General features: G+C 32.0%; 6 protein-coding genes and 2 long non-coding RNA genes across 21 annotated transcripts; 6 read left to right on the forward strand and 2 right to left on the reverse strand.

Moving 5' to 3' along the window:
* Window positions 1–45,911: 45,911 nt before the first annotated feature.
* On the forward strand, window positions 45,912–85,927 carry LOC127719728 (heat shock 70 kDa protein 12A-like). Of its 10 annotated transcripts, none has more exons than XR_007990480.1 (12): window positions 45,912–45,990; window positions 46,832–46,989; window positions 47,861–47,978; window positions 49,095–49,175; window positions 49,615–49,680; window positions 50,524–50,589; window positions 51,358–51,423; window positions 52,313–52,378; window positions 55,790–56,106; window positions 57,302–57,509; window positions 61,093–61,240; window positions 84,802–84,815. XR_007990480.1 is itself a non-coding variant. In XM_052225971.1 (12 exons), exons 3-12 carry the CDS (start codon window positions 47,882–47,884, stop codon window positions 85,857–85,859), a joined length of 2,184 nt encoding a protein of 727 aa, XP_052081931.1. In that variant the 5' UTR covers window positions 45,912–45,990; window positions 46,832–46,989; window positions 47,861–47,881; the 3' UTR covers window positions 85,860–85,927. The 10 variants fall into 10 exon arrangements, 8 of the variants coding, with proteins under 8 accessions (XP_052081931.1, XP_052081935.1, XP_052081960.1 ...); XR_007990479.1 differs by lacking the exon at window positions 84,802–84,815 and adding an exon at window positions 62,263–62,492; XM_052225971.1 differs by having other exon boundaries at window positions 57,302–57,520; window positions 84,802–85,927.
* On the forward strand, window positions 47,138–199,754 carry LOC127719900 (uncharacterized). Of its 5 annotated transcripts, none has more exons than XR_007990534.1 (2): window positions 47,138–47,250; window positions 199,695–199,754. It is a non-coding gene; the product is annotated as an uncharacterized LOC127719900 (long non-coding RNA). The 5 variants fall into 5 exon arrangements; XR_007990535.1 differs by lacking the exon at window positions 47,138–47,250 and adding an exon at window positions 92,289–92,307; XR_007990538.1 differs by lacking the exon at window positions 47,138–47,250 and adding an exon at window positions 104,760–104,778.
* LOC127719917 (uncharacterized) lies at window positions 98,834–101,173 on the forward strand. Its single transcript, XR_007990540.1, has 3 exons — window positions 98,834–98,995; window positions 99,859–99,961; window positions 100,986–101,173. It is a non-coding gene; the product is annotated as an uncharacterized LOC127719917 (long non-coding RNA).
* On the forward strand, window positions 170,968–183,419 carry LOC127719778 (protein mono-ADP-ribosyltransferase PARP14-like). The gene is made up of 12 exons (XM_052226040.1): window positions 170,968–171,012; window positions 172,713–172,750; window positions 173,604–173,737; window positions 175,290–175,517; window positions 175,787–176,002; window positions 176,502–176,541; window positions 177,388–177,485; window positions 178,295–178,540; window positions 179,019–179,249; window positions 180,351–180,396; window positions 181,008–181,595; window positions 183,073–183,419. The coding sequence occupies exons 2-12, from the start codon at window positions 172,717–172,719 to the stop codon at window positions 183,315–183,317; spliced, it is 2,106 nt and encodes a 701-aa protein (XP_052082000.1). The 5' UTR covers window positions 170,968–171,012; window positions 172,713–172,716; the 3' UTR covers window positions 183,318–183,419.
* Window positions 195,827–198,564, reverse strand: LOC127719784 (uncharacterized). The gene is made up of 2 exons (XM_052226056.1): window positions 198,432–198,564; window positions 195,827–197,105 (listed from the first exon to the last, which is right to left on the reverse strand). Exon 2 carries the CDS (start codon window positions 197,048–197,050, stop codon window positions 195,836–195,838), a length of 1,215 nt encoding a protein of 404 aa, XP_052082016.1. The 5' UTR covers window positions 197,051–197,105; window positions 198,432–198,564; the 3' UTR covers window positions 195,827–195,835.
* A 7,690-nt stretch (window positions 199,755–207,444) lies between the features above and the next one.
* LOC127719762 (sialate O-acetylesterase-like) lies at window positions 207,445–217,871 on the forward strand. The gene is made up of 6 exons (XM_052226055.1): window positions 207,445–207,464; window positions 210,172–210,266; window positions 211,282–211,412; window positions 212,899–213,053; window positions 215,634–215,832; window positions 217,617–217,871. The coding sequence occupies exons 1-6, from the start codon at window positions 207,445–207,447 to the stop codon at window positions 217,869–217,871; spliced, it is 855 nt and encodes a 284-aa protein (XP_052082015.1).
* A 12,498-nt stretch (window positions 217,872–230,369) lies between these two features.
* Window positions 230,370–245,787, reverse strand: LOC127719875 (perlucin-like protein). Its single transcript, XM_052226226.1, has 6 exons — window positions 245,711–245,787; window positions 242,079–242,192; window positions 239,073–239,158; window positions 237,403–237,496; window positions 234,569–234,776; window positions 230,370–231,096 (listed from the first exon to the last, which is right to left on the reverse strand). The coding sequence occupies exons 1-6, from the start codon at window positions 245,769–245,771 to the stop codon at window positions 231,081–231,083; spliced, it is 579 nt and encodes a 192-aa protein (XP_052082186.1). The 5' UTR covers window positions 245,772–245,787; the 3' UTR covers window positions 230,370–231,080.
* A 12,582-nt stretch (window positions 245,788–258,369) lies between these two features.
* On the forward strand, window positions 258,370–274,595 carry LOC127719833 (uncharacterized). Its single transcript, XM_052226143.1, has 5 exons — window positions 258,370–258,467; window positions 261,364–261,608; window positions 262,346–262,493; window positions 266,765–266,947; window positions 274,274–274,595. Exons 1-5 carry the CDS (start codon window positions 258,398–258,400, stop codon window positions 274,396–274,398), a joined length of 771 nt encoding a protein of 256 aa, XP_052082103.1. The 5' UTR covers window positions 258,370–258,397; the 3' UTR covers window positions 274,399–274,595.
* Window positions 274,596–288,358: the final 13,763 nt, after the last annotated feature.

Here is a 288,358-nt window from a genome sequence, read left to right on the forward strand (position 1 = left end):
TGTGTAAATATTTGTGTTTATACATCGAAAACTATTCGTTAACTACAAAATGTCATGCCTATTCTAATTTTTATAGTCTGCCATTCGAGTGAACATTTCAATGTTCAATGGGGGTCATTTCTGTACATATTCACTGAATTTGGTAATTTCGATAACAGCACTTGGATCGAGATTGTCATGTTTAAAAATCGATTTGTATATCCAAACTCTAGAGGTGTACGTGCTTTCTTCAAACAAATCAGCAGAAGTTCAGAAAATGACATATTCTCTCCACAGTAAGTCAAAAGTCGAACCCACCCTTGTTTCTAAGGTAAAACGCAATACAAATATGAAACAGACTATAGCTTAAAAACTAGTTAATCAATAATTCATTTGTCACCAAAAAATACGGTTTCACATCAAATATCAAGTAAAATTACTGTTTTTGACACTTTTTGAGCACTATGATAAAGAAATGTCGACGCTGTATACGGTATTTAATACTTTCTAGAATCATGCAATTCATAGTTCGTTAGATGCACAAATATATATGCCACACAAAAATCATCTTCAAAACGTTCTGGCATTACTCTCTGAATTTTCACAATTTTTTTTTATCAGAGGTGACCCCAGTCAAAAAATGTGAAAAAAAAATTCTGATTTTTTGAGTAAATGCGGTACTGCTAAAAAGGGCCTGAAGATAATGTCAACTTTCTCCAATGATTCTTTATATGTCATCAAGTACTGATTATATTGATACCAAAACCGATCCAATATGTAACTACTACGGTGAATTTTGAACAACAGTTTTAAATGAAAACATTTTCGTATAAAAGTACATTTTTGAAAAAGACTATAGCATTTCAAAATATGAAAAATGTGTAAATATTTGTGTTTATACATCGAAAACTATTCGTTAACTACAAAATGTCATGCCTATTCTAATTTTTATAGTCTGCCATTCGAGTGAACATTTCAATGTTCAATGGGGGTCATTTCTGTACATATTCACTGAATTTGGTAATTTCGATAACAGCACTTGGATCGAGATTGTCATGTTTAAAAATCGATTTGTATATCCAAACTCTAGAGGTGTACGTGCTTTTTTCAAACAAATCAGCAGAAGTTCAGAAAATGACATATTCTCTCCACAGTAAGTCAAAAGTCGAACCCACCCTTGTTTCTAAGGTAAAACGCAATACAAATATGAAACAGACTATAGCTTAATAACTAGTTAATCAATAATTCATTTGTCACCAAAAAATACGGTTTCACATCAAATATCAAGTAAAATTACTGTTTTTGACACTTTTTGAGCACTATGATAAAGAAATGTCGACGCTGTATAGATTGAAATAAACAATTAATTTCCCCATAGGCGACAATGATAGTCTTTTTCGAGATACAGACTTTAGAAAGTTGATTTTTTTAAACGAAACCTTGCTAGAATTAAAGAAAAGTTATTAGGACAGTATTTTTTGGTCCAAAAAATATAGGTTCGCGTTGCTTTTCTTAGCGTAATTTGTACTTATCTCCCATGCCTATCAATTTTGCACTTAAAAATACGTGTCTCATCCTAGCGTTTAAAAGACATCTCAGTTCCGTTAGGGCTAAGGAAAATAATTTATTTGGCCTTTGGTATAATGCAGAATGCACGAAGTCTCTAATAACAAAAAATAACGGGCGCACATATCAACCAATCAGGATTAGCTATACTCTTAATTCTGAATACCATGTTATGCTCATAAAATGGCTGCGCCCATAAAATCTAATGGTGTATTGTAACCTATACGGTATTTAATACTTTCTAGAATCATGCAATTCATAGTTCGTTAGATGCACAAATATATATGCCACACAAAAATCATCTTCAAAACGTTCTGGCATTACTCTCTGAATTTTCACAATTTTTTATCAGAGGTGACCCCCAGTCAAAAAATGTGAAAAAAAAATTTCTGATTTTTTGAGTAAATGCGGTACTGCTAAAAAGGGCCTGAAGATAATGTCAACTTTCTCCAATGATTCTTTATATGTCATCAAGTACTGATTATATTGATACCAAAACCGATCCAATATGTAACTACTACGGTGAATTTTGAACAACAGTTTTAAATGAAACCATTTTCGTATAAAAGTACATTTTTGAAAAAGACTATAGCATTTCAAAATATGGAAAATGTGTAAATATTTGTGTTTATACATCGAAAACTATTCGTTAACTACAAAATGTCATGCCTATTCTAATTTTTATAGTCTGCCATTCGAGTGAACATTTCAATGTTCAATGGGGGTCATTTCTGTACATATTCACTGAATTTGGTAATTTCGATAACAGCACTTGGATCAAGATTGTCATGTTTAAAAATCGATTTGTATATCCAAACTCTAGAGGTGTACGTGCTTTTTTCAAACAAATCAGCAGAAGTTCAGAAAATGACATATTCTCTCCACAGTAAGTCAAAAGTCGAACCCACCCTTGTTTCTAAGGTAAAACGCAATACAAATATGAAACAGACTATAGCTTAAAAACTAGTTAATCAATAATTCATTTGTCACCAAAAAATACGGTTTCACATCAAATATCAAGTAAAATTACTGTTTTTGACACTTTTTGAGCACTATGATAAAGAAATGTCGACGCTGTATAGATTGAAATAAACAATTAATTTCCCCATAGGCGACAATGATAGCCTTTTTCGAGATACAGACTTTAGAAAGTTGATTTTTTAAACGAAACCTTGCTAGAATTAAAGAAAAGTTATTAGGACAGTATTTTTTGGTCCAAAAAATATAGGTTCGCGTTGCTTTTCTTAGCGTAATTTGTACTTATCTCCCATGCCTATCAATTTTGCACTTAAAAATACGTGTCTCATCCTAGCGTTTAAAAGACATCTCAGTTCCGTTAGGGCTAAGGAAAATAATTTATTTGGCCTTTGGTATAATGCAGAATGCACGAAGTCTCTAATAACAAAAAATAACGGGCGCACATATCAACCAATCAGGATTAGCTATACTCTTAATTCTGAATACCATGTTATGCTCATAAAATGGCTGCGCCCATAAAATCTAATGGTGTATTGTAACCTATACGGTATTTAATACTTTCTAGAATCATGCAATTCATAGTTCGTTAGATGCACAAATATATATGCCACACAAAAATCATCTTCAAAACGTTCTGGCATTACTCTCTGAATTTTCACAATTTTTTATCAGAGGTGACCCCCAGTCAAAAAATGTGAAAAAAAAATTTCAGATTTTTTGAGTAAATGCGGTACTGCTAAAAAGGGCCTGAAGATAATGTCAACTTTCTCCAATGATTCTTTATATGTCATCAAGTACTGATTATATTGATACCAAAACCGTTCCAATATGTAACTACTACGGTGAATTTTGAACAACAGTTTTAAATGAAACCATTTTCGTATAAAAGTACATTTTTGAAAAAGACTATAGCATTTCAAAATATGAAAAATGTGTAAATATTTGTGTTTATACATCGAAAACTATTCGTTAACTACAAAATGTCATGCCTATTCTAATTTTTATAGTCTGCCATTCGAGTGAACATTTCAATGTTCAATGGGGGTCATTTCTGTACATATTCACTGAATTTGGTAATTTCGATAACAGCACTTGGATCGAGATTGTCATGTTTAAAAATCGATTTGTATATCCAAACTCTAGAGGTGTACGTGCTTTTTTCAAACAAATCAGCAGAAGTTCAGAAAATGACATATTCTCTCCACAGTAAGTCAAAAGTCGAACCCACCCTTGTTTCTAAGGTAAAACGCAATACAAATATGAAACAGACTATAGCTTAAAAACTAGTTAATCAATAATTCATTTGTCACCAAAAAATACGGTTTCACATCAAATATCAAGTAAAATTACTGTTTTTGACACTTTTTGAGCACTATGATAAAGAAATGTCGACGCTGTATAGATTGAAATAAACAATTAATTTCCCCATAGGCGACAATGATAGCCTTTTTCGAGATACAGACTTTAGAAAGTTGATTTTTTAAACGAAACCTTGCTAGAATTAAAGAAAAGTTATTAGGACAGTATTTTTTGGTCCAAAAAATATAGGTTCGCGTTGCTTTTCTTAGCGTAATTTGTACTTATCTCCCATGCCTATCAATTTTGCACTTAAAAATACGTGTCTCATCCTAGCGTTTAAAAGACATCTCAGTTCCGTTAGGGCTAAGGAAAATAATTTATTTGGCCTTTGGTATAATGCAGAATGCACGAAGTCTCTAATAACAAAAAATAACGGGCGCACATATCAACCAATCAGGATTAGCTATACTCTTAATTCTGAATACCATGTTATGCTCATAAAATGGCTGCGCCCATAAAATCTAATGGTGTATTGTAACCTATACGGTATTTAATACTTTCTAGAATCATGCAATTCATAGTTCGTTAGATGCACAAATATATATGCCACACAAAAATCATCTTCAAAACGTTCTGGCATTACTCTCTGAATTTTCACAATTTTTTATCAGAGGTGACCCCCAGTCAAAAAATGTGAAAAAAAAATTTCAGATTTTTTGAGTAAATGCGGTACTGCTAAAAAGGGCCTGAAGATAATGTCAACTTTCTCCAATGATTCTTTATATGTCATCAAGTACTGATTATATTGATACCAAAACCGATCCAATATGTAACTACTACGGTGAATTTTGAACAACAGTTTTAAATGAAACCATTTTCGTATAAAAGTACATTTTTGAAAAAGACTATAGCATTTCAAAATATGAAAAATGTGTAAATATTTGTGTTTATACATCGAAAACTATTCGTTAACTACAAAATGTCATGCCTATTCTAATTTTTATAGTCTGCCATTCGAGTGAACATTTCAATGTTCAATGGGGGTCATTTCTGTACATATTCACTGAATTTGGTAATTTCGATAACAGCACTTGGATCGAGATTGTCATGTTTAAAAATCGATTTGTATATCCAAACTCTAGAGGTGTACGTGCTTTTTTCAAACAAATCAGCAGAAGTTCAGAAAATGACATATTCTCTCCACAGTAAGTCAAAAGTCGAACCCACCCTTGTTTCTAAGGTAAAACGCAATACAAATATGAAACAGACTATAGCTTAAAAACTAGTTAACCAATAATTCATTTGTCACCAAAAAATACGGTTTCACATCAAATATCAAGTAAAATTACTGTTTTTGACACTTTTTGAGCACTATGATAAAGAAATGTCGACGCTGTATAGATTGAAATAAACAATTAATTTCCCCATAGGCGACAATGATAGTCTTTTTCGAGATACAGACTTTAGAAAGTTGATTTTTTTAAACGAAACCTTGCTAGAATTAAAGAAAAGTTATTAGGACAGTATTTTTTGGTCCAAAAAATATAGGTTCGCGTTGCTTTTCTTAGCGTAATTTGTACTTATCTCCCATGCCTATCAATTTTGCACTTAAAAATACGTGTCTCATCCTAGCGTTTAAAAGACATCTCAGTTCCGTTAGGGCTAAGGAAAATAATTTATTTGGCCTTTGGTATAATGCAGAATGCACGAAGTCTCTAATAACAAAAAATAACGGGCGCACATATCAACCAATCAGGATTAGCTATACTCTTAATTCTGAATACCATGTTATGCTCATAAAATGGCTGCGCCCATAAAATCTAATGGTGTATTGTAACCTATACGGTATTTAATACTTTCTAGAATCATGCAATTCATAGTTCGTTAGATGCACAAATATATATGCCACACAAAAATCATCTTCAAAACGTTCTGGCATTACTCTCTGAATTTTCACAATTTTTTATCAGAGGTGACCCCCAGTCAAAAAATGTGAAAAAAAAATTTCAGATTTTTTGAGTAAATGCGGTACTGCTAAAAAGGGCCTGAAGATAATGTCAACTTTCTCCAATGATTCTTTATATGTCATCAAGTACTGATTATATTGATACCAAAACCGATCCAATATGTAACTACTACGGTGAATTTTGAACAACAGTTTTAAATGAAACCATTTTCGTATAAAAGTACATTTTTGAAAAAGACTATAGCATTTCAAAATATGAAAAATGTGTAAATATTTGTGTTTATACATCGAAAACTATTCGTTAACTACAAAATGTCATGCCTATTCTAATTTTTATAGTCTGCCATTCGAGTGAACATTTCAATGTTCAATGGGGGTCATTTCTGTACATATTCACTGAATTTGGTAATTTCGATAACAGCACTTGGATCGAGATTGTCATGTTTAAAAATCGATTTGTATATCCAAACTCTAGAGGTGTACGTGCTTTTTTCAAACAAATCAGCAGAAGTTCAGAAAATGACATATTCTCTCCACAGTAAGTCAAAAGTCGAACCCACCCTTGTTTCTAAGGTAAAACGCAATACAAATATGAAACAGACTATAGCTTAAAAACTAGTTAATCAATAATTCATTTGTCACCAAAAAATACGGTTTCACATCAAATATCAAGTAAAATTACTGTTTTTGACACTTTTTGAGCACTATGATAAAGAAATGTCGACGCTGTATAGATTGAAATAAACAATTAATTTCCCCATAGGCGACAATGATAGCCTTTTTCGAGATACAGACTTTAGAAAGTTGATTTTTTAAACGAAACCTTGCTAGAATTAAAGAAAAGTTATTAGGACAGTATTTTTTGGTCCAAAAAATATAGGTTCGCGTTGCTTTTCTTAGCGTAATTTGTACTTATCTCCCATGCCTATCAATTTTGCACTTAAAAATACGTGTCTCATCCTAGCGTTTAAAAGACATCTCAGTTCCGTTAGGGCTAAGGAAAATAATTTATTTGGCCTTTGGTATAATGCAGAATGCACGAAGTCTCTAATAACAAAAAATAACGGGCGCACATATCAACCAATCAGGATTAGCTATACTCTTAATTCTGAATACCATGTTATGCTCATAAAATGGCTGCGCCCATAAAATCTAATGGTGTATTGTAACCTATACGGTATTTAATACTTTCTAGAATCATGCAATTCATAGTTCGTTAGATGCACAAATATATATGCCACACAAAAATCATCTTCAAAACGTTCTGGCATTACTCTCTGAATTTTCACAATTTTTTATCAGAGGTGACCCCCAGTCAAAAAATGTGAAAAAAAAATTTCAGATTTTTTGAGTAAATGCGGTACTGCTAAAAAGGGCCTGAAGATAATGTCAACTTTCTCCAATGATTCTTTATATGTCATCAAGTACTGATTATATTGATACCAAAACCGATCCAATATGTAACTACTACGGTGAATTTTGAACAACAGTTTTAAATGAAACCATTTTCGTATAAAAGTACATTTTTGAAAAAGACTATAGCATTTCAAAATATGTAAAATGTGTAAATATTCGTGTTTATACATCGAAAACTATTCGTTAACTACAAAATGTCATGCCTATTCTAATTTTTATAGTCTGCCATTCGAGTGAACATTTCAATGTTCAATGGGGGTCATTTCTGTACATATTCACTGAATTTGGTAATTTCGATAACAGCACTTGGATCGAGATTGTCATGTTTAAAAATCGATTTGTATATCCAAACTCTAGAGGTGTACGTGCTTTTTTCAAACAAATCAGCAGAAGTTCAGAAAATGACATATTCTCTCCACAGTAAGTCAAAAGTCGAACCAACCCTTGTTTCTAAGGTAAAACGCAATACAAATATGAAACAGACTATAGCTTAAAAACTAGTTAATCAATAATTCATTTGTCACCAAAAAATACGGTTTCACATCAAATATCAAGTAAAATTACTGTTTTTGACACTTTTTGAGCACTATGATAAAGAAATGTCGACGCTGTATAGATTGAAATAAACAATTAATTTCCCCATAGGCGACAATGATAGTCTTTTTCGAGATACAGACTTTAGAAAGTTGATTTTTTTAAACGAAACCTTGCTAGAATTAAAGAAAAGTTATTAGGACAGTATTTTTTGGTCCAAAAAATATAGGTTCGCGTTGCTTTTCTTAGCGTAATTTGTACTTATCTCCCATGCCTATCAATTTTGCACTTAAAAATATGTGTCTCATCCTAGCGTTTAAAAGACATCTCAGTTCCGTTAGGGCTAAGGAAAATAATTTATTTGGCCTTTGGTATAATGCAGAATGCACGAAGTCTCTAATAACAAAAAATAACGGGCGCACATATCAACCAATCAGGATTAGCTATACTCTTAATTCTGAATACCATGTTATGCTCATAAAATGGCTGCGCCCATAAAATCTAATGGTGTATTGTAACCTATACGGTATTTAATACTTTCTAGAATCATGCAATTCATAGTTCGTTAGATGCACAAATATATATGCCACACAAAAATCATCTTCAAAACGTTCTGGCATTACTCTCTGAATTTTCACAATTTTTTATCAGAGGTGACCCCCAGTCAAAAAATGTGAAAAAAAAATTCTGATTTTTTGAGTAAATGCGGTACTGCTAAAAAGGGCCTGAAGATAATGTCAACTTTCTCCAATGATTCTTTATATGTCATCAAGTACTGATTATATTGATACCAAAACCGATCCAATATGTAACTACTACGGTGAATTTTGAACAACAGTTTTAAATGAAAACATTTTCGTATAAAAGTACATTTTTGAAAAAGACTATAGCATTTCAAAATATGAAAAATGTGTAAATATTTGTGTTTATACATCGAAAACTATTCGTTAACTACAAAATGTCATGCCTATTCTAATTTTTATAGTCTGCCATTCGAGTGAACATTTCAATGTTCAATGGGGGTCATTTCTGTACATATTCACTGAATTTGGTAATTTCGATAACAGCACTTGGATCGAGATTGTCATGTTTAAAAATCGATTTGTATATCCAAACTCTAGAGGTGTACGTGCTTTTTTCAAACAAATCAGCAGAAGTTCAGAAAATGACATATTCTCTCCACAGTAAGTCAAAAGTCGAACCCACCCTTGTTTCTAAGGTAAAACGCAATACAAATATGAAACAGACTATAGCTTAAAAACTAGTTAATCAATAATTCATTTGTCACCAAAAAATACGGTTTCACATCAAATATCAAGTAAAATTACTGTTTTTGACACTTTTTGAGCACTATGATAAAGAAATGTCGACGCTGTATAGATTGAAATAAACAATTAATTTCCCCATAGGCGACAATGATAGTCTTTTTCGAGATACAGACTTTAGAAAGTTGATTTTTTTAAACGAAACCTTGCTAGAATTAAAGAAAAGTTATTAGGACAGTATTTTTTGGTCCAAAAAATATAGGTTCGCGTTGCTTTTCTTAGCGTAATTTGTACTTATCTCCCATGCCTATCAATTTTGCACTTAAAAATACGTGTCTCATCCTAGCGTTTAAAAGACATCTCAGTTCCGTTAGGGCTAAGGAAAATAATTTATTTGGCCTTTGGTATAATGCAGAATGCACGAAGTCTCTAATAACAAAAAATAACGGGCGCACATATCAACCAATCAGGATTAGCTATACTCTTAATTCTGAATACCATGTTATGCTCATAAAATGGCTGCGCCCATAAAATCTAATGGTGTATTGTAACCTATACGGTATTTAATACTTTCTAGAATCATGCAATTCATAGTTCGTTAGATGCACAAATATATATGCCACACAAAAATCATCTTCAAAACGTTCTGGCATTACTCTCTGAATTTTCACAATTTTTTTATCAGAGGTGACCCCAGTCAAAAAATGTGAAAAAAAAATTTCTGATTTTTTGAGTAAATGCGGTACTGCTAAAAAGGGCCTGAAGATAATGTCAACTTTCTCCAATGATTCTTTATATGTCATCAAGTACTGATTATATTGATACCAAAACCGATCCAATATGTAACTACAACGGTGAATTTTGAACAACAGTTTTAAATGAAAACATTTTCGTATAAAAGTACATTTTTGAAAAAGACTATAGCATTTCAAAATATGAAAAATGTGTAAATATTTGTGTTTATACATCGAAAACTATTCGTTAACTACAAAATGTCATGCCTATTCTAATTTTTATAGTCTGCCATTCGAGTGAACATTTCAATGTTCAATGGGGGTCATTTCTGTACATATTCACTGAATTTGGTAATTTCGATAACAGCACTTGGATCGAGATTGTCATGTTTAAAAATCGATTTGTATATCCAAACTCTAGAGGTGTACGTGCTTTTTTCAAACAAATCAGCAGAAATTCAGAAAATGACATATTCTCTCCACAGTAAGTCAAAAGTCGAACCCACCCTTGTTTCTAAGGTAAAACGCAATACAAATATGAAACAGACTATAGCTTAAAAACTAGTTAATCAATAATTCATTTGTCACCAAAAAATACGGTTTCACATCAAATATCAAGTAAAATTACTGTTTTTGACACTTTTTGAGCACTATGATAAAGAAATGTCGACGCTGTATAGATTGAAATAAACAATTAATTTCCCCATAGGCGACAATGATAGTCTTTTTCGAGATACAGACTTTAGAAAGTTGATTTTTTTAAACGAAACCTTGCTAGAATTAAAGAAAAGTTATTAGGACAGTATTTTTTGGTCCAAAAAATATAGGTTCGCGTTGCTTTTCTTAGCGTAATTTGTACTTATCTCCCATGCCTATCAATTTTGCACTTAAAAATACGTGTCTCATCCTAGCGTTTAAAAGACATCTCAGTTCCGTTAGGGCTAAGGAAAATAATTTATTTGGCCTTTGGTATAATGCAGAATGCACGAAGTCTCTAATAACAAAAAATAACGGGCGCACATATCAACCAATCAGGATTAGCTATACTCTTAATTCTGAATACCATGTTATGCTCATAAAATGGCTGCGCCCATAAAATCTAATGGTGTATTGTAACCTATACGGTATTTAATACTTTCTAGAATCATGCAATTCATAGTTCGTTAGATGCACAAATATATATGCCACACAAAAATCATCTTCAAAACGTTCTGGCATTACTCTCTAAATTTTCACAATTTTTTATCAGAGGTGACCCCAGTCAAAAAATGTGAAAAAAAAATTTCTGATTTTTTGAGTAAATGCGGTACTGCTAAAAAGGGCCTGAAGATAATGTCAACTTTCTCCAATGATTCTTTATATGTCATCAAGTACTGATTATATTGATACCAAAACCGATCCAATATGTAACTACTACGGTGAATTTTGAACAACAGTTTTAAATGAAACCATTTTCGTATAAAAGTACATTTTTGAAAAAGACTATAGCATTTCAAAATATGAAAAATGTGTAAATATTTGTGTTTATACATCGAAAACTATTCGTTAACTACAAAATGTCATGCCTATTCTAATTTTTATAGTCTGCCATTCGAGTGAACATTTCAATGTTCAATGGGGGTCATTTCTGTACATATTCACTGAATTTGGTAATTTCGATAACAGCACTTGGATCGAGATTGTCATGTTTAAAAATCGATTTGTATATCCAAACTCTAGAGGTGTACGTGCTTTTTTCAAACAAATCAGCAGAAGTTCAGAAAATGACATATTCTCTCCACAGTAAGTCAAAAGTCGAACCCACCCTTGTTTCTAAGGTAAAACGCAATACAAATATGAACCAGACTATAGCTTAAAAACTAGTTAATCAATAATTCATTTGTCACCAAAAAATACGGTTTCACATCAAATATCAAGTAAAATTACTGTTTTTGACACTTTTTGAGCACTATGATAAAGAAATGTCGACGCTGTATACGGTATTTAATACTTTCTAGAATCATGCAATTCATAGTTCGTTAGATGCACAAATATATATGCCACACAAAAATCATCTTCAAAACGTTCTGGCATTACTCTCTGAATTTTCACAATTTTTTTATCAGAGGTGACCCCAGTCAAAAAATGTGAAAAAAAAAATTCTGATTTTTTGAGTAAATGCGGTACTGCTAAAAAGGGCCTGAAGATAATGTCAACTTTCTCCAATGATTCTTTATATGTCATCAAGTACTGATTATATTGATACCAAAACCGATCCAATATGTAACTACTACGGTGAATTTTGAACAACAGTTTTAAATGAAAACATTTTCGTATAAAAGTACATTTTTGAAAAAGACTATAGCATTTCAAAATATGAAAAATGTGTAAATATTTGTGTTTATACATCGAAAACTATTCGTTAACTACAAAATGTCATGCCTATTCTAATTTTTATAGTCTGCCATTCGAGTGAACATTTCAATGTTCAATGGGGGTCATTTCTGTACATATTCACTGAATTTGGTAATTTCGATAACAGCACTTGGATCGAGATTGTCATGTTTAAAAATCGATTTGTATATCCAAACTCTTGAGGTGTACGTGCTTTTTTCAAACAAATCAGCAGAAGTTCAGAAAAAGACATATTCTCTCCACAGTAAGTCAAAAGTCGAACCCACCCTTGTTTCTAAGGTAAAACGCAATACAAATATGAAACAGACTATAGCTTAAAAACTAGTTAATCAATAATTCATTTGTCACCAAAAAATACGGTTTCACATCAAATATCAAGTAAAATTACTGTTTTTGACACTTTTTGAGCACTATGATAAAGAAATGTCGACGCTGTATAGATTGAAATAAACAATTAATTTCCCCATAGGCGACAATGATAGTCTTTTTCGAGATACAGACTTTAGAAAGTTGATTTTTTTAAACGAAACCTTGCTAGAATTAAAGAAAAGTTATTAGGACAGTATTTTTTGGTCCAAAAAATATAGGTTCGCGTTGCTTTTCTTAGCGTAATTTGTACTTATCTCCCATGCCTATCAATTTTGCACTTAAAAATACGTGTCTCATCCTAGCGTTTAAAAGACATCTCAGTTCCGTTAGGGCTAAGGAAAATAATTTATTTGGCCTTTGGTATAATGCAGAATGCACGAAGTCTCTAATAACAAAAAATAACGGGCGCACATATCAACCAATCAGGATTAGCTATACTCTTAATTCTGAATACCATGTTATGCTCATAAAATGGCTGCGCCCATAAAATCTAATGGTGTATTGTAACCTATACGGTATTTAATAATTTCTAGAATCATGCAATTCATAGTTCGTTAGATGCACAAATATATATGCCACACAAAAATCATCTTCAAAACGTTCTGGCATTACTCTCTGAATTTTCACAATTTTTTATCAGAGGTGACCCCAGTCAAAAAATGTGAAAAAAAAATTTCTGATTTTTTGAGTAAATGCGGTACTGCTAAAAAGGGCCTGAAGATAATGTCAACTTTCTCCAATGATTCTTTATATGTCATCAAGTACTGATTATATTGATACCAAAACCGATCCAATATGTAACTACTACGGTGAATTTTGAACAACAGTTTTAAATGAAACCATTTTCGTATAAAAGTACATTTTTGAAAAAGACTATAGCATTTCAAAATATGAAAAATGTGTAAATATTTGTGTTTATACATCGAAAACTATTCGTTAACTACAAAATGTCATGCCTATTCTAATTTTTATAGTCTGCCATTCGAGTGAACATTTCAATGTTCAATGGGGGTCATTTCTGTACATATTCACTGAATTTGGTAATTTCGATAACAGCACTTGGATCGAGATTGTCATGTTTAAAAATCGATTTGTATATCCAAACTCTAGAGGTGTACGTGCTTTTTTCAAACAAATCAGCAGAAGTTCAGAAAATGATATATTCTCTCCACAGTAAGTCAGAAGTCGAACCCACCCTTGTTTCTAAGGTAAAACGCAATACAAATATGAAACAGACTATAGCTTAAAAACTAGTTAATCAATAATTCATTTGTCACCAAAAAATACGGTTTCACATCAAATATCAAGTAAAATTACTGTTTTTGACACTTTTTGAGCACTATGATAAAGAAATGTCGACGCTGTATAGATTGAAATAAACAATTAATTTCCCCATAGGCGACAATGATAGCCTTTTTCGAGATACAGACTTTAGAAAGTTGATTTTTTAAACGAAACCTTGCTAGAATTAAAGAAAAGTTATTAGGACAGTATTTTTTGGTCCAAAAAATATAGGTTCGCGTTGCTTTTCTTAGCGTAATTTGTACTTATCTCCCATGCCTATCAATTTTGCACTTAAAAATACGTGTCTCATCCTAGCGTTTAAAAGACATCTCAGTTCCGTTAGGGCTAAGGAAAATAATTTATTTGGCCTTTGGTATAATGCAGAATGCACGAAGTCTCTAATAACAAAAAATAACGGGCGCACATATCAACCAATCAGGATTAGCTATACTCTTAATTCTGAATACCATGTTATGCTCATAAAATGGCTGCGCCCATAAAATCTAATAGTGTATTGTAACCTATACGGTATTTAATACTTTCTAGAATCATGCAATCCATAGTTCGTTAGATGCACAAATATATATGCCACACAAAAATCATCTTCAAAACGTTCTGGCATTACTCTCTGAATTTTCACAATTTTTTATCAGAGGTGACCCCAGTCAAAAAATGTGAAAAAAAAATTTCTGATTTTTTGAGTAAATGCGGTACTGCTAAAAAGGGCCTGAAGATAATGTCAACTTTCTCCAATGATTCTTTATATGTCATCAAGTACTGATTATATTGATACCAAAACCGATCCAATATGTAACTACTACGGTGAATTTTGAACAACAGTTTTAAATGAAACCATTTTCGTATAAAAGTACATTTTTGAAAAAGACTATAGCATTTCAAAATATGAAAAATGTGTAAATATTTGTGTTTATACATCGAAAACTATTCGTTAACTACAAAATGTCATGCCTATTCTAATTTTTATAGTCTGCCATTCGAGTGAACATTTCAATGTTCAATGGGGGTCATTTCTGTACATATTCACTGAATTTGGTAATTTCGATAACAGCACTTGGATCGAGATTGTCATGTTTAAAAATCGATTTGTATATCCAAACTCTAGAGGTGTACGTTCTTTTTTCAAACAAATCAGCAGAAGTTCAGAAAATGATATATTCTTTCCACAGTAAGTCAGAAGTCGAACCCACCCTTGTTTCTAAGGTAAAACGCAATACAAATATGAAACAGACTATAGCTTAAAAACTAGTTAATCAATAATTCATTTGTCACCAAAAAATACGGTTTCACATCAAATATCAAGTAAAATTACTGTTTTTGACATTTTTTGAGCACTATGATAAAGAAATGTCGACGCTGTATACGGTATTTAATACTTTCTAGAATCATGCAATTCATAGTTCGTTAGATGCACAAATATATATGCCACACAAAAATCATCTTCAAAACGTTCTGGCATTACTCTCTGAATTTTCACAATTTTTTATCAGAGGTGACCCCAGTCAAAAAATGTGAAAAAAAAATTTCTGATTTTTTGAGTAAATGCGGTACTGCTAAAAAGGGCCTGAAGATAATGTCAACTTTCTCCAATGATTCTTTATATGTCATCAAGTACTGATTATATTGATACCAAAACCGATCCAATATGTAACTACTACGGTGAATTTTGAACAACAGTTTTAAATGAAACCATTTTCGTATAAAAGTACATTTTTGAAAAAGACTATAGCATTTCAAAATATGAAAAATGTGTAAATATTTGTGTTTATACATCGAAAACTATTCGTTAACTACAAAATGTCATGCCTATTCAAATTTTTATAGTCTGCCATTCGAGTGAACATTTCAATGTTCAATGGGGGTCATTTCTGTACATATTCACTGAATTTGGTAATTTCGATAACAGCACTTGGATCGAGATTGTCATGTTTAAAAATCGATTTGTATATCCAAACTCTAGACGTGTACGTGCTTTTTTCAAACAAATCAGCAGAAGTTCAGAAAATGACATATTCTCTCCACAGTAAGTCAAAAGTCGAACCCACCCTTGTTTCTAAGGTAAAACGCAATACAAATATGAAACAGACTATAGCTTAAAAACTAGTTAATCAATAATTCATTTGTCACCAAAAAATACGGTTTCACATCAAATATCAAGTAAAATTACTGTTTTTGACACTTTTTGAGCACTATGATAAAGAAATGTCGACGCTGTATAGATTGAAATAAACAATTAATTTCCCCATAGGCGACAATGATAGCCTTTTTCGAGATACAGACTTTAGAAAGTTGATTTTTTAAACGAAACCTTGCTAGAATTAAAGAAAAGTTATTAGGACAGTATTTTTTGGTCCAAAAAATATAGGTTCGCGTTGCTTTTCTTAGCGTAATTTGTACTTATCTCCCATGCCTATCAATTTTGCACTTAAAAATACGTGTCTCATCCTAGCGTTTAAAAGACATCTCAGTTCCGTTAGGGCTAAGGAAAATAATTTATTTGGCCTTTGGTATAATGCAGAATGCACGAAGTCTCTAATAACAAAAAATAACGGGCGCACATATCAACCAATCAGGATTAGCTATACTCTTAATTCTGAATACCATGTTATGCTCATAAAATGGCTGCGCCCATAAAATCTAATGGTGTATTGTAACCTATACGGTATTTAATACTTTCTAGAATCATGCAATTCATAGTTCGTTAGATGCACAAATATATATGCCACACAAAAATCATCTTCAAAACGTTCTGGCATTACTCTCTGAATTTTCACAATTTTTTATCAGAGGTGACCCCAGTCAAAAAATGTGAAAAAAAAATTTCTGATTTTTTGAGTAAATGCGGTACTGCTAAAAAGGGCCTGAAGATAATGTCAACTTTCTCCAATGATTCTTTATATGTCATCAAGTACTGATTATATTGATACCAAAACCGATCCAATATGTAACTACTACGGTGAATTTTGAACAACAGTTTTAAATGAAACCATTTTCGTATAAAAGTACATATTTGAAACAGACTATAGCATTTCAAAATATGAAAAATGTGTAAATATTTGTGTTTATACATCGAAAACTATTCGTTAACTACAAAATGTCATGCCTATTCTAATTTTTATAGTCTGCCATTCGAGTGAACATTTCAATGTTCAATGGGGGTCATTTCTGTACATATTCACTGAATTTGGTAATTTCGATAACAGCACTTGGATCGAGATTGTCATGTTTAAAAATCGATTTGTATATCCAAACTCTAGACGTGTACGTGCTTTTTTCAAACAAATCAGCAGAAGTTCAAAAAATGACATATTCTCTCCACAGTAAGTCAAAAGTCGAACCCACCCTTGTTTCTAAGGTAAAACGCAATACAAATATGAAACAGACTATAGCTTAAAAACTAGTTACATGTAATCAATAATTCATTTGTCACCAAAAAATACGGTTTCACATCAAATATCAAGTAAAATTACTGTTTTTGACACTTTTTGAGCACTATGATAAAGAAATGTCGACGCTGTATACGGTATTTAATACTTTCAAGAATCATGCAATTCATAGTTCGTTAGATGCACAAATATATATGCCACACAAATATCATCTTCAAAACGTTCTGGCATTACTCTCTGAATTTTCTCAATTTTTTATCAGAGGTGACCCCAGTTAAAAAATGTGAAAAAAAAATTTCTGATTTTTTGAGTAAATGCGGTACTGCTAAAAAGGGCCTGAAGATAATGTCAACTTTCTCCAATGATTCTTTATATGTCATCAAGTACTGATTATATTGATACCAAAACCGATCCAATATGTAACTACTACGGTGAATTTTGAACAACAGTTTTAAATGAAACCATTTTCGTATAAAAGTACATTTTTGAAACAGACTATAGCATTTCAAAATATGAAAAATGTGTAAATATTTGTGTTTATACATCGAAAACTATTCGTTAACTACAAAATGTCATGCCTATTCTAATTTTTATAGTCTGCCATTCGAGTGAACATTTCAATGTTCAATGGGGGTCATTTCTGTACATATTCACTGAATTTGGTAATTTCGATAACAGCACTTGGATCGAGATTGTCATGTTTAAAAATCGATTTGTATATCCAAACTCTAGACGTGTACGTGCTTTTTTCAAACAAATCAGCAGAAGTTCAAAAAATGACATATTCTCTCCACAGTAAGTCAAAAGTCGAACCCACCCTTGTTTCTAAGGTAAAACGCAATACAAATATGAAACAGACTATAGCTTAAAAACTAGTTAATCAATAATTCATTTGTCACCGAAAAATACGGTTTCACATCAAATATCAAGTAAAATTACTGTTTTTGACACTTTTTGAGCACTATGATAAAGAAATGTCGACGCTGTATACGGTATTTAATACTTTCTAGAATTATGCAATTCATAGTTCGTTAGATGCACAAATATATATGCCACACAAAAATCATCTTCAAAACGTTCTGGAATTACTCTCTGAATTTTCACAATTTTTTATCAGAGGTGACCCCAGTCAAAAAATGTGAAAAAAAAATTTCTGATTTTTTGAGTAAATGCGGTACTGCTAAAAAGGGCCTGAAGATAATGTCAACTTTCTCCAATGATTCTTTATATGTCATCAAGTACTGATTATATTGATACCAAAACCGATCCAATATGTAACTACTACGGTGAATTTTGAACAACAGTTTTAAATGAAACCATTGTCGTATAAAAGTACATTTTTGAAAAAGACTATAGCATTTCAAAATATAAAAATGTGTAAATATTTGTGTTTATACATCGAAAACTATTCGTTAACTACAAAATGTCATGCCTATTCTAATTTTTATAGTCTGCCATTCGAGTGAACATTTCAATGTTCAATGGGGGTCATTTCTGTACATATTCACTGAATTTGGTAATTTCGATAACAGCACTTGGATCGAGATTGTCATGTTTAAAAATCGATTTGTATATCCAAACTCTAGAGGTGTACGTTCTTTTTTCAAACAAATCAGCAGAAGTTCAGAAAATGATATATTCTTTCCACAGTAAGTCAGAAGTCGAACCCACCCTTGTTTCTAAGGTAAAACGCAATACAAATATGAAACAGACTATAGCTTAAAAACTAGTTAATCAATAATTCATTTGTCACCAAAAAATACGGTTTCACATCAAATATCAAGTAAAATTACTGTTTTTGACATTTTTTTAGCACTATGATAAAGAAATGTCGACGCTGTATACGGTATTTAATACTTTCTAGAATCATGCAATTCATAGTTCGTTAGATGCACAAATATATATGCCACACAAAAATCATCTTCAAAACGTTCTGGCATTACTCTCTGAATTTTCACAATTTTTTATCAGAGGTGACCCCAGTCAAAAAATGTGAAAAAAAAATTTCTGATTTTTTGAGTAAATGCGGTACTGCTAAAAAGGGCCTGAAGATAATGTCAACTTTCTCCAATGATTCTTTATATGTCATCAAGTACTGATTATATTGATACCAAAACCGATCCAATATGTAACTACTACGGTGAATTTTGAACAACAGTTTTAAATGAAACCATTTTCGTATAAAAGTACATTTTTGAAAAAGACTATAGCATTTCAAAATATGAAAAATGTGTAAATATTTGTGTTTATACATCGAAAACTATTCGTTAACTACAAAATGTCATGCCTATTCAAATTTTTATAGTCTGCCATTCGAGTGAACATTTCAATGTTCAATGGGGGTCATTTCTGTACATATTCACTGAATTTGGTAATTTCGATAACAGCACTTGGATCGAGATTGTCATGTTTAAAAATCGATTTGTATATCCAAACTCTAGACGTGTACGTGCTTTTTTCAAACAAATCAGCAGAAGTTCAGAAAATGACATATTCTCTCCACAGTAAGTCAAAAGTCGAACCCACCCTTGTTTCTAAGGTAAAACGCAATACAAATATGAAACAGACTATAGCTTAAAAACTAGTTAATCAATAATTCATTTGTCACCAAAAAATACAGTTTCACATCAAATATCAAGTAAAATTACTGTTTTTGACACTTTTTGAGCACTATGATAAAGAAATGTCGACGCTGTATAGATTGAAATAAACAATTAATTTCCCCATAGGCGACAATGATAGCCTTTTTCGAGATACAGACTTTAGAAAGTTGATTTTTTAAACGAAACCTTGCTAGAATTAAAGAAAAGTTATTAGGACAGTATTTTTTGGTCCAAAAAATATAGGTTCGCGTTGCTTTTCTTAGCGTAATTTGTACTTATCTCCCATGCCTATCAATTTTGCACTTAAAAATACGTGTCTCATCCTAGCGTTTAAAAGACATCTCAGTTCCGTTAGGGCTAAGGAGAATGATTTATTTGGCCTTTGGTATAATGCAGAATGCACGAAGTCTCTAATAACAAAAAATAACGGGCGCACATATCAACCAATCAGGATTAGCTATACTCTTAATTCTGAATACCATGTTATGCTCATAAAATGGCTGCGCCCATAAAATCTAATGGTGTATTGTAACCTATACGGTATTTAATACTTTCTAGAATCATGCAATTCATAGTTCGTTAGATGCACAAATATATATGCCACACAAAAATCATCTTCAAAACGTTCTGGCATTACTCTCTGAATTTTCACAATTTTTTATCAGAGGTGACCCCAGTCAAAAAATGTGAAAAAAAAATTTCTGATTTTTTGAGTAAATGCGGTACTGCTAAAAAGGGCCTGAAGATAATGTCAACTTTCTCCAATGATTCTTTATATGTCATCAAGTACTGATTATATTGATACCAAAACCGATCCAATATGTAACTACTACGGTGAATTTTGAACAACAGTTTTAAATGAAACCATTTTCGTATAAAAGTACATTTTTGAAAAAGACTATAGCATTTCAAAATATGAAAAATGTGTAAATATTTGTGTTTATACATCGAAAACTATTCGTTAACTACAAAATGTCATGCCTATTCTAATTTTTATAGTCTGCCATTCGAGTGAACATTTCAATGTTCAATGGGGGTCATTTCTGTACATATTCACTGAATTTGGTAATTTCGATAACAGCACTTGGATCGAGATTGTCATGTTTAAAAATCGATTTGTATATCCAAACTCTAGACGTGTACGTGCTTTTTTCAAACAAATCAGCAGAAGTTCAAAAAATGACATATTCTCTCCACAGTAAGTCAAAAGTCGAACCCACCCTTGTTTCTAAGGTAAAACGCAATACAAATATGAAACAGACTATAGCTTAAAAACTAGTTACATGTAATCAATAATTCATTTGTCACCAAAAAATACGGTTTCACATCAAATATCAAGTAAAATTACTGTTTTTGACACTTTTTGAGCACTATGATAAAGAAATGTCGACGCTGTATAGATTGAAATAAACAATTAATTTCCCCATAGGCGACAATGATAGCCTTTTTCGAGATACAGACTTTAGAAAGTTGATTTTTTAAACGAAACCTTGCTAGAATTAAAGAAAAGTTATTAGGACAGTATTTTTTGGTCCAAAAAATATAGGTTCGCGTTGCTTTTCTTAGCGTAATTTGTACTTATCTCCCATGCCTATCAATTTTGCACTTAAAAATACGTGTCTCATCCTAGCGTTTAAAAGACATCTCAGTTCCGTTAGGGCTAAGGAAAATAATTTATTTGGCCTTTGGTATAATGCAGAATGCACGAAGTCTCTAATAACAAAAAATAACGGGCGCACATATCAACCAATCAGGATTAGCTATACTCTTAATTCTGAATACCATGTTATGCTCATAAAATGGCTGCGCCCATAAAATCTAATGGTGTATTGTAACCTATACGGTATTTAATACTTTCTAGAATCATGCAATTCATAGTTCGTTAGATGCACAAATATATATGCCACACAAAAATCATCTTCAAAACGTTCTGGCATTACTCTCTGAATTTTCACAATTTTTTATCAGAGGTGACCCCAGTCAAAAAATGTGAAAAAAAATTTCTGATTTTTTGAGTAAATGCGGTACTGCTAAAAAGGGCCTGAAGATAATGTCAACTTTCTCCAATGATTCTTTATATGTCATCAAGTACTGATTATATTGATACCAAAACCGATCCAATATGTAACTACTACGGTGAATTTTGAACAACAGTTTTAAATGAAACCATTTTCGTATAAAAATACATATTTGAAACAGACTATAGCATTTCAAAATATGAAAAATGTGTAAATATTTGTGTTTATACATCGAAAACTATTCGTTAACTACAAAATGTCATGCCTATTCTAATTTTTATAGTCTGCCATTCGAGTGAACATTTCAATGTTCAATGGGGGTCATTTCTGTACATATTCACTGAATTTGGTAATTTCGATAACAGCACTTGGATCGAGATTGTCATGTTTAAAAATCGATTTGTATATCCAAACTCTAGAGGTGTACGTGCTTTTTTCAAACAAATCAGCAGAAGTTCAGAAAATGACATATTCTCTCCACAGTAAGTCAAAAGTCGAACCCACCCTTGTTTCTAAGGTAAAACGCAATACAAATATGAAACAGACTACAGCTTAAAAACTAGTTAATCAATAATTCATTTGTCACCAAAAAATACGGTTTCACATCAAATATCAAGTAAAATTACTGTTTTTGACACTTTTTGAGCACTATGATAAAGAAATGTCGACGCTGTATACGGTATTTAATACTTTCTAGAATTATGCAATTCATAGTTCGTTAGATGCACAAATATATATGCCACACAAAAATCATCTTCAAAACGTTCTGGAATTACTCTCTGAATTTTCACAATTTTTTATCAGAGGTGACCCCAGTCAAAAAATGTGAAAAAAAAATTTCTGATTTTTTGAGTAAATGCGGTACTGCTAAAAAGGGCCTGAAGATAATGTCAACTTTCTCCAATGATTCTTTATATGTCATCAAGTACTGATTATATTGATACCAAAACCGATCCAATATGTAACTACTACGGTGAATTTTGAACAACAGTTTTAAATGAAACCATTGTCGTATAAAAGTACATTTTTGAAAAAGACTATAGCATTTCAAAATATGAAAAATGTGTAAATATTTGTGTTTATACATCGAAAACTATTCGTTAACTACAAAATGTCATGCCTATTCTAATTTTTATAGTCTGCCATTCGAGTGAACATTTCAATGTTCAATGGGGGTCATTTCTGTACATATTCACTGAATTTGGTAATTTCAATAACACCACTTGGATCGAGATTGTCATGTTTAAAAATCGATTTGTATATCCAAACTCTAGACGTGTACGTGCTTTTTTCAAATAAGTCAGCAGAAGTTCAGAAAATGACATTTTCTCTCCACAGTAAGTCAAAAGTCGAACCCACCCTTGTTTCTAAGGTAAAACGCAATACAAATATGAAACAGACTATAGCTTAAAAACTAGTTAATCAATAATTCATTTGTCACCAAAAAATACGGTTTCACATCAAATATCAAGTAAAATTACTGTTTTTGACACTTTTTGAGCACTATAATAAAGAAATGTCGACGCTGTATACGGTATTTAATACTTTCTAGAATCATGCAATTCATAGTTCGTTAGATGCACAAATATATATGCCACACAAAAATCATCTTCAAAACGTTCTGGCATTACTCTCTGAATTTTCACAATTTTTTATCAGAGGTGACCCCAGTCAAAAAATGTGAAAAAAAATTTCTGATTTTTTGAGTAAATGCGGTACTGCTTAAAAGGGCCTGAAGATAATGTCAACTTTCTCCAATGATTCTTTATATGTCATCAAGTACTGATTATATTGATACCAAAACCGATCCAATATGTAACTACTACGGTGAATTTTGAACAACAGTTTTAAATGAAACCATTTTCGTATAAAAGTACATTTTTGAAACAGACTATAGCATTTCAAAATATGAAAAATGTGTAAATATTTGTGTTTATACATCGAAAACTATTCGTTAACTACAAAATGTCATGCCTATTCTAATTTTTATAGTCTGCCATTCGAGTGAACATTTCAATGTTCAATGGGGGTCATTTCTGTACATATTCACTGAATTTGGTAATTTCGATAACAGCACTTGGATCGAGATTGTCATGTTTAAAAATCGATTTGTATATCCAAACTCTAGACGTGTACGTGCTTTTTTCAAACAAATCAGCAGAAGTTCAGAAAATGACATATTCTCTCCACAGTAAGTCAAAAGTCGAACCCACCCTTGTTTCTAAGGTAAAACGCAATACAAATATGAAACAGACTATAGCTTAAAAACTAGTTAATCAATAATTCATTTGTCACCAAAAAATACGGTTTCACATCAAATATCAAGTAAAATTACTGTTTTTGACACTTTTTGAGCACTATGATAAAGAAATGTCGACGCTGTATAGATTGAAATAAACAATTAATTTCCCCATAGGCGACAATGATAGCCTTTTTCGAGATACAGACTTTAGAAAGTTGATTTTTTAAACGAAACCTTGCTAGAATTAAAGAAAAGTTATTAGGACAGTATTTTTTGGTCCAAAAAATATAGGTTCGCGTTGCTTTTCTTAGCGTAATTTGTACTTATCTCCCATGCCTATCAATTTTGCACTTAAAAATACGTGTCTCATCCTAGCGTTTAAAAGACATCTCAGTTCCGTTAGGGCTAAGGAAAATAATTTATTTGGCCTTTGGTATAATGCAGAATGCACGAAGTCTCTAATAACAAAAAATAACGGGCGCACATATCAACCAATCAGGATTAGCTATACTCTTAATTCTGAATACCATGTTATGCTCATAAAATGGCTGCGCCCATAAAATCTAATGGTGTATTGTAACCTATACGGTATTTAATACTTTCTAGAATCATGCAATTCATAGTTCGTTAGATGCACAAATATATATGCCACACAAAAATCATCTTCAAAACGTGCTGGCATTACTCTCTGAATTTTCACAATTTTTTATCAGAGGTGACCCCAGTCAAAAAATGTGAAAAAAAAATTTCTGATTTTTTGAGTAAATGCGGTACTGCTAAAAAGGGCCTGAAGATAATGTCAACTTTCTCCAATGATTCTTTATATGTCATCAAGTACTGATTATATTGATACCAAAACCGATCCAATATGTAACTACTACGGTGAATTTTGAACAACAGTTTTAAATGAAACCATTTTCGTATAAAAGTACATTTTTGAAACAGACTATAGCATTTCAAAATATGAAAAATGTGTAAATATTTGTGTTTATACATCGAAAACTATTCGTTAACTACAAAATGTCATGCCTATTCTAATTTTTATAGTCTGCCATTCGAGTGAACATTTCAATGTTCAATGGGGGTCATTTCTGTACATATTCACTGAATTTGGTAATTTCGATAACAGCACTTGGATCGAGATTGTCATGTTTAAAAATCGATTTGTATATCCAAACTCTAGACGTGTACGTGCTTTTTTCAAACAAATCAGCAGAAGTTCAGAAAATGACATATTCTCTCCACAGTAAGTCAAAAGTCGAACCCACCCTTGTTTCTAAGGTAAAACGCAATACAAATATGAAACAGACTATAGCTTAAAAACTAGTTAATCAATAATTCATTTGTCACCAAAAAATACGGTTTCACATCAAATATCAAGTAAAATTACTGTTTTTGACACTTTTTGAGCACTATGATAAAGAAATGTCGACGCTGTATAGATTGAAATAAACAATTAATTTCCCCATAGGCGACAATGATAGCCTTTTTCGAGATACAGACTTTAGAAAGTTGATTTTTTAAACGAAACCTTGCTAGAATTAAAGAAAAGTTATTAGGACAGTATTTTTTGGTCCAAAAAATATAGGTTCGCGTTGCTTTTCTTAGCGTAATTTGTACTTATCTCCCATGCCTATCAATTTTGCACTAAAAAATACGTGTCTCATCCTAGCGTTTAAAAGACATCTCAGTTCCGTTAGGGCTAAGGAAAATAATTTATTTGGCCTTTGGTATAATGCAGAATGCACGAAGTCTCTAATAACAAAAAATAATGGGCGCACATATCAACCAATCAGGATTAGCTATACTCTTAATTCTGAATACCATGTTATGCTCATAAAATGGCTGCGCCCATAAAATCTAATGGTGTATTGTAACCTATACGGTATTTAATACTTTCTAGAATCATGCAATTCATAGTTCGTTAGATGCACAAATATATATGCCACACAAAAATCATCTTCAAAACGTTCTGGCATTACTCTCTGAATTTTCACAATTTTTTATCAGAGGTGACCCCAGTCAAAAAATGTGAAAAAAAAATTTCTGATTTTTTGAGTAAATGCGGTACTGCTAAAAAGGGCCTGAAGATAATGTCAACTTTCTCCAATGATTCTTTATATGTCATCAAGTACTGATTATATTGATACCAAAACCGATCCAATATGTAACTACTACGGTGAATTTTGAACAACAGTTTTAAATGAAACCATTTTCGTATAAAAGTACATTTTTGAAACAGACTATAGCATTTCAAAATATGAAAAATGTGTAAATATTTGTGTTTATACATCGAAAACTATTCGTTAACTACAAAATGTCATGCCTATTCTAATTTTTATAGTCTGCCATTCGAGTGAACATTTCAATGTTCAATGGGGGTCATTTCTGTACATATTCACTGAATTTGGTAATTTCGATAACAGCACTTGGATCGAGATTGTCATGTTTAAAAATCGATTTGTATATCCAAACTCTAGACGTGTACGTGCTTTTTTCAAACAAATCAGCAGAAGTTCAGAAAATGACATATTCTCTCCACAGTAAGTCAAAAGTCGAACCCACCCTTGTTTCTAAGGTAAAACGCAATACAAATATGAAACAGACTATAGCTTAAAAACTAGTTAATCAATAATTCATTTGTCACCAAAAAATACGGTTTCACATCAAATATCAAGTAAAATTACTGTTTTTGACACTTTTTGAGCACTATGATAAAGAAATGTCGACGCTGTATAGATTGAAATAAACAATTAATTTCCCCATAGGCGACAATGATAGCCTTTTTCGAGATACAGACTTTAGAAAGTTGATTTTTTAAACGAAACCTTGCTAGAATTAAAGAAAAGTTATTAGGACAGTATTTTTTGGTCCAAAAAATATAGGTTCGCGTTGCTTTTCTTAGCGTAATTTGTACTTATCTCCCATGCCTATCAATTTTGCACTTAAAAATACGTGTCTCATCCTAGCGTTTAAAAGACATCTCAGTTCCGTTAGGGCTAAGGAAAATAATTTATTTGGCCTTTGGTATAATGCAGAATGCACGAAGTCTCTAATAACAAAAAATAACGGGCGCACATATCAACCAATCAGGATTAGCTATACTCTTAATTCTGAATACCATGTTATGCTCATAAAATGGCTGCGCCCATAAAATCTAATGGTGTATTGTAACCTATACGGTATTTAATACTTTCTAGAATCATGCAATTCATAGTTCGTTAGATGCACTAGTATATATGCCACACAAAAATCATCTTCAAAACGTTCTGGCATTACTCTCTGAATTTTCACAATTTTTTATCAGAGGTGACCCCAGTCAAAAAATGTGAAAAAAAAATTCTGATTTTTTGAGTAAATGCGGTACTGCTAAAAAGGGCCTGAAGATAATGTCAACTTTCTCCAATGATTCTTTATATGTCATCAAGTACTGATTATATTGATACCAAAACCGATCCAATATGTAACTACTACGGTGAATTTTGAACAACAGTTTTAAATGAAACCATTTTCGTATAAAAGTACATTTTTGAAACAGACTATAGCATTTCAAAATATGACAATGTGTAAATATTTGTGTTTATACATCGAAAACTATTCGTTAACAACAAAATGTCATGCCAATTCTAATTTTTATAGTCTGCCATTCGAGTGAACATTTCAATGTTCAATGGGGGTCATTTCTGTACATATTCACTGAATTTGGTAATTTCGATAACAGCACTTGGATCGAGATTGTCATGTTTAAAAATCGATTTGTATATCCAAACTCTAGACGTGTACGTGCTTTTTTCAAACAAATCAGCAGAAGTTCAGAAAATGACATATTCTCTCCACACTAAGTCAAAAGTCGAACCCACCCTTGTTTCTAAGGTAAAACGCAATACAAATATGAAACAGACTTTAGCTTAAAAACTAGTTAATCAATAATTCATTTGTCACAAAAAAATACGGTTTCACATCAAATATCAAGTAAAATTACTGTTTTTGACACTTTTTGAGCACTATGATAAAGAAATGTCGACGCTGTATACGGTATTTAATACTTTCTAGAATCATGCAATTCATAGTTCGTTAGATGCACAAATATATATGCCACACAAAAATCATCTTCAAAACGTTCTGGCATTACTCTCTGAATTTTCACAATTTTTTATCAGAGGTGACCCCAGTCAAAAAATGTGAAAAAAAAATTTCTGATTTTTTGAGTAAATGCGGTACTGCTAAAAAGGGCCTGAAGATAATGTCAACTTTCTCCAATGATTCTTTATATGTCATCAAGTACTGATTATATTGATACCAAAACCGATCCAATATGTAACTACTACGGTGAATTTTGAACAACAGTTTTAAATGAAACCATTTTCGTATAAAAGTACATTTTTGAAACAGACTATAGCATTTCAAAATATGAAAAATGTGTAAATATTTGTGTTTATACATCGAAAACTATTCGTTAACTACAAAATGTCATGCCTATTCTAATTTTTATAGTCTGCCATTCGAGTGAACATTTCAATGTTCAATGGGGGTCATTTCTGTACATATTCACTGAATTTGGTAATTTCGATAACAGCACTTGGATCGAGATTGTCATGTTTAAAAATCGATTTGTATATCCAAAATCTAGACGTGTACGTGCTTTTTTCAAACAAATCAGCAGAAGTTCAGAAAATGACATATTCTCTCCACAGTAAGTCAAAAGTCGAACCCACCCTTGTTTCTAAGGTAAAACGCAATACAAATATGAAACAGACTATAGCTTAAAAACTAGTTAATCAATAATTCATTTGTCACCAAAAAATACGGTTTCACATCAAATATCAAGTAAAATTACTGTTTTTGACACTTTTTGAGCACTATGATAAAGAAATGTCGACGCTGTATACGGTATTTAATACTTTCTAGAATCATGCAATTCATAGTTCGTTAGATGCACAAATATATATGCCACACAAAAATCATCTTCAAAACGTTCTGGCATTACTCTCTGAATTTTCACAATTATTTATCAGAGGTGACCCCAGTCAAAAAATGTGAAAAAAAAATTTCTGATTTTTTGAGTAAATGCGGTACTGCTAAAAAGGGCCTGAAGATAATGTCAACTTTCTCCAATGATTCTTTATATGTCATCAAGTACCGATTATATTGATACCAAAACCGATCCAATATGTAACTACTACGGTGAATTTTGAACAACAGTTTTAAATGAAACCATTTTCGTATAAAAGTACATTTTTGAAACAGACTATAGCATTTCAAAATATGAAAAATGTGTAAATATTTGTGTTTATACATCGAAAACTATTCGTTAACTACAAAATGTCATGCCTATTCTAATTTTTATAGTCTGCCATTCGAGTGAACATTTCAATGTTCAATGGGGGTCATTTCTGTACATATTCACTGAATTTGGTAATTTCGATAACAGCACTTGGATCGAGATTGTCATGTTTAAAAATCGATTTGTATATCCAAACTCTAGACGTGTACGTGCTTTTTTCAAACAAATCAGCAGAAGTTCAGAAAATGATATATTCTCTCCACAGTAAGTCAAAAGTCGAACCCACCCTTGTTTCTAAGGTAAAACGCAATACAAATATGAAACAGACTATAGCTTAAAAACTAGTTAATCAATAATTCATTTGTCACCAAAAAATACGGTTTCACATCAAATATCAAGTAAAATTACTGTTTTTGACACTTTTTGAGCACTATGATAAAGAAATGTCGACGCTGTATACGGTATTTAATACTTTCTAGAATCATGCAATTCATAGTTCGTTAGATGCACAAATATATATGCCACACAAAAATCATCTTCAAAACGTTCTGGCATTACTCTCTGAATTTTCACAATTATTTATCAGAGGTGACCCCAGTCAAAAAATGTGAAAAAAAAATTTCTGATTTTTTGAGTAAATGCGGTACTGCTAAAAAGGGCCTGAAGATAATGTCAACTTTCTCCAATGATTCTTTATATGTCATCAAGTACTGATTATATTGATACCAAAACCGATCCAATATGTAACTACTACGGTGAATTTTGAACAACAGTTTTAAATGAAACCATTTTCGTATAAAAGTACATTTTTGAAAAAGACTATAGCATTTCAAAATATGACAATGTGTAAATATTTGTGTTTATACATCGAAAACTATTCGTTAACTACAAAATGTCATGCCTATTCTAATTTTTATAGTCTGCCATTCGAGTGAACATTTCAATGTTCAATGGGGGTCATTTCTGTACATATTCACTGAATTTGGTAATTTCGATAACAGCACTTGGATCGAGATTGTCATGTTTAAAAATCGATTTGTATATCCAAACTCTAGACGTGTACGTGCTTTTTTCAAACAAATCAGCAGAAGTTCAGAAAATGACATATTCTCTCCACAGTAAGTCAAAAGTCGAACCCACCCTTGTTTCTAAGGTAAAACGCAATACAAATATGAAACAGACTATAGCTTAAAAACTAGTTAATCAATAATTCATTTGTCACCAAAAAATACGGTTTCACATCAAATATCAAGTAAAATTACTGTTTTTGACACTTTTTGAGCACTTTGATAAAGAAATGTCGACGCTGTATAGATTGAAATAAACAATTAATTTCCCCATAGGCGACAATGATAGCCTTTTTCGAGATACAGACTTTAGAAAGTTGATTTTTTAAACGAAACCTTGCTAGAATTAAAGAAAAGTTATTAGGACAGTATTTTTTGGTCCAAAAAATATAGGTTCGCGTTGCTTTTCTTAGCGTAATTTGTACTTATCTCCCATGCCTATCAATTTTGCACTTAAAAATACGTGTCTCATCCTAGCGTTTAAAAGAAATCTCAGTTCCGTTAGGGCTAAGGAAAATAATTTATTTGGCCTTTGGTATAATGCAGAATGCACGAAGTCTCTAATAACAAAAAATAACGGGCGCACATATCAACCAATCAGGATTAGCTATACTCTTAATTCTGAATACCATGTTATGCTCATAAAATGGCTGCGCCCATAAAATCTAATGGTGTATTGTAACCTATACGGTATTTAATACTTTCTAGAATCATGCAATTCATAGTTCGTTAGATGCACAAATATATATGCCACACAAAAATCATCTTCAAAACGTTCTGGCATTACTCTCTGAATTTTCACAATTTTTTATCAGAGGTGACCCCAGTCAAAAAATGTGAAAAAAAAATTTCTGATTTTTTGAGTAAATGCGGTACTGCAAAAAAGGGCCTGAAGATAATGTCAACTTTCTCCAATGATTCTTTATATGTCATCAAGTACTGATTATATTGATACCAAAACCGATCCAATATGTAACTACTACGGTGAATTTTGAACAACAGTTTTAAATGAAACCATTTTCGTATAAAAGTACATTTTTGAAACAGACTATAGCATTTCAAAATATGACAATGTGTAAATATTTGTGTTTATACATCGAAAACTATTCGTTAACTACAAAATTTCATGCCTATTCTAATTTTTATAGTCTGCCATTCGAGTGAACATTTCAATGTTCAATGGGGGTCATTTCTGTACATATTCACTGAATTTGGTAATTTCGATAACAGCACTTGGATCGAGATTGTCATGTTTAAAAATCGATTTGTATATCCAAACTCTAGACGTGTACGTGCTTTTTTCAAACAAATCAGCAGAAGTTCAGAAAATGACATATTCTCTCCACAGTAAGTCAAAAGTCGAACCCACCCTTGTTTCTAAGGTAAAACGCAATACAAATATGAAACAGACTATAGCTTAAAAACTAGTTAATCAATAATTCATTTGTCACCAAAAAATACGGTTTCACATCAAATATCAAGTAAAATTTTACTGTTTTTGACACTTTTTGAGCACTATGATAAAGAAATGTCGACGCTGTATACGGTATTTAATACTTTCTAGAATCATGCAATTCATAGTTCGTTAGATGCACAAATATATATGCCACACAAAAATCATCTTCAAAACGTTCTGGCATTACTCTCTGAATTTTCACAATTTTTTATCAGAGGTGACCCCCAGTCAAAAAATGTGAAAAAAAAATTTCTGATTTTTTGAGTAAATGCGGTACTGCTAAAAAGGGCCTGAAGATAATGTCAACTTTCTCCAATGATTCTTTATATGTCATCAAGTACCGATTATATTGATACCAAAACCGATCCAATATGTAACTACTACGGTGAATTTTGAACAACAGTTTTAAATGAAACCATTTTCGTATAAAAGTACATTTTTGAAACAGACTATAGCATTTCAAAATATGACAATGTGTGAATATTTGTGTTTATACATCGAAAACTATTCGTTAACTACAAAATGTCATGCCTATTCTAATTTTTATAGTCTGCCATTCGAGTGAACATTTCAATGTTCAATGGGGGTCATTTCTGTACATATTCACTGAATTTGGTAATTTCGATAACAGCACTTGGATCGAGATTGTCATGTTTAAAAATCGATTTGTATATCCAAACTCTAGACGTGTACGTGCTTTTTTCAAATAAATCAGTAGAAGTTCAGAAAATGACATATTCTCTCCACAGTAAGTCAAAAGTCGAACCCACCCTTGTTTCTAAGGTAAAACGCAATACAAATATGAAACAGACTATAGCTTAAAAACTAGTTAATCAATAATTCATTTGTCACCAAAAAATACGGTTTCACATCAAATATCAAGTAAAATTACTGTTTTTGACACTTTTTGAGCACTTTGATAAAGAAATGTCGACGCTGTATAGATTGAAATAAACAATTAATTTCCCCATAGGCGACAATGATAGCCTTTTTCGAGATACAGACTTTAGAAAGTTGATTTTTTAAACGAAACCTTGCTAGAATTAAAGAAAAGTTATTAGGACAGTATTTTTTGGTCCAAAAAATATAGGTTCGCTTTGCTTTTCTTAGCGTAATTTGTACTTATCTCCCATGCCTATCAATTTTGCACTTAAAAATACGTGTCTCATCCTAGCGTTTAAAAGACATCTCAGTTCCGTTAGGGCTAAGGAAAATAATTTATTTGGCCTTTGGTATAATGCAGAATGCACGAAGTCTCTAATAACAAAAAATAACGGGCGCACATATCAACCAATCAGGATTAGCTATACTCTTAATTCTGAATACCATGTTATGCTCATAAAATGGCTGCGCCCATAAAATCTAATGGTGTATTGTAACCTATACGGTATTTAATACTTTCTAGAATCATGCAATTCATAGTTCGTTAGATGCACAAATATATATGCCACACAAAAATCATCTTCAAAACGTTCTGGCATTACTCTCTGAATTTTCACAATTTTTTATCAGAGGTGACCCCAGTCAAAAAATGTGAAAAAAAAATTTCTGATTTTTTGAGTAAATGCGGTACTGCTAAAAAGGGCCTGAAGATAATGTCAACTTTCTCCAATGATTCTTTATATGTCATCAAGTACTGATTATATTGATACCAAAACCGATCCAATATGTAACTACTACGGTGAATTTTGAACAACAGTTTTAAATGAAACCATTTTCGTATAAAAGTACATTTTTGAAACAGACTATAGCATTTCAAAATATGACAATGTGTAAATATTTGTGTTTATACATCGAAAACTATTCGTTAACTACAAAATTTCATGCCTATTCTAATTTTTATAGTCTGCCATTCGAGTGAACATTTCAATGTTCAATGGGGGTCATTTCTGTACATATTCACTGAATTTGGTAATTTCGATAACAGCACTTGGATCGAGATTGTCATGTTTAAAAATCGATTTGTATATCCAAACTCTAGACGTGTACGTGCTTTTTTCAAACAAATCAGCAGAAGTTCAGAAAATGACATATTCTCTCCACAGTAAGTCAAAAGTCGAACCCACCCTTGTTTCTAAGGTAAAACGCAATACAAATATGAAACAGACTATAGCTTAAAAACTAGTTAATCAATAATTCATTTGTCACCAAAAAATACGGTTTCACATCAAATATCAAGTAAAATTACTGTTTTTGACACTTTTTGAGCACTATGATAAAGAAATGTCGACGCTGTATACGGTATTTAATACTTTCTAGAATCATGCAATTCATAGTTCGTTAGATGCACAAATATATATGCCACACAAAAATCATCTTCAAAACGTTCTGGCATTACTCTCTGAATTTTCACAATTTTTTATCAGAGGTGACCCCCAGTCAAAAAATGTGAAAAAAAAATTTCTGATTTTTTGAGTAAATGCGGTACTGCTAAAAAGGGCCTGAAGATAATGTCAACTTTCTCCAATGATTCTTTATATGTCATCAAGTACCGATTATATTGATACCAAAACCGATCCAATATGTAACTACTACGGTGAATTTTGAACAACAGTTTTAAATGAAACCATTTTCGTATAAAAGTACATTTTTGAAACAGACTATAGCATTTCAAAATATGACAATGTGTGAATATTTGTGTTTATACATCGAAAACTATTCGTTAACTACAAAATGTCATGCCTATTCTAATTTTTATAGTCTGCCATTCGAGTGAACATTTCAATGTTCAATGGGGGTCATTTCTGTACATATTCACTGAATTTGGTAATTTCGATAACAGCACTTGGATCGAGATTGTCATGTTTAAAAATCGATTTGTATATCCAAACTCTAGACGTGTACGTGCTTTTTTCAAATAAATCAGCAGAAGTTCAGAAAATGACATATTCTCTCCACAGTAAGTCAAAAGTCGAACCCACCCTTGTTTCTAAGGTAAAACGCAATACAAATATGAAACAGACTATAGCTTAAAAACTTGTTAATCAATAATTCATTTGTCACCAAAAAATACGGTTTCACATCAAATATCAAGTAAAATTACTGTTTTTGACACTTTTTGAGCACTATGATAAAGAAATGTCGACGCTGTATACGGTATTTAATACTTTCTAGAATCATGCAATTCATAGTTCGTTAGATGCACAAATATATATGCCACACAAAAATCATCTTCAAAACGTTCTGGCATTACTCTCTGAATTTTCACAATTTTTTATCAGAGGTGACCCCAGTCAAAAAATGTGAAAAAAAAAATTCTGATTTTTTGAGTAAATGCGGTACTGCTAAAAAGGGCCTGAAGATAATGTCAACTTTCTCCAATGATTCTTTATATGTCATCAAGTACTGATTATATTGATACCAAAACCGATCCAATATGTAACTACTACGGTGAATTTTGAACAACAGTTTTAAATGAAACCATTTTCGTATAAAAGTACATTTTTGAAACAGACTATAGCATTTCAAAATATGACAATGTGTGAATATTTGTGTTTATACATCGAAAACTATTCGTTAACTACAAAATGTCATGCCTATTCTAATTTTTATAGTCTGCCATTCGAGTGAACATTTCAATGTTCAATGGGGGTCATTTCTGTACATATTCACTGAATTTGGTAATTTCGATAACAGCACTTGGATCGAGATTGTCATGTTTAAAAATCGATTTGTATATCCAAACTCTAGACGTGTACGTGCTTTTTTCAAACAAATCAGCAGAAGTTCAGAAAATGACATATTCTCTCCACAGTAAGTCAAAAGTCGAACCCACCCTTGTTTCTAAGGTAAAACGCAATACAAATATGAAACAGACTATAGCTTAAAAACTAGTTAATCAATAATTCATTTGTCACCAAAAAATACAGTTTCACATCAAATATCAAGTAAAATTACTGTTTTTGACACTTTTTGAGCACTATGATAAAGAAATGTCGACGCTGTATAGATTGAAATAAACAATTAATTTCCCCATAGGCGACAATGATAGCCTTTTTCGAGATACAGACTTTAGAAAGTTGATTTTTTAAACGAAACCTTGCTAGAATTAAAGAAAAGTTATTAGGACAGTATTTTTTGGTCCAAAAAATATAGGTTCGCGTTGCTTTTCTTAGCGTAATTTGTACTTATCTCCCATGCCTATCAATTTTGCACTTAAAAATACGTGTCTCATCCTAGCGTTTAAAAGACATCTCAGTTCCGTTAGGGCTAAGGAAAATAATTTATTTGGCCTTTGGTATAATGCAGAATGCACGAAGTCTCTAATAACAAAAAATAACGGGCGCACATATCAACCAATCAGAATTAGCTATACTCTTAATTCTGAATACCATGTTATGCTCATAAAATGGCTGCGCCCATAAAATCTAATGGTGTATTGTAACCTATACGGTATTTAATACTTTCTAGAATCATGCAATTCATAGTTCGTTAGATGCACAAATATATATGCCACACAAAAATCATCTTCAAAACGTTCTGGCATTACTCTCTGAATTTTCACAATTTTTTATCAGAGGTGACCCCAGTCAAAAAATGTGAAAAAAAAAATTCTGATTTTTTGAGTAAATGCGGTACTGCTAAAAAGGGCCTGAAGATAATGTCAACTTTCTCCAATGATTCTTTATATGTCATCAAGTACTGATTATATTGATACCAAAACCGATCCAATATGTAACTACTACGGTGAATTTTGAACAACAGTTTTAAATGAAACCATTTTCGTATAAAAGTACATTTTTGAAACAGACTATAGCATTTCAAAATATGACAATGTGTAAATATTAGTGTTTATACATCGAAAACTATTCGTTAACTACAAAATGTCATGCCTATTCTAATTTTTATAGTCTGCCATTCGAGTGAACATTTCAATGTTCAATGGGGGTCATTTCTGTACATATTCACTGAATTTGGTAATTTCGATAACAGCACTTGGATCGAGATTGTCATGTTTAAAAATCGATTTGTATATCCAAACTCTAGACGTGTACGTGCTTTTTTCAAACAAATCAGCAGAAGTTCAGAAAATGACATATTCTCTCCACAGTAAGTCAAAAGTCGAACCCACCCTTGTTTCTAAGGTAAAACGCAATACAAATATGAAACAGACTATAGCTTAAAAACTAGTTAATCAATAATTCATTTGTCACCAAAAAATACGGTTTCACATCAAATATCAAGTAAAATTACTGTTTTTGACACTTTTTGAGCACTATGATAAAGAAATGTCGACGCTGTATACGGTATTTAATACTTTCTAGAATCATGCAATTCATAGTTCGTTAGATGCACAAATATATATGCCACACAAAAATCATCTTCAAAACGTTCTGGCATTACTCTCTGAATTTTCACAATTTGTTATCAGAGGTGACCCCCAGTCAAAAAATGTGAAAAAAAAATTTCTGATTTTTTGAGTAAATGCGGTACTGCTAAAAAGGGCCTGAAGATAATGTCAACTTTCTCCAATGATTCTTTATATGTCATCAAGTACCGATTATATTGATACCAAAACCGATCCAATATGTAACTACTACGGTGAATTTTGAACAACAGTTTTAAATGAAACCATTTTCGTATAAAAGTACATTTTTGAAACAGACTATAGCATTTCAAAATATGACAATGTGTGAATATTTGTGTTTATACATCGAAAACTATTCGTTAACTACAAAATGTCATGCCTTTTCTAATTTTTATAGTCTGCCATTCGAGTGAACATTTCAATGTTCAATGGGGGTCATTTCTGTACATATTCACTGAATTTGGTAATTTCGATAACAGCACTTGGATCGAGATTGTCATGTTTAAAAATCGATTTGTATATCCAAACTCTAGACGTGTACGTGCTTTTTTCAAATAAATCAGCAGAAGTTCAGAAAATGACATATTCTCTCCACAGTAAGTCAAAAGTCGAACCCACCCTTGTTTCTAAGGTAAAACGCAATACAAATATGAAACAGACTATAGCTTAAAAACTTGTTAATCAATAATTCATTTGTCACCGAAAAATACGGTTTCACATCAAATATCAAGTAAAATTACTGTTTTTGACACTTTTTGAGCACTATGATAAAGAAATGTCGACGCTGTATACGGTATTTAATACTTTCTAGAATCATGCAATTCATAGTTCGTTAGATGCACAAATATATATGCCACACAAAAATCATCTTCAAAACGTTCTGGCATTACTCTCTGAATTTTCACAATTTTTTATCAGAGGTGACCCCAGTCAAAAATGTGAAAAAAAAAATTCTGATTTTTTGAGTAAATGCGGTACTGCTAAAAAGGGCCTGAAGATAATGTCAACTTTCTCCAATGATTCTTTATATGTCATCAAGTACTGATTATATTGATACCAAAACCGATCCAATATGTAACTACTACGGTGAATTTTGAACAACAGTTTTAAATGAAACCATTTTCGTATAAAAGTACATTTTTGAAACAGACTATAGCATTTCAAAATATGACAATGTGTGAATATTTGTGTTTATACATCGAAAACTATTCGTTAACTACAAAATGTCATGCCTATTCTAATTTTTATAGTCTGCCATTCGAGTGAACATTTCAATGTTCAATGGGGGTCATTTCTGTACATATTCACTGAATTTGGTAATTTCGATAACAGCACTTGGATCGAGATTGTCATGTTTAAAAATCGATTTGTATATCCAAACTCTAGACGTGTACGTGCTTTTTTCAAACAAATCAGCAGAAGTTCAGAAAATGACATATTCTCTCCACAGTAAGTCAAAAGTCGAACCCACCCTTGTTTCTAAGGTAAAACGCAATACAAATATGAAACAGACTATAGCTTAAAAACTAGTTAATCAATAATTCATTTGTCACCAAAAAATACGGTTTCACATCAAATATCAAGTAAAATTTTACTGTTTTTGACACTTTTTGAGCACTATGATAAAGAAATGTCGACGCTGTATACGGTATTTAATACTTTCTAGAATCATGCAATTCATAGTTCGTTAGATGCACAAATATATATGCCACACAAAAATCATCTTCAAAACGTTCTGGCATTACTCTCTGAATTTTCACAATTTTTTATCAGAGGTGACCCCCAGTCAAAAAATGTGAAAAAAAAATTTCTGATTTTTTGAGTAAATGCGGTACTGCTAAAAAGGGCCTGAAGATAATGTCAACTTTCTCCAATGATTCTTTATATGTCATCAAGTACCGATTATATTGATACCAAAACCGATCCAATATGTAACTACTACGGTGAATTTTGAACAACAGTTTTAATTGAAACCATTTTCGTATAAAAGTACATTTTTGAAACAGACTATAGCATTTCAAAATATGACAATGTGTGAATATTTGTGTTTATACATCGAAAACTATTCGTTAACTACAAAATGTCATGCCTATTCTAATTTTTATAGTCTGCCATTCGAGTGAACATTTCAATGTTCAATGGGGGTCATTTCTGTACATATTCACTGAATTTGGTAATTTCGATAACAGCACTTGGATCGAGATTGTCATGTTTAAAAATCGATTTGTATATCCAAACTCTAGACGTGTACGTGCTTTTTTCAAATAAATCAGCAGAAGTTCAGAAAATGACATATTCTCTCCACAGTAAGTCAAAAGTCGAACCCACCCTTGTTTCTAAGGTAAAACGCAATACAAATATGAAACAGACTATAGCTTAAAAACTTGTTAATCAATAATTCATTTGTCACCGAAAAATACGGTTTCACATCAAATATCAAGTAAAATTACTGTTTTTGACACTTTTTGAGCACTATGATAAAGAAATGTCGACGCTGTATACGGTATTTAATACTTTCTAGAATCATGCAATTCATAGTTCGTTAGATGCACAAATATATATGCCACACAAAAATCATCTTCAAAACGTTCTGGCATTACTCTCTGAATTTTCACAATTTTTTATCAGAGGTGACCCCAGTCAAAAATGTGAAAAAAAAAATTCTGATTTTTTGAGTAAATGCGGTACTGCTAAAAAGGGCCTGAAGATAATGTCAACTTTCTCCAATGATTCTTTATATGTCATCAAGTACTGATTATATTGATACCAAAACCGATCCAATATGTAACTACTACGGTGAATTTTGAACAACAGTTTTAAATGAAACCATTTTCGTATAAAAGTACATTTTTGAAACAGACTATAGCATTTCAAAATATGACAATGTGTGAATATTTGTGTTTATACATCGAAAACTATTCGTTAACTACAAAATGTCATGCCTATTCTAATTTTTATAGTCTGCCATTCGAGTGAACATTTCAATGTTCAATGGGGGTCATTTCTGTACATATTCACTGAATTTGGTAATTTCGATAACAGCACTTGGATCGAGATTGTCATGTTTAAAAATCGATTTGTATATCCAAACTCTAGACGTGTACGTGCTTTTTTCAAACAAATCAGCAGAAGTTCAGAAAATGACATATTCTCTCCACAGTAAGTCAAAAGTCGAACCCACCCTTGTTTCTAAGGTAAAACGCAATACAAATATGAAACAGACTATAGCTTAAAAACTAGTTAATCAATAATTCATTTGTCACCAAAAAATACAGTTTCACATCAAATATCAAGTAAAATTACTGTTTTTGACACTTTTTGAGCACTATGATAAAGAAATGTCGACGCTGTATAGATTGAAATAAACAATTAATTTCCCCATAGGCGACAATGATAGCCTTTTTCGAGATACAGACTTTAGAAAGTTGATTTTTTAAACGAAACCTTGCTAGAATTAAAGAAAAGTTATTAGGACAGTATTTTTTGGTCCAAAAAATATAGGTTCGCGTTGCTTTTCTTAGCGTAATTTGTACTTATCTCCCATGCCTATCAATTTTGCACTTAAAAATACGTGTCTCATCCTAGCGTTTAAAAGACATCTCAGTTCCGTTAGGGCTAAGGAAAATAATTTATTTGGCCTTTGGTATAATGCAGAATGCACGAAGTCTCTAATAACAAAAAATAACGGGCGCACATATCAACCAATCAGGATTAGCTATACTCTTAATTCTGAATACCATGTTATGCTCATAAAATGGCTGCGCCCATAAAATCTAATGGTGTATTGTAACCTTAAGCCAGCAAAAAGATACCTAAAATAAATGTTCATTTCTGGCTAGGCTCACTATTCACGATGTTTATTTCAAGCTTGACTCTGATTATGTAGTAATACACAGCATATAAAATATAAAATTTTAAAAAGCTTTAACAAAATTAGGTCTCATATATACATATGATCCGGTAAACAAATGAAATGAACAGAGACAAAAACTTTAAATACTTTTAAGCGTAGAAATTTTTCTATGTCTTTATGTAGCACATTTTGTTAACTTACTATATACGTATGCAGCTACTAATAACTTCCAATTAAAAGAAACACTGCTTTAGCATGTGTGCACTTTCCAGCAAAAACAAAAAACGAAGCCATAGTAAAAGGTTAAAAAATATTTTCAGTACTTCAATAACACTAAATTAAATCTCGAATGAATTATAGGGACTTCAACTTAAACCGAAATGAGTCTTATATGTTAGTTTATCAAGAATACTAACAGTTTAAAAACAAAATTTGCAAACGAGTACTTCTTGTCATGTATAATATGAGCAATGGGTTAAACCTCGTTGCTAGTTCAATATAACCCCTACCAGTGGTTTGATCTAAATGCCAATCACGTTGTTTTCTCGTGACACTTGGTTCTCCACACTTGAGAAAACGTATTGTAGGGAAACAACCATCGACATGGTTCATATATTAAATATATAAAATTTTGAGAATCTTAATAATGACACTTAAAGTCAATAGAATCTCCCGAAATACACGTTTCAAACAGAGTTCCAAGTGTAAGGGAATAGGCATACATTTCGTTAACCATTAAAACATAATACGTATACCTTATCTGGTTACTTTAAAATTTCACAAATGTACCCCAAAAAAAACCCAATATAAATGATTATTTAAACATTTCACAAATTTACCGAAAGTAGATTAACTTACCGAATGCTGCACAGATAAAGGAACAGGCAATTGTCAAATTGTAGATAGTAAATAAGCTTCCCGATGTAGCAATAGAATTCTTACCCGAAACTGTTATAACTGAGGAACTTGAAGAATTACAATGAAATATCTCTTACCGCATTGTTTTCCAAAATACAAGTAATTCTTGGACCTGTCATTAAACGAATACAAAATAAACTAGATCTTTAAAATATATGTTTGTTTATTCATTTAAAGCTCGCTTGAATGTTTGAGGATGTAAAGATATAACTATAATGTATTATTTTATTTTCATATCTCATCTCACCTCACAGGATAATGAGAAAAAGAATGGGAACTTATATTAAGAACTTTAGAAACAACTGTAGCCTACAAATACTACTGAAAGAAAATCAAAGTGACAAAACATAATATTAACTCAAAAAGACACCATTAGCACCTGAAATAACAGATCAGGAAGAATCTTATCGTGAGCAAATAGGACATATCGATAGGTTGCTTTGTTGAATCGTCAAATATCTAATTGATTTTAGTATGTCAAATTAATTTACAGTTCGCCATGCAAAGGGAGGAATTGAGATAGAAGAACTTTACTGTTGTAACGCATCATCCCGCTCGAAGCAATGTATGAACTTTTCTCGCACAAGAAGAATAAATGAAGATTCTGAAAGTAGCCAATGTAAAATGAAATATGTTTTAAAGGGCTGTCGAAAATCATGTCCGATAAAAACAGACAACACAAGAACAAAACATTCAAACTACGAAAAGACGAACACTAATAACAAAACACCAGAGTTTAAACTAAAACTGATCAACACGAACCCTAATAAAAACGATTGTGTTGCTCAAGCCAAATAAATAATCCTGTAACAAGTCGCTTTTTGCATGTTTCGAGGGAAAGAAGTCGGGATTGTGGTCATGACAAGTGGCATCTGTAACACAGATATTCAATAACGATCAACTTAACCATAATGGTGTCCGTAAACGGAAGTATTGATTGATCGAATTGTGTATTCAACTTTTCAATTATTTAAGGTTAACATTTGTCGGACACATAACATTTTAAAAGTGTTATTTGCATTTTTTTGTAGCACTGGGTCGATGCCGCTGCTGGTGGACTATCAGTCCCCGAGGGTATTATCAGCTCAGATGTCAGTACTTTTCTTAAATTGATAAATTATAAAGAAAATAAGGTTCCAACTTCCTCAGGCAATGTTGACCTTAGATGGATTTAGCTATCACATTTCGGTACTTTTTGGTCATAAAGCTCTTCAACTGTTTCGGTTCGTAAACATCCTTTTCTTCAAATAGTCGGCTTTGAGCGTTCCAGGTGAAGTTCAATCCAGAAAAGGGCTTTATAAAGTGTTATTTTCATAATTTGTTTTGAAATGGTTTCAGATGTTGAATGCACGGGTTTTTTTTCTATACAAAGTAGATATAGGAAGATGTGATATGAGTGCCAATGAGACAACTCTCCATCCAAGTTACAATTTATAAAAGTAAACTATTATAGGTCAAGGTACGGCCTTCAACACGGAGCATTGGCTCACACCGAACAGCAAGCTATAAAGGGCCCCAAAAAATTACTAGTGTAAAACCATTCAAACGGAAAACCCAACGGTCTAATCTATATAAAAACGAGAAACGAGAAACACGTATGAACTACATAAACAGACGACAACTACTGTAATCAGATTCCTGACTTAGGACAGGTGCAAACATTTGCAGCGGGATTAAACGTTTTAATGGTACCTAACCTTCTCCCTTTTCTGAAACAATAGTATAACATCACAACATAGAAAAACACACTATAAAATATCAATTGGAAGGCTTAACTCAATCAAAAAACGTATATTAACACACAATGAACGACTAAATTTGACCTGTGACACCTGAATGCAAATACAAAGGCATACACAGACGTACTGCTTGTATGTGTAACTACCTGAAATGTCAAATATATCAATTAGACGCAATTTTGTGGGGTAATAAAACAACATGTAGACATATATATGTTCATCTTCTGTTAAGATGTCTGTAAAATACTGTGTGCTATCTTTTTTTTCTAATAATATGAATGATCCACTATGGTAAATATATAAATTGGTTCTAATATTTTCTATGAAATATATTTATCGTAAGGGATTTTTAAAGTAATAGTTGTGAGAATATTTTTTCCCGCGATCAAGTGATGAATTTCTTGTTGAATGTCTAAATAGTTATTATTGTTAAGCGATCAATAAATAATGATTGTAAATTGAGGCGAGATTCACTATATCTAACCTGTTTTTAAAGGAATCTTGGATGAAAATGAACTATCATTTTGCAACTTCTTTTTTCATATATTTTTCTTTCTACATGAACTGTTGTCATGGAAGTAAAATTAAATTAAAATTGTCCATTGAGTGTTTATTTTAGGACAGGAATACAATTGTCTTGAAATAATTAATTATGTGTAATTGCATATTAAGGTAAGAAAAGAAAATTGTCTTCTTTACAGATAAGTATCGTTTTTTTCCAAGTTGACATAATTACTTCTTCATGACTTTACTTGAAACACAAACACGCATATACCCCTCTCCTCAAAAAAGAAAATTTCGAGAGCACAACGCATGGCTTCAACAAATGATAGGTGTATATCCTGTGTTGAAACTATTTGTCAAAAAGTCCCACATCTAGAAAATACCAAGTGAATACTTTAACAATGGACATGAAAGGTCGTCAAATCAAGTTCCCCAAATTTCAACAATGATAACAAAATAAAGGTAAATAATAGACGACCACTGACGAGTTGCCTCGCTTGGGCACAGATGTTTTTAATCGAAATATATTAGACTTATGTTTTAGCTCGTAAATATTATCTGCATTTATCCCCGTAGAGAATATTGTTTTAAAAGTAGTTCTCACAAAAATTGACTTGTTTGAATATTCTGTATTAACTAAAATGTAAATCGCCTGGTTTGTGCATTTTCCAGTCAGATATTATTTTTAGATATACCCTTTAAATCCTACACACTTTTGTAAACTGTTACGTGTTTTAAAATACTAGATGAATACACGGAGATTTAGGGTCTTCAACAATAAACAGGTGTCTATCTCTAAATCGTCCCATGTCTAATAAGTTTTAAATAAATTTAACAGAGACTGTAAAAGATTACACTTACTAATTAAAAATAAATATCAGATATGATAAAAAAAAAAGGTAATAGAATATTGTCTTTTTAATGACTATCATAATTATACTGAAAGTAATGACGAGTTTTCATATTAGAATTATTATGTATTTCCCTTGATAATAAAATTTCAGATAATAAATTATTCATTTGTAATTTACAATTCACATATCAAAAATCGGCATTTTAACCGAACAGGTCACGTTAAAATGATCACCGAGGAGACAACTATAAAAGAAGTTAGACTTATTTACTAAGGCTTTTAATGAACTACTTCACTAGAATACATGTATAACGAAAATTTTAAAATACCTTGTTCTTGGAAATGTTTATATAGAACAGATATTGATCCAGATTAATCGTTTTTGTGTTTTGTTTTAATTATTGCTAAACACAATAATATAGAGATATAAACACGTCTTGATATTATATTTATGTTGATATTTTATAATATAAAAAAGGTCAGTTCAAAATTCATTGTTATTGTTTTGAATTCAAGGTTAAAAATGGACATTTAATGAAAGTTTCAGTAAAATATGAATTTAAATACATGTAAAATTTAAAATTAAGAACAGGGACAGTTTCTTCTCTTGAACACCATTTGTTAAATAATGTAAACATGAACAAGAATGAAGATTTTGATAAAGATTATTATAAGCATTTATTTATACTTGGTTGGCAAAAAAAAAAAATCAATATTTCGGGTGTAGAAAGAGGGGATTGTATTCTTAGATATATACAAGAACGAAAATGAAACCTAAGTCCACGGACATTTTATACATTACGAAGTGAACGATTGAAGAGATACATGTTACCAATATTAACAATACAATGGGTAGGGTCAGATTTTAAAGGTATGTGTAACAAGTCTACCGGTAAACCTTTTTAGTTTATGTGGCTGTATTGAGACCGAAGTACGCAATTGTAAATTTGTCGTCAGGTAAGGAGTCTACTTTCTGTATTTCATAAACGTCTTTGATCTTTTTTTTTATCAATTTGTAGCTAAAAGAAATTAAAATATTGATATAATACTTCTGCTTGGTAGGTTTAGTATGTTTTAACAAAAAATCATTCGCTGAGGTTCCTAGATGTTACGTACTTTGTAAGTACACGTAAACACTGGTTTTGTTTGCAGATTTTGACAATGTCAAGTTCATATGTATTTTGACATTCTATATTAATCCAATCTGTATCCATTTGTCCACCATCTTTTATCATGATCTTTCATAATGAAGAGTTTGTAACACCCAATGTAAATCAAAGAATTTCCTACCAACAGATGAGCTTTGTAACGAAAGATTACCCGCCATGTCCTGATAAGAGCAGGTACTCTCAATTCTGTACTTTGTGTATGTAGTGCTTTTGTTAGTTGCTTTTCTGCTTTGTATCGATCTGATGAGTTTAGCCCTTTTTAACTGATTTCTATAATTTGTTGTTATGTTGTGCTGTTACACCACTGTCCCATGTTAGGGGGGATATGACTCTTCCAAATCATGAGTCTGGAACTTTGTGGTTGTTTTTGTTGCTGTATATCATATTTGTTTTTCGTTTCTTGTTTGGTACATAATTCAGGCCGTTAGTTTTCCCGTTTGTGCTGTTTTACTTTTGTCATCTGGGGGGCTTTATACCTTACTATGCGGTATTGGTTTTGTTCTTTAATGAATGCCGTACGGTGACCTATAGTTTATAACTTTTACCTTATTTGGTCTCTGGTGGAACAGAGTTGTCTCATTTACAATCATATCACAATTTCACATTTTCTTATTTTTATCTTTATGTAGATCAGTGATCACCTGTCATTTAAAATAGAAGATGGACTATATTACAAATCAAGACAACATGCTTTGACCACTAGCTTACCAGATAAATACACATGTCAGACAAACTTGCAAATCGCCTTTACCGAAATCGTCATTATTTTTCTACCACCGAGGAATTGGTAAGACGTAAAAATAAATGTTTATACATTTGTAGTTGATAAAGCTAATCTTGGTCGCAATTGTCCCTGCAAAATCTAACCTAAGACGAGGGTCTGGATTGGGTGGGGGATGTCTTCATTTCTATATACTTTAATTTGTTAAGCCAGTTTTGTATATTCTTTATTTTTTAGTACCCTGTTATTCTCGAGTATTTACATTTTAGCACCCTATTTTTCTCTGTTCTTTATATTTTATCGGCCAACTATTTCTTTTTTTTTTTTGTGCCTATTTTAATCTATTCTTTTGTTTTTGTTATTCTCTATAATTTCCCATTATTCTCTATTCTATAAACTCCACTCATACCCTCTTAGACTATCCTGTCTAGGCCATTTTAGTTTTGTTTTCAAACGTTCAGCATTTATGCTTCCTAAATGTATATCCTCGAGTGTATCGGATGGAAATGAATAAAGGAAGATGTAAGGTATGTGCATATTTCATATCATGATAGTGTCTGTAATATTTTCAAATTAAACCACTTAAAACCCTTGATGTTAAGCTTCTTAGTAAGAAGTAGTTTAAGAAATTATGACAGGAAACTCAAGCTTTGAAATATTGTATCAATTAGGAGATATACGCTCCATGTTCATGCGCTGCTGGAATGTTGCTATACGCATAAATGGACATTTTAAAAATTAGTAAATCGAAATTATCTGTTTTGTCATAAAATTATAAAAAAATCTAAGTATTTTCATAAATTTAAGTGTTTGACGTGTAACACGATGTATGACTTGTATGAGGTGTACAAAATGCATCAGTTACCAACATTTATATTGACAATATATAGAGTAGTGCAGAGATATTATATAATTTCCCTCGTTTTGTTCTTTGCAGATCACAATTGTTTAAATAAAAATGTGGGTGTGTCTCAACTGTCATGAATACAATGACCCTAATAACGAAAAGTGTGGAAAATGTGAAATTCCGAGGCAACAAAAAGAAAAACCAAAAGGTAACGTGAGAACAAATACATCTATTGTGGAAGTCAAGCTCCATGACTAACGAAAACAACTTAAAGCCAAATCTAATCGTTGAAAGCTCATGTATGAGTATTATGCACACACATTGAATGTATGCAACTATATAATTTATTAACCTTAAGTTCACATTTTGTAATATTTTTTTACCATCTTTAGAAAACTGTTGAAAATAATTTGTATAAACAGTGAATATCTAGTGCTGAATTTACTAGTAGGTAGCAATGTTAAAAACTTATATGGCCATTGCTTACAGGTATTAACACAAATTGATTGACCGGACACTATTCGTTTCAGGTGATCAGATGGAGAAAGCAGCGGCTATATGTCTCCGCCAATCTTGGTTTGAGCATAAAACGAAAGTTTTATATGAAACGATTTATTCAATGGTTTGCATTTTGTTTTTCTGTCATGTCATATCTTTTAACTTAATTGGAAACAATACTACATTGTAATTTGATTTCTCAACAATTATCCTGTTAAAATTCCTACAGCTGTTCCAATGCGGTACCTAAATTCTCCAGATAGTTCTGATAATTTCTGTTTCGTTTTCATGGTTAGATATTCGGCTTGGATCTGTTGGCCAAACAGCGCACGCTTCCTGGCACGTATGATTGGTGCTTCAACGTCAGTGTCATCCTAATTGTCACTGGGGCCAATTTCTATTATACTATCAGAATTGTCACTGAGGCTAATTTTTGTTATTCTATCAGAATTGTCACTGGGGTCAATTTCTATCGACTATCAGAATTAACTGGCATGCATGTATCAATTACATTTCCTGTCTCCATCTGGGTGTTTTTGTATTTTGTAAATAAGGTTTATTGTGTGGTCATTGAATAAAATTCTAAAGTGTGTAGCAATCTTTTTTTATAAAAAAATCCATACTATAAATTATTGTACAAGTTATAAGTGAATTTTAGTCGAATTTTGTACAAATTGTTTGTACAGGCACTTTTTGTACAAATTACAATTTGTACAAAGTCAAAATACAAATTATAATTTGTACAATTTTTTTGTACAAATTATAATTTGTACAAAATGATAACTTGTACACAACATATATATATATTGTATTCTTATCTTTGCAGGCAAACATGAACACAAGAATGCCAATTTGTTTAATCGGAAAACAATGTACACAAGAGGAAACTCAAAAGGATGGCAGAAGGGTAGGACTAATTAGTATAAAACCCACCTCTTGAAACGATAATGCGTAGATACAGGGACCCTACGCATTATTATCAAATCCCAAATATTGTAAAGCTCAGTATTTCATTTTATCAAATACAATTAATATTAAATATATTGATTCTTCATATAATTTTGCATGTACAAATCTCTCTCTCGTTACTCCAGCCATTAATCACATAAATCCGACGACAACTGGAAATATATTAATAAAATTGCTTAAAATTTCTAGAATACAACCATTTTAACAAAAAAACTTTATGATACTAGTTGTTCAATTTTTAAATGATTTACATTTTTAATGAACATGAACCCATTATTTTGTCACATAGACATAGACATGACTTCCAAGAAAAATTTAATTAAAAAAAAAGATAAATTTTATACCCTTCTCACATTTTGTTGGATTTTTTGTAACAGCCATTCAGCCAGGATACGAACGACAAAGTGTTGTTGGAAGACTGGAGGCAACATCCTTAGCTCCAAGTAAGAATCGTAAAAAAGTAACTTCAGTGAGAATAAATGTTTTAATGTGTCTGCATGCATACCATCCGGTACGAAAATAAAAAACAAGGTCCATTTAGAAATAAGAAAAAATATAATGAGTCTTATGTAGACGAAACAAACGTCTTGGGTAACAAATCATAATCTTGTATCTTGTTTGATTTTTTACCCAAGTTGTAGGTGAATTCAGCAGATACGACTGTAAAAAGATCTGAAACCGGTATACCGTTCTACAAACGGTCGAAGACATATAAACAGTTTGGATAAACTCAAATAGTCAAAGAAAATGTAGGCTTAATAGTACTTATTGGTTTCAAAGGGTGATCATTCGTCAACTCGTCACCTGTAAATAACTGTGCTACGGGTATGAGCAGCGAAAACAACAACTAGATTTTTATTAGATGTTAGGTTATTCCTACATACATATATAAATGACTCGGGAAGAAAAATTAAAGGAAACACAAAATCTATTAAACAGTCCAATTTTTGTTGTTCGATGACATATATTGTCCAATTTGAACTTTTATTCTATTCATTGTCCAATGAATATAAAATATCGAGGCGAAAACAATACTGCAGCCATAAATCACATGAATACGACGTCAACTGCAAAAGTACTACTACTTGCTCAAAATATCTAGAATACAATTCGTTTAATTTAGACCATTATGATAGTCTCAATTTTTAATTGATTTTCGTTTTGTCTACATGTGAAATTTTGAATTAACAAATTATTTTGACATATAGAGATGACTTTCAAGAAAAATTAAATGAAAACGATAAATTTTATGTCCTTCTCACATGTAATTGATTTTTTTGTATCAGCAATTCAGCCAGGATATCAACGAAAAAGTGCTGTTGGACGACTGGAGTCAACATCCTTAGCTCCAAGTAAGAATAGTAAAAAAGTAACTACAGTGAGATTTAATGTTTTAACGTGTCTGCATCCATAACATCTGAAATGAATATTAAAAAAACAAAGAGCATTTAAAAATTAGAAATATTTAAAAAAAAAAAGTGGTACAAAAGATTATAAGTATGTCGACGAAACAGACGTCTGACGTATTAAATCATAATCTTGTATCTTGTTTGATTTTTTATCCAAGTTGTGGGTGAATTCAGCAGATACGACTGTAAAAGATCTGAAACCGGCATACCGTCCTTTAAACGATCGAAGACATGTAAACAGAACAGGCAGGTAGCCAGAACTTTAAATGAAAGGGTTTGGATGAACTCAAATATTCAAAGAAAATGTAGGCTTAATGGTTTACTTTTACAAATTGTGACTTGGATGGAGAGTTGTCTCATTGGCACTCATACCACATCTTCTTATATCAATTAAATAGTGCAGATTTGTTTTAAGGGTGTTAATCTGTCAACTTCTCATCTGTAAATCACTTTGGTTATGAGCAGCAAAAATATGACACGATGCATGATATAAGGTTATTCTGAAAATATCTAGAATACAATTCTTTTGATTAAGAACATTTAATTTATGATATTTCAATTTTTAATTGCATTTTCATTTTGCCTACATGTATAATAATAATTTCAATAAACATGAACCCATTATTTTGTCACATAGAGATGACTTTTAAGAAAAATAAACGAAAAAAAAAATATATGCCCTTCTCATATTTTATTTGATTTTTGTATTAGCCATTCAGCCAGGTTACCAACGAAAAAGTGCTGTTGGAAGACTGGAGGCAACATCCTTAGCACCAAGTAAGAATCGTAAAAAAGTAACTACAGTAAGATTTAATGCTTAACGTGTCTGCATCCATACCCTCCGAAATAAAAAAAAAACAAGTACATTTACAAATAAAAAATATATAGAAAAGTGATACAAAAGATTATAAATCTTATGTAGACGAAACAGGCGTCTGCCGTAATAAATCACAATATTGGTATCTTTGATGATATTTTACCCAAGTCGTGGGTGAATTCAGCAGATACGACTGGTTAAAGATCTGAAACCGGTATACCGTTCTTAAACCGGTTGAAGACATGTAAACAAAACAGGCAGGTAGCCAGAAAACTTTTAAAGGAGGGTTTGGATAAAGTAAAACGTTCAAATAAAATCCAAGCTTAAATAGTATTTATTAGTTTCAAAGAGTGTGCATCAATCAACTCCTCCCCTGTACATCACATTGCTACGGGTATGAGCAGCGAAAACAACGACACGATTCATATTAGGTAATCCCATAATATACATATATAAACGACTTTGGATAAACAATTAAGGGAAACACAAAATCTATTAAATAGTCCATTTTTGTTTGTTTGTTGGTTTTGGTCGAAGAAATATATTGTCCAATTTAACCTTTTGTCCACTGAAAATAAAACACCGAGACGATAGCGTTACTGCAGCCATTAATTACATAAATACGACGTCAACTTCAAAAGTACTACTACTTGCTCAAAATTTCTAGAATACGATTCTTTTAATTTAGATCATAATGATATCTTAATTTTTTAATATATATTTTCGTTTTGACTACGTGTGTAATTTTGAATACACATGAGCTCATTATTTTGACTTTAAAGAATAATTAAACGAAAAGGATAAATGTTATGCCAAGTTACATTATGTTGGATTTTTGTTTTGTTTAAGCCATTCAACCAGGAAATGAACAAAAGACTTTTGCTGAAAGACTGGATGCATTATCTTTAGCTGGAAGTAAGAATCGTAAAAAGTGACTATAGTGAAATGTAATGTTTTAAGGCATCTGCATGCATACCATCCGAAATGAAAATAAAAACAAAGTATATGAAAAAAAAGTAATACAAGTATACAGAAAAGTGGTGCAAAAAATTTTGGAATTTAACAAAGTTAAATTACTGAGGATGAAACTTGTACAAATAATGGAAAAAAATCAAGTATGCGCGACACAAAAAGATTAGTTTTCTCTCTCTAAGATTAATAGCACTATGGGACACCAATTATATATTATATAATAATTATTTCGATTCAAACTGTTGCTCCGAGATGTTCCGAAATTGTTCATGTGTTCCAGCTTCTTAGTCCTTAACGTTCCAACGTCAAACACATCAATCACAAGCATCAATAAGTTTGTCGCGAGTTCGTTAATTGAAAATTCTATTTAAAGCAGAAGTAGATCACAACAACATTCGCGCCAATTTAGTTAGCTGCATTCCCCGAAGTTGTGAGTATACAAATAGAAAAAAATAAACATAGTAGAGAGGCTTAAGAAATTGTCATAAGTTAGCAAAATATATAAAAGAAACAATGAAAAGTTATCAGTTCAAAAAAAACAGACAACACCAGGAGAAAAAAATTACAAAAAGGCAATCAACAGTAAAATCACTACACAGAACTAAACAAATCATCATAAGAGTGAAACATATGTAAAGCAACGGATATCACAAACACATGTAAACTTATTGTATATAGTTTGTACAGTAGAGAGTACGCTTTTATCCCGCTTTTCAAATTGTGTGACGTGTTTTATTTCTTTGGTCAAATAAGCAATCATTATTTTGGTAGATGCATATTGCAGGTTTTTATCGCATGGTTAAACGATATGTATTCTAGATAATCAAAGGGGGGATTTGTTCCGACGTAGACCTGGTTTAACCGCAATTTATTTTGTACCTGTACCAAGTATGCTATCTGGACAATGTGTGGCTAGTTATTGTTCGTCTTTGTTTGTGTGTCTGTTTTTTTTTTTTGGAGGAGTCGGGATTTGATGTTTGACATAATCTATGGTGCAATGGTCCTGTTATTCCTTTTTGTGTAATAACAAAGAGGCAAGTTTATAATCAATTTACCAAATCACTAACACGAAAAGGTTTTTGAAACAGGAAATAAAATAAAAAGACAATACAAATTCATATGTGTTTCCAACAGAGTAAAAAACAAAAATCTTTTAGTTTCAAATTATTGCTGATTTCGCCGATTAAAAAAAAACACTTACACTAGGCTTAGCAAGACTAAAAAGAAGAAAAACATATTAAAAACAGGTATACAAAATTAAGTCAAAGTAAAAAGATATCAGGTATGAGGCGTGGAAACTGGAGAAGAGCAAAGTTTACCTCGCCCTTTAACATTTTCGTGCCATATACAAACATATTTTTCTGACATTTATCCAATATTTTTTTTTATACTGCAGCTAAAAAAGGCTACACACATAGTTTTGTGAATGATAACACAAAAATAATACTTATTTTCCATCCCTCGCCATCACATGAAATATAACTTTGTAAATACATTTGGTAAACAAAACCAACAGGAAGTTTTCTTGCTGCAATACAAAGCAGTATAGATGTCGATAGATAAAGTCAAAGTTGTAGTGCACAACACCATGATGATGGTTTATAGCATTAATCAAATCGTATGTTCAGATGTTTAATGATACGGTGGGAGTTTTCCTTTTCTTAAGGAAAATGCCGTATTTTATTTGATTGTTAAAGTAGGCATTCCTTTAATAGATGCTTTCTGTAGGTTTTTTATTGTGTGTTTTGATTTCGCGACGTGTATTCTAGATAAGAAAAGTGGGAGTTTTTTTTGCGCACGTAAAACTGGCTACAACAGCACTACATATTGTACCTGTATCAACTAAGGCTATCTATCTGAACCATGCGTTGTTCGTTTTTGTTTGTCTTTGTTTGTGTGGCTGTATTTTTTCGGAGGAGTCGTGTTTTAACGGTTGAATGAGTCTGTTGTGATGTTATTTCTTTTTTTTTGTGTGTAATATCAATAAGAGAAGTAGTTTATGACCTATTTACCAAATCACTTACACGAACGGGTTATCTTTCTTAGAAACAGGAAAGGAAATCAGAAGACAATACAAAATCTGATGTGTTTTCTATCAGAGTAAAACAATCTTTTTGAATCGAATTGATTCTGATTTTGCAGAATTTATCAAAAATACACTAGCACGAGAAGTTTCGGTTTGCATGTTGTGTCGACTATTAAATTTTTTGTTTGTGCGTTTCGCTGTGATATGTGTTTGTGCTGTATTTCTGTCACATAGTGCTGTCATTTTGGCGATATATTTTTAACATTGCCATGTAAGCGGGAGGTTTGGCTAGCCATAAAACAAGGTTCAAACAAAACAAATTTAGCAACAAACTGGAATCAGTATCGCTAGCTTCAAGTAAGAATTTTTAAAACACGGATAACATATTAAAAATAAATATGTAATATTAAGTTAATCTTAGAAAATATTATTTTTTTTTATGAAGCTTAGAAACTGGAGAAGAGCGATTTTTACCGATCCCTTCAACATTTCCCTACTGAATACAATAAACTTGACATTTTTCAGACATTGATATTATATTATTTGTTTTCTGCATGTAAAATGTACACAAAGTTATCAAAATATAAACACAAAAATAAAATTTATTTTGTATCGCTAAATGAGCCCCTGACTATGAAAAAAATAACTTCACTTGAAATCAACATTGCACGAAATATAACTTTTTTACTATAGTTGGTATATAAAACCATTATGAAGTGTTCTGGCTGCAGTGTAAAGCAGTATAGACGTCAATGAATAAGTTAAAAATAGTAGTGCACAACACCATGATAATAATTTTTAGCATTTAACTAACGTTATACAATGGGCGGTTGCCATTCTAAAGGAGTATTCTTGATATCTGGAATATTATCTGTAAGTGATCGTTCATATATGCATTCTACAATTATATTACTGTAGTGCTGTTTTGCTATAGAACCAGGTTTAATCCACCATTTTCTACATAAGGAAATGCATTTACCAAGTCAGGAATATGACAGTTGTTTTCAATTCGTTTGATGTGTTTGACATATTGATTTTGCCATTTGAATAAGGACTTTCCGTTTTGAATTTTCCTTGTAGTTCGGTATTTTTGTTATTTTACTTTTTTTTTTAACATATTATCAGTTTGAAGAATGAAAACTCTGATTTATTTTGAATATGGTTATAGTCTGATATCTCTTCTTTAGTAAAACCGATGCTATAGTATTGACACTTTTTAATGCAACTTGATAGAGTGTTTGTTTTATGCATTACACATTTTCATTACTTGTTACTGTTAAACAACCAATCGTTTTGAACAGTAAATGAATCATCTTTTTTTTTCAAAGGCAAAAAAGAGCACGACTCTGATTATTTAGTAGTAGCAGCATTGGACTTTGGAACAGCATATTCAGGTTATGCCTTTTCAATGAGAAGCGATTTCAAAACTGACCCATTAAAGATCCACGTAAATCAAGCTTGGAATGCAGGGAGTAGACAGTTGCTTTCACTGAAAACACCCACAGCCTTGTTATTAAATCCTGATAAGGAATTTGAAGCGTTTGGATACGAAGCAGAAACTACATACGCAAACCTTGCCATGGACGATACCAACTCGGGTTATTTTCTTTTTCGTAGATTTAAAATGAATTTACACAATAAGAAGGTATTATTCTTCATAGATATTTAAGATACTTTGATATCCAATTAACATACTTCATGTTTAACGAAGATCATACCTTTTCAACTTGCTGTATGATTACAAAATCGATGTTGATTCTATGTCGTTTGCAAAGCGTCCTTTAATTTAAAAATAATACAAGAAATGACGTAACTTACGGTCTTCAACAGTAGACTAGTAATGTAAGGTTCTAAATCACACAAATTATCAACCCTGTGAACAAAGTAGTCTACCAGTCTGCAATCACTACAAAATCTATAAAGGACAAAACTAATGTATGAGGTTTCTGTTTGGAGCAGGCATAATCAATTGTAACGAGGCTAACCTAGTTCTGTAGGTACTTTTAAGCCTCACTTTTTTGTCACAAACGACGGAATAATATTAAAGTTGTACATTAAAAGTATGGCAGAACAAGCAGGACAACAACTTGAATAAAATAATACTAGTATTTAATTAAAAAAAAACAGTGATACTAAAATCCTTGCCAATATGGAGTATACTCAACAAACAATTTAAGAACCACCGAGTAATATTTTTCTTTACAATAGTATCTAAGTTCGTGAATAAAAATCCACTGTTGTATCCACATCCATTAAGTAGCACGGAAAAGTATAATTTTGCATGTAAGCGCTTATCATGACTGTCGAATACCTACTTTCTGTTTTTCGATACTTTGCATTAAAAGTTAGGTATGCTTAGCATGACAACACGTGCACTCGTGTTTAAAATACACATTATAACAAAAACGAAAAATATCGTTTTCTGAAAAAAATAGATGAATTATAGAGAATTATTATAGTGAATAAAAACACACATTAAGGATGGTTTCTACACACTTCGGTATTTTCTTACGCAATTGAATAAAATATTTTGCACAGTGATCTCCATGTTTTCAATATATTTCAAGCACACATATAAATAAATCTATGACCAAAAAGTTTCAGATGATTGAAAATCATATTACTTTTCGCACAGTTTAACATTGATTTCATAGGAAAAATTACGATATTTTAGTTTTTCAAATTCTTATGCCTCAAACACGATCATACATACATTAATATATTCCCATAAACCTATTATTATATTCAATTTATCTTTGTAACACATGTGAATACCGTCTGTCTTGAATAAATGCCGACTGTCTTAACATTTCTTTACTATTCTTAAAATATTTCTCTAGAAAATAGGTAACGATCTGATCATAGAAGACATAGCAGGAAAACCAATGGCAGCTTTAGATGTGTTCACGCTGTCAATTAAAACACTTGTCAAGCATGTGATGGCACATCTAGAAAAACGAGGTACTGGTGTAAAATTGGCAGAAATACGCTGGGTTCTGACTGTACCTGCTATCTGGACTGATAGTGCTAAACAGTTTATGAGAAAAGGTGCAGTTCAGGTATCTAAATTAAAGTTAAGTTTTTATTAAATAGATGATAAGGTATCAATGTGTAGAGATACTTTTTTTTTTCATTTTAATGTTTTGTATCTGGTTTGGTATTTTCGTTTATTTGTTGTTTCTGTTTATTTTCAAAGCAAACATTAAATAATATGTAAGTTTCAGCTGAATTTCTTTACGAAATGCAGTATGTTGCAGTTATATCATTACACATTATAAAAAATTGATTAAGAGCACTTGCAAGACAAATCGAATTGTAAAAAAGATGCATGTGCAGAAGGAAAAACAATAAGATAAAATGTGAACGAATCGGATAAGGAAATATGCATGAGTAGAAATAGTCGGACAACAACGTCGTCATATTGATAAAATATGGAGAGACAGCTACTCCCATAATACTACACACAAAAGTAGAGACTCATTAAGTACAGCTCTTTATAAGAATAAGGCAGAGTACGATGTATGAGTGTTTCAAATGTTTTCTATAAATTGCCTGGTACTTCATTTGAACTTTGGTGGATAGTTGTCTCATTGGCAATCATACCATATCTCCTTATTTTTATATAGAAGCAGTAATTGAATACTGCTAAAAAAATTAATTTGAGTGGGAAAATATGAGTGGTAACGGACTCTCTAATTTTTGGTAGTTATCAGTGGTAAAATCTTTCAAAAATCAGCTAAATCACTACAATTCAGAGCCTGATTATGAATGGAATCAAACTTTTTCAAAAATTTTCATATGCAACATTGAAATAAGTACTTAAGTTAAGATTGAATGTACTTCAACCAAATTTGTAGATATTTTTTTTAAATATACTAAAAAAGGCATATTTTCAATTTTTCTGAATCATGGAATTTTGTGAAATTAACAAATTTTCTAGAGTGGTTTTTTGAAAAGAGCAAATGTGTACAGCATAGTGAGCATTGTAGTAATTAAGTTTGAATACTAATTTATCATGACTTTACCAAATTAAATAGAAAAATGCGTGAGACTCTCTTTAGAGCAAACGTGTACAGCATAGTGAGCATTGTAGTAATAAAGTTTGGATACTACTTTATCATGACTTTACCAAATTAAATAGAAAAATACGTGGGACTCTCTTTAATTTCATCACCATAGCAACCTATTGTATCACCATAACAACCCATTTTTTGCTTGGAAACGGAGTAGGTGTTGTTTTTTTTTAATCTTTCAGAGATCCTTGTAAGGAAAATTGCTGCAACGTTTGGTCAGGTTTTGTTCAGAGTTTTCAATCTGATAATCAATTCATGAAAAGTTGACAGATGATGGACTTTAGGGGATTGCAATAGACTATCCTGGATTTTAGCAAGGTCCATATAATTATTGAAAGTTTCAGAGCAATACTATGTCCTAAACTAGTTGTAAGAAAATATGAAAATTTGGCAAAATTCTCAATTTCCTAGGTCAATAACTCTCACAAATTTAATCCCATCAACAAGAAACTCAAACTTGATCTGTAACTTAAAACTATAAGCATATATACCAAAAACTAGAATCATTTGGTACATTTGTACATGCTTGTCAGTTGGTATCTGATAGAACGCTTTGTCCTCAGTAGTCATACTACATGTCCGTATTCTATATTAGTATTTTTTTCTGCTGATATCAAACATTTGAATTTGAATTTAGATACAGCTTTCTTGAGAATTAGTGTACTAGTATACCGATTCAACATTTTTTTCCTTTCTGTTTTATCAAAGAAACTGTTTAATTCAGCCATTGAAATCCTATGCTTGCGAATAATATTCATTTCGTCGATTTTTGTGGTTTGTATGTGTGTGTTTAATGTGAGTTGACAGTATTTTAGATTAACTACTTAACCAATGTGACACCGAGGCTCATGATTTTGTCATGAAAAGGTTGTAACATAGGGATAATACATTGATTTCATATTATTGATTCCCATTCGATTCTTTAATTATTTGTCTCATTGGTGGTCCCATGGTATCGTGTTTTCTCAAGTGTGCGATTGTCTTTGGTTTAATCCGCAACAAGGTCGATCCAAATACGTCGTACGAATGTCAGAGGATATACTGCTTGACTCGGAGTAAAATGTACGTGCAGGTAAAATGATAAGCCTTTCTATGAATTATTACCTCGTAATAATTCTTGTAGTTGATTTGGTATATTTTTAGAACCCCGAAAGTATCATTAGTTCTAGTCAATGTTTCAGTATTGACATGATATTAACACATCTTTCTTAAATTCTCTGTTGATAAGTTTAACGTTATTAAGAGTCTCCATCGGGCAAAGTTGGCCTTGGTTGGATTTAGATTTTCTTTTTTTGGTATTACAGCTCCTAGTGCATTTAAGTTGGTATACACCAATGACTTTCACTTTTTTTGGTTTGAGCGATCCTTGCTGATGGTCAATCCAGAAAAGTGCTTCGGACGTACCACATTCATAAATTGTTATTTTAGTTTCCTGCATATACGGCTGTTGGTGGATTGCTAGTTCCCAAGGTTAACATCATCAGCATAGTAACAGTGCGTCGGTATTTTTAATAACATACCTTTCTTAAATTGTACATTGATGAATTTAGAAATGTTTTAGAAACTTACTTTACCCTCGGGCAAAATTGATCTCTGGTGGATTGACCATTCTGTTTAGGTCCCTTTGGTCATATAGAACCTCGTGTATTGAAGCAGTTATACAACGTTTGATTTCAATTTTTGGGTGTGAATGGAGACAATTTATTTCAGAGAAAATGTTTTAATGTGCTAGTAAATAATTTGTTTTTCACAACCGGGTCTTTCCAGCTGCTGGTTGACTATCTCTATGGGCATCATTTAGCAAGAAGTCAGCGTACCTGTCTTGGAATGATGTAAAGATGTTTTGAGTTATTTTCGGTTCATAAAAGTATTACAAAGGTTGCAACTCTTATAGGCAAAGTTGAAGTTTTACCATTTCGGCTTCATTTTTTTGTATTCTATGAAGGCTCGTTTTGCTTTTATGTATTCAATCGTTTTATTGGCTCTGATGTTAAGCACGCTATTGGTGTCTCTTTGAATAAATGCGGTGGATAGCGAGTTATTCCAATTCAAGCTCGTTTCCTACATAATAACATATATACATTTTGGGTACGAAGGTTATTCCAGAAACACGTGTTGATCCACAGATTTGTATTTTTTTTCAATCATACGGAATATATATGTAATGTTTTACCAGTCCTACTAAAACATTCATCCATTATTCACATACTTTGGTATAATTGTGGTGATGCTCACGATAAAGAAATATTTCAGTCCTACTATTGCAGTTGTATAAAAAGCAGTGTCATAAAACAAATGTAGTATAGTACAGTGTATAACAATCACACATTCATAAGACTTGCGCTATTTCGAAAATTTCACATTTGAAATAAGACGAAGTGTTATATATAACACAAACAATAAAATAAATGACCAAGCATAATTTATGAAAGAAACAATTTTGTCATGTAAGTAATGTGTCGCTAGATTATATGCCCTGATGATATTTTAGTAGAATAATTTGATAATAAACATGATATAGGGTAGATTATTTTATCTTTTCTTATGCTTTATTAAAGGCTGGAATACCAGAAAATAAACTATATATAGCTTTAGAACCGGAAGCAGCATCTATATTTTGTCAATACTTACCAACAGAGAAACTTAACGGAGCTGATTTTAAAATGGCCAAACCTGGAACAAAATATATGGTCGTTGATCTTGGAGGTATGTTAATAAAAGAGAGACGAAAGATACCAAAGGGATTTTCAAATTCATACATCGAAAACAAACTGACAATGTAATGACAAAAAACGAAAAACGACGAAAAGACAAACAACAGTACACAAAACACAACATAGAAAGCTAAGGACTGAGCAACACGAACCCCACCAAAACACAAACAGGGATGATCGCATGTGCTCCGGAAGGTTCAGCAGATCCTGCTTCACACGTTGCACCCGTCGTGTTGCTCGTGTAAGTACACCCCTGGTGATAAGTCTAACTTAGTAGATCACATTCGAGGAAAAGAGGACGGGATTGTGGTTACGATAATTGGACCACAAACGCTGCATCTGTGAAACAGATATTCCATTTACGGTCAACCAATTCGTGACGGCGTTTGTAAAATCTTCGAAGGGATGATTTCAACTTCAACACTGGGAACCCTCGGTTCAATAGTAAGCAGCAACCCTCTATCAAGCAAATTATGATAGGAAATGCATGTTGCATTAAAAATAAAGTACATTTCATACTTTAAATGCTTTCTTGATTAATATTTACACACATCCAAGTAGACCCATTGGTGGCCTTCGGCTGTTATCTGCTCTTTGGCCGGGTTGTTGTCTCTTTGACATATTCCCAATTTCCATTCTCAATGTTATGTTAACTTCTGTTGATGTCCTCCCTGAAATATGCATATACCATGACGTATATTACAATTTACAAGAAAAAAACATTTACTACTGTTCATTGTAGCATGATTTTAAATATATAACGGAAAAATGACACCGTTTGTATTGTGTACGGTTGCATATACAAAGCAATTCAGAACAAAATCAAAAATAGAAGTTAATACAAAATATGTAACGCAAAAATATATTCCATAAAATTGTTTCGATATGAACAGATAAAATTATTTTGATAAAATTATTTTGATATTAACACATCAGAAGTCGTGAAAAGTTAAACAGTGATATTTCAATAAATAAATATCTACAGATGTTCATAGCACATCTTTAAATATTCAGGTGGCACAGCTGATATAACTGTTCATGAAAAGGTTTCAAATGAGCATCTGAAAGAGTTGTCTAGTGCTACAGGCAATAATTGCGGAGGTACCTCCGTTGATGAAAGATTTTTGCAGATATTTGTGGATATATTTGGACGTCCATTGATGAACGCATTAAAGGAAGAAGATTCATCTTCGTATTTGGATCTGTTTCTCGAATTTGAAACAGTCAAACGAATAATTGAACCAGACAAAAATTCAAAAATAACCATTTGCATACCTTATCCATCGATAAATAGTTGTTGTTTGAAACTTCTTAACAAGGACATTGAGTCTGCTGTACGTGCGTCAAAATATGGCAACAAAGTCACTCTAAAATGTGGCAAACTCCGAATAGACTCTGAAATCGTTAAAGATATTTTCAAGCCAACAATTGAAAGTATTGTATCTCTCATGAAAGACATTTTTGAGAAAACGCCATCAGCTGATGTATCACAGATTTTGTTGGTTGGTGGTTTTTCTGAATGTGCTCTTGTTCAAGATGCAATTAAGCGGGCGTTTCCGGATAAGAGAGTTATAAACCCAGATGAAGCGGGTTTAGCTGTTCTGAAAGGAGCTTGTCTTTTCGGTCACAAACCGGATTATATAACATCTCGCGTGATGCAGTATACCTATGGCACAGGAACTAGTTTACCTTTTGATGCGAACATTCACGACAAGGAGCACCTTGTCATAGAGGAAGATGGAGAATTTTGTGATGGCCTGTTTGAAGTAATAGTCCGCAAAAATGACACAGTTGATATTAATACCGCAATTGAACACAATTTCACCGTGGATTGCAATGACCAAGAGCCGTGGGAACTGTCCCTTTATGCATCGACAAAAGAGAAACCGATGTACGTGGACGAAAAAGGTTGTACTCTTCTCGGTTCAATGAAGATTTCGTTCTCAAAAGCAAGTGAAACAGAACGAGAATTGAGAGTGGCGTTCCTGTTCGGTAATACTGAGTTGGGTGTTACAGCGACAGATATACTTACTGGAGAAACCATTTCGTCTACATTTAACCTGAACTAAATTAGTAAATACATTTCAGAATTATATATTTTTGCCCATTGTGAATTTACATGATTTAATAATAAATAAAAATTCATATATATTTCATAAGATTGATTGATGTTTATAAAAAAAAAAGCTAGTGTTGTAGATTTACATGTATGAAGTATGTTGTCTATTGGTTTCCACTTGCATAAGCGAACTCTTTTTAATAAGAGACATATACAATAAATGTATAATAAAACAAAACCGCTGGTGGTCATATTGATTTGGATGACTAATAAGCACTAAGTATATCACAATTTGGGTTTAACTAGAAACATCAGATTCGGTGGGCACGTGGGTTCGATACCCGGCAGGATTAAACCAAACTGCTTATTGGTATTTGCTGCTTCTCCGCTACGTACGCAGCATTAAAGAGTAAGAGCAAACGCTGAACAGCCATCCGTCAATCTATCATCAATTAGATATTGAATTTAATTCGACTGTCTTTTGGGGATTTTTTTTTTAAGTTTGAGCTTATTGTATTAATCTGATAAATTAATCATGTTTGTTTCTCAAGAATACGCTATCTTATTTATAATTTATATTCTTTAAAAATTTTGGAAAAATTTAGATTTAAAAATCGCCTCTGGCATTTATTAGGTCGGATACGGGTATGCATAATTTAGCTTGAATACTCAATTAGTTTTTACCTGGAAATTAATTAGTTGCAATGCGTGATGGACTGCTTATAATTAACCGAGAACACATGTTTTTACTGACATGCAACGCATTTTTCCCAGATTGCCGGAAAAAGATATCATGATATTTTTTTCTTCTTATGTGATTACATTTACAGACCATGATATAAAGCACTATTAACATGCTCAGATTAACGAATAAATGTTTCTGTCCGAAGAAAATAGTGATTGAAATACACGCACAATAGCCACTAATATAAATCGATAAACAAAGCAACCAAACGATACTAAATAATAATAATAAAAACTCAAAAGATAACTAGTTGTACTTTCATTCAGATTTTGAAAACGGGAGGCGCCTGAACTTTTCAGATATTTCATAAGATTGGGAAAGCGAGTGCCAAATATCCGTTTGACGCACTCACAAATCTTTTCTTTTTTTGTACAGAGTTTATATATATTTATTGATATTTAACCTACATTTTGTTTTTCTGCTGTCATTGCAAAGATAAAAAAAAAAGTGGCATTGTCCAAAAACGAATGATGCAAGCCCTTAGAGATGATCAGATAGTGTTTTTTTTTAGTGCATCCACATGCACTGAAAATTGCACTATCATTGTTTTATTGTAAATACTAATCGTCTGTGTAACTGTGTAATTAGTTTATGAGATTTTAGTAGTGAAACTTTAATAATCCAAACAAAAATGCGGTTACTATTATTTCATTTTATTTCTTTTGCACGTAGTTATTCTGTGTCATGAAATAATAAACCATCCCCTTTATTTTCCCTTACTTTTGCTAAATACACGTGTACGAGTATATGATGTCACTTAACAGGTTTTAAACTACGGCTAGGGATTGAATGAGGTGTGGCATGATTTCATTGAGACAGCAACCAAACGACATAAATAACCAAAAAACAGCTAAGGGTCAACATAAGGTCTTCAACAATAGACAGATGTCCCAGTCTATATAATATATAGACTGGGACATCTGTGCATATAAATTATGTGCATGTCTTTAAAGCCATGGTGCTTTGCAGCATTTAAGTGCTTGATAACAAGTAGGATTTCTGTGCCGTATTCTATATTCTTTATGAAATAGAATTGATTATGTAAAGAATTAAGAATATGCGATACGAAAATATCAAGAGCACACAGACTATGTAACCCATTCCTTTAAAATATTTTAACTAGTTTTAAAAAGCTAAGAAGATTTTAACTGGACAATGGACAGTTCGATATCAATTTAACATGAAATGAATGCACCTGTTCTTTGCTACTTGATACGATGAAAAAACTAGAATGCTGATGCCGGTAAACGATATTTTTAAAATCTGAACATGCAAATTGAAGATTATGTTAAATTTATTACATAATTATATAACATTAGATGAGCAAAAATGATAAACCAGAGATTCCGAGATACATTACAAAAAGACACTTTTCTACCAAATTCCACTTAGGTGATAGTAAACTCGTAGTATCCCGCACCGCATTATGGTTTATTGTGTCGATTGGTCAATTTCTCACTGACATGTTCACATTTGTATTTGAGAAAGTACTATGCAAATGTATTCTGACGTAAGAATTCAAAAGGTCCCGACCTGTTTAAGTTTATCGTCAAATCAAAACCGAATGAGGTCAATTTGTAGAAAATCTTCGATACATCATGTTTGCCATCGGTTTTTTTCTTATTGGCTATGTAGTTTAAAAAAATGAGAAAATGTGATTTTCAATAGTGTTTCATTGTGAATCATCTGGAGTTGCAAAAATTATTCCACCCTGTATTTAAACAGAAGACATTATTTGAAAATTAGCCAATCAGAACCATAGAGTACCTTTTGGTTCCCATGTTTATAGTCCGACCGAGACGAGGATGGTTTGTAGAGAACTTCTAAGCATCATTCCTGTCATATTTTTATTATTTCCCAGTGGACATGAAGTTTAAGGGAAGATTGTGCAAGTACTATTTTCTAAAGGGGTTCATTGGGAAATATGTCCTGCCACTTGCCACCTGATCAACATTATGTCAGAACTGTTTTAAGGGAGTCTTGTTATCATCAATCCTGTGAAGTTTTAAAACATTTCGCCTTGTAGTTTAAGAGAAGAAGATTTTGAAAAGTTGCCAAACAGAAAAGAAGTTGACTCTTGATCAGATGAAAATTAGGATGGCTTTTAGAAGACATTGTACACATAAATCTCACGAAGTTTGGTTAAAATTATGCTAAAGGTTTCAGAGACAAAATAAAAACTTCAAAATTTAACGGACGACGGACCACAGACGATGGACCACAGACGACGGCAGCCAAATGATTGAAATATTTCAAAATGACCTTTCTCAACTGAGTTCAACCTAAACAACGAACCTTAAAAGTAAGACTTAAAATTTACAAAAGTTTAAATGACCTAGTTCACTCTTCTACCTATATAAAGATTTTTTGAAAATACCTAATTCTTGGAACTGTTTATTTAAATCAGATACATTTATTAGGCTATCGTATTTGTGATAGCGGGTAGTTAAACAGAAGTAAAAAGATATACACACACACCTTAAGTTATTTAGGTCAATTTTGTTGTGATGAAAAAAGCGCGACCAATATTCATTGAAATTGTTTAATTAAGGGGGCAAAATCGAAATGTTGAATTTGAATCAAAACAGTTTAAAAATAATTAAAACAGTTTACCATAATTCATAAAATCCGTAAATGCTACTTATAGAGCAACTGCTTACTGTTCAAGCACAAGCACTTGTCTATTACAAAACATTTTTAGTATGCATGTATTAAAAGAAGAGAATTGTTGGATCTGAATGGTAATGCACAGCGTTACTTTAACTTATGAAATTTGTTTTGTTTCGGGTTACCTTCTAATTCAATTATTTTCTATATGAGCCCAATATAGAGTTAACAAAGATCAACGCACTCTTCATGTGTCTGTCCCAAGTCAGGAGCTTGTAATTCAGTGGTTGTCGTTTGTTGCTGTATATCATATTTGTTTTTCGTTCATTATTTTTCACATAAATCAGGCCGTTAGTTTTCTCGTTTGAATTGTTTTAAACTTGTCTTTTCGGGGCCTTTTATAGCTGACTATGCGTATGGGTTTTGCTCATTGTTGAAGTTCGTACGGTGGCCTATAGCTGTTATTTGGTCTCTGGTGGAGAGTTGTCTCATTGGCAATTATACCAAATCTTCTTATTAGCTCACCATTCCTAAGGAACTGTGAGCTTTTGCCATCACTTGGCGTCCGTCGCTGTCCGTCTGGTGTAATCTATTTCAAACATCTTCTCCTCTGAAACTACTGAACCAATTCCAACCAAACTTTTGCTGAATGATGCTTAGGGTATCTAGAATAAAGTTTGTGTTTTATATAACATGGCCGCCATGGATAAAAATAGAACATAGGGGTAAAACGCAGTTTTTGGCTTATATCTCAAAACCCAAAGCATTTAGAGCAAATCTAATTTGGGGTTATAGTGTTCATTAGGTGAAGTTCTATCAGCCCTATAATTTTCAGTTGAATCTGATAACCCATTGTTGGGTTGCTGCCACTAAATTGGTAATTTTAAGGAAATTTTGCAGTTTTTGTTTATTATCTTGAATATTATTAATGATTCAGCAAGGTAAGATCTACAAATAAGTTCATTTGATCAAAATTGATAATTGACCCCTTAAGGAGTTATTGCCCTTTAAGGACAATTTTAAACAATTTGTTTATCATGTTTTCTAACTTTAAAAAATCTTCTTCTCTGAAACTACAGAACCAATTCCAACCAAACTTAAGCTGAATGATTGTAAGGGTATCTGGAATAAAGTTTGTGTTTTATTTTCTGTTTCTAAAAAAACATGGCCGCCATGGCTAAAAATAGAACGTAGGGGTAAAATGCAATTTTTGGCTTATATCTCAATAACCAAAGCATTTAGAGCTAATCTGATGAGAGGTAAAAATGTTTATTAGGCCAAGTTCTGTCAGCCCTGAAATTTTCAGATGAATTTAACAACCCATTGTTGGATTGCTGCCACTTAATCGGTAATTTTAAGGAAATTTTGCTGATTTTGGTTATTATCTTAAATATTATTAATGATAAAGATAAACTGTAAACAGCAAAAATGTTCAGCAAAGTAAGATCTACAAATAAGTTCGTATGACCAAAATTGTCAATTGTCCCCTTAAGGAGTTATTGCCCTTTAAAATCAATTTTTCACAATTTGTTCTTTTAGTTTCATTGCTTACTTTAAAAAATCTTCTCCTTTGAAACTGCTGAATCAATTTGAGCCAAACTTGGGCTGAATGAGTTTCAGAGTATCTAGTATATTTTTTTTATTTTATTTTCTTGTACGTCAAGAAACATAGCCACTATGGTTAAAATGAAACATAGGGGTAAAATGCATTTCTTTGATTTTGAAGAAAATATGACAGATACAAAGAACATTTCAATGGAAGTTTTAAGCCATTCATTAATATATATTGAAAAGCAAAAATAATCATTGATGAAAGATTTAAGCAAAATATTACAGGTGAGCGATTCAGGCTCTTGAGAGCCTCTTGTTTTTATATTCACAACAATCTCCATACATATCACACCAGTAGATTGGACTTTCTTTTAGGTCTGTTATAAAACTGCTGCTTTCATTTGTTGCAAACATACTTTCAGTAAATGCCTATAGTTATATATTGTTTCGTCACGTGTCGCCGCATTCACATTAGTGTAAAATGAATAATTAAGGTGACCTAAATACTATTTTATCTTTTAAGAACATAATATGCTTTTCAGCGTCCGAGGTGGAACAGGGACATGAAATTTGGATAATAAAATATAAGCAAATCAGGGGATTATTACATAAACCAGAAGTGGATTTTAATCGATATTTGAAAAAAAGAATTGTTGGTAGAACTGAATTCAACTTGTGCTTTTTTAATTTTAAGATCGATATACAATAAAAACTGAAACATTAATAACTTTATCGACACAATCATTAGGTAGGGTCACATATTAAAGGTAAAGGTTGTTAGTAACTCTACCGGTAAACCTTGTAGTTAGTGATCTTACGGTTGTGTGGTTATATTTAGAAGCTAATACATTACTGTACCTAGGTCTTAAGGTAAGAAGTCTACTTTCAGTATTTAAGATACGTCTTTGATATTTTTTCAGTAGTTTTGTTGTGCAAAAAAAAAAATCATCATGTAAACGATAAGTTTTGTGTACAATGCTTAATAAATTTTTACAAGAAATCATTAATCTCTTTATAACGAATTATTAACCGACGAACTTCTAAGTGTCAAGTAGCTAAATTCTTGTCCATATGTATTGTTTGCACAATGTGCTAAATTAAGGATTTTATAATTTCGTCGCATTTAAGCTTTATTTTCGAACCATTTGAATTGGATTCATTTACCATCAAGTTGTATGGGGTACTTTCGTTGTCAATGTTTGTATCAATCCCGCCCCTTTTTTACTGTAGACAGTATAGATGAGTTCAATGGCAATAGATACGCCGTCAAGTCATGGTTTACATGGTTGACAATTTACATGGTCGATAATTAAGTTACGTGGCGGATGACAAAGGCCAAATACCAAATACTGAAACCTGCAAGAATTAACCCAGAAAGGCAAACTTATCTCCTAAAAATTTGGTGACAATGCTTTTAATTTGTGTAAATTATGACAAAATGGATTTTTTTTAGTTGAGCGGCAACTGTGGCTGCTTTAGATAACTTATTTAAAAAAGCGGGCATATCTCGACCCTGTTTTAATTGTGTGCCGTTTTTTTTTTTATTTCTTGTGCAGATTGGTGGTTATCCTAGCCTGTGCTGGACTGTATAGATTTTTGATTGACTTGTATTCTTGAATAAAGCCATCACATTTTGTGTCTTTACAATGTCAGCTATCAGGACCATGTGTAATTCTTTGTTGTTTGTACGTCTTTTTAGCGGGGGATTCGGTGGTTTGTTGTGTTCAAAACTTATGGTAATGTCGTATAATCCTGTTATGTCGGAAAAAACCGTTTACCTTTTACAAAACTGCTATTGCTTGATTTTTTCTGATTTTCCGCTGGTTTCCAAATATCTTTAAACTTCGAAATATCAGGGTTTCATATTCCGAAATACATTTATTTTTACAATTTTAATAATGATTAAAAGAAAAAAAATACTTGAACTGTCTTTAACATATATTATTTTTGTTTGGAATGACCCAATATAAAATACATCTAGAGGTCAATATCTATATGAACTATATCCAACAATGGACAATATTTATCTTAATAGCGAACTCCAACATCTTACACCAAATCATAAAGCTCATATTCTCCCTTGAAAAAATTTGAGATGAAATTGCATTTTAAGCATAGATAACTTACATAGAAACGCAGTTTAGTCATTTCCTTATCGGAATGAATGTATAGTTTGCTAAAATGTTGAAATATCTATAATTATTCATTAATTCAAGTGTATCATGTATGACTGGTATCATAATACACACCATGAACACAATCCATCAGTTCCCACCATCCATGTTGACAATAAAAAAAGTAACAAATACCATTATATCATAGTACATTTATTTGTTCTTTGCAGTTTGAATTTGAATAAAAATGTGGGTGTGTTTCAACTGTCACGAATATAACGACGCAAATAAAGACAAGTGTGTAAAATGCGAGACGCCGAGGCAACAGAGAGAAAAACCAAAAGGTAATCCGAGTACCAACATATTCATAGTCAAAACTACATTTAAAACTACATGTACATTACTAACGTTAATAACTTCGTTAATGGTTCTTGTTTGAATATGATGCTCATGCATTTCAAATTGGATTGGTGACCTTGCAAACTTAAAACTTTAGTTATCATCCTTAAACTGTTGTTTTTTTTTATTTACAATTTTTTGACAAGAAAAGGAACTAAACTGTTGACTGAAAATTGCGTCTACAATGCAACTTTTGACCTACATTTAATGCCAATAATGGTAGCTAGCAAAGAGGTACAGTTATACGGCCTAAGTCTAAAGTTAAGAAAAAAACAGTCCATATTTTGTTTTTTTTATAACCAGACAGAGACAGCAACAGTTATAGGTCTTCAATCAAAGTTTTATCCATTTTTTGCTTATTCCCATCTGTTGTCTGCCATCTTTATCATTATTTTTTATGTGTTGATTTTTTAATTTTCACATGATATCGTGTTGCTAGCTTGTTATTCTATTTTGAGCAAATGAAAAAAAGTTGTTTTGTGTCTGCTTAACAGTTATTTTTTGCTTACCTGGCCCGAAGGGCCAAGTGAGCTTTTCTCATCACTTGGCGTCCGTCGTCCGTCGTCGTCGTCGTTAACTTTTTACATTTTGAACTTCTTCTAGAGAACCACTGAATGGATTGAAACCAAACATGGCATGAATGTTCCTTATGAGGTGCTGACCAAGTGTTGTTACTTTGAAGCCGATCCATCATCCAAGATGGCCGCCAGAGAGGGACTTAGTTTAACATAGGACCCTACGGGAAATACATTCAAATGTCTTCTTTTAGAGAACCACTTAATGAAATTAAATAAAACATGGCATGAATGTTCCTTTTGAGGTGCTGACCAAGTGTTGTAACTTTGTAGGCAATCAATCATCCAAGATGGCCGCCAGCGGGGACTTAGTTTAACATAGGACCCTATGCGAAATACATACAAATGTTTTCTTTTAGAGAACTACTAAATGGAATGAAACCAAACATGGCATGAATGTTCCTAATGAAGTGTTGACCAAGTGTTGTTACTTTGTAGCCAATCAATCATCCAAGATAGCTGCCAGCGGGGGACTAATTTTAACAAAGGACCCTATGGGAAATATTTACAGATGTCTTCTTCTAGAAAACCGTTTAATGGATTGAAACCAAACATAGTATGAATGTTTCTTTTGAGGTGCTGACCAAGTGTTGTTACTTTGTAGCTGATTTGTCATCCAAGATGGCTGCCAGCAGGTGGAGTAAGTTTAACATAGACCCTATGGGAAATACATACTAATGTTTTCTATTGAGAACCACTGAATAGAATGAAACCAAACATGGCATGCTTGTTCCTAATGAGGTGCTGACCAAGTGTTGTTACTTTGTAGCCGAACCATCATCCTAGATGGCCGCCAGCAGGGAACTTAGTTTAACATAAGACCCTATGTGAAATACATACATTAATGCTTCTTCTAGAGAAGCACTGAATGGAATGAAACCAAACATGTCATAAATGTTCCTTATGAGGTGCTGATGAAGACCTTAATACATGTATCTTTATAGATTGAGATATACTGTAAACCGCAAAAATATCAGGAAAAGAAGATCTACACATAAGTCAACATGAGCAAAATTGTCAAAATTCTATGAGGAATTGCTTTTCATGAATACAAGCGAAATATCAAATAAAACTAAGGAGTCATGGGCCTTAGTTTCTTGGAGAAAGTGAAAAAAAAGAAATTGTTCTATCAAATTCAATATAATTATCTGCCCTTGATTTTAAAAGGATTTTTTTCTGAAAATTTAATTACACTTAACGACACTCAACTTTTTGATAGTTCAATCTTTAAATTTCAAGTTTTAGATATTTTTGTTGTATATTGAATTATCTTGGTAAAATATTTTTAAACCAAAAAAGTATTTTTTCAACATGCACAGAAAGGATGCTCAGAAGATGACATCTGATTTACCTAAATATTGATTTGCCGTTTGAATTTTTATTTTGAAACTCATATCCTAATACAAATCGGCATTGGTTGGCCGCAAACTGATGAAATGGCACCTAAAGAACTGTACTCAAACATCAGATAAATAATGTAGTTTGTTTTTAAACAGGATATCAGGAAACAGTATTTGTGTGTAATGTGCATGTCACCTGTAATAAGTGGTTGTCTTATGTTGCTGTCTGCCATTTTTGTTTTCGTTTATTGTTTTGGCATAAAAGGTCACAGTTATTGTACGAATATAGTTCCTAGTGTAGAGAATATATTAATTGCAATTATTTTGCTTACACCTTCCAAATTTATTTCTTTATATTTAATGCATAAAATAGAAAGGAGGGTATATGACAAGCCGTTCTCGTCAAAACTATGTTCAAATGTTTAAACCATTTTTTCGTTCACACTGAGATTTAAAACAAAACACGCTGAGATTAAAAAACTTAAAAACACACACTGAGAATTGAAAAGTACACTGAGATTTCAAAAAGACACACTGAGATTTAAAACTAGAGGCTCTCAAGAGCCTGTGTCACTCAACTGTATCTACTGTGGTTTTTAAAATATTGTTTAATTGGTTAAAATCATAATAAATAGTATTAGATACCCTAATAATGATTGAGGCCAAGTTTGGTTTAATTTGGCTAAGTAGTTAAATTTAAAGCAGAAGATTTTTGAAAAAAGTTTACAAAAATTACCAAAAAATTGCAGAAATGACTTTAAAGGACAATATCTCCAATAAGATTTTGGTCATGCTGACTTATTTGTAGATCTTACTTTGCTGAACATTATTGCTGTTTACAGTTTATCTCTATCTAACATATTATTCAAAATAACCAATAACTGCAAAATTTCCTTAAAATTACCAATTAAGGGCAGCAACCCAACAACAGGTTGTCTGATTTGTCTGAAAATTTAATGGGCAAATAGATCTAAACCTGATGAACATTTTTACCCGAAGTCAGATTGCTCTTAATGCTTCAGTTTCAGAGATAAAAGCCAAAAACTGTATTTTACCCCTGTGTTCTATTTTTAGCCATGTCGGCCATGTTGGTTGGAAGGCGGGGTCATCAGACACATTTCTTAAACTAGATACCATAATGATGATTGTGGCCAAGTTTGGTAAAATTTGTCTCAGTAGTTTCAGGAGAAGATATTTGTAAAAGATTACAAAAATTTACGAAAAATTGTTAAAAATTGACTTTAAAGGGCAATAACTCCTTAAGGGGTTAATTGATCATTTTGGTCATGTTGACTTATTTGTAGATCTTACTTTGCTGAACATTATTGCTGTTTACAGTGTATCTCTATCTAAAATAATATTCAAAATAATAACCAAACACTGCAAAATTTCCTTAAAATTACCAATTCAGGGGCAGCAACCCAACAACGAGTTGTCTGATCGTCTGAAAATTTCATGGGCAGATAGATTTAAACCTAATGAACATTTCGACCCCATGTCAGATTTGCTCTAAATGCTTTAGTTTCAGAGATAAAAGCCAAAAACTGCATTTTACCCCTATGTTCTATTTTAGCCATGTCGGCCATATTGGTTGGCAGGCAGGGTCATCGGACACATTTGTTAGACTAGATACCCTAATGATGATTGTGGCCAAGTTTGGTAAAATTTGTCTCAGTAGTTTCAGAGGAGAAGATTTTTGTAAAAGTTAAGACGACGGACGACGACGACGGACGACGGACGCCAAGTTATGAGAAAAGCTCACTTGGCCCTTCGGGCCAGGTGAGTTGAAAATGAAAGACACACACTGAAATTTTTTTTCGAAAAATGGCTTAAACCTAATTCTGACGAGACCAGCTTGCCATAGGAGGGAACGAGATTACATGCACAAAAAAATTTGAGTCTGAATTTTAAAGTAGAGTTGTGTGATTTGGTCCAGTTGAAAAAGTCAAAAATCATCATGTCTGAAGCTGTCAAACTGAAAAATATACTCCTTAACATAAAATTGTCCATACTTTGAGATAGAGCTTGTAGACTTTTCTATAATTTTGATATAGTACAACACACTGTAAAAGTATTATTGAGAAAGAGCAGTTGCGATTTTAAAAATATTTTATTAAGTGTTCTAAAGAAATGCACTACAAAATAATTTTGTTCTCGTGAATTGTGTCATAATTTGTCAGGGCTTTTTATAGCTTACCGTGTCGTATAAGGTTAACTTTGCTCATCGTTGAAGACCGTACAGTGACATATAGCTACTTACATGACCTCCTTTTGATGTTGGTGGATTATTGTCTCATTGGCAATCATTCAACATCTCTTTAATATTATATGATACCACAACATGTGTTTTATATTGATATTTGTTAAATGAAGTGCGATAAAAAAAAAAAAGTCGATGAAAAAGTTTTCCTCATTAACACAAAATCGCTAATAGTAAGCATCAAGTTATTGTATGGTACAACGATTGACAAATGCGAAATCCATTTTGTCACCTCTAAATAGAACTGAATTTTCTCAAGTTGATTACTGAATTCAGCAGATAAGCTGTTCACAGATCTGAAATCGACACCAAATTCTTTGAACGACCAAATTATGTTAATAATGCAGAGTAGCCAGGAATGCCTAGAGTTGGGTTTGTGACACTTCATTAGTCAATGTCAAATGATTGATTGTTGGATTGATTGGTGTTTAACGCCACTTTCGGCATTATTTGCTATTTCGTGGCGGTCAGTTTTTATTGTTGAAGGAAGCCTGAGTGCCCGGAGAGAACCACCGACCTTTGGTTGGAAAACTGACAGTTCTAGTCAAATAAGATTGGAGTCGAACGCAACTACCACGTTGGACTACTTAGACCACTCGGCCACAGAGGCCTTAATGTTAAAAGAACATCTCGACTTAGATAAGATTAATTTGTTTTCCCATAGGGGATTCGTCCGACATCCACCCACTCACTTCTCCCACACATCAAATATTAATATAGACCTGTATGAACAGCCGCAACACTCACAATATTCATGATTTTGAATAATAAATAGGCATTATAATTCGACGCAGCCAGACTGCAAAAACAATACTTGTAAAACAGCAAAACAAAAAAATGTATTTTATACTGCGTGATCATGATTCGTATTCGTGTATTCCATTTATGATATAAACATGGACTTTTCAGGCAGAAGTGAACACAAGAATGCCATTTTGTTTGATCGAAAAACAATGTACACACGAGGGACACCTGAAGGATGGCAGAAGGGTTAGACTTAATAAATAAAAAAAAAATTCAAACACAGTTTACTTTTAAAGATAATGATTTTTAGAGTACTTTTTTTACATTTTTTTAATGATACAGAAAATTGTATTTTCATTAGAAATATTATTACTTCACTTTTTCACACGCTTCTCACTTTAACCTTTAAGAATTCACGAAAGCAAGCAATAAACGATAAAGAATAGGGTATGATTCAGATAATTTTGGTCTATAATTCTTTAAAATTTGTTGATTTCTTTGAATATGCATTTTATGTCGTTAAATTTGATGTAATTATGGTAACTATTTCTACATAATTTCAAAGAAATTACAAAATATTGAGCAACAACATGATCTTTCATGTTTAATGCATTAACGTTATGCCCACATGTATAAGTATTAGCACACAATGATACCAATATGTCAATCAGTGATTGCTTAAGAGAATAATAAAAGGCAAAGGGTAAATTTAACATCATACATTCTTTTTTGTTGCTTTTAAAATAGCCAAACAGACCGGATTTGAACTACAGAATATTACTGAAAGACCGGAATCTGTATCCTTATCGCCAAGTAAGAGTCTTAAAGAAATGTCTTTGTGTCAATAAAAACGATACAACACACACACACACACACTTATAATTAGCAGTATCTGAATTTCGATTCCCGTTCGTTTTAAGGACTAAGTTCCTGTGTAGGACGATTAACAACCATTATTGAATTTGGACAATTTTTTGTAAACAAATTCTCTGGGATGCTCAAAATTTTACCACGTGGTTACCAGATAATTACTGCGACATCAAAGCATTAAAAGAAAGGTTGTCGGGAGCAACACTTATTAAAAATATTCTTCTAGCTGCAGCGATATTCCGCAACTTTAGCACCAAACGGATAACAACCTCCACCATCACGACAAGAAAGGCAAAATAAGCATTTCCATGTCACCATGATATCATAAGAAATCAATTTATGCACTATTCAGCAACAGAGTAAAACATCCCAACATGATTCATAATTGGGCAGCTAAAACTAAACAGTTGAGTTTTTACTAATTCAGTTAAAACGAAAAAGGGTATCTTCCTTATAACAAGAACAGGAAATACGCAGAAGATATACAAACTTATGTGTTTTCTTAGAAAGTAAAATCCTATCTTTCAATTTCAGTGTTTAAAGGATGATGGTTAATTCGCCTAACTTTTAAGTCAACAAATACATTGCGAGTTGATGACAGCTTCAAATAATAAAAAAATGATACGAATATGTAATATGATTTGTTGCTTTTTTTAGTCTCGCAGCCAGCACATGGGCTAAAAAACGTTAGCAAAAGACTAGAATCAGTACAGTTAAATCCAAGTAAGAATCATAAAATATTGCTCCGAGTGAGTTTATATTTTTCAGATGTCTACATATTAAAGATAAAGCATTGTAGAGTTTGATAAATATAGTTACATCAATAATGCACAAACACCATGACAAGTTTTACACGCAGAAATAAACAAACTGTAGATGCTCAATGATACACTGGAAAGTTTTGATACATGTTGATTTTTGTTCGTAATTCTAAACTTCTATCGAGTGCCAAGGTCGTTTTTTTGTGTGTTTTGTTTCAAAGAAAGTCGTCTCTGATACTGTCTTAAATTTCAATAATGCATGTATTCTAATGTCACTTCTCCATTTTAAAGTTTCTGCTACTAGTAAAGTATCAATTTTTACGTCTCTTGTGGGTTTTTTTTCCTCTGTATTACACAATCTAATTACTTGTGCAGCCATTTGCAACTATGATTAAAAACAAGCATATGCGGTATGGGTTTTGGTCAGTGTTAAAGATCGTACGATAACTTGTAGTTGCTAACATCTACGTCCGGTCATTTCGTTTCTAGTGGTTTACACGTGTACCATATCTTATATATATATATATATAAAGCGTTAACATTTATTTGTTTAAGGAAAAATGGAGCAAGATCCTGATTATATACTAGTAGCAGCATTGGACTTTGGAACAGCATATTCAGGTTATGCCTTTTCAATGAGAGGCAATTTCAAAACTGAACCATTAAAGATCCACGCAAATCAAGCTTGGAATGCAGGCGGAAGACAGCTGCTATCACTGAAAACACCTACATGTTTGTTGTTAAATCCTGATAAGCAGTTTGATGCGTTTGGATACGAAGCAGAGAATAAGTACTCAGACCTTGTTATGGACGATGAGCACTCGGATTATTTCTTTTTCCGTAGATTTAAAATGAATTTACATAATAAAAAGGTATAGTTAATCATAACCTGTTTATCTTAGAAACATGAACTTCCATATTAATATATTTTTAATGATTTAAACATCCTGAATATGTGTCAAAGAAGAGAGGCGAAAGATACCAGAGGGACATTCAAACTCATAAATCGAAAATAAACTGACAAAGCAATGGCTAAAAAGGAAAAAGACAAACAGATAAGCAATAGTACACAAAACACAACACACAAAACTAAAGACTAAGCAACACGAACCCCACCGAAAACAACGGGATTGTAGTTACGACGCCGAATTCGGTAAAGTATGAAACTACTAATTTTTTTATGTATAAAAAACATTAAATTGTGACGGGATTAAAATTTGTTAGTTCTTATAGTTTTATACTATTTCCTTTTCTAGTTTCAAACAGCGGCACATAAAATTATATAGGAATATAGTAAAAATGATTCAGAAAAAGCACGAATAAACACAATTGAAATAATACTGTCTAGTATTATTGTTGCATATGTACAAAACTTACATATAAGAGATATGAAGTTCCCGATGGGTTGGTCGAACATTGTACCTACATATTTTAATATCAGCTTGCAATAAAAGTCAAGGATCGAAATTAAATGGATCATATTTTCAGTTAAGTTTCCTTTTCTACTCCTTCCATATGCTATTTAACATGCGAAAATATATTTGATTAGTAGTATCGAATACATGCTGCTCATTTGGATTTACAATTTATCTCATTATATACACATATATGTCCATAGTACACGGATGCCTCACTCGCACTATCATTTTCTATGTTCTTGCAGTGGACCGTGAAATTGGGGTCAAAACTCTAATTTGGCATTAAAATTAGAAAGATCATATCATAGGGAACATGACTTTGTGTACTAAGTTTCAAGTTGATTGGACTTCAACTTCTCAAAAACTACCATGACCAAAAACTTTAACCTGAAGCAGGACAGACGGACGGACGGACGGACGGACGAAGGAACGAACGAACGAACGGACGCACAGACCGAAAAACATAATGCCCCTCTACTATCGTAGGTGGGGCATAAAAATTAAAATATTTCAAATTATAAATGTAAACTTCTGTTTACATTTATATCTATATTTTCCATAAAAATTTGATGTATTATTCATTGTGTCTTTGAAGAGACTCCGTGTGAAATTTATGTTGTTGTGCGATAGTGCATCTTTTAAGAACAACCAACTATCTAAGGATGAAAAATATATTTTTTAGAAAATAGGTAACGATATAATCATAGAAGACATTGCTGGAAAACCAATGGCAGCTTTAGAGGTTTTTACTCTGTCAATTAAAGCACTTGTTAACCATTTGCTGACACTTCTGGAAAAACAAGGCACTGGTGTCAAAGCCGAAGAAATACGATGGGTTTTGACTGTTCCTGCTATATGGACTGATAGTGCCAAACAGTTTATGAGGAAAGGTGCAGTCCAGGTATATACATGTAATTCAATTTCCTAGGTGATAAGTGAAGAAGGTGTGAGGGACAGTCCCGAAATTCAGACACTACATTTGTCCTACAATTCCATTAGTCCGACACACCATTAAAGCTATACATTCATTCGTCCGATACTATATTAGTCGGAAGCCTAAACTTTTGAAATAGGGTTAATATCGTATGATATTATAATGCCTTCTTAACGTATGCTTCTTTTAAAATTAAAAGGAAAGGCGCTTGGAACAAAAGACCATGTCCTTCGTCTGAACAGGCAATGCAAGTTATCATGGTATTTTGATGTAAATTTTACATGGAGGATTTCATGTCCAGCTTTTTCCGGAATGTATATAAATGGTTTATAATTGTCATCAATGGAGAATGAATCATACATTCTATAAAAGCCTTGTGAATATAGATCGATATCTTCTGGCTTATAATAAATCTGCAAATGCCAGTTCTCAAGTGCTATCGATTTGTTTGCCATGTAACTGTTTATGTTTATCTCTTCCGTGTAAAAGAAATAAAGTTAAGGCTCTTCCAAAATGTTTACTACTTACTTATTTTATATAAATGTGTGATTATTAAACATAAATACATCGAACACCTAATGCAATGGAAAAACTGGTGACAATTTCCCATCCCAAATAAAGGTTCACCGTAAGGATGTTATAAATTATGAGTTCACAGTAACCTTTTTTGTAAATGATAATAATGAGAACACATAATAATGAAAGAAGGGTTTATCATACTTTATAACTTAGTTGAAATGTAACAAATGAAATTGTCAGCAGGTAAAAGGAGCTATGTGTGAAAAAGGTTATATTATTACTTATTTATAACGTTTCAACCTAATTTATTTTTTTCTTGGTTGTATATGTCACAGAAACATACCACATAAGTATCTAAAGCAGAATAATTTGGTTTTTTTTAAACTAAAAAATCGAGCGCAATGTAAGTCAACCTTTTCTGCTGAAAAAAACCCCATTTATTTTAATATGTATACAACTAACATCCAAAACATAATCTCCTGTAATCCGTAACATTGGCCTTTTTCTCTTTAATATTAAGAAACAGTCCAGTCAATGCTAACTAATGATGGCGATTTTTTCAATTTTTTTTTCAATTTTTTTTCAATTAACATTAATCATAATGATAGAGTGATGGTGATTAATATCAATTATATCGTGTTCCCTTGATTTAACAATATTTACAATTATAATACATTTCATCACATTACATCGACTTGCTTTCAACAGACATGCAGTTGTTATTCTATGATATATAAGAGTGCTCCTCATCTCGCCGACTATTCGTATGAGACAGACTTCATGCAGGAGCTATTCAAGAAGAATAAAAATGTTATTATTGTGTGTTTACTTAATGTTCCGCTTTATAGATAATATATTGATGTGTTGCGTGTGGTTCGTGCTTTAGTGTTTGTTCCTTTTTTCTATTAATTAATTAATTAATATTAATTAATTAATTAATTTATTTATTTATTTATTTATTTATTTATTTATTTATTTATTTATTTATTTATTTATTTATTTATTTATTTATTTATTTATTTATTTATTAATATATTTATTTATTTATAAAAAAAGATTCAAACAACTATCGAAATTAAACAAAAATTGCTGAAAGACGTGACTTCCCTAGAACTGAAATTTTAATTAATAGAAAGAGTCATATCATAAACAGACCAGGGGCCTGGTTTTCGAAAGTATCCTCAGATATGTCATAAAACAAATTTTTTGACCATCTTATGACTATCATATGATATGTCATAGAATGTAAATCGAAGCTGTCCTAGTAAGATAATCCTAGCTATAATGTTCTTATGACTCTCATAAGTGAACATATTTTCTTTTATTTTGAAATGATAAAAATAACTGTGAAAATAATAAGTATGTAAATAAGAATTATTACCATTCTTATTGTTTTTCTTTCTTCATTATTATGGACATAACATACGAAAAGAATTTCAAATCTGAGTTGATAATTTGTTTAAATTTAGTTTGTACATACATAACAAATTCTATAACTTCGCGTTCATGTATTATTATACATGAAGTGTGATATAATTGTGATTATCATATTCTTAGAGTAAATAACTTATAATGTTTACAGTATGATAATAGCATTAAATTTACGTGAATTCAATATTTTCCGAAATGGTGCTTAGCGGGCTGATATGAAACATTTATCAACTGCTTCTGGCTATTATCAAGCATAATTTTGCAAGTACAAATGTTGACTTTTCCAAACAGTGTTCATTATGTTTCGTTGATTTTTTTTTTATCATCAATATATATAGATTATAACATGGCATTTTCATAGCAGACCCCTTATAAGCCCTAGGTCATGATATCAGCCCGAGAGCCGACATGCTCGAGGGATGATTTTGACCATGGGCTGATAAGGGGTCTGATATGAAAAATGACATGTTATGTTCTTTTTATCATATACTTCAGCAGAAACCATACAGACAAGAAAACATTTTTAAAACTTTATAAAATTCATTTATTGTATTATTTGTTTTGCATTTTTTAATAGTATATTTTTCTGTTTCCTAATATTCGTTCTCTCATTCTTCCTAGTTATTTTTCACTAAAATGTACCACTGAGTTTTTTTAAGGAATTTGCAGAATGACGTCGAATATAGGATTAAACGCTTTTTTAAAGGAATTTATTGGTGTATAAACTCGACCAATTCACTCACAAACAAATAATTCGGACTTTTATGATATGTTTGTGAGTGACTTGGTTCAGTTTATACACCAATAATACTTTAAAAAGGCGTTTAATCCTGATAATTCTTTAAAACTGGAGATAAGGAATTTATTTTTTCCACACTCGTAACCTCTATCACACGTAAATTGTATATTTGTGTCATTGAATAGGCCTGACGTATGAATATATTTGTTGGTTAACGCAAAAATATGTACTCCATGAAATTTGCAATCTGATAAAAAAATAAACTACAAAAACTCTTATTATCATTCAAACGAATGTTTTGTGTTTATTATTTAATTTAACGATTACTGCGAAGTGAAAATAAATTTTGTTAACGTCGATCCGGATTGTGTCATTATCGCCGCCATCTTGTTTACATTGGTTACGAAAAGAAGTTCGGTCAACATCGTCTATCGAAAAATAAACAACGTCAAGAACAATTACCGGAAGTCCTCTCAACCAATCATATCAACGTATTCCCTAATATGCAAATCATATAAGAATTATTGACGTCGAAATGCTTTCCGATAACGTTAAAGAAAGGCATGCGATATTAACAGGAAGCAGTTGATATAAACCGGAAGCAGTGGATATATACCGGAAACAGTTGATAACGAAAGTTTTATCACACGGCTAAGACAATTCTTCAAATTTAATAAATAAATATATATCTATACAAATTAGTTTTATCAAGGGGTACAATTATACCATTATTTTCTATAAGTATATGATAAAACAATATATTATACTGTTGTTTTTCTCCTCTGTTGAGGCATATGATAGAAAGATTTCATATCGGATGTATTACATTTGGCGTCCGTCGACCATAAACTTTTCACTTTTCGAACTTCTACTTGAGAACCACTTAAAAGGATCAGTACATTAAACTGTTATTTTTCTCCATTGTTGAAGCATATGATAAAAAGATCATAACATGTCATTTTTCATATCAGAAAAATGCCTCGGCTCTTGGGCTGATATTAAACCTCGGGCTGATAATACATCTGATATGAAAAATACCATGTAATAATCTGATAATACTTTTAAGATTTGGTAAATCGAGTACCCGCTTAACGAAATATCCGTGAAAATGCGTTGATAAACTACTATATAAGAAAACAAATAAAAAAATGTATTTATTTTACATAATCATGAGTAAGAAAAGGAGTCAAAATTTTACGTCGTAGGATATTCAAATTTTAATTGGCGAAGTGGATACGAATAGATCTTTACTATTGAGCAGACTGAGCAACACAACAACAAACAGTTCCAAAATGAGAGCAATTGGTTTTACCAAAGAGTCATATAGTTTAGTCAATACATCAAAAATCATACCACCTGTTTTATAAAATTTTGCATTAATAATACCAAGCGCTGGAAGTTATTGAATAATCCGAAAATCCATTCAAAAGTACACCAAGATATTTATACCAAGATGCAAAATCAAGACATAATTCACCACATTTATACTAAAATTTACTTCTTCCCATAGATTTAGTTCTAAAATGTACGTTTTCAGCTCGTCGTCAAAGTGCATGTAAACAGCAGTCATATTCGTTTTTCACATGATGTCGTAACTTTTATGATAATCATAAGTCATGCCATGAGATGTCTTTATTTTACGATACAAGTTATGACATATCGCAACTTAGGACACTTCCGAAAACATATCTTACGACTATGACATGTTATAAGACCATCCTAAGACATGTCTCAGTCATAAGATACTTTCGAAAACCAGGCCCCAGGCTATTAGTTATAGATTTGTACCAAAGAAACTTTATATCATATACAAGTTATGTAAGAAGTCATTTATAACTAAATCTTAACAAATTATGTAATTTTTTTTTTGAATAAGATTAAAAAAACATTCATCTTAATTTTTTGGTTTATTTATAGGCTGGAATACCTGAAAATAAATTATATATAGCTTTAGAACCGGAAGCAGCATCTATATTCTGTCAATACTTGCCAACAGAGAAACTTAACGGTGCTGATTTTAAAATGGCCAAACCTGGAACAAAATACATGGTCGTTGATCTTGGAGGTATGTTGAAAGTGAATTATTATGAAAAAAATACAGCAGTTCTTGCTTAAAATGCTTTCATATTCAAGTGGCTTGTTGTTATGGTACTGTTATCTTCTCTAATCTAGCCATATACAAGGTTGTACATGTACCGTGTAGTGCAACACCAAGCGAAGGCACATTTTAAAGTATCAATATTGACCACTGTGCATTATTTCAAATATATGGGTAAAGGACATTGTTTGAAAAGTGTACAATGAATAAACAGATATAAGAGTTAATTTCAAATACGTAGACAAAAAATAAATTCGATAAAAATTGTTTTATTATAAGCAGATACAATTATTTTCATATGAAAACATCAACAGTATTGGAACGTTATACAATCTTTCAATATATCAATATCTAGAAAAGAAAATTAAGCATACATTTTTTACATGCAGGTGGCACAGCTGACTTAACCGTCCATGAAAAGGTTTCAAATGAAAATCTGAAAGAGTTATGCAGTGCTACAGGAAACGATTGTGGAGGTACATCTGTCGATGAAAGATTTTTGAAGATGTTTGTGGATATATTTGGACGCCCATTGATGAACGCATTAAAGGAAGATGACCCGTCTTCATATTTGGATCTGTTTCGCGATTTCGAAACAGTAAAACGAATAATTGCACCAGACAGAAATACAAAAGTAACCATCAGCATACCTTATCCATCAATAAATAAGTGTTGTTTGAAACTTCTCAACAAGGACATTGATTCAGCTGTTAGTGCGTCCATGTATGCCGATAAAGTTACACTAAAAGGTGGCAAACTCCGAATTGACCCTGAAATCGTTAAAGATATTTTCAAACCAACAATCGAAAGTATTACATCTCTCATGAGAGAAATTTTTGAGAGCGCGCCATCATTTGATGTATCTCAGATTTTACTGGTTGGGGGCTTTTCTGAATGTGCTCTTGTGCAAGATGCAATTAAGCGGGCGTTTCCAGATAAAAGAATTATAAACCCAGATGAAGCTGGTTTGGCTGTTCTGAAAGGAGCTTGTCTGTTCGGTCACAGGCCGGATTATATTACATCTCGTGTGATGCGGTTCACCTACGGCACAGGAATTAGTTTACCTTTTGATGCGAAAATTCATGACAAGGAGCATCTTGTCAAAGAGGAAGATGGAGAAGAATTTTGTGATGGTCTATTCGATGTTATAGTCCGTAAAAATGACACAGTTGATATTGGCACCGCAATTGAACATAATTTCACTGTCGATTGTAATGATGAAGAGCCGTGGGAATTGTCCCTTTATGCATCGACAAAAGAGAAACCGATGTACGTGGACGAAAAAAGTTGTACTCTTCTCGGTTCAATGCAGATTTCGTTCTCAAAAGCAAGTGATACAGAACGAGAATTGAGAGTGGCGTTTCTGTTTGGTAATACTGAGTTGGGTGTTACAGCGACTGACATACTAACTGGAGAAACCGTTTCTTCTACATTTAATCTGAACTGATAAATTAATTACATTTCAATTCTATATAATTGTAAATTAGATAATAAATAACAACTAATATATATCAAGCAGCGCTTGAGTTATCTATTACGATGCTAGTTTCGTTGCTTGACAAGTAAATATCTTGCAAATGGCAATAGTACCTTCTGCATACTACTAAGTAAATATCTTTCGACAATTTTTATAAAGATAAATTCATTTAACCTCCATTCCTTTCAAATTATATAGGGACTATTTACTCATGCGTATTCAACAATGAGTAAAACAAAACCCCATCATATTCCGTACAATTTTATTTACACTATCTTAGCACTAGTCACGTTTTACTCATCTTCGCTAGCCAAGGGTTACGATCCACTTCCCTCCTCTCCACCCTTGGCAGATTAAGCCAACATTTGTGATAACAATGTTGCGCCATCTATCGGTAGGTTAAAGTCACGCCCATTCTGAATACATTATTCTTGACCAATGGTAGCACTTTAACTCTTCAATTTGGAGGTAAAAACACGGTAGCGTCTAGATTCTACACACTTGGTAAAGCAGGAAACGAAAATATACGTTGACACTCATGCATTTGTGCAAGAAACATACACAGGAACTTAATTGTTTAAAAACATTCAAATTGTCACTAAATATAGTCGTATGTTTAGGGATGTAAAGCACGTGGCAATTGTTTACATACACTTTCTACATTTACACGTGATCATGTTATAGGCGCTTTTTGATTGGATGCAGCGAGTTTCGACTGCAACCAATGAAAACCATTACCTTGTGTCTCCGAAATTCTATCTCAATCCGCCAAGGGTGGAGAGGAGGGAAGTGGATCGTAACCATTGGCTAGCGAAGATGCGCTTTACAGGAACTCTTCAAAAACTTCAAAACGAAACCTAGTCAGCCCAGGGTACAAGACAACTCGGTTCGTCTATAAAAAAGACAAGTTGGACTGTCTTTAGAGACATGTTGGTCCGTAAACCCATTCAAACGACAAAACTAGAGAACTGATTTATGTTAAAACAATAATCCAAAAACAAATATACCATGCAACAAATCAACGAAAACTACTGAATTATAGTCTCCTGACTTTGTACAGTCATATAAAAGGATGTTGCAGGTATAAACATTTTTCTGAGCGCTTCCCCTCCCCTTTCCGTCACGACCTGTGGTAAACAGCTATACAAATTATAAGAATCGGTTGGAATGGGCTTGATTAATCTGATCAATCGACACAAAGCACAAACGGAACTAACAAAAAGACAAAAGACTAGCAGACTAGCAGTTATTAAACACTATGGTTCATAGCACTACAAGAAACAAATATCAATCAGTACACATGCAATGGAATTAGTGTAAATACGTCATAAACAGCTGAGAAAACCATGACCTTGTGCAATGCAGAAAATTAAGTATCGACATGTTATAGGCCGATAAGTGTTCATAACTGTATAGCCATACATGATGTGATGTTTTAATAATATTGCAAAAGAAATTCATGTTTGTAAGAATAACTCTTGCTTCTTATATACAGAATAGAATCGATCATTTTTATCTGAAACTCAATCTAATTAGAATTAGTTTGACTTTCCCTCTTTTCCTATACATTGATATCATGCATTGGTCATTTTTATCTTAATTTCTTGTCTAAATACCATGCAATGTCGAACTTGTAGATCAGCTAAATATACCTAGTTTGCCGACAAATTGTACTGCGTGTAATCAAACTTGCAAACAAAAACTTTCACATTTTTCAGGTCGAAGCCTTTTATAGTCATCTATACGGTGTGGTTTTTTTTCCTTCTCATTGTTGAACGGTTGCCTATAATTGCTTACTACCACATCAATTTTACTCTGGTGTATAGTTGTCGCATTGCCAATCAAACCACATCTCCTCATTACTATATATAAGCCTTAATAAATTTACTTAAATCTACACCTGGTTAAATGATTGATAATAGTACTACGAAGCATGCATGTAAAACAGTAATCCCGATCGATATATCCTTCTAGGCCCGTCATTTATTTCTACTTCTCATATTTATCAAAAGTCTCCTTTGACCATTTATTTGAAAGTTTATCTTATTTGGAAGTCTTAAAAAGATGTATCGGTTAGTCTATGAAAAGGTATATACTATAAAATTTAGAGCGAGGGGCTTGCCCCGGGCTCTTAATTTCATAACTGTATATACATTTTCATAGACTATCCAATTTAGCACATATTTACAACTCAAGTAATCTTTTAATTGGCCTATTCATAGTTTATTTTTACTGACTACTTGTATCACAGGTGTTTGTAAAACGGACTTCATTAAGTTTACTGTTTTGTAAATCTACTCACTAGTATCATAGGAAAATATGTGATTTCAAAAGTCCCTTGATTCCAGAATGAAAAGATGGTAGCTGATGGTGAAAGTGTGTATTTTGATATAAAGCGGTGTTACTACATGTATGAAAATAAGAAGATGCGGTATGATTGCCAATGAGACGCTGACAACTCTCCACAAGAGACCAAATGACAACTATAGGTCACCTTAAACTTCTTTACATGGTTACGATGACAAAAGAAATTGACCAAAAGTAGGCAATAATCAAATTGCAGTGGAAGCTTTATGTTTTGAAAAAAAAAAATCAATTTCAATTAAAACTAAAGCTATAATAAATTTGAAACATATAGATAGTATGTCCCCATAAACAGTCTAGCGGATATGCACTAAAAAGCAACTAACAATTGATTAAAGATTATAGGTGTTGTGTTTTTTTTTTATTTCAAAGTAAAAACTAAAAGATTTATCAGAATATGTATATATATAGACCCCTCTACCTAGAAATTTGTTTTGCATGCACACGTATAAAAATTGCAGTTTTTATCCAACGCAATCATAGGTTTGAACGTTGTTTTCAATTTTGACTTATTTATATTTTTTCGTTTGGGCTTGTATTTGCCTTCGGGTATATATGATCCGTTCATCCTATTTCGACTCTTCCAAATTCAAGAGTCTATCCTAAATTGGGGTAAATTATATGGCCTTCCAAATACCGTTTCGATTCCTAACATCACTGAAGAAACATTAGTTGTCAAAATCCGGATTTGTGTACAAATTTTTGCACCTCATGATTGCGATATACCATCTTTTCCGCAAGTTTATTGTTTTCTGTTTGGTATTAAATTAATAATAAAGATCCATTTTGTTACATCTTGTGATCCGTTTATTTGGCAATCGCCAATGGCAGTCAGCAGGGTTTAAAAACATCCGTTGTTCGACCTGTTAGTCAAATGCGTTTTGTTTTAATATACTTTTTCACTTTTTTGGTCTTTTGGAAATGTTGTTTGTGCTGTATTTAGACCCCTCTACCAAGAAATTTGTTTTGCATGCACACGTATAAAAATTGCGGTTTTTATCCAACGCAATCATAGGTTTGAACGTTGTTTTCAATTTATACTTAATATTTGCCACTGGACATTATGAAACCAACAATCAATCAATTGATCAAATCATGACGAAATAGAACATTTTTCTTAAAAAAGTTAAAAAAAAATATCATCATCAAGTTGCCATAATTTCCCTTCACACGGTTTCATAATACACTCTTTTTTGTGTACAAAGCAATTGCATGGATGATAAATTACAACAATTTTAAGATATCGTTGTACTCTAATCAAGGTATTAACGACCATATGTGTTACTCTTTGTGTAAATCAAAGAAACTTGCAATTGTAAAAACATTGTTAGATCCAAAGAGTTTAATAACAGGATATTTAAAAATCAATGTTATATTCAAATTTTACTAAAACAACTATATATTGTGCGAAAATTCGAATGATTATGTGTACTTAAACCAAATAGCCAATCATCGTGATGATTATATCCAAGAGTAATCACTATGCTGAACATTTATTTCTCAAAATCAATATTTATATAATTCAATTTGTATTTCTTACTTCTATAATTAACCATTATTTTCTACTTTAATCTCATACATTCAATACCATTTTATCTTTACGAGTGTTGGTTGCTTCTATTAACGTCCAGTTGCAAAAGAGAGGCGAAGGATACCAAAGGGACATTCAAACTCATTAGTAAGAAATAATAAGACAACGCCATGGTTAAAATGAAAATTACAAAAAGAACAAACAACAGTAGAAAAAACACACCATAGAAAACCAAAGACTGAGCAACACGAACCCCACCAAAAACTGGGGCAAATATTTTTTTTTTCAACAGAAGAAGTGGTTAATCATATATTATAAATATCAGAATAAATAATCTTAATAATCTTTATGCAAAATTACACCCATAAGGGTAAAGCAATACAAACAATCAATTATACATTTTAAATACAATGCAATACAATGTAATACAATACAATATAATAGAACATATTTTAAGAGTTCAATTATAAATTTATGTAAAAAACACAATCATAAGCTTGTTCTAAAGACTGCTTAATAAAGACTCCAATATGACAAACAAGTTCAGGGATGGGGTTTAGAATGTGTTTTAGTATATTAAATGCATCAAGATGTTAAAATAATGGTACATAGTCTTTTAGATAAGCAAAAAAATTAGAACGCAATGATATGTTAATGTCACAATACAAAAAGAAATGAAATTCGTCATCTAGGACTCCACATTTTTTACATAATCTTTCTGCTCTTGGAATGTTTCTGTACCTTCCCAATTCAATGCCTAGGGAATGATCACTGAGTCTAAATTTTGAGAGAAACTGCCTATGTATAAAATTATTGCAATTTAAATATTCCTCAGACTAACAATTAGTTTTTAATTTCCCATAGAGACAAAGTCTGGATGAGGAATCCAATTTTGAAAGTTTATTTAAAGTAGTTTTTTCATATTCCTCTAAAACACACTTTTTAATATTACATTTTAACACGTTTTTTTTTATTGTTTAAAGGGTACATTAATATTAGAGTAATTTTCTGGGTTTATTTTCATATCTTTAAAAATTTTATCTGCAAATGAGTACCAAGAATAAATTCCTGCGGAATTTAAATTTATGTTTGTTTGTAGAGATTCTTTAACCAGGGGATTAATATCATTACAGTTTATTCTATAAAAATACATGAGTGTTTGGGTTTTTGTATAAGAGTCCAAAGAAAATCAACTTATTCTGATCTAGCACCTATGTTAGTGGCTGTCTTTTTCAGTCCTAATACTGCTTTACAAAATTTAGAATGAACCTTCTCAAAAGGATATTTTTCTGCTAATGCAAGAGTATCACAAAAAGTATTGTTTCCAGCAGCTCTATTAGATGCCCTAAAAGCTGACTGAAAATTGTCCATAAACCAAATTTCAGAGTTGTATGTCAAAATAGGTCTTATAAGAGTATCAAATAATTTACATGACAAATATTTATGAATAAAAGGACACACGGGCAGCACAATCTGAGACAGCAACCCATCTACATAAATAACTAAAATTCATCTAGAAGGCAACAAAATGCGTTTCTTACATCGCCTGGTATCGATACAATATGTCAAGCTCAAAACTGTCCCGAGTCTAAACAGTTGATGAATAAATTAAACAAAAACAATTAAGATCATCCTTCAAAATTATTTGATAGAATTCACGATATTGCTTTTTGATTTTGAAATGGTTCTAAGAGGAAGAGCCTTGTATTATTAACAGTACTACAGTATTTCGCAATTTCGTAAGTCAGAGATTTTGAATTGCCGATATATATTATCTATTATATATATAGCATGGTGATTTATTATTGAATTGGCGTATTGGTAAGTACCTATGATCAGTTTGGCTGGACAGTGCGACGCAGAGATCTGGTCGGGATCCCATGCTACGTACATGTAGTTTTGACACTAATAAAAGTCATTAAAATATACCATTAACATTTGTACAGTCAGTTATATAAGAAATAATGATCCTAACACACAGTAAATAACACGTGTACTAATATTAAATTTTAATCAGGTTGGAAGTGTTGCCTTTTCCAGTTCCTTTCTCGTCGTTTTTTTTTTTTTTGACTTTTCAATCTTAATGCCCTTGTTGATAGAGCGTTGTGCTTTCAATTTTGTAACGTTAAATTTAGCCTCTCACCTGTGATTATTACTATAGACGTTTAACCGTAATCATTTTGATTTGGTTGATCGTGATTAGGTTGGTGTCATGACGTCTCGAAAAGTAATCTGGTTTCTTCTTACTGATTTGTCTCATCGTCGATATGATGAAGGCAAAACGATGGTTGTCAGCGAACAGGGATGATCTAAACATTTAGGATCCTATAATTATTAACATCGTTGTCCATTGGTTTTTTTTTTTATGAATGGTTTTCTCTTGCTTCTTGTAATTTCTTGTTCTGTTCAGTTTTTACTTTCAGTTGTATTTTACACAAAAAAATGTAGCTTCAAGTCAAAACATTGAAACCGAATTATATTTAACCTAATGTATTTATAATTTTGCCCCCCCCCCCCCCCTTGGTATTTTTCGCCGCCTCTTTTAAACAAAAACCATAAGCATAAAATGATTTTTAAATTAGTTCTCTTCATCTGTATCCAAACATGATCATGTTAGATTTATTTTGATATCTTTTTTGTAAGTAATTGACATTGGCCTTTCCCTAATTTGATCTAATTTGGATGAAAGAAATGTAAGTCATCTAATTCGTCTCTTGAAACACTGATGCATTAGTTTCACTGTACGTATTTGCCAAAAGTTGCTAAATAAAAATAAACTCACTTTTCCAATTTTTTTTTTAGAAGTGAGGTATAGGGGTGTGTATAAAAAGTCTACCTTTAATATAGAACATAAAAGTAGATGCAGGTAATATATCACTGAGACAGCAAGCAAACAACAAAATAACGAAAAGACATCTAAAAGACAACATTTAGGTATATACACAATATGTCAAGCCCGAAATAACTTTTTTACCAATCTTATTAAAATTTAGATTTATCGTGATTCGCTTACTTTTATGAGCATTACGAAATCAGACATCTGCATTGTATATAGATTGGTATTCCCTATAGAAAAATTTGTGGTCCCCATTATGCTTTTACAATAAAGGGGAGGATATTATATGAAGACAATTGCACTTATTGTTGCTTGTTTGAACGTCAATATTTAGAACCAGTTGGCAAATTAAAAGATATATATGTTAAGTCATAGTCACTATATATATGGTGTTACTTGAAAGATTTGATATTTCAGATTATTCAAAAGCATTTTGACAAATTTATTCATGTCATAAATATGTACGAAATATAATAATCAGTCTTTCTTTCTCTCCAGATTGTGTTCAACTTGGTAATTTATTACAAAGCTATTTTTTTTAATGTATTCTTAATTTAGTAAACATTTTGCATCCAAACGAAGACGACGGTCAGTGCCCGACAATAATATATGACGTAATATTTGACGTCACTTAGATGAATTTCGTTGACGTCACGAAACGCCAAAAATTTAGTACAAAACTTGTCAATATTCTTAATTTTTTAAACATTATACCCAAAAATGTTGAAAAGCAACCATTGAATATGTTGCTATTATTTAATAAAAATCCTATATTTTGCAAGCTTGAGAAGAAATTTCTTCATAGATTATAATAAGTAAACTTTGATAAAGAAAATGAAAGCTAAATTTATAGAGAAAAGTAACAGTTTCAAAACATTGACGGTCTGTCTGATGTATTGTTCGGATAAATTTGCATGAAAATACGTAGAAAAAGTTTGTGGAGTACAAGGTTTATAAATGAGTAGTTATTTATAAGTTCTTTCGGTTATTTACCGAGTTCTTCTCGATTATATTTCATAACTATATGAAATGGACATATATATATATATGAGGGTCGTAATGGGGGTACCTTCATGACGAATAACGGTAAAAATTCTTGCCAAATGACGTTAACGGTAATTTTTGGTTCATGCGATAAAATGTACACTTTCTTTTAGACGATAAAAAAATCATATATGTCCTCTTGGGACTCGGCCGGTGGTGGACATATATGTCTGCTTGGGACTCAGAGGGTTAATCTCTTTCTTTCCAAACATCGGAAATCTGGCATTATATTTATTGTCTCTTTTCTATTGATTCTGATCATTCTTTGCACACAAATACGTAAAATGAGAATATATTCATCAGTTTTATTTCTTATTTAAAGGTAAAGATATTCACTAACCTCTTCGGGACTTATTATTCCGTTTTTTTTTGTTGTCATAGCTATTTTGGGGGTTTTCTCATTACCAAACCAAAGACTTTGCCATTGATTTGTATTGGAGGTTCTAAATTTGTATCCGCAACTCCATTTTAACTCCGAAAAAAATGTAAAGAGCTTTCTCAAATTGTTATTGATATATAATGCCATTGTGCACCTTTTATTTTGCTTTGTGGTCTGATTTATTTTGTGTTCCCCTTAACAAGGGACGAGGGTATCATATTATAAGCCAAAAACTTGTAGACGAGAGATCCATGTTAGTTTTGCTCTCACAACTTTAGTTTTTGAGATATAAGCCAAACACTCAATCTGCATTTCCCCCATGTTCAATTTTTAGAAACGGTGACCATCAAATCCCTGGATACAATTTATAAACTAACCTGATGTTCAGTGGTTGTCGTTTGTTGATGTGGTTCATAAGTGTTTCTCGTTTCTCGTTTTTTATATAGATTAGACCGTTTGTTTTCCTGTTTGAATGGTTTTACACTAGTCATATTTGGGGGCCCTTTATAGCTTGGTGTTCGGTGTGAGCCAAGGCTCTGTGTTGAATGCCGTACTTTGACCTATAATAGTTTACTTTTACAAATTGTGACTTGGATGGAGAGTTGTCTCATGGGCACTTATACCACATCTTCTTATATCTATAGATACTCTAAGGAACATCCAGTTGAAGTTGGATGTATTTGGCGCAGTAATTTCATAGGAGAAGATTTTTTAAATAATTTACGACGACGGACGTCAAGTGATGACATAGGCTCATATGGGCTAAAAAAATACTTCAGACCGTATGTGAAATGTTATAGCTGCAAAAAAACAAGTACTATCTTTTCGATCTAGTCTATTTTAGATATATCCAATTTCAGAATAATTTGATTAGTACGGACTGATATTGAAGCCTGGGGAAAGGTTAATTAGTTATAATTTGTGTTAGACTAGTTTTCAGTTACTGTCGGTACTTTATCTTTTTGATCGTTGTTTTTTTATGCCTTGTGTCCCCGCAATGTGATGAGTTAAGCCATTTTCAATTTATCTTAATAATTTATTCTTATGTTTTAATGTTTTGTCACTTTCCCATGTCAGGGGGTTGTTAAGTACTTAAAACATATCTAACAACCCGACCTTAACTATGTGCACAATCTATGTAAGGAGCCTATAATAATTCATTGTTTATTGTTGGTTTCTGTCAATCATATATATTTGATATTCGTGTATTGCTTTCTACATAAAATAAGTCCATTGATTTTCTCGTATGAATGTATTCATTTTGTCAAGTCGGGGCATTTTTATAACTTACTATCATCGCAATATAGTATGTGCTCGTTGGAAATGGTCGTACGTTGACCCATACAAACACACAAAAGTCCATGATTGGAAAATAAAGGATTTCTCTTTTTATTTCTATCAATATATATAGTTGCTTACATGTATGTATATATGTCATTTGGTCTAAGGTGGATAGTCTTCGCATATGCAACCATACTACACCATTCTTCTTGTTTTATATATTAACAGTTTATGGTTGAAAACTGCAGTAGCTTGCATACAATTTTTCAAGACTAGTAAAACTAGTGAAACATTGTAAAGATATATACATAAGTTCGTGTTCAAAATGACTGCGTTTGCTTTGTTTGATAGGGAAAATACCATTTATATATATATGATAGCATTTTTTATCATAACTTTAATTTTGTGTTTAATTTATTACTTTTTTACAAGATGTTTCGCCAACCGTACATAGTCGATATTCTGTCGGACCATTTTTGTTTGCCTTTTTATTATTTTTCACTGAACTAGTACACATTTTTGTTCAGGGGCCAGCTGAAGCCCGCCTCCGGGTGCGGGTTTTTCTCGCTGTGTTGAAGGCCCATTGGTGACCTTGGGCTGTTTTCTGGTCTTTGGTCCGGTTGTTGTCTCATTGACACATTCCCCGTTTCCATTCTTAATTTTAATTAAAATTATGGATTCTTTATTTCTCTCGTTTCATTCCAGACCAGTCTTATCATATTACATTTATATTGTATTTCCCCCTTTTTTTGTATAACATGTATTCCTATAGGTTATCGTCAATATCAAATGTTTTTTTTCTGTGTTTATATTTATATAGAGAGATGACGTTACTAATGTTGTTATTACTTGTGTCCAATCCCTTTTGCTACTTTTGCAGATAAGATATGTTTAAACTAAATAAATTAAACTATGGCTTTCTTTAAAGTATTATATTGGTTTTTCTCATTGTTTAATGCACTATTAATAAGAGGTATATTCGGTTATTGTCCCATTGGCTATCGTACCACATTATTTTCATATCAATAATAACATTTGCAAAAGCTATTGTTTTTATTATTTATAATTATTGTTAGCATTTTAAGGGATGTTTGTTCAGTCATCTGCTGTTGCATATCCGAAATTTGATTGTTTAATAAACAATTTTATATATATTTTTCGTCTGTTGTGTAGGTAAGGAACAAAAGTATCCATGTACATCACAGGCACATGTTTCTATCATTAAGAAGGTCGACTATCAATATTTCTGACAATTTATTTTCTTCTTCATAAATATACCTGTGCGTATTGCTGTGTGTTTGTTTATTCTACATCAGCTAGAGGTATAGGGGAGGGTAGAGATCTCACAAAACATGTTTAACCCCGCCGCATGTTTGCGCCTGTCCCAAGTCAGGAGCCTCTGGCCTTTGTTAGTCTTGTATGTGTTTTTAATTTTAGTTCATTTATATGTTTTGGAGTTTAGTATAACGTCCATTTTCACTGAACTAGTACACATTTTTATTTAGGGGCCAGCTGAAGCCCGCCTCCGGGTGCGGGATTTTTTCGCTGTGTTGAAGACCCATTGATGGCCTTCGGCTGTTTTCTGCTCTTTGGTCGGGTTGTTGTCTCTTTGATATATTCCCCATTTCCATTCTCAATTTTACTTTATACCCTTTCCATATCTTTTTAACGGAGTGCTGCTACTATTTTTACTAACAGCTACAGATTTCGATAGTTTCAAATGCCCTCGTGGATAAAAACATGAAAAAAACTTTATAAAAATTTCAACCGGAGTTATTATAATTGGACAAGCAAACATTTCTTGTCAAAACACGGCCGTGACAGAGGACACCTTTAAGTAGCGTCAACAGTAAACATTTGGTACATAATTTAATTAGATCATTGTTTTGTTCATATATCATAAAAATGATTTGGGTCCAGATATTTCTGATTGTTACTTTAAAATAACTTGTTATACATATACATTGCAAGTACATAGCACGCTAAGTGTCTTTTTTTTTGTAGAGTTACAGAAGTCAGTATATTTAGGACTTTAGATCATAAATGACACGTGTGAAAACTACAAACATTTCAGTATGGTCTTCATTTAGGCGATATCTATGTATTGTTTGGTAGAATAATGAAAAGTTCATTCAAATAGCATACATTTAACTTATACCATCTTCATGTTTACATCACATATGCCTTGCGCATTTAAGGCATGAAAGTTTATCCTACAAACAAAAGTCTTTTAATCCTCTAGATATCAAGGTGCAGTCAACACAATCAATAACATTCAGCATTACGTACATACTGTAAAAATCTTCTATAATTACTCTCAATGCTGTTTGGTTATTGGAAAAATTTATTTTGGTCAGGAGAGTGATGCAAATTGACTCTTTTACGGAGGATATTGAACGACTGACCGATGACTAGCTTAATTATCCCATGAATATCTCCTATCTAGAACACGAAGCCCCCTTGGCATAATACATAAGGTTGTAAATCAATACTTGGCAGAAAGGAGGTTATGCGAAATTGCTCAAAGTTGCCATTTCAAGGTGTGGTAAAAGTTTATCTGCAAACATATATGCTCTGTCTATCAAGACGGTAGCGATATATAATATCTGTGTATTTAAATTGTCCATGATATAATTCTTTATTTGAAAACCCTTTCTTGTCTAAAGGCTCGGCGTCGGTTGTGCCTCGAAATATGCACTTTGATGTAACGATCGCTTTGCGACAGGTTTAACTATACGAAAATAGCGTTCACGATTCACACGCAATGTACGACCATCGCAAAGTACGATTGTTTTATGAAACGGAATTTTAGCGTTACGTTTGGTTAACGATCATACGTATTCTAACGATTGTTTTATAAAACGGCAGCATGTCCATCGTTTGGAAATCATTTTAGCCAGTCATTTCACGATATGAAATACAAATATATTTTATAACAACTGATGTCATCTTCGAATCCCATTGGGAGCCATTTTGGCTGAATATAATGACCTGCGATGCAAAAATGGTTGCGGATTAACGTTGTATATTGCTTTTTGTGGCCGTATTTTCGGGTTGTCTCTACCATTCTACAGTATGCCAGGAGTCCCCCTATCATATCAATGAGATGTAAAGTAACTGTTAAAGAGGCAGCAACCCAACTATACAATCAGACCATAAAAAATGTTTTTACGATGTAAATTTATTTTCACATATTAAACAGAAAAATAACCTGTTTGCTTGTTAGCAACATTTGATATTGTCAACAGGACAAGAGGTCGCATAAAGTTCACGTAAATAATTTATAATTATTGGCAGACAATGATATCTGACTATTATACATTTTATAGGAAAATTGGATCTTGAATAACTTAAATGGTCAGTAATGATATGATAACAGTGTGGGAATCTGGCCACAGGGCATGTGATTTTTAATGGACATTCAAAATTATGCCACTTAAATTTTAATGGTTTTATAATTAATGTAAGAATGTATTAATTTATTCATTTTAGTTGTCGTCGTACTAGAACTGTGCTGTTGTACTGATTTTCAGTTACTTCATTTTTTTTTACGTTCAAGTACATGTTTATCATCAAACCGATTACGATGAGGAAGACTGGGAACATATGTGTTGTTTTGGCTTGCATGTTAGCATACATTCACTGTAGTTGCCAATTGATAAAACCAAAAGGTAAAACCGGTTTATTTAGTTGTCATCGTTTTATCATTTTCGTATGGAAAAAAAATGATCCTTTTTTAATCTGTCTGCGCATTTATTTTTAATCAGACTGAACATCTTTTTCGAAAAAAAAAAACAGCTTTAGAAGTGATAGCTCTGCAGAATGGATTCAAACTTGAAATAAATATGTTAGGACATTTTATGTCCGTGCCAGAAGCTCACTTATTTTCAAAGTTCGATAAAAGTATTGTACAAAATGTACTAAAGTAGTCAAAAATAATATAATTTAATCTCCCTGCTGTTTTCACGGAGAGAATAAGATGGTAAACAAAAATGTTTCTACAAGGAATAGAATTCCCTAATTATACATCAATAAATATAATAAATATAAAATAAGAAGATGTGGTATGATTGCCGATCATAGAGTTCGTTGTAAACCATAGAGTAAATGTTTTAACATTTTAATCGGTTCTTTTGTAGACGAAATGCGCGTCTGGCTCAAATACAAAATTTCAATCCTGGTATCTATGATGAGTTTATTGACAAGTACTTTAGATGGATATCGTTGTTCAGAGAGAAATCGGAACTGGATTTCTGGAAACAGATATTTTCGGAATAATTTTTATTACTTTAAAAAGAGTTTGCATGTTTATATTGTATAATCAGATGTTTGGGCCATGTTAAATACATGAAACTCAAGACACGAATGTTAATTGGTTAAAAGTGGAAAATTCATGTTACTCTTGATGAACGAAAGTTTCGTTTGTTAGATAATAATTTATATTATTTGATTGCGTTTGTCTTGTTTGTCTTTGCGTTTTTGTTGTTATATCATGATATGTGTAATTAATGGACGCTACAATTGTATATTTCAGATTGCATTTTCAATGGGGAAATAGTCAAAGATGGCTCTTCGTTCCCAGGTGCAGATCAGTGTGAAACCTGCAGCTGTAGTGAGGGAGAGATTTCCTGTTGCGGGTAAGGGGTGATAGTGACTATTGATATGATAAAATCACCTGACTGGTTGTGACTTTATTTAATTAACCACCATTTTTTTGTTTTCTGTCACTCCTTGCATTCAAGAGTTTCATGACTTTTTTCAAAATACATTTGAAAAACCGTATTAATTTACAAAAATAATTATAATCCTGTTTATTGTTTTTTTTTTATAAACATATTAAAGTTCTTTGAATGACTTCAATTTTTGCCATATCAGGTGAATTTGATGAAGTAGTAAAATCTTACTATTCATATTTTTTTTTAACCAAATCAAAGTATCAAATATCATGTGGTCTTTGTATATTAAAAAGATTTTTGCAGATTTGTTTCCTTGGTTAAAAGTGTTAAATGCTATTATTCTCCTTATGATATATGAAAATGTCTTTAAATTATTCTGTTTAACTTCATAGGCTAGACATTTTTTTTTTAATTATCAACCCGTATAATTCTCAACATTTTTTGTAGATTCACTTCTGGTTAGATATTTTTAAACTCTTGACATTTCCAATACATTTTTCATACAGTTAAACATTCAATTATATATTTCACATGGAAAGATCACACATGACCTTCCAGCCAAACACATTAATTTCTTCAAAAAAAAGTACATGGATGAACCAATCTTTACTTTTCAAAAAATTGAAATATTTCATACAATTTTTATTGAAAAGACATTCAAGAAAGTGTTATTTCAAATCTCAAGCCAAGCAATTATCATGCTAGATCCTGCTGAATAGATTAAGAATGCAAACTCATTGTAAGCAAGCCAGACCCCTTTCATTCATAAGTAAGTAATATGCGTGACTGCACAGCATATGGAATAGACCAATATGCCGTACATCATCGGTAACAGAATGTGCTGCTCGCGGTCACTTATTTGCAAAATGACATTTTTAATATTGTACCAGCTCTATGTGAATACAAAACTTTATAATTCTGTCAACTATTGAGAGGAACAAAAAGAGATTTGTTGTTACTTTGTTAAATACAACTGTTATTTTAGGTTTGGGCAATCGATTAGATATCTTGGAGATGGTTGTAAAACTATTCAAGTGGAACCATGTTGGGAGGAAGCTGTACTAGAATCAGATGAAAGTAAACCTTGTCCTTCATTTTCTGCTGTACCAATGGGTCGAAAATAATCTTGACAACAACTTGATTATTCGTAATGAATTAAAATGTTCTAATAAATGTATGGGTTTTTTTATTTTTTGTTGTCCATAATCTTCAAAAATATATGCAATTTGCAATTTTGAGAGTTTCCAGTCGCAATTATCCGAAAAAACATAATGCATTGAAGTTTTCTACAACATTGTAAGGGTTGTGATATTTTTTTACAGTCAATATTCTATAAATAAATATGCAATTTAGATTTTTGAGGGATTCCAAAGAGTTTTACATAGATTTAGAAGTATGAAGATTAAGCTGATTCTAGTTAAAAGTATAGTGCATGAAAATGCATGCAATCAGTTAGTTAATAAATGTACTTTGTCAAACGCTTATAATACAACTATATATTTTTTTTATATAGATTAGACCGTTGGATTTCCTGTTGGAATGGTTTTACAATTATAGTCATTTTTGGGGCCTTTTATAGCTTGCTGTTCGGTGTGAGCCAAGGCTCCGTGTTGAAGGCCGTACTTTGACCTATAATGGTTTACTTTTACAAATTGTGACTTGGGTGGAGAGTTGTCTCATTGGCACTCATACCACATCTTCTTATATCTATATATACTTTATTCTGATAAACTGCTGTAGAATAATACAAAGGTACATATGTTGAGGAAATATACACAATAATACAAAGGTACATATGTTGAGGAAATATACACAATAATACAAAGGTACATATGTTGAGGAAATATACACAATAATACAAAGGCACATATGTTCAGGAAATAAACAATACAATAAAAATACATAAATATGTTTACATGTTAAAAAAGTGTATATTAAATGGAAGACCTTAAAATATTAGGGAGGAGGGAGTAGGTTAATTGAGAGAATCCACTTCATCGTTTATAACTCTAATAAACTTACACAAATTTCTAAGCATAGATTGTTTAGATGTATTCATAAGTTCCCTGAAATTAAGAATATTACAATGTTTTGTGAATTTGTTATCTAAGTATTCTTTTCTTTCTGTTGTAAAAAAAGTTGCATTTGAGGAGATAATGGTATTCATCACCTATATCGCCATCTTCACATAAAGGGCAGGTCCGATTTTCTCTTGGGGTATTAGACCACCTCCCACATTCTTTTGGCAGTTTATGATTTACCATTCTAAATTTACAGAATGTAAACACATCTTTGTTGCTTAGTGCATTGAAATACTTTTCAGATTTTAACGATTCTTTAAATAGCCTGTAATTCAGAGTTTTTGCAGAGGTTTCTATACTTGAGACCCAAGTTTGAGTGAATTGGTCTTTTAAAGTAGTTTTAACAATTCCCGTAAGCCAATTTACATCATAAAAGGTTTGATATGTCCATATAAAGGAAAGTCCACATTCGTTTAGTGTGTTTTCTATGCTTTGTAGCCAAGTTGATCGGTAATTTGTTTCGAGTGCCATTTGAGTCATTAATTTATAAACAATTGAGTACAATTTTGTCTCTTTCCCGTTTAACAATTTTGTCCAATATAAAATCATTCTTATTTTAATATCAATATGCAATGGATATCTGCCTAACTCGCCATAAATCATAGAGCTAAGCGTTGAAGACTTAACGTGGAGTATAAGTTTACAAAATTCCAGATGAATTTTTTCAAGCATATCATTGTTACCAAATCCCCATACTTCACAACCATACAGTAGAATCGGTTTTACAAGTTTGTCAAAAAGGTCCATTTGACATTTGACAGAAAGGTTGTGGTATCGCCCTTTTTTCAATAAGGAATACATGGCTTTTGTAGCCTTTTCAGCAAGATGTAATTTACAAGTCTTAAAATTTCCAGTTCTTGAAAAATATACACCTAGATAATTAAAATGCTTTACGATTTCTATATTTAATTTATTGTAAAGAAACTTTAAATTTCGTAGAAGCCAATCTTGTGAAAAGACCATAGCTTTGGTTTTTGTCCACACTGACTCTTAATTTCTGTTTTATACAATAATTTCTAAACGTTAATGAGCCTTGTAGATCAGTTGCTGACTCAGCCATAATGACAGTGTCATCTGCATACAGAATAACCAATAACTTCACCAATATATCTAATCTGTTCTCAATGTCACTACTTAATGTTTTAAGGCCAGGGACATTTTCAGCGCTCAGAAAATCTTCCAGGTCATTTAAAAATAAAGAAAATAAAAAGGGAGAAAGGTTTTCACCTTGTCGCGCTCCTATAGCGCATGGAAATAATTCTGATTTATTTCCGTTATATTCAAGGCAAGATTTTATATTTTGATACATGTTGTAGATACATTTAAATATTTTCCCATTTATGTTATTAAGAAGTATTTTATGCAAAAGAGCTTCTCTTTTCACAGTATCAAAGGCCTTCTCAAAATCAACAAAAGCACAATAAAATTTCTTTTTCTTGTACTTTAAGATTTCGAAAAATTAATATAGAGCAAACATACAATCAACGGTAGAATAACATTCACGAAATCCACATTGATTTTCTTTTATTAGAAGAAAGTGCTCTGAAAATTTATTGAGTCTGTTATTTAATATAAAAGTGAAAAGTTTTCCAAAGCAACTAACAATAGTGATTGGTCTATAGTTTTTAGGATTATATTTATCGCCTTTATTTTTATAGAATGGTTTGATGGTCCCCATCAACCATGACTCTAGAATTTTCCCCGTTTCAAATATCAAATTGAAATTTTTTCAAAAATATCAACGAATTTATCAATAGAGGCCTTTATATATTCATTTATAATATTATCATCTGCACACGCCTTGTTTTTTTTTCAAATTATGGACACATTTGATGATCTCTTCTCTACTTATTGGCATATTAAGTTCTTCATTTATGTTATCGAATATATTTTCGGTCACTGGGAACGTAGGGTCGTTAGGGGTATCGTCTTTGTTTGAGTTTAATTCTTTAAAGAAAGAAAACAGTTCATCAAGAACAAATATCTGGTTGTTTGGAAATTTCTTGCTCATTAAGAATTTTCCAAAACTCTTTTGGAGTGCCACTTCTCATTTGATCCATCTTTTTCCTAGAGTCATTTCTGTATCTCTTTTGTGCTTTATTCAGAACTTTTTTATAGTGCCTTTCTCCCGTTTTTGCAAGATTAGGTACATTTTCGGACTCTCTTTTACATCGTTTGAATTTTCGGTAAACATTCCTAGCCGTTGTACATTCTTTGTTGAACCAAGGTTTATTTTGCAAATTGTCGAGAGGCTTTACATTTTTAATTTTCGATTTCATGTTTTTGGTACCAAATGTTATTGTTGCGGAATCAGTTAAGACTACTGCTATTTTATTTGTAAACATGTCAATAACATTTTGGTCATTCTTATTGTTATTGTCTTACTCTAATGAAATACTATTAATTTGTTCAATATTGATATTATCTTGAAAAACCTCAAACTTCTCATTTTCCCATTTTTGTATTTTTCGTTTGTTCATAGTATCTGTTTTTTTTTTATCTAAATTATGGTTTGATTTGTTTTGTGCTACTTCACACTTAACCGTTATTTCGAAGGGACAATGAACATCCGAAAATAAATTCGAAAATTATAAGATTTCAGGATCACCGAAGTGATGTAAAAAGTGTGCATTACTTAAGCAATAATCAACGACACTTGCATTTCGGCATGTCAGATTACCCTCACTGTCTTTTTTTGTCATACCATTCATTATAAATAAATTATTGCCTTTGCATAGTTCTAGCAGTTGAGTTCCAAATCTATTTTTCTTTTTATCCATACTTTTTCTTTCCCTTGGAAATTTAAATCGATCAAATTCACAGACTTCATTTATATCTGAACCTTCATTTAAGTTTTTTGTTTCATTTTCGTCTATGAAAATGTAATCTCTATCGACTGCAGTTCTGGAGTTAAAATCACCAACAAGGACTATCTTTCTAGACTTTTTTGTGAAAGAAATATATTCATTCTCAATTTCACCAATAGCACTTTATGATGTATACTCGGGTGGTATATATACTATACCTAATATCACATCTTCATCCTTATTTTTGAAATTTGGCACCATAGTACATATTTGCAAGGAGTATCAATTACTTCTATATACTCATGTAAATTATCTTTGTAGCACAGCATCATTAGTTGTGAAAAACAGCTTTAGTAAAAAAAATCAAATTAAGATTTACAACGCTTATTGATTTGTTTTGTAGTGATCACAAATGATCGCTTTCAATTATATAGTACCTATATGGAGTTATTTCCTTTCAGAACGACAGGTCATTTTTTTTGAAGAAACAACCTGGACGATATCAAGTTTCAATGAAATGCGCTTCAAGGCATAAAATAATGACCTGCGTCAGGACATTATTTACCATGGTTAAAATGCAAACTACAGAGTACATTGAATTCGTGTGGCGTGGCAAATTTTGGTTTAACTGTACAATTTTCTATCTTGAACATTTATTAAAAGTTTAGGCAGAAACGATCCTTTCCTCCGTTTATTAGGCTTAAATAAATACCATTTACTCTATTAAATTGACAAAATATTCCGATTTTAGAGAGGGGAACAGCCACATTCTTTAAAAGAAGGGGATCGAATATTTGATCCTGATTCTCAATTTTTGAAGAAACAAAAATTGTATCGCCAGGCATAAGAGAGAAAACAATTATTCTGAAAAGTTCGTTAAAAATTGTTGAAAAACTAATCTGCTTTTCCGTGATAAAAATGTCGTGAAACAAGAAAAAAATTATAAATTACTTACAAAATGACTTGTATTTTCATCATCTTACAATTCATTTGCTTCTTACTTCATGCAATTACTGTAACATTTCTTTTGTAACTGAACAGTCTTTTCTAACGTCTATATCTAGATTAATAAGTGAGTTTTTTTTCACATAAAAAAAATGAGCTATAGGGCGTGCTTATACCTAAACGCTTAAGATGAGAGTATCCCATTTCAATGTGATCGATGAATTAGGATACAATTCCTAAAAATATTGGCAGGAAATTATTTTTTTGATGGTATACAAGTCAGATAATGCATATTTTAAGGTTTTTCTTGTCGTATAACACACCTTGTGGTGTCAGAATTGCCATATACTATAATGCCTCGTTCACACGTACATTTAATTCGAATTGAATTCGAATCGAATGCGAATCGAATTCGCTAATCACGTTCACACACACTTCTTTTTAGCATTATCCAATTCGCATTAAAATGCGTTTTCGTTGATGCGAATTAATTATTTCGGTTCAATTAGATTTAAACTGTGGTGTGGACACTTTCTTAAATGTAATTCAAATTAAATTACAATTAATTAACTGATAATGCGAATTAAAAGTTAACTACGTTCGGACAGTAAGGCGAATTTGACGCGCATTGCAATTCGTATTAAAATTTACGTTCGGACGTAAAACGTTTCGAATGCGAATAACTAATTCGAATTAACGAATCGAATTCGAATTACGTGTGAACGCAGTATTATTATGTAAACTAAGATGCTCAATTGTTAAATGTCCTGTGGAAACAGTTGAAATGGTTGGTACATCAATCGAACACAGAATTTGTCATTTGTGTTACTTGAATGAAATAAGTAATGAATATCACTACTTTTTTGTATGTGACAATGTAAGAGTGACATCTCTCAGAATACAGTACATTCAAACACTTTATCCGTCTGTATATGAAATGTATGGAATATTCTCATTATTTAATATTAAGGTCTTAAGAATATAGCTATATTTTTGAGGAATTTAGAAAAAAATATTGTAAATTAGCTATACTGTTTAGATAAAACATTTGTTCATAATTTATTTGATGACACACATTTGTATATTTAAGCTGACATTTCCATTTGAAAATATGTATAAAATTCCTCTTTCATTTGATCAATCCTTACACCGCATGGTGTGTTATACGACAAGAAAAATCTTAAAATATGCATTATCTATAACATATTTCTGTTATTTCGTTGTACACGTCTTTGCTTGTCTTTTCTTACACCCAGGTTTCTCATTTTGATACGCATCAACGTTTTTTCCGCGATCGGTTTAGAAATTTTTGAACCTTGAAGTTTGTATTTAAATAAGTTGTACTCTTGATGTCGAAAATGTGTTTAAGATCACATTGTATTTCATACCGGAAGTTGATTTTGAATAATATATGCTTCTTGTCTCTCTACACTTGAATGTCCTATGTTTTCACTCCCAATGAGATTGACCTTAATCGATACCTCTGATCTTATATGAATCGATCGATTAATGTGTGCATCTTCAATAGTCCTGATTCAAGCCTATCTTTATAAGACCGTCTCTTCCAATGGGACTTCAACGTTTTAATTCACACACTTTGGCCTCATTCATCAAAAAAGTGATATCATGTGTCGAAAGGCGCATCGGATTTATTAAAATTGGTATCGTTAATGGTATCAATAAACTTAACATCTTAAAGAGATTATATACTATATAACTGTACAACAAAATAGATCTCGTATTTCTGACGTAGGTCATAAAAGTATCAAACAAAACTATCTAAGAACATAGAGAAAACATAAACAAAAAAGTTTGCCCACGTATTTCTGACGTAGGTCGTTAGAAAGAAATGAAAAGGGATAAAGGAATGAATACTATATAGAAAATGTACAAACCATTAGACCTCGTTTTTCTAACGTAAGTCTTAAGTTAGACATTTGAAGGGATAAATAAATAAATACTACTAGTATTTAAAACTGAACAAAAAATGAGACCTTGTATTTCTTCCATAGGTCCGTAAATTCTATAAAGATACTATAAACTACAAAATGTATATACATATACAAAAATAGACCTTGTATTTCTGACGTAGGGGATACAATGCGCTCTCATTGGTGTCTGAAATGAGACGGCATATGAAATTAAGAAAAGCACTATGAATAAAACATATAGTGTACAACAAAACCAAATATGAAAAGAGCTTTAGTTGAATAGTCAGATGAATAATAGGCTATCTAGCACTAAATACTTAAACTTGAAGCACCTAAAAAATAATGAAAAGTTAACACAAAAGTTAAACATGAAACTGATAAATATAAATTTAATAAAAAAGATTAAACCTCGTATATCTGACGTAGGTTCATATGGAATTATGCTTATATATGGCATCGGCAGTGGACCGTTGTGTGTGCTTCAGGTGTCGATCAGGATAGAGGGTTGCCGTCTTCACCTGTTCGTGTTTCATAGTCGAATGTGATCTTTTCATTCGGGCGCAGATCTCGGGCGGCCACCAACAAAAGCACTACTTTCTTATTTACAATCACCCTTGTTTTCTTCAGATGTGACGACTTGGAAGAGTTGTTTATCAATCGGCCTTATGTAATATCGAAAAAAGAAGTTACCTGCTTCACCTGTGAACTCATTCTTCGTTCCCCTTCCGACTTTGACACAATGTTGCCATGGAAGTCGCACACAACGGAACAGCTATGGATCCACCTGTCACCTACAACTCCTCCCCGCCCTTTATCCGTAGTGACATGGTGTGTAACGTTGGGCCATTACTGGGTCTTGATTAGATTGGAGATGCTGACTATATCCATGAAGGAAATAATAGGTGATGCACAATCTCTCAAGAAAGAATAACGCAGCTCTAACTGTCTATGGATCTCTGAAAGCTGGAGGCTCTTCGTTGACAACGTCGGCAACTTCTTGTTCTCTGGCATAATGGCGTCCAAGTCATCGATCTGAATATCGAAAATGCTTACACAATGACACCTGGCTTCAGATGACAAGACCTGGTTTGCAGCCTTTTCGTGCATGTAACGTTGCTTCAAGTGGCGTAGGGACTCGCAAATATGCCTGGCCCTGGTTTCTTGATACCATACTTAGGGGAGAATTGGCGCCTTCATTCAAACTAGTTTAACATCGCCACTTTCTGTATGTGTCTGTCCCAAGACAGGAGCCTGTAATGCAGTGGTTGTCGTTTTTTGCTGTGTATCATATTTGTTTTTCGCTCATTATTTTGTACATAAATTAGGCCGTTAGTTTTATCGTTTGAATTGTTTTACATCTGTCATTTAAGGGCCTTTTATCTCTGACTATGCGGTATGGGCTTTGCTAATTGTTGAAGGTCGTGCGGTGACCTATAGTTGTTAATTTCTGTGTCATTTAGTCTCCTGTGGACAGTTGTGTCATTGGCAATCATACCACATCTTCTTATTTTTATATTTGCAGCAACTGCTGTTGGATTTGGGAATTCAGTTAGGTCACTCATGACGCTGGCCTTCTTCTCCGGTGTAGCTATCGACTTCCTCTTACCCTTACCAGCGGTTTGCAATGGTGGAGGAGCATCACCATGATAGCGTGATGAAGATATCATGGTGTGGAACAAGTTGGCTGTCTTGGCTATATTTTTAGGATCTGGGTTGATGTAACGTCTCTTGGCCATGTCTAGAGTATGGTCAAGATACTCAGAGATCTGTTCTTTGCCAGCCTCATGATAGTGCTGTGACCACGTCCCGTAGGTTTGTCTAGCTATCCTGCTAGTGTAATGCTTGGTCAAACCATTATTTTTGTGAAAGCGGTTCAGCATTGCAGACAGATTCTTCAAACGGCTGCTGATGGTTCACACCAATACATACCTGACCTTACCTGTTTTACCAGTGGCAGCCAGTACCTTTGTCCTGATCTGTAAATACTGTTGTAGCATTTCGTAGACATAGGGTTCCAGAGATATCTGTGCCATACACTTATCTGATGTATTGTGCTCCGCCGCCCGAATGACACGTCAGCTGTTACCATTCATGGTTTTAGGTTGTGATGCCTGACGTTCACTGACCTTCATGTTAGCCACACCAGTTCGATGCCCATGTGCCAAACACATGCAAAGAAAGAATTAACAAAGCAAAATCTAGTAGCGTTGGTAGCCTTCTCAGATAAAAGGTGTGACATGTAAGCGACAACTTGACGTTCACCCTTGCGGATAACTGTAGTTAGTTTGGAAAGGTTGGTAGTGCACTAACGGTCTGGATAAGATGCCTTCTGTTCCTGTAGATAAACCTCGTCTCGCCAGCTACATCCCGCATTAGCATCTTTCGTCACATCTATTTCAATGTTAGTAAGTTCCCGGCCGCCTGGATCTTCATCTGTGGAAGAGATGTACTAGATGTTAGAAAATAAATTAATGACAGCATGTATAACCTCACTGTGGCATGGATCATACCTTGTTTCTCCAGGTAATAGCTTAAGTCCTCTGCAGACTGCATAGTCAGTGTTCACAAATCTAAAGCAGGAACATCCTTACCTGCACATTCTTTCAACCACCAGAGGTATAACTTATTTTTGCCCATACAATCGGTCACTTGAGAGTGCGTTTTACCTTTAATACTATTCATATACCAGTAGTTGGAATACCGTTGGAATATAGGAAAGCGGCTGACATTCGTGAATTTACATCTCTTGGGAGAAAATTCAGAAACTGTTAAAGCAAGAGAATATTTAGTAATGAAGTCACCATATGTTTTCCCACCAGTTCACCCTTTTCGTTGTACTTTATATCTGCAAGCTTCTTGGATAAGACCGTCTAACTACTGTGTGCAAACTTGGAGGGTATTCTCTGATCAGTGCATGGCGTGTAATCAGCATCATGATCTGAATCATCCAACGTCCACCCTTCTCCATGATTGGAGCCTTAATCTTGCTACGCTTCGGTATCGGCTCCGCTCGTATCGGACAGCACCTCACCGACAGTCTTGAAGGAGGGAGTGGAGCAATAGTAGCAGTATAGATGACACTGTCATCAGCACGTCTCTGACCCTTAAAAAGGTCAAGAAACCTACCGTCTAGATCACTGGACATATCAAAAGTGTACTCCAAAAAGAATCTACCTAATCAGCCCGTATATTTGAAGAAAAAAAATTGCGATATTGTAACCGGGATAAAATTGCGACAGTTTCCCCAAGGTCTATGCAATTCAATCATAATAGCTAAATTCAAAAGGTTTGCACTGTAATTTATTGCCAAGGGGATCTCTATTGATAAATATGCATCGATAACCATTTAAAAAGTCTTCCTTGAGGTTGGAATTCATGTTTAACCAATAGTAAAGGAATTATAACATGAAATAAAACGACTTCAAGAGGTTGGCACCGTACATACATACATAACCAAACATAATAAGATATAAATTGCCTACCTTAATCTTCTTCTCTGCCATCTACATATGAGTATCACAACAAGCCATCCAAATATGAAAATCACAATAATTGACTAAACACTATTTATTTACTTACAAAGTATTTTTTAACCTTACGAGTTATTGTTTCGAGAGAGAGGGTAATCTATTCGCATTAATCACTCGTGCACCAATAGGTTTACTGATAATGTTATTATGATTAACCCAAAGGGACAGGATATTTTATTTTTCACTCTCAAAACATAATTTATGGTTTATTGTATTTTTTGGTGACAAACAGTGTCTAAAACGTTTTTTAATTTTTGTTTAATCAATATACCTATATTGTTATGTATCAAATAATATATATTTGTTTTTTTAGAATAAGATTATGATTTTTATTTTAAATATGAATAGATATATTGGTTTTTTTTTCTTTTGAGCACTCAGACTGTCGTTAACATTTCCATTAATATATATACATATATATGAAAAAAGGATCGTATTGGAAATCTTACTATTTTCTTATATTTTTACTAATAAAATTTTTACACATATTAATTTATTTTATTTTCTTAATTTATGATAAATAACAATGTAGTCAAATTACATAACGTTACGAGTAAATCAGTTAGTATTAAAAGTATAGAAAATAGAAAGGTTGTGCTTTTAAATATGTGTAGAAGGAAGAAAGTGAGAATCTAGACAAAGGTATTCATATTTTAAACTAATATGTTTTCAAAATAAAACTAGAAATAAAATATAAAAATGATATAATAAAAAGGGATAACAAAAATGTAATAAAATGCGGGTAAGAACATTATTTAATTGTATAATGACAAATGTGTAACAGATTATACAGGTGGTGTTACAATTATTTTGACAATCGTAATAAAATAACCATTGGTCAATTTATCGTACGGTGAATAAAACAATTACAGAATTACAGAAGTAACCATTGACAAATATAATTGAATATTACTACAGTATAACTGATACACGTTTCCTGCGGTTAAATAATAACTGTGTCCGAAACACTGAACCTAAAATATAAGCTAGTACATGTATCCTGTGGAGGTTTAATAACCTTGTACAATACCAGGAATACAGACACGCGATAAATACAGGATAGAGAGAGACAGAGAAGATTTCGTCAGGTCTCCCCCTCGTGGATAGGCAGGAATTGATACACCACTGTCGTTCTAGTCAGGACCGAAAGTATACCACTATACAATTTAAGTGTCCGTGTGACAAATTGTGAACTTTCGAACAACTGAACAATTGAACTCTTGAAACATTCTTAAAATTGTATTTACATACTAAATAATCATCGAATTCTTAAAACGACTTCGTTATAAAAAAAAGTATGATTTTTTTTTCTAGTTATTTTCATATATTTAATATTTATTTTCATTTTTGAACATTTTACCTTGAAACCCAAACCTGGTACAGGTGATATCATGCTGTTGTATTTATTGTTTTTTTGACTAATTAATAAAAAAAATTATTCACACCTTACCAACCCTAATTATCTTTAGGGGTAGGGAGATTTATACAATTTATGTTAACATTTTCATCATCGTGCTCTATAGTTGATTTTTTTGTATTTTCTCCAAAAAATTATTTTTTAAATTATTCTACTATAAATAGTATATTACATTATGTTAATTTATGTGTCATTTAGTTATTTGTAACAGTTCTCATCTTTGTGGTACCTTACCATTACCTTTACGTGGAGGTTTTCATATGTTTATTTCTTGTAGCTCCAAATACTGTACTTATAACCAAATACATATGATATATATGGAATCATCTCAACATTTAATCGTATGCAGTTGTCCATACACATTTCAAATATGTTTATTTTATTTTCATTTATTATTATGTTACAAATTAAATCCCGAAAGTCTGCAAGTACCTCACCTTTGATAAAAAGGTGTTCGATATATAGTTTCTTGGTGTAATTTACAATTCACACATTTGTATGATTGCTGTCGTAAATCTCGTTTTCTCAGTAATTCTCCCGTAAGTAGTATGTATGCACCAGTCGGTATACACAATTCCTTATATATGAATGATTGATTGATTATTTGTAAATTTGTAGATTACCTCAGATTTGATCTTAATCCTTATGTAGATGTTGTTTTTCAATATTCTTTTTAGTTTCCTCAACTTGTATAATTTGATTATATATATCTTTTAGATTTTCATTTTCAATCATAATTTTACTTTTATATTTTATGTAAACTTTTCACAAAAGTTCAGATACTCCTAATATATTGACTGTTTAAGTAAAAGTAATTTCTTGCCACCATCAATACATAGTTGACTTATAGTTTATTTATCAAAACTTAACTTAACAAATGATTATTTCGAATCGATCAAGAATGGCCTAATCGTTTCCCAATAATCACATGTGCATCTATATTTGATTCAACACGGAGAACCTACAAATGAAAAATCTTTGCCTTTATTAATTAAAAACTAACTTAACGAGTGATTATTTCGAATCGATCAAGAATGGCCTATTCTATTCTCAATAATCACTAGTGCATATATATTTTATTCAACACGGTGGACCTATCAATGACAAATCTTTGCCTTTATTAATCTAAACTTAACTAAACGAGTGTTTATTTCGAATCGATCAAGAAGGGCCAAATTTATTTCCAATAATCACTTGTACTAATATATATATTTTCAACACGGAGGACCTACCAATGAAAAATCTTTGCCTGTTCTGTGACCTTTGCCTTTTTTTACCTTAACAACTAATTTAGTTGTATCACACAATAACAACATGCAATATTTTATAGTAGATGAAAAGAAGTTGAAGATCGAATGAGCTTGTATATTGATGAACCATTTGTCACTGAACGTTAAGGGATATCAGCTGTAACGAGCTTACTGACCGCCCTTACTCTACCACAATTACTACCTAGTGCTGATCTTAGAAAAAATCTATATTGTAACCGGGATAAAAATGGAGACAGTTTCCCCAGGGTCTATGCAATTCAATCAAAATAGCCAAATTTAAAAGTTTTGCTCTTTAATTTATTGACAAGGGCTCTCCATTAATAAATATGCATCAATGACTATTCAAAATGTCCCCTATGAGGTGGAAGTTCATGATTAACTACCAGTTAAGGAATTTGAAATTGAAATAAAACAACGATATAATACTTCAAGGGGGTGACACTGTACAAAAATAACCGGCAATCATACCACATCTTCGTATTTCTATATACATAATAAAATAAATTGCCTACCTTAATCTTCTTCTCTGACATCCACATATGAATATCACAATAAGCCATCCAAATATGAATATCACGGTAATTGACTAAACACTATTTTTTTCTACAAACATAGTATTGTTTTAACCTAACGAATGATTTTTTCGAATTGTTGAAAAAGGGAGGATGGAGGCTAATCTATTCACATTATTGACTCGTGCACTAATAGGTTTACTAAAAATTTTATTAAATTTTATTATGTTAACTCCAAAGAAAAGTGACACGATATTTCATTTTTCACTCAACACATATTTTATAGTGTATAGTTTTTGGGACAAACAGATTATAGAATCTGTTTTTAATAATATAATTAATTGGTGTACTAAATAATATATATTTTTTTTTAAACATAAGATTATGACTCTTTCTAAAATATTGGCTTTTTTGTCTTAGCACCCATACTGTCGTTAACATTTATTTATTATTTATTAATCAAAACTTAACTTAACGAGTGATTATTTCGAATCGATCTAGAAGCCTAATCTATTTCCAATAATCACTTGTGGATAAATATTTTATTCAACACAGAGATCTACCAATGAAAAATATTTGCCTTTATTAATCAAAACTTAACTTAACGAGTGATTATTTCGAATCGATCAAGAAGGGCCTAATCTCTTCCCAATAATCACTTGTGTATATATTTTTTTTCCAACTCGGAGTACCTACCAATGAAAAGTCTTTTGCCTGTTCTGTGATCTTTGCCTTTTTTCACCTGAACAACCCATTTGGTTGTATCACACAATAACAACATGCAAATTTTATAGTACATGAAAAGAAGTGGAAAATCATATTAGCTTTTATATTATGAAATAATTGTCACTGAACGTTAAGGGATATCAGCTGTAACGAGCTTACTGACCGCCCTTATTCTACCACATTTACTACCTAGCGCTGATATTTGAAAACAATTATAGCGATAGTGTAACCGGGATAAAAATGGCGACAGTTTCCCCAGGGTCTATGCAATTCAATCAAAATAGCCAAATTTAAAAGGTTTGCTCTGTAATTTATTGATAAGGGCTCTCCAGTAATAAATATGCATCAATGACCATTCAAAATGTCCCCTATGAGGTGGAAGTTCATGATTAACTAACAGTTAAGGAATTTGAAATTGAAATAAAACAACGATATAAGACTTCAAGGGGGTGACACTGTACAAAAATAACCGGCAATCATACCACATCTTCGTATTTCTATAAACATAATAATATAAATTGCCTACCTTAATCTTCTTCTCTGACATCCACATATGAATATCACAATGAGCCATCCAAATATGAATATCACGGTAATTGACTAAACACTATTTTTTTCTACAAACATAGTATTGTTTTAACCTAACGAATGATTTTTTCGAATTGTCGAAAAAAGGAGGATGGAGGCTAATCTATTCACATTAATGACTCGTGCACTAATAGGTTTACTAAAAATTTTATTAAATTTTATTATGTTAACTCCAAAGGAAAGTGACACGATATTTCATTTTTCACTCAACACATATTTTATAGTGTATAGTTTTTGGGACAAACAGATTATAGAATCTGTTTTTAATAATATAATTAATTGGTGTACTAAATAATATATATTCTTTTTTTAAACATAAGATTATGACTCTTTCTAAAATATTGGCTTTTTTGTCTTAGCACCCATACTGTCGTTAACATTTATTAATTATTTATTAATCAAAACTTAACTTAACGAGTGATTATTTCGAATCGATCAAGAAGCCTAATCTATTTCCAATAATCACTTGTGGATAAATATTTTATTCAACACAGAGATCTACCAATGAAAAATATTTGCCTTTATTAATCAAAACTTAACTTAACAAGTGATTATTTCGAATCGATCAAGAAGGGCCTAATCTCTTCCCAATAATCACTTGTGTATATATTTTTTTTCCAACTCGGAGTACCTACCAATGAAAAGTCTTTTGCCTGTTCTGTGATCTTTGCCTTTCTTCACCTGAACAACCCATTTGGTTGTATCACACAATAACAACATGCAAATTTTATAGTAGATGAAAAGAAGTGGAAAATCAGATTTAATTTAGCTTTTATATTATGAAATAAGTGTCACTGAACGTTAAGGGATATCAGCTGTAACGAGCTTACTGACCGCCCTTATTCTACCACATTTACTACCTAGCTCTGATATTTGAAAACAATTATAGCGATAGTGTAACCGGGATAAAAATGGCGACAGTTTCCCCAGGGTCTATGCAATTCAATCAAAATAGCCAAATTTAAAAGGTTTGCTCTGTAATTTATTGATAAGGGCTCTCCATTAATAAATATGCATCAATGACCATTCAAAATGTCCCCTATGAGGTGGAAGTTCATGATTAACTAACAGTTAAGGAATTTGAAATTGAAATAAAACAACGATATAAGACTTCAAGGGGGTGACACTGTACAAAAATAACCGGCAATCATACCACATCTTCGTATTTCTATATACATAATAAAATAAATTGCCTACCTTAATCTTCTTCTCTGACATCCACATATGAATATCACAATAAGCCATCCAAATATGAATATCACGGTAATTGACTAAACACTATTTTTTTCTACAAACATAGTATTGTTTTAACCTAACGAATGATTTTTTCGAATTGTTGAAAAAGGGAGGATGGAGGCTAATCTATTCACATTAATGACTCGTGCACTAATAGGTTTACTAAAAATTTTATTAAATTTTATTATGTTAACTCCAAAGGAAAGTGACACGATATTTCATTTTTCACTCAACACATATTTTATAGTGTATAGTTTTTGGGACAAACAGATTATAGAATCTGTTTTTAATAATATAATTAATTGGTGTACTAAATAATATATTTTTTTTTTTTAAACATAAGATTATGACTCTTTCTAAAATATTGGCTTTTTTTGTCTTAGCACCCATACTGTCGTTAACATTTATTAATTATTTATTAATCAAAACTTAACTTAACGAGTGATTATTTCGAATCGATCAAGAAGGGCCTAATCTATTTCCAATAATCACTTGTGGATAAATATTTTATTCAACACAGAGATCTACCAATGAAAAATATTTGCCTTTATTAATCAAAACTTAACTTAACGAGTGATTATTTCGAATCGATCAAGAAGGGCCTAATCTCTTCCCAATAATCACTTGTGTATATATTTTTTTTCCAACTCGGAGTACCTACCAATGAAAAGTCTTTTGCCTGTTCTGTGATCTTTGCCTTTTTTCACCTGAACAACCCATTTGGTTGTATCACACAATAACAACATGCAAATTTTATAGTAGATGAAAAGAAGTGGAAAATCATATTAGCTTTTATATTATGAAATAATTGTCACTGAACGTTAAGGGATATCAGCTGTAACGAGCTTACTGACCGCCCTTATTCTACCACATTTACTACCTAGCGCTGATATTTGAAAACAATTATAGCGATAGTGTAACCGGGATAAAAATGGCGACAGTTTCCCCAGGGTCTATGCAATTCAATCAAAATAGCCAAATTTAAAAGGTTTGCTCTGTAATTTATTGATAAGGCCTCTCCATTAATAAATATGCATCAATGACCATTCAAAATGTCCCCTATGAGGTGGAAGTTCATGATTAACTAACAGTTAAGGAATTTGAAATTGAAATAAAACAACGATATAAGACTTCAAGGGGGTGACACTGTACAAAAATAACCGGCAATCATACCACAACTTCGTATTTCTATAAACATAATAATATAAATTGCCTACCTTAATTTTCTTCTCTGACATCCACATATGAATATCACAATAAGCCATCCAAATATGAATATCACGGTAATTGACTAAACACTATTTTTTTCTACAAACATAGTATTGTTTTAACCTAACGAATGATTTTTTCGAATTGTTGAAAAAGGGAGGATGGAGGCTAATCTATTCACATTAATGACTCGTGCACTAATAGGTTTACTAAAAATTTTATTAAATTTTATTATGTTAACTCCAAAGGAAAGTGACACGATATTTCATTTTTCACTCAACACATATTTTATAGTGTATAGTTTTTGGGACAAACAGATTATAGAATCTGTTTTTAATAATATAATTAATTGGTGTACTAAATAATATATATTCTTTTTTTAAACATAAGATTATGACTCTTTCTAAAATATTGGCTTTTTTGTCTTAGCACCCATACTGTCGTTAACATTTATTAATTATTTATTAATCAAAACTTAACTTAACGAGTGATTATTTCGAATCGATCAAGAAGGGCCTAATCTATTTGCAATAATCACTTGTGGATAAATATTTTATTCAACACAGAGATCTACCAATGAAAAATATTTGCCTTTATTAATCAAAACTTAACTTAACGAGTGATTATTTCGAATCGATCAAGAAGGGCCTAATCTCTTCCCAATAATCACTTGTGTATATATTTTTTTTCCAACTCGGAGTACCTACCAATGAAAAGTCTTTTGCCTGTTCTGTGATCTTTGCCTTTTTTCACCTGAACAACCCATTTGGTTGTATCACACAATAACAACATGCAAATTTTATAGTAGATGAAAAGAAGTGGAAAATCATATTAGCTTTTATATTATGAAATAATTGTCACTGAACGTTAAGGGATATCAGCTGTAACGAGCTTACTGACCGCCCTTATTCTACCACATTTACTACCTAGCGCTGATATTTGAAAACAATTATAGCGATAGTGTAACCGGGATAAAAATGGCGACAGTTTCCCCAGGGTCTATGCAATTCAATCAAAATAGCCAAATTTAAAAGGTTTGCTCTGTAATTTATTGATAAGGGCTCTCCATTAATAAATATGCATCAATGACCATTCAAAATGTCCCCTATGAGGTGGAAGTTCATGATTAACTAACAGTTAAGGAATTTGAAATTGAAATAAAACAACGATATAAGACTTCAAGGGGGTGACACTGTACAAAAATAACCGGCAATCATACCACATCTTCGTATTTCTATATACATAATAAAATAAATTGCCTACCTTAATCTTCTTCTCTGACATCCACATATGAATATCACAATAAGCCATCCAAATATGAATATCACGGTAATTGACTAAACACTATTTTTTTCTACAAACATAGTATTGTTTTAACCTAACGAATGATTTTTTCGAATTGTTGAAAAAGGGAGGATGGAGGCTAATCTATTCACATTAATGACTCGTGCACTAATAGGTTTACTAAAAATTTTATTAAATTTTATTATGTTAACTCCAAAGGAAAGTGACACGATATTTCATTTTTCACTCAACACATATTTTATAGTGTATAGTTTTTGGGACAAACAGATTATAGAATCTGTTTTTAAAAATATAATTAATTGGTGTACTAAATAATATATATTTTTTTTTTAAACATAAGATTATGACTCTTTCTAAAATATTGGCTTTTTTGTCTTAGCACCCATACTGTCGTTAACATTTATTAATTATTTATTAATCAAAACTTAACTTAACGAGTGATTATTTCGAATCGATCAAGAAGCCTAATCTATTTCCAATAATCACTTGTGGATAAATATTTTATTCAACACAGAGATCTACCAATGAAAAATATTTGCCTTTATTAATCAAAACTTAACTTAACGAGTGATTATTTCGAATCGATCAAGAAGGACCTAATCTCTTCCCAATAATCACTTGTGTATATATTTTTTTTCCAACTCGGAGTACCTACCAATGAAAAGTCTTTTGCCTGTTCTGTGATCTTTGCCTTTTTTCACCTGAACAACCCATTTGGTTGTATCACACAATAACAACATGCAAATTTTATAGTAGATGAAAAGAAGTGGAAAATCATATTAGCTTTTATATTATGAAATAATTGTCACTGAACGTTAAGGGATATCAGCTGTAACGAGCTTACTGACCGCCCTTATTCTACCACATTTACTACCTAGCGCTGATATTTGAAAACAATTATAGCGATAGTGTAACCGGGATAAAAATGGCGACAGTTTCCCCAGGGTCTATGCAATTCAATCAAAATAGCCAAATTTAAAAGGTTTGCTCTGTAATTTATTGATAAGGGCTCTCCATTAATAAATATGCATCAATGACCATTCAAAATGTCCCCTATGAGGTGGAAGTTCATGATTAACTAACAGTTAAGGAATTTGAAATTGAAATAAAACAACGATATAAGACTTCAAGGGGGTGACACTGTACAAAAATAACCGGCAATCATACCACATCTTCGTATTTCTATATACATAATAAAATAAATTGCCTACCTTAATCTTCTTCTCTGACATCCACATATGAATATCACAATAAGCCATCCAAATATGAATATCACGGTAATTGACTAAACACTATTTTTTTCTACAAACATAGTATTGTTTTAACCTAACGAATGATTTTTTCGAATTGTTGAAAAAGGGAGGATGGAGGCTAATCTATTCACATTAATGACTCGTGCACTAATAGGTTTACTAAAAATTTTATTAAATTTTATTATGTTAACTCCAAAGGAAAGTGACACGATATTTCATTTTTCACTCAACACATATTTTATAGTGTATAGTTTTTGGGACAAACAGATTATAGAATCTGTTTTTAATAATATAATTAATTGGTGTACTAAATAATATATATATTTTTTTTAAACATAAGATTATGACTCTTTCTAAAATATTGGCTTTTTTGTCTTAGCACCCATACTGTCGTTAACATTTATTAATTATTTATTAATCAAAACTTAACTTAACGAGTGATTATTTCGAATCGATCAAGAAGCCTAATCTATTTCCAATAATCACTTGTGGATAAATATTTTATTCAACACAGAGATCTACCAATGAAAAATATTTGCCTTTATTAATCAAAACTTAACTTAACGAGTGATTATTTCGAATCGATCAAGAAGGGCCTAATCTCTTCCCAATAATCACTTGTGTATATATTTTTTTTCCAACTCGGAGTACCTACCAATGAAAAGTCTTTTGCCTGTTCTGTGATCTTTGCCTTTTTTCACCTGAACAACCCATTTGGTTGTATCACACAATAACAACATGCAAATTTTATAGTAGATGAAAAGAAGTGGAAAATCATATTTAATTTAGCTTTTATATTATGAAATAATTGTCACTGAACGTTAAGGGATATCAGCTGTAACGAGCTTACTGACCGCCCTTATTCTACCACATTTACTACCTAGCGCTGATATTTGAAAACAATTATAACGATAGTGTAACCGGGATAAAAATGGCGACAGTTTCCCCAGGGTCTATGCAATTCAATCAATATAGCCAAATTTAAAAGGTTTGCTCTGTAATTTATTGACAAAGGCTCTCCATTAATAAATATGCATCAATGACCATTCAAAATGTCCCCTGTGAGGTGGAAGTTCATGATTAACTAATAGTTAAGGAATTTGAAATTGAGATAAAACAATGATATAAGACTTCAAGGGGTTGACACTGTACAAAAATAACCGGCAATCATACCACATCTTCGTATTTCTATATACATAATAAAATAAATTGCCTACCTTAATCTTCTTCTCTGACATCCACATATGAATATCACAATAAGCCATCCAAATATGAATATCACGGTAATTGACTAAACACTATTTTTTTCTACAAACATAGTATTGTTTTAACCTAACGAATGATTTTTTCGAATTGTTGAAAAAGGGAGGATGGAGGCTAATCTATTCACATTAATGACTCGTGCACTAATAGGTTTACTAAAAATTTTATTAAATTTTATTATGTTAACTCCAAAGGAAAGTGACACGATATTTCATTTTTCACTCAACACATATTTTATAGTGTATAGTTTTTGGGACAAACAGATTATAGAATCTGTTTTTAATAATATAATTAATTGGTGTACTAAATAATATATATATTTTTTTTAAACATAAGATTATGACTCTTTCTAAAATATTGGCTTTTTTGTCTTAGCACCCATACTGTCGTTAACATTTATTAATTATTTATTAATCAAAACTTAACTTAACGAGTGATTATTTCGAATCGATCAAGAAGCCTAATCTATTTCCAATAATCACTTGTGGATAAATATTTTATTCAACACAGAGATCTACCAATGAAAAATATTTGCCTTTATTAATCAAAACTTAACTTAACGAGTGATTATTTCGAATCGATCAAGAAGGGCCTAATCTCTTCCCAATAATCACTTGTGTATATATTTTTTTTCCAACTCGGAGTACCTACCAATGAAAAGTCTTTTCCCTGTTCTGTGATCTTTGCCTTTTTTCACCTGAACAACCCATTTGGTTGTATCACACAATAACAACATGCAAATTTTATAGTAGATGAAAAGAAGTGGAAAATCATATTTAATTTAGCTTTTGTATTATGAAATAATTGTCACTGAACGTTAAGGGATATCAGCTGTAACGAGCTTACTGACCGCCCTTATTCTACCACATTTACTACCTAGCGCTGATATTTGAAAACAATTATAACGATAGTGTAACCGGGATAAAAATGGCGACAGTTTCCCCAGGGTCTATGCAATTCAATCAAAATAGCCAAATTTAAAAGGTTTGCTCTGTAATTTATTAAAAAAGGCTCTCCATTAATAAATATGCATCAATGACCATTCAAAATGTCCCCTGTGAGGTGGAAGTTCATGATTAACTAATAGTTAAGGAATTTGAAATTGAGATAAAACAATGATATAAGACTTCAAGGGGTTGACACTGTACAAAAATAACCGGCAATCATACCACATCTTCGTATTTCTATATACATAATAAAATAAATTGCCTACCTTAATCTTCTTCTCTGACATCCACATATGAATATCACAATAAGCCATCCAAATATGAATATCACGGTAATTGACTAAACACTATTTTTTTCTACAAACATAGTATTGTTTTAACGAATGATTTTTTCGAATTGTTGAAAAAGGGAGGACGGAGGCTAATCTATTCACATTAATGACTCGTGCACTAATAGGTTTACTAAAATTTTTATTAAATTTTATTATGTTAACTCCAAAGAAAAGTGACACGATATTTCATTTTTCACTCAACACATATTTTATAGTTTATAGTTTTTGGGACAAACAGATTATAGAATCTGTTTTTAATAATATAATTAATTGGTGTACTAAATAATATATATTTTTTTTTAAACATAAGATTATGACTCTTTCTAAAATATTGGCTTTTTTGTCTTAGCACCCATACTGTCGTTAACATTTATTAATTATTTATTAATCAAAACTTAACTTAACGAGTGATTATTTCGAATCGATCAAGAAAGGCCTAATCTATTTCCAATAATCACTTGTGGATAAATATTTTATTCAACACAGAGATCTACCAATGAAAAATATTTGCCTTTATTAATCAAAACTTAACTTAACGAGTGATTATTTCGAATCGATCAAGAAGGGCCTAATCTCTTCCCAATAATCACTTGTGTATATATTTTTTTTCCAACTCGGAGTACCTACCAATGAAAAGTCTTTTGCCTGTTCTGTGATCTTTGCCTTTTTTCACCTGAACAACCTATTTGGTTGTATCACACAATAACAACATGCAAATTTTATAGCAGATGAAAAGAAGTGGAAAATCATATTAGCTTTTATATTATGAAATAATTGTCACTGAACGTTAAGGGATATCAGCTGTAACGAGCTTACTGACCGCCCTTATTCTACCACATTTACTACCTAGCGCTGATATTTGAAAACAATTATAGCGATAGTGTAACCGGGATAAAAATGGCGACAGTTTCCCCAGGGTCTATGCAATTCAATCAAAATAGCCAAATTTAAAAGGTTTGCTCTGTAATTTATTGATAAGGGCTCTCCATTAATAAATATGCATCAATGACCATTCAAAATGTCCCCTATGAGGTGGAAGTTCATGATTAACTAACAGTTAAGGAATTTGAAATTGAAATAAAACAACGATATAAGACTTCAAGGGGGTGACACTGTACAAAAATAACCGGCAATCATACCACATCTTCGTATTTCTATATACATAATAAAATAAATTGCCTACCTTAATCTTCTTCTCTGACATCCACATATGAATATCACAATAAGCCATCCAAATATGAATATCACGGTAATTGACTAAACACTATTTTTTTCTACAAACATAGTATTGTTTTAACCTAACGAATGATTTTTTCGAATTGTTGAAAAAGGGAGGATGGAAGCTAATCTATTCACATTAATGACTCGTGCACTAATAGGTCTACTAAAAATTTTATTAAATTTTATTATGTTAACTCCAAAGGAAAGTGACACGATATTTCATTTTTCACTCAACACATATTTTATAGTGTATAGTTTTTGGGACAAACAGATTATAGAATCTGTTTTTAATAATATAATTAATTGGTTTACTAAATAATATATATTTTTTTTTTAAACATAAGATTATGACTCTTTCTAAAATATTGGATTTTTTGTCTTAGCACCCATACTGTCGTTAACATTTATTAATTATTTATTAATCAAAACTTAACTTAACGAGTGATTATTTCGAATCGATCAAGAAGCCTAATCTATTTCCAATAATCACTTCTGGATAAATATTTTATTCAACACAGAGATCTACCAATGAAAAATATTTGCCTTTATTAATCAAAACTTAACTTAACGAGTGATTATTTCGAATCGATCAAGAAGGGCCTAATCTCTTCCCAATAATCACTTGTGTATATATTTTTTTTCCAACTCGGAGTACCTACCAATGAAAAGTCTTTTGCCTGTTCTGTGATCTTTGCCTTTTTTCACCTGAACAACCCATTTGGTTGTATCACACAATAACAACATGCAAATTTTATAGTAGATGAAAAGAAGTGGAAAATCATATTTAATTTAGCTTTTATATTATGAAATAATTGTCACTGAACGTTAAGGGATATCAGCTGTAACGAGCTTACTGACCGCCCTTATTCTACCACATTTACTACCTAGCGCTGATATTTGAAAACAATTATAACGATAGTGTAACCGGGATAAAAATGGCGACAGTTTCCCCAGGGTCTATGCAATTCAATCAAAATAGCCAAATTTAAAAGGTTTGCTCTGTAATTTATTGACAAAGGCTCTCCATTAATAAATATGCATCAATGACCATTCAAAATGTCCCCTGTGAGGTGGAAGTTCATGATTAACTAATAGTTAAGGAATTTGAAATTGAGATAAAACAATGATATAAGACTTCAAGGGGTTGACACTGTACAAAAATAACCGGCAATCATACCACATCTTCGTATTTCTATATACATAATAAAATAAATTGCCTACCTTAATCTTCTTCTCTGACATCCACATATGAATATCACAATAAGCCATCCAAATATGAATATCACGGTAATTGACTAAACACTATTTTTTTCTACAAACATAGTATTGTTTTAACCTAACGAATGATTTTTTCGAATTGTTGAAAAAGGGAGGATGGAGGCTAATCTATTCACATTAATGACTCGTGCACTAATAGGTTTACTAAAAATTTTATTAAATTTTATTATGTTAACTCCAAAGGAAAGTGACACGATATTTCATTTTTCACTCAACACATATTTTATAGTGTATAGTTTTTGGGACAAACAGATTATAGAATCTGTTTTTAATAATATAATTAATTGGTGTACTAAATAATATATATATTTTTTTTAAACATAAGATTATGACTCTTTCTAAAATATTGGCTTTTTTGTCTTAGCACCCATACTGTCGTTAACATTTATTAATTATTTATTAATCAAAACTTAACTTAACGAGTGATTATTTCGAATCGATCAAGAAGCCTAATCTATTTCCAATAATCACTTGTGGATAAATATTTTATTCAACACAGAGATCTACCAATGAAAAATATTTGCCTTTATTAATCAAAACTTAACTTAACGAGTGATTATTTCGAATCGATCAAGAAGGGCCTAATCTCTTCCCAATAATCACTTGTGTATATATTTTTTTTCCAACTCGGAGTACCTACCAATGAAAAGTCTTTTCCCTGTTCTGTGATCTTTGCCTTTTTTCACCTGAACAACCCATTTGGTTGTATCACACAATAACAACATGCAAATTTTATAGTAGATGAAAAGAAGTGGAAAATCATATTAGCTTTTATATTATGAAATAATTGTCACTGAACGTTAAGGGATATCAGCTGTAACGAGCTTACTGACCGCCCTTATTCTACCACATTTACTACCTAGCGCTGATATTTGAAAACAATTATAGCGATAGTGTAACCGGGATAAAAATGGCGACAGTTTACCCAGGGTCTATGCAATTCAATCAAAATAGCCAAATTTAAAAGGTTTGCTCTGTAATTTATTGATAAGGGCTCTCCATTAATAAATATGCATCAATGACCATTCAAAATGTCCCCTATGAGGTGGAAGTTCATGATTAACTAACAGTTAAGGAATTTGAAATTGAAATAAAACAACGATATAAGACTTCAAGGGGGTGACACTGTACAAAAATAACCGGCAATCATACCACATCTTCGTATTTCTATATACATAATAAAATAAATTGCCTACCTTAATCTTCTTCTCTGACATCCACATATGAATATCACAATAAGCCATCCAAATATGAATATCACGGTAATTGACTAAACACTATTTTTTTCTACAAACATAGTATTGTTTTAACCTAACGAATGATTTTTTCGAATTGTTGAAAAAGAGAGGATGGAGGCTAATCTATTCACATTAATGACTCGTGCACTAATAGGTTTACTAAAAATTTTATTAAATTTTATTATGTTAACTCCAAAGGAAAGTGACACGATATTTCATTTTTCACTCAACACATATTTTATAGTGTATAGTTTTTGGGACAAACAGATTATAGAATCTGTTTTTAATAATATAATTAATTGGTGTACTAAATAATATATATTTTTTTTTAAACATAAGATTATGACTTTTTCTAAAATATTGGCTTTTTTGTCTTAGCACCCATACTGTCGTTAACATTTATTAATTATTTATTAATCAAAACTTAACTTAACGAGTGATTATTTCGAATCGATCAAGAAGGGCCTAATCTATTTCCAATAATCACTTGTGGATAAATATTTTATTCAACACAGAGATCTACCAATGAAAAATATTTGCCTTTATTAATCAAAACTTAACTTAACGAGTGATTATTTCGAATCGATCAAGAAGGGCCTAATCTCTTCCCAATAATCACTTGTGTATATATTTTTTTTCCAACTCGGAGTACCTACCAATGAAAAGTCTTTTGCCTGTTCTGTGATCTTTGCCTTTTTTCACCTGAACAACCCATTTGGTTGTATCACACAATAACAACATGCAAATTTTATAGTAGATGAAAAGAAGTGGAAAATCATATTAGCTTCTATATTATGAAATAATTGTCACTGAACGTTAAGGGATATCAGCTGTAACGAGCTTACTGACCGCCCTTATTCTACCACATTTACTACCTAGCGCTGATATTTGAAAACAATTATAGCGATAGTGTAACCGGGATAAAAATGGCGACAGTTTCCCCAGGGTCTATGCAATTCAATCAAAATAGCCAAATTTAAAAGGTTTGCTCTGTAATTTATTGATAAGGGCTCTCCATTAATAAATATGCATCAATGACCATTCAAAATGTCCCCTATGAGGTGGAAGTTCATGATTAACTAACAGTTAAGGAATTTGAAATTGAAATAAAACAACGATATAAGACTTCAAGGGGGTGACACTGTACAAAAATAACCGGCAATCATACCACATCTTCGTATTTCTATATACATAATAAAATAAATTGCCTACCTTAATCTTCTTCTCTGACATCCACATATGAATATCACAATAAGCCATCCAAATATGAATATCACGGTAATTGACTAAACACTATTTTTTTCTACAAACATAGTATTGTTTTAACCTAACGAATGATTTTTTCGAATTGTTGAAAAAGGGAGGATGGAGGCTAATCTATTCACATTAATGACTCGTGCACTAATAGGTTTACTAAAAATTTTATTAAATTTTATTATGTTAACTCCAAAGGAAAGTGACACGATATTTCATTTTTCACTCAACACATATTTTATAGTGTATAGTTTTTGGGACAAACAGATTATAGAATCTGTTTTTAATAATATAATTAATTGGTGTACTAAATAATATATATTTTTTTTTAAACATAAGATTATGACTTTTTCTAAAATATTGGCTTTTTTGTCTTAGCACCCATACTGTCGTTTACATTTATTAATTATTTATTAATCAAAACTTAACTTAACGAGTGATTATTTCGAATCGATCAAGAAGCCTAATCTATTTCCAATAATCACTTGTGGATAAATATTTTATTCAACACAGAGATCTACCAATGAAAAATATTTGCCTTTATTAATCAAAACTTAACTTAACGAGTGATTATTTCGAATCGATCAAGAAGGGCCTAATCTCTTCCCAATAATCACTTGTGTATATATTTTTTTTCCAACTCGGAGTACCTACCAATGAAAAGTCTTTTCCCTGTTCTGTGATCTTTGCCTTTTTTCACCTGAACAACCCATTTGGTTGTATCACACAATAACAACATGCAAATTTTATAGTAGATGAAAAGAAGTGGAAAATCATATTTAATTTAGCTTTTATATTATGAAATAATTGTCACTGAACGTTAAGGGATATCAGCTGTAACGAGCTTACTGACCGCCCTTATTCTACCACATTTACTACCTAGCGCTGATATTTGAAAACAATTATAACGATAGTGTAACCGGGATAAAAATGGCGACAGTTTCCCCAGGGTCTATGCAATTCAATCAAAATAGCCAAATTTAAAAGGTTTGCTCTGTAATTTATTGACAAAGGCTCTCCATTAATAAATATGCATCAATGACCATTCAAAATGTCCCCTGTGAGGTGGAAGTTCATGATTAACTAATAGTTAAGGAATTTGAAATTGAGATAAAACAATGATATAAGACTTCAAGGGGTTGACACTGTACAAAAATAACCGGCAATCATACCACATCTTCGTATTTCTATATACATAATAAAATAAATTGCCTACCTTAATCTTCTTCTCTGACATCCACATATGAATATCACAATAAGCCATCCAAATATGAATATCACGGTAATTGACTAAACACTATTTTTTTCTACAAACATAGTATTGTTTTAACATAACGAATGATTTTTTCGAATTGTTGAAAAAGGGAGGACGGAGGATAATCTATTCACATTAATGACTCGTGCACTAATAGGTTTACTAAAATATTTATTAAATTTTATTATGTTAACTCCAAAGAAAAGTGACGCGATATTTCATTTTTCACTCAACACATATTTTATAGTTTATAGTTTTTGGGACAAACAGATTATAGAATCTGTTTTTAATAATATAATTAATTGGTGTACTAAATAATATATATTTTTTTTAAACATAAGATTATGACTCTTTCTAAAATATTGGCTTTTTTGTCTTAGCACCCATACTGTCGTTAACATTTATTAATTATTTATTAATCAAAACTTAACTTAACGAGTGATTATTTCGATTCGATCAAGAAGGGCCTAATCTATTTCCAATAATCACTTGTGGATAAATATTTTATTCAACACAGAGATCTACCAATGAAAAATATTTGCCTTTATTAATCAAAACTTAACTTAACGAGTGATTATTTCGAATCGATCAAGAAGGGCCTAATCTCTTCCCAATAATCACTTGTGTATATATTTTTTTTCCAACTCGGAGTACCTACCAATGAAAAGTCTTTTGCCTGTTCTGTGATCTTTGCCTTTTTTCACCTGAACAACCCATTTGGTTGTATCACACAATAACAACATGCAAATTTTATAGTAGATGAAAAGAAGTGGAAAATCATATTAGCTTTTATATTATGAAATAATTGTCACTGAACGTTAAGGGATATCAGCTGTAACGAGCTTACTGACCGCCCTTATTCTACCACATTTACTACCTAGCGCTGATATTTGAAAACAATTATAGCGATAGTGTAACCGGGATAAAAATGGAGACAGTTTCCCCAGGGTCTATGCAATTCAATCAAAATAGCCAAATTTAAAAAGTTTGCTCTGTAATTTATTGACAAGGGCTCTCCATTAATAAATATGCATCAATGACCATTCAAAATGTCCCCTATGAGGTGGAAGTTCATGATTAACTAACAGTTAAGGAATTTGAAATTGAAATAAAACAACGATATAAGACTTCAAGGGGGTGACACTGTACAAAAATAACCGGCAATCATACCACATCTTCGTATTTCTATATACATAATAAAATAAATTGCCTACCTTAATCTTCTTCTCTGACATCCACATATGAATATCACAATAAGCCATCCAAATATGAATATCACGGTAATTGACTAAACACTATTTTTTTCTACAAACATAGTATTGTTTTAACCTAACGAATGATTTTTTCGAATTGTTGAAAAAGGGAGGATGGAGGCTAATCTATTCACATTAATGACTCGTGCACTAATAGGTTTACTAAAAATGTTATTAAATTTTATTATGTTAACTCCAAAGGAAAGTGACACGATATTTCATTTTTCACTCAACACGTATTTTATAGTTTATAGTTTTTGGGACAAACAGATTATAGAATCTGTTTTTAATAATATAATTAATTGGTGTACTAAATAATATATATTTTTTTTTTAAACATAAGATTATGACTCTTTCTAAATTATTGGCTTTTTTGTCTTAGCACCCATACTGTCGTTAACATTTATTAATTATTTGTTAATCAAAACTTAACTTAACGAGTGATTATTTCGAATCGATCAAGAAGGGCCTAATCTATTTCCAATAATCACTTGTGGATAAATATTTTATTCAACACAGAGATCTACCAATGAAAAATATTTGCCTTTATTAATCAAAACTTAACTTAACGAGTGATTATTTCGAATCGATCAAGAAGGGCCTAATCTCTTCCCAATAATCACTTGTGTATATATTTTTTTTCCAACTCGGAGTACCTACCAATGAAAAGTCTTTTGCCTGTTCTGTGATCTTTGCCTTTTTTCACCTGAACAACCCATTTGGTTGTATCACACAATAACAACATGCAAATTTTATAGTAGATGAAAAGAAGTGGACAATCATATTAGCTTTTATATTATGAAATAATTGTCGCTGAACGTTAAGGGATATCAGCTGTAACGAGCTTACTGGCCGCCCTTATTCTACCACATTTACTACCTAGTGCTGATATTTGAAAACAATTATAGCGATAGTGTAACCGGGATAAAAATGGCGACAGTTTCCCCAGGGTCTAAGCAATTCAATCAAAATAGCCATATTTAAAAAGTTTGCTCTGTAATTTATTGACAAGGGCTCTCCATTAATAAATATGCATCAATGACCATTCAAAATGTCCCCTATGAGGTGGAAGTTCATGATTAACTAACAGTTAAGGAATTTGAAATTGAAATAAAACAACGATATAAGACTTCAAGGGGGTGACACTGTACAAAAATAACCGGCAATCATACCACATCTTCGTATTTCTATATACATAATAAAATAAATTGCCTACCTTAATCTTCTTCTCTGACATCCACATATGAATATCACAATAAGCCATCCAAATATGAATATCACGGTAATTGACTAAACACTATTTTTTTCTACAAAGTTAACATAGTATTGTTTTAACCTAACGAATGATTTTTTCGAATTGTTGAAAAAGGGAGGATGGAGGCTAATCTATTCACATTAATGACTCGTGCACTAATAGGTTTACTAAAAATTTTATTAAATTTTATTATGTTAACTCCAAAGGAAAGTGACACGATATTTCATTTTTCACTCAACACATATTTTATAGTTTATAGTTTTTGGGACAAACAGATTATAGAATCTGTTTTTAATAATATAATTAATTGGTGTACTAAATAATATATTTTTTTTTTAAACATAAGATTCTGACTCTTTCTTAAAGATTGGCTTTTTTGTCTTAGTACCCATACTGTCGTTAACATTTATTAATTATATATTAATCAAAACTTAACTTAACGAGTGATTATTTCGAATCGATCAAGAAGGGCCTAATCTATTTCCAATAATCACTTGTGGATAAATATTTTATTCAACACAGAGATCTACCAATGAAAAATATTTGCCTTTATTAATCAAAACTTAACTTAACGAGTGATTATTTCGAATCGATCAAGAAGGGCCTAATCTCTTCCCAATAATCACTTGTGTATATATTTTTTTTCCAACTCGGAGTACCTACCAATGAAAAGTCTGTTGCCTGTTCTGTGATCTTTGCCTTTTTTTCACCTGAACAACCCATTTGGTTGTATCACACAATAACAACATGCAAATTTTATAGTAGATGAAAAGAAGTGGAAAATCATATTAGCTTTTATATTATGAAATAATTGTCACTGAACGTTAAGGGATATCAGCTGTAACGAGCTTACTGACCGCCCTTATTCTACCAAATTTACTACCTAGTGCTGATATTTGAAAACAATTATAGCGATAGTGTAACCGGGATAAAAGTGGCGACAGTTTCCCCAGGGTCTATGCAATTCAATCAAAATAGCCAAATTTAAAAGGTTTGCTCTGTAATTTATTGACAAGGGCTCTCCATTAATAAATATGCATGAATGACCATTCAAAATGTCCCCTATGAGGTGGAAGTTCATGATTAACTAACAGTTAAGGAATTTGAAATTGAAATAAAACAACGATATAAGACTTCAAGGGGGTGACACTGTACAAAAATAACCGGCAATCATACCACATCTTCGTATTTCTATATACATAATAAAATAAATTGCCTACCTTAATCTTCTTCTCTGACATCCACATATGAATATCACAAAAAGCCATCCAAATATGAATATCACGGTAATTGACTAAACACTATTTTTTTCTACAAACATAGTATTGTTTTAACCTAACGAATGATTTTTTCGAATTGTTGAAAAAGGGAGGATGGAGGCTAATCTATTCACATTAATGACTCGTGCACTAATAGGTTTACTAAAAATTTTATTAAATTTTATTATGTTAACTCCAAAGGAAAGTGACATGATATTTCATTTTTCACTCAACACATATTTTATAGTTTATAGTTTTTGGGACAAACAGATTATAGAATCTGTTTTTAATAATATAATTAATTGGTGTACTAAAGAATATATTTTTTTTTTAAACATAAGATTATGACTCTTTCTAAAATATTGGCTTTTTTGTCTTAGCACCCATACTGTCGTTAACATTTATTAATTATTTATTAATCAAAACTTAACTTAACGAGTGATTATTTCGAATCGATCAAGAAGGGCCTAATCTATTTCCAATAATCACTTGTGGATAAATATTTTATTCAACACAGAGATCTACCAATGAAAAATATTTGCCTTTATTAATCAAAACTTAACTTAACGAGTGATTATTTCGAATCGATCAAGAAGGGCCTAATCTCTTCCCAATAATCACTTGTGTATATATTTTTTTTCCAACTCGGAGTACCTACCAATGAAAAGTCTGTTGCCTGTTCTGTGATCTTTGCCTTTTTTCACCTGAACAACCCATTTGGTTGTATCACACAATAACAACATGCAAATTTTATAGTAGATGAAAAGAAGTGGAAAATCATATTAGCTTTTATATTATGAAATAATTGTCACTGAACGTTAAGGGATATCAGCTGTAACTAGCTTACTGACCGCCCTTATTCTACCACATTTACTACCTAGCGCTGATATTTGAAAACAATTATAGCGATAGTGTAACCGGGATAAAAATGGAGACAGTTTCCCCAGGGTCTATGCAATTCAATCAAAATAGCCAAATTTAAAAGGTTTGCTGTGTAATTTATTGACAAGGGCTCTCCATTAATAAATATGCATCAATGACCATTCAAAATGTCCCCTATGAGGTGGAAGTTCATGATTAACTAACAGTTAAGGAATTTGAAGTTGAAATAAAACAACGATATAAGACTTCAAGGGGGTGACACTGTACAAAAATAACCGGCAATCATACCACATCTTCGTATTTCTATATACATAATAAAATAAATTGCCTACCTTAATCTTCTTCTCTGACATCCACATATGAATATCACAATAAGCCATCCAAATATGAATATCACGGTAATTGACTAAACACTATTTTTTTCTACAAACATAGTATTGTTTTAACATAACGAATGATTTTTTCGAATTGTTGAAAAAGGGAGGACGGAGGCTAATCTATTCACATTAATGACTCGTGCACTAATAGGTTTACTAAAAATTTTATTAAATTTTATTATGTTAACTCCAAAGAAAAGTGACACGATATTTCATTTTTCACTCAACACATATTTTATAGTTTATAGTTTTTGGGACAAACAGATTATAGAATCTGTTTTTAATAATATAATTAATTGGTGTACTAAATAATATTTTTTTTTTTTTTAAACATAAGATTATGACTCTTTCTAAAATATTGGCTTTTTTGTCTTAGCACCCATACTGTCGTTAACATTTATTAATTATTTATTAATCAAAACTTAACTTAACGAGTGAGTATTTCGAATCGATCAAGAAGGGCCTAATCTATTTCCAATAATCACTTGTGGATAAATATTTTATTCAACACAGAGATCTACCAATGAAAAATATTTGCCTTTATTAATCAAAACTTAACTTAACGAGTGATTATTTCGAATCGATCAAGATAGCCTAATCTCTTCCCAATAATCACTTGTGTATATATTTTTTTTCCAACTCGGAGTACCTACCAATGAAAAGTCTTTTCCCTGTTCTGTGATCTTTGCCTTTTTTCACCTGAACAACCCATTTGGTTGTATCACACAATAACAACATGCAAATTTTATAGTAGATGAAAAGAAGTGGAAAATCATATTAGCTTTTATATTATGAAATAATTGTCACTGAACGTTAAGGGATATCAGCTGTAACGAGCTTACTGACCGCCCTTATTCTACCACATTTACTACCTAGCCCTGATATTTGAAAACAATTATAGCGATAGTGTAACCGGGATAAAAATGGCGACAGTTTCCCCAGGGTCCAAGCAATTCAATCAAAATAGCCAAATTTAAAAGGTTTGCTCTGTAATTTATTGACAAGGGCTCTCCATTAATAAATATGCATCACTGACCATTCAAAATGTCCCCTATGAGGTGGAAGTTCATGATTGACTAACAGTAAAGGAATTTGAAATTGAAATAAAACAACGATATAAGACTTCAAGGGAGTGACACTGTACAAAAATAACCGGCAATCATACCACATCTTCGTATTTCTATATACATAATAAAATAAATTGCCTACCTTAATCTTCTTCTCTGACATCCACATATGAATATCACAATAAGCCATCCAAATATGAATATCACGGTAATTGACTAAACACTATTTTTTTCTACAAAGTTAACATAGTATTGTTTTAACCTAACGAATGATTTTTTCGAATTGCTGAAAAAGGGAGAATGGAGGCTAATCTATTCACATTAATGACTCGTGCACTAATAGGTTTACTAAAAATTTTATTAAATTTTATTATGTTAACTCCAAAGGAAAGTGACACGATATTTCATTTTTCACTCAACACATATTTTATAGTTTATAGTTTTTGGGACAAACAGATTATACAATCTGTTTTTAATAATATAATTAATTGGTGTACTAAATAATATATATTTTTTTTTAAACATAAGATTATGACTCTTTCTAAAATATTGGCTTTTTTGTCTTAGCACCCATACTGTCGTTAACATTTATTAATTATTTATTAATCAAAACTTAACTTAACGAGTGATTATTTCGAATCGATCAAGAAGGGCCTAATCTATTTCCAATAATCACTTGTGGATAAATATTTTATTCAACACAGAGATCTACCAATGAAAAATATTTGCCTTTATTAATCAAAACTTAACTTAACGAGTGATTATTTCGAATCGATCAAGAAGGGCCTAATCTCTTCCCAATAATCACTTGTGTACATATTTTTTTCCAACTCATGGTACCTACCAATGAAAAGTCTTTTGCCTGTTCTGTGATCTTTGCCTTTTTTCACCTGAACAACCCATTTGGTTGTATCACACAATAACAACATGCAAATTTTATAGTAGATGAAAAGAAGTGGAAAATCATATTAGCTTTTATATTATGAAATAATTGTCACTGAACGTTAAGGGATATCAGCTGTAACGAGCTTACTGACCGCCCTTATTCTACCACATTTACTAGCTAGCGCTGATATTTGAAAACAATTATAGCGATAGTGTAACCGGGATAAAAATGGCGACAGTTTACCCAGGGTCTATGCAATTCAATCAAAATAGCCAAATTTAAAAGGTTTGCTCTGTAATTTATTAACAAGGACTCTCCATTAATAAATGTGCATCAATGACCATTCAAAATGTCCCTTATGAGGTGGAAGTTCATGATTAACTAACAGTTAAGGAATTTGAAATTGAAATAAAACAACGATATAAGACTTCAAGGGGGTGACACTGTACAAAAATAACCGGCAATCATACCACATCTTCGTATTTCTATATACATAATAAAATAAATTGCCTACCTTAATCTTCTTCTCTGACATCCACATATGAATATCACAATAAGCCATCCAAATATGAATATCACGGTAATTGACTAAACACTATTTTTTTCTACAAACATAGTATTGTTTTAACCTAACGAATGATTTTTTCGAATTGTTGAAAAAGAGAGGATGGAGGCTAATCTATTCACATTAATGACTCGTGCACTAATAGGTTTACTAAAAATTTTATTAAATTTTATTATGTTAACTCCAAAGGAAAGTGACACGATATTTCATTTTTCACTCAACACATATTTTATAGTTTATAGTTTTTGGGACAAACAGATTATAGAATCTGTTTTTAATAATATAATTAATTGGTGTACTAAATAATATATATTTTTTTTTTAAACATAAGATTATGACTCTTTCTAAAATATTGGCTTTTTTGTCTTAGCATCCATACTGTCGTTAACATTTATTAATTATTTATTAATCAAAACTTAACTTAACGAGTGATTATTTCGAATCGATCAAGAAGGGCCTAATCTATTTCCAATAATCACTTGTGGATAAATATTTTATTCAACACAGAGATCTACCAATGAAAAAAATTTTGCCTTTATTAATCAAAACTTAACTAAACGAGTGATTATTTCGAATTGATCAAGAAGGGCCTAATCTCTTCCCAATAATCACTTGTGTATATATTTTTTTTCCAACTCGGAGTACCTACCAATGAAAAGTCTTTTGCCTGTTCTGTGATCTTTGCCTTTTTTCACCTGAACAACCCATTTGGTTGTATCACACAATAACAACATGCAAATTTTATAGTAGATGAAAAGAAGTGGAAAATCATATTAGCTTTTATATTATGAAATAATTGTCACTGAACGTTAAGGGATATCAGCTGTAACGAGCTTACTGACCGCCCTTATTCTACCACATTTACTAGCTAGCGCTGATATTTGAAAACAATTATAGCGATAGTGTAACCGGGATAAAAATGGCGACAGTTTCCCCAGGGTCTATGCAATTCAATCAAAATAGCCAAATTTAAAAGGTTTGCTCTGTAATTTATTGACAAGGGCTCTCCATTAATAAATATGCATCAATGACCATTCAAAATGTCCCCTATGAGGTGGAAGTTCATGATTAACTAACAGTTAAGGAATTTGAAATTGAAATAAAACAACGATATAAGACTTCAAAGGGGTGACACTGTACAAAAATAACCGGCAATCATACCACATCTTCGTATTTCTATATACATAATAAAATAAATTGCCTACCTTAATCTTCTTCTCTGACATCCACATATGAATATCACAATAAGCCATCCAAATATGAATATCACGGTAATTGACTAAACACTATTTTTTTCTACAAACATAGTATTGTTTTAACCTAACGAATGATTTTTTCGAATTGTTGAAAAAGGGAGGATGGAGGCTAATCTATTCACATAAATGACTCGTGCACTAATAGGTTTACTAAAAATTTTATTAAATTTTATTATGTTAACTCCAAAGGAAAGTGACACGATATTTCATTTTTCACTCAACACATATTTTATAGTTTATAGTTTTTGGGACAAACAGATTATAGAATCTGTTTTTAATAATATAATTAATTGGTGTACTAAAGAATATATTATTTTTTTAAACATAAGATTATGACTCTTTCTAAAATATTGGCTTTTTTGTCTTAGCACCCATACTGTCGTAAACATTTATTAATTATTTATTAATCAAAACTTAACTTAACGAGTGATTATTTCGAATCGATCAAGAAGGGCCTAATCTATTTCCAATAATCACTTGTGGATAAATATTTTATTCAACACAGAGATCTACCAATGAAAAATAATTGCCTTTATTAATCAAAACTAAACTTAACGAGTGATTATTTCGAATCGATCAAGAAGGGCCTAATCTCTTCCCAATAATCACTTGTGTATATATTTTTTTTCCAACTCGGAGTACCTACCAATGAAGAGTCTTTTGCCTGTTCTGTGATCTTTGCCTTTTTTCACCTGAACAACCCATTTGGTTGTATCACACATTAACAACATGCAAATTTTATAGTAGATGAAAAGAAGTGGAAAATCATATTAGCTTTTATATTATGAAATAATTGTCACTGAACGTTAAGGGATATCAGCTGTAACGAGCTTACTGACCGCCCTTATTCTACCACATTTACTAGCTAGCGCTGATATTTGAAAACAATTATAGCGAGAGTGTAACCGGGATAAAAATGGCGACAGTTTACCCAGGGTCTATGCAATTCAATCAAAATAGCCAAATTTAAAAGGTTTGCTCTGTAATTTATTGACAAGGACTCTCCATTAATAAATGTGCATCAATGACCATTCAAAATGTCCCCTATGAGGTGGAAGTTCATGATTAACTAACAGTTAAGGAATTTGAAATTGAAATAAAACAACGATATAAGACTTCAAGGGGGTGACACTGTACAAAAATAACCGGCAATCATACCACATCTTCGTATTTCTATATACATAATAAAATAAATTGCCTACCTTAATCTTCTTCTCTGACATCCACATATGAATATCACAATAATCCATCCAAATATGAATATCACGGTAATTGACTAAACACTAATTTTTTCTACAAACATAGTATTGTTTTAACCTAACGAATGATTTTTTCGAATTGTTGAAAAAGGGAGGATGGAGGCTAATCTATTCACATTAATGACTCGTGCACTAATAGGTTTACTAAAAATTTTATTAAATTTTATTATGTTAACTCCAAAGGAAAGTGACACGATATTTCATTTTTCACTCAACACATATTTTATAGTTTATAGTTTTTGGGACAAACAGATTATAGAATCTGTTTTTAATAATATAATTAATTGGTGTACTAAATAATATATATTTTTTTTTTAAACATTAGATTATGACTCTTTCTAAAATATTGGCTTTTTTGTCTTAGCATCCATACTGTCGTTAACATTTATTAATTATTTATTAATCAAAACTTAACTTAACGAGTGATTATTTCGAATCGATCAAGAAGAGCCTAATCTATTTCCAATAATCACTTGTGGATAAATATTTTATTCAACACAGAGATCTACCAATGAAAAATATTTGCCTTTATTAATCAAAACTTAACTTAACGAGTGATTATTTCGAATTGATCAAGAAGGGCCTAATCTCTTCCCAATAATCACTTGTGTATATATTTTTTTTCCAACTCGGAGTACCTACCAATGAAAAGTCTTTTGCCTGTTCTGTGATCTTTGCCTTTTTTCACCTGAACAACCCATTTGGTTGTATCACACAATAACAACATGCAAATTTTATAGTAGATGAAAAGAAGTGGAAAATCATATTAGCTTTTATATTATGAAATAATTGTCACTGAACGTTAAGGGATATCAGCTGTAACGAGCTTACTGACCGCCCTTATTCTACAACATTTACTAGCTAGCGCTGATATTTGAAAACAATTATAGCGATAGTGTAACCGGGATAAAAATGGCGACAGTTTCCCCAGGGTCTATGCAATTCAATCAAAATAGCCAAATTTAAAAGGTTTGCTCTGTAATTTATTGACAAGGGCTCTCCATTAATAAATATGCATCAATGACCATTCAAAATGTCCCCTATGAGGTGGAAGTTCATGATTAACTAACAGTTAAGGAATTTGAAATTGAAATAAAACAACGATATAAGACTTCAAGGGGGTGACACTGTACAAAAATAACCGGCAATCATACCACATCTTCGTATTTCTATATACATAATAAAATAAATTGCCTACCTTAATCTTCTTCTCTCACATCCACATATGAATATCACAATAAGCCATCCAAATATGAATATAACAGTAATTGTATAGTATTTTTCAACCTAACGAATGATTTTTTCGAATTCTTCAAAAAAAGGAGGGCTAATGTATTCGCATTTATCACTCATGCACTACTATGTTTAATAATTTTGTTTAATTTTATTATGTTTAATGCAAAGGGACATGATACTTCATTTTTCACTCTCAACACATGATTCATAGTTTATAGTCTTTTTTTTGGAACGAACAGTTTCTTAAAATGTTTTTTAATAATATAATGAATGTTTGTTTAAATAATATAATTATATTATTTTGTATCAAATAATATAGATATATTTCTTGTTTTAAAGAAGATAATGATTTTTTTTTAAATATTGTTTATATATTTTTTTTTTTTTTGAGCACGCAGACTGTCCTTAGCATTTATATTATTTTTGATATAAAAAAAAAAAAAGGATTTTTGTTCATATTGATTGATTTCCCTTGGTTATCTGTGATATTCTGTCCAATAATAATGCTTCTAATTTATGATGAATATCTGGATCCTCCTGTCCACCCTTTTGATATGATCTTATCACTATTTTTCTTTTAATATTTTTAATATTTTTATTTATTTTTATATTATCCCACAAGAAGCTAAATATATGCTTATTTATCTTTTTTATAACAATTTCAGTAGTTGGAATTATCCTTGCTGTATATAAAACCTTACTAATGACATAAGTGTTGATTATCAAGAAGTTTCTTTTAAAACTGAATTGTCGGCCTTTCCATTTGTTTATTTGGTTAATAATGGTATTTACTTCCTCCCTCCCCTTTTAGATCCACTTTGGGTTTTTTTCCAAAATAGATTCCGAATCGTTTAACACTTTCTTTCGACAAAAGTTTTATGCTTTGAAAGTCTGTTGTGTTTGAATTTCCTATTTTGAGTATTTCGGTATTAGTTTCATTTACTTCCCGATACTAATCCAAAATCATAAAACTCTTTAACCAATAAATCTTTTAAATTTGTCGATATCATTGAACAGTCGTCTGCATGTTGAAACACATGAAACACCTGGAGAACCTGCAATTAAAAAGGGATTGTATTATAAATAATAAAAAAATAATGGTGTGATATATTTGTCACTGGAAAAATAATACCTAATAATCTGTGTACTATACCTTGCATAACTGTTGAACCTTATAACACAAACAATAAAAGATAAAAGAAATACATTAAAAAGTCAAACTTCAGTGATTAATTGTTGATAGTAACAAACTATGGGTCTTCTAAGATATAGTTGTTTGTGAGAGTTTACCTCCCTTGATTCCAGCATAAATCCAGCTAAAACAGAACTTAGTCGAAAAGAAGGGATGAATGCCGGGTAGTTGTTTAGTATCGTAAATGAACTGCTGATGGTTGTATTGTTTAATTATTCCATTACAACAGTCATATGACCAGAAATTAACTCCAAAGGGTGAACCAAAAGATGGTCATATTGTTTCCGAAATTCTTTAAAATTTTCAAATATGACAGCAAATTCACGCCAAAAGGTGAAACAAAAGAGCATATCCCTTGTAAACAATAGTTCAGTCAGAGTTTTGAAATGCAAACCAAACAAGGAGGACCTAAGAATTCGCTACTTGAAACCAACACAGATTTTTTTTAATTAGTTTAGATATACGTCAAAGAGTCGGGGCCCATGTGCATAAAACATCTTAAATTAAGTGGTCTTTAAACTTAGATTTCACTAAGAATTAATTCCCTTAGCTAAGTAAAATTCTTAAGTCGTATGCATAAAATTACTTAAGTCTCCACCTTACTAAGGAATAGTTATATCGGAACCTTACTCTAATTACCGTATGATATATGTTAGCTCATCGCATATACGCATCTGTGTAAAAGTTTGTTTTGATTATTTACATTGATTGAACGATAAACATGATACATAATTTTATTTAACACTGGGTTTAAAATTGATGTTGGAATGTAAAACAATTAAAAAATACGTAACGGTACTAACCAACTAAATATCCAAACAAATGACAAATTGGCGTATATGAGAAAAGGTTGTTTTGATGGACGAGCATGGAAAGAAATAAATATTTGAAATGCAAAACTTCTCCCTACTGTTATACAGGCGAAATGAAAGGGTCTTGGAAGGAAATTGATTGATTTATTGATGTTTAGTTAACGTTCAGTGGCAAATATGTCATGCATGTTCAGGACGAGAACACAATTAATACAATAGATAGATCATGTAATAGAGGTTGTCCGGGATGAAGGACAGGAAAATTTGGACCGCCGTTGGAAAATGAAGGTATATTGGATAGGGACAGAAATTTTGCCTTTCAAAAGGTCACCTAAGAACACCAAAGAGTTGTTGCAAGTGTTCTTAATGTGCGTGGTACTCTCTCTACACAAGGCATCAGATTTAACATCATCATTCTGATCGCACATGGCTTAGTACTTATACAAACCGAACAGCCAAACTGACGCCACACTTCGGCAAGGACTTTGCTGTCGGTCGGAATTATACAAAAGTGACTGTATTTATATTAGCCAGTAACCCTTGAGGATGACAGGAAATAACAAATATATAACAATATAATAAGTACAGAAAATTCCATGAGGGGATATTCTTAAGAGATCCAAAAGAAGTAGGAAAACTTATGCATGGCGTGATAAATGTAAAATATCAAAATATTTTGAAATTATCCACTAGCAATTTTTTTTAATAGCAAACAAAACTTCAATCACATAAGAGGTCGTTAAATGGATACCCGACATTATATATCTTGTAGCAAATCATGCAGCTTAATATTGGTATATGTTAGTAAAACCCTAATTTTAAAAACGTTCCAAAGCATTTCAAACAAATTTATTCCATCACTCAAGAACGGACCATTCATATTTCATTGGTTTTGCTCTAATTGTTTTTTTAACTTTAACAATACATGATTAAGATTTTTATTTTTAATCTGTTCGAAATAAACTTTTATATCACTTCCATTTTACAACAATAAACTAGAGGCTCCAAAGAGCCTGTGTCGCTCACCTAGGTATATGTTAGTCTTCAACAATGGATACTCTCCATCTTTGTGAACTAGAATAGAATTCATGACAAAATCTCTTCTTTATTGGTCAAGTCTTGCTGATCATTTTTGCGTACTTAAGTTTCTATCTATCTAATTCAGTATTTCAGGTACACCGTGTAGAACGCCACATGCGGGATGTCGGCTATGTTTGACACAGTGTGGAGGTTTTAAAGCGGAGAAAAACTATCAAGGTAAGTTCAAGTATCAAAATTTCTTTTTTGAGAATTGTTAGTATCAAATAATGTATTGCACGGAAGGAACCGAACCATAATCTATTTCCAGCAAGCAGAAGCAGACATTTTCAGTGCTCTGTTTTCTCAAACATCTCTCCCTAGTTTTCCGTGTTGCAGATTTTGAGGCTTCATATGCAAGTTTCAGGATAAAAAACTACTTTTGACCATTTTTCCCTGTATGATTTATATAGAAATGAATTCCTTTCATGGAATTTAACCAAATGCCAGCTTCTTAGTTAAAATTTATTGGTTTTAAATCTAATTTTTCATAAAATATAATGTGTCGCTCGGGGTGTCAGATTTTGCGTCTCAAGGGGTAGAGGCATTTATTAAAAAAAAATAGATTTGCATACTGTTCGGCCTTTATCTGATACTTTATAATTCAAACGATGACAAATTACAAAATTAATGGGCCATATTTTAGTCTTTTAAGTAATGTGCATTTTTAATGTTAGAAATAGAAAAAAAGCCTCAAAGTAAAAAAATAATGGAATATGAAGAGAGGTGATATGTTATTTGTTTTTGTTTTATACGTTTAAAACACAACACTGTTGAATAACACACGTATGCCGATTCATTATAAGATTATTATTTTTTTTAAATAAAGTTGCACAGGAAAGAAATTCAAGTTAATGCTATGAACAGATCAATCTTTTATTTTTCCGTGACTTTTTTCAATGTCGTAAAAGAAAATGTATATTTGAGATCGTAAATGATTTGCACATATCTCTTTTAGCTCATTACTATAATTTATGTATGAATAATTATGATAGTTAATTCAAGTATTAGAATATGCAGCTGCATTTCACTTGAAATTACCATAGAAACAGATTTATGTCAGCACAATCTATCTTTATACTTTCTTTAGTATATAATTCCATTTCCATCGCGCAATTGCTACTCTTGAACTTTAATCAGTACTGTATTTTATTCGATCGTTTTTATTAGCTAAAAAGAATAAAAAAATAATTTAGAAAGTGTTTCTATATGATTACTGATTACGGGTGTATAGAAACACTTTTTAGATCATTTTTGTATTCTTTTACGCGATGGAAATGGAATTCTATATTAAAGAAAGTATAAAGATAGATTGTGCTGGCATAAATCTTTTTCTATGATCACTTAAAGTTTGATATGTTCATAGCATTAACTTGAATTTCTTTCATGTGCAACTTTATTAAAAAAAGATAATAATCTTATAATGAATCGGGTACATCCTTTTGCATTCATACGCGTGTTATTCAACAGTTTTGTGCTTTAAACGTATAAAACAAAAACAAATAACATATCACCTCTCTTCATATTCCATTATTTGTTTACTTTGAGGCTTTTTCTCTATTTCTAACATTAAAAAAGGAAATTACTTAAAAGACTAAAATATGGGCCAAATGAAATACCTTAAGTTTGTAATTTGTCAGCATTACAGAATTAGGAAGTATCAGAAAAAGGCCGAATTATATGCAAATCTATTCTTTTTTTAATAAATGCCCCTTCCCCTTGGGACGCAAAATCTGACAACCCGCGCGACACATTATATTTTGATGAAAAATTAGTTTCAAAACCAATGAATTTTTACTAAGAAGCTGGCATTTGGTTAAATTCCATAATAGGAATTCATTTCTATATAAATCATACAGGAAAAAACTGTCAAAAGTAGTTTTTTTATCCTGAAACTTGCATATGAAGCCTCAAAATCTGCAACATGGAAAACTAGGGAAAGGTGTTTGAGAAAACAGAGCACTAAAAATGTCTGCTTCTGCTTGCTGGAAATCGATTATCGTTCGGTTCCTTCCGTGCAATACATTATTTGGTACTAACAATTCTCAAAAAAAGAAATTTTGATACTTGAACTTACCTTGATCGTTTAACTCCGCTTCAAAACCGCCCCCCGTGTCAAACATAGCCGACACCCCGCATGTGGCGTTCTACACGGTAAGGTAGTAGACAACAACGTAAAAAAAAAATGATAAACATCTTTATCAAAGAGAACAACTCCAATAACAGGTCATCAGACGATTTAAACCATGTTGACTTATTTGTAGATCTTGTCTTGCTGACCATTTTTTCTTATTTAAGTTTCTATCTTCAAGTATTAGAATATGCAGCTGCATTTCACTTGAAATTACCATAGAAACAGATTTATGTCAGCACAATCTATCTTTATACTTTCTTTAGTATATAATTCCATTTCCATCGCGCAATTGCTACTCTTGAACTTTAATCAGTACTGTATTTTATTCGATCGTTTTTATTAGCTAAAAAGAATAAAAAAATAATTTAGAAAGTGTTTCTATATGATTACTGATTACGGGTGTATAGAAACACTTTTTAGATCATTTTTGTATTATTTTACGCGATGGAAATGGAATTCTATATTAAAGAAAGTATAAAGATAGATTGTGCTGGCATAAATCTTTTTCTATGATCACTTAAAGTTTGATATGTTCATAGCATTAACTTGAATTTCTTTCATGTGCAACTTTATTAAAAAAAGATAATAATCTTATAATGAATCGGGTACATCCTTTTGCATTCATACGCGTGTTATTCAACAGTTTTGTGCTTTAAACGTATAAAACAAAAACAAATAACATATCACCTCTCTTCATATTCCATTATTTGTTTACTTTGAGGCTTTTTCTCTATTTCTAACATTAAAAAAGGAAATTACTTAAAAGACTAAAATATGGGCCAAATGAAATACCTTAAGTTTGTAATTTGTCAGCATTACAGAATTAGGAAGTATCAGAAAAAGGCCGAATTATATGCAAATCTATTCTTTTTTTAATAAATGCCCCTTCCCCTTGGGACGCAAAATCTGACAACCCGCGCGACACATTATATTTTGATGAAAAATTAGTTTCAAAACCAATGAATTTTTACTAAGAAGCTGGCAGTTGGTTAAATTCCATAATAGGAATTCATTTCTATATAAATCATACAGGAAAAAACTGTCAAAAGTAGTTTTTTTATCCTGAAACTTGCATATGAAGCCTCAAAATCTGCAACATGGAAAACTAGGGAAAGGTGTTTGAGAAAACAGAGCACTAAAAATGTCTGCTTCTGCTTGCTGGAAATCGATTATCGTTCGGTTCCTTCCGTGCAATACATTATTTGGTACTAACAATTCTCAAAAAAAGAAATTTTGATACTTGAACTTACCTTGATCGTTTAGCTCCGCTTCAAAACCGCCCCCCGTGTCAAACATAGCCGACACCCCGCATGTGGCGTTCTACACGGTAAGGTAGTAGACAACAACGTAAAAAAAAAATGATAAACATCTTTATCAAAGAGAACAACTCCAATAACAGGTCATCAGACGATTTAAACCATGTTGACTTATTTGTAGATCTTGTCTTGCTGACCATTTTTCTTATTTAAGTTTCTATCTATCTATTATAGTTTTCAGATAAAAGGCAAAAACGCAAAAAATACGTCAGAACCATCATTAATGGGCAATAACTCCAAAAAAGGGATGATCAGATGATTTTAACTATTTAACTTATTTGTAGATCTTGTCTTGCTGATCATTTTTGGCCTATCTAAGTTACTATCTACCTATTATACTTTTTAAGATATTCGGCAAAAACGCAATGTAATAGTAAAAATTGTCATTAAAGGGCAATAACTCAAATAAGGATAAGGGGTTATCAGACAATTTCAACTCTGTTGACTTATTTTTAGAACTTATCTTGCTGACCATTTTTGTAATATAAAGTTTCTCTCTATCTATTATAATTTTCAAGATAATAGGCAAAAATTTAAAAAGTTGGGAACATTTGTCATTTAAGGGCAATGCATCATAAAAAAAGTCGTCTGACAGTTTGGAAGCAAACAGACAATAGGTAGATCTCATTATTCAAAACATTTCTGCCCTTGTCAGATTTTCAGTATTCATAATGGTTTTCAAGATAATAGACAAATCTTGCATTTTACCCTTATGTTCTATTTTTAGCCATGTCGGCCATCTTGGTTGGCAGGCGGGGTCATCAGACACAGTTTTTCAACAAAATACCCTAATGATGATTGTGGCCAAGTTTGGTTAAATTCGGATCAGTAATTTCAGAGAAGAAGATTTTTGTAAAAGTTAATTACGACGGACGACGACGGACGACAACGACGATGGACGACGGACGACCGACGACAAGTGATGAGAAAAGATCACTTGGCCCTTCGGTCATTCAGGGGCAATAACTGATAAATGGAGTCAACAAATGATTTATGCAATGCTATATTATTATAAGATATTGTCTTCCTGATCATTATTGCGGTTTACAGTTTCTATTTATCTATTATAGTTTTCAAGATAATAGGCAAAAATGAAAAAAAATGGTAAAATTTTTCATTAAAGGGCAACAACTCCAGTAAGGAGTCGTCCGATAGTTATGATGTGAATGAACAGTAGGTATATCTCATCATTCTAAACATTTCTGCTCCAGCCAGATTTTCTCTATTTATAGCGATTTTCAAGATAATAGACAAAGCTTGCATTCTTCCCCTATGTTCTATTTTAAGCCATGTCGGCCTTATTGGTTGGGTAGTTGGGTCATCAGACACATTTTTTTTTAAATTGGATACCTTAATGATAATTGTGGCCAAGTTTGGTTATATTTGACCCAGTAGTTTCGGGGGAGAAAATTATTGTAAAAGTCAACGACGACTGACGACGTCGAAAGACGACAGACGACGACAGACGACAACGGACGACGACGATGGACGCAAAGTGACGAGAAAGGTCACTTTGCCCTTTGGGTTAGGTGAGCTAAAAAGGGACAGGATCTATTTGCCATGAATTCATGTCAAAACGGGTATTTTTCAAAAGTCCTACTAAAACACACATTATTAGATTTACATGTTCATATGTTTACTATAAGGTATTATCAACATCTTCAGAGTATTTCCGACTTTTTCACTTGAAAGTTATCAAAACCTAAAGATGACTTAAAATTGCATACGTTCTTGCTAGATTTTAGAAAAATTTTAGCAATTATCCAAAAATAGCGAGAAGGACTTTCTTAACCATAAATCAAATTCTATTGGAAGTAATTTTCTTTCAGATACACAATAATTTATTTAGGTTAAAGTCTTTTAAGTCTTACTTCTATGAAAAATATGAAATTTGCAATATTTTCGTTAACAGCAATTATATATCACTGAATATATAAGGCAATATGGAAAATAATTGAATACGTTATATATACACTTCAAATTCCATGGAGTCGGTCTTAAAACTTTCTGCTTTTATCCCAGTTAGTGAAACAAATAGCAGACTCAAGCTAGCGAACAATATGCCAGCGAACAATATGCAAGCGAACAACAAGATGTTTCAAGCTAGCAAACAATAAGAAACCGCGTCAAACTGATCATGTCTAAAACAGAAGACTTGCAATATCATGAAAAGTCCTTTGATTTCGAATGACAATAATTTCCAGTAGGAAAACGAAATACAGCTTCATTTCCACAAAGACAAACTTCATTAGTTATTTGTTTATTTAATACAACAATTTTTTTGACAGCCGGGCACCCATTTTAAGATTTTAAAAATTCCTTTTAGCTAATCCTTTCTCTTTTGAGTGTTCTTTGATTAGAGAACGGTTTGTCGTCTTTATAATAATGAAACAATTATTAAAAATAGTTATTACTAAACTAGTGTAACGATCAAATGAAATCCTCAGGCTTATATGCGTTTTAAAAGAAAAGAAAGAAAAAAACTCATTGATTTTGGAACGTCAAGTACAGCATTTTGTTGTCTGATGTATAAAGTTGAAGTAAAACCATATACAGTTTTCTTTTTTACTTTTTTTGAAATTATTCCAAAAGTATGTCGTTAAACATGTAATTTATTTATTACATTTTAATAGGAAGAGTGATTTATGTAAGATGACACACCAATTGGACGAGACATGAATTGATTTAACGATTTTGGTTAATCTTAACGACAAAATTTTCGAATCCAAGATTATTACATTTTTTCAAGAAGTCACAAATGGTAGGCAATGACCTAAAGTTGCCCCCACCAAAAGGCCCAGTTGAGTAGATTTACATAACAGTTGCAACTGAAGTTCAAAGTTGGGGTATGGGGACCCTACCCCCTCCATACGTACTTTAATTCATAAAAAAGTCCCTAAGTCAAAGCTTTTGTCCACACTTGGTACACATGATATGCAATATCCTAAGGTTGCCTGGACCCAAAGACTCAGGTGGGTAAATTTATGGATCGTCTACATCTGAGGTCCAAAGTCGGGTATAGTAATCCTACCCCCTCCGTATATTAGTTCATAAAAAAATTCCCTATGGCAAAGCTTTTATCCACACTAGGTACAAATGATAGGCAATTGCCTGAGAATGCCTGGACCTAAAGAACCAGGTGAGTAAATTTAAGGAACGCCTACAACTGGATCCAAAGTTGGGGTATGGTGACCTTACCCCCTCCCTACTTTAATTCATAAAAAGTCCTAAAGTCAAAGCTTTTATCCACACCAGGTACAAATGATAGGCAATTGCCTAAGGTTGCCTGGACCCAAAGACACAGGTGGATAAATGTACGGAGCGTTTACATCTGAGGTGCAATTCATAAAAAAGTCCCTATGACAAAGATTTTGTCCACACTAGGTAGAAATGATCATAGGTAATTGCCTAAGAATGCCTGGACCTAAAGACCCAGGTGAGTAAATTTAAGGAACGCCTACAACTGGATACAAAGTTAGGGTATGGTGACCCTACCCCTTCCCTACTTTAATTCATAAAAAGTCCCTACGGCAAATTTTTCCACACCAATTACAAATGATAGGCAATTGCCTAAGGTTGCCTGAACCAAAAGACCCAAGTGAGTAGATTTACGGAACGTCTACAACTAGGATCCAAAGTTGAGGTAGGGTGACCTTACCCCCTCCTTACTTTAATTCATAAAAAAGGCCCTACAGCAAAGTTTTTGTCAACACTATGTACAAATGATAGGCAATTACCTAAGGTTTGCCTGGCCCCAAAGACCTACGTGGATAAATTTACGAAGCATTTACATCTGAGGTGCAAAGTCGGGGTATGGTGACCCTACCCCCTCACTACTTAAATTCATAAAAAAAGTCCCTATGACAAAGTTTTTGTCCACACTAAGTACAAATGATAGGCAATTGCTTAAGAATGCCTGGACCTAAAGACCCAGGTGAGTATATTTAAGGAACGCCTACAACTGGATACAATGTTTGGATATGGTGAACCTACCCCTTCCCTACTTTAATTCATAAAAAGTCCCTACGGCAAATTTTTCCACACCAATTACAAATGATAGGCAATTGCCTAATGTTGTCTGGACCAAAAGACCCAGGTGAGTAGATTTACGGAACGTCTACAACTAGGATCCAAAGTTGAGGTAGGGGGACCTTACCCCCTCCTTACTTTAATTCATAAAAAAGGCCCTACAGCAAAGTTTTGGTCAACACTATGTACAAATGATAGGCAATTACCTAAGGTTTGCCTACTGGCCCCAAAGACCTACGTGTATAAATTTGCGGAGCATTTACATCTGAGGTGCAAAGTCGGGGTATGGTGACCCTACCCCCTCCTTACTTTAATTCATAAAAAAAGGCCCTACGGCAAAGTTTTTGTCAACACTATGTACAAATGATCATAGGCAATTGCCTTAGGTTTGCCTGTCCTCAAAGACCTATGTGGATAAATTTACGGAGCGTTTACATCTGAGGTGCAAAGTCGGGGTATGGTGACCCTACCCCCTCCCTACTTAAATTCATAAAAAAGTCCCTATGCCAAAGCTTTTGTCCACACTAGGTACAAATGATAGGCAATTGCTTAAGAATGCCTTGACCTAAAGACCCAGGTGAGTAAACTTAAGGAACGCCTACAACTGGATCCAAAGTTGGGGTATGGTGACCCTACCTCCTCCCTACCTTAATTCATAAAAAGTCCCTACGGCAAATTTTTCCACACCAATTACAAATGATAGGCATTTGCCTAAGGTTGCCTGGACCAAAAGACCCAGGTGAGTAGATTTACGGAACGTCTACAACTAGGATCCAAAGTTGAGGAAGGGTGACCCTACCCCCTCCTTACTTTAATTCATAAAAAAGGCCCTACAGCAAAGTTTTTGTCAACACTATGTACAAATGATAGGCAATTGCCTAAGGTTTGCCTGACCCCAAAGACCTACGTGGATAAATTTACGGAGCATTTACATCTGAGGTGCAAAGTCGGAGTATGGTGGCCCTACCCCCTCCCTACTTAAATTCATAAAAAAAGTCCCTATGACAAAGTTTTCGTCCACACTAGGTACGAATGATAGGCAATTGCCTAAGAATGCCTGGACCTAAAGACCCAGGTGAGTAAATTTAAGGAAAGCCTACAACTGGATACAAATTTGGGGTATGGTGAACCTTCCCCTTCCTTACTTTAATTCATAAAAAGTCCTTACGGCAAATTTTTCCACACCAATTACAAATGAAAGGCAATTGCCTAAGATTGTCTGGACCAAAAGACCCAGGTGAGTAGATTTACGGAACGTCTACAACTAGGATCCAAAGTTGAGGTAGGGTGACCCTACCCCCTCCTTACTTTAATTCATAAAAAAAAAGGCCCTACGGCAAAGTTTTTGTCAACACTATGTACAAATGATCATAGGCAATTGCCTAAGGTTTGCCTGGCCCCAAAGACCTACGTGTATAAATTTGCGGAGCATTTACATCTGAGGTGCAAAGTCGGTGTATGGTGACCCTACCCCCTCCCTACTTAAATTCATAAAAAAAGTCCCTATGACAAAGCTTTTGTCCACACTAGGTACAAATGATAGGCAATTGCCTAAGAATGCCTTGATCTAAAGACCCAGGTGAGTAAACTTAAGGAACGCCTACAACTGGATCCAAAGTTGGGGTATGGTGACACTACCTCCTCCCTACCTTAATTCATAAAAAGTCCCTACGGCAAAGCCTTTGTCCACACCAGCTACAAATGATAGGCAATTGCCTAAGGTTGCCTGGACCCAAAGACACAGGTGCAATGGGTAAATTTACGGAACGTCTACAACTGATGTCTTAAGTTGGGGTATGGCAATTTATGGTGACCCAATGCCTTTTCTACTTTAATTCATAAAAAAAAATCCCTACGGCAAAGCTTTTGGCCACTGTAAGTTCAATGTTAGGCAATTGCCTGGGGTTGCCTGGACCCAAAGACTCAGGTGGGTAAATTTACGGAACGACTACAACTGAGGTCCAAAGTTGAGGTATGGTGAACCCACCCCCTCCATACATTAATTCATCAAAAAGACCCTACGGCAAAGCTTTTGTCCACACTAGGTACAAATGAGAGGCAATTGCCTAAGGTTTCTTGGACCCAAATACCCAGGTTGATAAATTTACGGAACGTCTACAACTGAGGTCCAAAGTTCTGGTATGGAGACCCTACCTCCTCCCTACATTAATTCATAGAAAAGGCCATACGGCAAAGCTTTTTTCCAAATTTTTTTTTCGTAAGAGAAAATTCAAACCAAAAATTGTGTTTAACATTTATGGTGAAAATATTGATGTACAGTGTTATGTTCAATTATAATGGTATAGTTTTTGTACTGCAAAAAAATAAATCATTGGATCAGGCAAATAAAGCATTGCTGAAAGCTTTATTTCAGAAAAAAGGAAATAAACAGGGTATAGAAAAAATACACTTGCAATTTGTAAGAAAATTCTCAAATTAAGAAACAATACTCCTAGCTATATGGTATATGGAGAAGTTCAGAACTGTGACGTTCTCCAATGGAAGTTGTCATTAAATTGAGAATGGCTTTTATAAATATCTAGTATTTTGTATAGACTTATGTTTAAACTTCACAAGAGTAATCAAGGGCATTTTAAATGGATTGCGTATGTTAAATGTATTTTTGATGAAACAGGGCTTAGATTTATATGGAATGATCAAATGCATATGGATAAAATTGGTCTCAAGTCTATTCTAAAGCATACTTTGACTGATCGATTTATTCAAAACTGGTTTGTGTCTTTCTATGTTGTGATGTTACACTATTGTTTCAGGTAGGGTGAAGGTTGGCGCCTATTAAAACGTTTAAACCCGCTGCATTTGTTTGCACCTGTCCTAAGTCAGGAACCTGATGTTCAGTAGTTGTCGTCTGTTGATGTGGTTCATAAGTGTTTCTCGTTTCTCGTTTTTTATATAGATTAGACCGTTGGTTTTCTTGTTTGAATGGTTTTACACAAGTCATTTTTGGGGCCCATTATATTTTGCTGTTCGGTGTGAGCCAAGACTCCGTATTGAAGGCCGTACTTTGACCTATAATGGTTTACTTTTACAAATTGTGACTTGGATGGAGAGTTGTCTCATTGGCACTCATACCACATCTTTTTATATCTATTTGTAAATAAATAGTTCATCTAGGGGAGAATTTTATGGACTTTTTTAACATGAATTTGAATAGCAACCACATCTATTTAGATTAGCTAAATCCGATAGTATATATATACATTTGTACATGTATGTGTAAACTGAGATGTTCAAATTTACTATTTCCCATAGAGACAGGAAGATGGGCAAAGCTCCCTAAACAAAATAGAATATGTTATTTATGTAAAAATAACATTGGTAATGAATATCTTTATGTGTTTACTTGTACATATCCACAAATCGTGGATCTGCGCAAAAAAAATATTCCAGCTTATTACAATACAAATCCATCAGACATCAAGATGATCGGAATGTTGTCAAATTGAAATGTAAAGTTTTATCGTATTATTTGCAGATATACCAAAAACATAATCAATTATTTATAATTATCCACTTATTAACATATTCAATGTAAATACTCACAAATTCATGACATTGTGTTAAATCCAAACAGTAGATATACTTTAAACTGACTGTATTGTATACAAATGAAAGGGCCACGAGATTCACGTGATTGTTAAATGTGTGTTAGCTCATGTTGTCGTACATGTAATGTTTTTCATAATTATAATTACTGTTTAAATATCGTTTATTTATTTATGTATGTATATTCACCTCTTGTACACTGTTGTGTCTGGGGATAATCAAACTTTGAATCTTTAATCTTGATATAAGGGATATCACAGACCAAATTTAATAGACCAAACATCATTTGTATTTAAAACTGTTCCTGTATGGGTGTTTCCTAAAAAAAATTCTGATCCCCAATTTGACAAAAAAAAATATTCTGAATCCAGATTTTCCCCATTCCATATAGTGTTAAATTTTGAAAAAAAAATTTGATTGATAGCGTCGAAAAACTAAAAAAAAATGTTCGCGCTTACCGCGAAACCCCCCCCCCCCCCCCCCCCCCCCACACACACACTTTGAAGTAAAATGGTTGCTCCCTAAAATGAAAAAATCTGGCACACTCTTGACTCTGACTCCAATATGTCAGATATGTATAAAAGAAATAAAATATGTCATAATCGCCGTTAAAAAGATATTCACATAGGAGATGGGTTTTTTTTATATGTTCACTGGCAAAAAGATTTCTACACAATGCTCATCATCTTTATTCATAAACATAGAGGATCTAATGAGCCTAAGTCTCTTTTTCCCGTGGCAGTCCAAATTACCCCGACCTGCAACCCAAATGACCTATATTACTGAACCTACCTGTTGTATTTATTGTTAATTTGTTCTCGTCCTGAACATACATTTAATACTAGCAACTGAACGTTAAGCAACCAACAATCAATCAATCTCGCACCTGGGATCTATGTGCATATTTAACATTGAAGACAAAATAATAAATTATTGTCTTCAATGTTGAAAATTCACATAGATTCATGACAACCTTTTTGTTGATTTTGTGTTGCTGATAATTTTTTTCTATTTTTAGTTTCTCTGTCTAATATAGTTTTTCGCACACAAAATACAAGATATGGGTAAAAATCGTCATTCAAAGGCAATAACTTCTATAAGATGAGGACTTACAATTTTGCCGTGGTTGAAATAATGAAATTTTGTGGATAGTTTTTTCTGATCAATTTGTAGATCTTGTCCCGCTGATCATTTTTGCCTTGAAAAGTTTCCCTGTTTTGTTCTAGACAAACACACTGAGCTGGTTTTGTAACATGATAGTTCACAATGAACCAGCCCGCAGGAAACACACTACCATAGGACTACCGAGGCGGTTTAAAAGAGGCTATGATATAACATGATGCATGTAAATAGAATGTCTTAGTGACCAATGTTTATGTCCCCGCCGAAGGCGAAGGGGACATTAAGTGTTACCCTTGATCGTCCGTCATTCAGTCCGCCCATCCGTTCGTCCGTCCTTCCGATCCGTCTTTCCGTCTGTCCAATTTTCGTTTTCGCACTTTAACTTAAGTTTGCCTCATTCAAATTTTATGAAACTTATACACAATGTTGAGAACCAAAACTTGCAGACAGAGTTTGGGCAGTGAGTCACTTACCGTTCTAGAGTTATGCTCCTTTATAACTTGGAAAATTGCATTTTTTTCCCGCAATCTTTCTTAAGTTCAGCCTCATGCAAATTTTATGAAACTCATAAACCATAACACGCAGACAGAGATGGAATTTGAGTCATTTAATGTTTTAGAGTTATGCCCCCTTTTTAACTTGGAAAATTGCAAATTTTTCAGTTTCCGCACTGGGTTGTGAGTCTTTTATTGTTCTAGAGTAACAGTCAGGATTCTGCTTCGTCAACTCTCCCCATTACGCCACCTAATTTTTACAATCTTAAACTGGAAGCCATTGTAGTGATGACGCATTGTCAATTTAGCTCTTGAAAACCGATAAATATTTCCACATAGAATCATTTCGATCTTTATATGACATAATGTCAGTTATATTTGAAAAGACAAATGTATCTACTAGCTATTGAGCATCACGTACTTGTATGCCTTAAGTTAACATGTTTTGTCCTGTCCCTAGTCAGGAGCCTCTGGCCTTTGTTTGTCTAGTATGTTTTTTTTTTATTTTAGTTCATTTATATGTTTCGGAGTTTAGTGTGACGTCCATTTTCACTGAACTAGTAAACATTTTTGTTTAGGGGGCAGCTGAAGCCAGCCTCCGGGTCCCGGATTTTCTCACTGTATTGAAGACCAATTGGTGGCCTTCGGCTATTTTCTGCTCTTTGGTCGGATTGTTGTCCCTTTGACACATTCCCTATTTCCATTCTAAATTTTATTGAAACTATTGTCTGATCGGTTGTCAGGGGGAATTTTCGAAAATTCAAAAGCATTAAAAAAAATTCTTATTAAATAATTCGTGGAAGGGCAGGCTAAATATTTCCAGAGGTTGAAGACTAATTGCCCTAGATAGCAGACACAAAAAAAGAAGTTTTTTTGAAGTAATGCATTTTTAAGATCCACTTGTAAAGTCTAATGTCCAGTACTTTAAGTAAAAATTTGAGATTCAAACACACCTTCTCTGTTGTTATGACTCATTAGAAAGGGTGTCTTCCCGATTGTCCCACTTTTTTAAATTACAGGTAAAAAAGTAATGAAATTTTGTGGGACAATCGGGAAGATGTTTGTGGGACAATTGGGAAGTTTAAATGTGGGACAATCGGGAATTGTTTTGACAGAGATTAATTGTTATGAAATAGTACAACAATTAATTACAGGTATTTATTTAATCAATGTAACTTATATAGAATATAAAATAGACATAAACAAATAATAATATTGACATATTTTATTTTGCACATAAAATTTGTAATTGAACATAGAATATAATATCAAGTCATAAAATAGCACATATCAAGCATAAATGTATAATAAAGAGTTACAACAAAGCACATATAATAAACAGCTTGATACAAGAGGTTTCTGGATGGGGTTTACAGAATAGAGAATAATAAGCCGATACTACAGGAATATGGATAAACAAATTAAGAATAGAGAAAAATAGGCAAAACAAAGAGATTAAATAATAGAGAATAATGTTGTGCTGAAATACAATGGCTAAAACTTCAAGAATAGAGAAATGAAGGCCTATCACCCCCTCCCATCCCATCCAGACCCTCATACAATAAAGCACACATAATAGACAGCTTAATACAATAAAGCACACATATGACATGAATTATAAAAAGTTACTATTAAGCACACAGAAGGTACAACAATAATAATACATTAGCACAACCAACATTAAAGCACACATAAAACATGACATAAACATCACAACACATCACATCAGTCCAAGTGTAACAGATAAGAGGGAATGCTAGCATACTGAAACACACTAACTTCACCATTCTGAAGACGTTGAGTAGTTGAGTAGAGTTTATATTTTTGGGTGTGGTACTGGTGGTATTGGTTCCATAGCTGCATATTGTTTTCAACCAAGTATGTTGTGACGTATTCAGTAAATGGAGTGGTACTTGCTGTTGAGTCCGAATTTTCCAGGTCTTCCAGAGCATTGATGGTTGATCCATACCGCATAGTTAGCTACAAAAGGCCTCGAAATGACAAATGTAAAACATTTCAAACGAGGAAACTAACGGCCTGATTCATGTACAAAATAATGAACGAAAAACAATATGATATACAGCAACAAAGGACAACCACTGAATTAAAGGCTCCTGACTTGGGACAGGCACATACAGAATGTGGCGGGGTTAAACTAGTTTGAAGGCGCGCCAACCCTCCCCCTAACCGGGGATAGTGGTGTAACAGTACAACATAAGAACAAACTATATTCATTTCGGGGCCTTTTATAGCTGACTATGCGGTATGGGCTTTGCTAGCTTTCAGATCGATACAAAGCAGAAATACATCTAACAAAATCACAGAGTGGACGTGGCAGGGTACTTATATATCACCACAACAAAAAGACACTAAGTACAGATCTGAGAGTACTCGCAGCTACTGACAGCTAGTTCAAAGCTAATGATGTCTTCTATTTCTGTATGTAGGACCAGAAGAAGAACTGCTGCCCTGCGTATAAGTTGATGAATGTCTGGTTCTCCTTTATAGTTGGTGACGAGTCCTAATATCAAAGTGCATCAATCTGATGATTTAATAACATTATAGATTTGTTTAATAACCCAGAAATGTTATATAATTTTTTTAATCAAAAGTGCATTAATCTTATGATTTAAAAAAAATAAATCATATTTTATTTACAGAATTTATATCAAATTATAGTTTGAACATGCAATAATCAATTCTTGTTTATTTAGCAAAACAAACAACAACTACCTTGTTTATTTAAGAACATTTACATCATAAAATAATGTGGGACAATCAGAACTTTTCATGTGGGACAATCAGAACTCTAAAATTTCAAAAAGTGGGACAATCGGGAATAAACCTTAGAAAGGTATTTTACTTGGTCCATATAAATCATTTTTTAGTACTGTGGATTTTGAATGTTATTATACCGACATGTAGCCTAAATATATAAAATCAATAGAATCTGAAGCGAGATGGTGTATCAAATGTTTATGTTAAATACGTCTTTAAGATAGAATAGTCAACTCATATACGCCTGAACATAGAAGGGTTTACTCTACTTTCTCTTTTCGATGAAATTGCCTATTTTTAGGATTTTTTCGCAAAAAAACTGTCGCCGGAGGCAGAAATGCAAATTAATGCTTTCAAAAGATAAATCTTTTTTTAAATTTCTGTGGATTTTTTTCGGCGGAATTAATACTTATGCACAAAAAAATATCCACATTATTTGAATCTGCCACAATTAATCGACTGGTTTTTTAAAAATTCAGTTTGTCTCTAATTTAAAAGTTTTCAAATATCTCGAAGCTCTATACTATATTTGAAGTAAATCATGTATATAAGATGCATAAAATCCTCAATTATGCATCTTCTTTTAAAACTTTTAAAGCCCACAGATGTTAACAATTCAAATAAACCAACTTGGCCTTTTTTACCTTCTCTAATGAAGAGCTCCATTTCTTTTGTTTATTTTCAATTGGGTATCCGCCTGGTAATGTCCCTTTTTAACTTGGAAAACTTGGACACATTCTTCTTTTATTTGTATTCTCCTTGTAATTGGAAGAAAATATTTTAACTTAATTCTACTATTGGAAATCGACCATAAAATATTAGATGACTCATATGAGAATAAATGATAAACTTGATAGCAAAGATGCGCAAAGAAGAATTAAGACCGAGAAAATTATAAAAAGATGCTGAGCAGGCTTTTCAAAAGATCGGAAAGCAAAATTTCTCAGAATGAAAGAAACATTCATAAATATATACTTAGTATACATACATGTAAATTGTATGTGTAATACGATCAATGGCAATCGTGCTGTATCAGCCATCCATGATGATATCGATATCAGTCACGGTTGCAAAGGCTTTATCACACCCTTAATCTGTAGAACGTCACGTGCATCGTTGAAGGCTTTATCAAACCCATTATCTGTATGACGTCACGTTACATGAAAAAAAATCTAGAGTCGACTCTACTTGAAATATATAATAAAGTGTATATGATATGGCTTTTTCAATATCACACACCGTACCAACCCTCAACTAAGCAGAGCTCTTGGGATTATATTGGTGTCTCTGGTTGATACAGTTGTGATATTGAAAAAGCCATATGATATTCTCTATTTATATTACTACATATAGAACTGTTATAGGATGCTGTTAAAATTGATGAAAAGCTGCAACCCTATCTAGTCGCTGTGAATTGTTGCAATTCTTATATATAAGCAGCACATAATCAGTAACAAAAAAAGGCGGTTAACTTGTTATTTTTAGACAGTAGTAATTTCAGAAGTTAAAATGTTAACATATTTCTGAAGAAAATAGAAACTACATGAGAGAAAAGAGAAAACTGCACTTTCATTCAACTAGTACACTAAGCCCTTAGACAGAAATTAACATTCTCCGCTCTTTCACTCCCTCCAATACTTACTTTTTTTACATACCCCTCTCATTATTTACCCCCACCCTCTCAATTCTTCCTATTTCTCTCTCCATCAATTTCTCTCGAATCCATACCAACCGCAGCCTCATATATTAGCCTACTCTATGTGTAAGACAAGTTGATGAACAGATTTTTAATAATGACGGGCATGGAAGAATAAAAATTTCAATATTGAAAAGAAGATCACAACTTTTTGACATGAAATATAGAATTTTTTTTAGTATTGAGCCAATTTTGAAGTTGTCGTTTTTAATTTCAATATTGAATGGTTTCTTGAAATATAAGTTTCTAAGGTAGCCAAAGTTGAAATAAGCCAAAATATGTGTTGCAAATTTTATAAAAAGAAATTATCCTTGGATAACCATTATGCTGCCAAAATTTGTATTTAACTGAAAGGCGTTAAAAATATTTCAAAACAATTAAAAAATACATATTTAAATAAAAAACGGTAAAAGTCCAAAAGTCCAAAAGTAAAAATAGCCAAAAGTTTTAGATATGCCAAATGGTACAAAAGTACCTGTCTGCTTGTACTAGCCAGCTGGCCTGTGGGTTATTCGGACTTTAAGGTGCTAGTTCACCAAAACAAATGCCCGCAGTTAGACACCTACCTCTTCCTTTAGGAGTACCAGTTTTAAAGTCTCTGATTTGACATTGGCATGACTTAAACAGTTTAAAATAGAAATAAAAAGGGTATGTAAAATATTGATAAAAAAAAGGTAAAATATCCTATTCAAAATTTTGATAAAACATAAAGTACCCCATTTAAAAGTTGAATAGAACAGTAAAACATCCCCAATTTAAATTTGGATAAAACAGCAAACATCCCTAATTAAAATTTTGATAAAACAGGTAAATATCTCATTAAAATTTATAAAAAAAACAGTAAAATAACCCCAATTAAAATTGTATAAAACATATAAAATACCCTGTCGCTGTTAAAAACAATAAAATGACCTTTTAAAATTTTGATAAAATCAGTAAAACATCCCAAATTAAAATTTGATAAAAAAAAACCAAATAAAATACCCAGTCCATTTTAAAACACAATAAAATGACCCATTTAAACTTTAGATAAAATTAGTAAAACATCCCCAATTAAAATTTGGATAAAAACAGTAAAACATCCCAATTAAAATTTGGATAAAAATAGTAGAACATCCCCAATTACAATTTGGTTAAAAACAGCAAAACACCCCCAATACAAATTTTGATAAAACAGTAAACATCCCCATTTAAATTTGGATATTAATTCTAAAACATCCCTAATTCACATTTGGGTAAAAACAGTAAAATACCCAGTCCCTTTTAAAATAAAATGACTCATTATCATTTAAAATCTGGATAAAAACAGTAAACATCCCCAATTGAAATTTGGACAAAAACAGTAAAACATCCCCATTTAAAATTTGATAAAAACAAATAAAATACCCCTTCCCTGTTAAAAACATGTTGACAGAGCCACCGCGCTCAGTCAAACCATGGAAGTATTATATTTGTTGGAGTTTAATCAGCTTTTAATGAAACGTTCATATGAAAAGTTTAGTTTGAAAATTTTGAATTGGTAAATGAACATGAAACTTTATTAAAACCCAACTTATTGTTAAATTATTGCAGTACAAATTTTAATGTCAGATAAATGCAAAAGAGGAATAAGGGGAAGGTCATAGGGTAAACGTGTATGTACATAGAAACTAAAGACAAAATGAAAAATGTTTTATAAAACAAGAGTGCGCACGCTGAAATGTCTCTCCTGTTTTACTTTATATCATTTAATTCATGTTGAAAGTCTGTATTATGATGTTTTTACGAGAAGTATCACATAAACTTATCAATGTTCTATGAAAATGAGGTCAGGGTAAGATGAACCATGCCCAAACATACATGTACACCTTAAAATCATTCCATACACCAAATATAGTGATCCTATCACTAATAGTACATGAGAAACAGAATAAACCACAAAATCAAATCTTAACATTGACCAATGAACCATCAAAAATTAGGTCAAGGTCACATGAACCCTGCCAAATAGACATGTACGCTTTACAATCATTCCATACACAAAATATAATTGACCTATTGCTTATAATATCAAAGAAAAAGACAAAACCACAAAAACTAAACAGTGTCCAATGAACCATGAAAATGAGGTCAAGGTCAGATGAAACCTGGCAGATGGACATGTACACATTACAATCATTCCATACACCAAATATAGTTGACCTAATAGTTATAGTATATGAGGTACGGACTTGACAATGTAACTTTAACTTTGATCCCTACCAGACGGACATGTAGACGTTGCAAGGACCCATATACCAAATATAGTTATCCTATTACTCATAATAAGTGAGTATTTAACTTGAGAAAAAACTATTCCTTTTCAAGCAGTCAATGAAACATGAAAATGAGGTCAATAGACATATTATACAAGGTATGAAGCATCCAGGTCTTCTACCTTTTAAAATAAAAAGCTTTATACAAATAGTTTACGCTGTCGCCGGATTGTTATCCCTATGTCTCGCATTTTGAGTCTTTCGTCGCAGGCGAGACAAAAAATACACAATGCAATAGGTATCTGATGCCTTAAACAGGCGGATACACAGTTGAAATTAAACAAAAAAAGAAGGTAAAAATGGCCAAATTGGTATATTTGAATTGTTTACATCTGTTTCTATGGGCTTTAAAAGTTTAATGAAGGTGAATAATATAGGATTTTATGCATCTTATATACGTGTTTTTACTTAATTTATAGTTTGGAGCTTCGAGATATTTGTAAAATTTTAAATTATAGACAAATTTTCATAAAACAATCGATTGTGGTAGATACAAATACATGTGGATCTTTTTGCGCATAAGCATAAATTCCGCCGAAAAAAAATTTATCTTTTTAAAGCATTAATTTGCATATCTGCCCCCGACGACAGCTTTTTGGGAAAAAAATCCTAAAAATGGGCAATTATTTCATCGAAAAGAGAAAGTCAAGTACACCTTTTAATGTTCGGGTGTGTTTGAGTTGACTATTCGGTTTTGAAAACGTATAAGGCAAACATATTTGATACATCATCTAGTTTCGGATTCTATTATTTTTATATATTTAGGATACAGTTTAATTTAATAACATTAAAAATTCACAGTACTAAATAATGAAATATATGGGTCAAGTGAAATACTTTCTAATGAGTCATAACAACAGAGTAGGTATGTTCGAATAACAAATTTTACTAAAAGTACTTGACGACAGACTTTATAAGTGGATCTTAAAAACATAACTTCAAAAAGTTTTTTTTAAATGTTTTTGAACTTTCGAAAATTCCCCCTGACAATCGATCAGACAATAGTTTTAAGTTGACTAAACGCAGAAAAGTACATTAAATGATGCTCAATATCTAGTAGATTCATTTGTCTTTTAAAATACAACTGGCATATAAGGATCGTATTGGTGCTATTTGGATAAATTTATCGGTTTTCAAGAGCTAAATTGGCTGCGTGTCATCCCTACAATGGCTTCCATTTAGCTGGTGTAATGGGGAGATAATTTTGACGAAGTAGAATCCTGACTATAAATGGCAACGAGAAAGAGAAGGTTGGTTTCCCTGTACCTGTGTATGGCAAACCGTTTTTATATTATTCAATTTCAAGATATCTTATGAAGTTGAATATATATCATATTCTTAGTGAGATATCTTATTTAATTTGAAGTTTATAAAATATCTTGTACACTTTATAAGATATCTTGTTAACTTTGAAAGATAATCGTTTAAACACAATTATATATCATATATACATAATAAGATATTTTATATCTTTTTGAAAATATTATTAAAACAAATACTTTGAGATATCTTATACATTTTTGGGGAAAATGTTGTATACTTTATGAGAGATATTGTATACTTCATGAGATATCTTGTATATATAAAAATAAGAAGATGTGGTATGATTGCCAATGAGACAACTCTCCACAAGAGACCAAATGACACAGAAATTAACAACTATATTTGGTCACCGTACGGCCTTCAACAATAAGCAAAGCCCATACCGCATTGTCAGCTATAAAAGGCCCCAAAATGATAAATGTAAAACAATTCAAACGAGAAAACTAACGGCCTAATGTATATACAAAATAATGAACGAAAAACAAATATGTTACACAGCAACAAACGACAACCACTGAATTACAGGCTCCTGACTTGGGACAGGCACATACAGAATGTGGCGGGGTTAAACTCGTTTGAAGGCGCCAACCCTTCCCCTAACCTGGGACAGTGGTGTAACATTACAACATAAGAACAAATTATAAAAATCAGTTGGAAAAGGCTTAACTCATCAGATTGATACAAATAGAAATATATCTAACAAACAAACAAACAAACAAACAAACAAACAAGTGGACGTGGATGGGTACTTATACATCCACACAACGGAAAGACGCTAAGTACAGATCTGAGAGTACTCGCAGTTACTGACAGCTAGTTCAAAGCCAATAAAAACTAATGAAAAAAATCATGCATCTAAGACTAAAATATCAATCAGTACACAGCCAACATCCAATGGATTTAGTGTAAAGACGTCATAAACAGTCGGAGAAAAACATGACCTTGTGCAATGCCAAGATAAGGTATCGACAGATTGTGGAGCCATGAATGTGCATATGTATATAAAAATAATATTAAGTTTGATTTTACTAATAACAAATACAATATTAATACCAATAAAAAAATATTCAAAGATCTAATTATAGTGTTGAACCTAGCAGTAAGAATAAGTTTATCTAAAGGATCGATAAGTTTACCAGGATCGTTTCCAAATTTCCGGGCTCGGTAAACAACATCTTCGTAAAAATGAGGATGTGCTATCCCGTTTGAAATAAGTTTTCTACAGGTACAACCAAACTTCTAAATCAAATCTTTATATCTATGGATAAATTTAGTCGTGAAAGGTTTTAAGTAATTTGTGGTAACGAAATCCCTGAATTAATAATTTACCAGTAATACATAGATTATGTTCATTGAAATTCAAAACGTTACAACAGACACGGGCATAGCAAACGAGTTGTGTTATATAAACACCGTAAGATGGTGCCAAAGTAACATCACCGTCCAAAAAAGGAAAATTAACAATAGGGACCGAAAAATCGTCCCTTTTGTCGTAAATTTTAGTGTAGAGTTTCCCGTGTAAAACTGAAATATCATAATCTAGGAAAGGACAGTTATTACCGTTTATATTTGATTTATTTAAAGTAAGTTCCTTTGAGTAAATTTCGGCAGTAGATTTAGAAAATTCTTGATTATTTAACGAAAAAATGTCATCAAGATAGCGGTAAATGTTGTTGAATTTATCAATTAAATGCAATTTCGACGGGTATTTACTGAGTTTGGTCATAAACTGTGATTCATAACAGTACAAGATCAAGTCTGCTATTAAAGGGGCACAATTGGTGCCCATAGGTATACTTGCAACCTGCCGATAAACTGTATTGCCGAAACGTACATAAATGTTATCAAGGAGAAAATTAACTGCTTCAATCATCTCATCACACCTTCAGTAAGTATATCTAGCAGATTTACCTTTCTCATTAGCGAGGAAGGCTAGCTTTAAATGAGTTGCAGCAAATATATAAGCATTCAGATTTACCAAACGACCATTTAATTACATAGACAAACTTTTGTTTGATAAGATTGTGTGGAAGTGTAGTGTAAAGAGTTGAAAAGTCAAAACTGTCAACAGAATCAAAAGGACCATCAAAAGCACGTAATTTATCTAAAACATCCAAAGATTTTTTACACTCCAAAAATAGTTAATTCCACTATTTTCATATATTTTATTACAAAAGTTCCTTGATGGTAGTTAAGGAACTAGTTAAAAGCACTATTAGTTGCAGAATACTTACTAGAGGCCGAGATGAAACGATATTTTACTGGGTTTTTTTGTGTGTAGTTTGGGTAACCAATACATAGTACAGACCTTCAAATGTTCAGAAGAGGCCTTAAGCTGTGATGTGGTTATGATATGTAAGATGACTCTCTGTGCAGCGCACATGCACACTTGACTGTAGAAGAATTTAAATTTTCATTCTTAAGAACGTCCATGTTGAACTTATATTTGGAATGAGGTTTTTAAACACGTGAATATCCTTGAAGGAGTGGTGTATTTTGTTTTCTTGTTATTTCGTAAAATCTAAGATATCTTTTTAACTTCAAAGTAAATAAGATATCACATAAAGAATACTACGTATCATATTTTCTTTGCAAGATATATTATTCAATTTTTAAGATATTGTTTTTAGTTTACAAGATATCTTATTTAGTTTATAAGTCTTAGATATCTTTAAAACAAAAGAATATATAACTATCAGTTAAGATAAACACTTAAGATATCTTAAAACCTAAAGCAGATATTTCACAAAATATTAATTGAATTATTGATTGGTGTTTAATGCCACTTTCAGCTCGATTGTGCTATTTCTTGGCGGTAAGTTTTTATTGGTAAAGGGAGCCAGAGTGCCTGGAGATTACTACCGACCTTCTGCAGGAAAACTGACGATCCTAGTCAAAGAGGGATTAGAACTCACAACCTCCGTGTTAACAGGCTAGTGATACTGTAATTTGACTATTCTTTCTCTTGACTAGACCTCTCGGCCACCGAGGCCCCTTTAACAAACTAAATAAGTTATCTTTAAAAAATGTTTAATAAGATATCTCATTCAATATATAAGATATCATAATGAATTTAATTGTTGTTAGGGACAATTTTGTAACATTATATTCTCCTTCGCCATGCTCGTCCGAATTTAAAACATTTCTTTACTAAAATCCTTGGTAAGATAAATGAAACAAACCTCTAGGTAAAGGTTTAGTTTCTCGCAGTAACTTTTCTCTTTTCTATCAAACAATGTTTAATAACATTATAAAACAATATATTATAACAACAACATTCAAAATACAAACAAAATTATCAAATACATTTAAATGGACTGAAATCGAACTTAATATTGTAATCATACATTAATATGCAACAATAAACGGCAAACTGACTGTCGTAGTTACTGTGAGCACCTTTCGATGAAGTGACACCCAAAAATGTCTTTTTATAATATAACGGAACCCCACCTTTTAAACCGCCAAAGTATTTCACGTGCATATATTACCCATATATATTTATATCCAAAAACAAGAACCCGTTATACAACTACTCTCACTAACCAGTTTTGAACATATAAATAGTATAACTATAACACACGGAAAAACCCCAAGTCTAAACGAAAAAGAAATTCAAATATTGGAAATTTTACGAGTTTACCTAGTGTAATGCCATACGAATTGTGCCTGTTTATAATGCAAATGAAATGTTTTTTTAATAATATAATATAAAAATTTGAAAGCGAACTTCATATGTGTTTTTAATTGTTCGTAGTACTATATGCTGATGATACAGTCATTTTTTCAGAAACAAAAGAATGTTAGCAAAATTCCTTAGATATTTTCCAGTTGTACTGCGAAAATTGGAATCTGAAGGTGAATGTTGAGAAAACTAAAGTTATGGTATTTAGCAAAAAAATTATTTACTTGAAATTGTAGATACTTATTCGTATTTGGGTGTCATTTTCAAATATAATGGTGCATTTTTTTTTATACCAAACAGAAACTTGTAGATCAAGCCCATAAGGCACTGTTTTATATTTACAAAACAAATTATACGAAATGAATCAATACCCATTGATCTACAATTTAAACTTTTTATTTATTGAAAAGACTCACTTAAAATTCTGCAAAAGGGCGCTGAAAGTTAGAAACACTACGCCTTATTTTATGGTTTATGGCGAATTGGGTTGATTTCCTCTTGAGATAAAGGTGAAAGTTTGAAAGATGATTTTATATTGGTGTAAAATTGTTAACAGTGAACCAAAGCTGTGAAGTTCTGACTTCAAGGCTGACTTCATACAGGAACTTCTTAGGAAGAAAGAAAAGAAGTTAGCAATAGCCTTTAACTTTACTTTCCGTTATATAGATGATGTTCTCTCACTCAATAATTCAAAATTTGGTGACTATGTTGAACGCATCTATCCCATCGAACTTGAGATAAAGGATACAACAGATACAGTTAAGTCTGCCTCATAACTTGACTTAAGTCTATAAATTGACAATGAGGGTCGGTTGAAAACAAAAATTTACGTTAAAAGAGATGATTTCAGCTTCCCAATTGTGAACTTTCCATTTCTATGTAGCAATTTTCCAGCAGCGACTGCATACGGAGTAGATATCTCCCAGTTGATACGATATTCCAGGGCTTGTATTTCCTATCATGATTTCCTTGATAGAGTTGCTGCTCACAAGGAAGCTATTAAACCAAGAGTTCAAGTGGTAAAGTTGAAATCATCCCTTCGTAAATTTTACGGACGCTATCACGAGTTGGTTGACCGTTATGGAATATCCGTTTCACAGATGATAGCGGATGTGTTCCTAATGTCGTACGTGTAACTACAATCGATATCCCGTCCCCTTTTCCCGAATGTGACCTACCGAATTCGACTTATTACCGAGTTTGTACTAACATGAGCAAAACTACAAGTGTCACATGTGGAGCAGGATCTGCTTACCCTTCCGGAGCACCTGAGATCACCCCCAGTTTTTGGTGAGGTTCGTGTTTCTCAGTCTTTAGTTTTCTATGTTGTGATTTGTGTACTATTATTTGTCTGTTGGTCTTTTTCTTTTTTAGCCATGATGTTGTCAGTTTATTTTCGACTTATGAGTGTAAATGTCCCTTTGGTATCTTTCGCCTCTCTTTTATTGTATGGATTGATGATGGGCTTAATGCTTAAAACTCAATACACCTTTAAATGGTTTAAGAAGATATATTAAACAGTACTGGCATTGGATATAGTTTTGCCAATCAAACGGGCTATTGTGATAAAATGTACTCAAAACAAATACTTTGTGATCAGTATGTTTTGAAATGCTGGAATACATATTTGTATATTATTGTTATCTCTACATGATACATGTATATTATCGACACCACATGTTTACTTCTTCATGTGTATGTAATTCTATTAATTATGATCTCATGTTACACATGTATCTGTGTCTGAGTGTTCAAGTAAAATCTTGAAATCTAAAACGTTTGAGAAGGGGTCTAAACCGAACAGTCAATATAAAAAAAGAGATGTGGTATGATGGCCAATGAGACAACTATCCACCAAAGTTCAAATGAAGTGGATGTAAGCAATTATAGGCAACCGACATGAAAAATATGAAACAATTCAATTGAGAAAACTAACGGCCTAATTTATATCAAAACAATTTACGAAAAACAAATATGACAGACATAAACCAACGACAACCACTGAACTACAGGCTCCTGACTTGGGACACAAATAAAGAATGTGGCGGGATTAAACATGTTTGTGAGCGCTCAAACCCGTTTATGCATGGTTAAGTTTGATTGAAAACAAATTCAGTGGTGTAAAATCTCAATTCATATACCAAAGTATAAAGTTAATTGGTAGTCGAATGATCTGTATACATGTACATAACAGTCAAAAATTATACAGTAAAGCAGACTGTACACCAAGGAGTGATTTTAACACCAGTGTGAGTTGATGAAAATTAAATTATGAACTAATTCCATTCGTGAACAGATATCAGTAAATTAGCCAAAATAAAATAAAACAATAAAGGTGAACAATGATTACAATATACGATGTCTATATTTTCAGCAACAGATATAAGAAACGTTGCTTCTGGGGAAAGAAACCACGTTTAAGTAAATAGCTCAAATCACAGTTATGATAATAGTTTAAAACTAACTACGGGTAGCCATATATGTATAAAACCACACATAAATTTAAATCGATTTATAATATGCACTATTTATATAGATTTTTAAATGTACTAAATTTAGATAATGGTATAATCCAAAACAGAATCGAAACTGAAATAAGGTGAGGAAGATTTTTTGTTCAATTTCCACGTTATTTTTAGTAAATTTTGCTAACATAGTTGTCCTCTGAACTCTTAACAAAGTATAACGAAATTTGAAGCTATCAAAACATTGACAATTGCTCTTCATTCCCAATAATATACCTTTGCAAAACATTGAGGAAGTGGCTAAAAAACTTTTTTTTTTTTTGCATTTCTAACTTGGCTAAACAAATGTCATTTTCATTTTTTTTTTTCTAATCCAACAAACATGTATACTAGTGTAACACATATCTTTTGAAGACTTCTGGGTGTGGACGAACATTTTCAATGAGACTTTTCCCTTCCGGATGAGAAACTCTTTGGCATGCTAAAGAGGGGCGATCATTTTGCCTGTGCGGGATGTATAATACATACACAACCACGTTCGATAAGAGTGAGGATTTTTAAACTCAATGCCTAGTGCAGCAAAAATAGCGCACTCCTTCCTCATTAAAGAACCCTTTCAACAACTCTCTAATGAATCCGTAGAAGGGCTGCTGTAAAGAAGAATGTCTGTCCTTATCCAAAATATCCTTTATTTCTTATGACAATCAAAATACTCATTATTCATATCATATCGGTCAACCGACTTTTCGAATCTACCTATTATATTTATTGTTAACTTTTACCCATCTTCAACATACATGAAATATTAACCACTGGACGTTTGGCAAATAACAAGCAATCAATCTATTCCCTTGCTCTTTGTGTATTCAAGTCTAGAACCTTGCAATTGTCTTTAACAAATACATTTTGCCTGTCATCAATGCTGATACGTGTTTAGATTTCTAATAATATTGTGCTCTCAAATCTGACCGGTTATAAAAAGAAGAAAACAAAATACTATCATATGTTTGTCTAAATATGGTAGTGCCAGTGGTGGTTGACATGCTAGGTCATCGATCATGGTTTGTTATTGATATGACCAAACAAAGGAACAGATAATTGCTGAAAAGTTGAATGCATGTCATAAAAAAATCACGTTATGTTTAATGATAAATAAGTACTTAAGAATTACAACTAACACGGTATGGGCTTTGCTCATTATTGAAGGCCGTACGGTGACCTATAGTTGTTAATTTCTGTGTCATTTGGTCTCTTGTGAAGAGTTATCTCATTGGCAATCATACCACATCTTCTTTTTTATATAGACTGCAAATATTGGTCTTACACTCTCGGTAGGGACTTAGGAAGTTAACAAAAACAAGATAATACTTATTCTAGTGCTGTACTTAGAGAGGTTACTCAAAAATCGCAATACAGAAGCCAAACAAGAGAGACATTTAGTGTACGAACAACAAATTAAAAGACGAATAAGACATAAAATATATAGTAATATATATAATAATATATAATTTGGTAAATAAAGTTGCTCATGAAAGGTATTATCCAGATTCACTAATTTCACTGTTATTTCATAGTGATTGGACGAATAAATATTGCATAATACAAAGCTTTATTTCTAACAACATAAGAATCAAATAAGGTTCAAATCTGTATTTTACTAATCTTCACAGTCGTCCATTAAGTTAACTATATTAACCTGCACCAACTTCACACAGAGTATCTTTATAGACTATGTACTGATGTATATCCAGTTTCAAATTGTTTTATTCTAATCAAAACAAAAGTTATCAATCAACTGTATATTGTCTAATGCCATTAAGGTTTGATTTTGTAGATAAATGGGGAACAGCAGTAGTAGTGAAGATGAATCAGGTTCGTATGAACAATACATGTGTTTTTCAAATATTCAATGATCTTTATTTTTTTTACGTATATCGATTTTATAAAAATTGAAACCGAGGTTTCTTTTTCTGTTAGGATATCCAGCTTGCATTAATAATTTATAGAGCGTTTGCTAAAAAGTAACGAAAACTTCAGATACTATTTCAACTGATCCCTTAAGGAAGGATCAAAACAATCCCAAGTTTAGCCTAAGCAAGGGAAAATAAAATTTACACATTGGAATATTTTGTAACTGCAATGCATTTTTGTTATTCACCTTATAAGCATCATATATGCAACGTAAGCATGGTACATTGTATCCATGATAGAATGTAGTGAATTTTAGTTATTATTGTTGACTGAAAAATTCTCAAGTTTGATATTAAGCAAAGATCATACATTTGGAAACTTATAGAATTAAATATATCTCCAGCAGTACCATTGACACAGTGTATAGTAGTGCATGTACGTTTGTAATAAAATAGTGCAAGATACCAAGGCTAATTTGAGGTTATAGATATGGGGAATGTTTACTCATAAATACAACAGTGCTTGAAACAATACTTGTAAATTCAAAAGTCAAAGTTAGAACTCGGAAATGATGTTATTTATTCTACGTGCATACCGTCCTTAATTTCCCAGTAATGAATATCAAAATTGTTATGAAACTAATGTCCTTCAGGCAAAGATGACTTTAGATTAATTTCGCTAATCTTTTAAGGGCTTTTTTGGTCATTTAATAATGTAGTTCATAAAATAATCGGATATTAAGTCTTTTATTTTAAAATCTTATTCGTATGTCATTAATGATAATTTAAGAAGTCATTTCTTTTCTAATTAAAAGCAAAGGAAAATAAGAAAACAGAAGAAACACCACAGAAGAAACATAGGACTAGACGGACTCAAAGAAGAAAAAGATTTTTACAGATTGGCAAATTTTCAATAAGCGTGGTAAAAGGTTCCATTATTGATCAAACTGTAAGTAAACTCATTTATTTCATTTTGATATTCTTACTAAAACTATCAGACTTAGTTATTCTTGAAAGTAAGTCATTGAAGGAAATCAAAACGGTGTTCGTCATGCAAACATCAGGAACGTCTACAACTGTATCATTTATTTTTGCATATTAGACTTTGGTGGATTGTCATATTGTCAATCGTTTATGCATATGCATGGTCATTATGCGTTGATATGTAGAAATATATAACTCCTTACTTTTGTATATAGGTGATACTTTATTTGCGATAAGCGGGAATTTTCGTAAACGAATCAATAGAAATCGGATAAAAATATGTTTTCCATATTGATATTGTTTATAAGGTTCTTCCAAATTAATTGGATTTTGAATAAAGCATATTCATATAAAGAAAAGTCATATTCACCGAGCTTAACGTCACGTGCTTTTACAGGTATACTTATGTTATTTTTTTCACACGGAATATGAAATAACACTATATCAACTGTCTTTTGTTTCGATGAAAACGTACATTAAAATTTTATAATTGACTTTTGAAAAACTGATATTCACTTCGACTGTTGACCGAAAGGAATATCAGTTTTTCAAAAGTCAATTAAACTACATTAAGTATGTACCTCATTAAAAGAGAGTAATTGAATACATGTAATATGTTGTATATACAATTGAATAGTTCTTGTTGATTCCTATTAGAAAATAACCGTGATTAAATGAAAGCAGATATAGTGAGTGTCATGAGACAGCAAACATACAAAAAGAAAAGATATCTTTAACTTATGTTCTAACTTCTCTCAGGAAAAATGATTTTATTATTGTCCATCATCTTGACAGATTCCGAAAGGTCTTCAGCAAAACCAAAAATTAAATTCTGGCGTCAATTTAAGCTAACTATCTGGTATTCATCAATTATAACTGTTTATTATCATTTTGAAGGAATATATGCTAGAATGAATTAAAATTTGCCATAAAAGTGATCTTTTACTACAACCATACTTTTTGGACATTTTGTATCGGTCTTTTTACAATTGCGGATTGAATGATTTTCGGAAAGTGTTGCATATATCACACAATCTGTTGAAGAAACGAATCCCATCCTTTCGTGAATCTGAAACGTGTTCTCCAATCAGGTTCAGAGTATCGCATTTCCACACATGAACTCTTAAAGGTGCAGTACATTTGTTTATAAAAAGGATTGCTGAAATAATTAAGTTATTAATTTGTATCTGTTCTAAGTTTTCCGTCTGTAAAAACTGGAATCTGCTTTTAACAACCTTTAATTTTGATTGATTATACTGGTTCACAATTATTTAGGAATCATGAAAAAGACTTTTCTTGGTACCTTAAGTTAATTTCAATCTGCAGTATCGTGCAAATGGTTTACTGGAAACACTGTTTTTACTTTTACCTTATTCCTTACTCTTTACATTCCACGTATTTTACAATTATTGATGATATTAAAACAATTTAACTTTCAAAAGTTGAAGACAGTCTTTGTTATTTATAAAGTCATGGTTCATGATGATATTCAAATTATGTACGTTGCATGCATGTAGACTGATGTAATTGTGACTGGATCTGTACCAAGTCTGGAACTGAATAAAACCAGGACATCTAAACTATTACTAGACAAAGCAGGTGATTCCATACAAGACGAATGCAAAGAAAAATACCCATCAGGCATCACATGCTCTGATGTAGCCATTACCGGACCCGGGCGTCTAGATTGCCAACATATATTCCATGTGACAGTCCAGAAATTTTCTAGTAAAGGGGATGAAAAGGTATGTATATAAGAAACTGTATCCCGCCTCCTGTTATTGAGCCTCTCCCAAGTCAGGTACCTTAATATTTATTTATGCAATGAAAAGGTAAGCCTTTTTTTTCATTTAGGATTGTTAATATATTTCATATTAATTATTGTTGCATTACCTCATCGCAAAAGATCATTATTTTTCTTTAAATTACCGAAAACTTTTAAAATTTTTGTCTAAGCAAGAATGACTATAGATCTTTAAAATGATGCAATTGAAGCATTTTCATTTTACTACAGAATTTAGAGACATGTATAATGAACTGCTTAGCAAAGGCTGATAGACTTGGAATGACATCCATAGCATTCCCAGCCTTAGGAACCGGCTTCCTAGGATATCCACCAAAATTGGTCGCAGCTGCAATGTTTCATGCTGTTGAGAATTTTGACAAGGCTCACACAAAAGCATCCTTAAAAATTATCAATTGTGTAATGTTTGTAGACGACACATTTAAGGTAAGGAAAGTTTAACCACAATTACACTATGCTAAGTCGAATAACACATATGCCAACGATGCTTTTCACCGTTGATACGACATGTTACTGTTTTAGTTTTCTTCTGCATACTTATGAACGATTTAACGTATTGTATTATGATGAGCGTCAGTGTTTCAATGTCCTGTATAATATTCATATTTTCAAGAATAAATATTCATACCTTCAGTGTGTCATGCAGTAAAAATGAATGTTTTGTTATTTCTTGAAGTTATTAGAGAGCTAAAATGTACAGTATATGTTTAAATGAACATCATAATTCAATAGAGGTTTTTTTTATAATAAAAAAATACTTTAGTATATCGCTACTCTCAAGTCAGCATGAATTAATGTATTGGTTATGCATGCTTAAAATTGCTGCATGGTATCATATACATTTGTTATTGTATAGAAACGGATAAACACAAACCCACCAGTAAAAACACAATTATATATTGAAAAAAAAAATTTTGTTTTACAGGAAATTTTGTCAGAAGCAAAAGTTAGAGCAACTAGCAAAGGTAATTGCAAAGCAAAATGTTCATGGTACCGCACTTAATTTTTTAAAATATCGCTGTGATGTATGAGGATGGGGCAAAGTGGGAGTCAGAAATTATTTAAGAATTCAATGTAAATTTAATGCTAACAATTAATTTGGCTGTAACCGAAGCAGAGTTGACCAAAGCACATCTAGTATAGAGAGCGGAACCACACAGTGCAAACATTCAATACTTTAATTTTCCTATAAAGCTACAGAAAGAGGCATTTTCTTATAATTATATTATGTTAATGTTGTACATGTAACCATGAAATTGAGGTTCCAGTTTGATTGTTTTGCATATTTCTGTGAATTATTATGACATTGTCAGGAAGAGCACAAGCGGTCATGGATGTTGTGTTTTATTGGGATACAAAACAATCCTTTAAAACACCATTTTATGTCTCAGTAGTAACTCGTCACTGTGCAGAACTGATGGGATAAAGTTTTTTATTTTTATTTGTTATTTGTGATTTCTATTTATTATAGTATTTTTAGATAAATGCTTCTGTACATACAATTTACTTAAACTGTTTATAATACCCATAAAATAACTATCTGAACATTTATATTTCTAATGTATTAGAGGTAACATAACATAACATAACAAATCATTACATAACATTACAAATCATTACATAACATAAAATAACATAGCATAACATAACATACGTACATAATATAACATAACATAACAACATAACATAACATAACACAACATACTATAGCATAATATAATTGATATCAAATTTATATCCAAAGCTATATAGACACACGAGTAATGAAGAATGTTAATTACGTTTTATCAATAAAATTTTACGTTTGTTAGGTCTTGAAGAATTGTCATTAGTGACGCGTGCATCATGCAGCAGTAATGTGGGGAAGATTCATATAAGTGTTATAGTGGACACAATAACGAGTCAGACGGTAAGTTATGTAAAAAGTGCCAAATTATGATGATAAACATTTTCTTAAGCGGTTTAAATGATTGACAGCTTAAAATCCGGAAATAAACACTTCTTTACATAGTTTTGGTGTCTCATGTCAGTTTTTTTTTTTTTTTTAGTGTAAACACATATTATTAATTAAATTCAGGTTAAGTAATGTACACTAATTGGCATTTACATATTAATACAAGTGAATAGAAACAAGCTGTTAGCTTATATTAATCCGTTTCCTTATGTCAGTTTGAACTAGCAAGATATATTTAAAAAAATAATTGATCATTTTGCAATAACGAGTTTTTTAATGGTCCAAAGCAGTTTATTTCCACTTCAAAATCAATTCTTAGTTTCCTTTTTTATTATATCTACTTGCAAGTGTAATGACTTGTGTTAAAGACTTGATACTAGGTGATAAAAATATATGAAGATGGAATCATAACAGTCAGTGCCGATCATTTCCAAAATGAAGTCTAGAAACACTATGCTCCAATTGGAGGATACATTTTTAATCATTCAGTTTAGTACCGTGTAGAGGAAAGAAAATGTGTACATTTTGGCAAAAGAAAGTTTAGTTTGATCCGTTCAGCCAGTTTGGGTTTTTAGGTACTCGTAAATGGTTTATATATTTGTCTTCCTAAACGACTAGCCCAAGTTACCTCATGAAATAATAATTATATAAAAATTATGATCATAGACAAATTGTAAACTAATCAATAATTATATAAAAATTATTATTTTTATTGTAATCATTATCACATTAGTAGGGTATATAGAGGTTTTTTTTCATTTTAGGCAGACGTGATTGTTTGCACTTGCGCACCGAATCTGAAGCTATGTTCACGGCCTGGTTTGCCTAAAAATTTAGCTGAAACTGCAGGATCCGTTATCCAGTCAGAACTTGACAGGAGATATCCAAATGGTATGAAAGTCGGAGATTTAGTTGTTACAAATGGTTACAATCTAAAGTGCAGAAAAGTGTACTTTGGTTGCTTATCTCCTTTCTTTGGTAAAAAGAAAGAAGACCAGTTACCTGAACAGGTGATTATCAATATTTGTTTTTTTCTTAACCCAAAACTTATCTTCTTAATTTTTTTTTCTCTAGAGTAAGATTTAATCGTAAAGCACTTTAAAAAGATCTCGAAAGTTTTCATTTGATATGTTGGGTTAGAAATAAGAATTTCAATCTTACAGAATTTGTTTGTCATAAGAAATTTAAAATTTAATCGGTAGAATTGTGTTGTATTCTCAACATACCAATGGTGGACGGGAACCGTTCGGAAATGTTATTTATTCTTCACTTACTTTAATGGTGGTATAATTGTATTCCTTGAAATAACAGAAATACCCACACATGAAACAGTAAATTATTTTCATTCTGTATTAATCTATTTTCAAATTAGTTTTGTACCTATGATATTATCTAGATATAAATTTACATGGTTTGATTATTTTTTTACTCCCACGCAAGTGTAAGAAATTTGTCTTCAAATTTTGAGAAATTACATTTTTCTTCAAGGTCCTGTACAGTTTTGTATACAAATGTTTAGCATCTGCAAGCAAGCATCATTGTAAATCATTAACCTTTCCGGCATTGGGAACAGGTTATCTAAAATTTCCACCAGATCTAGCTGCTTCCAAAGTTATTCAGGCCATTAAAGATTTCCATAACAAAGAGCAGCTAACATCACTAAGAGAAGTCAAGATAGTAATTTTTGGTGGCACCAATGACTGGGCAAAAATAGAAAAGGTATATCAGTCATTTTAACATTCAGAGTAGGACATTTTCTCAATATAATTTTTACTTAGTGTGCTAGTGACCTAATACGATATATGTGGGGTCAATAAATTTCATATGGGGTGAGAGCGAATATGGGGTCAGTAAATTTCATATGGGGTGAGAGCGAAGCTCGAATCCCCATATGGAATTTACTGACCACATATATATCGTATTAGGTCACTAGCACACTAATATAAATATAAATTTACATGCTTTGATTCTCTTTTACTCTCATGCAAGCGTAAGTAATTTGTCTTCAAATTTTGAGAAATTACATTTTTCCTCAAGGTCACTAGCACACTGTATACAAATGTAACGAATTTATCTTACCGGCTATCTTAACATGTGGTATTTAGACTAGTGGCCTATCAAAGTGATTAAGTCTTCAATGCCAACAATACTCTGCCTAATGGAGGAGATATCAAATCTTATAGCAGTCCGCTGACATTGAAAAATCAAACTAAACAAACAAACAAGAAAAAAGCTATAAGAATTGATCAGCACTAAACTACAGTCCTATTGCGGAATTGTAACTCGCATTTCGTCTGATAAATTTTTTGCCCCAATAATCACAATCGTATAATTGTCGACAATTTCCCGCCGTTTGCATTCAATATAGCAATTTGAGTTATACATGTATGTACTTCAGTTTTGAGTAAAACTGTGTAAATCCCTTACAAACTTTTTCTAAAACCCTTTAACGAGATGAAAGTATCCCTCCCAAAAAACTCAAAACGTACAAACAAACAAAAACAAAAAAAGACTTAAAATCTTTCTATTGAACACCTGTATACCAATTGTAACCCCTGAATTAAAAAAAAAATGAGTCATTTTCTCACAGAAAGTCCACCAGTTTCAATATCAAGGTAACTCATTTTGCACGTTTAAAGTACTACTGACTCACAAAAAGAAGTTTTCAATTTAAAAATGAATGTTGTTTTACAGTCATTCAAAGTATTGTGATAGTTTGTAGACAATATCAATTGTTTAAGTGATGCATTGACATGTTTGTATGATACATATAAAATTATGTTTAGATTCATATATTTCTTTAATTCATTAATATTTCAGGCATATGTAAAAAGCTGTACTCCCCAAAGCGGACATCCAAATGAAGGTAACTGCAGCATGCAATAGTCAATTGTTAACATTGTTTAAATGGAATTTTAAAATTTAAAACGGAAGCAAAATAATCGGATGTGAAGACTAGTTTTCATAAGAAGTTTACTCCTAAAATAATGATATACACATTGAATTGTCTAAGTAAAATTGGGTTCTCGAAACACCAATTCCAGTATTTCTGTATTTTGATTGGTTAGTACAATAGTCGTGCTCGATATTATTACTACCACAGGGCCTGGTATTAATTGATTTTTGATAATTGGTTTAATTGATTTTAAAAAAGATGCACGGGGAAACTGCATATGAAGTTATACTTTAAACTGCATTTCAATTGGCAACTGAATATGTAATACTTTTAAGTTGAGTTATTAAGCATTTGAGATGTTTATATGGGAAAAGTAAGTTAATAAAACAACTTCCATGTCCTATCTCATTTGTACATATTACGTTAACCATCTCTGAAGACAAGACAGCGACTTTTGGGCAGTATCTCCAGACATATCTTAATTCGTGAATTTCATGTATGTTCTTGTAAAAAAATAACATATACTCACAAGGTTGTAGGAATGTACAATATTATGCAGCTGTTATGTTTTTGTTATTTAGGTCCTAAGCAAGCATTGCAAACTGTGCCACCTAGAGAATCTCGTGCTTACTTTAAATACAAATATCTAGAAGAAGCGAAACCTCCATCTTACTGGACACATTTTAAGAGTTCAAAAACAATAAAGGAATGGAATACTACTGCCAAAGGTAATACAATTGTTCGGAAACAACCAGGTCTTCTTATTACAAAAGCTATTTCCAATGCGTTCACGAAAACTTCGAAAATGCCAGCTACAATAGTTTCAATAGAAAGAATAGAAAACATATCACTGTATGAAAATTATGTCCATGAATGTCAGCGGATGTTCCGAAAGGCTAGTGGTAACGGTGCTTGTATTCTATTGGCAAAAACAAAGGGTTCGCGCGGTGAAGCGGCATGCATGAAGCACATAGATGATGAAATGAAGAAACATCTCCATCCAGAAATAAATGAAGTTTATTTGTTTCATGGCACGAAAAGAAATCTGGTTGATATTATTGGACAGCAAGGGTTTGATGACAGACTGGCAAAAATGAATTTTGGAAGACTTCGACTTGGAAATGGTGTTTACTCTGCAGAGGAATCCCATGTTTCTAACGGCTACACAGGTATGTATGATGTGCTTCAAAGTATTGTCATTTGCGTCGGATCAGAAGCATTTATTAAAAACTTATTGCTCTGTGTGTATTATTTTAGAGTTATAAATATGGTGTAGACATATGTCCACCGTCGTAAATGGTATCGTAGTATAGTAATAGCTGCTGGAGGGTCCAGGGAGCCTGTGACGCTCTCCTGACGTTTTGTCACAAACATACTGCAATGCAAAAGAAAATTCAGTAATTTCTGGCAAAAAGCAAAAGTTGGTAAAAATCATCAATCAATAGCAATAAGTCCTATAAGGAGTCAAATAATATTTCGGTCTTGTTGACTTACTAGTAGATTTGTTTTTTCTGTTCATTTTTCCTTCATAATATTACTTTATATACTGTAGTCTCTAAGGACTTCATAAAAGACATAAGGAAAATTGTCATTCAAGGACTTCAAATAGGTGTACAACCTTTAATTCATGGCTCCATTTCTTGTTTTAATAAATTCAGCAATTCCCAGCATTAATAGCAATTTTGTCTTAAGTTTATATATATTTATTTCATGTCAAACAACACCTTATCCTTACTTGAGCTGGACAATTTAACAGATCGTTAATTGCCTATCAGAGCGCACTGAGTACCGGAAGTCTGATAGTAAAAAATAAGCCCTTCTGATAAAATAAATAGACATTTCCCATTTCCATTCTTCATTTCATAAAATATGCCTTCTGTTTCCATTTAATTATTTTGATTTTTTAAAGTAAACATTGAACAATATGTTCTTCCTGGTCGGATTCAAATGTTTTGTTTCATTTCATAAGGAGTACAATGCCGATGACGTATTTGTTAACCTTGTCTTGCGGATTACTTTCGTATTTACTAAAAGGTTTCTTAAGTTTCCTGCATTAAAATTTTTAAAAGTTTATTTTGAGTTTTGAACAAGAACTTGTCATAAACTCTTTTTAACATCACTACATCAAGTTTTGAATATAGTTAAGCATACGATACTTTAGAGAAAATGATTGAATACTTTCAAATCAGCGGGCTAAGCACGTTGAGTTTGCTGAGCATGCTAAGATCATACGTTATAATATTGACTTTCTCTATATGTTCGTTTGTAATTTAGTTTTTTTGTTTTCTGCTATTCGCGCACAAAGTTTAATGGAAATTCTTTTTTAGTCCACTGAATGAGTTTTTGTCTTTAAGTTTAATGTTTAACATTCGGTTGTTGTCTGTTTGACCATTTCTTTATTATTTTTTTTTTTATTTTGTGTTGCATTGCTTCTTCGGGTTAATGAAAGATGAACAGTCAGCTTAGATATCAAGTCATTTAATGCATTGCAGATATTTCTCTCCTTCAATAGCTAAGTTCATATTACTCACGGACAAAGAGACATTTGTGAAAAATAAAATAAAATGTCATTGCTGACTTCATTATTATTATATGAACGTGTATCAATCATTTATCTAATTAAGAATTGGTTTCGTATAAATTCAGATGGAAACGGCCAGTGTAAAATGTTCCTGATGAGAGTCTGTCTTGGTGACGTATACACAACACCACAAAATATAGAGAAACTGACCCGACCACCTTGTAAATCAGGATGTATAGGAGTATGTACCAGTCACCCGGATTTATATGATTCAGTGGTTGGAGAATGGCAAGGATATTGCAGAGAATTTACTGTGTATGACCGAGCTAAATGTTATCCGGAGTATATTATAACGTACACTATTCCATGAAACAAATTTTTGATATAGCTGAAAATATACAGGCAATATATTTTTGTTTATTTAAACTTATGATTATGCTTGCTTTTTGTATGGAAAAATTTATGAATTTAATTGATGGCATTTTCACTTATAACCCTCATTCCTATTTATAGTATGTTCGGATTCATTGCCAAGGATCATCTTCTGGCGTCTGTGTAGACCATTTCTTAGAACTAAACTGTGAAACCATTAAATAAACTGGAACCAATTTTGTTAAAGAAGAGAGCCCCCATCTTACGTTATTTTGTTATCCACAGTACCTACGACTGGGATACGAGCGGAATGGAAAATTAATGATACATTAAAGTGACAGTTGTTAACCGATGTTCAAATCTTTTAAATCTACTAAGAAGACACAAATCAAGGCTACAAACAAAAACTTAGACGAACATCAAAAGGACCGAGACCGGGTGCTTCGGTAAGCTAAGCGTCTCCTGCTGTGCATGCATCACTCGCCATGTGAATCCACATTTAGTCAAAATGTCCCTATCGGTAAAGTTTCAGATCTAAGACCGCCAAAACATGTCGCTAGTGAGTTGAGACATCGACACATCGTATTGATCAACCAATTCGATTGTAACCGTAAAACCTATGTAGAATCGATTTCAGTTGTTCTTCCTCATACCTCTACTGGGGTTTTTTTTTGTGTAAGGAGCACATCCTTGTTAATGATTGATTGATTGATTGTTGGTTGCTCAACGTCCAGTGCCAAATATTTCACGCATGTTCAGGACGAGAATAAAGTAACAATTAATACAATAGGTAGGTCCCGTAATAGAGGGAGAATAAAGTAAAAATTAATACAATAGGTAGGTCCCGTAATAGAGGTAGTCTGGAATGAAGATTGGGGAAATTTGGACTGCCACTGGATAATGAGGGTTTATTGGATAGAGACTAGAATTTTGCCTTGCAACAGGCCACCTACAGACCCTTCAAAGAGTTGTTGCAAGGGTTCTTAACGTGCAAAGAGCGTGGACCTCCCTTTACACGAGGCAACGGATTTGGTGTCTCCTTTCTAACCAGACGTGACTGAGTACTTGTATATCCCGCACAACCAAACGGACGCCCCATTTTCGCAAGAGTTTTACTGCCGATCGGACGAAGACCAAGAGTGACCATATTTATTTTCCCCAGTCACATTTGAGGGGACCTGTTAATCAAGTTCTTATATTGTGATCATGTACGAGCATAACGCATTTACTGATATATATAAACGCCATTCTATAGAGCAGAGGGTATGATACTGCTGAGAAATGGGAAGTTGACAACAGAAAAATATATAATGAAACATCGTTTTACCACAGCTAACTAAATAGAAAAAAGAAAAAAAAATTAAATGCGAGTCTTATTGCCATTGCTTTTATAGAAAATAAAAAAAAATGTTAAAAACAAAGCCATTAAAAATCTGTGAAAATACCGATGACAATTATGAGAATGAGTAATCTCAGTCCTTCTTAAACAAGAGGTTAAGAGATTTCAGCTGTTTTGAAAGGGAAGTTGCAGATCATGCTCTCCTACTTTCCAATAACAAGATAAATAAACTCATCATAGATACCAGGATTAAAATTGTTTATGCCAGACGCGCGTTTCGTCTACAAAAGACTCATCAGTGACGCTCGAATCAAAAAAGTTAAAAAGGCTAAATAAAGTGCGAAGTTTAAGTTATGAGCGAGACAAGTATTGGGATAATGTGTATAACCAATTGCATTTGTCGGTAGATTTAAAGACCGAAAAAAATGGTAACGGTAATGATCAATAGTTACTTTTTATAACCTAAATTTTTTGACACAACCTCAAGAGTGGGCACTTTCACAGTACAAAAACCTGGTTTTGATTTTCTAATATAACAGATCTCAGAACTTTTGAGCGAGATGTTTTTTTAAATTTTGCAGAACTCGTATATTAAGATGTTGGTGGGGACACTTTTCGGCGTTTGGGTATCGTGTAAATTGAACGATGAAATTGACCAGCTCACTATCATGAATCCTTAAGGAATACTCCATATACCATAGTGTATGTGATTTACTCTAGTTTAGTGTGAATTACTTGCTAACACATGCTTAATTTTGTCTTAAGACAACGTGATACCAATTTCAGGGAGAATAACAATTTTATATAGGCTTGAGTACATTTAGTTTTAGGTTGCAAGACACATGTTTACCTCAATGACAAAATTTAAATAATCATGCTGTTTGCAGGTAGTTCACACTTGATTTACAGTTAATCGGTACCATGTGCTTTTAATTTCACCAGTATTTATAAATAAAGGCAACAGTAGTATACCGCTGTTTAATAGTCATAATTCGATTAACAAAAAAACAAATCCGGATAACAAACTAAAACCGAGAGAAACACATCAACTATAAGAGGAAAACAACTGAAAAACAGAAACACTGAACTACAATGTACAACAAAAGCAAACGCCAACATACATAGAAACGGACTGTCTGATAACAACTGCCATATTGCTGACTTGGTACTGGACATTTTAAGAAAAAATGGTGGTTTGAACCTGGTTTTATGGCTAGCCAAACCTCCTGCTTATATGACAATGTTAAAAATACCACTAAAACGACAACACTACGTGACAGGAATACAGTACAAACAAACGCAAGAACACTCAGCACAGAGAAATACTTAAATAAATAATATAATAGTACATTACAACATGTAAACCGCAGAATAACAACGGACACCCCCCATGAATTTACGACAGCACAACAGGACACCACAAACGAAATATAAACCTGATTAAGATACAGTTTCAAAACCTTGACAATACAACAAGAAAATCTCTGTTAAACCACTAAGCCAATTAAAACTAAAACTTAGATAAACAGTTTAAAACAGGTTTTCCAAACAAAGGTTTTGTAGATTTCCGGCAACCCAGTAAAGTTTAATAAAATAAAATCTATGAATTGGCCAAGCATTTCAAATGACATCGCTAATTCATTTACCTAAATTATAAGCGGAAATATATTATAGAAAATAGTACAGGTTTTTAAAGACTTGTTCTAACATGGAAATCCCAAATTAAATTATTTTAGTCATTCCAAGCTCCTCTGTAATTTATTATATATTGTTACAGGTACATGACCTCAGTGTATATAAAAAAAACATAGGAAACGATACATGTCATATTTTTTTTTTAAGTATATTGATTTTAAATATGGTTTGATCAACTAAAATTGTATCTGGCATACCTATTTATTTAGAAAAGTGTTTAGTCATGTATTTCTTTATTTTACCTACCCAACGACCATGATCACTAAATTTTGAGTTGGTGTTTATCTTCTGCAAATTCAGGTGTATATCATCAATGATAAAAAATATATATATATATATATATATATATATATACTTGTATCTGTGCTGCTAGTAAATTTGTAACTATACTCGTTTTGACGCTATTAAATAAAATATTGTCATTCCTATCATGATTTCCTTGTTAGAGGGTTGCTGCTCACAAGGAAGCTATTAAACCAAGAGTTCCAAGTGGTGAAGTTGAAATCATCCCTTCGTAAATTTTACGGACACGAGTTGGTTGACCGTTACGGAATATCCGTTTGACAGATGATAGCGGATATGTTCCTAATGTCGTAACTACAATGCCGTCCCCTTTTCCCGAATGTGACCTACCGAATTAGACTTATTACCGGGTTTGTACTTACATGAGCAACACGACGGGTGCCACATGTGGATCAGGATCTGCTTACCCTTCCGGAGCACCTGAGATCACCCCAGTTTTTGGTGGGGTTCGTGTTGCTCAGTCTTTAGTTTTCTATGTTGTGTTTGTGTACGATTGATTGTCTGTTTGTCTTTTTCTTTTGAAGCCATGGCGTTGTCAGTTTATTTTCGACTTAGGAGTTTGAATGTCTCTTTAGTATCTTTCGCCTCTCTTTTAGCACTATTGATAAAAACATAAGTTATAAACCCTTTAAATACGTTCAAGTGGCTCAAAAGGAGATAAGATAAAAATAAGGAGATGTGGTATGATTGTCAACGAGACAACTACCAACCAAAATTCAAATAAAGTGAACAGTGAGAAAAACCCATACCGTATAGTCGGCTATAAAAGGCCCCGACATGAAAAATATGAAACAATTCTATAGAGAAAACTAACGGCCTAATTTATAACAAAACAATTTACGAAAAACAAATATAACAAACGTCAACCAACGACAACCACTGAACTACAGGCTCCTGACTTGGGACAGCCACATAAAGAATGTGGCGGGGTTAAATATGTTTGCGAGCGCTCAACCCTCCCCCTAACTTGGGACAGTGGTGTAACAGCACAACATAAGAACAAACTATAAAAATCAGTTGAAAAAGGCTTAACTCATCAGATCGATATAAAGAAAAACATCAAACAAAAACACAGACAGGACGTGGCAGGGTATATATCCATCCCTTATCCCTAACAACAAAAAAGACACTATGTACAGATCTGAGAGTACTCGCAGTTACTGACAGCTAGTTCAAAGCCAATGACAACTAATAAAAAAAATCATGTTTCTTAGACTAAAATATCAATCAGTACAGATCCAACATCCAATGGATTTATTGAAAAGACGTCATTAACAGTCAGAGACATGATCTTGTGCAATGCCAGAATAGAGGTATCGACAGATTGTAGTACCGTGAAAGTACATATGTGTAATATTTAGTATGGTTTTATTTACTGATAACAAAATCAATATTTATACCAATAAAACAATATTCAAAGATTTAACTACAGTGTTGAATAGGTAAACTTTTAGAATAAGTTGATTTGAAGTATTTATAAGTTTACCCGGATCGTATCTAAATATCCGGGCTCGGTTAACAACATCACCGTAAAATTTAGGATGTGCTATTCCGTTTGAAATAAGTTTTCTACAGGTACAGACAAAATGCAAACCAAATCTTTGTATCTATGGAAGAATTTAGTAAAGATTTTAAGTAATTTAAAGTAACGAAATCACTGGCTTAATAATTTGCCAGTAATACATAGATTACGCTCATTGAAATCCAAAACGTCACCACAAACACGGGCATAACGAAGAAGTTGAGACATATAAACACCGTAGGAGGAACATCACCGTCCAAAAAAGGAAAATTAACAATAGGGAAAGAAAAATCATCCCTTTTGTCGTAAATTTTTATGTATAGTTTCTGGTGTAAAACTGAAATGTGTAAATCTAGGAAACTCCAGATAGCTGTATAACAATGAGTTGTCAAAGTTACGGCTAGAAATCAATAACAAACAGAATGAATATTAATATCATATAATAAAAATAATCAGTATAAAACTCACTAAGAACTAAATACACCATTAACATTTATATTTGACGAACAAAGCAAACCTTCACACTTAATAATAGGTTTGTTGAAGATACCTTTTACGTTAACTTCTAATGTACAGTTTAATCCCTGAACAGAAATTTTTGGTCTATGAAACATGCCTTCAACAAACAGTTTAACTTTTACTCTAGCTCCTTCGATATTTATTTCCGGATACAAATATAGTCCTTTTAGATGAATTTTAGGCTTGTTCAACATTCCTTCCGCATCAATTATTAGATTTGAACAAAATCCAGTCAAATAGATTTTTGGGGAAACTCCCAATCCTTCTGTTGCTATCTTCTGTCCTCCATTCATATATTCGTCATGCTCTGTCAAATTCCTACAAACATCAGCACGAATAATTACACCGTTACACATTCCTTCTACGCGAATCTTTGGTTTTGAATTGCACAAATCTCTTCTTATGACCTTTTCTGGTGAACAACAACAAGAACATGACATACCATCGTAATGAAGTTTTCGTTTAGAATTATGAATTTTCGACAGAAAAGTTCTGGCTGTTGATTGTGGCTTGTTCAGACTATCTATTTTGCATTTTTCAGATTATACTCAAGATCCAAAATTTCCCTTTCAATTTGCATCATTTCAGGAATGTTCTGTAAATTATTCCCAGGTGTGATTTGTGCCAAGTTTGTGCCTTTGAGTTTGTATTTATGAGATTTTCTATTTAATAGACTAGTCAGAATCTCTTCAATTCGGATTAAGTTTTGGAGAGCTTTGCTTTTACTGTTTCCTTCTCGAGAAGGCATTACGGTATCTCTTGTAATGCTTTCGTAGCTTGGAGGCTGTACATTGTTTGCAACTTATTGAGGCTGCGGCATTGGCATCACTAATGGCTGTGGCGTCGGCATCACGGATGGCTGTGGCATAGGTATTATTTGTTGTGAACACGGATCACCGAACGGTTGTGACATGGGAGATTGTTTTGTAGTTATTTGTGGCATTTGTGATGCTTGTGGTTGTGGCACTTTAAACAATTGTGGCCTTTGTATGTCATATCCATAACTGCTGGACGACTGGACCGGGTACAATGTAAATTTTTCAGGCTACACATTTAAATGCAATGACTTCATATATTGCCTGATTGAGGATAATCAACATTATACAATATAGAGATTTATAAGAACAGAAAAAAATGTTAAAAACTAGTTTCAAAATTGGCATCTCTTTAAAAAGAAACCAAACTTTTGAAAATAGGTAGACTTCCAACTTACCGTACTTTTATTGAATTATAATGAACTTATTCCGAAATCAATTTCATGAAATATGTAAATAAATTTTAAATCTCGAAACATATGTAAGCATAGTGTTTACAATTTTATTAAGGTCACATGATCGTAAATATTTACATCATTAAACTATTGACATAGAAATAATACTGCGCAGATATTATACCTGTGTATTTTCACAAAGTTTTAATTTTCCAATCGATTTAGGTTCGACGCAACTCGGTGCACAAAAGTGCATATGATATACAAATCAATAATATACTATATTTAGTGTTAATACGTTTTTTTTTATCAAAAATAACTTTGACATGTTGACTTGGCATTTCAAACATAATAATAACTGTTATTTGAGGAATATGCATGTAGTCATAAGTAATAAAATACAAACTGCAAGGTTTCTGAATATTTTCATATATCTCATCTCGTAACATATCAAATAATAAAAACACACACACACACACAAAATAGATTTTAACACTACACAGTATTGTTTTTATGTGAAAATAGGATTCATTGAATGATAGTTGATTAATATCCAGTTATTTAGGATGAACGAAAAAAGGATTAAAGGGTTAATGTCAACCGCAACCCATTGACGCTGTACAATTAAAATCAAATATATTTTGAATTGCATTTGTTGACTAAGATAGAAATGTGCACATCTGGACTAGTTCAATCAGCCAGCACTCCATTGGTTACGCGAGATTAATATCAAATTCGAAGACACCACTTCATCTCTGAAATGGTATGATAAAGGTCCTGGCGCTTGGGTACAGGATTTAGATTGTTTTCATTATTAACACTGAATTTTCAATTTTAATACCACATACTTAACACTACTAAGCATGTCTTTCCTTGTTTTGGGTGAATTTATCAACTCTCATATAACCCCTTATTTTACTATGCATTCTTAAAAAAGTTGCTTGATTTGAGAAAGTTACCGTGTGTATAAAATTCGGAATGTCTCTGGTAAATGCATGCCAGTTTGGAAGAGGGATTTGAAATACAAAGCTTAACTCGGTGTTATGTATTAATACATTATCATTGTTTTTAAACATTACTCTTCTCATTTTATATATAAATTATTGTCCCAAATGTATGTCCGTACTCAATGATATTGATAAAAACCAATTAGTGCTGAGAAAGCACGACAATTCGAAAATTGTCCGTCACTGGTTCACATAACAAAAAATTCTAAAATATAACTATTCCGATTTTCCCGCCAAACGAGAACTTGTTCTCACTTGGTGCAGAGATTCAAATTTGCCTTGACCGATATTCATTTATTCCAACACAATATAAAGATTAGTAACAACCTTAAACTCTGATGATTTGATATTTCATTGATAAATACAGGCTTCCAGGTCAACTGAAAATCCGAAGCAGTAGAGCATATTAAATACTAGTATGCTGTTTTACAAAATAGTATAAAATGGATCGAAACCGAAAACGTCAAACTTCATTTTCAAAGCTAATCTTCGATGTCAATTGTAAGACAGATATCCGAAGAACATTTAAAAATTCTAAACAATAAACAACTAAGATATCTGAGGTATTATATCCCGAAACTATATTATAGGGGAAAATAACGTAAGCCCTTATTAACTGACTGTTAAAGTTAGTTCATATGTTGTACTGTTACACCACTGTCCCAGATAAGGGGAGGGTTGGAGGCCCGCTAACATGTTTAACCCCGCCACATTATGTATGTGCCTGTCCCAAGTCAGGAGCCTGTAATTGAGTGGTTGTCGTTTGTTGCTGTATATCATATTTGTATTTCGTTCATTGTTTTATGCATAAATCAGGCCGTTAGGTCTCTCGTTTGAATTGTTTTTCATTTGTTATTTCGGGACCTTTTGTAGCTGACTAAGCGGCATGGGTTATGCTCATTGTTGAAAGCCGTGCGGTGACCTATAGTTGTTAACTTCTATGTCATTTGGTCTTTGTTAGAGAGTTGTCTCATTGACAATTATACCACATCTCCTTATTTTTATATAACTCTATATTTTCCTTATCACCACGGATCTGTTTTACTTATTATTGACAATATCCTGTCCTCTTATCATAATTATAAAATCAAATAATGCGACATATTTAACTTTTATTTACTTGCAAACAGTAACACGCCATGTTCCGCTAGTTAAGCGGAAAATCCTGTTTTATAACCTATCAGGTGTTCAAATCATCGAAGGATCCAAGGATTAAATTCAGATGACGCCAGCCTGCTATTATATATGATTTCGTTATTAGGTGGGGTTTTTTTTTTTTGCAAAAAGAAAACTATTGAATTAAACAAGTACTTAAAAAAACGTTATCTGTTAACAAGAATAAAAAAAAACTCTAACTCGATTTGTGATTATTTTCATTAATAGCCTACAGGGGCGAATATGACCCCCTCCGCATTCCCCCAATCCATCCTCTTAAAATGTTATACGTAACTGTAAATTGTTGTGTTAGAGCATTGCTGATAAGTTATCTATCATCTTCGAAATTTGCTTGCTGGGCTTCAAAACAACTTAATTTAATGTCACCATGTGCAACGCCGCACATGGGGACTGTGATCGGTGTCATTCGGGGACGAATAATGTCCAATCAAATAAGATAGGTCGGTAAAAATAGTCAAATATCTAAACATTCAGGCTGTTTTAATTAACAAAATATATCGAACGGAATGCAAAGATAAAAGAGGTATTTGGAGGACCATTTTTACAAACATAAACTACACTCGCGCAATGCATCATAATATATAGTATATTAGTCTATAGGAGTTGGGAATTGTTCTCATTCATTTTCATCTTATGATTTCTACATTTTGTTAAAAAAAGTGGAGGCAATGGTCTCCTTGTCCTCTTACCAATAATCATGTAAATAAGCACATGTGTACATGTGTATATATTAAGATAAAGAACAATAAAAAGCACATGTTCACAAATTTTACTATGTTCATACAAAACAGCCTTTTTAGATCACCTGGCCCAAAGGGTCAAGTGAGTTTTCCTCGTCACTTAGTGTCTGTCGTCCGTCGTCGTCTGTTAACTTTAGCAACCATTTTCTCCTCTGAAACTACTGGGCCAAATTTTACCAAAGTTGGCCAAAATCATCATTGTGGTATCTAGTTTCAAAAATGAGTCCTATAACTACGCCTGCCAACCAACATGGCCGACATGGCTATAAATATAACATAGGGGTAAAATGCAAGTTTTGTCTATTATCTTGAAAATTGCTTAAATAGAGAAAATCTGTCACGGGAAGAAATGCTCAGGATGTTGAGATCTGCTTCTATCCATTTACACCAAAACTGTCAGAAGACTTTTTTACAGGAGTTATTGGCCTTAAATGATGAATTCTACCATTTTTTTTTTCATTTTTGCTAATCGCAATTTAAAAAACAAAACTGATGAGCAAGACAATATATACAAATACGTCAAATAGCCGAAATCGTCAGTCGACTCCTTAATGGAGTTATTGCTCTTTAATGCAATGTTTGCAAGTTTTTAGTATTTTTGCCTATTATTTTGAAAACTATAATAGATAGATAGACACTTTAAATACCAAAAAAGATTAGCAAGACATGATCTACAAAGTTTATTCCCGATTGTCCCACTCTTTAAAATTTTAGAGTTCTGATTGTCCCACATGAAAAGTTCTGATTGTCCCACATTATTTTTATATTTTTAATGTTCTTGAATAAACAATGTAATTGTTGTTTGTTTTGCAATATCAAACTGAAATTAATCATTGCATGATCAAACTAGTAGTTGATATCAATTTTATAAATGTAACTATGAATTGTTGAATTAATAAATCATCAGTTAAAATGCACTTTTTATTAAGCAATATAACATATATGTAATAAACGATATCTATTATGTTAGGTTAATTTATAAATCAAATATCAATTTTTTTTTTTTTTATTTTAAAGTTGTTATTTAAATTTTAAAATCATGGGCGCAATTTTGGCTTTCTTTTCATTTTTAAGAGCGCTCAGACTGAAAGGTCTAGCGACTGATTTATAAAAACAAAACGTTTACAATCTCAATATTACATAAGCAATTTTTATATATACAATCAACATATCTGCACATTATTTCGTTTTAAGTTTATGATTTTCTAATTCAAGGATTTTCTTATTAATATTCAAATAAAACTTTCCCCGTTTTTTTTGCTTGAATTGAATGCTTACTTGAACAATTTCATTATCAGACTTATTATATAGAATATGTTACATTAAATTTTCTTTGTTTTATGAATATATCTGATATCAGCTTAAAACCTGTCAATTTTAGAACAAATCCCTGAAACTTTGTAACATGTAAAATTATTCATATCTCTTTGTATTTCTCTTAAACACATCTTTTAATTAAATTTTATTTTATCCTTGATACTTCTAAATTTTTCAATTATGTACTATATGTTCAATTTACAATTTATGCTTAAAACCTGTCAATTTTAGAACAAATCCCTGAAACTTTGTAACATACAAATTATTCTTATCTCTTTGTATTTCTCTTAAACACATCTTTTAATTTAATTTTATTTTATCCTTGATACTTCTAAATTTTTCAATAATGTACTATATGTTCAATTTACAATTTATGTTAAAAGAGTCTATTTAATATTTTATTAAGTTAAAATATATCTATGTTGTTATATAATTGTTCTTTATTTTGGACAGTAGTTTAACAAAATATCACAAAACAAAATAAAATAAGTAAATGCTATCTTTTCTCAATGTTTATCTTAAATTGTATGAGTTACATAATAACTTGTAATTACCTGCTACACACTTTAAAAACAAATTAATCACTATCAAAACAGTTCCCAATTGTCCCACATTTAAACTTCCCAATTGTCCCACAAACATCTTCCCGATTGTCCCACAAAATTTCATTACAATTTTACCTGTAATTTCAAAAAGTGGGACAATCGGGAAGACACTTTTTGGAAATTTTTGTAGAAATCGTTAGTAGACCCTTTATATGTCTGGCTGGAGTGATTGCCCTTAAATAACGAGTTTTAGATTTTTTGTGTTTTGGGCAAAAACTTAAGAGGATAGAGAGAAACTAGAATAGAAAAAATGATAAGCAATACAAGATCAACAAAACAGAGATTTTGCCATAAATGTATTCTAGTTCAAGATGTTGGAGAGTGTTCATTGTTGAAGATGCACATAGACCTAGGTGAATGACACAGGCTCTATAGAGTTCTGTAGAGAAATATCGCATCAAACTCAATGCAGTGGTAAATATTTATCTAACAGTATACTCTTAGTTTTTAATCGATTTCGAATATATATGCATTGAATCTATAAATCAAGATTTTTAATTTTCTAAGGACAAATCATTATTAAAAAGGAAGAAATAATTTTCTATATTTAAACTCAATTAACATTAGCTAGCGAGATTGACTAGACATACATTGAATTTTATTGTAATGCAATGGAGACAAACATGTAAATAAACAGAACAATAGGAAAACATATACCCGAGAATGTAACAACGGTGGGTACATGCATTTGGTTATGGTCGCTCTTTGAAGCTTTGCAGTCACTTCTAGAATTTATATTTAAAGTTATTTTCGTTTTTTTTTAATTGAGTGTTAACGGATTATATTATATTATATGTTTCTGTTAAATTTATTCACTTTTATAGACTTTGGATGATTTAACCTTTTTTTGTATTGTATTGTTGAAGATTGTATGATGCCCTCTTGATAACGTTAGGTTATTTTTGTCTTTGGATTACTGCCTCATTGGTGTACACCCCACATATCATTTCATTCATACGATCTCTTCGTTTTCTACTTTTTTGGAAGAATAGCATCAACTTATATTAACATTACAAGGACAGACATTAGCAAGTTTAGAAGTAAACGGTAGTAGTATTTAAACAGACAATAAAATCGCTTTTTTCACATTTTTAATATTCCTGTAACTTTAATTTTGGAAGAACAATGAAGTCCCTTATTGTCTATAGAAGGTTTTTCAAATATCCCTTTAACTTCAATGTCTACTCTACAGCCAATTCCAGTTAGAATGATATTGGGTTTATAAAATATTCCATCAATAAATATTTTCACCTGTACACCGCTGCCTTCTAGTTTAATGTTTGGCCATAGAAATATACCCTTGAGGTATATTTTAGTTTTACTTGAAACACCATTGGCTTGTATTGTTAAATCTGAGGAGAATCCATTCAAGTATATTTGCGAAGAAACTCTTATGCCATCAAGAGATATTAGTTGATTTCCCATGATCCAATGGTCATGTCCAGACATGTTATGGCAAATGTCGCCGCATATGATATGATTATGACACATTCCTTCGACATGAATTTCCGATTGATGATCACAGAAAGAAATTTCTTTGTAAACTTGTTTTTCTTCAGATGAGAAGTCACAGGTACATAGACAGTTTTTAAAATGAACTATTTTCTTCTTTTTTTCATCAAGTGGTCGCCTTGTCTGATAATTTTTCTGAGCAGACCGCAAAACAATCTCTAAATTGGACATTTTCTTTTCGAATTCAGTCATTTTGATGCAATTCTGTTGTTCTTTTGAATTTGTTTGAGAAAAGTTTTTTAATTTGTAAATTTTTGATTCTTTACTCAATAAAGATATCTCGAGTTTTTTAATCTCATGTAAACATCTTAAAAGATGTATTCTGCTATATTCTAATGCAGTTTCCCCTGTTTCAGCGTTGAGTGGTACAATTTCTTGGGCAACACAAACACTTCGCGATCCCATTTGTAGTTCATCTTGCGACCCAGGAGATCTTCGAAAAACTTGTTTTCCTATCGACTTCGGTGAATTTTGATTGTCTCCTTGTATAGCAGTTGTGTGTGATACATATATTGTAGACGTTCTTGTATCTTTTTCTTGCAGTGCGATCCTTAGTGGAACGTATTTTATAAACTGCCGTGCAGATGTTTCTACCTGTGTATATATTGACTGTAGCGTATTGTTCAATTGTTGATTGAAAAGTTTTAATGTTGGGCGTCTTGTACTGTATGGTTCGTATTTTGTTCTTTTATTTTTCCTCTTCACAGTTTGTAACTGATTTTCTGTATACAAATGTTTTGAAACTGCATTCAACAAAATTGATTTGTCATTTACTAGCATATCCATTTTCTATTGTTTCAACCTTGTTTTTTTCCTGAATAAAGTATATTCCTTAGTAGTCCTGAAAGTATAAATGACCCGATTAATAGAAAAGAATTAAACAAACGAGTTGACCTATAACTTTTTTTTGTTTTGTAGATTTTATATTTTTGTTGTTGTTCTTTTATTGTTGTCTTATTAATGTATGCCCCATATCTCCTTGTATCCATACATAAAGCTTTTCATTACAACATCTTTACATAATAGAATACCAAGTTCGTATTAAAACTTATTAAGAAGAAATAAAACATTTAGACCTAAAGATGTCTTTGGACATTCAGTCGTTGGGTTGATGTCTCGATCATTTACGTTTAACCCCGTCTCCTTTTATTCATAAGAGAATATTATTTTGCTTATAAGTAGTAGATTAATAAGGGTAAAATATCAATTCGCAATGACTTTTCAACTTTATCTAGTTTTCTACTTTAAAAAATAAAGAGCTGCGCCATGAGCGCATAATACGCCCGTCGCCTTTTCAAAGAATAAAGTTCCATAACTCCTCAATGTCATATCAGAAATTTATAACACAAACATGTTGGGAGGTTATTTAAATAGATATAAACCAGTCACCAAAGTTTCATGAAAACTGCTCAAAGCACTTTTGAGTTATTGTCCGGAAACTGTAAAATAACCCCTTTTTTATGAATAAAATCCCATAACTCGGAAACGTAAAATCTAAAATTTATAAAAATCAAAAGGGAGCTCACGTTAATAGATGTAAACAATTCACCAAAGGTTCGTGGATTGGTTAAAGCGTTTTTGAGTTATTGTCCGAAAACTGGAAAATCCCCCTTTTTAATGAATTAAACCCCATAACTCGGACACGTAAAATTTAAAATTTATAAAAATCGAAAGGCAGCTCACATCAGTAGATATAAACAATTCACCAAAGTTTCGTGCAAATTGGTTAAAGCGTTTTTGAGTTATTGTCCAACATGTTGACGACGGACGGACGGACAACGGTATACCATAATACGTCCCGTAATAAACGGGCGTATAAAAAAGATTGTGTGTCTCGAACTCAAAACTTCAGATCTGCAATTCTTGAAAATAGGCCTTTAGAAATAAAAAACAATTAGCCTGATTTCAATAAAGCAATCATTTCAACACATTCATAACTTTTTTAATTTTCATTTTTGAAACATTTAGAAATTATTTAAGCTGTAAAATAAGAAAATAGAACATTATACCCGCCTTCTAAACAATTACAAATATGACTATTGACAAAATCGTAAAACTTCTTAAAAAGGCAAAAATGAAGAACAATAAAACAAGAAACTGCAGCGTACAGTGTTTATCTTAAAAGTGCATCAAATTATTTCGAATCCTAGCATAGAAAATGACTTACCAACAGATATAAAGTTATAAAAACTGAATATATACTTTATCGACTGTATTTATATACTTTAAATGGCAATCTGTCGTAATATTATTTCGTAAGTTTCGTGCGTCACACTTTTTGACAGTATACTTAATTCTTAAACTCGGACATAAATACGGACGTTTTCTTATGTTAAATGTTTTTAATATTGACAAGGTGTAAATTACTATGCAATTTTAATACCGTTACAGATTGTCAACTTATTTGAAGGACATTTAAAACTTAACTATTTATAGATACAAGTAAAAGTACTAAGCAACTGGTGTATTCATGTAAAATAATCGTCTCCAATCGATAAACAATGAAGCAATTACAAAAATAAATGTACAAAAATCACTTTGTCATATTTTAAAGAATATTGAATACCTTTTTTCCGCAAACGGCATGCGTCTGTAAAAATTATACTGTGAACTATACAGACAGAGGACATTTTAACGAATCGACCTATGTGACATTTGAGCGAACAATATCGGACGTTTGAGCGCCAAATATAACCCCTTTTTAGCACAAAAATTTTTAACCAATTTTAATGATAACTAGAATTACCAATTTCCATGTTAGCAACAGAGCTTTGTTTATTTTTTATTATTTTCACATAAAATATAAGATTGATACCGTGATTTTAATGTCAAACAGTCCAAATTTAAATGTCATATTTCAATAAAAATGCAGTTCGATAGATATGAATATACTATACAATAAATCATGCATCTAATGATAATTGATTTACACCCGTTTCAAACTGTAAATATCTGCTGTAACATTGCAGCGTTGTAACAACAGCTTTAATTTTGATCTTAAAACTGTTTACCGAAAATCTAGCTTGCTTTCTTGGCCTTTCGATGTCGATCCGATAACGGTATTCTTTACATATTTTACTTGTTTTTTTTCAACAACATGTATTTCCATGTTTAACAAAATATAAACAACATGAAATGTAAATGTACATTGATTTTGTTATCGATATATTAAAACATTACTTAATAGTATTGCTATACAGTTATGTACTTTTACAGTCCTACATTCTGTGGATACCTATATTTTGGCATTGCACAAGATCGTGTTTTTCTCTGTTCATGATGTCTTTAAAAAAATCCATTGGATGTGTACTGATTGATAATTTAGCCTTAGATCCATGATTTTTTATTAGTTGTTCTTAGCTTTGGATTGGCTTTCAGTAACTGTGATTACTCTCAAATCTGTACTTTTTGTCTTAAGTCCTTTTTCTAGTTTTTTTTTTTTTTTTTTTTTTTTTTTTTTTTTTTTTTTTTTTTTTTTTTTTTTTTTTTGTGTGTGTGTTTTGTTCCGATCTGATGAGTCAAGCCTTTTTCAACTGACAAACAACTTTATTTCGTTAGAGATACACGTGACCAAAATATTTGAAATCCAAAACCTTATACAAGCGTTGAAGATTTGATAAAAAAAAAAAAAAAACAACAACTAAAAATCCAAACCCATATTACGAATGAGAGCTATGCATGAGGGATATTTATTTGAAGTTAGGTGTATAAAAAATACAGACATATATGTACATGTAAGTGACTTAATTTTCAAAATTTTGAATATAATACGGACATTTTCTTTCGTTCGATATGGATTTAATATTTAACAGGTGTAAATTGTTTTGATTTTTCACAACTTTACAGATTGTAAACTCATTCGTATGCAGTTAATATGATTTATTTATAGATACTAAATTTAGCAAAGGTACTAAGTTACTGTTGTACTGATTTTGTTTGAATAAATCGCCTCTGATTGATAAGCAATGAAGCAATGAAATACAATGTAAAAACAAAATACTTTGTTGGACGGAGTCCCAAACCTGCTTATAGCATATATAGTATAGTGATGTCGGCCCGGGGAAAAGTAGGTACATAATTTGTGTAATCATTTTCTCCTTCAGCTTTCATCCTAGATCTCTGAAATTTCACTGGATGATTGAACATATGTTGAAATTGTGCATCTTTTATTATGGAACTGTTTGAGGAATTTTTTCTCATTTTTCCAGACTTGGGAACTTAGTCTTTTTTCTGCAAAAATTATGAAAGAGGGTACAAGTTTTTTGTAATCAACTCCTCTTACTGCTTTCAATCCAGACCCATGAAATTTCACAGGAAAGCTGCACATATGTGGAAGTTGTGCACCTGCTATTATGGATTGTTTTTTAGGAATTTTTACATTTTATATTTCAAATACTTAAATGTTCAGTATGGAGCATTCTCAATTTTTTTTAGAGACATTCTGCGCAAACCGACCATTTGTTTCGGTTCTTCAAATATTTGGCTTTCAAATATTTGGCATTGAGCGTTCCTGATGAAGGTAAATCCAGAAAAGCGCTTCGGACGCATGAAATTTAACATGTGTTGTTTTCATTTTTTTGAGTCTTTGATCCACTGTTTTTATTTTAAGATATTGAATATTTTATATTTGTATTATACATTTTGTGCGAATGTCATATATTTCTGTAAAATTTATCTTTTGAACGACTCAAGTTTTTTTTTTTTAATATCTTGAATATATTTAACATTATGTATATCAAATAATATACGAAATCAGTTATCATAGTTTAGATAACTGTTTCCTCCTTATAAATTCGGGATTGCATACATATTCATAACTAAAACAAATGCAACAACAGTTTTAATTTGATAATTAAAGATTCTGTTTGTACAAATAATGGTCGTTCACATAGAAAGTTATTTTTTTCCAACTGCCATAATGACCTTGCGTTTTTTTTAATGATGAAACCGAAAGGGTCGAAAATTTGAGCTGAAATAGAATGTCGTTATTCAAATTGTCTGAATTTCTTTGGTAAAGGATTATACTGGTTTTTCATAATTTGAAAACTGAATCTTCATTTCTACCTGATTTATCGCTTTCATTCCATTGGTTTGGTGTATTTGGAAGATATATGGTCTATAGATATAAGTAGATGTGGTATGAGTGCCAATGAGACAACTCTCCATCTAAATCACAAATTGTAAAAGTAAACCATTATAGGTCAAAGTACGGCCTTCAACACGGAGCCTTGGCTCACACCGAACAGCAAGCTATACAGGACCCCAAAAATTACTAGTGTAAAACCATTCAAACAGGAAAACCAACGGTCTAATTTATATAAAAAACAAGAAACGAGAAACACTTGTGAACCACATCAACAAACGACAACCACAAAACATCACGTTCCTGATTTAGGACAGGTGCAAACAAATGCAGCGGGTTTAAACGTTTAAATAGGCGCCAACCTTCACCCTAACTTGAAACAATAGTGTAACATCACTGCATAGAAAGACACACTATAAAATATCAATTGAAATGGCTTAACTCAATTTGATAAAAGGACATTTTAACAAAAACAAGTGAACATACACTGAACGAATAAATTTGATCTATGACACAATGTAAATACAAAATTAATAAAACAAAGGGATTAGATGTAAAACAATATCAGAAAGACAACCATAACCTTGGACAAAATGCCGCCAAATAAAATAACGTACACATGTAAACAGAGAACAGAAGTGAAAATTTATCGTCATACCAAACACTTATCAAAGGTGGTATATATTAAGAATAGTGAGACGAGATATAACACTATTAAGTAAACATTAAATAACAAAAATGAATTACAAATTGTATCAACAGATCAAATAACACGAAAGTACGATTTGAGAGTACTCGCATTTACTGAAAGCAAGTTAAAAGCCAAAAACAATTAATAATAAAAAATCATGCGTCAGAGACTAAAATCAAGTAAAACAATCTGAGGGATTTAGTGTTTTAACGTCATGGACAGTAGCTTATCATACAGAAAGGTCACTTACCAACATACTATAGTGCTGCGTCTATTACGCTGAACTAGTTACCAATATTGTTTAGGGACCAGCTGAAGCCCGCCTCCGGGTGCTGCGTTGAAGACCCATTGGTGTCCTTTGCTCTTTGGTCGAGTTGTTGTTTCTTAGACATTCCTCGTTTTCATTCTCTATTCTATAATTGCTCACATCTACGTCATTTGAACTCTGGTTAATAGTTGTCTCATTGAGAACCATATAACATCACCTTGTTTTTATATAGCCTTCGAAAGATTTTATTCGGAAATAGACGACACTCGAGTCAACTATATAGGGATCATAGGTACATGTTATAAGGGACATGTCAATTATGAATGTTTAAAAGAAAAAAGTTTTCCTCAAATTCGGTCTAACAACGGTTCCTATCCCGTTACACCAAATAAGATGTTATTATTGCAATAATAAGGGGTTACTGTTATAAAAAGATGTCAAAATGTTTCCAACGTTCCATAAACATGAGACGGTGTCATATAGTGCATCCCCTAAAAAGGACCAAAGCAAAAATAACAAAAATAGCAACAAAAATAACTACAACAATTAAAAAAAAATACCTATGACCAATGAGACACAAGAAAATAACAAAAAGTCAACATGACAATATACCAAAAATCTTGAAACTATAGTAGCATAAAAATAAAATAAAACTGTACCGAGATGCAATTGCAATAACATTTAAACGCAACAAATTGTTATTGGCGTTGTCAGTTTATTTTCGACTTAGGAGTTTGAATGTCCCTTTGGTATCTTTCGCCTCTCATTTATTGAGACTTGATATTTTATATTAAATTTTGATACTTACCAATAGAGCTGATATAAAAACTGGCCAATCGAACCATCATACTAGTTAATAAGCAAAATGTAAGGTCATTTGACATCACCAACGAAATTTCTTTGTACAGAAATTTTTACCAGGAAATCAACTGTGATCCATTAAGCGTTAAAAGTTAACATTTGAATTTATACTCAAAATGTTAGTATTTACGAAAGTTATATAAATGTTGGTTATTTTTCTTATTTACTGAATCATTATTTCAGCTAAATGTCTATTATTGTTTTAAGTGTCACGGAAAACGAGTTCCATAGATAGATATCATGTTTCGGTTTATGTCTTAGTATGTGAAAGAATATTAAAATGAAACATGCAAAGCCTCACATAAAATTAAGAATGAGTCAGTACAGGTCTTCTGTCAGCTTCAAAGGGGATATTTCTGAAGCATTAAAACACCATAGAACCAATAAACTGGAAGCGATAGCACAGTAAATTTATGGCTTATTGCTAAAAAAAAACAAACAGCGAAGTACACATGTACTGTAACTTCATGATTACGGTTTCTTATCTTGATAATATTGAAAGGTTACAAAATTGGTCAAATAACAGACAATCAAGCCGTATTTAGATAGAAAGAAACAATGAAGTGGTCCATCTTTTTTGCTATTATTTCAGTCATAAGCTTTACCAATGGAGCTGAAAGTAAGTACGTTTTTATATAAACTAGCAAAAAAACACGCAATTATTGACGCTGTTGATTTTTTAAATTTTTGTTAGTTAAAATGTAGCAGTAGCGTGCTTACTTGGATTGCATGCGGTCAAGGGTACGATGGCTGGAAGGATCAATATAAAGAAGTATATCCATCTCATATGATACGATAGACACGCGTCTTTTAGGAGTAATAAGCTGGTAGGTTCGGAGAATAATGTGTTCGGTAGTGTGTCTGTGGACTATAGACTGTACATGTAACTTATGAGCTAGCATGTCATAAATTTATTGTAGCGTACAAACCAGTAAACATTTAAATTAAAAAAAAACACGCTATTGTATATGTCTTGCATACGATATTTGCATTTTTTCCTAATGTACCCATCGGCTAATTAATGATTTAGCAAATGATGCCTATCTAAGATTAAAAGCTAATGCATTTCCTTTGGCATTCAACATGCGTTCGTCATTTGAGTCCTTCTTATTCTATGTTATTCATTTTAATTATCATCGATTCAATGTTCAATAATGGAACAGAATGTTTATGTTGCATCAATTCATGACACAAGACTATTTCGCGTACATTAAAACGCCTGCTACAAAGGAACAGTCATGTATTGCTGTTCTTCATCTCAAAGTTACAGGGATGCCATCAACATAGAGCAAAAAAACTCACACTACACTACTAAATTCAAGACTGCTGCTAGCACCAGTTTGAGTGGAACCCTTTGCTAGATGTGGATATCATCATAACTGTTCATTAAAGAAAACAGCTGCTGGGCTTATCAACAAACTATTATATCTGATAAAACAGAAATCCAACAAGTAGCGTCATACATTCCCGACATTCTGATTGTAAGAAACAATACAAACTTTCAATCAATAAATGTATTCAAGTATAGATAGTAGATTAATAGCATATCATAATTTTGAATAATGTTTCCACCTGGAATAAATTGTAGTACAATTAATTTTGGTCTCTTACACAATTTCTCGTATGATAGGTAAATACAGGTTCGTGTCCCTTTTACTAGTATTTGAAATTCGCTTCGAGATGTGTTATCAAATAGTTAGACAGAACTTTTTAATTATATTGTTCATTCTGCTGAAGGTGATTATAACCTGAATTTCAGAAAAGGCAATCACTTTTTCGTTTTCGACATTTTACGCAAACCATATGGTACTTCAAAGAGGCTCCCGTGGTGCATCTGTATGGGGACATTCTCCAAAACATGGCGATAAGATTGATTTGTATCTAGACGACCAACACAGTGGTAGTATAACAGTAAACTCTCATGGAATTTGGCAAGGTGTTGTACATAACCCTGGGGAAAACCATGGTTACCATCTGACTGCTTCATCCTCACTTGGAAATATAACTCTGAAAGATGTATGGTTCGGGGATGTTTGGTTGTGCTCAGGACAAAGTAATATGCATTTTCTTGTCGGCGAGGTAAAACCTAGGCGATTTTATGATATTCACATTTAAAAAAAAGCATTTGAACTGCTTTGTGATAAATAATTGAAAACACGGTCTGCATCTGCATATTTAAAGGTTAGCTACGAAGTAGAATTTGGCAAGGTTTTGTACATAACCCTGGGGGAGACTATGGTAACCATCTGACTGCTTCATCCTCACTTGGAAATAAAAACTCTGAAAGAGGTATGGTTCGGGAATGTCTGGTTGTACTCAGGACAAAGTAATATGCATTTGAACTGCTTTGTGATAAATTATTGAAAACACGGTCTGCATCTGCATATTTAAAGGTTAGATACGAAGACGCAGCAGTGTGTTCCTCATTCAAGAAAAGCACATAAAACGCAGCAAACTTGTCCTAATTTGTTTTGATTATTTACTTGTTTGTCCTTTTTGTATCATAGCTTATCATCTTTTTAATGAACTTTGGATTTTCAAATATTTCGGCCTCGAGCATCACTAAAGAGACATTTAATTGTTGAAATGCGAATCTGGTGCAGACAATTTGGTACCGTTATATTACACTCTAATCTCGACCCATTACTCAATTAAATAGAGACTCGAACGTTTACTCTTGTGTAGTGTTAATCACCAAACAAGATATATATATATATATTAAGCATTGAATGCCTAATTTTAAAACAGCAGCATTTTGCTCCAGCTACAAGAAAGGCGACTCGAAATCAGTGAATTTGACCCAAGTTTATTTGATTGAATACGCTCTGATCTTAACTTATTACTTAGCGAATTTATCGAAGACGTATATCTAATGATTGTACTTAAGTCGTATTATCATAAGAAACTCTGTCTTGAACTAAAACAAACACTCCATCAACAAAGGCAAATATTCTTATATCGGAACGTTGCCTTTTGTTTTTTATTTGGTTTTGTGCTTTTTACCGATAAACATGCATATATGTAAACAACTATAGGTCACTGGCGTATGTCAGCCAGTCTCTTTGAAACGAAATTAAAATCCCAAACAAAATTTCACAAAAATTTCAAGGAAGACTTTTAATTGCGCAACACGAATCAAAGCGAACACTTTGAATGAGCTGGATTTTGATAAATTTTTGCGTTTGACAAAAGGTTCAGACCATGGGTCAACAACCAAACACATATACCAAATAGATATCTAGAGCTCAACTCTATGAGTGTTGACAGAAACACGTAGTTTGGTGTTCCTGCAAATGAGTTGGTTTTTCTCTCTCTCACATGATGTATAATTGTAAAGTTTAATGTTCCTGGACCTGATTTGAGTATACTACTTTTGTTTATTCCTTATATTAACTCAATCAACTTTTATCAGAAACAAATTTAAAAAATATATTTTAATACTTTAATCTTAATTTTAAAGGGCCTTGTAAGAGCCTTGGTATTTTCTGTTAATTTTTGTTAACTTAGCTTTTTCTGGGCAAAATTTCTGTAAGAACATTAAATTTCAATGAATTTTATAGTTTTAGATAGTGACAAAGCCATTGCATACAATCGAAGCTAAACATTAAACATTATCATTTCATAATTATACCTGTCATGGCTCTTTGAAGCTTTGCAAAAGGGGGATTTTTTTTTCAGTACTCCTTGTTGTTTTAAGTTAAGATATATTTTTTTTAAAGAATTATGACAAGCCTTAACAATAACATAATGTCGATCATGTGTGGGTATCAGTGGTGATTGAAAGTGATGAGTTCTATTAATTAAAAACAATGAAATCGCATTATAAGGCTAATAAACATACATGCGGAAATTAAAAATATATTATTAAAGACGGAACAGACATTTTGAAGAAAAACTTCTTATTGATAATTTTTTTGTGAGTGTGTTTGAACCTTTTTTTTTTAAAGCAACAAAATTTTCTATTGAAAATTAATACATAGCTACCTAAGCGTCATTTATTGGAGATACATGCTTTTGTCGGTCATATTTTTTGTCCTTTATTCAAATTTTAGAATAAAAAAGAATTACAAGTATTTAAAGGTAGAATTGTTTTAATGCTATAAAAAAAAATATTGCAAAATTCTTTAAATATCTATCTAATATTTTATGTAGCTCGCTAACGCAACAGCTGAGATAAGCGATACTTCAAGTCACCAGGATATCAGATTATTTAAAGCCAAAGCACATTTGTCAACAACTCCGCTCACAGAATTTACCAGGACAAATTTGCGTGAAAGATGGCTATTGCCGAAAGCAGGTAAAAGAATAACTTTTATTCAATCAACATGCATATTGTTGATTATTCTCAATTGTTGATTATTTGATCAATTTAAGAAATGTTTTGAAATAAAAACAACTCCTGGGTAAGACAGACGGGTCAATCCTTATAGCTATTTGTCCGCCATTATTAGCCATCACAGGTGTTCCCGTAACAATTTCACGTTTTAAGAGAAAGTTTCTGACGCAACAACGTGAAATTGATTGTTAAACAGTCAAAATCAAGTGTTACAAAATCAACTTTTCAATTTTTTGCTGTGCACTTTCCTACGAATAATTTGGACTAGTATCGCACATCCCGAATTTTGCGCGAATTTTGCGCGATAAGATTTTTGCAATCCCGTTTTACCTTTACGGTTTGTGTATTTTTTTTCTTCTACGAATATTTTTTTTCTTTTTATAACCAATATATTCTTTTCTCTCATCTTCTACATTTTTTATATAACTGAAACGATATGAATCGTAGGAAGGTAGTCCGCTATGGCTGCTATGTCGATCTCTTACCTACATTTATATCAGATTTCCCATTTCCATATTATTATTTTGACACTTTTCTCCTAGTTAGCAGTTATAAGCATCGTACTCGCAACACAGTTTCAATTATAGATAATATATATAGTAAAAAACCAATGAAACAGTCTATAAAGTATTTTCCATTAAAAACAAGATATATTGAATGTCTACCTTTTTGACAAAAATCAGAGGCAGTGAATTTGATTATCTTTATTATTTATGGGAAACTCGGGAAGCAACTTAACTCAACAACTATCTATGATCACCTATACTACTTTAAGAACGTCAGTGCACTTTGTTGTCTAAAAATCAATTTATTTTATTCCTTCATATTCTTTTTTTGTCAAATATTACTGATAACTAAATGTTCCAGGTGGTATTCGGTATTTCTTCCCTCCTCAATATCTTTCTCCATTAGTTGGAGTACACCAATGTTATCGAAATAATTGGTTAACACTTAAAAGAATATGTTAGTATAGTATACTACTTAAATAACAAAGTCCATTCTTTGGGACGTCATTACGTAACATTGAGGAATAATGAGTTTAAATTTCATATATTTTACACATTGGACCACTGGGTAGTCTGCAATTTCCCTCTTTCAGGCGCCTTTGTATACCATGTAAGTACATGTAATAGTAACTGATATTTTAGTTATTCTGTTTTACGTCGGACACGCGTTCAAGGAATCTTGTTTGCCATCTAAGTCGTTTGCTTTCTCACTGGCGTATATGGGGAGGGGGAGGGGGAGGGGTGCCCGGTAGCTGAGTGATTCAAAAAGAGGACAGAGCTAACAGAAGTTGTTAGAAAACAGAAAAGTGAGTTTTTTCTCAGCTATTTTTTTTTTTACCTCGCTAACTTTTTCGTCTCGCATAATCATCATCGTTGCTTCATATTTCTGTTTCAGGTAAAGTGTTGTCTCGCATTGATTTTTGTCTTACTTTCTTTGTTTTCTCAACAACTTAATGTTGTTTTTTTTTAATCAATTTAACATAGCTTGTTGTCTAACAGGCATTGTTGTCTCATTTAGACTGGTTACTCGTGTACATTGTTGTCCCGCATTGTTGTCTTCTTAAGATTATTGTCTCAAGTACATTATTATCTCACATTTTTGTCTCAATTAAATTGGTATCTAAATTTCATTGTTGTATCACTTTTATTGTTGTGTATTTACATTGTTGTCTTACCTATACTGCTGTCTCAATAAAATTTTCTAAGATACATTAATTGTTGTAACCTTTATATATTGTTTTCTGAAATTATTTTTTCATTTCTTTATATGTCTCCATTCCATTGTTGTTTCCCTTCCATTGTTGTCTTACTTCCATTGTTGTCTTACATTCATTTTTGTTTTACTTCCATTTTTGTCTTATTTCTAGTGTTGCCTGACTTAACATTACGGCCTCATTTCATTATTGTCCAATACTTTATGAAAAGTCCTACAAATTTCTGAAAGTGTTTTTTTATTTCAGATACTGTCAAATATTTCTCAGCTGTTTGTTGGCTATTTGGAAAATATTTATCATCTCATGTAAGTTATCCTATTGGATTGATCGATTCAGATTGGGGAGGTACTCCGATAGAAGCATGGTCATCACCAGATGCTCTTCAGAAATGCAATTCAACACAACAACACATAAGTCCGTAAGAACCATTATACTTTTTTACATTGTTAAATCATTTTTGTAAACGTCTAGATTATTGAGTGTACTGTAAAAATGCTATGTATACTATTTATTATAGATAATATTGCTTGTGTATATTGCATTACGTTATACTTTGTTTTATACTTATGTTGCCTGTGTGTCCTTAAAAATTGAAATTTTGAAAATCCTGTGAAATATCAAATATAAACTGACTTCAAAATCAACGTTATTTATATAAAGGCAGTTTCCAGATACAAAAACCAGTTAACTTTGAAGCGCGGAAACGAACACAAAGCAGAAAATATTTCAAAATATCAGATATTGTTAGTACTAATTCAAGGAGGTAACAATTATGGATATATCCAACCTTTGAACTGATTAGTATTTAATGGTCACCCGTTTAATATCCTTTTCAGAATAAAAATAAGAAAATTTGAAAACTATCAAAATTTAGAAATAATATAAGGAGTTTTATTTTATTTTTTTTTATTTACAAATATTTGATTTCAATACACAATTGTTTTCTAGATCACCGGTAACTTCACGCTCTAATACCGTGTTATGGAATGCGATGATCCACCCGTTCTTAAAATCTACAATATATGGAGCACTTTGGTATCAAGGTATAAAAATTAAATTGTATGTTGTTATTTAAAAAACTGAAACAAGTAAGTAAAAAACCTGCACATTGTTTATGTTCGGTTTGGTATTTTCTTTCATCTGCATTAGTTTTTAAGACCAATTTGCTTTGCGAAAGTTCTAAACATTAAACAAAATTGAGAACTTATGTCTAATGATTTTAATATAAAAGCTTTACAAACAGACCTCCTATAACTCATTGCATGCAATTAAATCGATCGCTTGTTTATGTTCCTGCAAAAATGAGTTGTGGGTACAGATGTATCGTTAAAAAAATAAAAAGTTCCAAATATTTTTCACAATAACCTTGTAGGTAAAAACGCAATATGCGGCACTATTTAACATATGTAACAAGATATTTTCTGAAAGCATAACTTGAGATTTTAAAGTATTTTCGCATCAACGAAACGTTAAAAACAGAGAAGGATAATTCTCAATTGTTAACAAATCGGCTTTGAAGTAGTCCAGATAATCATAAAGCTTGATAGGACTATTTTTCATTGTTGACTTTTTAAAGATCCTTCATTGCCGCATGGAGGTGTCGAAGCAAACACATCATAGCTTTTCGAGGACTTAAAAATTTTCCAAAAGTTTTACACATTACAAACTGTTCTAAAACATGGTAGATCAATTGCTGTAGATGATGAAAGTTTGGAAAAAATCAGCAATTGAACATAATTATTTTGCGTGAACATCCAAATCCGATTTAAATACAGATCCATTGTCCATGTCTCTTTTGTTACCTTGTTTATTACTGAAGGCCATACTGTATTATATCACTGTAGATAAAAAACACAAATTATAAAGTTAATTTAACGCTCTAGATATCTGTTAATGTTTTTCTGTCTCTATACCTCACATCTCCGTTTATTCATATATATCGTTAATATTTGGACGTTTCCCTATTGTTCCTGAGATTTTCATGTTTTAGTAACACAAATGTATGCAATGCTCCGTATATATAAGTTTATAATCACTTAATACATGTAATAATTGCAGGAGAAGCTAACTATGGAAACGCGTTTGATTACTCATGTAGATTTCCAGCAATGATAGACGACTGGCGCTCCAAGTTCCATTCTGCTTCTCTGCAGACCGTAGATGCCATGTTTCCATTTGGATTTGTCCAGGTTAGAAAATTCACATACCCTGTAGATCAGATCCAAAGTACTGGAATGAAAATACGGATCATGTTGTTTTCAATTAATGTGCAGTGAACAAAATTAGGAAATGAGTTTTATAATTAAGGATTTATTTCCCTCATTTCAGTGATTATATATAATCCCTAATTATACCAGTGATTTAACATAATCCCTAAAAATATGTGCAAATTGCTATCTAGTTTCAAGGTGTTTCATTTGCGCCAATTTATTTTTCAAAGGTAACAAATCCGCCAGAACACCTTTCAACTCCCTCAGGCAAATTTGACCTTGGATGGATTTGGCTATTTTTTTAGGTCCTGTTTGGTCATATAGCTCTTCAACTGTTTCTGTTCTTATACATCCTCGGTTTTCAAATATTCGGCTGTGAGTGTTCCTTATGAAGGTAAATCCAGAGAAGCGCTTCGAACGCTTGAAATTTAAACGTGTTGTTTTCATTTTTTAATGATTATTACCTGAACTTCTGAGTCATTGCTTTTGTCAAACATTTTTTTAGCTGTAACTAAGATTATTACATCAAACTCAGAAGTTTTGGTGATAGAATATGTTACATTTCAATGTTGTATTTTTGTTGTGTCGTTGTTCTCCTCTTATATTTGATGCGTTTCCCTCAGATTTAGTTTGTAACCTGGATTTGTTTTTATCTCTATCGATTTATGAGTTTCGAACAGCGGTATGCTACTGTTGCCTTTATGAAATTTCATCTGCGCAAGAATTTTTTTTTATACATAGACCAATATAAAATCAAATCGTACAATATGTAATGGTAATTCTTATACGTCAAATTCTAGAATCAATTTAGCTACTGATATGCAATTTCTAACACAGAGAGAGGGGATTTGGGGTTGACAAGACAAATCGTCGACAAATTAGTGTATATAATTAACAGACACTAAATTGTGTTAAACCAAATCGTGTTTCAGACACAAAAAATGGGAAAATAACCTTAACACTTTAATCAGCTATTTAGGTAATGATGTTTCTCCATTGCAACAATATGCAAGTGAGTAAGCTTCAAAAGTCTTATCTTTAGGTACTTGAAGCCATCTGCATTTGTTATGCAATTGAATAATCAATTGTGTGTTGGACTGGCAACTTTCAGATAAAGTAAGGTATTTTCTGGAATTTACCGTTTTTATTGACGCCTTGTTAAGACGAAGTGTAGTGACATTGTATTGTCATTTAATACTTTTCAGAGAATGGTTATCATGTGAATAATTGATTACTTACAATAAAAGAGTATACATTTAGTCATTGCCCTGATAGCTATAAAGAGAGGGCAAGCGGACAAGCTTTATAAACATCTATAATTCAAGAGGAAGTGAAAATCCTTTTCTAATAAAAACTAAAAATCACATATCAATGAGTCTCAATTTTGAAATATGATGTTCTAGTAAGCGTTAGAAATATATGACTGTTATCTCTTCGAGATTATTTTTTTCCCTTCTTTTTCCAGTTAGCACCGAATAGAAAAACGTCTGAAGTAGGTACCTTTCCACAAGTCCGCTGGGCACAGACAGCCAATCATGGGAAAGTTCCAAACAATCGATTAAAAAATGTCTTTATGGCTGTTGCATTAGACCTTCCAGATTATGCATCACCACGTGGGACGTATGTATTCTTATCCATTCAGTATATTCCTGTTTCAAAATAAAATAACATCACAGGACTCCATTTTCCAAACCCTATCCTGACATGTTAACTGTGGTATTCTATTTAACCTACCACCGTACGATTTATTTTCAAATTGGTATCAATTTGGTACTTATCATATACCATACATATGCCAGCCATACGAGTGGATTGATTTTTAGATAATTACCTATGAATAATTCGTTTACCAAGTAGTCTTTTCGAGAAACATATGCGGTTCACATGTTGTAATGTACTATTATATTTATTTATTTATGCATTTCTCTGAGCTGAGTGTTCCTGCTTTTGTTTATACTGTGTTCCTGTCACGTAGTGTTGTCATTTTAGCGATATTTTTTGACTTTGCCATATAAGCGGGAGGTTTGGCTAGCCATTAAACCAGGTTCAACCCACCATTTTTCTTTAAATGTCCTGTACCAAGTCAGGAATGTGGCAGGTGTTATCAAATAGTCCGTTTCTATGTATGCTGGCGTTTGTTTTTGTTGCAGTTCAGTGTTTCTGTTGTTCCGTTGTTTTCCTCTAATAGTAGATGTGTTTCTCTCGGTTTTAGTTTGTAACCCGGATTAGTTTTCTCTTAATCGGTTTATGAATTTTAAACAGCAGTAAACTACTGTTGCCTTTATTTATACTATATGTAGTAAAAACTCATTAAAGATACCAAGCTTGTACTTTGGTACGCAAGATGCGTGTTTCGTCTACATAAGATTTATCAGTGACGCTATAATCAATACAGTTAGAAGCCAAACAAATACAAAGTTGAAGAACATTAATAACCGAAAATTTTGAAAAGGTGTGCATAATACGGCAAAGGCAAGTTATATATACCTGAGGTAGAAAAACGTTAGTGTTTCGAATATTTAGATATTTTAAAAACAGAAAATTTGCAGAAATGAACATATCAATGATATTTCATGTTAGTACTAAAGTGCTGACTACTGGGCTGGTGGTACCCTCGGGGACGAAATGTCCACCATCAGTGACATCGACGTATTATTATAATTAAACCAAAGGATGTATTTGATGTTTATAAACTCTTGAATGACGATATTAACAATGATTATGTAAACAGGGCTTCAAACATACGTAATCTTTTTTATGACCTTGGATTACATTATGTTTGTTATATCAAGATACTTGCACAATATCAACAGATATAAATAAGAAGATATGGTATGAGTGCCAATGAGACAACTATCCATCCAAGTCACAATGTGTAAAAAGTAAACAATTATAGGCCAAAGTACGCCCTTGGTGCTATTAAAACTCGCATTGAAGATAAACACTTGCAGAACTGTTCAAGAATGTTATAAACTTTGTTTTTATTGTAGATTGAAATTTTCAATTTGTATTACAACATATCTTGATTATGAAAATACAGTTTGACTATTAACAAATATACGTAGTGGATTTTCTTTTTTTGGCCTGATAATCATAAAAATTTGTAATTATTTCAATTGTTTAAGTAAGCCTTTCGTTGTATTTTTTTTATAACTGCATAGAATATTAGATCTCATATAGTTCTATAAGTTTACATTTGTTATAGTATTTACTATTGTTCTCTGCTGCCTATCCATGTTTTATATTTTGTAATATATGTTGTTTATGTTAACGATTATTCACACAGAAGCATCGACCAAGTGGTTTTAAAAAACAAATTAAGATACCAGGCTTATTACATGTATGTTGTACGCTAGGCACGCGTTGCTTATTATGTTGTACGCTAGGCGCGCGTTTCGTCTACATCAGACTTATCAGTGACGCTTGAATCAAAACAGTTGGAAAGCCAAATTAAATACCAATTTGAAGAGCATTAGTAACCAAATATTCCAAAAGTTTTGCCAAATACCGCTCAGTTAATCTATACCTGGGGTTAAATAAACCTTAGTATTTTTAATATTAAAAAATTATATAAACAGTATTTACAAAAATGAACATAATTATCAACGATATTTCATGTCACTACAAAATTGCAGACTACTGGGTTGGTGTTATCCTCAGGAACGAAACGGCTACCAGCAGTGGTATCAAACAGTGAGATCAGAACATTATAAATGTCCATTTTTGAAAACATCTACACATATCATATAGTTGACGGTTATCATTTGTCGTTCTTTATAGACGTGTCGGTATAAATTCTCTTTTACTGAATAAAAAGATCATTGATTTATGAAAGTAGGTCAAATAATTATGTGTCATTTTAAAGGAGTAATGACGTGATTAGAAGTTAGTGGAATATAAGACCCACACATTTTATGGAAACGAGAATGACCATTGTTGTGAATTGGCATGTAACTTTTCTATCAAATACCTTGTATTGATTCCCGATTAACTGTGTTTGCCCATGGCCTTTCTGTGCAGAGCTAACCTCGATTCTATACCATGGTCAATACAGAAACAGGCGTTGATATTTGATAAACTGAACTATGACCATGATGATAAGTATGCACTAGGAACAATATCTATGCACTTATTTATATGTTCACACCATCAAGTCTCTCTTGATGCTTTGAATGATTTATATAACTTTAATTTTCACAGCATTCACCCTCGTCTGAAGCATGATGTAGCAGCTCGTTTAGTTTTAGGAGCTTTAGCGGTTGCTTATAAAAGAAGTGGAATTGATTATCAGGGGCCGTATCCCTCATCATATACCTTGCATCGTCATAGCAATACTCTTATTATAGAATACGACAATGGAAGATCACCCATTGATGTAAGGAGCTCAACAGGATTTCAAGTGAGTTATTAAAATGTTTAGGTTAACTGCTAGGAAACTAATTTTATAGGTTAACTTCATAAACACTCAACCGGAAACATCATCTGATAAAAAAGTTCAACAACACTTGCAAATACTCAGATTATCAATAATCTCGAAATTATTCATATTTTTCTAAATACACAAATGAAAAATGTCCACTAAAGGATGTTCGTTACTCTTGTTTTTGACTTTTTGTCAGATATTCGGAATCATCTAGTTTTATCAATGTAGTGCCAATATTAATTTTGCCCGCTAACTACTACTTTTCTTTTCATAATTTCATTTTGATAGTTTGTAAATCATTTTTGAAATTCTTATAAAATCCTTGTTATTTTTTCATATTTATTGAAAGTAAATAGTTGGTAATGTTAAATGTATAAAAAATCTAGAGAGAATAATTTCCCGCCGAATTTACAATTGATTTTATGTAAAAAAAAAAAAAACAAGGACACGCATCTGTCATTTTTTCTACTTTTCAAGTTCCTTTATTTATATACTATCAATTTATAGCAGTCTTTTTAAAATCTTGTTTTTTGAACAGAGGGGGGACATCCTCAAATTAACTATTACAAAATCCAACTTTAATGTTATCTACTATTATTACTGGCAATTGTCATGGTAATCTTTATATCAACATTTATGAGAAACATGAAGATATGTCCAGTTTAACTGTCATTTTGCTATTCTTTGAAGGTATTATATAGTATACTACATCTCACTAAAATATACAAGTCTCATGTAGTTGGCTATATATGATAGAGTTTGAAGTTTCTAGAAAGAGATAACATTTTCAACAGAGATGAGCATGTTATAAATTGTTCAAAACTAACAAAAGTTTATACTAGATATATGGATTAATCTAAATTAAATTATACCACTGACGGGAGTGTACGTATTTTAAATGAAGCTTTTGATAATAATAAATAATATCATTTATAAGATAGACAAGAACTTTAAGAGGACTTCACATGTCTTGTTAACTTCTAATACTCATTGGTTAGTCATTGCGTCTTGAATTATGATGATCTATTTACAGGTCGAAACATAAATAAGATTTTGATTTATTTTATTTTCGATGTTGACATTTCCTTATGGGTTGTACAAGATCGTGTTTTCTGTACTGTTCACTGATTGCTATATACAATACTCGGTCGTTGAGTGTAAGAAGACTGATTTCTTTATCAGAAGATTGAAAACTTGAAGCTTGATGTCAGTAATAGATAACATTTCCGAAACGTTAGTATATATATCTGTGTTTTTGCTCTTCAAAATTCATAAACCTTGTCATCGGTTGCCTTTATTTACATATAACAATCTTTATAAAAATAAGAAGATGTGGTTTGATTGCCTATGACACAACTATCTTCTAGAGACCACATGACTAAGATGTAAGAAACTATAGGTCAACGTACGTCCTTTAACAGTAATCAAAACCCATACCGAATTATAAGCTATATCAGTGGCTTTGTCCTTAGGAGTTAATGGCAGATATTTGACAGTTTAGATTCAATCTTTACCTTTTTACCCTCTGGCAATTTTAATGTTGGTTTTTGTCTATTGTTAAATACTTTGTGTGGTTCTATAATCTGATTAAAACAGCAAGATTCAAGACAGTACAAAAGGCAACTTGAATATGCTGCCAATTAATAAAATTGATATGAATTATTAGTCGTGAAATCAACATTAATGTAACCACAATGTCTTATATTTATGATAATTATATATATATCGTATTACTTTATCGTTTAATTTTTTTATTTCAGATATGCTGTACAACAAGACATAAAGTTTGTCATGCGTATGCAGAGGATAATGGTTGGATCAATGCACCAATTAAGAGTCATGATACATCAAGTATAACTTTGGATACATCAAAATGCAGCCTGAGTCATCATTCTATTGGTGGTTTGCGATATGAATGGAGTGAAAGTCCGTGTGATTTTAAGCAATGTGCTATCTATGGGGCATCAAACTACCTTCCCTCTCCACCTTTTATTGTAACAAGACTTTTTCAATAAAAGTGTATCCTGAAAATGTTTTTTCTTGCGATGACATCAAAGTTCACGCACCTGCTCCCCCGTGTGAATATGACGTAAAAAATCACATCTTATACTATTAACATTTGAATATGATACAGAACATAAATTGAAAAAAAGAATTGTATGACAATAGATACCTACCACATGTAGCACGTGACAAAAATATTCAATTTTATTGCAGATTGGATAACAAATGTTTTACATGTACTTTGTTCTTTCTTTAGGACATATGCCCCTTATACGGATAGCATGCGGCGTATTACAGTTTTCAGTTGAATATCATTTACACTATTTATTACATAATTGTAAATATCTGTAGAGCAGCGATTGGATCTGAATAATGTTCACTTTGTATTTTAATCCCTTTCTCTGAATCTACATATCAATTAATGCCGAACAAATAACTTTCAGTTCCTACGCAAACTTTTCAAAAAAGGGTTTATTTCTTCACAAATACTTATATACGACGATTTAGCATAAATTAAATCCAGAGTAGATTAAGGAAACTATCTGAAACAATTAACAATTCGTAAGTGTTTAATTTTACATTTAATTCATGTATGATTATACCAGCCTTAGACCAAAAATATTAAATACATTTTCTATCTATCATGTAAACATATCTCTGACGACGTCTTTGGGTATTTATGCTGAATGTCTAGTAAATGTTTCTGTTTCGGCACGTATATAAGGATATTTTGAGGGTTAAAACTCTAAATAATATATCACACATCTCCACATCTACTGTTTCAAATATTTGGCGTTAACTTCCAGGCCTCTAGGCCAAAATACAGACCAATAAATATAAGAAGATGTGGTATGAGTGCCAATGAGACAACTCTCCATCCAAGTCAAAATTTATAAAAGTAAACCAGTATAGGTCAAAGTACGGTCTTCAACACGGAGCCTTGGCTCACACCGAAAAGCAAGCTATAAAGGGTTCCAAAAGTTACTAGTGTAAAAATATTCAAACGGGAAAACCAACGGTCATATATATAAAAAAACGAGAAACGAGAAACACTTATGAACCAAATCAACAAACGACAACTACTGAACATCAGATTCCTGACTTAGGACAGGTGCAAACAATTGCAGCGGGTTTAAACGTTTTAATGGTACCAAACATTTACCCTTATCTGAAACAATAGTGTAACATCACAACATAGAAAGACACACTATAAAATATCAATTGAAATGGCTTAACTCAATCAAAAGACATATTAACACCAGTGAACATACACTGAACAAATAAATTTGATCTATGATACAATGTAAATACAAAATAAATAAATTAAGGAAAGAATAATTAAAGTAACATGTTATACCGCTGTGAAATGTTAAACCATTTAAGAAAAACAATATGCTTGAACAAAAATATCAGCCATTTGCAATTACTTTAAACACAAGTAAATGAAAATATTTTTGTTGTTAGGGAAACGTGTACAGTTCAAATGGAGGAAGGAAATAGTTTTACAAAATAAATAATATTGATGTTCATAGTACGAAGAAGTGAAAATTTATAGTAATACCAAACACTTATCAAAGCTGATATATAGACCAGATATAACCCGGAATAACATTAAATAACAAAAAAGCATTACAATTAGTATCAACAGGTCAAATAAACAAGAAAGTACGATTTGAGAGTACTCGCAGTTACTGACAGCTAGTTAAAAGCCAAAAACAATTAATAATAAAAAATCATGCATCAGAGACTAAAATCAACTAAAACATATCCCAGGGATTTAGTATTTTAACGTCATGGACCGTCAAAGAAGTCATGACTTGTGCAATGCCAAAAATAAATGTATCGACAGGCAGGGGGCTAGTTACGAGTTAACCTCTTTACTTTATTTTAGATAAACAGTCCGGAGCCTAGTTTTCGAAAACATCATTTGACAGATCTTAAGATATATTTAATCACATACTTTAGGACTATCTTTTAAAAACCATCCCAGGTTACATCTTATACTATAAAAAAATCTGTCCTAATATAGTCTTAATCGGGATGGTCTTACGACTTGCTTATGTTAACTTATGTTCTATTAATCATCAGTCTGTTCTCTTTTATATCAAAATAATACATTTAATTATTCTCTTTTTGTATCCTCTTTATATTTAATTAATATACCAGTCTTCAATTCGACTCTCATGTTGCATTCATCTCTTCTATTTTAGTGGTATTTGCGTCTTAATGCAGAAAAGCGTACAAGAAAATAAACATCGCAATGATACGTGTCTTATTCTGACGACAGAGGATGGACAATTTAGCAAAACTGTTACTTCAGATCTTAGTTGTCTATTTACTCACTTCAAATACAACTTGGTAATTATCGATTTCAAATGCACTCAGGTGGGACCTGTGACTTAATCGGGAATATATTAATAAGCTTAGAAATAAAGCATACTCTTGGGTAGACTTCGAAGAGGGATTAGAGTGAAAGGTCAAACCATTGCAAGAAACGAAAACTGACAAAACGAGACAATAAGCAGAGACCAACATCAATGTGAAAGACTTAAAACACAAATATAAAAGGAAAACAAGAATGTGTCCATAGTACACGGATGCCCCACTCGCACTATCATTTTCTATGTTCAGTGGACCGTGAAATTGGTTCAAAACTCTAATTTGGCATTCACATTAGAAAGATCATATCATAGGGAACATGTGTACTAAGTTCTAAGTTGATTGGACTTCAACTTCATCAAAACAAAAACTACCTTGACCAAAAACTTTAACCTGAAGCGGGACAGACGGACGAACGGACGCACAGACCGAAAAACATAATGCCCCTAGGTGGGGCATGAAAATGCTTCTTATATAAATATATATACAAGAGTCTAGAAAACAAATTAAAGAAGAGAAGAATGATTGAATACTAAGTATTATGGAGGTAGGATCGGAAATGAAAATTTTAGATTCAGAACTATACACCGATCTAATATTAACAATAAAAAAGTATAACAAAAATATCGAACTCCAAGGTAAATTTAAAAAGGGGGGAAGTCCATTAAAACATAAAAAACAACTGTCATATTCCTGATTTGGTATAGGCATTTTTCTAAGAAAACGGTGGGTTGAACCTGGTTTTATAGCTAGCTAATCTTCCACTTGTATGACAGCTGTTAATAGTTCCACTATATAGACCAAATTGAGTAGACAGTCCAAACTGGCATAATAGCTTAATCTGACAATAATTAGGATCCAGCAGTCATTATTGTGTAAACATACATCACATACATGTAACACAGCCGACTGAAATATTTAAACAAACGTACAAATAAATCTAACAAAGTTACCAACAAAAGTGTTTTTGTAGTTGATAGCATATTTGACAAAGACGCAAACAAAAAGAAATCGCACCTTTGGGCCGACTTGCAACAGGAACGCCCAAATCCAGAAAAGCCAATAGATGGATGACTAAATCTCGAGTAGGCAAGATGACTGTGTAAAATGTCTATTTTAAGCAACCGGTCAATATTGACATGTTTTTGACAATTTAGCATTCAATCATTTATGTTATACATTGTATTAAGCTAAAATATTTAAGAATTAATCTATTTTTGCCATCTGTTGGTCATATCTTTTCCTTACTACAAGAAATTATTGATCACAGATCCATTTATCAGTGAGTGGTCCTCTGTTTTCTACTTTTTACCAACCTGGATGATGCACAATAGTTTTGACAATGGGCATGCGGTGTCTTAAGAGTTTGACAATTAAATTTCTGATCTGGCGCAAAAAAATAAATAATAAAAATCAAGTGTGGCTTTCCTAAAATTACAATTGAAATAATTGAGAGCAAAAACAACCCCTCCTTATTCCCTTTTAGGCGAAGTGCTACTAGATCAGCTACATGTCTTACATGCTAACAAAAAATTGTTTAATTGAAATTAAATATTAAAAGGCATCTACAAATCAATGTCCATATAAGTCGAACGTTTGACTCTTTAAGCTATCTTTTACATCAAGTATTTAATTTTAATCTAATCTGAACAAAGTTCTCTGATCAAATTGCGCAATGAATTTTCTTATATAATTTTAAGAATTAAAAATATGTGATTATTCTACGCGATCGGTTAAATATTGGCAACACAAATTAAAAGATAATAAGGATACATAATTATTCATAAAAACAATAAACATGTTACAATTAACGTGGAAGCTATTAAACCAAGAGTTTCAAGTGGTGAAGTTGAAATCATCCCTTCGTAAATTTTATGGACGCCATTACGAGTTGGTTGACCGTTACGGAATATCCGTTTCACAGATGATAGCGGATATGTTCCTAATGTCGTGACTACAATCCCGTCCTCTTTCCAGAATATGACCTACCGAATTAGACTTATTAACGGGTTTGTACTAACATGAGCAACACGACGGTTGCAACATGTGGAGCAGGATCTGTTTACCTTTCAGGAGCACCTGAGATCACCCCCAGTTTTTGGTGGGGTTCGTGTTGCTCAGTCTTTAGTTTTATATGTTGTGTTTTGTGTACTATTGTTTGTCTGTTGGTCTTTTTTTTCTTTTTTAACCATGGCGTTGTCACTTTATTTTCGACTTATGAGTTTGAATGTCCCTTTGATATCTTTCGCCTCTCTTTGTTTGTGACGTACTAGTATTTAGCTGTGTAAAAAGGTATTAACAGAAATACTGAACTCCAAGTTAAATTAAACAAAGGAGGACGTCCATAAAACCTGACAAAATAAAACGTTATGCTCATTCAACCAATGGACCGAATGAAAAACTATCATATTTCATTCCTGACTATGAAGAGGCAGCTTCCGAAGAAATTAGGTTAACAAAACTAATGTGATACTTTCCAGCTATATAGAATATTTGTAAAATTGATTAATACTGATACATAACGTAATAAATGTTTATTGTATCAGCATGTATGTTATGTGACAGATTTATAATTCCTTGTTTACATATCTACATATATTTTTTTGTTGAAAAAAGACTAAGTTCCGAGGTCTGGAAAAATGAGAAATCATTTCTCCAACTCCTCCATAATAGTAGGTGCACAACTTCAACATATGTGCAAATCTTCCTGTTTCAGCGAACTATGTCGAAAAATGTAGAAGGAACCCACTTTTCTTTTGAATCCGCCTACCCATATCACCATACCTTTAACCGGTTTTGGGCTTCGTCTAATCCGGCCTTAAACAGTATAACCTCAATGTTCAACATTTACATCCGACACCATTGCTTATTTTTCAGTGTCATTTTGAAAGAATAACACAAAACGGTTTATATACAGTTGTTAGATTTTAATCCAATTGGAACCAATTAACAATCAATCGTACATTGTCTTCAACGGGTCAAGACCATAAATGTATATGGAAAATATGCTACAAATATTTACTATCTATACATCCTTTATCATTCATTATCAAACTGACCATGCATACAATCATGGTCAATATAATAAAAAGCATAAGTTTCGAACGTTGTCAAATTTCTAAGAGGAAGAAATTTTAAAAGTTTAAAATCAATAGTAAATCTCAACTTTGCAAAAAGTTTCACATTAAAAAAAAGAGTGTTAAACAATGAAAATAGCATTTTTTATTATCTCTCAGAAACATTTTCTTTGTAAGAAAAAATAAATATGTGTGCTATTTCATTCCACAGATTATTTGCCAACCAATAGTTTGAAAAACTATTACCCCGGTAAATAGTTTTGCTATCATATTTTTCGAACTTTTTCATACTTATTTCTGATTTGAAAAAAAGACGTATTTGACTATTGATGATTGGACTTTTCACATCGTAAAGATAACACTGAAATATCAAAAACTGAAAATCAATCTATTCTTTATAATCAGATAACTGTATGTGTATGTCTGCGTCATCCTCCAAATCTGTTTTCGAATTGATAAATTACTTATCAGAAGTAACGTTTATAAAATATTTACATGAAAAATGACATATTAAGATGACAACAGCATTACAAAAACATCAACGGTACCACTTTAACTGCAATGAATAACTGCACTGGATATGCAATTCTACAACTAATGTTTCTCCAGTACACCTGATGTTCCAAAATGTATGGTCTGAGATTGATTTTTGCATGTTTATGTTAAAATACAAACATTCATAGTTCATTTTTTTCCCAAAAAAAACCCACAATTTTTAAAAAGAAAGAGATGTGTTCATCCGTTATTTTGATACACGTCCCTTCGTTTATACGTCTTTGAGAAAATTTTCCTCACTACAAATGCTGACAGAAAAAAAATCTACCATTGATTTTGACTTGCAATTATGTGATATTATTCTTGAACAGCACAACCCGATGGATTGCAAAAAAATTTTAATTAAAGAACAGAAAACCTACTGTTTAAACATTTGAGGTCCCATATCGCTTTTGGCACTAAATTACATCGCAGTGTGTTCGTCGTGCAGCTATAACCACATTCAATCCATAATTCATAATAGAGTCATAATACGAAATATGGTCATACATTTTAACTTTTTGATAGAAAAGTAAACGGTCGTCATTTTCTTTGTTTTTTTATGCCGCACCTGCATAAGCTTGTGTGTGCTTAGATGAATAGAAGGTTGGTTTCTTTTGCAACTGATTTCAATTACACGTAATGCAAATACGTGCACGAGTTTTTCAATTGCTTTATGCAGATGTTTAGTGTTTAGGTATCTGTCTGCCTTAAAAAGATTTAGTAGTGAGCACCTGTTTTCGGCATTTTGTGTTGCTTTTACATCCTTGTTCAAGTTAATGATAATCCTTTTGGTAGTTTGATTATGCAGGTTCTTTATTGTCTATTTTCTTCTTTGACAGATGGTCCAAGTAGTCGAAGAGTTGTGCGCATGTAACACCATTTTACATCACCACATTGTGTACCTGTATCAAGTCATGCTACCTTGACCATATATTGTACGTTGAAGTGTGTTTGTTTTGTACGTCGAAATTTTTGTTGGAGAAAACGGATGTTGTTGGTTCGGTTATGAATAGTAGGTTGGTTTCTTTTGCAACTGCTTTCAATTCGACGTAATTCAAATACGTGTACGAGTTTTTCAATTGCTTTATGCAGATATTTAACGTTTAAGTATCTGTCTGCCATAAAAAGATTTTGATATAAATGTAAGCAACCACGCAATTTAAATGAAGCCAACTTATTTTTGAATAAGTTCATATCTAAGAAATGCATAATGGTTTTTCGAACATGCATCAATAAAATTGAGAATGGGGAATGTTTTAAAGAGACAACAACCCGACCAAAGAGCAGACCACAGCCGAAGGCCAACAATAGGTCTTCAACACAGCGAGAAAATCTCGCACCCGGAAGCGTGCTTCAGCTGGCCCCTAAACAAATATGTGTTCTAGTTCAGTGATAATGGACGTCATACTAAACTGCAAAACATATAAATGAACTAAAATTAAAAATCAAACAAGACTAACAAAGGCCAGAGGCTCCTGACTTGGGACAGGCGCAAAAATGCGGCGGGGTTAAACATGTTTTGTGAGATCTCAGCCCTCCCACTATACCTCTAGCCAATGTAGAAAAAAATAATACACAGCAATACGCACAGTAAAACTCAGTTTAGAAGAAGTCCGAGTCCGATGTCAGCATAGGTAACAAAAGAAAAAGAAACTTAGCAAAATGACAATAATACATAAATTAACAAAGGACTACTAGCAGTAACTGACATGCCAGCTCCAGACCAAATATACATTTAAAAAGATTCATGTAGTAGCGAGCACCTGTTTTCGGCATTTTGAGATGTCTTTTACATCCTTGTTCAAGTTAATGATAATCCTTTTGGTAGATTGATTGTGCAGGTTCTTTATTGTCTATTTTCTTCTTTGACAGATGGTTCAAGTAGTCGAAGAGTTGTGCGCATGTAATACCATTTTACATCACCACATTGTGTGCCTGTATCAAGTCATGCTACCTTGACCATATATTGTACGTTGAAGTGTGTTTGTTTTGTAAGTCGGAATTTTTGTTGGAGAAAACGGATGTTGTTGGTTCGTGGGGTCTGTTGTGTTGCATAAGAATTTTGGTAATTCAATACATGTATTTATAGTGGAAAATAAAGAAGCAGAAGATACCGGGGGCGCTTTCAAAGCTCATAAGTCTGACAACGCAATGGGAAAAAAAACGAAACACGACAAAAAACAAACAAATGACATATTCACAAAAAATTACTCAGAAAACTAAAGTCTGAGAGCAAAGAACTTAGTAGTTTGAATTGTTAATCATTTTTGAAAAAGATTTTGAATACATCTTAAATTCTACGCATTGTTTTGAAAAAAGAGGCAGAGGAAACCCAAAGAACAATAAAAAGCAATAAATCAAAGAAAAAATGACAATACCTACTTTAAGACGAGCTTTTGTGTTTCCATATGAAATCAATCAAACAAAAATATGGAACGAGTTTTACGTCTTGTAATAAAACCTAAAAAAACAGTATGATACTTTACTTATTCAGCTTTGTTTATCCTTATGTTTTATGTCATTTCGAATGTACGCTTGACTAAGGTAGTTTAATGTGAAAATAAACCTCTGATGGCATTAAAGAGGGACGAAAGATACAAGAGGGACAGTCAAACTCATAGATCGAAAACAAACTGACAAATTCATGCAATTTTGCTACTGGGCGGATAATGTCCTCGGGGACAAAATGTCCACCAGCAGAGACATCGATCCAGTGGTTATAAAAGAGGTACAAAAAATACCAGAGAGACAGTTAAACTCATGGATCAAAAACAAACTGACAAATTCATGCAATTTTGCTACAGGGCGGATGATTTCCTCGGGGACAAAATGTCCACCAGCAGAGAAATCGACCCAGTGGTTATAAAAGAGGTACAAAAAATACCAGAGAGACAGTTAAACTCATAGATCAAAAACAAACTGATAAATTCATGCAATTTTGCTACAGGGCGGATGATTTCCTCGGGGACAAAATGTCCACCAGCAGAGAAATCGACCCAGTGGTTATAAAAGAGGGACGAAAGATACCAGAGGGACAGTCAAACTCATAGATCGAAAACAAACTGACAAAATTCATGCAATTTTTCAACTGGGCGGATGATGTCCTCGGGGACAAAATGTCCACCAGCAGAGACATGAATATGATTTGGATTCAAAAATATTCCAAAGACAAACATTGAAGTCATCCCTTCGTTTGGGGAGGGATAAATCCTACTTTGTAAAGAATCACTCTGATTCAAACAAAAAAGTCTCTGAAACTGACATTATCAAGATGCTTGATTTCTTGATTGACAACATATTTGTTACGTTTGGAGGACGTGTTTTTCAACAGACTGTCGGAATTCCAATGGGAACCAATTGTGCCCCTCTTCTTGCCGACTTGTTTCTTTATTATTATGAGGCTGACTTCATACAGGAGCTTCTTAGGAAGAGAGATAAGAAGTTAGCAATATCCTTTAACTCTACGTTCCGCTATATAGATGATGTTCTCTCACTAAATAATACAAAATTTGGTGACTATGTTAAACGAATCTATCCCATCGAACTAGAGATAAAGGATACTACAGATACAGTTAAGTCTGCCTCATATCTTGACTTACATCTAGAAATTGACAATGAGGGTCGGTTGAAAACAAAACTTTACGACAAAAGAGATGATTTCAGCTTCCCAATTGTGAACTTTCCATTTCTATGTAGCAACATTCCAGCAGCGCCTGCATACGGAGTATATATCTCCCAATTGATACGATATTCCCGGGCTTGTGTTTCCTATCATGATTTCCTTGATAGAGGATTGCTGCTCACAAGGAAGCTATTAAACCAAGAGTTCCAAATGGTGAAGTTGAAGTCATCCCTTCGTAAATTTTACGGACGCCATCACGAGTTGGTTGACCGTTATGGAATAACCGTTTCACAGATGATATCGGATATGTTCCTTATGTCGTAACTACAATACCCTTCCCTTTTCACGAATATGACTTACCGAATTAGACTATTTACCGGATTTGTAATAACATAAGCAACACGACGGGTGCCACATGTGGAGCAGGATCTGCTTACCCTTCCGGAGCACCTGAGATCACCCCCAGTTTTTGGTGGGGTTCGTGTTGCTTAGTCTTTAGTTTTCTATGTTGTGTCATCTGTACTATTATTTGTCTGTTTGTCTTTTTATTTTTGGCCATGACGTTGTCAGTTTGTTTTCGATCTATGAGTTTGACTGTCCCTCTGGTATCTTTCGTCCCTCTTTTAACAGAAAATGAACGTTTATTGTTACCAAAATTGGAGAAATGCGTTAATTCTTCAGGTAAAACCTTTCAGTGTTTTGTATATTTTTGACGAAATCACAAATCTCCATTGCAAAGGGTCCGTTGTGACGTTGAAAGTAGCCATTGACCTAACGAATGATCAATAGTTTTGTCGCAATTTTGTAACACACAGCAGGATTGGCCAACCAAATTAGCGCATTTTTCGTATCACTCATCCATATCATATTCTGTTCAGTGTGATACGAGAAATATTTCTTCATGAAGAAAATATACGACCATAAGAGAATTACCATTACCAGACGGTTAATGTTTCTGATATTATACTAACACTGTCTGTCCGATCATTTCTGAACAAAAACAATATTTACCTTAGCAAAAACAAAAAAGTTTCCCTGTGTGTTTTCTTGATTTGTTAAATGTATGTGGTCGGTTGATAGGGTGCGTAAACTGATGTAGACAATATATATTTCAATACCTTATTGCACTCGGTCATAATTTCTCAGTGAAACTTGTAAAAAAAACATTTTTAAATATTAATGAGTTAATTTACATTATAAATTGTCCATTTATTACTATTCAATGTGTCTCAAAACTGGCCACCAATACAGGTCTTAATACTGAAACATAGGTCTAATACAGAATTTAAGCTGGTCTAATACATGATTTTATCTTCTGGTTAGAAAGTGTGTATTACGCGAAGTGTTAGACGTTCAAGAAGTTTGATGTTGAAGTTGGTTTTTTTTTTTCATTTCTTGTAATAAAATTTTCTTTGATTATATACAATTATGGTCCGTAGAAAGGGTGAATGTGTGAGCGCATATTAAGGTTTTTCTTGTCGTATAACACTCATAGGTTCTGTAATACGACAAAAGAAAAACTTAAAATGCATTATTTGACTAATATGCAGGAAAACAAGATTTGCGGAAATTGTATCCCAATTTACCGATCATATTGATGTGGGATATTCTTTTCTCATGCGTTTAGGCATAACGGCTCAATTATAAGGTGAAATAACTAGATATGAACGTTAGTTGTCACTTGCACTATCCAGTTGAATTAGAATTTTACTATAATTGCATGAAGCAAAAAAAAAACAATTGTTTCGGTGTATGAAAAAAAAAGTTATTTGGTAAGTAATTTATCATATTATTAATATTAACTTTATAAAAGGGGGTGAAATGTTTTTCTCTGATTTTATGACATTTTAACCGCAAAAAGCAAATTATTTTTTCAGCAATTTGAAATGAACTGATTCAGACTAATTATTTTTCTCTTTTTTGCCTGGCAATACACTTTTTAATTTTGAATCCTTGAAGCACTTTTTATTGAAAATTGGTATCTTCCGGGTTGTTTTTTCAAATGAGTTACCTATCGTTCTGAAAGAAAAAAAAACACCATATAACGTATGTAACGAAAATTGTCATCTCTAACAATCTATTTCCCTTGGAGCCCAGCCTGAAGAGAAATAACCTATTAGGGTAGACAAACTTGAATATACACCGCTTCTAAGCGGTCACAATTGTTTTATTTAACCAAACTAACAGTAAAAGAGAATTTTGAACCACTGAATATACATATTAAAGAAGCTCTTATAATGCTTCGCATGTACATGAAATGTAGACTGTTTCTGTAAAATATTGCTGGTCCTGAAAAGGGCCGTACATGAAAGCTATCCTCGGCACTAGAAGAATTTCCAATACTTGTTTCCACGTAACTGCATGTACTTCTAACCTGACCTATGCCATCTTGTTTACATACTTCGGTGACGTCATTTTCCGTGATGGGGTGATGGGAGATGACTCGTGTATAAATCGAGAGTCTCAAAGGGTTATTCACCGGTAAATAAAAGTGCTATTCATCGCAAATTGTAGAAACACCAAAATGTGTGTCAGGTGATAGTAATTTTGTCCTTATACTGTCATATTGGGTCTCGATAAAAGCTGTTGGTGATTTACAGTCAGGTGTAAGAAAATAGATGTTTGTATTGATCCTGTATTAGTCATATCTTTTGTGAATACTTGAGACATTATTTTATAAAGGTGACATGCAATGGGTGTTTTCATATTAAATCTGTATTATGTCCTCGTACAGTCGTATTTGGTCTTGATAAGCTGCATTGGACCTCGGCTACGTCTCGGGCTAATACACGTATTTGTCTTAATAAAATAATACATAACAATACAGATGACAATGAGACAATTTTGATAAATTCGTAAGGAGATACTTTTATTAAATATACAAGTATTACATTTTAGAAATTTTGGATGATCATTTATCATCATTCAAGTGTTATTTGACCCTTTAAAGAGTTGCTTTTTAAGACGATGCCAACTGATGTTCATTGCAATTTTCGGTTTATAATTGTATTTATGTGATCAGTTGATGATCAGCAAAATGCATATGTATGTTAACATATGTATTCATCAGGAACGCTCAAAGCCGAATATTTGAAAGCCTGTAAAAGAACCTAAACAGTTGAAACAGTTATAACCAAAAAGGACCTAAAAAAATAGCAAAATCTATCTATGGCTAAACGTGTATCTTGAGCAGTAAAATTAGTACTGATAATATTAATAAGCGGTTTGGTGACATGTAAGCTGCTGACAGCTAGTTAAGATTACTTATTATTTTGCAAATGATAAAAACATATAAAATCTAAACATTTGTTCTTTGTCCTTTCGAAAACTTTTTTTCTCATATACCTTAATGCCTTGTGAGTGTTTTTTCTCTGATTAAATATTGTAAATTAATGGCAATGTTTTGGTAAGTAAAACATATTATATGAAATAAGCAGTTCAGAAAAGTATGGAAACCTTAAACCGACAGGAACATCTACGTTAATGATTTACAAGAAGTGATTAATCTATCGTAAGTTGCGAAATTGTATGATTCGATCTGTATTTATATAGAAATCTCATTAGTCTTTCATGTGAGGTGTGGCGTGGCTATGGTACAGTCTTGTTCAGATAGTCAAAGGTCTGAAAAGAAACAAAATCATAATCTTTTACAATGGAAATTTCCAATCCATTATATATTTAAATTTATTCTACATTGAATGGTACTGGATAATATTATGATTCTTCGTGCAATTAAACCGTTTAAGACACTTTGATTTTTTTTTGTTAAACCACAAGTGTTATTAATATTTTAAAAGTATTAGTCAAGTCCCTTAGCTTAACAGATAGCGAACCTTTTTTTCTAAAGTAATGAACTTAAAATTATAGTTTACATCTCTTCTATCTAAGCTAGTGAGGTAACATTTAAGGGCACAACTGACACATCAACATAAGGCTCGATTGCAAATAAGACAACTATCATATAAAGACTAACATACAGCTATGTACACACATATCTTCTTCAACATTGAGCAAAACCCATACCATATACACTTGTAGTTAGTACAAAAGTGCCCAAGATAACAAAATGTAAAACAATTCACCAGAGAAAACCAACGACCATATTTAAGCTAATAACTTTAAATGTGAAATTACTACCGCAGACAGCAACCAACGACACCCACTGGATTAGGGGCTCCTTGCTTGTGACAAACATTAAGAATGTGGAAGGGATAAACATGTTTCTAAACACAAAATCAGATCGTTACTAATGAAGTATATATGTATATACAAATAATTATATGTTTTTGGGAACTTAAGATATACTCTTTTATTACGCAAGTGTGAAAAATCATTTATATCTCAAAATTACCGGGAGAAAGATATCTACAATCGATGGTCGTGATTTTGAAAATTTGTTAATAATTTTCCAAATTTGTTAGAAATTTGATTTGTTTTGATTGGATACTCTAGGTATACAAACTGATTTGATTCGAACGTTACTATAATGTAGACCAATCGCGCTTCTAGCGTAATATATTATAAGCCAAGTTTATTTGATATAGTTTTTACAAGGGTGTCACCAGTTCTGTAGTCAGTACATCTGTGTTGACATGAAATGATACGATAATATTCTGTAAATTTTCTTCTCTTCAATTTTGATTTTTCGACAAACTTAAGTTTTTCGACCCTAGACATCGCATTAGTCTATTTGGCACAACTTTTCTAAATTTCTGGTTTTCAATGATCTTCAATTTTGTATTTGATTTTGTTGTTCCAACTGATTTGAGTGCCACTGACGAGTCTGGCGTAACATATTATTAGCCTAGTTTAATTGATAGAGTTTTTACAACCGCTGGTTCGACGCCACTTCTGGTTGACGTTTCGTCCCCCTTGGGTGTCATCAGTCCTTGGCGGATACGTTATAAATATAATGTTTTGGGCTAACATTCTGGCTGATATTACCATTTTCAGCGTCGGCTGAACAACGATGCATCTAAGGTAAATTCGTCTTTTGAAAAAAGGGTAGGGATATCCAATTAATTTTGAAGTCCGAATTATATTAAAAATATCAAGACACGTATCAATTAAATTTGTTTCTTGTACGTTTGATCTGTATGATGATAATTGGCGTTTACGAAAATTTTGAAATAGTAATGTTCAATTGTTTTTAAACTGTACATTTTACACTTATGCAACTTGTGACCATCGAGACGCATATATGTGTAGGCTACATAAATAATATTTACCATTAGTGCGAAAATTAGCCAATATTTATCTAAATTCTTGTGATATAACCGGTGAACTAATTTGTCATTTGCTACAATATTAGCCGTTTTCTTTTTCAACAAAATTCTATATAAATATTGAAAAAATAATAATTTCCGAAACTTAAAATATACGCTTTTATAACGCAATGTTATCATAAATAGTACGTATATCAATTTTCTACATGCATTTATCAACCAATTTTACAATTTTTGTTTTGACTCAGGACGTTCCAAAAGTCAACTACTAGTCCTACTAAAAATAGTACTCTGGTTTTCTGAGTTTCTTTTAAAAAAAGCATACTATGTAGCACATCTGCCCTAAATTTGAAGTACAACTTCACGGACAAGTGAATGCACCCACAAATAGTTTCAAATGTATTTCTCCTTCAAAAAAAAAATCATTAATGTAACTGTATTCACTATTCTTAGTAAACAACAACATTAAAAAGTAGTATGTTTTGTCTGAGTAGGTCTACTTTTACATATGTTCACAATCTACACCACAAGTATACCCGAATAATTCAGGCCTCCTTGTAAAGGATCTCTCCTTCTCGACATCGTAGAGCAGTGGAATATTACGAATGAATTTTTCGTCTTATTATAATAACTTCATATCTCCGTTTATTACCGTATTCTGTTTAGCACCAAGCATTTAATTAAGCGATTATTACAAGTTGTTTTTTCGTTCAAATTGTGTAAAACTATGAAAGTGTATAAAGGCCAAAAGGAAAATACTTTAAACTCAAACATGATAAATGGTAGACATGATAAACAGCTGTCATCTGTGAACACAAATTTCATACTTGGGCTTCGTAAAAAGAATGAAAAGAAGCTAGCACTATGCTTCAACTCCGCGTGATTAAATAACTGTTAGGCATCAAAAATCTATTACAGTTTGAATTTGCATTTCGCTGGTTTTATCGAAGACTAAATTAGATAGTTGCTGACATTCAAACAAGTAAACGATACTATACATTTCTTTGAACAGGCACATTTGCAGATGAAACCACGACATGCTAGTGAAAATCGGGAGATGCTAAAATGACATTACGTACTTCATTATCGAGAGTGTACACGATTTGTGAGTGTTAATAATCACGTTTTTCTCACTATGTGTGTGCTTTTTCAAATGAGAAAAATGTAGCACAAAAGCTAGTGAAATAGTCCTGTATTTAACATTACAACATCAGAAAATGTAAATGACTGACAAATGTGAACAATCATTAATGAAAAGGTAATTGAAGGTTTATATATGGTGAAAAAACTCATCAAAGATAAAAGTCTCGGGAAATAGACTGTTGTATCCCCTCCCCAACACCATCTATTTATCTTTCAATAATATCTTACACTTCACATCATAAGACATTAATGTAAAAATATAATAGAATTGATCATTTATAAAAATTACATTCAAACATCTCGAATAGGTTTGCTAGGGTATAGAAACATGGTCGTCCATTGACTTCCCCCATCAGGCTGTAAAACCCATGCTTTTAAGAGCGGTGTCCATTTGTTTGATGAGGATGCATTATATCTAATCAACATACGATAGGAATGGGAAAGTTAAATCCGATACGTCAGCTAAGGAGAACGCCACTCCCTCTGCACGCTTAAAAGCCCTTGCTTTCTCTGAAGGGTCCATAGGTGGCATGTTGTAAGGCAAAATTTCTGCCCCTATCCATCATAAACTCATTTATCAGTAGCAGTCGAAATTCCCACTCTATCTCGATCATCCCTCTATGAAAAACCTAACTATAAGATTTATTGTTTATTTGTTAAACATGAAATATTTGCCACTGGACGTTCAATAAACAACAATTTATCATGATTATAACTATACATACTTTGTTTCGCAAGTAAAGAGAGAAAGCGAACCGCATGGGCTATCATTCCACAAAAAACCCAACTTAGCATGCACATTTACACAATCTTCCATATTATCATTATTGTTTGGTTCTCCACCAGCCCAATTAGATAGAGTGATATTTCTATTATCACTCGTCCATACAAAAGTTCCTTCATTATCTGTGTCTGTTCCACCGAGCCAAAAAGCTTTGAATGAAATCAAAATTGAAATCGATGACTGTAATTTGTATAAATTATCATTTGTTATTACCATATAGTTATTTTTAAATGTATATATAAATCATATTAAATACTTCTTCTAAAATTTCCATAATTAGGAACCATGTACTGTAATTGATAACAATGGCTTCTGGTGATTTTTGTGACAGTTTATATTTTATACGCAGTTTTTATCGAACTAATTGCATCCTTTGTTAATTTAACGCATATGCATGAGCATTACAAAATACTGTAAGAGGATAATATTTGAATAAAAGGTATTGTCAAGATTAAAGAGTGCGTAATCGCGAAGACATTTAATAACCCTTTCCCTCCGACACGTTTTATTTCAAACACGTATATAATTCTCTTACAGTGCTTTAATTGTTTAAAAATCGGAAAACACACGTATGTCCATCAAAACTTATATTAACCATGATCTAATTACATCCTTCATTATATCTAGCATCGTCCTGGCAAGTTAAAAGTACTTTTGATCCAACGGCCACTTATATCTTTCCACAAATGCATACCTTTGCATTGGTAGTTTAACGTTAATTAATATCTAATTTATTGATAAACATGCATGGTCAATATTAATATTTTCCAGCGTTTCGATCAATATAGCTGGAAATGTACAAAGACTCGGTTAGTTGTCCATTTTTTTGTTGTTGATTTTTCAGTATACCGATATGGATAGCAAACTACACATTGCTAGAAAACAATAATTATTGATGCCAATATAAACAAACGTTAATAATGTAATACAGATAGACCGGAAATACGAAAAAAAATTTGCAAAACATTGTTTAACAAAATTTTAATCTGCTAACCGAGTCCCTGTGGAAAAATGTTGTATTGTCGGCAGGCAATCGTTAATTTTCGAAAGGACTATTTTTAACTGGCCAATCAGGGGGTCTTGTTGTCATATTTAAGGTGGGTTCGTTTGCAGTTTTTCCTGGTCTGCCTTGACTATCATTGAGGTGAAATTTGTCAAACGTACAGCTTCTTTTATGTTATTGAATAATTTCAATTGATTACTGTTTTATGCCCAACCTACGATAGTAGAGGGGCATTATGTTTTCCGGTCTGTGTGTCCGTTCGTTCGTCCGTCCGTTCGTCTGTCCCGCTTCAGGTTAAAGGTTTTGGTCAAGGTAGTTTTTGATGAAGTTGAAGTCCAATCAACTTGAAACTTACACATTTTCCATATGATATGATCTTTCTAATTTCAATACCAAATAAGAGTTTTGACCACAATTTCACGGTCCACTGAACATAGAAAATGATAGTGCGTGTGGGGCATCCGTGTACTATGGACACATTCTTGTTATGTTTATTTCACGATATCTAACGATTATGTTTAATATACAATTATATCTGGCGTCCATCACGCACGACGGGCTGTCAGCAAACTTGAATTTGCGTTTGAATTATTTATTTTTCTGTCATGTGTACGATGTAGGTGTTATTGGCGTTCTGTCAATGGCAGAAAAGGGTGACTGTCATTTGTGTGTCTGTCGTCTAAGGTATAGATAATACATTATATTTATTATACTAAAGGAACGATATTATCGGGGTCTCAAACTAAAAGATATATAGTTTAGATTGTGCAGGTAGTTCTGTTGTTAGCATATTAGCTTTTACATTCATTTTTCTTTTTTCGTTTATGTAAAAATGCATTGTGTGTGCACTATTGAAAATTATTCCAATTATAATAAAGAGCTGCGCCATGAGCGCATGATACGCCCGTCGCTTTTTCAAAGAATAAAGTTCCAGAACTACTCAATGTCATATCAGAAATTTATATAAAAAAAGAACTAAAGGGAGTTTATTTTAATAGATATAAACCAATCACCATTGCTCAAAGCACTTTTGAGTTATTGTCCGAAAAGTCCATATTTAGTATGGACAGTATTTCTGGATCTTTGTAACGCTTTTGATTTTCTAAATCATGAACAATTTACTGATCCTTCATAAATAACAAAAATACTTTTCTTACACTTCACTACATTGGTTTTCTTCATATTTGGCCGATAGACATCAGGTCGTATCCATTCCAAAACTTTATTGACCCAAGTTTCTTAATAATTTCTGAATTAACAGAGAATTTAATAAAAGACCTTAAAATATAGATCGTGCATTAATTGTTTTCTCTCTAAAAAGGTACAACTCAGAAATGTATTCAAAAGCAACGAGAACATCTTAAATCAACAAATTAATAACACATCCTAAACCTAGATTTGAATCGTTTTGGTGTTAGTATCTTTTTTTTTAATTTTCTTTGGACAGTCACAGAAAGAATGTGGCGGGGTAAAACAAACATGTTCGTGAGAGCTCAAATTTGATAACAAATTTCTTGAAGCTATTATTTGTGGTTCCTGAGATAAATGCGACGGAAATTAAATAGGACAGAAGGACATACGGACGGACGGACATAAGGACGGATGGACAGACAGGCTAAAACAGAATACCCCCTCCTTCGGAGTATGGGTATACAAATAAACTGTTAACTTATCAATAATAATATCATCATACGAATGTATTATAAAACTTATCAAACGCTTGTGATAAGCGTTTGACATAATATTTATTTGCTCTAGTAAATATAACTTACTGCCACTCCTAGATCTAGCTATGTCACTGATATAATCTATCTCTGATTGTGTTACAGGTTCTGAAAGTTTAGCGCCGAGGTACATACAGCTTGCCTGAAACAAAGTATACATCTTAAAATAATAACACACTTTGTGTGGTGTTTTACTGTAGTTGTAGTAAAACAACGTAATTCAAAATTATTGAAACGTAAAGCAAGGGTATTTAAAAAATCAAGTTTATATTTGATACCGTAAACGTGTTTTAGATTAACATTTAACAGGTACGCACAAGACCACACTTTTGGAAGATAAAATGTTCGAGAGCACAAAAACAGAAAGGGCCTTAACAGAACATCCAAAATCTTCTACGGTCAAATGTCGTTTTGTGGTCAATCATATAATTAAGATAAACTCTAAAAAGGCTTAAATTAGTTTCTTAAACTTTTATTATGACGCGAATAGACAAAGCAGGTTGTAATTTAACGATCGGTAATACTAAACAAGATAACAAAATTTTGAGAAAAAAAACAGTATGTCCGGGCTTAGATGATAGCTTATCACATTCTGATTTTGAAAATACAATGTTTGAGGCACTTTTTTCATCAATTAAGGGAGACAATAAGCTACTTCCGGTTACATCAAAGTCACCTCCGGTGTCAAATAATAGCTTATTTTACTCTGATTCTAAAAATATATATTTTCCATATACTTTTGCTTTAAATAAGGGAGATAAATAGCTTCTTCCGGTTTAAAAAGATCACTTCTGGTTGACATTTTCAAGGTCATATGTCTACTAACCTAACGCAAAAGATCCCATGGCTTTATCATGTATAAATATGAATCAACAGCAAAGGTCAAAATCTACAACGTCAATTTTACCTTTGACCTCGAACTGAATTTCAAGGTCATAAAGCAAGGACCTCAAATCAAATGACCCTTAGTCTCCACTATGTAAGGGAAATGAGTTCTATCCCAATACAGCTTATTTTGAGTATTAGAGGGGATGAAATCCCCATCAAATGTCAACGCACCCTTTTTACCAAAATATGTATGTTACGGCATGTCGCAAATATCAGTTTAGTAAAAATATTTTGACGATATCTCATACGGTTTCTAAAAAGAAGCAATATTAAGCCAAAATAAAAATTTATAATTTAACCTTGACCTTTGACCTTGACCCTATTTTCTTTTTGGTGGACCAAGGACCTCAATTCAAAAGACCCTGGGTCTCTATCACTTATGGTTTACCAGTTACAGTTACATTTCACTTATTTTAAATACAGAAGTGGGAAGAACTCTCATATGGAGTCTCAGGAGCGCTGCGGTCAAAATTATTCTTAAGATCCTGAGGATATAATGAGCAAATTGGTGAAATAATTTTGTCGTAATCTTTAACGGTTGCGAATAATAATCAGAACAAATTCAATAGGTCTTTGCACAGAAAAGTTGAAAGCCTAATTATCATTAAAAAATCAATAGGTCTTTCCATAGAAAAGTGGAAAGACCTAATAATGTAATGATAAAATTGACAAATAATACGGTTAGTCCTGCAATTATTTATGTTACTATACAAATATGAGTGTAAAGATGAATAATGCAATAATGAAATATTAATATACAAGTATCGATTTTATGAATCCTACTTCTTTAATTATCCAACAGTAATATGTTATCTTAAGGTACTACGTACCTTGGCAGTTTCCCAGTCCTCAGATGTTGTGCTGAAGAAATAGCAATTTGAACCCGGAAGATAAAGCCATCCACTTTCACACGGAGCTGTAAAATATATAACAAACTTTAAGAAATAAATGCAAACAATGAATAAGTATTTGTTTTACGATATAATCATAGTAATATATGACGACAAACAAAACAAAAACGATTTGAAACACAAACATAAGAAATATGCATCGATAAAAAATGTCCCAAAAAGCAAATTATAGAATTGCCTTTCCATAACATCATTGTCATGAAAATTGTTTGGACGAGTATTGTGAAAATAATTGTATAAAGTTCGAGATTGCATGTTAGTTACGTAAGCGCGTCACTGTTTGTAGTGTCTGTCGTTGATGGAATATGTCGTTGTTGTTCTGCGGTTTGCATGTTGTGTCGACTATCATATTATGTGTTTGTGCTATATTTCTGTCACGTAGTGTTGTCATTTTACCGATATTTTTTAACATTGTCATAAAGCGGGAGGTTTGGCTAGCCATTAAACCAGGTTCAACCCACCATTTTTTCTTAAAATGTCTTGTACCAAGTCAGGAATATGGCAGTTGTTATCAAATAGTTCGTTTCTATGTATGTTGGAGTTTGTTTTTGTTGCACTTCAGTGTTCCTGTTGTTCCTTTGTTTTCCTCTTATAGTTGATGTGTTTCCCTCGGTTTTAGTTTGTAACCCGGATTTGTTTCCTCTCAATCGATTTATGACTTTTGAACACCGGTATGCTACTGTTGCCTTTATTCAGATAAACGAAAACACCTAATGAGCGTTATCGATTCTTATTAAGGCTTCATTCCCGTCTACTTTGTATGCAATGGGTTTTAACTTATTCAAGAATAGCAATTCAAGATTTCTTCAAAATATTATTTATTCTTTGCAGTGGATTTCTACTGAATATAGGCAACAATGTTAGATGTATGAAAAATCTCGAGAAAATCACTTCCCGCCAAATTTTCAATGGCTTATATCTCGAAAACAAGCACACGGGTCCTTCAATTTTTTCTGCTTTTTAAGTTCCTTTATTCATATACTTTCAATTTACAAGTCTTTTAAAAAGCTTGTTATTTTGAAACAGAGTAGCGAACATCCTTAAGCTAATTTGTTGGTCGTGAAAATGAAACTTGTTAAATATTAGCGTCAATACAGAAGTGCTGACTACTGGGCTGGTGATACCCTCAGGAAAAAACCTCCACCAGCAGTGGTATCGACTCAGAGGTTGTGAATAAACTCATCATAGTTACCAGGTTAATTTTGAGGTTGCCAGACGCGCCTTTCGTCTTCAAAAGACTTCTCAGTTATGCTCGAATGAAAAAAAGTTAAAAAGACCAATGAAAGTACGAAGTTGAAGAGCATTTAGGACATAAAATTGCGAAAGGTTTCAAATTCAAATTATAAAATTCCCCAATATTTGACGCTGAACGTTAAGCAATTCTTAATCAATAACCCCAGCCAATTTCGTTGTTTTAAATTTTTCTACAGCTTCTAATGTACACTTTAACACCATGACAGGATTTCCTAAATGCTTGTATTTTTCAGCAGCATAAAGGTATAAATGCATTTTAATACAAATATTGCTGACTTCTGTTTTTTTTGGGAGAGGAAGAGGACTTTCTTTGTACAGGGCATGTCTTAAATTTGTGATATATTTAGATAACTTTAATAAATATATCATAAGGTTAATGATAAATGAGATAACACATCGAAAATATATTTTCGCTTTCCCCTGCTCTTAATTCTTTTTTTTTTGTTATTTATTTTCCAAATCCTTGCTCATGTCTGGAGTCTGCTCCTACAGTAGTTAAACATAAGAATTTTATCTACTTAGCAAAAGTTATGATTTATCTAAAGAATAGAAAAACAAAGGATATGGGGTATCCATCCATGACAAAAAATCAGTGCATGCGCAGCAAATAACACACAAAAAGCAAAGGAACAGCGCTTTAATTGCCATTCTTCATCTCAAAGTCACAGTGAGGCCTTCAACACGGAGCAAAAAAACCCCTCACCTCACTGCAAGTTTAAGACGGCCCTAGCACCTGTTGGAGCGGAATACTTTGCAAACTGAAATAATTCGGGTAGACATTGAAAGATGTAACACAAATTTAAAGCTACAATCGTCCTACCTTGTGTAATCATGATAATAATCAGGAACGTAAACATTTTGTAACTCATGTCGACAGTCATATATGCGCAACGTGCATTCATCATTATCGTACACGATCTGTGGTTCCTTATTTATATCATAAGATGTTTTATGCAATTAAATTATTAAATTCATTTAATGTGTGCAACAGGAGAATGAAATTGTTAAAAAAAGTAAAATCACAAAAATACTGAACTCCGAATACTTAAACGATTCTTTAGATACAATTTTATTCCGTCTCATGACATAGTTAATGTTATATAAATCGCATTATTTTAAAATGTGTGTATACAAATTTGCAAAGCATGTTAACAAAAAAAACCATTGACTTCAAAAAATGAAAACAACTTGTTATAAATTTAATATGTCCGAAGTGCTTTTCTGGAGAAGTTTTTGCATATTAATTATAAATAATTCGAAAAACAACGCATTACGATTAACGTCGACATGTAATATAAATTGTTAATTCAAAATTTCAAAGAACACATGTTTTCAATAGAATGTTTGAAGAAAACAAAGGTTCAAACTTTCTCAGACAAAGTCGGCTTCAGATGAATAAAGTTATTTTCTTTAGGTTCCGTTTTGGTCATATAGCTTCTTCAGTTTATAGGCATTTATTACTTCCGGCTTTCCAATGTTTAGGTTTAATGATTTCTGATGAAGACAAATCTAGTAAAGCGCTCAAGGCGCACGAAATATATAAAGTGTTATTTCTTTCTACCTCTTTACCTTACAACAACATATAACCCATACTCCACACCAAAATTTCACTTTCCATATATGCTTTATTAGATTGTCTTAACATATATTTAAATATCATATCATAATTACCGTAACAACACTTCTTATGATGACAGCACCCATGCCCATTGACCGATGTTTCTGTAGATAAACATTCCCTTTTACACGTTCCATTCAGAGCAGAACATCGTGTGCCATGCACGTCTAAGGAATACATTCGAAAAAGGTAATTAAACTAGTTTGTTGGTCGTAATAATGAAACTTATTGAATGTTAGCGCCTTGTATAACTTTTCTTTTTCTTAAATTGTCCGTTAAACTAGAGGGATTTTTTTACAGAATGTTGGATATTTGATTATCTGTGGAATGTTTGAACAATTTTATTATTTATAAATTAGTATTCTTGTGTTCAATTAACAAGGACTCGCGGAATCCAAGTCCGATAAAATTTGTTCAATTGACTGTTTTCCTCTGGATTGTTACCTCTTGCGGAAGCACGTTTAAAATCCGACACCATATATCAATTACGTTTAAAGTGTGATATATTCATATTTCATTCACATGATTTTGTTCTGAATATTCAGACATGCAATAAACTCATCATAGAAACCAGGATTAAAATTTTGTACGCCAGACGAGCGTTTTGTCTTTAAATGACTCATCAGTGACGCTCAAATCAAAAAATTTAAAAATGCCAAATAAAGTATGAAGTTGAAGAGCAATAAAGACAAAATTCAGAAACGTTTTGCCAAATACAGCTACGGTAATTTATTCATAGGGTAGAAGATCCTTAGTATTTCGAAAAATTTAAAGTTTTATAAACAGTTAATTTATAATTATGACCATATCAATGATAATTCATGTCAATACAGAAGTGCTGACTACTGGACTGGTGATACCCTCAGGAAGAAACCTCCACCAGCAGTGGCATCGACAAAAGTGGTTGTAAATAAACTCATCATATAGATACTAGGATCAACGTTGAGTACGCCAGACGCGCCTTCAAAAGACTCATCAGTGATGCTCGAATGAAAAAAGTAAAGAAAGGCCAAAAAAAGTCCGAAGTTGAAGAGTAGTGAGGACTCAAAATTACGAAATGTTTCAAATTCAAATTTTAAATTCCGCAATATTTGACGCTGAACGTTAAGCAATTCTTAATCAATTATCCCAGCCAATTTCGTTGTTTTAAAATTTTCTACAGCTTCTAATGTATACTTTAACACCATGACAGGATTTCCTAAATGCTTGTATTTTTCAGCAGCATATAGGTATAAATGCATTTCAATACAAATATTGCTGACTTCTGGTTTTTTGGGGAGAGGAAGAGGACTTTCTTTGTACTGGGCATGTCTTAAACTTGTGATATATCTAGATAACATTCATAAATATATCATAAGGTTAATGATTAATGAGACAACACATCGAAAATATATTTTCGCTTTCCCCTGCTCTTAATTCTTTTTTTTTTGTTATTTATTTTCCAAATCCTTGCTCATGTCTGGAGTCTGCTCCTACAGTAGTTAAACATAAGAATTTTATCTACTTAGCAAAAGTTATGATTCATCTATAGAATAGAAAAACAAAGGATATGGGGTATCCATCCATGACAAAAAATCAGTACATGCTCAGCAAATAACACACAAATAGCAAAGGAACAGCGCTTTAATTGCCGTTCTTCATCTCAAAGTCACAGTGAGGCCTTCAACACGGAGCAAAAAAAAACCTCACCTCACTGCAATTTTAAGACGGTCCTAGCACCTGTTGGAGTGGAATACTTTGCAAACTGAAATAATTCGGGTAGATATTGTAAGATGTAACACAAAAGCAAAAGCTACAATCGTCCTTCCTTGTGTAATCATGATAATAATCAGGAACGTAAACATTTTGTAACTCATGTCGACAGTCATATATGCGCAACTTGCATTCATCATTATCGTAAAAGATCTGTGGCTCCTTATTTATATCATAAGATGTTTTATGCAGTTAAATTATTAAATTCCTTTAATGTGTGCAACAGGAGAATGAAATTGTTAAATGATTCTTTAGATACAATTTACTTCCGTCTAATAACACAGTTAATGTTATATTAATCGCATTATTAATGTTAGTATACAAATTTACAAAGCGTGTTAACAAAAAAAACCCATTGACTTCAAAAAATGAAAACAACACGTTATTAATTTAATGCGTCCGAAGCGCTTTTCTGGAGAAGTTTTTGCATATGAATTATAAATCATTCGAATAACAATGCATTACGATAAAGCGTCGACATATAATAAAAATTGTTAATTTAAAATTTCAAAGAACACATGTTTTCAATATAATATTTGCAGTATTCATGACGTGTCGCAACAATAACTTCACTTGAAACGCTTGAAATAATCAATAAGATATGCAACTGCATAAGACGTTTGTAAACATCAACAACAAAAGGACTAAAACAAAACAGTCAAATCTTCAATCTACTGGCATGATTTATCATTCTATGTGCATAGCAGTATAAAAAATGTTAAATCATACTTTTCAAATGAGATTTTTAGATAATCTCCTTTTAAGGTAAATTTCTGAAGAAACAGCTCGGCTAGAGTACGGTTAATTGTTTGTAATAACATAAAGGTTTACAGTACCAATTTTACTGACAAATACTCATTTCAAAAATTAATGGTATTAGTGAGACTCGGGCCCAAACATATTTGAAAATCAAAATTCAAACGTTGATAGGCTTCATCTGCACATGTGTGTCTTACTCTGATACTCAGCTAGAAATCAGATATGGGAATAATTAGAAGTTCATGAAACGCTAACGAGGTAAACTAAATAACCTGTGGATCAAACTTGACAGATAGACCTTTGAAACGCTATAGATTGTTATCTGGACTGTTTAACATTCGTTCGTATAAATTTATTAAAAATTCCGCATACGAAGTATGGTATTATTGATGCTTATATGTTCAAAGCAACTGCTTTCGAAAGTTGAAAAAAATGAAAATGATACTTTAAAGATTGTGTGCGTCCTCTGCGATTTCTGATCAACCCACATCAAGAACGTTAAAACCCAAACAAATGAATAATGTTTAAACACAAGTTGCTTTTTAAAAAAAAAGTCAATACGTGAACCTAAGAACTTTTTTATGCTAATTATTATTTCAACTGAATTGTAAATGGTATCTCAGTATTTTCATTACCATGTGTGTGTGGAGGATAATATTTTCTTTTTATTGTAAATCAGGACAATTATGGCATGTTGAGAGTGATGTTAAATATAAAGAAGGGAGATAAGGAATGTTTTTATTTCAATAGTTCATTCCTGGATGGTGTTAGCTTTCATTTTTACCAGTTTGACTACTACCAATGGATGACACTTCTAGGGTGTTTATTGGTAGAGGTAATATTTCACCTAGAATCCTTCAGTAAATTTATATATTTTTCTTTTTAAAATACATATTATGGAGCAATAACGATATTTTGTTTCATAAAATGTGGAAGTTTTATTCCTACCAAATAAGACAAAATCTACTTGCTTCCCATTTTATTTTGTGCCGTAAAATCTTCTTCATCTCAAAGTCACAGTGAGGCCTTCAACACGGAGCAAAAAAAAAACCTCACCTCACTGCAAGTTTAAGACGGCCCTAGCACCTGTTGGAGCGGAATACTTTGCAAACTGAAATAATTCGGGTAGATATTGTAAGATGTAACACAAAAGCAAAAGCTACAATCGTCCTACCTTGTGTAATCATGATAATAATCAGGAACGTAAACATTTTGTAACTCATGTCGACAGTCATATATGCGCAACTTGCATTCATCATTATCGTAAAAGATCTGTGGCTCCTTATTCATATCATAAGATGTTTTATGCAGTTAAATTATTAAATTCCTTTAATGTGTGTAACAGGAGAATGAAATTGTTAAATGATTCTTTTGATACAATTTACTTCCGTCTAATAACACAGTTAATGTTATATAAATCGCATTATTAATGTTTGTATACAAATTTACAAAGCGTGTTAACAAAAAAAAACCCATTGACTTCAAAAAATGAAAACAACACGTTATTAATTTAATGCGTCCGAAGCGCTTTTCTGGAGAAGTTTTTGCATATGAATTATAAATCATTCGAATAACAATGCATTACGATAAAGCGTCGACATATAATAAAAATTGTTAATTTAAAATTTCAAAGAACACATGTTTTCAATATAATATTTGCAGTATTCATGACGTGTCGCAACAATAACTTCACTTGAAACTCTTGAAATAATCAATAAGATATGCAACTGCATAAGACGTTTGTAAACATCAACAACAAAAGGACTAAAACAAAACAGTCAAATCTTCAATCTACTGGCATGATTTATCATTCTATGTGCATAGCAGTATAAAAAATGTTAAATCATACTTTTCAAATGAGATTTTTAGATAATCTCCTTTTAAGGTAAATTTCTGAAGAAACAGCTCGGCTAGAGTACGGTTAATTGTTTGTAATAACATAAAGGTTTACAGTACCAATTTTACTGACAAATACTCATTTCAAAAATTAATGGTATTAGTGAGACTCGGGCCCAAACATATTTGAAAATCAAAATTCAAACGTTGATAGGCTTCATCTGCACATGTGTGTCTTACTCTGATACTCAGCTAGAAATCAGATATGGGAATAATTAGAAGTTCATGAAACGCTAACGAGGTAAACTAAATAACCTGTGGATCAAACTTGACAGATAGACCTTTGAAACGCTATAGATCGTTATCTGGACTGTTTAACATTCGTTCGTATAAATTTATTAAAAATTCCGCATACGAAGTATGGTATTATTGATGCTTATATGTTCAAAGCAACTGCTTTCGAAAGTTAAAAAAAATGAAAATGATACCTTAAAGATTGTGTGCGTCCTCTGCGATTTCTGATCAACCCACATCAAGAACGTTAAAACCCAAACAAATGAATAATGTTTAAACACAAGTTGCTTTTTAAAAAAAAAGTCAATACGTGAACCTAAGAACTGTTTTATGCTAATTATTATTTCAACTGAATTGTAAATGGTATCTCAGTATTTTCATTACCATGTGTGTGGAGGATAATATTTTCTTTTTATTGTAAATCAGGACAATTATGGCATGTTGAGAGTGATGTTAAATATAAAGAAGGGAGATAAGGAATATTTTTATTTCAATAGTTCATTCCTGGATGGTGTTAGCTTTCATTTTTACCAGTTTGACTACTACCAATGGATGACACTTCTAGGGTGTTTATTGGTAGAGGTAATATTTCAACTAGAATCCTTCAGTAATTTTATATATTTTTCTTTTTAAAATACATATTATAGAGCAATAACGATATTTTGTTTCATAAAATGTGGAAGTTTTATTCCTACCAAATAAGACAAAATCTACTTGCTTCCCATTTTATTTTGTGCCGTAAAATCTTCTTCATCTCAAAGTCACAGTGAGGCCTTCAACACGGAGCAAAAAAAAAACCTCACCTCACTGCAAGTTTAAGACGGCCCTAGCACCTGTTGGAGCGGAATACTTTGCAAACTGAAATAATTCGGGTAGATATTGTAAGATGTAACACAAAAGCAAAAGCTACAATCGTCCTACCTTGTGTAATCATGATAATAATCAGGAACGTAAACATAAGATGTTTGATGCAATTAAATTATTAAATTAATTTAATGTGTGCAACAGGGGAATGAAATTGGTAAAAGAAGTAAAATCACAAAAATACTGAACTCCGAATACTTAAACGATTCTTTAGATACAATTTTATTCCATCTCATGACATAGTTAATGTTATATAAATTGCATTATTTTAAAATGTGTGTATACAAATTTGCAAAGCATGTTAACAAAAAAAACCATTGACTTCAAAAAATGAAAACAACTTGTTATAAATTTAATTCGTTCGAAGTGCTTTTCTGGAGAAGTTTTTGCATATTAATTATAAATAATTCGAAAAACAACGCATTACGATTAACGTCGACATGTAATATAAATTGTTATTTCAAAATTTCAAAGAACACATGTTTTCAATAGAATGTTTGAAGAAAACAAAGGTTCAAACTTTCTCAGACAAATTCGGCTTCAGATGAATAAAGTTATTTTCTTTAGGTTCCGTTTTGGTCATATAGCTTCTTCAGTTTATAGGCATTTATTACTTCCGGCTTTCCAATGTTTAGGTTTAATGATTTCTGATGAAGACAAATCTAGTAAAGCGCTCAAGGCGCACGAAATATATAAAGTGTTATTTCTCTCTACCTCTTTACCTTACAACAACATATAACCCATACTCCACACCAAAATTTCACTTTCCATATATGCTTTATTAGATTGTCTTAACATATATTTAAATATCATATCATAATTACCGTAACAACACTTCTTATGATGACAGCACCCATGCCCATTGACCGATGTTTCTGTAGATAAACATTCCCTTTTACACGTTCCTTTCAGAGCAGAACATTGTGTGCCATGCATGTCTAAGGAATACATTCGAAAAAGGTAATTAAACTAGTTTGTTGGTCGTAATAATGAAACTTATTGAATGTTAGCGCCTTGTATAACTTTTCTTTTCTCTTAAATTGTCCGTTAAACTAGAGGGATTTTTTTACAGAATGTTGGATATTTGATTATCTGTGGAATGTTTGAACAATTGAATTATTTATAAATTAGTATTCCTGTGTTCAATTAACAAGGACTCGCGGAATCCAAGTCCGATAAAATTTGTTCAATTGACTGTTTTCCTCTGGATTGTTACCTCTTGCGGAAGCACGTTTAAAATCCGACACCATATATCAATTACGTTTAAAGTGTGATATATTCATATTTCATTCACATGATTTTGTTCTGAATATTCAGACATGCAATAACCAGGATTAAAATTTTGTACGCAAGACGAGCGTTTTGTCTTTAAATGACTCATCAGTGACGCTCAAATCAAAAAATTTAAAAATGCCAAATAAAGCACGAAGTTGAAATTTGAAAACTTTCTTCTTATATGATTTGGCACCTTTTTTTTAAATTTATTTATTTCCTTATTTGTAATATGAATAACAGTGTGTTTAAGCAGTATCCACTAATCTTCTTTCTTTTGGTACCTCGTCTGTCTGTATCTCAGCAGATGAGAAAAACACAGCATTTCTAACATACAATGTAGCATTTTCAACCATCAAACTGTTGTGTTACTTTAACGCATTCGTATTATGTGGCCAAAATGCTTCCTTTATTCTTTTTGTCATTAAATGTTGCACCATTGTATGTCCTGTGTGTCTCTGATATTTGTGATAAAGATGGCAGCGGTTATGGTTACTGGAGCAGATCAGTAATGGTAATTGGGATTTTGTTATAGGTAGACCGTAAAACAACAAAGCTGTGTTCTTTAATGTAGCACAACAGTTTAAGGAAAGGAACTGTTTATGTTAAAAATGGTGTAGCTTTGTTAAGTTAAAGAAAATTTAATGTTAGTCACCACTGTCTTCTTTTTTTTCGGTTTCCATTCGTCAGATTTTCATTTTATAGGAATTTTAGTTCCTTTGTTGAATATATCTGCGAAGATCCGTATATTGTATAATTCTCTTGTATGTAAGTAATTTTGCGGTTCATTTAACGATATCCATTCTTTTCATTTGATTTTTGCCTGCAGGTATTTCATACAACTACAAATAGATTACTTTATGTAGTTGTATTTCTAAGGAATGTAACAGAAAATTTATTAGTTTTAATTTATAATTTATAAAGTTTATTAAAAGTTCATTAACCTTTGCTTATGATACTAAATAAGAATAGCATTGATGTCTCAAGATGTCAGTGGTTGTCTTAAGTTGTATTTTAATATTTTGTCCCTTTGGGAATTTTGGTGTGAATTACAAATGTTTGATGGCCTCTGTTTCATTTTAATATCTCAAAAATATGTGTTCAAGAACTCTAACTTGACTTAGTGTTTCTCTCCATCGTTCATAGGCCAGTAAAAAATGGAAATACATAACAGTGTTTGGTTCTATTAATAAGGTATAGTACATAAAATTTACTTTTATTAAACTTTGGACATACAATTGAATACAAATAGCAATAATGTTGCAAGTACGTGCCATAATATTTAAAGAAACAAAAATATATTTTGAATATTAAGTATATTCGGATGTATTTCAGAGGATTTATACTTAATTACTTACGAATAATTCAGAAAACTATTATTGAATATTGGACTATCAAAATTTTTGTTCTAAATTGAATTTGTTTTTTCAATTTTCAAACAAAAGCAGAAATATATTTTCTTTTTTAGCACTTTGAACTATCATAAGTCGTTCCTACAGTGTACGTTTCATTTCCGGTATATTGAATAATATATAAATTGAAAAATGCACCAGCAAGTATTATTATTTATATTAGGAAAATCAAGAATATCCCGAATCTTGAGTACAATATCTGGTGTAATAGAAAGAGCTGCTTTCACTGCATTTTTTTAACTTTTTTTTTATTTAAGCGTCACTGCTGAGTCTTTTATAGACGAAACGCGCGTCTGTCGTACACAGTATTTATGTTGATTTTATTCACTGTATGAGGGTTTCCACGTTTGAATCCTCTCATTAACAATCAGAAATAAAAATTGCTTCAACTGAGAAATAAAATAAAAGAACGATCTAAAAGTGTAAAATATGAGTACCAATTGTTCTTTATTTAATCCACACATTGATCATCTACAAAGAAATGTGCAGATTGTATTAGCAGATAATGTTCTTCTACAAGACATTTTGGACTTAAATAACCCTGAACAACACTGTTTCATTTCGTTTTTTACCATTTTAAAACCAAAAACTGAAAAACCGATAAAATTTTAATAACAGATGCTAGCAATTTAACTGAAAAAGCATTAGGGAGACTCACACATGTGCAAAGAACATTCTTTTTACGAGAACTGTTCATGTTAAGCCGTATTATTGAACTTATGCCCTCCTTTTTAAGGGTCAGTTGAATCCTGCCATTTTTTTATGAAGCATTTGCAGAGATTCTACTGCATTTTGGGATTCAACATATCTACAAATAACGTAATACTAGATTACTTCCCAGTGGTTTGATTAAGTAATTACTTAATCCCTTACCCTATCCCCTTTGGCTTGGTCAAGTGTATCATATTCCACTTTTTTCGAATGAAGTTGATGATATATCTTGTTTAGGGTAAATGCAAAAAGCGTTTAGGCCTCATAATACTTATAGCGTTATTTTAAGTTATGACACTCGGATGAAGTCGCTGCTGTTTGGTTTTTGTCCCCGAGGTTGTTATGCATTACATCAATTTTCGTTGATAATATTAAAATTTAAAACAAAATAATAAAGAATCTAATGTTACCAATCCCTCAGGCAAGATAGAACAAATATGGTTCTGGCTATTTAATTAGGTCTTTATTGTCGCTCAGCTCTGCAGTGTTTATACATTACTTGTTTCTTTTTTCTTCTTCAGTTTTTGTTTCCAGTATACCCGATGAGGTTATTCCAGAAAAGCTCTTTAGAAGCCAAAAAAGTTATTATGTCAATTTATTTGAAAGACTCTGTACATTTACTTTCAACTTTTCTAAGTTATTGTTGAAGTTAAATCTTGTTCTAATGCATATACTTTTGTCTACTGACTTCATATTAACGTGACTTTTGTAAAACAAAATTGGTATTTTTTGTAGTTTGTTTGCTGTTTGATTAAAGAATATTTCTTGTGTCATAACAGCATATTTAGAAATGAAAAACATAACAAAAATTCATATAGACAATTGTAAAATGAATTACTTTTTCATATATGGAGACATAGACACGAACACATTACAAGTTGCAATTTCTTTTATCGGGAAATATGTAAGAAGGATGATTATTGAATAATTTTGTTTCAAAATTGAATTCAAGGAACCTTAGTCTTCTTTTCAATTATATAGAACACTTTTCAATATTTCTTTTCGGAATTTTTTTTCAATAAAATTCTTCGACTGCGGTTTAAATAACCCTGCAAGAACGTTAATTTTCATAGATTTATTGATGTCTTAATATATTAATCTGATCACTTCAAAATTATAGATAAATACTGTATACCAACAAAACGTTTACATCACTGTGCAAAACGCATACATGGATGTGTGTCTTACTCTGATACTCAGCTAGAAATCAGATATGGGAATAATTAGAAATTCATGAAACGCTAACGAGGTAAACTAAATAACGTGTGGATCAAACTTGACAGATAGACCTTTGAAACGCTATAGATCGTTATCTGGACAGTTTAACATTCGTTCGTATAAATTTATTAAAAATTCTGCATACCAAGTATGCTATTATTGATGCTTATATGTTCAAAGCAACTGCTTTTGAAAGTTGAAAAAAGATGAAAATGATACTCTAAAAATTGTGTGCGTCCTCTGCGATTTCTGATCAACCCACATCAAGAACGTTAAAACCCAAACAAATGAATAATGTTTAAACACAAATTGCTTTTTAAAAAAAAAGTCAATACGTGAACCTAAGAACTTTTTTATGCTAATTATAATTTCAACTGAATTGTAAATGATATCTCAGTATTTTCATTACCATGTGTGTGGAGGATAATATTTTCTTTTTATTGTAAATCAGGACAATTATGGCATGTTGAGAGTGGTGTTAAATATAAAGAAGGGAGAAAAGGAATGTTTTTATTTCAATAGTTTATTCCTGGATGGTGTTAGCTTTCATTTTTACCAGTGTGAAAGGTCAAACTACTACCAATGGATGACACTTCTAGGGTGTTTATTGGTAGAGGGAATATTTCACCTAGAATCCTTCAGTAATTTTATATATTTTTCTTTTTAAAATACATATTTCAGAGCAATAACGATATTTTGTTTCATAAAATGTGGAAATTTTATTCCTACCAAAAAAGACAAAATCTACTTGCTTCCCATTTTATTTTGTGCCGTAAAAAACCATTTGGGTAAACTGTGGTGTTCAAACATTTCACAAAAATATAATCACAATCTCCGGTTCATACAAATATATCTGCATGCAGTCTATTAACCACAGTCACGTTGATTAATTTGTGAATTGTTATTATTAGATTCATTTAAGGCTACATTTTAAGCTTGACTGCTAAAATCAATAGTTACATTTATTTAATATTGCATGTTTAATATATTAGTTTGAAAGATCATATCATAAAGGGAAAAAAGTATTGTTGTATTATAAGCATCGTGTGTATCCATGTATGCGTTGTGCACAGTGATGTAAACGTTTTGTTGGTATACAGTATTTATCTATAATTTTGAAGTGATCAGATTAATATATTAAGACATCTATAAATCTATGAAAATTAACGTTCTTCCAGGGTTATTTAAACCGCAGTCGAAGAATTTTATTGAAAAAAAATTCCGAAAAGAAATATTGAAAAGTGTTCTATATAATTGAAAAGGAGACTAAGCTTCCTTGAATTCAATTTTGAAACAAAATTATTCAATAATCATCCTTCTTACATATTTCCCGATAAAAGAAATTGCGACTTGTAATGTGTTCGTGTCTTTGTCTCCATATATGAAAAAGTAATTCATTTTACAATTGTCTATATGAATTTTTGTTATGTTTTTCATTTCTAAATATGCTGTTATGACACAAGAAATATTCTTTAATCAAACAGCAAACAAACTACAAAAAATACCAATTTTGTTTTACAAAAGTCACGTTAATATGAAGTCAGTAGACAAAAGTATATGCATTAGAACAAGATTTAACTTCAACAATAACTTAGAAAAGTTGAAAGAAAATGTACAGAGTCTTTCAAATAAATTGACATAATAACTTTTTTGGCTTCTAAAGAGCTTTTCTGGAATAACCTCATCGGGTATACTAGAAACAAAAACTGAAGAAGAAAAAAGAAACAAGTAATGTATAAACACTGCAGAGCTAAGCGACAATAAAGACCTAATTAAATAGCCAGAACCATATTTGTTCTATTTTGCCTGAGGGATTGGTAACATTAGATTCTTTATTATTTTGTTTTAAATTTTAATATTATCAACGAAAATTGATGTAATGCATAACAACCTCGGGGACAAAAACCAAACAGCAGCGACTTCATCCGAGTGTCATAACTTAAAATAACGCTATAAGTATTATGAGGCCTAAACGCTTTTTGCATTTACCCTAAACAAGATATGTCATCAACTTCATTCGAAAAAAGTGGAATATGATACACTTGACCAAGCCAAAGGGGATAGGGTAAGGGATTAAGTAATTACTTAATCAAACCACTGGGAAGTAATCTAGTATTACGTTATTTGCAGATATGTTGAATCCCAAAATGCAGTAGAATCTCTGCAAATGCTTCATAAAAAAATGGCAGGATTCAACTGACCCTTAAAAAGGAGGGCATAAGATCAATAATACGGCTTAACATGAACAGTTCTCGTAAAAATAATGTTCTTTGCACATGTGTGAGTCTCCCTAATGCTTTTTCAGTTAAATTGCTAGCATCTGTTATTAAAATTTTATCGGTTTTTCAGTTTTTGGTTTTAAAATGGTAATAAACGAAATGAAACAGTGTTGTTCAGGGTTATTTAAGTCCAAAATGTCTTGTAGAAGAACATTATCTGCTAATACAATCTGCACATTTCTTTGTAGATGATCAATGTGTGGATTAAATAAAGAACAATTGGTACTCATATTTTACACTTTTAGATCGTTCTTTTATTTTATTTCTCAGTTGAAGCAATTTTTATTTCTGATTGTTAATGAGAGGATTCAAACGTGGAAACCCTCATACAGTGAATAAAATCAACATAAATACTGTGTACGACAGACGCGCGTTTCGTCTATAGAAGACTCAGCAGTGACGCTTGAATAAAAAAAAAGTTAAAAAAAAATGCAGTGAAAGCAGCTCTTTCTATTACACCAGATATTGTACTCAAGATTCGGGATATTCTTGATTTTTCTAATATAAATAATAATACTTGCTGGTGCATTTTTCAATTTATATATTATTCAATATACCGGAAATGAAACGTACACTGTAGGAACGACTTATGATAGTTCAAAGTGCTAAAAAAGAAAATATATTTCTGCTTTTGTTTGAAAATTGAAAAAAAAATTCAATTTAGAACAAAAATTTTGATAGTCCAATATTCAATAATAGTTTTCTGAATTATTCGTAAGTAATTAAGTATAAATCCTCTGAAATACATCCGAATATACTTAATATTCAAAATATATTTTTGTTTCTTTAAATATTATGGCACGTACTTGCAACATTATTGCTATTTGTATTCAATTGTATGTCCAAAGTTTAATAAAAGTAAATTTTATGTACTATACCTTATTAATAGAACCAAACACTGTTATGTATTTCCATTTTTTACTGGCCTATGAACGATGGAGAGAAACACTAACAGTCAAGTTAGAGTTCTTGAACACATATTTTTGAGATATTAAAATGAAACAGAGGCCATCAAACATTTGTAATTCACACCAAAATTCCCAAAGGGACAAAATATTAAAATACAACTTAAGACAACCACTGACATCTTGAGACATCAATGCTATTCTTATTTAGTATCATAAGCAAAGGTTAATGAACTTTTAATAAACTTTATAAATTATAAATTAAAACTAATAAATTTTCTGTTACATTCCTTACTAATACAACTACATAAAGTAATCTATTTGTAGTTGTATGAAATACCTGCAGGCAAAAATCAAATGAAAAGAATGGATATCGCTAAATGAACCGCAAAATTACTTATATACAAGAGAATTATACAATATACGGATCTTCGCAGATATATTCAACAAAGGAACTAAAATTCCTATAAAATGAAAATCTGACGAATGGAAACCGAAAAAAAAGAAGACAGTGGTGACTAACATTAAATTTTCTTTAACTTAACAAAGCTACACCATTTTTAACATAAACAGTTCCTTTCCTTAAACTGTTGTGCTACATTAAAGAACACAGCTTTGTTGTTTTACGGTCTACCTATAACAAAATCCCAATTACCATTACTGATCTGCTCCAGTAACCATTACCGTTGCCATCTTTTTCACAAATATCAGAGACACACAGGACATACAATGGTGCAACATTTAATGACAAAAAGAATAAAGGAAGCATTTTGGCCACATAATACGAATGCGTTAAAGTAACACAACAGTTTGATGGTTGAAAATGCTACATTGTATGTTAGAAATGCTGTGTTTTTCTCATCTGCTGAGATACAGACAGACGAGGTACCAAAAGAAAGAAGATTAGTGGATACTGCTTAAACACACTGTTATTCATATTACAAATAAGGAAATAAATAAATTTAAAAAAAAGGTGCCAAATCATATAAGAAGAAAGTTTTCAAATTTTTCATAACTCTTTGTTCGTCATTTTTGTAGTCAGCACTTTCAATTTGCAGCAATCACATAATTTTACTTTGCATAAATAAGCACAATATGAAAGGTCCAAATATGTGCCTCAGATTTCTAATATCATGTCTATTATAAATAATGACCCGTTCTATTTTCGTCCCAATTACCTTATAAAGAACAAATATTCAAAATCGATTTATTTCCTAAACTAGGCCTTTTATAAAAAAAAATCTGAGATAAGAATTTTGTAGCAGTGCTCATATGCATGCTCTCTATGATGAAATGAACATTAGCTTAGTCTCAATTAAGCCGACTACGCTAATATAAAAATGAGAATGGTGAATATGTTCCATTTCCTTCCCCTAAATGCTTATTTAGAAATATGTAGGTAATGATGGAATTACAATTTAGATACAAACAACCCAATTTTCCTGAATTTGACTGTTGTAATACCTTAAGCCAAACTAGCTTCAAGATATACACAGTAACAATTTAAAAATACATCAACAAAAATCACGAAACAAATGCAAGTTTGTTTTTTAGAGACTTTTGACCTGCTAGTAAGTATTTCGTTCGTGTAAATCATAATCAATAAAAAAAACTTTTTCTGCATTGTATCTAATTAAGTGACGTCTTTTGTTTGTGACGTACTTGGTTTTGTGATAGTGTAACAAAAGCCGTCTAGTACATGTATTACACTAATATGGGATATCTTATCAGAATGTACATAATACATTATTATCACACTGATACATGTATACAGCTAGGTAACACGATAAATTTATCTGTTATCAGCTTGAATAAAATGTAAAAGTTTTATCATTGCAAGTCTTTAAAAATCGGTGACGTAATAGAAAAGGGTGTTTAATCTTTTATAAAGGGTAGGCTTTATGTTTTATGCTATAATTACTTTAATTTTTTTTTTTCTTGTGTCATTTTGGTAATATACGAAATTTATTAGGTATAATTTTCATGTACTTTTCAATTCAGCTGCTTTGAATAAATTAAACCAGGGAGAATAGAAACATTTTTGTTTATATTTGTAAACTATCGTTTGTCTTTTTCGGATGGCGCAGTTACTTCTATGGTAAATCAACCATTGTAACAATAGAATTAAATGGCAGCCAAACAGTGTCAATTTTACATTTTACGTACGTCGCATTAAACTAATACACCGAACAATGAAATGATTTTCTCCTGCTTTCAAAGAGAGGTGAAAGATACCAAAGGGACATTCAAACTCATAACTGAGTCGAAAATAAACTGACAACACCATGGCTGAAAAAGAAAACGACAAACAGACAAACAATAGTACAAAAACACAACATAGAAAACTAAAGACTGAGCAACACGAACCCGACCAAAAACTTGTGGTGATCTCAGGTGCTCCGGAAGGGTAAGCAGATCCTGCTCCATATGTGGTACCGGACTTCTATCCAAAAAAAAGATCCATGTTAAAGATGGACGTCTGATTAGCAAAGCCGAATGTACAATTACGCAGTCACGTCATGTCGGAATTGGGAATTACTATTCGATGCCTCATGCAGATAGGGTGTCAAGGTTCCGTGCACGCTAAAACCATGGTAACAACTCTTTGAGGGTCGGTACGTGACCTGTTGCAAGTCAACTTGAATTTCTGCCCGTATCCAGCATACCCTTATTTTCCAATACCAGCCCAAATGTTTAATCGTTAATCCCGGTCGTGCCACTTTGAACAGCATACCTATTAGATTTATATTCAATTTGTCCTCGTCTTGAATATGCATGAAATATTAGACACTGGTCGTTTTGCCAACAACAATCAATCAATCATGTAGATGAATATGATAGTTGTCATCAATATGACAGTTGTTTTTCAGTCGTTTCGTTGGTTGACATAGTCGAGCGTTTAAATTTGTCATGTTTTCCCCTTTTTGAATTTACGTGGACTTCGACATTTTTGTTAATGCATTTTTAATACACACACACATGAAATAGTAAAGTTGCAAAATTTCAATGTCTTCATTCTTTCAATTTGACACATCGGCTTTTTTTTCAGATTTTACTTTGAAAAAAAGGAATGAAAAAAGGATTTTTTGTCGTATTATTAAATACCATTATACACGCAACTGTGGCATGGAAACAATCATGTATGTATGCGAAAGAGTAATTTGTTTAAGTATGACATATATAAAACAAGAGGCTCTCAAGAGCCTGAATCGCTCACCTGTAATTTTTTGCTTAAATCTTTCATCAATGATTATTTTTGCTTTTCAATATATATTAATGAGTGGCTTAAAAATACCATTTAAATGTTCTTTGTATCTGTCATATTTTCTTCAAAAGCAAAAAAATACATTTTACCCCTATGTTCCATTTTAGTCATAGTGGCTATGTTTTTGGATGTACAAGGAAATAAAATACAAAATTTATACTAGAAACTCTGAAACTCATTCAGCCCAAGTTTGGCTGAAATTGATTCAGCAGTTTCAAAGGAGAAGATGTTTTAAAGTAAGCAAACTAGATGGAACAAATTGTGAAAAATTGTCTTTAACGGACAATAACTCCTTAAGGGGTCAATTGACAATTTTGGTCATATTGAACTTATTTCTAGATCTTACTTTGCTGAACATTTTTGCTGTTTACAGTTTATCTTTATCTATAATAATATTCAAGATAATAACCGAAAACTGCCAAATTTCCTTAAAATCATCAATTCAGGGTTAATAACCTAAAAAACAGATACCCGATTTGGCTGATAATTTCAGGGCAGGTAGACCTTGACCTAATGAATACTTTATCTTCATGTCTGATTTGCTCTAAATGCTTTAGTTTTTGAGATATAAGCCAAAAACTGCATTTTACCCTATGTTCTATTTTTAGCCATGGCGGCCATGTTTTCTTAGGAAACAAAAAATAAAACACAAACTTTATTCTAGATAACCTAAGAATAATTCAGCTTAAGTTTAGTTTAATTTTGTTCAGTAGTTTCAGAGGAGAAAATTTTTAAAAGTTAGAAAACATGATAAACAAATAGTGTAAAATTGTCCTTAAAAGGCAATAACTTCTTATGGGGTCAATTGACAATTTTGGTCATCCAACTTATTTGTTGATCTTACTTTGCTGAACATTTTTGCTGTTTACAGTTTATCTTTATCTATAATAATATTCAAGATAATAACCAAAAACTGCAAAATTTCCTTAAAATTACCAATTTAGTGGCAGCAACCCAACAATGGGTTGTAAGAATCATCTGAAAATTTCAAGGCTGATGGAACTTGACCTAATGAACATTTTAACCCCATGTCTGATTTGCTCTAAATGCTCTAGTTTTTGTACAAGCCAAAAACTGCATTTTACCCCTATGTTCTATTTTTAGCATTGGCGGCCATGTTTTTTGACAAAACAAAAAAATAAAACATAAAGTTTATTTTCTATACCCTAAGGATCATTCAGCTAAGGTTTAGTTGGAATTGGTTCAGTAGTTTAAGAGAAGAAGATTTTTTAAAGTTAGAAAACATGATACACAAATTGTGTAAAATTGTCCTTAAAGGGCAATATCTCCTCAAAGGGTCAATTGGCAATTTTGGTCATCCAACTAATTTGTAGATCTTACTTTGTTGAACATTTTTGCTGTTTACAGTTTATCTTTATCTATAATAATATTCAAGATAATAACCAAAAACTGCAAAATTTCCTTAAAATTACCAATTTAGTGGCAGCAACCCAACAATGGGTTGTTAGATTCATCTGAAAAATTCAAGGCTGATAGAACTTGACCTAATGAACATTTATACTCCATTTCAGATTTGCTCGAAATGCTTTAGTTTTTGAGATATAAGCTCAAAACTGCATTTTACCCCTATGTTCTAATTTTAGCCATGGCGGTCATGTTTTTGACGAAACAGAAAATAAAACACAAACTATATTTTAGATACCCTAAGGATCATTCAGCTTAAGTTTGGTTGGAATTGGTTCAGTAGTTTCAGAGGAGAAGATGTTTGAAATAGTTTACACCGGACGAACGACGACAGACTCCGTCGTCGTCTGTCGTCGTCCGTCGTCGTCCGTCCGGTGTAAACTATTTCAAACATCTTCTCCTCTGAAACTACTGAACCAATTCCACGACGGACGCCAAGTGAGGGCAAAAGATCACATTTCCTTCGGAAAGACACAAATATTTGGAAAATTGGTAATAAATTTTGGGTTTGCAATAAAAAATATGAATTTCAACACGTTTTTTGTATTAAATCATATGTTAATGACTATACTTGGTCGTAGCTTGCGACGTTTAACGTTTTTATGAAGAATCACATATAATATATAGATATAAGAAGATGTGGTATGAGTGCCAATGAGACAACTCTCCATCCAAGTCAAAATTTATAAAAGTAAACCATTATAGGTCAAAGTACGGTCTTCAACACGGAGCCTAAGCTCACACAGAACAGCAAGCTATAAAGGGCACTAAAAATTACTAGTGTAAAACCATTCAAACGGGAAAACCAACGGTCTAATCTATATAAAAAACCGGAGAAACGAGAAACACTTATGAACCACATCAACAAACGACAACTACTGAACATCAGATTCCTGACTTAGGACAGGTGCAAACAAATGCATCGGGTTTAAACGTGTTAATGGTACCAAACCTTCACCCTTTTTCTGAAACAATAGTGTAACATCACAACATAGAAAGACACACTATAAAATATCAACTGAAATAGCTTAACTCAATCAAAGGACATATTAACAGCAGTGAACATACACTGAACAAATAAATTTAACCTATGATACAATACAAATACAAAATAAATAAACTAAGGGAAGAATAATAAAAGTAACATGTTATACCGCTATGAAATGTTAAACAATTTAAGAAAAACAATATGCTCGAACAAAAATATCACCCCTTTGCAATTACTTTAAACACAGGTAAATGAAAATAATTGTGTTGTTAGGTATACGTGTACAGTTCAAATAGAGAAAGGAAATATTTTTACAAAATAAATAATAAAACTATTTATCACTTATTTTCCGTTGCAGTGACATTTTCAGATTGTTGGTCAATATATTATGTAAATAATGACCACTCATATGAAATCACATGGAATGGGGATGAAATATATTCGCCTTGTCAAGTTACCTTCCATGGATATGACTCTGATAACGTACTCAATGAATATAAAGTGTGTATTCGAGCGTCCAATTGGAATATTACCGATGATGGTTCTGGAGTTGAATTGATGTATTACATGGGAGATGACGTTTTAAATGACTATCTTGAAAAAGTAAGTAGAAAGGATAAAATGTTGTTATTCCTCCACCTAGGGGCATTATGTTTTTCGGTCTGTGCCTCCGTTCGTACGTCCGTCCGTCCGTTCGTCCGTCTGTCCAGCTTCAGGTTAAAGTTATTGGTCGCTTTAGGTTAAGTTTTTGGTCAAGGTGGTTTTTGGTGAAGTTGAAGTCCAATCAACTTGAAACTTAGTACACATGTTCCCTATGATATGATCTTTCTAATTTTAATGCCAAATTAGAGTTTTGACCCCAATTTCACGGTCCACTGAACAGAGAAAATGAAAGCGCGAGTGGGGCATCCGTGTACTATGAACACATTCTTGTTTTTTAATGGTTTGCATAATAGAAACCGGAGTGAAAACTATTGCATTACATTATGCCATATCCATTCATTAGGACCCCCTAGTAGCCGCTATTCCATCGGTGATGCTGCAAGACATTATATTTATGGCTGACCCGCTTTTTTATCTAAAAGACACTTGAAAATGATTATTATAGAAGTAAATATCGCATGGACTGTATTTTTTTAAAGAGCGTTTATGCAACATGATACAAAGTCTACAGTTACTGTATATCTAGGCGAATTGTCAAGAACAGAATCAATATCCAAATAACAAAAGACAACCACTGACGAGGTTCCTGACTTGGGACTGAGATATGACTTCGCTCTTTTTACACTTCTCTTGCAGAGATTATAAGCCTTAGATTGATTTGTTTTGTATTTTTTTAGACATACAGTAAACAAAGCATGTCTTCTGCAACAGAACAATGGTGTTCGGAGGGTAATAAGTATGTTGATGTAAAACTAAAGACGACCTCTTCAATTTACACACAGGGAAAAATTAAACTACAAGTCAGTGCACATATGACATACAACTGTAAGTTTTAGAGGAAGAGTAGAGAATAACATATTTACTTAACTTTAAAAAAGAGGGACGAAAGATACCAGAGGGACAGTCAAACTCATAGATCGAAAACAAACTGACAACGTCATGGCCAAAAATAAAAAGACAATCAGACAAATAATAGTACAGATGACACAACATAGAAAACTAAAGACTAAGCAACACGAACCCCACCAAAAACTGGGGGTGATCGCAGGTGCTCCGGAAGGGTAAGCAGATCCTGCTCCACATGTGGCACCCGTCGAGTTGCTTATGTTATTACAAATCCGGTAAATAGTCTAATTCGGTAAGTCACATTCGTGAAAAGGGAAGGGTATTGTAGTTACGACATAAGGAACATATCCGATATCATCTGTGAAACGGTTATTCCATAACGGTCAACCAACTCGTGATGGCGTCCGTAAAAAATACGAAGGGATGACTTCAACTTCACCATTTGGAACTCTTGGTTTAATAGCTTCCTTGTGAGCAGCAATCCTCTATCAAGGAAATCATGATAGGAAACACAAGCCCGGGAATATCGTATCAATTGGGAGATATATACTCCGTATGCAGGCGCTACTGGAATGTTGCTACATAGAAATGGAAAGTTCACAATTGGGAAGCTGAAATCATCTCTTTTGTCGTAAAGTTTTGTTTTCAACCGACCCTCATTGTCAATTTCTAGATGTAAGTCAAGATATGAGGCAGACTTAACTGTATCTGTAGTATCCTTTATCTCTAGTTCGATGGGATAGATTCGTTCAACATAGTCACCAAATTTTGTATTATTTAGTGAGAGAACATCATCTATATAGCGGAACGTAGAGTTAAAGGATATTGCTAACTTCTTATCTCTCTTCTTAAGAAGCTCCTGTATGAAGTCAGCCTCATAATAATAAAGAAACAAGTCGGCAAGAAGAGGGGCACAATTGATTCCCATTGGAATTCCGACAGTCTGTTGAAAAACACGTCCTCCAAACGTAACAAATATGTTGTCAATCAAGAAATCAAGCATCTTGATAATGTCAGTTTCAGAGAATTTTTTGTTTGAATCAGAAGGTATGATCTAAAACACCAATGGTCGAATTGCCTACTTTTATAGAGAAGCCTTTTCAAACGAGGATTATAAAAATTGAGAATGGAAATGGGGAATATGTCAAAGAGACAACAACCCGACCAAAGAGCACACAACAGCCGAAGGCCACCAATGGGTCTTCAACGCAGCGAAAAAATCCCGCACCCGGAGGTGGTCCTCAGCCGGCCCCTAAATAAAATTGTGTACCAGTTCAGTGAAAATGGACGTCACCCTAAACTCCAAAACATATAAATGAACTAGAATTTAAAAACATACAAGCTGTCAGTAACTGCGAGTACTCTCAGATCTGTACTAAGTGTCTTTTTGTTGTTTGGATGTACAAGTACCCGGCCACGTCCACTTGTATTTGTAGTATTTGTATTTTTATCCATCTGATGAGTTAAGCCTCTTTCAACTGATTTTTATAGTTCGTTCTTATGTTGTACTGTTACACCACTGTCCCAGGTTAGGGGAGGGTTGGGATCCCGCTAACATGTTTAACCCCGCGACATTCTGTATGTATGTGCCTGTCCCAAGTCAGGAGCCTGTAATTCAGTGGTTGTCGTTTGTTTATGTGTTACATATTTGTTTTTTGTTCATTTTTTGTACATAAATTAGGCCGTTAGTTTTCTCGTTTGAATTGTTTTACATTGTCATTTCGGGGCCTTTTATAGCTGACCTCGCGGTATGGGCTTTGCTCATTGTTGAAGGCCAGTTGTGACCTATAGTTATTAATTTCTGTGTCATTTGGTCTCTTGTGGAGAGTTGTCTCATTGGCAATCATACCACATCTTCTTTTTTATAAGACTAACAAAGGCCAGCGGCTCCTGAGTTGGGACAGGTGCAAAAATGCGGCGGGGTTAAACATGTTTTTTGAGATCTCAACCCTCCCCCTATACCTCTAGCCAATGTAGAATAAAGAAACACATAGCAATACGCACAGTAAAACTCAGTTTAAAAGAAGTCCGAGTCCGATGTCAGAATAGGTAACAAACAAAACTAAGCAGAATGACAATGATACATAAATGAACAAAGGACTACTAGCAGTTACTGACATGCCAGCTCCAGACCTCAATTAAACTGATTGAAAGATTATAACTTCGTCATATGAAAATCAAGTACAATCCCTCCCGTTAGGGGTTTAGTATCATACCATCATATCATATAGTTGACGATTGACTGTCATGATTTCGTAGCGGCATTTTTAAAGGAATATGTTGTGTTGAACTAAGTTGTGTTACAGTTTTACCCTGTATAACAGTCATTTCTGTTTCAAATTACTCTGAATCTTGGAGTCAACGTCACAATCGAAAATAAGTCTCCATTTTCAAGAACAGAATCCATAAAAGAAAACAACCACTGACGAGGTTGTCGACTTGCGACTGGAACATGAACATGTGGCGGGGTACATTATACATGTTAATTAGTTGTTTGTTGTTTTTTTTTGTTTTTTAGATTACAACCCTCGATCAGTTGAATAACACAAATTATATAATAGAATATATACAATAACATAAATACAGGAAAGCACATAACTCTAAACAAGAACTACAACCCCCACCCCCGGATAAAACAGATACCACCAAAACGCTACTCCTGAATGTCCACAGTTGCTGGAAGCAAGCCCAAAGTACTTAATCTGTAGAATGAAATTCACCTACACTCTTATATCGGTGGCTGTTCTCCAGAGTAGATTTCATACAATTAAAGTGAGTCGTAAATAGTATTATAGTACAGGAAGACAAAAGAGAGGCGAAAGATACTAAAGGGACATTCAAACTCATAAGTCGAAATAGTACAATGTCCGTAATAAATCTGCACAGAATGTCATCGAAGAAAAAAAGAAACTTTTTAGTCTTGCTTAAGGGTTTTCACCCTAAAAATATTAGATGCAATGATTTAAAAGCAACAGTAAATTATTAGGTTTATTGATATTTCTATTTAGCCAAAATAAAGAATGAAAGTACATGCTTAAACTTGTAAGTTTCATATATGACATTACCGAAAAAACTGGGTTGGAAATTGAATACATCTTTTCATTATACCATGCAGGTGGAATCGTACACATACACATCTCTATATTACATGTAGAACAGTGTTCAGGCTTTGACCATTTTGTTTTATATCTATTTCCATGTTGTAATTTTGTTCAGTCATGACAATATTTGTTTATTGAAATCTGAGAAGCATGCATAACATGTGGTTTGAGTTATTACAATTCTTAATGCTTTCATTTACCATGTGTTCCTAATTATGCCTTGAATTGCGATATTATACCCACTCTGTAGGAGTAGGGTACAGGAGTGGGTGCTACATTGCATTCGCCTTATCTATCCGTCAGTTCGTCTGTTCGTCCAACAGATACTTTAGTCACACTGTTCTCAGGTACTACTGAACAGAATGATTTCACATTTGTTCAGCAGCTTGGCAGTGATAAGTTGTAACGCATGAGCACGTTTTGGATCTGTCAAAAACCTTCATTCTGTTTACCAATATGTTGAATGAACCTTAAATTTTTAATCACACTTTTCTTAGGTACAATTGAACAGAATGACTTCACATTCTGTCAGCAGCTTGCCAGTGATGAGCATGTGAGGACTTTATGAATTTGTCAGATACATTCTTCCTATTTGCCGATACTTCTGAATTGATATTTATATAAAAGGTACAATACCAGTGACATATGAATAAAATGTTATATATTAGCGAAAAGCATTATATTGTCTTCAACAACAGCAAATACAAGTAAAATGTGCAAACTGAGATTAAAAAAGTTGAAAACAGTAAAATTAAAACACCAGAGATACATTTAAGAATAAAGACAAGTAGTTTAAACCCGCTACATTTGTTTGCACCTGTCCTAAGTCAGGAACCTGATGTTCAGTGGTTGTCGTTTGTTGATGTGGTTCATAAGTGTTTCTCGTTTCTCGTTTTTTATATAGATTAGACCGTTGGTTTTTCCTGTTTGAATGGTTTTACACTAGTCATTTTTGGGGTCCTTTATAGCTTGCTGTTCGGTGTGAGCCAAGGCTCCGTGTTGAAGACCGTACTTTGACCTATAATGGTTTACTTTTACAAATTGTGACTTGGATGGAGAGTTGTCTCATTGGCATTCATACCACATCTTCTTATATCTAAGTACAATTAAAATATGAATATGATTAAATAAACGTTTTTCTTTTTTTAGATTATAAATCTATCGCATGGATTATTGGTGGAACAATTGGTGGAGTTGCTTTGCTTATAACAGTAGTTTCCATGGTAATAGTGATTTGCTGTCGACGACGACAGAATGCAGGGGTAGTGTACAATACACCGAATGTAGCTGGTAACACTATCTTAACACAATCCGGGTCACAACAACTGGCCGGTAAGGTTTTATTTTTTTTAATGTATTTATGGCTAGTTTTCTCTAAATTTGTTGCTCTCAAGAAAACAAAATTCTAAGAATGTTTAACCCTTGTGGGGTTTAGATATTTTTTTTTTTTTTTTTTTTTTTTTTTTTTTTTAAATTTTAAACATATTTTATTAATAATCACCTGTTACATCAACCCTAAGTTGCCCAGGGAAGCAACAATGGGGGCCCCAATTTTTACAGGATCATTTGTCAGGGAAAAAGCAAATGAGAAAACAAAACTCACATTATTAATAATTAACATCTATCTTTATAAATATCATCTATCTTTGTACAAATAACATGTAGTATAATCTATCTATATATTTTTAATATCACACCAAATATAATCGTTTGAGTAAAGTATTCATTCTATCGGGTTTTTTTTTTTGTATATGTAAGAGAATGATAATCCCTTTCTTCATGAATAAGTACGAGCGTTAGCGAGTACTTATCATGAAGTAAGGGATTATCATTCTCTTACAAACTGAGAATATTGTAAAGTGCTCAAGGCTCAAATGATCTATTCAAGAATTAGTTTCATTGTCAGTGCAATGTTTATAATTGATGCATGACTTCCTTTTTCGGCATGTCATTTATGGATTAGTTTTAGTGATGTGAGGACTTTCTTATCATTTGGGAAATATTTTTAAAAAAAATGAGTTACAGATATTAGGTGACACAACAGTAGAAAGAAAAGGTAGGAATTGTATGTTTCCTGATTGTGAGTATGAATGTAAATCATGTAATATTTCAGTGAGGAATTATCCTTTTTTTATTTACAGTTTAAATCAATTAATACATTTGAGTTACAACTAAATTTTATTCACAGCCAATAACTTGGTCCGGCTTTTTATATCAAATACTGTTTCATTATATCAGGGAAATGTTCAAAAATAATGCCCTTAAAAGTTTTTAATATGTTCAAAATTAAATGCCTGTTTTTTTTTTTTTTATCGGAATACATGTATTGGAAATAACTATTCTCCCCAACCGCTGATCAAGTAATCAAAGTTTTGGAAAGCTAAAGATTTAGGTTATTTTTTATCTGAAAGATTTTTTTCTTTTTTTTGCATTGCTTTGGTATTGTTTAATTTTATAGTATTATTAATATTTTCATAATAAAATTCACGGTACCAATTTTACTGCACCAGTTTTTTTTTTTGTTTTTTTTTTGAGATTTTTGTTTGTTTCACAATTCAACTTTTAGTCAGTTTCAATCACTGTGTGATAAATCCTTTCAATCTGATAAATGTGCTTCGGGGCAGTTGTAACTCATTTATAGAAACTCTTTGTTTTGAACTGTAAATAGACCCAAATAATAGGATAATCCCTTACTAAGAACATGATTTACATTCATTCTTCACCACTAAGAGGCATCCAATCCTACAATTTCATTGGTCGAGAGTACTTTGCTATATTCTAACTCTCAAAAGAGCTACCTGTATTTATTAGGCAGGTTCAATTTTATAGCACTTCACTCCGTTCATTTGTTATGTTAATTTCTATTACATTAAATTTCTGGTCGAGTGATCTTTTGCCACGTGATACTCGTTAAAAATTAACTTAAAGGAAGATTAATGTGTAGTTCTTTCATAAAAGTTGGAATTAAGATTTTGTTTCCCAAAAATGATTTATTTCAAAGATATGGTAAGTAAATATTTGCTTATAATATGTACCTGTTGATACAACCTGTCCTTGTTACAAGTATATAATATACATAATTATACATAATTTACATACACAATAGAACATACATAGTATATAAAGGGAGTTGAGAGTAATGCATGATAATTTATTCAGTATTGAAGAGGTCATTACACTGGCCTGACCACGCAAAATTGTATATATTTATATACAAAAAGTGTCGCACATAGTAGAAAAGGCTTCATTGTTCGTATTTGGTTTAAGGGATTTGAACAAAAATTGCATTTCATGTTTTATCATATTGAAAATCATCCATTTACTTATCCCTTTCTTTTGATATTTTGCGATGTTTCTAGTTTTCCAAATAACCCATTTCGTGATAAGAAGCACCGTATCTAAAATTTGAGAATATGATGTATCTGCATTTATGACACCCAAAATGATACTCGTTTCCGATTGTTGTAATTTTTCGATACTCAATTTTGAACAAAATTTCCATATTTTCTCAAAAATTTCCCTCCAAACGTCTTCCACCAGTTTACAGTAAATAAAAAGATGAAACAGTGATTCTTTTTCATTACAAAAGTGACACTTTCCGTTTGACCGATTCATTTTTTGTAATTTTCTTCTGTGTAAATTATATTATGAAGTAGCTTCCATTGAAGTTGTTTAGGTTTCCTATTTGCTAAATTCTTATTCAAAGTGACCCAAATATCGCCCCATGGTAGTTCTTTCCCAAAATGTAAATTCCACTTAAACTGACTATTTGGAGTTATGTTATTCTCATAAAAGTATCTAATATCTTTAAGGCACAATTTTTTAGCATCAACGACAACTCCATTTTTTGAAATTTGACAAGAATTTGTTATTTTCATAGGTCTATCCGAATGACTTTGCATGATGGGGTCTGTTTTTGTTAAAAGGTCAATTTGTTGAGGCGTTAACGAAGCTTTAATGCGGCTATATTGTGCTATCCAGTTCCTTTTATCTTTTAGGTTGTTAAAAATTTCAAAAGAAGTTTTAAAGGATTCATTTTTTAAGTCCCATATATCTTTTATTTTTTTTATTCCACTGGAGGCAAAATTTGCATAATATAAGGTATAAGGCCCCTTGAACTTGAATTTACAATTGCCGAATATATTTTCTTCTAAAAGGTCCTCTTTCGTGACAAATTTTTGGGTTTTCTGTAAGTCAGTCCAGGAAATTAAAAGTTCTTTATAATATTTAGACATTTTTATTTGACTAAGACCTCTAGTGTCCGAACAAGAACATATAAAAAAGTCTGTATCATATTTTTCGTCTAGTGACGTTAACCAGTATTTACCTATTGCATTCCATTTTTGTATTTTTGAGTTTACAATACTGTACATACTTTTAACCTGTTTTGATTTAATAAAGTCTCTTAAGTTTATCATTCCTATCCCCCCTTTTTCTTTCGGTAAACAGCACACTGTTCTTGCGATTTGGTTTGTTTCCCCGTCCCATATAAAGGACCATATGATATTATTTGTTTGTTTTTCGTATATATCTGGAATACCTCTCATTTCAATTTCGTATCCAATCTTAGACAATACAAAAGATTTAATAATTAAAACTTTTCCCGTAAATGTGAGATCTCTTGATTTCCAAACCTCCATACAGCTTTTTATTTTATTTATTTTTTCTAACCAAATTTGATCTAAGTCCACCCCATACCCATGTTGAACCCCTAATGCTTTCACAGGCCGCTTAGACCATTTAATTTTGTTAAATTTTTGTTTTCTATTTCGCCACTTGCCTAAATACATACCCACAGTCTTTTCCATATTCATTCTAGCCCCTGAAGCGTTTTCGTACAGTTTTAAAGTTTTAAATGTTTCTTCGATAGACTCCTCACTTTTATTAAAGAGTTGAGTATCGTCAGCAAAAATATATAGCTTTGTTTCAATATAGTCCCCAGTTCTAGTTGGGAGTTTTATTCCTTCTATATTAGGGTTGTTTCTAATTGATGCTGCAAGTGGTTCTGCTTGCAGAATATATAATATAGGAGCAATTGAGCATCCTTGACGAATTGAACGAGTTATGCTTACAAATCTAGAAGTAAACCCATTCGTATGAATACACGTCTTAGCGTTAATGAAAAGCATTTTTACCCAACTCCTGAATTTTTCCCCAAACCCAAATTTTAATAAACAAAAATCTATCCATTCCCACTCCGCCCTATCAAATGCTTTTTGTTGGTCCAAGAATAAGATCGCACCCTCCTCATTTTCTAATTCACAAAAATCTATTACATCTTGCAGTAATCTATTGCCTTGAAAAATGTTGCGCCCTTTGACAAACCCTTTTTGATCCAAATCTATTATTTGCGGTAGTACATTTTTTAACCTTTCCGCGAGTACTTTGGAAATAATTTTATAATCCGTGTTCAAGAGCGTTATAGGACGCCAATTTTTTATGGCTTCTCTCTCCCCAGACTTAAACATAAGCGTTATCATACCTCTGTATTGAGATTCACAGAGCAAATTGTTGTCGAAAATTTCCTTAATAACCGCCACGAAGTCGTTGCTTATCAAATACCAATACGTTTTGTAAAAGTCATTCACAATTCCGTCTTCCCCAGGGGATTTATCAAGTTTCAAAATTTTAACGGCCTTACTTATTTCATCCAAAGTTATTTCCATTTCACACATTTTTTTACTTTCTTCACTTAGTTTATGATCTATATTCTGTAATAGATTTTCTGCAGCATCCCTATCCCACCCCTCGGACGTAAATAATTGTTTGTAGAAAGATACTTGTTCTTCTAGGATAGATTCTATATCAGCTTTATACCTTCCGTCTGAACCTTTTATTCTAGTCCATAATTTTTCCGCGCCCCTCTTTTTTTCGAGTTTAAAGAAGTACCCTGTAGATTTGTCGCCTTTCTCGTACCAGTTAACCTTGGACCTAATTCTGACTGCCTCTGCTTTTTTGGCATAATGATCTTTAATTTTTACTTTCAAATTATCTAATTCGTTTTCATCATTGATAGGATCCGTTCCTGTAATATTATCCAACCTTTTTTCCCATTCCCTTATTTGTTTTTCTGTTACGTTTAATTGCTTTGCAACTTGTATAGTAATAATTTTTATTTTTATCTTAGTATCCTCCCACCATTCTAGATTATTTTTGAACTGATTTTTTTTTAGTTTCCAGTTTCCCAAAAGCTTTCGAACGTATTTCTAAATAAATCCGATTGGATAACTGATGAGTTCATTTTCCACGTTCCGGGACCGCGTTCTGGTTCATTTGTTTTTAATTTCATGAACACACCGTCGTGGTCACTGAACGGAAAATAAACTATTTTTACCTGTTGTGATTTATATTGAAGCTCACTACTTATAAAGATATAATCAATTCGTGACCTTGAGTTACCCCGGCAAAAAGTATATTGTTTGTCTTTAGGGTATCGCTTTCTCCACACGTCTATGTCTAGGTTAGTCTATGGAAAGGTATATACTATGAAATTTAGAGCGAGGGGCTTGCCCCGAGCTCTTAATTTCATAGTATATACCTTTCCATAGACTATCCAATTTAGCACATACTTACAACTCGAGTAATCTTTTAATTGGTCTATTGATAGTTTATTTTGGCTGACTACTTGTATCACAGGTGTTTGTAAAACGGAGCTCATTAACGAATTTTGTAAATCTACTCACTAGTATCATTGTAAAATATGTGATTTCAAAAGGCCCTTCACTCCAGAATGAAAAGATGGTAGCTGCTGGTGTAAGTATGTATACTGATATAAAGCGGTGTTTTACTATACATGTTCTTCTTACAAGGTAAGATGACAAAATAAATTGACCAAAAGCAGGCAATAATTAAATTGCAGTGGAAGCTTTACATGTTTTGAAAACATTTTTTTAATTTCACAGTAAAACTAAAGATATAATAAATTTGAAACATATAGATAGTTTGTCCCCAAAGATATAGTCTAGCAGATAGGCATTAAAAAGCAACTATAAATAGATCAGAGATTATAGGTTTTGTGTTTTTTTTTTATTAGTTCAAAGTAAAAACAAAGATTTATCAGAATATGTTTATATATATAAATAATATAGGTGGCACATTATCTTCAGACATAATCACAGTTTTTCAATTCATGACATCGTCCTGAACATGCATGAAATATTTGCCACTGGACATTAAGCAACCAATAATCAATAAATCAATCAATTCATGACGAAATAGATCACTTTCCTTAAGAAAGTTTAAAAAATTATCACCAACGTTCTTTAATTTGCCTTCACAAGGTTTCATAGTACACACTTTTCTGTGTACAAAGTAATTGCATGGATGATACATTATCATAATTTTAAGATATCGTTGTACTCTAATCAAGGTATAAAGAACCATATGTATTACCCTTTATTTAAATGATAAAATTTGCAATTGTCAAAAACATTTTTTAGATCCAAAGATTTTAATAGCAGGATATTTAAAAATCAATGTGAAAACTAATTACAAACTATTTAATTTAATTTGGAACACAGCATTTTATTTCAAAATAGCCAATGGCAATTTTTGTTTTAAATATCTTGATTACGATACAATGAAATCTTACCCTTGTGGTCATTCATGCGTAGTTACTTAGTACACAGGAAAAGTATGTACTATGAAAATTAGAAGGCAAATATAAGCAATTTGATTGGACGAGAAGTTGTAAGTATGTGCTAATAACTCATTATGCTCGACAAATGTTTTTAATTCAAGTGATCCTGTGTCGTCTCGAAAAGGCACCGGTTTTCGATCTCAATTTTTTATAAGAGCACAATTAAAATCTCCGAGAACGATATTTCTATTATTGTTATCAATAAGTATATCTTTTTCAAAAAAGAATTTTCTGTCACCAGCCAAATTGGGAGCATACATATTGTAAATAAAAATCCCGTTATTACCTGGCGTTTTAACATGTACAGAAATTGTTCTACCATTACTATCACGTCCGGTTTCAGTGATTTCAAATTTAAATTTTGGGTTTAGATATTAATATATGCTAGAAAATGTCTAAATCATTCAAAACACTCACGTTTTTCTACCTCCAAGCATAGATGGCCTTCGCCAGATTTAGCCTACTTTTTAGAATTTTTATTTTCAATGCTCTTCAATTTCTTAATTGATTTGGTTTTCAAAATGTTTTGTTCGAGCGCCACTAATGAATCTCATGTTACAGTAGATAAATAGCTCGTACTAGTACTGTATTATAAGCCTGGTACCTTTGAGGAGTCCATGAAATATAACTATTATTTCAAATCTATAAGTTGCAGTTGAAGACTATTTTGATACAACATTGCCAATTTTAGATGTTTCCGTTAAATGTTGCATTGAAGGGCATCTATAACCATTATATTAGATAAACATGATACGTTTGAAAAATAATGCATAGCTTCACTTTCAAAAGAATTATCGTTTTAGTTTAGAATGTCCTTTTCTTCTTTTTTTTTATTATGAACATAACTTTATTTTCAAAGAATTATTGTTTTAGTTTAGAATGTCCTTATTATCATTTTTTTTTAAATTATGAACAACTTTCTGAATATAGATCTAGTAATGCTGAACGATACTTTTTATATGTACTGTGCAATCATTAATTATTATATTTGGTTATATGAAATATATTATTTTATTCAGATGGAGGATTCTCAAACCAAGGCTACTGGAACCACCAGGCACCACCGTCTTACTACCATTCAACAAATACACCATATCCTGCAACACAGGAGACTAGCAGAGCAGGTGTACACCAAAAGCAATAAATTACTGTTTTTTATTTGAACTGAAATAAACATCAAAATTAACATAAAATCTTAAAGCGTTCTCATCCCTCTCGGAACTTGTCAAGTTGTCCGTGTCGTTGCGTTACAAAAGCTGAATCGCAGTTGTTTCCGGTTTCACGTATAGAGGTTATACGCACGATTTGCTTCTCAATCGTCCGAAATTTGACGTTTAACGCCGAAAACTATAATTTTAAAAGATATTATGCGTATAGTTTGTTACGTATGACGTGCAAAATGTTACTTTTTGAAATTATTTTGTCGGTATGTGATCTATTTGTAAAAGTGAGATCAATTTTATATATTTTTATAAACGGTACAAGTAGACACAGATCAGTGTGGATAGTATGTTTGAATGTTTGAGAGTTTTTTCTGACAAAAAGAGTTCTCTGTATTTCCCATAGGGTTCTTTGCTTAACTGTGTAGCACTGTGACAGCCAACCTGTACCAAAAACTTTGATTTTGGATAGTAGCAAAAACTCAAAATTAGGACAGTTACACATTAGATGCATTTCTGCATGATGTGATTTTAATATGCGAGATGGTATCTGAGAACCTGCATTCATGTACTATTTGTATGGTTCTATTTATGTTCCTTTGTTGTGGTCATTTCTTGCTTGGGTAACGGTTTGTCCACAAAAACTGTAAATTAGTTAAGGATCTTCCCAGTATCATTAGTAAACATGGTAAAAGATTTCGTTTAAATGTCGAAATTGTTTCTTAGAAGATAACTTATGGTTTTAAGTAATGACAATACCTGGCATGACGCTTAGGGCTAAATGAGCTAGAAAGTACACTTCTGTGTTATTTTAGTTCTTTCTTCGAAAATGTCTTCTCCAAGGCGAAGTCGAAGTTAAAAAAAAATAATTTGACCAGTTTGAAAATGATGTCAATTAAAGAACCTTTATGACATGCTTCAAAGACTCATAATTCCTACAAAAGTCAACTAATTAAACTTCTTGTGGATACGAGCATCTACATAATATGTTCTAATTATCTTCAAAGTTTCCTGAAATTCTGTTGTATGGTTTCAGAGGAGTTGAGATGAAAAGAACAGAACTGATGGACAAACGGACTGACTGGTCAATAACATTATACTTATTTACTTTGTTGTGTTGGGTACTATAACTTGTTATAAACGGTAATACTTGCTGAGCTTATAGTTATAAAGATTATATAGTTTAACTGTTATGATTTTTCAAAGAGCTTCTTGTGATTGGAATGTGTATGATTTCGTGGCATTGACACAATAACGTGTGCAACGTTATGGCATTTTATTATATACTTAGTAGTAAATACGAGTAAATTATATGTGTAATACAATCGATTGCAATCATGTGTATCAGCCAACCGTGATGATATCTATATCAGTCACGGTTGCAAAGGCTTTATCAAACCCCTAATCTGTATGACGTCACGTAATCAATATCAGTCACGGTTACAAGGACTTTATCAAACCCCTTATATATGTTTTACGTCATGTCACATGAAAAAAACATTTTATTAATTGTACTTGAGCAGAGCTCTTTGGATTATATATTGGTGTCTCGGGTTAATACAGGTGTGATGTTGAAAAAGCCATATGATATTCTCTATTTATAACAACATCTTTACGTAAATATAATTACCAAGTTTGTACTGGATTGAAATACATGAATGAGGTCTTATATCATCTTAAGCTGCATTCTTGATATATAAAAACTTATTAAAAACGTCTTTGGATTTTCAGTCGTTGAGTTACTATCTGGATCATTGACGTTTACCACCGTCTCCTTTTATTTATAGGAGAGCATTTCAAGTTTTTTTTTACTTATTTTTATACAGTTGTATTAGGGTAAGGGTAAAATATTAATTCACAACAACATTTTGACTTAATATGATTTCTACTTTGAAAACATTGACTGTTTGTCTCGAACTCAAAACTTCAGATCTGTAATTCTTGGTCTTTAGAAATTAAAAGAATTTGAACCTGAATGAATAAAACAATCCTTTCAACAGTTTGTTCATATTTTTTTTTATTTCCATTATTTGAACAATTTGAAGATATTTAAGCTTTTTATGAAAACCAAAAATTTAGCAAAAACATTCCCGCCCTCTAAAAAAATATAGATACGATGATTGACATAATCTTTCGACAAATAACATCTTGGGCCAAAATATTTGGATATCCAAAACCTTATACAAACGTTGAAGAGCTAATAAAACGGAAGAAGGACCCAAAATAATAATCGGAACCCAGATGACGAATAAGAGCTGTGCATGAGGGATATTATTTGACATTATGTATGAAAAAATACCAAACATACATGTACATTACTTAATTTTAAGACTCCGGGCACTAATACGGACTATTTCTTTAGTTCAATATGGATTTAATATTTAACAGGTGTAAATTGTTTTTAATTTTCTCATCGTTACAGATTATAAACATGTTTATATACATTTATTACATTGGTAGCATTGAATTACATTGATTTCCCAGTCAAATAAAAACCGATAATTTCACATGTGAAATAAACGTGGTTATTTCACTCTCTGACGTCATACAACAATGGGCGTTGTCAAGACGTCGATAAAGTCGGATCAAAACAAATTGTGAATGCGTAGAAAAAAGATATAGTTCCTTACATTTTCTACATTAATTTCATTAAAAAAGGCCATTTGCCAATGTAATAAAAAGAATAACTAATCGAAGAATTCAAATATCGAAAAATATTCAACTCGTGACCGAACAACACTGCGCATTCGTGAATTAATGTGTTGTTCGGTCACTCGTTGAATATTTTTCTCTATTTGAATTCTTCGATTAGTTATTCTATAATTAATATACATTATGATAGATATTACAATTAGCATAGTTGCCAAGCAACTGTTTTGTTGATTTGGTTTGAATAATCAATGAAGCAATGAAATACAAATGTAAAAAAAAAATATACTATGATATTGAAAATATTTTTATTGTACATTTTGTGCGAACGTCATACATTTCTGTATAATTCATCCTTTGAATTTCACAAGTAACTTTAAAAAACATATCTTGAATGTGTTTGAATTGTTTTACACTAGTCATTTTGGGGCCCTTTATAGTTTGCTGTTCGGTGTGAGGCAAGGCTCCGTGTTGAAGGCCGTAATTTGATCTATAATGGTTTACCTTTTACAAATTGTGACTTGGATGGAGAGTTGTCTCATTGGCACTCATACCACATCTTCTTATATCTATATATTGTGTAAAACAAATAATATCAGAAATAAGTTATCACGATTTAAATAAAAATCAGAAATAAGTTATCACGATTTAAATAAAAGTTTTCGAAACATGAATTCGGAACTAAATACATATTTATAACTAAAAACCAATACAACAACAATATTGAAGAATTAAAGATTAATTTTGAACAGCTAGAAGGAAGAAAATAAGGTTCACGATTTCCCAAAGCCATCACAGTCTATTACCTAGCTTAAGGGCATACGATACAGTAGAGATCCCTCGTTGATTTTGTCTTGAAATTTTGATAGAAGGTCAATTTGAATGTGTACTATATGCAAAGAAAAATGTACTATTATGACTTACTTTTTGAGATATTTTGGTTCGAAATTTCCATATTTGAAGGAAAATCTTGAAATTTCATAATTAAGGACTTTTAAGGAAAGAAGCAATACTTTTGAACGAACAGTCATAATTTAACCGGGTTTTTTTTTGTAAAATGTTCCCTTGATCCATGGCAACAACATGCTGTAACAAGTTTAAGGTTTACCCCAATAAATATTTCCTGAACTTATATTACTATTAGTGAAATAAAGAAGTTGACAATATTTTTGAGTCTACACAGAAGTACAGAAAAAATTCTATTGTTGATTTTTTCTTAAAATTTTGGTGGAGCGTTCTTGAAACAGTACTTGATTGATTGCAAAAGAAAAAACTAGGGGTCCATGTGCTTGGGTTTTTTTTCAATAAAAGCCATAAACCTTGATTTTTAATGGCAAGCGTCCCGTTTGCCGATATGGCGCTAAATTACATTGAAATAAGTTTTAATCGCAATAACGTCGTGAAACCATTCCCGCCGTACACGACTACGCAGTCAAGTTCAGTGGTATAGCCAAAGGTTTTTTCCAAAGCAACGATATTAATCATCAAAATTTATAAAGCTGGTAACTTGTAAAATAGCATAAGATATTTGCCTTTATGAAATGTTACGAAACTTGGACAGAATCTTCTTCATTATCAAGAAAGAGCATTTTAAAAAGTATTCTAGTTTTAATTAATTACTTTGAGAAATGTTAGGAAACAAAAAAGATTAGTCTGATAAAAGAATAAAGAGGTAGGGCCAATTTCCCCTGAAATTTTTTCACAGAAGGGCCAATTTCAAAAAGTGCTGAAAGAATAAAATTTACGATAAAAACATGAAATAAAAATGTTTTTTGGTCAATATCTCGATTTTTATGTATTATGTTATGTCTGGAAAATAGTTAATTTAACCTCCAAAAAAGGATGAAAGTCAAATATGCGGAATTTACCGTGTTTTTAGGTTGGAAAAACAGGGAATCACCCTAGAAGGACACTTCAAACCAAAACAAAGTTATGTTTTTTGTTGTTGTTGTAACTTATACAACTTTTCCCCTCAAAAATGAAATTGGTTTAGTGTGTCCTTAATACCTAAAAAACAACTTTTTTAATAAAAAGTAGAACATCACTAAATTTTACCTATATAGCTGCTTAATATCGACTATGTTTTCAAGAGTCGCCGTGGCTTCATCGGTAGCGCTTAAAACTGTAAATAATGGATTGTTTTTAAGATTGGGTTCAAATCTCACGCTAATTTTTCTCATTTTTTATGTTGAACATTAAAATGTTATGTTTCTATCACATTTTTTCGGATGTTTGTTTAATTCAAAGAGTCACACTGAAGTAGGTGCTTGTACATAACCAATAACACGAGGATTGATTATATAGCAATGAAGCCCAAATGTTGTGTGTGTTATACGCATAACGAAAAAAGGCCATAGCAGAAAAATTTTAAAACAACAAAAATATTTTTTCTAAATCTTGAACAAGAACGTTTTAGAAAATGGTATGATTTGTAACAAATGCAGACAGTGATTTTATCGCCAATCCACCAACTGTGTAGATACTAGTACTGGCATTGTTATATTGTCCCTAAACCGGAACCTAAGTCATCAGAAAATGAAACAACACCACAGAAAAAATCAATTACACTACCAATCGTGACTGTAGGTAAAACATCAAGAAAGTGTTGAATCTGTATCACAACATAGGGTCGATCCATTTGGTACAATGCCATGCAGAAAAGACCAGATTACATGTGTTTGTTACGCAAGCCGTTCTATTACCAACTGGTGTAAGCTGTTGTCCGGTTCATATAGACGGTAAACCTTAAAAACTGGAACAGTGTATAGATATAGATACATCCAGATTGAGGAAAACAACATCCCAGTTAAATGCGTCCGATATTTTTTGGCTTCTTGGCATTAAAACAGAGACCGATCTTGAATCAGATTAGCAAAACTAATTTTGAATATCTATTAGTTGATAATTCATATTTTAATGCTCCTCAGGGGCATTTACAAACAAAATCAATATTGGTTTTGATAAACAAAAAAAATCAATAGTCTTGGCCTTGATTATTGTAGGAATACCTGTTCAAGTTATGAAAATAGATGATGTGACGTGTTTTCATATACTATAATTAGTATCTATCGGGCTATTTAAAAACATGATTTACCTAGCTAATCAAATGAAAAAAACTCACGGGAAAATGGCCCTACCTCTTTGCATCTCTGTCCGACATTAGTCCTATAATGCATGTAGACAACACAGCTTGGACATAGTTTTGATTATTCAAAAGGCCCCGACATATGGAACGCCACAGCTGCCTTATGATCATTAAGGGTTGAGATATAACATGAAGCATATTTTCTATACTATTACGATATTTGACTATACCACTCTGTCAATTTGCTATATCACTATGATTAATTTATATACCATAAAGACATTTTGCTATAACATGGAGCTTCCTATTCATACTATTCTGTCATTTTACTATACTATAATGCGATATTGCTATATCATAAAGATACATTTTATACTATAAAGACATCTTAATACAATATTGAGCAACTTTTTCATACTATTTTGTCACCTCATTATACTATTATGTCATTTGACTATCTTATAACGACACATTTGTATACTATACAATCATCTCGATATAACATGGAGCAATTTTTTCACACTATTCTGTTATAAAACGACCTTATGAAGACATACATATCAAGCTATCAATTTCTCATACCACGAGGTGTCATTTATATACCAGTTGACTATTTAATTACACTAGAAGACCATTTCATAGTACTATCAGAAGACATTTCTATAAATAGCGGCGAAAATATTATATTTCATATTTTTTTATTCTTTTTTTTATTGTAAATTCAAGTATGGCCACACGAAGGTTATTTGTATGATCATCCACCTTTTTAGCTCACCTGGCCCAAAGGGCCAAGTGAGCTTTTCTCATCACTTAGTGTCCGTCGTTCCGTCGTCGTCCGTCATTAACTTTTACAAAAATCTTCTCTTCTGAAACTGCTGGGCCAAATTTAACCAAACTTGGCCACAATCAATATTGAGGTATCTAGTTTAAAAATGTGTCCGACGACCCTGCCTACCAACCAACATGACCGCCATGGCTAAAAAAAAGAACATAGGGGTAAAATGCTGTCTTGGTTTATACATATTTTATCTCTAAAAATAAAGCATTCATTTAGAGTAAGTCTGACAGGATCAAAATGTTCATCAGGTTTAGATCGATCTGCCCTTTATAGTCAATTTTTAACATTTTTTTGTAAATTTTTGTAATCTTTTACAAAAATCTTCTCTGAAACTATATAGACAAATTCAACCAATCTTGGCCACACTCAGCATTAGGGTATCAAGTTAAAAAAAAATGTGTCTGATGACCCTGCCTGCCATCCAACATGGCCAACATGGCTAAAAATAGAACATTACGGTAAAATGCAGTTTTTGGCTTATATCTCTGAAACTAATGCATTTAGAGCAAATACGGCGAGGTAAAAATGTTCATCCGGTTCAGATGTATCTGCCCTGAAATTTTTAGACGAATCAGACAACCCGTTGTTGGGTTGCTGCTCCGAATTAGTAATTTTAAGGAAATTTTGAATTTTTTGGTTATTATCTTGAATATCATAAAAGATAGTCAGAGATAAACTTTAAACAGCAAAATTGTTCAGCAAAGTAAGACCTACAAATTAGTCACAATGACCAAAATGGTCAATTGACCCCTTAAGGAGTTATTGCCCTTTATAGTCAATTGAAACTTTTTTGGTAAATTTTTGTAATCTCTACAAAAATCTTTTTCTCTGAAAATACTGGGACAAATTTAGTCAAACCTGGCCACAATCATCATATGGGTATCTAATTTAAAAAATGTGTCTGATTACCCCGTCTACCAACCAACATGGCCGACATGACTAAAAATAGAACAATGGAGGTAAAATGCAAGTTTTGTCTATTATTTTTTGAACCGTTATAAATAGAGAAAATCTGAAAGGCGCAAAACTATTCAGAATAATGAGGTCTACCGATTGTCCATATGCGTCAAAACCGTCAGACAAATTCTTATAGGAGTTTTTGCCCATAAATGACAAATTTTACCATTTTTTTTTTCATTTTTTTTTATTATCATGAAAACTATGATATTTAGAGAGAAACATTTTTTTCCATTATGCCTTGTATGATTTAAATTATAATAGACAAATAAATTCAGATCACAAAAATGATCAGCAAGGCTTGATCTATTAAAAAGTCAAATTTTGGCGATAGTATACTGTCACTCTTCATAGGAGTGATTGCCCTTAAATAAGGATTTGTTTACCCTCTTTTGTGTTTTGAATAAAAACCAAAGAAGATAGAGCGAAACTAAACAGACTAAAAGATCAGTAATACAAGATCAATAAAATAAAGATTTTTGTCATGAAGTCTATTCTCGTCTACAATGTTGGAGAGTGTCCTTTGTTTGATATGCACATAGACTAAGGTGAGCGACACAAGCTCTGTAGAGCCTCTAGTTTAAGCAAGTGGGGCGGGTGGGAAAATTCTATTCATTTGTAATTCTTAACAATCACTAGGAAATTTACATTATTTCTCATAAAACAAATAAAAAATCGAAGAAAGTGATCATGAGACACAGATGCCCCCGCTTCCACAAAATTGTTAAAGGGGCATAACTCTTGAACAGTTACAATACCTATGTTCGAACTTGATCTGAATATTGTGGTAATAAGCATTGTGTATAAGTTTCAAATAATCGGCCATGGCAAAGTAAAGTTAGAGCACAGAAACCAATTTCGAGACATACAGACCTTCTAAAATTCAAACTGACCATTATTCCGTGCGTTCATCGTGTATCGTGCGTGTTGCGTGCGTGTATCGTGCGTGTATCGTGCGTGTACCAATCGTGCACTCATCATTCATCGTTCCGTGTATTTTCCGTGTAACGTGCGTGCATCGTGTATTCTTAATCGTGTATGGTGCGTGTATCGTGCGTGTATCGTGCGTTCATCAATCATTCATTCTTAACCGTGTATCGTGCGTTCGTCAATCGTGTATAACTGTGTACATCAGATAACGTGCATTTGTCAAACGTTCATCTCTAATCGGGTAACGTTCATTCATTGCGGTTTTTATATGATAGTCGGTTATAGAGCTCATCAAAGCTTATATTTTATCTCACGGTTAAAGTGTATATATATATTCCGACTTTAAATAAAATTTACATTCATACTTACTTTCTTGTGAACACTTAATTAACTTCATCGTACATAACGTTCATACAGATTCATGAATTTTTGTGTAAAATTTATTTATCATCTGTAAACATTTCGTGGTTATTCAGTGAATCTTGGCTGGGACTGACACATTTTAATATAATGATACATGTTCTACGTACAAACAATAACATGATGACATTTCTACGACAGAACAGTTAAAATTGGAATTTCTATTCAACTGAGCGAAATGGGCTTAAAAATATACTGTTGGCCAACTGTTATTTATTAAAAAATATTCCGCCAATTAAAAACAACAGTGCTTTTGAAAAATTTAGATGTGGGGTAGCTCCACTAAAAATAGAAACTGGAAAGTATGAAAGAAAAGAAGTCCACGAGATGACATGTGTTGTAGCTCTACTATTGAAGATGAACTTCATGTCATTTTAAAATGCCCATTATATGTAGATTTAAGACAAATTATGATACATTAAGCTAAACATTTTAATGAACATTTTAACCTTTAATTATCAGATAGCGAAAAATTTATATTTTTATTTAATAACGGCAATGTTGCTGATATAGTTGCCAAAAACATCAACAATATTTCATTGAAAAGACACGTCATTTTATTTCCTAGTTCTCAAAGAAAAAATGTTTTATTTTCATATAGTACAGGTGGACACTGTAAATTTTAAATGTAAATGAGTAAATATATTGTGTCACGGCTTAAAAGTCTCTCATTATTCTTTTTAAGATTGGTACATACAATGCAAATGTTTTAATGTTTTATGTTTATTTCTGTGATTCTCATTTTATGTTTGTATGTGGTGAGACTATAATAAAATATTGAATCAGTATTAACATGATTAATGTTCAACTTAAGTCATTTCTCCAATGTTGAACAATGCAAGATTATAATTCTTCGCTTATTTGGCAAATTCATATTCTACTAAATATTCAAACATTTAAGTTTTGATAAATACCATTACAAATATAATTTTTGTCTTCGTTTCTGATGGTCACGTGCACGTAAGGTTATGCCATTGAGAAAATACAATATACAAGATTGTCGGGTAAATGTGGATTGCGGATTAAGATTTTAGATGTCAAACTTGAATTAACAAATTAAACTGAGGCGAATTTAACACGAATATGTATTTTCTCTTCAACAGTGTTTTTATTCTCTGTTCTTTATTTTCATTTAAAATAAGCTAAATATGTTTTGTGGAAAATTGAATACAAATAAACATATGTATTTGAAGGCATTTTTTTAATTAAACAAGTATAAGATCACGCAAATATATCCCGTATTCCTTAAGGATTTTAAATTGAGGAACTTTTTAAACTTGAAATTGTGTTTATGAGTTTAAGATATTCTTTTTTATTTAATTTTTTTGATGAAATAGTTAAATATATTGTATTATCATAACAAGTCTTTATTTAGATGGAATAAACATGGAACACTTTCACAGATTCACTTTTCATTGTGTTCATGGTTGCATATCAAGGACACTGTTTTTAATGTATGTCTAAAAGATTAATATCCGAAAAAATAATTCACAATAGTACTTTGTATTAAAGAATGACGGATTATTTTACCATGGGGGTATTTTTTGTTCCGTTACTGAGGACATGTTTTTGTCCTTTATGAATCCATATGACAAATTTGACTCCAATAAGGATAAATTTTATCTTATAGAAAAATCGGTAGTTTTTATCCGATAGATTTTGTGTTCATCTTTATCGGATATAAAAGATTGAAAAATACAAACAATTAATTGAAGTTTCGTATGCATCTATCACGATCCAGCAACTTTTGACTAGTATAAAAGGTTGCCTTGGTTTTATAGCTCAAAACGGTATTATTTGTTTTGCTTTACATTGGGTTAAATAATGAAATGTATGTTTCAGAAATTTACACAAGTTTGATTTCGGCTTTGACTCCCGGGGACACTGTCGTTTACAGTAAAAGATGAAAATCTACACATGTACGTTCTTATAAAAAAGAAGTTGTGGTATGATTGCCAATATTCATCATTATATCATAATTATTGTACTCCCCCTGATAATGAATCTATAATATATGCCACTGGACGTTAAACGATCAACTATTAATTCATCCATCTTATCCTTTTAGTTTTGTGATAATTTGCATATCAAATACATGAAACAACAGGGGCGGATCCAGCCATTTTAAAAAGGGGGTTCCCAACCCAGGCCAAAAAGGGGGGGGGTTCCAACTATATGTCCCCATTCAAATGCATTGATCGTCCAAAAAAAGGGGGGTTCCAACCCCCTGAACCCTCCCCCTGGATCCGTCACTGAACAACTGCAGAGTTTCACTAAAGTTAGAAGGCCGATATTATTGCACATATAAAACAGACATTAACATCGATCCCTACGTTTTGATCCCCTCACAAAACAACACTTTATAAATTTCATGCATCTATAACGCTTTTCTGGATTTACTTTCACTAGGAACGCTCAATGCTAAATATTTAAAAGCCAAAGAATGTATAAAATAAATAGGAGTGTAGAGCTATATGACCAATAAAGGGCCTATACACATTCACAACATTCTGTGTATTTATGTGTCTGTCCAAAGTCAAAAGCACGTAGTTCAGTGGTTTTTGTAACATCAATTCTGTTATATACATGTATTTGGGCTTTTTTTTGTGGCAAGATACATGTAGCTTTGAAATAAAGAAGGCCGTTAGTTTGCTCAATTGAATTGTTTCTTATTTTTTTCATGTCGGGGCGGGGCCTTTAATAACCGACTTTACAGTTCCCGTATTTTTTCATTATTGAAGGTCGTATAGATATAACTGCTAGCATTCCTCTTGATTTGAACTTTCTTGAATAGTTGACTCACTAGCAATTATACCACATTTTCTTATTTTTACATAAGCCTTCAATCCATCAAAAGCCAATTTAGTCTGCTGTAGCTGAAACCTACGTTTCTTAAAAAAAAATCTGAATTTATATACTGACAATTTAAGAAATGTTTGTCATAGATATCTGTTCGTGATATAAGTATCAAAATATTTTAGCTATGAAGATGTGTAAACCCTTAAATAAACCCTATTTCTTTGGGCAATACCTACGGGAATGAAAATAATAAAAACCATTATTAGAAAATCGGAATATATATGTGTGAATGACTCGGAGGTGCAATGGAGATCATAAAGTTTGATGGCCACGCGTAAAGTGCGCTGGTCTGCGCCGAAGTGCGATGAGCTGTTCGATGGTTTGCGATGGTTTACATAACGCGGGATACCTAGATTAAAGTCTACAGATGTGCAATTATTATGAGCAGTATATTTGTTTCAATGTCAGTATATAAAGCATTTACTAGTGTTATTGTCTATGAATGTAATAGTTAAAGTTGCCGCGTACTAATTTAGAGATCGTCCTATTTGATGTTTTGCATGTGGAAATTATTCTTGCTTCAACATGTATCTTTACTTAATTTGTTCCTCTAATGAGATCATCATTTACCGTTATATAATCATAAGAATAGTTTCACGGTGGACCCGTATGTATTGAGGGAATGACACTTCATCGTACGTAAAAACAAATCTTTCGTATATTTCCCGTTTTACAGTCCTACATGTATATTGAATTTTACCCACAACTCAGAAAGTTGACCAGCGCGGGGTATGCTTAAACCTCTTATTCTAGATGTCAGGTAACTTACTCGTGTTTATGTTGGATTGCTGTCTGATTGACGAATATCCGTCATTATATATATATATATATAACAAACAAATTTAAATTATATATATATATATATATAAAGAAAAGTTAAGTAGAATCCGTATGCTGGTAACATATAAGAAAATTAATAAAAGACTGAGATAATAACGGTTTCAATTCATCACTTTTACTAGCGCTTTCACTGCTTTTACAGATCTTCAGGTAATATATATATATTTAAATTTGTTTTTTAGGGATGCATCCAGTTGCACCTTTTCATTTAAAATATATTTCCGTGAAGTAATCTCAAAAGATTACTCACTTCAATAAAGAATAAATAAGGGAATTGAAACCTCTTCTTGCATGTTGCACTATGTGTAATTGTTCTCTTCGACAAAATACTGCCTTGAACTCAATTTTGGTATAAATATAAAGAAGCCACATTTGGTTCTTAAATGGATATTTTTTAAACACCTAAAGCTAGGTAAAGCCTATCTCGTGATATAGGCTCTTAAATTCGGCAACTTTTAGAGACCGACCGTGCTTCGGCTGTATAGCCAGTCAAGGTCGCTAAACTCTCATTATCCGTTTAGAGATTTTCTGAAAATACGATGGTTACTGTCTCATTAGAAACTAAAACCTTATCAAATATGGTGGCCTTCGGCTGTCATCTGCTCTTTTCGGGTTGTTGTCTCTTTGACATATTCATCATTTCCATTCTCAATTTTAAAATAACTAAAAATATGATAAACAGTTGTCAGATCAATATGCATTTAACAAGCCGGTGCGTTGATACAGGTTATATTCTACTGAATTTACTATATCCGTTATTATTACGTAATTATATAAGTCCCGTGTCCAGGTAAAAATAACAATTTGTGGTTTGTATGTCAGGTGAAAGTGACAACGGGTGGTATGTATACTAAAATGTTTATCGTCTTCCATTATACATGAGGGTGTGGATGGGGGTTTATAGAATAGAAAATTATTGACCAAAAAATAAAGAATACAAAAAATAACCAGACAAATATATAGAAAAGAAAATGACGAGGTACTAGAATATATGGAATAAAGAATGATCGACAAAAGGTATAACGATTAGAAAAAATTGCCTAAAATGATAGAATACAGAAATAACGAATCCCTTTTCAGACCCTCATAATCTGACGAAGACATTTAGCTTTAGGACAATTACGGGCATGTGATACAGTTTTAGAACCACAGTGATTTTTTTTTACAAAAGTTCACATATATACAAGCTAATTTTTACAAAATCAATTTGTATATGTAATAAAAATTATATCTTCATGTGCTAAATTTAAAAGACAAATGGGTTTGAATTATTCGACATTTACTTATAACATTTCGGTTTCTTGAACATTTTTGTCCTTTGAACAGACATCCTTAACTTTTTTGTTTCAAAAGATAAAGATATGCG

The sequence above is a fragment of the Mytilus californianus genome, unplaced genomic scaffold (genome assembly GCF_021869535.1).
Source record: "Mytilus californianus isolate M0D057914Y unplaced genomic scaffold, xbMytCali1.0.p SCAF_1, whole genome shotgun sequence".
NCBI lineage: Eukaryota > Metazoa > Mollusca > Bivalvia > Mytilida > Mytilidae > Mytilus > Mytilus californianus.

Coding starts and splice junctions, on each gene's coding strand:
- LOC127719728 (XM_052225971.1), top strand. CDS start 47,882: ATGTGGGTGTGTCTCAACTGTCATGAATACAATGACCCTAATAACGAA. Junction 49,681..50,523: donor GGCAACATCCTTAGCTCCAA/GTAAGAATCGTA, acceptor TTTTTGTATCAG/CAATTCAGCCAGGATATCAA. Junction 61,241..84,801: donor TATGGTCGTTGATCTTGGAG/GTATGTTAATAA, acceptor TTTTACATGCAG/GTGGCACAGCTGACTTAACC.
- LOC127719778 (XM_052226040.1), top strand. CDS start 172,717: ATGGGGAACAGCAGTAGTAGTGAAGATGAATCAG. Junction 173,738..175,289: donor GTTCCATTATTGATCAAACT/GTAAGTAAACTC, acceptor GCATGCATGTAG/ACTGATGTAATTGTGACTGG. Junction 175,518..175,786: donor CTAGTAAAGGGGATGAAAAG/GTATGTATATAA, acceptor ATTTTACTACAG/AATTTAGAGACATGTATAAT.
- LOC127719784 (XM_052226056.1), bottom strand. CDS start 197,050: ATGGATATGCTAGTAAATGACAAATCAATTTTGTTGAATGCAGTTTCA.
- LOC127719762 (XM_052226055.1), top strand. CDS start 207,445: ATGGCTATTGCCGAAAGCAG. Junction 210,267..211,281: donor TGGAGCACTTTGGTATCAAG/GTATAAAAATTA, acceptor TAATAATTGCAG/GAGAAGCTAACTATGGAAAC. Junction 213,054..215,633: donor TATGCATCACCACGTGGGAC/GTATGTATTCTT, acceptor TAATTTTCACAG/CATTCACCCTCGTCTGAAGC.
- LOC127719875 (XM_052226226.1), bottom strand. CDS start 245,771: ATGACTGTCGACATGAGTTACAAAATGTTTACGTTCCTGATTATTATC. Junction 242,193..245,710: donor TATTATCATGATTACACAAG/GTAGGACGATTG, acceptor TGTATTCCTTAG/ACGTGCATGGCACACGATGT. Junction 234,777..237,402: donor AGCTAGATCTAGGAGTGGCA/GTAAGTTATATT, acceptor TTTCATTCAAAG/CTTTTTGGCTCGGTGGAACA.
- LOC127719833 (XM_052226143.1), top strand. CDS start 258,398: ATGAAAAAAGGATTTTTTGTCGTATTATTAAATACCATTATACACGCA. Junction 262,494..266,764: donor TGCACATATGACATACAACT/GTAAGTTTTAGA, acceptor TTCTTTTTTTAG/ATTATAAATCTATCGCATGG. Junction 266,948..274,273: donor CGGGTCACAACAACTGGCCG/GTAAGGTTTTAT, acceptor TATTTTATTCAG/ATGGAGGATTCTCAAACCAA.